At 48.7% G+C, this 286,739-nt stretch overlaps 3 protein-coding genes and 1 non-coding gene across 7 annotated transcripts; 1 reads left to right on the plus strand and 3 right to left on the minus strand.

The window, feature by feature from the left end:
* Positions 1 to 868: 868 nt before the first annotated feature.
* Positions 869 to 25,991, minus strand: SRSF4 (serine and arginine rich splicing factor 4). The gene is made up of 6 exons (XM_090268962.1): positions 25,732 to 25,991; positions 9,961 to 10,103; positions 8,948 to 9,060; positions 5,558 to 5,772; positions 2,651 to 2,740; positions 869 to 2,386 (listed from the first exon to the last, which is right to left on the minus strand). Exons 1-6 carry the CDS (start codon positions 25,836 to 25,838, stop codon positions 1,540 to 1,542), a joined length of 1,515 nt encoding a protein of 504 aa, XP_090125088.1. The 5' UTR covers positions 25,839 to 25,991; the 3' UTR covers positions 869 to 1,539.
* Positions 25,992 to 32,264: 6,273 nt separating this feature from the next.
* MECR (mitochondrial trans-2-enoyl-CoA reductase) lies at positions 32,265 to 60,093 on the minus strand. Its single transcript, XM_090268963.1, has 10 exons — positions 59,873 to 60,093; positions 48,322 to 48,419; positions 47,733 to 47,864; positions 40,922 to 41,065; positions 38,104 to 38,206; positions 36,922 to 37,024; positions 35,885 to 35,958; positions 34,550 to 34,610; positions 34,345 to 34,417; positions 32,265 to 32,970 (listed from the first exon to the last, which is right to left on the minus strand). Exons 1-10 carry the CDS (start codon positions 60,046 to 60,048, stop codon positions 32,813 to 32,815), a joined length of 1,122 nt encoding a protein of 373 aa, XP_090125089.1. The 5' UTR covers positions 60,049 to 60,093; the 3' UTR covers positions 32,265 to 32,812.
* On the minus strand, positions 58,406 to 58,512 carry LOC150014497 (U6 spliceosomal RNA). Its single transcript, XR_016510128.1, has one exon. It is a non-coding gene; the product is annotated as a U6 spliceosomal RNA (small nuclear RNA).
* Positions 60,094 to 67,469: 7,376 nt separating the features above from the next.
* PTPRU (protein tyrosine phosphatase receptor type U) lies at positions 67,470 to 145,610 on the plus strand. Of its 4 annotated transcripts, XM_090268964.1 has the most exons (33): positions 67,470 to 67,642; positions 83,449 to 83,580; positions 86,405 to 86,676; positions 87,392 to 87,473; positions 87,578 to 87,693; positions 88,032 to 88,206; positions 88,730 to 89,023; positions 99,925 to 100,233; positions 105,157 to 105,266; positions 105,599 to 105,800; positions 106,153 to 106,255; positions 108,749 to 109,022; positions 109,685 to 109,721; positions 110,537 to 110,675; positions 114,610 to 114,639; positions 117,459 to 117,616; positions 126,588 to 126,778; positions 127,483 to 127,558; positions 128,003 to 128,079; positions 129,759 to 129,776; positions 133,264 to 133,306; positions 133,796 to 133,810; positions 133,943 to 134,058; positions 134,141 to 134,257; positions 134,998 to 135,152; positions 137,144 to 137,279; positions 137,784 to 137,933; positions 139,136 to 139,309; positions 141,250 to 141,390; positions 143,493 to 143,618; positions 143,743 to 143,900; positions 144,967 to 145,102; positions 145,352 to 145,610. In XM_090268964.1, exons 1-33 carry the CDS (start codon positions 67,570 to 67,572, stop codon positions 145,412 to 145,414), a joined length of 4,398 nt encoding a protein of 1,465 aa, XP_090125090.1. In that variant the 5' UTR covers positions 67,470 to 67,569; the 3' UTR covers positions 145,415 to 145,610. The 4 variants fall into 4 exon arrangements, with proteins under 4 accessions (XP_090125090.1, XP_090125092.1, XP_090125091.1 ...); XM_090268966.1 differs by lacking the exons at positions 114,610 to 114,639; positions 133,796 to 133,810 and adding an exon at positions 106,716 to 106,771 and having other exon boundaries at positions 106,153 to 106,262; positions 108,746 to 109,022; positions 133,264 to 133,300; positions 133,961 to 134,058; XM_090268965.1 differs by lacking the exons at positions 129,759 to 129,776; positions 133,796 to 133,810 and having other exon boundaries at positions 133,264 to 133,300; positions 133,961 to 134,058.
* The last annotated feature ends 141,129 nt before the right edge of the window (positions 145,611 to 286,739 follow it).

The raw sequence follows: 286,739 nt of genomic DNA on the forward strand, positions 1-286,739 counted from the left end.
TGATTACTGATAGTTTGATATCTACAGTTGTTACTATTTTCCTATTATTACCCTTGTTCTTTATTCCTATTTTTGCCTTCCAATCTTTTTTTGGGAGGGAGAAATGTTAAGTACGGAAAGGGTGTGTGACTTTGAGCAACCAGTGGCTAATTGTAGTGGGCCTTCGTATTTCTTCGGCTGCTTCCTTTTTGGAAAATTCCCTATTGAGTAGTTTGTAGGCACTAATGCACTGTTTCGGTCCCACTATAGAAGTTAAAATGTACCACCTTCTCATCATTTCTTGGTACCTAGAATGTGGAATGATGACCTGGGCTTAGACAAATGGGCACTCCCAAGCAGGCCTTTGCGTCTTCAAATGATGGAGCAATTAGTTTATTCACAGTGGTGGGCTAGTGGCATTGTCCTGCAGCCACTGAGAGATTTTTGCTTAAGGAAAGCAGATTGTCTTGTGGAAACCCTGCTTGACTTGAATCTGAGTTTAAATCCTAACTTAAAAAAAAAAAAAAGATTTTAAATCTTTTTAGAGACAGCGGGAGGGAGAAAGAGAGGGAGAAAAACATCGATGTGAGGAACATTGATCAGCCACCTCTAGCACGTGCATCTTCCAGGGACGGTACCAGCAACCCAGGCACATGCCCTGACCAGGAATTGAACTGGTGACCCCTCGCTTTGTGGTATGACACCCAACCAACGGAGCCACAACGGTCAGGGCCAAATCTTGTTCTACTCGGTGAGAAAAATCCTTTAGGAAGAAGTGTTGGCTCCCTACCCATGATCTAAAGAAACCAAAGAGTCATTATACACTGAACTTTTTATGTTAAGAAAAGTTATCAAGAGATCAGGAAATGCAACTTTGATTCAAGCACCATGAAATTTTGTCAAGCAAAAATAGTCTTTATTCAAATTTAATGGAAACAGGGGGCACTATACTTTGCAAGACGGGGAAAAATAAAATTAAAAAAAAATTCTTTTATTTTCTTTTTTAATATAAAACAATATAATCACAATACCAGAATATGGAACTCTATAGTTTATTTCCTATGGGTTACTGCAGGTATCAATTTTCCTTGACTGTGCTATTCACAACTTTGTTAAGTCCAAAAATATGAAACCAAAGTGGTAGGAAACTTAAGACTTAGCACTTTCACTAAATGGCATACATCAAAGGGCATCAATTCAGGGGCAAAAATGGTTGAACTCACCATACCTACCTATGTCATCATTCCGGCCTTAAACCCATCCAGGTACTGAGCTCCCCATAAGAAAGTCCAGGCCTGAAAGCCAAGGCATTTTGGATATTCTACTGTGGGCCATGAGGACAGGGGGTTGTCAAAGAGAAGATTGTTTTCAGTCGAGCAGGAAGGCTTGGTGCCAGGAGGCTTTACAGAGAGGAAGCACTTAGATTTAACAATTGTAGACACACCATTAGGGGAGTTAAAAATGTACAGCAGTGACGTATGTTCTACTTCAATCACTTGTGCTACGGCTACCAAACATGTACAAAACTTCTCGGGTAGTTCCAGCTGTGGTCGTAGCCAGTTAGGACCTTGAGTGGGATCTAGATCTAGACTGGGAAGGCGATCTGGATGCAGACCTGGATCTAGACTTGGACCGAGATTGGGTTTTTGAAGCAGACTTTGATCTGGAGCGTGTTTCTGATGGAAGGTTTGGTTTGGATTTAGAATTGGACCTCGATCGGGACCGGGTCTCCTGATTGGTGCCAGCATCCTCGCTCTCCCCTCGGCCTTCCCTCTGGCTGGACTCGGGCTTGCTGGACTGCTCCTTTGACACCGAGCGGGACCGCGATCTGGACTGGGAGCGGTCAGCATCTTCCTTCTTCTTCTTCTCGCTGCTGCCTGACTTGCTGTCTCGCTTGCTGCTGTGCTTCCTGCTCCTCTTGCTCTTGCTGCGGCTGCGGCTGCGGCTGCGGCTACGGCTGCGGCTCTCCTCCCGGCTTCTCTTCCTCCCCTTCCTCTTGTCTTTGCTTTTGCTGCGGCTCCGGCTGCGGCTCCTGCTGCCTCCCTTGCTCTTGCTCTTGCTCCTGCTCCTGCTCTTATGGAGGCCTTTCTCCTGACTACGGCTCTTCTCCTTGCTTCTGCTTCTGCTCCCCCGCTTCTCCTCCTCCACTCTCCTCTCTTGACTTCTGCTTCTGCTTTTACTCTTGCTTTTATGTCGACTGGGACTCCTGCTCTTGGACTTCCCGGCGTTGTTGTTGTTCTGAATCTTCTCTTCAACTTGGTCTTTGCTCTTGCTGCGGCGCTTGTCCACACTGCGGCTGCGGCTGCGGCTCTTGTCATCCTTGCTGGGGCTGCGGCTTTTCTCCTTCTTGCTGCGGCTGCGGCTCTTGCTGCGGCTGCGGCTCTTGCTGCGGGAATGGGAGCCCGACCTGAGAAGACACAGTGATGTTGAATTCACGTGCAATTTCACACTTGATGCTAATCATCAGCTGGAAAGGCCAAAAGAACGAGGAGCTCTGCCCCACAATGTAATGCACGGCCAATGACTGCTTTCCAAATGCCCAGGATCCTAGTCCAGAGTTGGTGAACTGGGGTGAGATAAGACTAGTAGCAACATGATTAAAATCAATGTGGCAAACGGTAAGGCTGTTTCCTGCTCACCCCTCCACTTATGCTGAGGAAGACAGACCTACCTGGACCGTGAGCGACTCTTAGAATGGCTACTTTTGCTGCTGCCGCTTCGGCTTCTGCTCTTACGAGAATGTCTGCTACGAGAGCGGGACCTACAGGAAGAAAAGATTTAAAAAATAATAATAATACTTGCAGACAAAAGCCTAGCTGAAGAGAGTCAACTAAGACATGTTTTTCAAGATCAAAGTATGTGCAGCACTGTGTCCAGGACTGAAGTTCAGAGAGAACTCTTTCCTGTGCTCTAGGCCCACAGACCTAGTTGCTTACAAACATTCCACCTGGAGGGCTTACCAGAAACTCTTGCAACTCTAATAATCCTGAACCCACTTTCCCCCCGGACCCACAATGCTGGGTCCCTTCCTTACTTCCACAGATGCTGCTGTTATGCACCCACTTCCTCACCCACAACCACTTGATTCTTCTCTGCTGGCCCCTGAGCGACCCCACAACAGCCTCCCAGCAGACCCCTTTGCCCTTCACCTATCTAGTCTATTCAACTCACTGCAACCACAGAGCCATTTAGAAAATACACCCCAAGCTTTACAAATTCTTTAATGAGCCCAAGCTGGGGGGTCTCCTTATCACTGCCTACCAGGTATAAGGCAGGAAAGGAACAAAAAAAGGGGGCGCAGGCAGAACATCTGTTCACGACAGAAAGGAAAATTTGCAAAGGTTCCTGGGCACCATCCTCTATGAAAGGACTCTGGCCATTTATTGCTCTTTAGATCTAACTTTCAGATTACAGATGCTTCAGGAGATAAAGTTCAAATTCAATGATACCAAGATGAAACATAAATAAATTCAGAATGTGAGATAGTATAGATTAAAAACAAAAACAAACAAACCCTAAGAAAAGTAAATATCATAGGGGCTAGAGGGAAGGAAGACTACTTCAGAGTGAAGACACCTAACAATTGCTTGTAATATGTGACTGGACTAGATAGGATCTTGGTCAGGAAAAACCAAAACCAAAAAGCAAAAAGACATAGCTATAAAGGCATCCATGGAACAACTGGGGAAACTGGAATATGGCCTGGAAGTTAGAGAGCTTTACAGAATCACTATTAATGTTCTTAGGTTAGAAAACAGAAGTGTGGTTTTCCTCATTCTAGGAGACATGCTGAAGTATTTTAGAGCAGAGTGTCATAACTTATACAACTTCCCTTCAAATGCTACAACAAAATAAATGTACAGGGTGTGTGTATAAATACATATAAATACACACGTACATACACGGAGAGAGAGACAGACAGAAGAAGGCAAAATGCTAACGACTGCTGAAGTTAGAAGGAAGGTATATATATGGGTGTTTGTAAACCATTCTTTAAACTTTATTTGCAAATGTTCACAATAGAAAGTCAGAAGAAGTATTTAGTAAAGCACATTCACACAAAAACCAAACCAAACCAAAAGACACTGAAACTGGAGCCAACTTGAAGGGTTTCAAATGACCAAAAAACAGAAGAGTTTGAGCACAAAAAATCATGACTGCATTAGATGCAACATTAAATATATAAACATCCAAGAATTAATTCAAAATGATACCAAACAACCACCCTTATCACCTTTGGGGGTTGCTAGGGCACATTTAATATTCTAAAAGTTGGTAAATAAAGGTATCCAACTTTATTTTGCACGTCCTATAAAAACTCTATTTGTGGGTAACTAAAGAATAGATAAGGGAAATCATCCTTTATAGAATTACAGCCTTTAAATGCAGAAAGAATGAGAAAATTAAAAGGTCATTATTTGGCAATCTCTAATGAATGGCTCCAGATAATGATTATCAATAGATGCGAAAACTATTAGGTGAAATGCTGATGCAGAACCTTATACTGGATGGCACAGGCTACCAACTCCTGAACACACTGACGCCTGTTATCATCATCCAGAGGGGGACATCCAGACACCACATAAGTGAGGCAACAGAAAGTACAAAGCACCACTTATGAAGCACACCGGCCTTACTCTGAATGCTTCAACGTCTATGACTACGAGTTTGTAGGGAATATGGGAGGTAGGATAAAGGAATGTGTTAAACACCTCTGCAATGACACAGTTAGTAAAATCTTCAAAACAGATAACCATGTCTTCAAACAACTAATTGCATGGAAAACAGAGGAGGTGAAGGAGGATATATCAATGATTAAAAGGAGAATTAAGACACATCGCCCTGGCCAGTGTGGCTCAGTTGGTAGAAGCAGCATCCCACGGACTAGAAGGTTGTGGGTTTGGTCTCCAGTCGGAGCGCATATGAGAGGCAACCCATCAATGTTTCTCTTCCTCTTTCTCCCTGCCTTCTCCTCTCTAAAATAAATTCCAACAGGTAGACCTAGTCTCTGCCCACCATCTCCAACTTATCCTTTAGGGCTCAGTTTCTATGATGCGTCCTTAGGGAAGCCTTGGCCTGCGCTCCAGACTGGCTGTGCCATGGTCAGTTCCTCAGACATACTCGGCATGACGGTAATTCTTTCCTCCACGCCTGTCTTCTCCATAGATTTGAGTTTCACAAGGGCATGGACCATACTTGCCTTTTCACAAGTGCCTGGCCCATTTGCAGAGCAGTTGCCGAGTAAGACAAAGTCTCTACTACCGGGTAGCTGAAGCACTGGGAGAGTAGCCAAGGTACTAATGAGTGACCATGTTTGCCCCCAATGAGGTTATGATCTGGCGAACCCAAGAAGAAACGGGAAAGGTCACTGATTACTGCCTCAGAGAAAGGACTTTACTTCTATTTGTATTAATGACATAAGAGTTCAAGAGCTTTACCAATATTCAGTTCGAAGTTCTGAGTTACTGACCCAGCTGGAACCATGCTACTGAGAATCAACAGGAGAACGAAAAGGGATCACCTATGCACTCATCAACGAATTTACAGTGAGCTCCGCCCATAACGATGCCAACATTACCTGGAGTGACTCCGGCTCCTGGAGTAGGACCGGCGTCTTCTGGAACCAGGCTTGTCTTCGACTAATCTGATTTTTCTGCCATTGACTTCAGTTCCATCTAGTTTTTCCAAAGCTCTTTTCATATCAGAGTAAGACACAAATTCAATCACCCCTTCATTTTTGCGTCCCTTGTGAGCATCTGCATACGTCACTTCTCCTGCCTGACGCATATAATCCTAGAGAAAAAGAAAATTGCTGAATAGGTTAACACACACTTTGCTAAAGTAGCTAATGCCAGCTTTCCTCATAATAAAGTTTACTCAAATATTTCTGTTATACACCAACCATTTACTGAGGTTCTTTATAGCATCACGCATTAGGCAGGTGGTAGAAATAATTAACATTTTACTGTTCTTTTAAATGAAATTACATGTAAATACAAAAATTTTTAGTTAACTATCACTTTCTAGATTTAATACTGGCATCTTCTTTGTTTATAGAAGCTTTAGAGGCTTGTATCACTACTTTTAAATTAGGACTTTTCCACTTCATTTTAAGTTCTTACTTAAGAATATGTATAGCTATTGATAATGTAAACAAATACAAAAAGGGATTATAAAACTAGCACCTCCATTTCATTTCAAACTGTTATTTCTTCAAAGCAAATAAAAGACAAGGAGGCCACAGAACAGTGTTGTCCAGCTCTGGTTTCAGAGCGGCATGACCACACGCCCTGTCACTACTCGGAGCCGCTTTCCTCCCTCTCTTTAAGGACTTACTATACTCCAACGAGGGAATACAACTAACATGCTCGATAAATACTAAAGTGATATACAAAAGACAGAGCTGATTAGGGTTTGAAAAGAAAATGAAATTTAGATGAATTTAAAACTTAGGGACTTATGGCTAACTTCCCCAGACTTCTTTATGTATAATATATACTCAATATTAATATTCAGTAGCAATTTATTTTTATTACTACTTCTCCATATTTTACTAAGTCATAAACACCAAACACATGCCATTTGACACTATTTCTTTGCTCAGTGAATCAAAAATTGTTTACATGTCTTCATAATTTGTGTGTCCAGTATTTTTTTCTAAGGATTTTCCAACTGTTGCAATTTTTAGGTTTTATATAGCTTTTTGCTTTTATTCATGATCCAGCAATGAACATCTTTGTACAAAAACTGCTTTACTTAAACTAACATGTTGAATGTTCATTGTATGAGAAGTATGAGTTAATTCAGTCCTAATTACAGCCATGTGAGTAGATACCATCATTACCCCCATTTTACAAGAGAAAAGTGAAATACAGACGTTAGGTAAACTGCTCAAGGTCATTCAGGTAGTAAGTGAGTAAGCCAGGGTCTGAACATAAGCAAGTAGCCTCCAGAACTCGAATCCTTTAATACAGTCAGGCTGCGCTTAATGGCAGGCGCATGTTCTAAGAAATGTGGTCATATGCAGCCAGCACATGACTGTACTACCTACACTATGGGTGAAACTACCAGTCCTCAGTGACACCAGAGGTACACTGCTGCATTGTCTCAATGCCCTCATCACTGGGTATGAATTTAAAAAATTTAAAAAGTAACAATATTCCCTAAATCTGTTTTATTTTTGCATTTTCTTGATTAATACTATCATTTATTGTGCCAGGAACCATTACAGGTTTTTATATAAAAATGTATTCAATTCCTACATAACCTTGAGTAAAAATGAGTATTAGTCCATTTTATGGTTGAGGAATAAGTAGGAGACGAGGAAAGTAATTTGCTAAAGTAAAATAACTGATAAATGGCAGAGCTGAGATTCAGTCCTGCTCTTAGGGCTGCCTTGATTTACTAGAAAGTCAACTTTATTCCTCTTTTCCTAAGAGTGAAACTACCAAAGGTATACAATATAAAACCAGCTGAGGACATTGGTTAGGCTCCATTTTAACCAAACACTTTGAAAGCATTTCCAGTTTCCACTCCGGATGTTCAACCCTTAACCTCAATACTGGACTCCTTCCTCCAGTAAGTGCCCTCCTGCCGGCAGACACCGGGTAAGGGCCTGCTGTAATGCTGGCAGCTAGCGCGGCATCCTAGTAAGACCAACTGTGTGAATAACCTTTTGTTGGGTCTAATCTTTCTTATCTAAAAACTGTTTGGAGAAAAATTAAAAACAAAACAAAACAAAACAAAACAAAAAACACAACTGCTGAGCCTAAATATGCTGACTCCTTTTGCTAGAGATGACTTGTTTAATGACAGACTCAAGAGAAGCAATAGGAAACTCTAAAAACCCTTTACGTTTCTCCTCCTAAGGATCATCAGGTTAAGGCATTTCTCAGGGAGGGCAAAGAGTGAAAAAGTGGGACAACTGTAACAGCATAATCAATTTAAAAAAAAAGTTTTTTTAAGAAACACTTCTCAATAAGCTTTTCCTCCCTATTGAGATTAAAAACAAATGCTGTTCTCAAAGACTGAGCTGGGATCAGTATCCTAGATGGTCAATACAGCACTGAACCTTAATTTTTTGACATTAAAACTTTTTCAGAATATTCCAGGAAAAACAAAAAAACCTTATGAAAAAACATGGGTTAGATAATTCTTTTTACAAAAGAGGATTTACACTGGAAGCTGACATAACCTTGCAGACTACAGCTAATGTTGCAGGAAACATTGGTGGTTGTAACTTCTTAATTGAAATAAACCAAAAACCAAAAAAACCCTACACTGGTGTCCCTCTAGAACATCGATTTTCAACCTATGGGCCACGAGAATTTATAAAACATGCAACACCTGACTTAAGTCGGGGGTATGGACCTCTTTTCCCTTAAATTGTCAAATAAAAAAATGACAACAGCCAACACAACAATAGTCAGCTGGTGTAAATGAATCAAAATTATACCTATTTTGGGGGTCAAATTGGCAAAAAATACTTTTTTTGGTGTGCCACAGAATTTTAATTAGTTGATGTGTGCCATGCAATTAAAGACCACTGAAAATTGCTGTTCTATAACATTTTCTATGGAGGAAAATTTCACGTAACACAGATTGACCTACAGCAGTAGTGAAATTCTGGTGTCTTCTGTACTCAGATGGAAACTTTAGAGAATTTCCAAATGCTTTGGGAAAGCTTTCAAACATCATTACATTCTGTGTATGCCTGGGCCTGCATAAAATTACCTCCTTCCCAACCACCCACCCATCCACCCACCCATTTATTCTGAGAGACAGAGACAGACAGACAGACAGGCACTGATTTGCTGGCTCACTTATTTATGCATTTTTTAGTCGATTCTTTTCTGTGCCCCGACCGCCACAACCCTGGTGTATTGGGACGGCTCTCTAACCAACTGACCTACCCAGCCAGGTCCAACTCTTGCCCAACCTTATCCCAGAAGGTTAACAGGGTCCAAACCTTTAGGTCTTGCCAGCTGCACCGACTTGATAAATTTTCCACAATAAGCCTGTATTCCGTGCGGGTAGGAGGGCCATATTTATCTCGGCCACTTCTTCTATAACCATATCCACCTTTGGAAGGTTCAAATAGATAAGATTACTTCGGTGGAGGAAAAGGAAAACAATGATACAGCACAAATTCCCCTTAAATACACCATTCACCCCCAACCCAAACACCGCATATACTTTAACTCTATCCCCACCCTCAAATCCAAACTAGTTTTTAAAAAAGCAATCAATTAAACATGAAAATTTAACTCAATTTACCAAGTTTTAAGTATATATTCATTAATATTTATATTTAAAATTAACATGCAAAAATTAAAAACTATTAACAACTTAACAATTTAGAAATAAGTAACCAAATCACTAAATCAGTTACTGGTTTTACTCACAGTGATTATAAAGTTTTTGTGAATATTTTATATGAAACAAAAAAAAGATTTTCAGGCACCTATTTCAGTTTAATCTCATCTGTGTCTAACCCTTGGGATCCTCACCACCCAGGTCTAATGGGGAAAGGTTGCGGTCGTCACATGGCTTCCTGTTTTTGGTCAGCCAAGGGCCACAATGGTTCAAAGAGCCACGCATGGAAAGGTAACCCAAGGTCAGCAAATGGAACAGGCAGTCATCTTAGCCTCAAAGGATTCTTTTAATTAAAACATTGAGGTCTTTGTTAAATCTATGTTAAACAATTGCATTACAGAGAAAAACAAAACAACAACACAAACACACATCATTAAACATATTTATAAAGTATTAAAACAAGAAATTTATGCCATTAATTTATTTAAAATTAAACATTATCAAAGATGTTTATTTGCAATTTTACATTTAAAAAAATACATAATTTTAAAAACAAATGGCTTCAATATCAATACATCTCAATGTAACATTAATTTATTACTTTAAAAAAATTAACACTTAATAACAAAGGCATGTCATTGATACAAATGCCCTTTAAATGCTTACTGCGTCCAGAACCGTAACTGCCATCTCGACGTGGGCCGCGGGCATGCTCAACAATTACTCGCTCACCACAAAGGTCTTTGCCATTCAGTTCATAAACAGCATCATCTGCATCACGCAGATCATCAAACTCCACAAACCCATATCTAGAAGAGAGCAAACAAAATCCTGGTTGGCACCATTTTGACATCTAGCTTCACCATATTAAAGAGAAAACAATGAGGTTCATGCTTAGCAAAGGTTATGTGGGGTTTGCAAACTAAGGATCAACTTTCTCCTCCCTTTAACTGAAACCACTCTGCTTTGTGCCAACAGGCACTACAAGAGGATAGGGAGACTTCTCAAGGTAGACTCCTGTCTTTCTAGAAGGAGACCAGCTAAAGATAGAGACCATTTCTTTTGTTCCCCAAGTAGTTGGTGGCAACTACAAAGACCTCTACAGGGGTACTTGGTATAAGGTATCAAAATACTCAGACACTGTGCCTTAGCTGTTATATCATGTTTGGAGTAACAGGTTAAAAATAATCTCTGCATCTCTAATCTCCTTGGTGAAAGAATTTTTTAAAAAAGTTCCTGTTCCTCTACCTAAACAAATTAGTCACAAATGAATAAATGTTCTACAAATTGTCAGTGAAAAATATCCAGAGCTATTCACTTCCTCATGCTATTCCAAATTCATCTCCATAGGTAGGCTGGAATGATCTAAACCTATATACAGCTGTGCAAACTCCCATGCAAACTACTGCTAGGAATTTCCCTGTGAAGCGGTTTGGTAGTTTAACACATACCCGAAGGAAAACAAACTCACTCCAAAATTTTATTAATGCCTGTTATAGAGTACAACTTATAAAACAAAAAAAGCACAAAAATTGTAAAATATTTGTAAGCAAGGTTAAACAAACACCCTATAAACTATGTTATCAATAAACTTTCAGTTTGGTCTATCATCTATCATGGCTCTGACCACAGCCTATATTTAAAAACCAAAACGATCTTAACGATCATATCTGATCACAAAGGAAAGTTACCAGCAATGTCTTTAGTCTAACAAAGCTGTGCACATTTGGCAAACTTAGTGTTTCTCTGCATTTAAACAGGTTACAAAACTTGCCACAAGTTCATTCAGGCTGACCAAAATGATTCCAGATTCATTAGCACGCAACAACATGTTACGTGAGAGATCCCAGTCTTGCAGAATTCTTTCTTTACTAAAGAGTTCGTTTCCAACAAGAGTCTCTCAAGATGACAATGCACAGCTAACAATTTCAGAGGGTTCTTTACGCAGAAATGTCTATTAATGGCATTCAAATGTTAAGAGTCACTCAATCTCAACTCCCTTAAAAAAATCTAACACAGACACACCCAGTTGTTTAATGGGAAATGTTTTGTAGTAACACAATTCAGAAGGCACCTGGCTCCCTTTACGGGCTATGAAGTCTTTAAAACACGGTTTCCTAATTCCAGGGGCTAGAGTTGCTGAGCAGCTTAATAACAATGATTTTGAATACGATGTCCTATTTGACAGAGCAAGTAAAGCCTCTCTAAATCATTGATTTTCTATGTTAAAAGTGCTTTAGTCACTAAAAATCTCTAATACATAAAATATATTGCCACGGCCTTTTCCTTTCCAAAGTCGGGTGGGTCATGAGGAAAGCTATCCTATCATTTTTGGAGAAAAAAATTTGAAAAGCAAATAAAAAATAAAATCTAACTACTTCCTACTTAGGTTTATTTCTTAAAGTACCCCTCCTTCCAAAAGAACCTTCCTTAATTAAGAGCTGTCAAAGCTGGTCAGAGGTCTGCTCTGCCCCCAGCATCACTGTCCTGGCGTCCTGAGCGCGAGCCTGACGCCAGTAAAGCAGGATGAGAGAAGCGCTCAGCTTGGGCCTCCTGAGATGCTCTCCACACCCCTCCGGCTCAGCACCATTCAATGACGCCAACTCATCTAACGCGACATTACAAGGAAAACAGACTCCTAAAGAGTAAGTAAACAGGAAAAACAGCTACAGTTTTCCTCAAAATAATTAGGGTTTACAGTTGCTTGGGGGGTCAGAGAATGCAGGACCCTAGGCTCTGCAAGTCATCTGCAATGAAAAATCAAACTGTTATTAACAAGTGAAGCGTATGCTAGACCTATGAGGCAATGCATTCTTCCAGATTCAACGAGCCTCCTGTGCAAGCTCATTCTGCTCCAAGGCTGACATGCAGAACTCATTCTGACAATCTGTGAAGTGGAGGCACAATGATCTGAAAGCAAAAATTAAAATGTCCAGTCAGACCTATCTCACTTGGTAGCTGAGGCTGAAGGAAGGCACACCTTGCCAATAAAGTTCTTCTCTGAGTAGCAGGGATCCATTTATTATTAAAGAATGGCCCCTACAGAACTTCCTTAATATTTACTACTAAAAAGTCCCAACAGGTTGATCACTTAGTAGCCATATCTTGGGGGGGCAATCTAAGTCACTTGTTAAAATAGTTGACTTAAGATCAAATTTATTTCACAGGAAAATTCTAGCTACTACTCTGTGAAAAGCTACAAAATCTATCTGTAACATTTTAATGTCAAAGTCCAGTCCAAGGGTAAATCAGGCACCTGTCCCTTCTCTCTGCCACTAACATGTAGCGGGGGGGAGGGCGGTTGGAAGATTAAACCAAATATCCTCCTACAACCACAAACCATACTTGATAGAGACGCCTGTTCTAAGAGCAAAGTCAAAATCAAGTTAGTGTGGTTGCTTCTACCACATTACTGTTTATTTATATCTGCTTTACTCAAAGAATGACTTCATTCAATAGTGAAAGGGTTCCCCAAATAAAGCAGAAAGACTAAATAATAACAATAAAATGTTACTTAACATTTACTAATTTCCAGATACAAGACAATGTTATTTAATATTCACAAGAGTCAGGTATTATTTTCCCTGTTTAACAGATGAGCAAACTGAGGTATACTGTAACTGTTAAGACTGGAGAAACAAGAACTGGCTTGGGTTCTAGTCCTTGCCTTGTTCAGCTATAAACCAACTCTGAAAAGCACCTCTAAATAATCTGGTTTCTCTGTAAAATGAGGGAGCTATACCACGTATGCTGTCTAAGATTTCTTCTAACAGCAAAAGTATGACAAATAAAAGTTAGTCCTCCTCTGGCTTAATGACAGGATAATTTAAACGAATGTGGCAGCACACGAGGTATACAAGAGTGACAGATGGAGGGGGATAAATTTAATTTTTATCATTTAAAATACCTTTTAATTACTGTATGGGTCCCATACTGTTGTATTTAAACACTTTAACTGTCTCTGAAACTTTAGTGTCTTCAAGAAAGCAAAGGGCTCTCTAATAACTAACATCAGAGAACCTTTCTAAATTCATTTTAATATCCATTTGTGCTTTGCAGAGAATAGTATGAAACTAATCTCTGCTCCCCCAAAGTAATCTCCTTTTGATTCCTTTGTCAAAGGAAGGAGTAATATTAAATACACATGGGCATACATATCTCCGGTGTGACCTGAGAACAAGCCTCATAGCCCAACAGATGATACAGCTCTTAATTCTAGCTGCAGACACCCTATCTCTTCTGCTCAATTAAAAACATAACACCATCTTTCAATAATTCTAGTATGAAAATAAAGAAGATGAAGGAATTCTGGAGACTAAATTGAAGACAAATTTAAAAATCCCTCTGTGGCAGGGATTGCTAAAAACAAAAACAACCAGAAACCCTCCAATATTCCTCCTCTAGCTGGACTCCCAGAGGTTGTGTCTCTCAACCTTTCTCCCCTGTGCCCGTGTGAAAGAACAAACAGCATGGCCTAATTATTAAATGTACTTAGTTATCAATTAGAAGAAAAACTCCTTTCTTCAACATTTCTCTACTATTGCCTTTTGTCAAATTCTTCTTGGGGTCATGTTTTATTCTGACAAATTGAGAGAAAAAAATGATGGGATGGGAGTTCCTATTATTTTTTCCCTAAAAAAAGTGGGCACCATGATTCTTACCAAGGAAAGCCAGGTAGCTAGACACCACAAACAAAAGCCACACAGAATGATGTGGGCTATTCTAAACTTGAGCTCATTCTTCCGCCATTGACAATGCTATCTATGATCTTTCTCATTCAACGCTCAATGAACTGCTCAGGCTGTCAGTCACAACGCTGAAGTGCTAGAATTGGAATGGCATGTTTTTAAACTGAAGTATTCAAGACTTCAATTTTAGAAGAATTCACTGAAAAGTTAGCATCTGAGCGTGCGTTATTGCCAAAGAGACTTTCCCTGATCCTGATAACCTATACCAATGGTTCCAAATACCACTTGGTGTGTTCCCCTGAGGAGAAGGGAGAGTTCACCTCACCCCTTCTGGAACAGCCTGGGGTCACCTCTGTCTTCCAAACATCATCTCTGAAGAGGGAGACTGGAGAAAAGTCCTGTCTGAAAAATGACAAGAAAGACTTGCACTGGAGAGATGCTGATCAGTGGCTACGCGGACAGGGACTGACTAAGGGGGTGCTGGATACCGGCTAACCGACAGGGAGAGGGTATGGGGAGCAAGGAAAAGCAAGCCTCCATGCGTGTGCCTGTGGTCACCCACCAACACTGCTCACTGAGGGGCATGCCTTGGATGTTCTCTCTGTGAGAAAAATTTGCCCCTTTCCACAGTGGATCACTGCTCACCTTTGTCCTAAAACTGTGCCACATGCTTTTCTTTGTATGTGGACAAGACAGTCCTCAGCCAACCATCAGCAGGATGTGAGTTTTGTTTTCCCAATGTGGTGAGCCATTCCCACATTCACTCATTTTCCTGGTAAGAACCGAACCTCTCCATGGCTGGTCAGGATTAGGGATGTTGCTGTAGCCAAGGAAAAATTTTCATCTGTTTAAGTTAACCCATGGGTTGGCTTGAACCCTCAAATTAGGGTCAATAGCACTGTACTTTAAGGGCAGAGCCCTTAAATCTACTACCCTGAAAGAAATGGCATTTAGTGAACAGGAATCAAACAGCTTTCTTTCAAAGCACTCAGTGTTGGACCTATGCTTCAGCCAACTTGGTGTTTATGAGGTGAAAGTTAGGACACATCGACAGGAGACTAATTAAAAACAAAACAAAACCACCACAGCAATTCTTGCTGTCTGCATAAAGTACTTGGAAAACTGCAGAAAGATACTTCTGCAACCAACTCTCTAGTGCTCAGGAGAGGCCAACTGGAGAAAAGCTTGTGAGTGAGAACTGCCAACTGCCCCTGATTCCAAAGGTCTGCTACATTCCAGGGAAGCAGTGGCCAGGCCCTCAGAGTACAAGTAACCAGCGTCACATTCACTTCTTTGGGTCACTGATTATGGTTGCAATTTGACTTTCCCAGAACAGAAGGTTGTTTATAACCCACAACTAGGAGCTCCTACTACATGACGTAGGGTCTGAGATTCTCTCCTATCTTGAGACAGGAAGGAGGCTGCTCTGGGAACTCTGGATTGCCTTTCTTTAGCCTCAGAGGAGGGAGGGCCATCAAGGCCACCCGGAGAAGGTGGATGACTTACCCGTGCTCACTGAGTGGCAGAGCTGGGGCGCGACTTCAGGACTCACCAATACCCACTCTGGGGCTCTTTTCACGTCGGCAAACCGGCAGTTCCTGCACACCAAGAGCTCTCTGATTAGAGCTAGTGTGGATTCCTGGTCTGCAAACGTTGGCCACAGCTCAGTCTGCACTTGATCTCTCCCCACCTTCAAAGAAGAAAACCTACCTCATGATTTCTCTCTTCTGGATCCCTGACCATCTAATTCATTCTCAACAACCTTGTAATCACCTTTGACTATTCCTTTCTGGTTGGCCATTCAGTCTGCTGCCCAGTTCTGCAACTTTCTCATTCTGTTGGGCCATCAGGGGGGCTGTCTCCACCTGCTAGGATATGGCTATCTTTACTTAGTCAACTTGTCTTTTTATATGTAGCAGGGAAGGGCAGCTACTTTATCATTCTTTTGCTCAGAGGTCTATAATGACTCCTAAATATCTGTTTGTCTCATTCTCTAAATCTGGAATGCTTTGATTACACAAGGTGAATATCAATCGTCTTCCATATACTCTTTCATGAGTCTCAGAAACTTGCTCGACTCCAATGATTTTAGCATGTTCCTTACAGCTTCAACACTTGAACACTTCTGTTCATTTTATGTTTAACATAATGTTGTTGTGTCCTTTCAAGCCTTGTTCTTTTTTCTTTGTGCTTATCCTCTCATTTGATTATGAGCTCCTTAGTAATAATAATGAAAGTTAATATTTAGTGTCTAGCACACAGTAAATATTATCCATGTTTAATTCATCCCTCATATCATAGGTGCAGAGTATACTACTACTACTACTACTACTACTACTACTACTACTATTCCCACTTTACAAATGAGAAGATCAAGGCTTGGAGAGGCTAAGCAACTTGCTCATTGTCAAGGAGCTCATAAATTAATAGCTAAATTTGAACCCAAATCCATCTGACTTGAAAATTCAAGCTCTTAACCACAAGGTTACACTGCCTTTGTAAAGGCTGATGCTTCCCTCCCACAGTCCTGAGTATAATTCTTCTCATTCAACAAATGCTGTTGCTTCACTTGATAATCTAACCTCAGAGAAGCCAGGCTGTATTCAAAGTTTTTAGACACAGTGGGGTAAAGTCTCCAGAGAAAAAAACAAGTTTATCTTGGGGCAGGGTGAAGCACCTCTAGCTTGGGGTATGTAAACAATCAGGTTACTTTCACTCTTGTCTTTTGGTTCCCATTAGCCAGTGTCAGCCATCTGGTCCTTCCGAAAACATGTGTGGGTTCAGAATATAACAGACTAGAAGAATAGAGGAAAAATAAGATTATTCTGTGCAAATCCCATTCTGGAGGTCCCATATCAACCCCCGGAATCTGTCTTTGACTTTAGGCTCAGCAAAAATTAGACCAGCATAGAGACGATTGATAGAGTTGGGCCTAGAGGTGGTGGATGTGAGTGGATATTGACAATATTATGTATTTAAAAATGCATTTAATAAGTTTTGTAAGGAATGATGACTGGGATTAAAAAATATAAGCATGAATAACGGAAAAATGGGCCAGAAATCAAAGAATACTATGAGGTTTACAGACCTCCAACTATATGAGTTATAGCAAACAGAAAAGTACTTTGCAGATAAGCATTTAAGATCTGATTTAATTTCAAACTACCACTAACATGATTACTACTGCCCACCAGGACGCCTTCCTTGTTCAGATTCCTTTGTAATAACGTTCACAGTTTTGACACTTACTGTAATCTCATATATGAAAGTTACTTAACTGCTCTACGGATACCCAACACCTGGGATTCTTCAAACCCTGGTCTCCTAACCTAAAATCAACACTCCACCGCCATGTTCTACTGCCTCCTATACACCAAGAGTAAGAAGTGGTCCACAAGAGCAAACACAATTTAAGAAACACAAACTCCAGGAACAAATGGTGCTGTGGGTGACAGATGCCCACATGAATATGAACATCTTATGAGAAAAATTAAACTGCAAGAAATACCACCATTAAGTGTGCTAGAACTAGTAAGTTGTGAACAATTATTCTCTAGACTATTAGTAGAACCAAACCTATAAAAATGTTAAAACCAGTCTAGGAAAACAGAGAAAGATAACAAACAATAAAGAAAACACCAGCCCATCTCTAAAGGAATATTCACATAGTGGAGTGAGGAAAAATAGAAACAATCGTTATCCTAAAAACTAAAGGATAAAACAGAGTAACTTTAAAATAGGAGGTAGAAATATGTATCAAATTCAAATTTATTTTACTTTGTAACTGTCCTATGTACCTACCTGCCAATTTGTTTCAACTATACAGAGCTGTTAAATAAATTAACTAAGGTCGTTAAGCTATTCACTTTTTACTAGGTTACAGTTATAATTCTATCCTACAAAATGGGACTACCCTTAGAAAGCAACAGACCTGCAAATCGTCTGTAGATTAAATGATCACATCCAGAACCTCCTGTCATAACTAAATGTTATTATTTTGACATTTTAAAGTCAACACGGCTGCTTTCCTTAGAGGTGGTTTGGAGGGGGGAAAACACAATCACACCTGTGTCCATTTCAATTTTCAGACACATCAACATTAAGGGTAAATGAAATGAAAAGGTGTCACAAGAAAAGGGGGTGGCCAACTATTCCCTGATGACCCACTGAAGTTCACGAAGTCTCAGTCACAATTATCAACAATTTTTTAAAAACCTCAAGAGATGAAATCATGTAACTGATTAATGAAGTAAAGGTTCATGCTCAGCAGACAGCACTGCCTGATTCCAACACCAAGGCTACAAGGAAAACCAGTTCCTGCTGCTAAAGACACGAAGTGGAGGGACAGGTGTTCAAGCCTCTCCCAGGCCCTGCCTCTGGGACCATCTTGGCTGTTCTCCTGCCCTTCATAACTGCCCCCCACCCGGTCCCCGGGCAGCAGTCAGTTGCTGTCTCATTTTTATTTTTGGTTAAAGATGACACTCCCCATGCTATTTCCTGGGGATGTTCTTCTCTTGAAATCGGCTGTGTGATATTTTAATGAAATAGCTTTATTTCATCCATATGAAATAACTTTTCCCAAAGTAAGTGCTTGGTCTGTGGTTCTTGACTCCCTCGCTGAGCTTCCTGCTTGATTCTTTCATTCCTGAAGGTTGAATTCAAACCTCCTTCCTGTCAGTACCGCCCACCCACCCTGCCCTTTTCTAGGTCTTAAGAGGTCTCAGTTTAGGAAGCCCCACTCCCCCCATTCCAGCATTCAGGACTAAAGACATTGTTGGGGGACCCCGCAGAAGGATACAAGTATCCTTAAAGTCCTTCTCCAGGTACCATTTGAGTTCAGATCCTTCTAGACTTTCATCTCAATACAAAGAAAAGGTCATACGTAGGTCATTTCCTCAAAATATGGGAATGCAAATTCAGAGCACAGTCTGATCCCTTGCTAATAGGAAAGAGGTCATCTATTGCACTTACTGCACAAATACTACCTTACAGCTCTTCAAAGAGTAGCCTGATGTGAAGAATCACTAGTAGTCTCTGTCCAGGGCCAATGTCATAAAAAGTACCACCCGTCATACTTTTTGGCAGTAACTTGTCAGCTTGTTGGAAGCCTCTGCCAAGAAACTGAAGACTGAACAAGTTGTGGAACCTGAACCACCTTTGCACCCTTGGAGACAAGTCCCAAAAGGACAAGACTGAATTATCTGGAAAGCAGCAGCATGAGAGAAGCTTTGACTAACAGTCACGCTACATCTGGAATGTGAACAGGAAAGATCTTCAGTTTCCAGAATAGTCAGGAACTCATTTTGTAACCTTGGGCCAGTCAGTTCATCTCCCCATGCCTCAGTTTCCCCATCAGTACAAACTAGAAACATTTGTTTGGAAAGTGTTTGATATACACAGTTAAAATAAGTCAGACGAATGAACATTGTTAATACATTGTAGCTTTAAAATTCCAGTGTTAGCTTACAACTTTCTAAATACCACCTCCAATAGTATTCTGTCCGATGCTTAAGGACTACCTTTCTTCTGAGGAGCTCAAAGTATTATCTGGAAGCATTCAGAAGTACTGGTAATCCAAAGCATATTTTATCTAGTCTACACCCTGTACCTATCTTTAACTAAGAGACAAACATTTCACATGGCTCTTTTATTCATTTGCTGCCTCAAAAAGAAGGAAGGAGCACGATAGTAAGCTGAGGAAGAGGGTTTAACACGACTTGGCCAAATAGATAATGTTTATTCAGATCACCGACTGGGGGAAGCCGGGACCAAGGAGCGGAAGTGCTGAGCCAGGACAACTGATGCTAGTAACATTTGGTCAAAATCGCTGTATGGCACTGTCTCCTGGCACTGACTCACCAAAATGAGAAATTAAAACATTACCCATGTCATAGGGAAAATAAAGTAACATACTTATTAATAAATTTTTTTGGAGATAGGTTGACTTCAGCAAAAGACTTCAGTACAAAAACAACTTGTCACATTTGTACTGGTCAAGCTACTAATAAAACAACAACAGACTGCTATTTAATCCACTGTCCTATTTCTCATTATGTCTTATTTGCTTAAGAAAAAATTCTTGGTTAAAACACATAAGACCATTTCACTCGTTACAGTGGCAAAGATTTTAAACAACACGGATACTCAGTGCTGCCAGGATGGAAACTTATTTGGCTCTATGTATTGAAAATGTTTATTCCGGCTGTGACACATGAATTTTACTTCATGGAATCTGTCCTTAGGGACGATAAAAATGCAAACAAAGTTTTATGCACATGATATCCACCACAGGGTTATTTTTAACAGCAAGAATTTAAAGACAACCTCGGAATAATGGCTGTGTAAAGCATGATGCAGCTGTACAACGGGTTTTATGCCGCCATTAAAATGGTGTGCATGAGAAAGATTTTAATGTAATAGGAAAAATACATGAGATGAATTAAGTAGAAAAAGTGGGACATAAAATTGCACGTAAGACCATGCCTATGTAAAAAGATTGTTAATGATTCTTTTTTACTTTGTGCTTTTGGTATTGTCTAAATGATTTATCATGAGCCTACATTTATTTTCTAATCAGTCAAAAGATTTTTGTTTTTTTAAAGAAGTCCTTGAATTTGTTACACTTGGTAGGCTAAATGGGATGAGCCTGAAAGGCTTCAAGATAACTTCCTCATAATTTTAAACATTCTAACTTAAAAAAATCACAATATTAAAAAATTATAACAAAGGATAGCTGAGAGTTCAGAAAAATAGAAATTCTTACACAGTGCAGGTAAAAATATAAATACTATTTGTTCAGAGTAATGGCAATCAAATGATATAGCAAAAGCCTTAAAAATGCGTATGAGTATATACTGACTCTAAAGGTCCACTTTTAGGAAGCTGCCCTGAGGTAATAACTAGAAATGTGTACAAGGATATTCACCACAGTGTTTTATGTGCATAGAACAGTGAAAAACCAAAGACAACCTAAATGTCTTGCAACATGGTTTCAATTATGTACATTAAATAGCATTTATATGCGGGAATACTATGTAGCCATTAATAATCAGGAACACAATGACAAAGGAAAAGGATCATGAGGCTGTTAGAAGTTACAACATAGAATCACAGTATGATTCTGAATATGTTAAAAAAAAAGGAGGGGGAGGAATAAGACAGTGAGTGAGAAAGAGAAGGTAAAAGTGTCAAAATACAAGTGTCATCTTTGGATGATTTTAAAAATTTACCTTTATATTTCAAAAAATTTACAAAAAGCACATAAAAATTTTATAATCAGAAATAAATACATACTATTTTGAAATGTTAATTTTAACTACGTATAAAACAGTTGTTCAAACACTCCTTTAAAGAAAGCTATGTTTTAATCTCTTCTTAGATCATCATAAAATTAATCTAGAACCAATGCTTTACTTAACACAGATTCAAAGACTGCGACTGTGTGGGTTCAAATGTGACATTATTTTTGAGAACAGAACTACCCAAGAACAAAAAGGTAATGGGAGTCCTTACACAGTGTTTTTCTTCTGTCACTGCCATCACCAGTTCGTTGTAGTATTACCATACAAAATGATAAAGTGTTTATTTGCTTTTTGGTGATGGATGAAGGTAATCTCTCACATGATTAAGAATAAACTAAACGATTCAATTAATCAGAAACCTAACCTGGAACATTAAATTATTTCCTTTACTGCCCATTGAAAAGAAGACAGGAAAAAACAAGCTCCCTTCCATACAGTCAAAAGGTAAAATTCACACATAGGTTCTGGAGTTGGTCGGAGATTCATCTTAGCTGAGGACTAACAATGCCCACAGTGATCAGAAACAAATATAAGGACTGAACTCATTGAAAGTCTTAACATACTTAAAAAATTAAATAAGGTATCTTCTACTTGAAGGAATTTTTAAAAATCTTTACCCAGTGAGGATATGTTTACTGATTTTAAGTAGAGAGAGAAAGAGAGGGAGGAAGGGAGGAAGAGAGACACAGACACAGAGAAACATCACCGTGAGAGAGTACCATCTATCGGTCGCCTCCTGTTTGTGCTCGACCAGGGATCGAACCCACAACCTAAGTATGGGCCTTGACTGGGAATCCAACCTGCAACCTTTTGGTGTAGGAGACGTTGTTCCAACCAACTGAACCACCTGGCCAGGGCTACTTGAAGGAATTTTTAACAAGGGTGAAAACAAAACTTCCTGATAATACTTAGGTATCGTGAAAATCCAATTAAACAGATCAGGACATCCCTTAAAATTCTGGCTATTCACAATTTCACTGTAATACGAAACACAGGTTCTGAAATGTAGAGCCAAGCTTTCCTCGAGAGTTTTAATTCATGCCTTTAACAAACTAAAACAAATGAACAACAACAAAGACAAACAACAAAACCAAACCGACCACCTCAATAATTTGGGGGGTTACCTGTCCAGCTACTAGTTAAGTAAAATAATCTTAGGACGTGAAAAGTTTTATTTGTTAAGAGTATGGAAAAATTAAGATATAAAGATCTTTGACTAAAACCACATAATTTTGTGGCAAGAGAAACTACTGTATCAAAAAACCTTCTACACTTTACATGGGAACAGTGATTTTAGTAATAAAAAAGAAAGCCCATAGGATTCACAAATAATCAAAGGCAGCAAAGGTTACCATGGAGCTGGAAGGCTATAAGCAGGTGCTAATACTGTTGCTTCCTTGACCTCCAGGGTGGCTCTTGCTGGAGGTAGAGTGGCAGGTATGAGTAAATGTAGGACCCCCGAAGGGGATCTGGAGTGGTCCCTACAGTCCTGGGACATCCGTATCTGTCTGTGGTCCTAGCTCTCTAGAAACAAAGGCGGTCTACACTAGGCGTGCCTGGCACAACGGCCACACATCCCTCTTCTTCAAATCCCTAGAGGGCCCCTAAAAGCCTCTCTGACACTGAAGTCTCATCTGCTTCCTCGTTTGGTCAACTTTCTAGGACAGCAGTACTGTACTTCAAGCCTATGTAATTAACTCTGAACTTTACCCACGACTGTGCAGCTTGATGTATCTGCCTACTGATAATATCTCCCTTCTTCAAACTTGAACTCTTAAGCAATTCTTAAATGACCTGTACACCCAAAATCTGCTTTTGAGTTTCAATTACTATTAATCACAAACCAGGTATGTTGAAAAACACTTCTCAGGGAGATCTACTATCCTTCTTTGTTTTCAGGGCTATAATCTTACACACGTTGCTATATTATGCCATCTTTTTCTTTCCTTCCTTTCACACTCCTCTGCAACTTCTGCCATCTTGTCCAGACAATTCTTGCTTGAAATGCATCTATACCATTGGTTCTTGGCTCAGTCATTTTCCTTTGTAAAGACTCTGGAATGCAGCAGGAGTTGTGCCCACTTGCTGACTGTCACACCGGTCTTCAAATCCCTGCAATAACTTCCTACTCATTTCAGCCACAAATTTCATGCACATCATGGTCTAGCAGCAGAACTGTAAGATCCTACAGTTCCCCAGGAGACCTAGATATTTAGGGTCCTGGAAGAATCTGTCCTTTCTCCAATATTTCCAGTGTAGCTCAATTTCTCTCTCTAAAGCCTTTGAAGTTCTAATCTATGATTTTGTTTAGTGTAAAAAAATCTTAGTCGTTTCTGGTTTATGTTGTTATATTTCTAGATCCTTAATGAGACTCAACCCAAACTACATTGTTTATTACTTCTCAAAATTATTCCTTATTGGACCATCTCTCCATTACCTGTTCCGGCATACACCATTCCCAGATCTCTCTCCTTCATTTCAAGCCCTAGGCAATTCATTCTTTAAATTCCTTTCCAACAAACCATTCCTAGTTTTACTTGTTTGAGTTTAAAGCGAGAGCAAGCATTTAACTCAAAATATACATTTTATAACCATAAACACTTAATTTGTTCCAGAACAGAATTCTTTTCTGTCTCTTCCCCAATTCATTGGCATAGTAGCAGGCATCCTGTTGATGGGTTATAAACTATCTGTTCAATTAATCAGTTTTCCCATTGATATCAACATCATTTCCTGCTCACTGTCACTTGAGCAACCTTAGAAAATAGACCTCACCAAATATGCTTTATGTTATAAAACACAAGATGTCTCCTCAACATCACGATCAAATTTCTGTGATCATAGCTACCATTTACAGCTATGAGCCAAATGCTTCACAATTATTACCTTTGATTTTCCTGGTGAGGAAACTTAGAATTTGAGAAATAACTTGCCCACAGATACTAAGTGGTGAAGGTATGATTTGACCCAAATCTGTCTAGCTTCAAAACTCATACTTGCCCCATAAAATTAAGTTATTCTGTCAACATATTTGGGCTCTGAAGAAAACTGGAAAATTTAACTTGTTCTCTCAGATATATATGTATCACATAACAAAAAAAAACCCTTAAGAACTGAAAGCTCTATTGTACTGAGTATTTTCCTAAGTCTTTTACTCTAAACGAAGTCAGTACTCATAAAAAAAAAAATTTATTGAGGACATTTTCCCGAGTAAGAAGGTGATTTTTTTCCTAACGATCAATTTGAAACGACTTTTTAAAACCCAGCCAACAATTTTACTATATGGTAGCTACCAATTTTTCTCAAATATGCCACTTACATTTAGGTATATTCCATAACTACTCTAGTGTTAGTTGCTAACAATATTACTGGGGAATAAACTGTAGCAACATTAGACCTGTTGCAAAGTAGGTCTTTTAAAAAAAAAAAGCCAAGGTTCTAAAATGTTCCCCTTACTCCTTTTAATTTTTATATCCATGTCTTTGAAGTCCTACCTAAAATTTCCTGGTTCTGGCAAGTTTTCCCCGCTGAGTATCCTTTCCAGACCTGATTCCTCATGGGTTTCCCCTGAAATACGCAGCTCCTGCGGGCCCTGCTCTGCCAAAGTAGATTAGGAATACAAGTAACAGACCATATACCCAGGGAGGCAGTAATCAATTTGGAGCTGTGCGTCTCAGTCCACAGTAGCTAGCTGACGCGTACTAGCCAGGGTGGCCACTGATCTCCAACGAATTCTACAACGACAAAGCAATTTTTCTGGCAAGCTGGAGAACGGAAACCACAGCCTGGAAACTCTGTACGGAGTCTTAAAGATAACGAGTTAAGACTTTACCCTTGTAGAGGGAACGGTGAAGGCTTTCAGCACGGCAAGATGATACTTTCGAAACTGTCACTACTCAAACCGGAGTCTCCCGCCTCAAAAAAGTGTGGCACATGGCAAGTCTAAAACAAGGCCTCTCTCCAGAGCTGCTATCCCCAGGAAAGATGCGTTGTGACCGTCTGGTCCTTTATACTGGGGAAAAGGTGAAAGGGGAGCAGGAAATCCTGCCTGTTTATTTCCAGCAGCCCTTAGAGCGGGAAAGGTCGGTCTCTAGCTGGAGAAAAACCGGGTCCCGTTCCCAGTGCCTGGGACGGAAAAAACCCGGCCTCCTCGGCGCCCTGAAGCTGTGCACTCCCGCCTGGAGCCCCAATCCCACTCGGGTTTTCCTTCTCCCCGTCCCACTCCGAGCCTCACCATTGCTCCCATTTCCCTCCACCACCCCCACCCGCGCAGGCGCAGTGGGAACCCGGGCCTACTCGCGCCCCCGAGGCGCCGCTACTATGGCGGAGCCGGAGCAGGCCCATGGCAGCTCCGCACCGGGCAGGGCTCCCTCTCTCGTCCCCGCGGCATCCCCGCCACCGCCGGGGCCCTGTTCCCAGCCGGGCGGCCCCTCTTACGCCCTCCTCACCCGTTCTTCAGATCCACCTCCAAGATCTTCCCGTAGCCCTTAAAGAAACGCTCCACATCGCGCTCCCGGGCCTGGTAGCTCAAGCGGCCAATGTACACGCGCGGCATCCCGGCAACGGCGGAGGTAGCTTGGCCCGGCCCCAACCCCCTTAGGCGGCGGCCGGTGAAGCGAGAGCACGGCGACGGCGGCGGCAGCGACGGCAGCAACGGGCGGACGGCGAGATCGACGCAGCTGAACCCCGGCGACGTACGCGAGCACGCACCTCGCGAGCGCGCGCCTCCCGCCTCCCCCGCCCTCCCCGCAGGCGGGCGGTAACGGGAGGGAACGCGCGTTCGCTTCCCGCCCAGCCAGGGGTGGGGGCGGAGCTTGTCAGGGGTGCGCCAGCATGGGGCGGGGCCAGGTGATGGACAGGGGGCAGAGGCGGTGCGGAGGCCCTTGGCTCCTGCCTTCCTGACACATCCTCTCGCAGGCTCGCAATGGCTGGATTGCATCGACTTCCGCAGCAACTGGCTTTGCCCCTCCGGGCGGAAGTGCCCATACTCCCCTCGCACTGCCCCCGCCTCCCCCGCCCAACCAGGGTTCCTGCTTTTATGTTTTGGCCCGGGAGAGGCCTCTACTTTAGGGTAGGAGCTTTGGAATTAAATATGGGTTGGAACCGGCTGTGTAGCTGTGACCTTGGGGTCCTTATACGCCACGTCTCTGTCTCTGAGCCTCGTTTGTTTTCTCCGTAAAAAGGGGATAAAAATTCCAGCCTTCTAGACTTGAGAATTGTTACGTAAAGCACTTGTACTATTCCCAGCACCTCGCAAGTGCCCAATAAATAATACTAATATATATATATATATTTTTAATAAGACACTTTGCTTCAATAGAGTGTAGAAAATGGAGAGGGCTGAAGCTTTGGAGCGGGATTAGGCTTGATACTGACTAAATTACTTGACCAACTTAACCTACTTTTTCACTTGTAAAATAAGAATAATTTATCCCATTTCAGTGAAATACCAGGAGAACTAAATGGGGTAGTGTAGGTGGAAGAGCTTGGAACGATATCTGGATCCTGGTAGGAGCTCAATAAATATTTGGTTCCCTTTTCACTAACTCAGTTTACCTAGAACCACAAGGAGGTTTTTTTTTTTTTCTTTCCTGTTTGTATTTATCTCTTAAATTATATTTTGAAAAGATGCTTCATTAACTGATTCAAATGATACACAGTGAAAAGTCTTCCTCTCTCTCCTCTGGCTGCCTAGTTCCCCTCCCCAGAGGCAATAAATGTAATCAGTTTCTGAAATGTCCTTTTGGAGGTATTTTACACACATAAAGCAAAGAGTAGTGTACTGTACATAGTTATGCACTTAATATATTTTGAAAATCATTACATAAGAGTACAAAAGGAGCTTTTTAGGACTATTTCATAGATCATAATATATCATTTTATACACAGGAATTTATTTAATCAGTGCCATAGTGGAGGACACTATGCTGCAAGGAATTACTTTGTGTATGTATATAATCTATTCCTAGAAGTCCTCAAAGGGTGTGGGCAAATGTAGTTTTGCCAGATATTGCTCAATTCTCCATCTCATTAAGTTATCAAACTTTATGATCTTTTGTCAATCTGATAGCTGAAAAGTGATATCTTGGGTAGTGTATAATACATTGAAATTACCTTATTTTGAGTGGAGTGAGCCTTATTTAATGTTTAAGAGACATATTTTACTTTCTGTGTCTATTTGTATCTTTTGACCATTTTTCTTAGTTTCTTTCCATAGGAGCTGACAGTATAATAGGGAAATCAACTCTTTGTCAAGTGAGTTGCAAATATTTTCCCCCAGTTTGTTGACTTTTGACTTTGCCTAGTGTTTTTTGCCATGCAAAAATATTAAATATTTATGGGATCAAATTTATCCATTCATTTTTTTATTATTATTATTATTCTGAATTTTGTGCTGTAGTTTGAAAGGCCTTCCTGACTCTGAGGTTAAAAAAAAACCCAACCTGCACATGGTTTACTCTGTTATTTCTAGGGCTTATTTTTTATTGCAATCTTTGACCCATTTGGAATTTAGTAAAGTGTGAGGATCATAACATTAAGAACGAGTACTAACCTTGGTTGTCAAATAATCTGCTCAGCCTGTTGCACAGATGGGAAAGAGCCCCACAGAGAGGAAATGTCTGTCTCCAAAACCTTTTCCTCCTCTGGAGTTCCTTAACTCAAGGAATGGCACCTCTAACTAGCAAAGTGCCAAAGTTCAACCTTCAACTACCACAGTCTATCCTTTTGATTTTTCCTTTTAAATATTCATGAATCTATTCACTTCTCTCCACCTCCACTTACTAAGCTAGTTAAAGACTCATCATACTGTTCACACATCAGGGTTTTTAAAAAGTTTTTTGGCTCTGACTGGTGTGGCTCAGTGGATTTAGTGCCAGCCTGCAGACCAAAGGGTCACGGTTTGAAACCAACTCAGGGCACAGGCCTGGGTTGCGGGCCAGGTCCCCAGTTGGGAGCACATGAGAGGCAACCACACATTGGTGTTTCTCTCCCTTTTTCTTCCTCCCTTCCCCTCCCTCTAAAAACAAATCTTAAAAAAATATTTATCAAAATTGGTGAATTTAAAAAAGTAAATAAAAACATTTTATTTATTGATTGATTTTAGAGAGAGAGAGGGAGAAGGTGGGGTGGGGGGAGAGAAATATCTATTTGATGTCCCATTTACTTATGCATTCATTGGTTGATTCTTGTATGTGCCCTGATCAGAGATTGAACCCTCAACCTTTGCATATCAAGATGATGCTCTAACCAACTGAGCTACCAGGCCAGAGTCTCATCAGGGCTGTTAAGTGTGCTGCTCCCTCTGTCTGGAATATGACTGGTTCCTTATTCAGGCCTCAGACACTCCTTGTCCACCTTGTCCTAAATACATGCCCCCCCATCCCCCCCGCCAATGATATCACTACTTTTTTCACAGCACTTATCACACACTAATTACCTTGTTTATTCACTTGCTGTTTTTTCTCTTCCACTAGAATATAAGTTCCCTAGTATCAAGGACCATGTTATTTTTATTTATTTATTTATTTGGCTCCTGCTTTATCCCTGGCACCTACAACAGGGATTTTCACATAATGGGTGTTCAGACTATTTACTGAACGAATAAATGGACTAGTTTAATGACCTCCTGATTCTCCCAGTTTTTTTTTCATGCCACCCCATGAGGCATAGACCCAGGGAAATTTGAACTCTTCTGATTGACATGTTCATTGTCATTGAACAAATTCAAGGAGTCTGGTGAAAAGAGAGAGCTTAAGGCCAACTGTGGGGCCAAAAGAATTGGGACTAACTGGTATGGTGACCAGACAGGGTCAAGGTACCCGGTGCCTGCTGTGACCTTGAGCAACTCACCTCACCTCTCTCAGCATCTGTAAAGTGGTGATATTAAAATTTCAATGATATAGGGAAGTTGTAAAAGCCAAATGGTGATGCATGGCAAAGTGCTTGTACACTGCAGAGGGGAAGGGACACAGGAAAACCTTTCTTCCCTTTCAGAGGGTGCCAGCATCTCTTTCCCAGGAGTTTCCTGCCCTCAGATGAAGGCAGATGCTGTACCAGGACCGGGTCTCCCTTTCCTACCCTCTCCAGGTGCTCTGGCTGGGCCCAGTGTCCCACCCAGGGCATGGCATCTGCCAAGAAGCATGTGGCTGGTGGGTACAACTGAATGTTTCTAGCACACATAGGTTGATGCAAGAACCTTCTTCTTCTGGGGCTCAGTATTTCCCTGAGGAAAGCAGGCTTAATTATCTCATATTCCAAGACGCAAGACAGTCATCAACATGATTGTAGTGGCTGTAGATTGTCACAAAGTAGATGCTCCCAGAAGACACCAGGGTGAGCCAGTCATGAAGCCTCGAGGCTTCAGGTGTGTCCAAGCTTTGGCTTAGGAGGTAATGCTGGTTTGTCTTCTTTTAGCCTCCTGGCGCCAAAGGTTCCTCCTTTAACCATTAAAAATGATACTGTTTACTTAGTGGGCCAGAAGAGCTGTCCCAACCCCACAGAGATTACTCAGCCAAAAATTGAAAGTAATCATACGTACTTGTAAAGTATGGGAGAAATTATCCATTTTCAGTCAGATTGTTTCTTTCATTGATTCCAGAGGGGGGAAGGGAGGAAGAGAAACTTCAATGTGAGAAACATCTATCAGTTGCTTCTTACACATGCTCCTAATAGGGACAGAACCCGCGGCCCGGGCATGTGCCCTGACAGGGAATTGAACCTGAGACCCTTCGGTTTGTGGGATGATGCCCAACCAGCTGAGCCACACTAGCCAGGAGTTAAGTCAGATTCTCTTCTGACATTGTTTTGACTGTCTCCTTTCCTCTGCTGGCCTCTTAAATGCTGGTAATCCCTATGTTGGTCTTCAAAATTGAGGGAGATTTTACTTAGCTAAAATTCAGAAACATGGGAATTTCTGATTTTACCTTTCTTTCGTGCCTCCCTTCTCAAAAAATTCCAACATGCTGGCAGAGGGCTTTTTTCAAAGCAATTTTTGATCTTCTGGCTCAGAAATCTTTTCTTACTGCCAATGGGATAAAGTCCATGTTCCTTAGCTGGGAATCACAAACTGCCACAATTCACTTTTTCAGCTTCACATTGATTGACTTGATTTCAAAATAAATTGAATCATAGGATACGTATCAGTTATGATTAGATTCAGAGAAAGCCCAAACATTGGGGGTTAAATAACATAGAAGCTTATTTCTTAAGTAAAACTTATTTCTCAAGTCCTGAGGTGGATAGTCAGGGATGCTGGGTGTCACCCAGGTTCCTGTGATCTCATTGCTGTCACGTTCTTTTTTGTTTTTAAAGCCCAGTTTTTATTTAATTAGTTTTAAAATACAAACCCTAGAAGCCTAAGTTTGCAAAAGGAAGGCTCTGAGATTTTTGTTTATCAGCAGTGGGGGCGAATACAAAATGGAGAAGCTTGTGCAGAGGACCTGGAGGCTGCAGACAGGGAGGAGGACACGGGCCTGGGAGTTGCAGCCATTCTCTTGACAAGTGCCTCTTAGGCAAGGGCTCCTCCCCTGGACTTACTATCACCAGAGTACACTTTTCATCTTCGGACTTTTCTCAGTTCCTTGCCAAGAATTTTCACCATGCAGATCAGTCATCAAGGACAAAGTCATTCTGTGGGGAAAATCTTAGTATCTTGTGGAGAAACGAACACTTAGGCATAATCATAATACACTGTCCTGGTTGTTATAATGATGGAAGGTATCCTTCAGGCCACGCAGGTGCGCAGGGGAGGGTTTCTGAGTGTCCTAAAAGGCCCTCTAGAGCAGTCCTGACTGGCTTCAGGCTCGTGGCCAGCACCCATACGGTAGGAGCTCTGAGAGCCGCGGACCTGCCTCAGGGTCGCACACCGCCCAGCGGATAACAGGGTGCCCCTACCTGCCAGGCTTGGAGAGCCCGTGCCTGCTGTCCGATTCTTAATGTGCTCAAAGATGGCTATGCAAACTCCGGGAATCATGTCTGTATCCCAGCCAGGAGGTAGGTGGAAGGGAAGAAAAAGGTCAGGATAGATGCCAGCTCCATTTTAAAGAGGTTCTTAAGAAACTGACACCTACCACCTCTGCTTACATCAATCCCAAGGGACAGACCTTGTCTGCTGCCAAGGAGGCAGGGAAGTTTCTTGTAGCCTACCATGGGCCCACCTAAAAGGCATCAGTTTTAATTCCTAGGAAGAGAGCAGCTATTTGGGGAAAATCAGAAGATTCAAACATAAATATCCTGCCTCTATAACTTTGCTGAATCTAGTCCCTTAATTTATAATGCTTGTCTCCCTTTCCTGAGAAAATAATCATCATCCATTTAAGCCCAACCTAAATGTCACCTCCAGACCCCTAGAGGTAGTTCTTGGGACATTTTGTACAGCCTTCCACAAGGTCTCTAACCATGGTGTTATGAACCTTACTCCTTCCTGTCTGCCTCCTGCGAGTCCACACCAGGGGCCTGTCCCTTCTTGGTGCAGGCTCATCACTCCCTCTAAGCCCAACAGTGTGGACTGCCCCCGAAGCATCCCAGCTTAACTTTCATTCCTAAAGCCTTTGGGCAGCCCCCATAGGCCATCTATACAAATCCGTTGTCCCCCAACCTTGGAGATAAAGGAAGTGGGATGGGAGGGACTTGGTGTGGATCCTGAACCCAGGTGTCTAAAGTGGCAAATCTTATCCAGACCTCCCCACACGGGTCTTCTTTAGCACGCTGATCACTGTGGTAACTACTGTGGGGTTACTGGTGTAACGAAGGGTTTCTCAACAGTGGCAGTATCACATATTGGGCTATATAATTCTTTGTTGAGCTGCACACCACCTGAGAATGAGTCAACCTGCCTTTTTAACTTTTATTTATTTATTTTTAAGAAATAGAGCATTATTTTTTAAGGATTTTATTTATTTAATTTTAGAGAGAGAGGAAGGGAGGGAGAAAGTTCAATGTGTGAGAGATACATCAAACGGTTGCCTCTCCCCTGACCCCAACTGGGGACTTGGCCTGCAACCCAGGCATGTGCCCTGACTGGGAATCAAACCAGCAACCTTCCAGTTCACAGACCGGTGGTCAATCCACTGAGCCACACTAGCCAGGGCTCTACTGGCCTTTTTGGAAGATTCTCCTCTGTGGGCTTGGATGACTTAAGGGCAGATTGTGTCTCACAGGCTTTTGTACCTGCAGGTCCACCCTGGCTTTGCTTTCAGGGTGTCAGGAAAGGATCCCTGGGGGACCAATGAAGGATAGGCAAGGAGGAGCATCTAAGTATTGGGAGATGGTAGGTGCACAGTGACAATGATGGTCCTCAACAGGGGTGACTTCTATTGGTTTTGTTTGTTTTTAGGAAGTCCAGACTTTATTAGATACCCTGAGGCTGGCCTTGGGGAAAGCCTTGGCTGGCTTCACAGCTCTCCCAGTGGGAAGTCACAGTGAGGAGAGGGGCAGCCTTCGGAAGGCGGAGGGCCCAGATGAAAGGGCCCAAACCAGTCCTATTGGTCCCCCTCCCTTTCCTACGTGGCCTTGGCTCTGCAGGAATTATCACATGATGAGAATCTGTTTTGAAGACGTGAAGGGCTGCATTGAGGTCTCCAAGGCACACTGGTAGTCCTGCAGTGGGACCTCGGAGCAGGTGGGAGCTGTGAGCTGGCCTCGGTGGATGAGATCGCACAGAGTGAGGATCAGCTCCTTGAACTGGTCTGTGGGAGGTTGGAGGAAGTCAGACAGGGGTGCAGCAGCAGCAGCGGCAGGGCTCAGAGAGGTGGCACAGGTATCACCCATGCTGGTAGGAGCTGGTACTGAGCTCCAGGAAAGCCTTGAGAGCGCAGGGCTTGGCCACAGGTAGGGTGGCTGTGGAGGCTGCCTGGTTCCCACCTTTGCTCAGGACAGTGAGAGCCAGGGTGGGGGCAGAGGAACATGGGGAGCAGCCCCAGGAACTGATGGGCAGGCAGGCTGGTGGCTCAGACCCACAGAACCTGACTGGAGTGTAACCTAGAGTTTGAATGGTGGGAGGGGCAGGATTGCTTCGAGGTAGGGAAGCCAGAAGAGGCACAGGGAGGGAGGTGGGTACCTGGCACACCAGCTGATGTGAACAGATGAGCTTTGCTCAGGAAAAGAGCTCTCCCTGAACCCCAGGAGTTGAGGCCACCGTCATTCCCTCCCACAAAGGACCCAACATCGCACAGGAAGACAAGAAGTAAAGGCCTTGCTGAGAAGTGTTTTTTCATAGACACCAATTCATTAAACATTTACATCTAATGATATCCCCTGCTTAAAACACTTCAATGGCTCCCTGACTGCCTTTCAGGTAGAGTCTGAACTCCTTAAAAAGATTGATAAGGCTTTTTATAAGGTGCTTACAACCAATATGTACAGTTTCCCACTCTCTCTGATGGGCTTTTGCACATTGTAGTTTTTCTGCCTGAAACACCCCATTCACGCCACACTTCCCTCTCTTCACTTGGATAACCCCTCATCATTCCTCTGTCTCAACTTGGGGCTTGCTCCCCGGGGAGCCAGTCCTCCAGGAGGGGGAGCACAGAGTGCTGGCTCAGGTTCCGGTCAGAGACGAGCTAAGTTGCATTCTGGCTGCACTGTTCCCTAAGTGGGGTGACTTCGGACAAGCTACTTCACCACCCTGAACCTCAGTTTCCTCTTCAGCCAAACAGAGATAACAACAGTTTATAAACTATTATGACATTTAAACTGAGGCGGAGGTTAAGTCACTTGTGCAGGCCCCATAGCTAAGCCAGGCAGAACCTGGGACCAGCAATGGTAGGCCCAGGCAGGCTGGCTCTGGAATTCATTCTTTGCTCGGTTGCCTCCGATGGCAGCCTTCCCACCACCCGCTCCTCAAGGATGGGGGCAGGGCGTGCCTTATTCAGTGGAACTAGCCCACTTCAGTCCAATAACTACTTGCTAACTGCAGCTGTAGTTAGAGGTTGTTTTCTTTTATTCTGTTGCAGGGTTGGAGGGGTCCAATCACCTGTCCAGGGCTCAGAGTGGCTGGTCACTCCTGCAGCAGGCACTGCCGTCCTGTGTGACCCCTGGCAATGGGGCCATCATGCACTCACCTGGACTATGATCCTTCTTCCATTGGGACAACCAAAAGCCCCGAAGTTTGAGATCCTTAAAAATGAGCAGGCTCTGTGGACACAGAAGGACAGACTTCAGGTACCACTTAAACACACACTCTTCCTCTGGAATAGAGGGCTGCCTGAGTTTAGACAGCTGTGGTGCCTGGGCCCATGTCCAGGCCTGCCTCCCCCACCGGCTTACCACAGAAGCTATGACAGGCTGCTTGGCCATGCCACCGTAGGTCACCATGGTTCCTCCAGGCCTGAGGAGTCAGAGAGAACAGAATGGGTGCACAGAGCCCTTCTGGAATCTGCCACAATGCTTCTGTTCCTACCCTAAAGCCTACACCTGGTTTTTGGAATTCCTGGGAAGGGTCCCAAATAGATTCCTGGGCCCTGCCCCAGACCTAATAAGTGGAATGATGTGGCAAGGGTCTATATTAACCGCCCCCCCCCCCCCCCCCCCCGATGGCCTGGGTGCATAGGCAGGGCTGGGAACCCACTGATCTAACCACCCAGTCAGACTGACGAGGGGCTACAAAGAAGCGTGCTCTGCTGAGAACAGCTCGGGACCTGAGTCTGGCTTATAGGTGTGTGACTGTGGGAATGGCATTGCCATTGGTCCAGATCGCTTCTCCTCCTCCCACAATGAATGACACGGGATTGCAGTTTCCCTCAGAGGTTGCCTGGAGTAGCGCTGAGCCTGGCTCTGCCGCGTCCCAGATCTTACGTCGGTCATTACCCTGTCTGTGCCTTGTATACTTGGGGATGGGAAGAGGACCCCTGGCCAAGGTGGCTGGGGAAGGCGTGCCTCAAGTTCTCTGCATAGAGGTCAATGCAAGGTAAACTCTCACTGATTGTTATCACAGCTCTTTGACCCATCTTCCCACCTAGACTGTCAGTTCTAGAGGGTTCTCCTGTGCCTCAGCCATCTCTATAGCCCGTAGCTAGTGAGTGCTGGCAAACAGGCGTTAACTAATATTGTTCAGGGGATTCCTGCTTTAGCTGAGGAGTGTCCTTTCAGGCACGCTTCTGCTCAGGTTTATATTAAAGGAAAAAAGGGAAGGACATGCACTGTTAACCCTGTCGACAGTGCTCCTCCCCCTCAGTAGTGGGACGATAGGTAACTTGGGTACTTAAGTTTTCCTTTGTACTTTTATATGCTTTCAAAATGTTTTGTGATAAATATCATGTTACCTCTAAAATTAGAGTCTAGTTTTAGAAGCTAATAAGCCAGGACTGACTTTTTAAGATGCCCTTAGGTTATGAATCCTCACATTCCCCCATCACAGAGCCTCGCAGTTGGCCTGTGGGAAAAACAAAGCTGGGTGGGCTTCTCAGTCACTTTTAAAGAAGGTGGCCGAGAAAGGAAGTGCCCAGGTACCTAGGACATGACTTTGGCCCCAGTTTCCTACTCAGGGTCCTGCTGACCTGGCCTTGGCTCGCACTGGCCACTGGGACGGGTCGCTCGGTGGTCCCCCCAGCTGAAGGCCCGGGGAGTGGCGGCAAACTGGACTGGCAGGGCTGAGGGACTTACGCTAAGTGCCGCAGCAGCTCCGTGGAGCTTTTCCCGCCGACACAGTTGAGAGCAAGCCTCGGCTGGGGTATGTCCTGGAAAATAAGAAACCTGCAGTGAGGGAGGTCCCCACTCTACACATGGGGTTTGCACCTGCAACCAACGGCACTTCCCTGGCCCAGGTGTCAGGAGGAGTGGGCGAAGAAAACAGGATGCTGTTGTCTTAGAATTCTCTTTTTTCCCTGCTCAGGGACGGCGTTTTCTTTACCAACTGAATCCTATTATTCATTCAGGACTCAAGGGCATCTGCAGTCCATTTCCAAGGACTTCACTTCCCCAAGTGCACCTCTTCTTTGCACTTTGAACTCAGTTTATATTAGACCTACTGCTTCAGAAATGTTCTCAAGAGGCATGTGCTCCTGAGGGAGTGTGTGCTTGGCTGCTCCTGAGTTCAGTGACAAGAGGCTGAGATGTGTTTTCGTCACCTACTAGCTGTGCTGGGGTGGATGTTCTGGAAGGCTGAGAAACTATGAGTTCAGAGAGACCTGGGGGTAGCCCTGACCCCACCACTTACGACTGTGTGGGCTTGGTCAAATCCTTTATCATTTCTGAGTCTGGGTTCCCTCATCTATGAAATAGACAGCACCTACTTTGTAGAGCTTTGTGGAACTAACAGATAAAATGTAAGGTAGCTACCTAGGAAATGTTACTTCTTTTCTTTTTCTTTCCTTTCTGTGCCTCAGTTTTCCCCAGTCCTCCCCCAACTCTGAGATTCCCATCGGCTGTGTGGAATGATGTGGCCCTAACAGAAAAATTCAAAACTGCACATCCTGCAGGGTTTCCTACACCCCGTCTTCTCTCCTGCCTCCCTCACAGCACCTGGGCACATACTGCCTGCTGTCCCCTGGCGGAGGGATGGGCTTTCCTCTTCCACGAAGAGACGAAGGGGAGACATGAAGAGGAACAGTGGGGCCAGTCCCCAGCTTTTCTGGTTCAAGTCAACTCTCTTCAGGGGTGTGAGCATGGAAGGGAGGTGCAATGCCCCGCATCCTAGGTACCTTAAAGAGGTTTTTCATCTCATGCTTTCTTAGTCCCTCTTCTGTGACAACATGCTCAGCCCCCAGATTCTTCAGTTTGTCGGTCAGCTTCTGGATGTCGGGTCTGGAAACCAAACACAGCCCTTGGTTACGTCGCTCACCTTCTCCACTACAGGTTCCCAGGACGCCCCTGCTGTGGCTATGAGGATGTGAGCTTCTCTGCGGGAAGCTGGGATGGGGTTTACGCTGGGCCTTGGACAGGGCTGGCCACCCCACTTCATCATCCTCCAGCATCCCTTGGCCTCATTCTCCTCCGGGCTGGGTGGTGTACAGCTCCTACCAGCTCAGGGATGCTAGAACCCATCTGTGCCCAGGGAGAAGCCATTTCACTTCCTCGTTTCTTCTACTGAACCAACAAACTCCACTTCTGTTCTGCTCCCCTCTCTTTTCAAGGGGCTCTTCAGAGTGTTGTGCAAACATACTCTGGCCCAGGAGTGGGTCTGGGACTCTTTGGCCCAGGCAAACAATACTTTTTGTTGGCACAACCGAGGGGGCAGAGAACTGAAGTATCAATCCTCCTACTGAGTCTGGACTCCCGTGACAGACACGGCCACACTCGTGGACAGCGAGGCTTAAGGAAGTTGGATGATCTGAAGGAAAGAGGACACGTCAGGAACTGAAGTCTGTTACTGACTTGCTGTGTGTGGCTCCCTAAGCAAGTGGCTTCCCTGCTCTGACTCTTCAGCTTCCTCATCTGTAAAACAGAGATGACAAACCTGCCCCATCCCCTCAATCCGTATGCAGTGCACTTCAAAGTAGCACCCAAATGCCAGGGAAAAGCGCCTGGGGTTAGAGAGGTCGCAGAAACAGTAACTCAGATTAAAACATCCCCAAATATGAACTGTGGTTTTGAAAACAAGAGGTTATCACAAGTCAAGAGTTTCAAACACTCCTAGTGTTCAGTCCCGGCTGTCTCCGCCTCCTTCCCACCCTCCTTCAAAGATGCATTCACTCGTTCTAAAGCCCAAAGCCCCCCAGACTTCATCTCTCCGGGCTGACATTCCCCCCCCCCCCCCCCCCCCCCCCGGAGAGCGGCGTCAGCCCCAGGCCTGCTTGTGCGAGGGCGCCATCTGGCGGACGCGAAGGGAGGCGAGGTGGAAAAGCCCAAGCCCTGACCTGGGACGCCGCCTCCCACGCACGCACCTGTCTCGGACCACGTTGATGGTCCTTAGGCCCAGGGCTGCGGCGATCTGGATGACTGCTTGCCCCACTCCACTGTTGGATGCATTCTGGATGACAGAATCTCCTGTGCAGCCAGGAAGAGACTCAAGTCAAGCCCCGGAGACCTGTAAGAGGTTAGGGGCTTCCAGCCTGAGATCCTATCATACATATTAGGCAAGAGATGGAGTGCTTAGGCTCAAGGGGACCTGGGACCTGGCTGCTGAGCCTTCTCAGACCTTGGAGTGTTGCTTCCTCTTCTCCCAATGGCCCACAAACTCCCACAACACCCATGGTGCCTCCTAGGACTTGGCAACTCGGCATCTACAGTGGGCGTAGTGTAGACCCTGCTGTGTATATCCTTCGTCATCCTCTAATTTTTAATGTCCTCAAGTCTCTACTTAGGTTATTTCCTTGGTGTGCAGTTCTTTCCTCTCTTTCCCTTCGTTTTGAAATGCTATTGAAATCCTTTGAAGCGCAGCTCAGGTGTGTCTTCCTTCATGAAGCCCCTCCAGACTCTTCCCTCTCTGTGCTCCCACAGCACTCTGTGGGCCTCTCTCTGTTAGCACACACGATCTGCCTCATCTTCTACTTGCGTTTATATAGGTCCAATTGTATCAAGAGCTTACAGTTTCTTAAGGGAAAGGCCATGCCTACTCCCCCTCTGTACTGTTTAATAAAGGCTTGTTGCCTTGAAATGGGATGAGAGCCACCATGGAGAAACTAGCAGCCCCTGAAACAGGGTCCTATAGTTTGTGGTCTAAGCCCAGGCCTGGATTTGGAATTAGGCCATGGGGAGGCAGCATGGCATGTTGGGAAAAATGTACGCTCTGGAATGAGATGGACCTGGGAGTGAGTCCCAGCGTCACCAATGACTGACTGAATGAGACAGGGCAAGTCATGGCCTCTTTGAACCACAGTTTCCCTCCCTATAAAATAAGAGTCCTACAAGTATCAATCAGGATGCTCCTAATTAGGGTCAATGCTGTCATGTCCAGGAAGGTGCTCCGTTACTCCTGAAATGCTATCTGGGTCTTGACAGGCAGCAGGATCTGGTGCTAGAGACAGAGGGCTTCCTATAGGAAGAATGCCCATTATCCTTAGCAAGGGTCAGTATGCAAGTCGCTACTCATTAGTGGGTTATGAAATCAATGTAGTGGGTCACAAGCAGCATTTTTTAAAAAGTGAAAATAGAGGAAAATAGAATAAAAAAGAGCAGAGTACATCACACATAGTAAGGGTAGATAGTGTTCCATGAAATTTTGGTTTCCATTATATGTATATTCATACATGCCTATGTACTGGCTTTCACTATAAAATGTAATTCTCACTGTGGGTCAAGATCATAAGTTGAATGCTGATTTAGCATAGGCCAGACCAGCCCCAAGACAGCAAAGTGAAGATGTACTGTGGGCACCTTAGGTGGGCCAGTGTCAGAATGCTCTGCTGTGTCTCCCGCAGCAGTGGCCCAAATCAGGGGTGACCTGAAGAGATGAGATGCAGGTGACCGAAGTATCTGCTGCACTAGGGCTTGAGCAAAGGTCCCTGGTCACACCTGCTGGCTTTCTCCACTAAAGGTTGCTAGGACTACTCCGCCACAGCTGCGTGAACCTGCGTTTCTCTTCGTGGGACGTGGGGACTGGTTTCCAGGCAGCCTTGGGCAGCAGCGGCCGCCTAAGTGTATTGTACGTAGTCCCACATCTGTTGGTCTCAGTTTCCTCACTGGCCTGACGAAGCTAGACTGGGTGGCTTTCATGTCCTACCAGCTGCGGATATGCATAACGTGCAGGGTAACCCTCCCACAAGGGGGCGCGAGAGTCGGCGGGAAACCTCCCGTCATTGAAGGTTAATTCCGAGGTGGGTTCTATAAGGGCCGTTAGAGGGCCCCCAGCAGGACTGAGCCCGGTCGCCCACAGCCGTAACCAGTCTTCACTGGCTTCTCCTCCCTCCCTGCCACCCTCTCCCTACTCTCTCACTCCTGCTTCCTGGGACCACCTCCCCAGTGAACTGCGTGTCCCCAGTCCTGGTCTCAAACTCTGCTTTCAGAGAACCCCAAATAAAACACCTGGTATTGCCATTTCCTTGCCGAGTGATCTCACATGAATAATTTACCTCTCTGGACCTCAGTTTCCTCATTTCTCAAAAGGAAGGCTGATGAAGGCAGTGTGGTTACTGCACTGCCCTGTGCTAAGCGTCACACCGCAGTGTTTCCGCCAACCCTCAGAATTCCCAGTCTCCACTTTACAGATTAAAAAATGTGATGACGTGAGAGGTCAGCTCACACAATTAGTGAAAGGTGAAGCTGGAGTTCAGACCTAGGCTGTTAGCGTGGGGCCTGAGCTCTCAAGCAATGATAGCACCCTCACTGTGCTGCTTTGACGATCTAATGTGTTCAGTGTGGGAATGTTGATAAAGGCACCATGTGGACTGGAAAGCGCTATACGAAGGCTGAGTGGAACTACTAAATTCAGCGTTTCACTGAAAACACAGGGACGATGGCTATCTTGTCTGGCCCAGAGCTTAGCTCAGCTCCATCTGTTTGTGCTGAACGACAGGATTCCATCCCAAGCTTGAGGAACATGATCCTTCAGCAGTTTTCCAGAGTGTATTCCTCATGAGATTTCAGCATGTTTTCTAGGAACCAAGCTGACATCCTTCTAAGCCAAAGCAACAGCAACACACTCACCCCGGTGCGGGCCCGTCATCCTCCCCAGTGAGTTCCCATGGCCTCCCTCGGGGTCAGGACTGGGGTCACACCCCAGTGGGGGTTACTGGCCTGCCCCCCCCACCTGCAGGCTCCTACCTGGCTGCAGCTGCTCAAAGTCCATCAGCATTCTGTAGGCCGTGCAGGGATTGACACTCAGAGTGGCAGCACTCTGAACAGGGATGTCACTTGGAATGCGCATCAGGGCTTCCTCGTTGAACACAGCTTCAGTCCGCCAGGTCCCTGAATCAACAGACGAGTTCAGGGCAGTGAGGAAGCACCTCTCCACACTCAGCCCCAGTCCACCCTCCTCAATCAGTGGGCATCTAGGACAGCAGACTTCAAATGATGATTTGAGAACAAAGAAAATCTTGAAGTCCTTTTGCATCTCTTTGAGTCCTCATAATGAAGGTGTGGATTTTGTTATTCTACTCACTATTAGATTTAGCTAATGTCACCCAGCAGGTAGTTAAGAATCTCAAATGACTGGACTCTAGCAACTGGACTCTTGAGGGTAAGACAGTAACATCATCACCAGGAAACGAGAAGCCGAGATAGCTCCCATTTTCCAGCTGGGTCCTCATTCTTCTCACCTAGGGCAGGTAGGCTTGGGTGGGTTTATGGGGAAGAGCATGGAAGTAGGGGGCGAAGACCTAGGTTTGGGACCTGGTGTAGCTAGTCTGCTGCTTTGAGCAAATCCCTAAGTCACCTGAGTTTTGGTGACTCTAATATATAAATGACATTGGCAAGAAGAGCCTGACTGGCCTCCTCCGAGAGCTGTTGCACAAATCAAAAAGAGATAAGGGTAATGAAAAAAGTCTGTAAGTTGAAAAGAAATGATCATGAAGTCCCAGCCCACATTCCAGTTCCAGACAAAAGAATCATAAAATGTCAGTATTGCGAAGGCCCTTAGAGTATGGAGTTTAACCTCCTTCTTCAGCAGGGCAGAAAACCGAGGAAGTGACTTGCCCAGAGTCACCCGGTTAACCTGGGCTGCCCCCCAGCCACAGACACCTACCCCACTCCTACTATGAGCCAGGCACTTGAACCACACAGACATGGTTAACCCGGGCTGCCCCCCAGCCACAGACACCTACCCCACTCCTACTATGAGCCAGGCACTTGAACCACACAGACATGTTCCTTACTGTCATGGAGTTTCCATTCTAGTGGAACAGAACAAGTGGGAAACAAATAAGCAAATAGAATAATTATAAATTATGAAGAGACAGAGTAACGGCGGATAGAATTACTTTAGATGGGAGTCAGGGACAGCTTCTCTGAGGAGGGAACAGGCTGAGTGCTAAAGGACAGAGATGTTAGTCACTCAGGAACAGCTGAGCCAGGGGAGAGGGCATCTGCAGAGACCGAGGCAGGACAGATACAAGGATGGAAGTGGAGGGCAGAGTATGGGAAGCGTGATTTAGATGTGGCTGAAGTGTTAGGGGCTAAATGAGTATTTTATAGAATTTCATGATCTGGATCCACAGGAGCCATGAGTTCTGTTGTAACTCAGTACATATACATATATGAACACCTATCACCTACCCACCTACCTACCTATCGCCTATCTGTATCTGTGTGTATGTGTATCTCTCTCTTTCTCTCTCTCCATATATATATATATATCTCAGAAGCCAATCTTTTTCATGGACCGATATTTACCCTACCATCTTATTCTTTATTTTATTCTGCTTGATTTTAGTAAAAAAAATAAACTTCCATCTGCAACTCACTCAACTGATTTTGCTGACGGGTCACAACCTGCAGTGTGAAAACCACAGGGCTCGGGTCATGGCATGGAGAATGGATTTTATTTTAGTGAATGGGAAGTTTCTAATGAGCTTTAAGAGAACCGTGAGGGCATTGGATTTACGCTTTAAGAGATGTTGTTGCTGTGAGGAAAACAGTGGGGTGGCAAGGGGCAGAGTGGAAACGAGGGGGCCCAATCAGGAGGCGTTTACCAGGGTTGAGATGTGAGAAGAGGGTTGCCTAAACCAAGGCTTCGGCAGTGGGGATGAGGGAAAGTAGATGGACTTGAATTGTCTGCTGGACTCCATAGTCAACAGGGGCTGATAGGCACTGGGTGAGGGGTGACAGGGCTCACCTATGCAGCAGGATCCGGTATCAAGCGGCGGTGAAGAGGATAGAACTTGGAGTCAGACAGCACAAAGTCAAGCCCTGGCTCTGCCATGTGCTCGCTAGGTCACTGCAGGGAACTACTTGGAGCCTAGTCGACTCTGTGTCGGCTGGCTGTGCTGTCTCAGGGCCCTCGGCCTGAACTTCCAAAGCCCTGGAGTGTGCACACTCATTATCCGGTTGCTGGGATTCTAACAGCATCCTGGTACCACATGTCCCAGGTACGGAGAGTAGGGGGCAGCCAAGGTAACTACCAACTGTGCTGCAGGAGGGTAGAAAAAATGTGGACTTTAGGGACCAGGAATTGGGGACAGGAGGCAGGACACTGTTAGAGGTTGTGTCAGCCCCAGAGTAGATCTGTGACTGAGAAAATAAGAGGCCGTAAAATGGAAGCATTCCTTTGGAATCCAGGAGGTACGGTGGCATTCTCTGGGCTTCACGCAGCCTGGCTTCCAAATCTTCATCATCCTCTTCACAATCATCACCTCCTTCATCTCAGTCAACAGGCACTGTACTCTAGTCTGTGCCAAATGCTCAGTGTACGGCTTTTATGCATGAAATCAAGGGTATCTTCTAATTCCCATTACTGGTACGATAATGGAAATTCAGCCCTTAACATGGATTTCCGGGGCTTGACTCTCCCCACTCCTCCTCTCAAGAGAACCTGGGTGAGATGAGGACAGCGCCCAGAGCATTTAAATCCCAAGAGCATTCAGGGATTTAAAGGAGAAACTCTTAGGCTCTGGAGTTGGAGAGATCTGCTTAAAAACCCCACTCTGCCACCCACTGGTGGTGTGATTTCAAATTCTCACTTCACTTTTTTTGAGTTTCCCTTTTCCTGATCTATGAAGTGCAGTGAAGAATAGTCACGTCATAGTGTGAAGATTCAATGGGATGGCATTTGTATAGACCATCCCTGTGCCTAGTATGTAGAAAATGTGTAACACTCCTTGGTTCCCTTTGCTGGCCCTATGTCTCATGCCCTAGCTCTGAGGACAGCCATTCCTGACATGCGTGCAGCTGACCCTCGACCATCTCCATCATCTAATGCTGACTCTGGCTCACCACCTGTGTTTGTAAATAAAGTTTTATTGGAACACAATCATGCTTACATTTTTGGTATTGTTTATGGCCACTTAAAATGGCAGAGTTGTGTAGGGGTAGTATGTCTTGCAAAGCCTAAAATATTTACTAATTGGCCATTTAAGAAAAAAGTTTGCCAACCCCTGATCTAATGTATACAGAAATTTAGTGTTTCACCCTGGCTGGTGTGGCTCAGTGGATTGAGCGCTGGCCTGCAAACCAAAGAGTCACCAGTTTGATTCCCAGTCAGGGCACATGCCTGGGTTGGGGCCAAGTCTCTAGTTGGGGGCATGTGAGAGGCAACCACACATTCATGTTTCTCTCCCTTTGTCCTTCCCTTCCCCTCTCTAAAAAATAAATAAAATCTTTAAAAAAAAACTTAAGAGAAAAAGAAATTTAGTGTTTGCAAAGGTCACTGCACGTATTGCCTCAGTTGAGCTGAGTCTGAGCTATGCGAGGCAATGACTATTAGCTCCATTTTGGAGATGGGGAAACTGAGGCTCAAAGTATAATAGTTGTGACTTAAGGTCATACAGGGCAGGTGGAAGGAGAACCTGCATCTGATTCCTAGGCCAGAGCTCTTTCTCCTGCCTGATGCTGCCTTAGCCGGGTTTTGAGTGTTTGCAATGAGAAAGTCAGTTTGCACGTTCTCTGGCCCAGTCTCCCTTGGGACTGGTTGGGTTGCATGTGGCAAAAAAGCTTGCTATGGCCACAGCAATGGCTGGGCAGCTTAGTACCACGAAAAATGACCAAGATTTGGCCAGTTGAGGACTTATCTGCTTACCTGATTGCCATTCTTACTAGACTACACTTTTTTTTTTTGACTTTGTTGTTTTATTTAATTTTAATTTTTTTTTTTAAGAGGGAGAGAAATGATGTGTGGTTGCCTCTCGTGTGCCCCCAACCAGGGACCTGGCCTGCAGCGCAGGCATGTGCCCTGACTGGGAATCAAACCAGCGACCCTTTGGTTTGCAGGCCGGTGCTCAGTCCACTGAGCCACACCAGCCAGGGCTGGACTGCAGTCTTTACTACAAGAAACACCATGTCTGCTCACTGCTGTATGCTAGGGCCCAGCACACTCCAGATGTTCACAAAATGTTTACTGAGTAAACCGAGCTAATTATAGTTCTGACACTTATAAAATCCTCATCCTCTCTGACTGGCACCTGGTTTAAAAGACTCACCTTTTTTTTTCAGGGAGAAATCCCTGTTCTGGCTAACACCACCATCACCACCCATGCAATTACCCACACACCTGGCAGATGTCCTTTATTCTTCTTTCTAAATTAACTCCTGAGTTCTGTTACTTTAGCTCTTAAATCCACGTATCCTCCAGTCCTATGTCATTGTCTTGTTCAGACACTCATCACCTGAAGTTTGAGCTGTGAGGCACTTCCTTACTGGTTTCCTGGCTCCATGAGGCCACTGCCTTTCCTGAGCATTCTCTGCACTGTACAAGTCTGATCAAATCTTTCCTTTTCTTAACGCTTCATCAGGTGCCCTCTGACCGCAGATGCGAGCCCTCCATGTCTGGGCCCCCGCCTCCCTCTTCAGCCTCACTGAGCGACCTGCAGCAGTGACGGTGCGGTGCCTTCTCCCATGCCACACTCCCTGCTGGGGAAGCCCTGCCTCAATTAGCCCACCGGCTGCATTTCTACTCAGCCTTCCAGACCCAGTTCAGTCATCAGGTCTCTGGGAAGCCTTTCCTACAGCTCCCTGAGACGGCGGACTCATGCCTTTGTGTTCATCCTGTGGCTATAGCACTTACTATACTGCACTGTGGTGTTGTTTTTCTGCTGCCAAAGCACTTTGTGGGCAGAGACCGTCTGACCCACGATGTGTGCTCTTCCCTCAGCACGGGAGATGGTGCAAAGCTCTGGTGTCCAGTGAATCCTTGCAGCTCTCCCTTCACCCACATAGCCAGGCTCTTCCATTGCTAGGCGGCTATAGGAGAGGGTGCAGCCATTCCTGGCAGCTTTCCTTCTCTCAGAGAAGCAAAGAGCTTCTAGTAGACTTCTGCTACTGCTTTTTTTTTTTTTTTTTTCTGCTAGATTCCTTTTTCTTTCTAGAATTACTCCTTCCTAACCTCTGGGGCTATCAACCACAAGCCCCACCCTCTATACGACAGAGGTGGGCAAAAGAATCAACTAAACAACTGGAGTGGCCCAACCCCATCCCGCTGGTGATGGTTCAGGGATGGGAATGGCCCCAGGCAGAGTTGGTCAGAGCCCTTCTGGGGGATGGATACGGCTGTGTTGAATGGACTGTGGAGGATGTGCTCATTTGTTTGTTCTCAGGATGATGTAAACCTCAGGCTGCTGGTGGCCATCTATGAAAGGTATATAGCTGAGTAGGTTTGAGTCTTAGTTCCACCACTTACTGGCTAGATGACCATGGGCAAGTTGCTTAATCCTTTACATTTACTATTGTCTCACCTGCAAAATGGGAATAACAGTATCTACCTCATGTGGGAATAATTGAGTCAATATATGTAAATTGCTTAGAAAACTGCCTGGTGCAAAGGGAGTGGCCAATAAATATTTGTTGCTATTACTATATTACTATGTAGAGAGATCCCATCTGAGAATTAATAAGAACAAGAGAAAGACAGAGCTCTGATATCATTGCAGTTCCTGGATCCAGCTCTTCTTGAAGCTTTCCATCTCCTGCATTTTCCAGTTCCACAAACCAATTAACTTATTTTTTTGGAAAGCAGTTTAAGTCGACTCTTAGAAGTTATAACCCACAGAGTCCCAACACTGGGGTGTAGCGGAGAAAACAGAGGAGGCTAATCTGGTGAGCTCTTTCAGTTTGCTGTTTAAGTTTGGGCGAAGGCTTCTTTTCAAGCTTCAGTTCCTCAGGTCCAATGGGGTGGACAGTGTTTGTCCTGCTTCCCTCTCGTGGTTGCTGGTAGGATCCCTTTGTATAATGTTTATACCTCAAAAACCATCAAGTGTTAAATAACAGCAATGACTCCTTACTAAAAAGCAGGCCCTAATGCTTAGCTTGACTTTTGCAGGGCCTCCCCAGTGTGGCCCCATTACCTCTGTGACATTTTCACTTATGCCATCCTTTCTCACGTGCATATGCTCTACTGAGACTCCCCTGGATTTTCCACTATTTCCCAACTCATCTTTGTGTTTTTGTTCATCTGTTTCCTCCAAATGCAGTGATTTTTTGGCCCCTCTCCATTGAACAAAATTCATCTATCAGAGGTCTGTTCCAACGAGCCTCCTCCAGGAAGCCCTGATCCTTCCCTAAGACTGCCTCTCTTTCCCACACACAGGTGCACAGAGTAGCTGGAAATGTCTTCTGCTTCTTGTGCGTTTGTAGCACTCCTTTTACTGAGGTTGTTGGTTTGGAGATTTCTTCAATTGGATCTTAACCTCCTGGAGGGCAGGGGCTGTCTTATCTGTGTTCCTAGTTGCACTTCACAGCTAAGCCTTAGGGATTCAGAGAATCACAGCTCCAATCAACACAGGCCCAAGGAGGTGAGACAGCAGGTGCCTCACCTCCTGAGCAAAAGAGACAGAATTTCTGCTCTTTGTGTTCAGCTCCCACCCCTCCGGAGGGACTTAATAATAAACCCTGCATTGCTTAATTACAGTGAGCCAGTAAGCAAACCTCTACAGTGTGGGTGAAATAAGATCTGGAACTCAAAAAGCTGCATATACCTGGAGAAACTCACCCAAACCAGCAGTTGCTGGAATCACCCAGTCTCCTGGCTTCACCTCAGTCACACTGCTGCCCACTGCCACCACCTGTCCAACGCCTTCATTCCCTCCGACAGCAGGAAGCGTGGGAAGGAGGCCGTAATTTCCTAAGGAAGAAGAGCACAGAGGGTATTCCAACAAGGCTTGGGCAGTCAAAGTATGGCTTCTGGAGCCAGACGTAAGCCCAATCTGCCTTTGACCCACTGTGTTACTAACCAACTTCTCTGAGCCTTAGCTTCTTCATCTGTAAAGGGGGACAATACTCTTTTGCATTCATAGTTCTCAGGAAGATTTGATAAGATAATGTGTGAAATGAGCCCAGTATATTGCAGGCACATCACTGTGATTGGTTTACTCCTGTAACCTTCCTAACTCTGGAAAAGCCTCACAACGCAGGGAGGGGAGGGCTGGGGCTCAGACTGTCTGCAGATAGCACATCTGGAGAACAGCTGCTTTGAATCCCAGGAATTTCACCCACACCTGAGGAGGAATGAAAATGAGGTGGTGGCGTAACAAACAAACAAAGAAAAGCCAACTAACAGAACCCACAGAAACTAAGGTTACCTTGGATCATATTTATGTCAGCTGGATTGATCGGGGCTGCCAGCATCTTCACGTGGACGTCTGATCCGCCCAGAGCAGCTAGTTCCAGGTTCTTCAGTCTAAGTACAAAGTCAAAGAGAGATGTGAATGTCACCCAGGGAAGACAGGGGATCCTTTGCTCAAATCATGTCCACAGAATACATCAGGCAGCAACACTTTTTTGAGCTGCCACTGTGTGCCCAGGAATCTGGGTTCTGTTAGAAGAGAAAGGTGCTGTAAGAAATTAGACAGGCTACAGGTTAAGTCTGTCATTAACTGCAAGGGGAAAGCCCCTAGTGACCGCTCAGCCTCACTGCCCACTACAGATAGAAAATAGTTAAAAATTCCGTTGGCCTGGATTAGCTTTGTGTTCCTCAACACTTGCTTAGAGATCACCTGGTGTGCTTATAACATAGGTTCCCAGGCCCCATCTCTGACCTGCTGAACTAGAATCTCCAGCTAGTGGCATCCAAGTAGGCCTTAGGAACAGACGTAACCGGGACCCCCTGGGCTGGGCTGGCTCATTTGCTTTCCGCTTTTCCCCCTTGTAGCACACATAGGGGAGAGGAGACATGTCCCTTAGGGGCAGAGGGGGTGAGGGAAGTTGAGAGAAGGCCTTCGTGACTCTGGTTCACCCCTTGGAGTGATGCCCCTTCTGGATGAGGATCCTGGTCAGAAAGGATTCTGGACAGAGAGCTAAGCATCTTAGGTGTGAAGTCCTACCACGTGGTGGCCACGTCACCCTGGTCAATGTCTTTCCTGCTCGAGGCCTGTTTCTCCACTTGTGAAACAGAGATTGGGGATGGTGGCTGGCACTTGATCACTTCCAAGAGCATCTCTCATTTCAAGTCTACGTGGTAACTCCCTTTGATTGCAGTGGGCCCTAGAGACCGCTGGAACTTTGGTTAGTGGGTAAAACCCGCCAAAAGGCTTCAGGCCTGGTGACAACATCCATGTTCATGTGCTACAAAGGTGGGTGCTTGTGACTCTTTATGACCAGTCTCCTTTTCTTTCTCCACACCCCTCAAGCTTCATGTTTGCAAAGCTTTCTCTGCCCGAGTGTACTTGTTACGCAATAATTCTCTTCATTTTTACTTACTAAAGGCACATGTAACTGCCAACCAGAGGCTCTTAGCATTAGGCAACAATGTCACCGCACTAAACTGATGTAACTCTACCCACTTCCCACAGAAATCAGACCTTTTAATTGTATCTGAGGCTCCATCTTGCGGGAAAAGTGTGATTTTCAAGAAATGTCTTAAAAATGGTAATAATGGTGGCAGGTATCTATTACACATGAAGTCCTGTGCTGAGTGCTTTAAATACACGACCTGATTGAAGATGTAACATTCCTGTGAGGAGAGCATTACTATTTGCGTTCTACCAAGTAAGAGATGGAGGCAGCCAGAGATTACTGAACTTGCACAAGTAAGGGAACTGGTCAGCGCTCTTCTTCACCTTCCTCTCCTACCAGCATTCTGAACTTGGTCTGGGAACCCCCGGTCTGTCTACAAGGACCCCTGGGGATCCCAATTTGGGAATCCTTGCACCCGATTATGACCAAAATAAGGGAGGCCGTGCCTCACCATGATTGAGAAACAGCTATAAAAAAACAAAATAAAACTACTCTCTACAGAAAGTGGGCAATTAGGAAGAAACTGATGACCAGGACAGAGAGAATAAAGAGAGATTTCCCCCTGCTTTTTCAGTAAATATTAAGGCATGTATGTATTTATATGTGGCTGTAGGAGGGGAAGTCCTTGTAATAATAGTAACTACTGCTCGAGTGCCTACCAGTGAGTCACTCTAAGTGATTTCCATGCCATCTTTCTACTATTACTCTGATTTTATACCTGAGGAACAAAGGCACCAAAGAACTAATACTTGCTCAAAGCCACCAAAGGCAGTAAGCGGCTGATCTTATGTGAACCTGACAGTTTGATGCTGGAGCAGCCAGAGGGTTAGCAGCGTACTCCAGACCAAGCAGGGGTGGCAAGGCGAGCAGCAGCCAGGAGTGGCGTGCGGGCGTGATCCTTGCTGGACGGGCTGGGGAGGCGGAGGGGTCCAGCGGGCTAAGCAGGAAGGCATCCACCAGACAGCGATGCTTCTCTGTAAATGCACGTGTTAAGTTGACGTCACAAAGAAAAACCCTGCCCAGAGCACATGGACTATGGACTAGTGGCCCCTTTGTATTATCTGTACTGCTTTTCTCTTGCATTTTGGCATATAATCAGAGTTTTTGTGTAAGCTGACAAAGTCTATGCACTCAAGCTATTTAAGACATTGTTTTCCTGCATTTTCTATATGCTCTTGCCTCAGCCCAGACTTTCTTTTCCACAGCTCCTCCAGGAAGTGAAAAATTCAATTCCCCTTTTAAGACATGCAGATTTTACTCCCCTAAGACATCTTTTGACCTGCTTCTTGGCCCTGAAAAAGAATCACATGCTCCATCCTGAGTGCTCCCATTACACAGAAAGTGATCATACCATAAGACCATCTACCCGAGTCACTGCTTTCTGGTTTACGAAGTCTTTTCTTACATATTTTCCAATTGAACACAAAACACAAAATCACATTCCCTTTCCAAAACCCTTGGGGTGAGATGTATGTCCTTCGGAGTTCTGGGCCATGTATTATCTATACCCCAATGTCAGGGCTGGGGCAGCATTCTATGATCAGACACATTGTTTTGCAGCAGAACATATGAATATCCACAGTAAGTGGAATGAATAATGACCACATTAAAAACTTCATGCCAGAGGTCAGGTTTTGCCTCCAAAAGAGTTATGAGAAAACAAAAACAAATAATAATTTAAAAAACCATCAACAAGGGTCAGTTTTCAGAGCCTTTGGATTTTGGAGTTGTGGATATGAATTTGGAATTAGATCCAGGTCTTTCAGACTCAGCTCAGGGCTCTTTTTACTGACCTTCTAGTTTTATAGTCAGAATGTGTATGTGTGTTGCCTCCTTATTAGACTGTGAGCTCATGAAAGGCAGAGAACTTTCAGTCTTAGCACAGTGCCTGTGCACAGAGCAGTGCCCAGTGCTTCCTAAAGAAATGATCCAGATTTCTTCTCTAAAGAGAAAACATGGCATAAAAGTGCCAGTCTTTTAGGGGAGGGGAGAGGCTTAAACCACAGGGAGTGAGCTATTGAGGCTTGTATTTGCTCTTTCTGGTTTTGGGCTGCTTGGGAAAACAGGCCTGAAGGATGAGTGCAAATACAAAATGGAGATTATCTTTAACAGTGTGTGGTCTAAGCAAAAACTCAGGGCTCTTTTCCTCATAGGCAAGTTCAACTCTGATATGCAATAAAATTGCTTCTTAAAAAATCTAGATGACTTTGGTCAAGATGAGAATGTAGGCAGATCTCTGTTCATAGATGAAGGCTAGAGCATGGATTTGGATCGAAATTGGCGGTCCTGGGTTTGAATCCTGCCTCGGTCAGTTACCAGCTAGAGAAACCTTAAAATACTTGTCTGTGAAATTGGGAGAACACTAGGACCTAGCTCACAGTATTAAATGAGTTAATGTACGTAACGTATTTTTTAGAGTTTCTGATACACAGTAGATGTTGAAGAAATGGCAACTGTAATCAGTTCAAGGAAGCCTTTCAAACAATTAGCTGGCTATACTCCGTACAGAATCATTGAATCACTGAAAGGAAGAAAAAGTTTTTGGAAAATTCAAGTAAATTTAATTCAACAAGTATTTATTGGCAGTCCTACTAAGTGTCAGGTATGGTGCCAAGGGGTTTATATAAGAAAAAAATAAAATAAAACCTGCCCAGGAGCTTCATGGTGTGGGCATTCACACATGGGAGAAGTGCTGCTATCTTAGAGGCAGGCTTGTGGAGCTAAAGGTGGCTGAGGGTTGGACCAGCTGGAGAAAGAAAACAAAGGGCGAGCAAAGGGGCTTCGGAGGAAGTGATATTCTAGATGGGGCTTGAAGGATAAACAGGAGTTTCCTGGGTGGACTGAGAGAGGGAGGAAGGCTTTGCTGCCAGAGAGAATGGCAAAGAATCTGGCCTGACAGCAGGCCAGGCATCAGGTGCAGTTGGGACTGGAGCCGGGGAATGGGCAGGATGGGACAACCTAGAATCTCTTGCATAAGAAGTGGCATAGATGTCACTTGGTGACCGACTCTACGTCGGGGGACAGAGCCTTTGATGGCCCCTGGGCTGCTGGCTTGGGTAACTGGAAGATGACAAATGGAGGAAGAAGAGTGGTTTGGAGTGGGGAGAAGCCTGAAGCAGGCCCCAGCCGTATGCTCTGGAGAGAGGCGCTCTGGGCTGGACTCACAGATCCGAGTCAGCTGGGAGTAGGCAGAGTCCAGGGGAGTAGGTAAGCATCTTTTGGGCGATGGCTGGACAATTAATGGCAACTAATATCGACAGTTTACTAAGCTCCAGGCATTGTGCTTGACCTTTTATATACCCCATGCTGGTTAGTCCTCCAAGTATCTATCTGGAGGATGTTATCACCCCAATTAGCATAAAGGAAACTGAAGCTCAGAAGTTAAGTAATTCGCACGAGGTTAAACTGTTAGTAAGTGGCAAGGCTTGGTGCCGAGGCTTGACTCCAAAGCTCAGACGGTAGAACACTAAGCCGGTGTGTGTCCCTCCCGCTGTTTGTGGACATTTCTCCCGAGAGGCATTATGAGGCATTCCCTGGGGTCCTATTCATTTGGGAAATGCTGCCTACTAAATCCCCTTTATAAGATTCAGACCACCCATCAGAGTCATAAAGGCTCCGAGAAGTCCTCCAGTAAAGCAACACATGTGGCTCTGAGCAATCAGAGCTTGCGGCAGTCCGGGGAGTACTGTGATGTGCTGGGCTACAGCCTGCTGCCCGTTCTCTTCTGTCTTCTGGGCGGCCTAGCTGCTCTGCAGCAGGTGAAACCCACAGAAGTGGGAGCGGAGGGGAGTGTGACGGGGACGAGGATCTAGGAGATGGAAAACTGAAGCCGCAAACACAGGTGGGCGAGGGCGGCAGGCAGGCCCGACACACACGCCGCTCGCCTGGGGGCAGATGTGTCGGTCCAGCTGCGGCTCGTGGCTCACCCGGGAGAGCAGCCCGGGCCTGCCCATGGAATGCCATCAATACCACAGACACCGCTGTTCCTGCAGAGTTCTACCAGCGTCGTCAAGGATACCAGTCTGCCCAGACAGGAAGGGAAGCGGGCGAGTCGGAGTTCCAGGAGTTGGACCTCTGGTGTAATGATAGCAATTTATTCTTCCTTTTTTTTTTTTTTCAAACTCGCCAAAGGAACTGGTGGCTGTGTTGTGGGTTGCAAATGAAGCACCCAAACACAGTCTGGCCAGACCTCCAGTCACTTCCCCTGGACATTCAGGGCCTTCCCCTGTGAGTGTAATGGCGCCATGCAACTCGGAGGGATGCCACTGTCTCCACTCAACAGATCCCAGGCTGGATAAGGTCACAATGGCTTCTTTGAGGCTGCGGCTGTACACCTGTGATGCCATATGAACTACAAGGGGGACAAAAGCAGGCAGAAGAAAGAGCCTTTTGAGAGGGGGAAAAAGAGGCCAGGGCTCTGGGGACTGGCTCAGTTATATTTGCTGTGTAAGGCGGGCACTAGCCAGCGCTGCTCAGATAGCTTTCCCGCCTTCTGCATTTAATTAGCAACCATTTGTACTTATCTCGCATCTTCCACTCAAGTCACTTCAAACTGGTCAATATCATTTTGAGCAGAAAGAACAGGCAGGGGGAGAGTCACAGAACACAGACATTTTTCACCTGCTCATTTGAGAGCGAAGAATGTGTGTCCCATCACAGGGCACACTGCGTGGCGGTGACCGGCATCTTAAGCGGCTCTCCCAGGCCTGCCTGCAACGCCCATGGTCACTTCTCCTGGGACTTGGTGAAGTGCCTGGTGTGCTGGGCACATGGTTCTGAGACTTGATTCATAATTAATAAGCAGAACAGTTTGGAAATCGCAGAGGAATAAAGTTCTGCAGCTCACCTCCCCGCCCCCCAGCAGGGGAGGCTGGTGGTCTCGATCCGTGGGCTCTAAAGGAAGCTCCTGTCCCTGAGTGAAGCTCGTCCGTTTCGCGTCTCTTGGTGCGCCAGGTGCACTTGCCTGCCCCCCTGTGCTTCCCTACCATTAAGGACTTTTTGCACACCCATTTTGAATGAAAAGGAATCAGAGACTTAGGGCAACTTCTGAAGTTTCTACCCAGGGTTGGCAGGAAACCCTCTCCCTACTTTTCCTCAACTAAGATTACCAGGAAGCTTGCAAGCCCAATATATTCTACACCTCCTGACATCAGGACATTTGACTGAAGGGAGCTGCCGAGTCTCTGTTGCTCAGTTTGCTGAGGCCCAATTCTCCTTGTTGCCCCAGAGAGCAAGACGGGGCCACAGCAGGGGGCAGTCACTGCCTGCGCTGCTCTGTCTCTTTGACAGGTGCAAAGATGACCGTGCAGCCCTGTCCTGGTGGGCTGATAACCGTGTAACCAACCGATGGCAAAGGGGCCGCCTGGTGAAATCTTGTGCCCAGGACCCCAGATTTCTAGCCCTGGAGGTTGCTGAGCAACCACCGGCAAGCAGGCAGTCTAGCGTTTGCTTCAGTTCCTTAGAATTGTCGGAGCTGGATAATTGTTGGATCGAGAGGATTCATGCCTCCTATCAATTTCCATAGCTGCAGTACTATGTTGAAAAGAATGTTGAGGCTTCATCTTGTCTTGGCAGGAGAAAGTGCTGTTTGGGGAGACGGGTAAAGAGGTGTGTAGGTTGTGAGGTGTATAAACAAGGGAGCTGTGAAGGTCTGTCACCGGCACAGAAGACGGGTGTGGGGACAGCATGAATGCTTGTATTCACCACTGCTGACCTTGGTCAGCCCCTTTATCAAAGAAACTGAAAAACAAACAAACAAACAAGCAAACAAAAACAAACGGAGATGGGAGTGATTTCCTCACTGTAACAATGAGTGGCAGAGTGGGGACTAGAACCCCGCCAGTCCTCAGTGACACATCCGGAGCCACAGACTGATCTCATGTCACCTTTGCTTTTTCTTCGGTAACACTAGGACCCTGCTACTCCATCCGGGCGGGGACGGCCTGGAACTGTACCAGAGGGCGTCCGGAGCTGCTAGGAGACAGCCACACAGTCACGGGAACCTGGAGTTGCATGGGCAGTGGACACTGGGCACAAGGGGACAACGCCTCTAGGGCGCCATTCCTCAGAGGTGTGCCTGCCCAGTTTCACCATTAGAGGCAAAAGTGAGCTAACGGGGGTAAAAGGGCGTGGCCCTAATCCACGCAGCCCGGTGCGAAACCCAGAGGGAAGGTGATGTGCAAGTGTCAGAGGATGTGGAACCGGCCGAGTTAGAATCCCGTGAGCTCAGGCTGGTCCCCTCCGAGCCTGTTCCGGCAGATATCGCCCTCGGAGGATCCCAGATAGGTACTTTCCAAACATTGGTTCATCACACACACCACGCTTTCTCTGCCCTCTGGGTTTCTGCACATGCAGGATCTCTGCCTGGAACACTTCTATACTTTTTCTCCTGGACTAGACCTTGTGTTCCCTGAGGGCAAAGACCACAGCTCACTCCTCTGCATTCCAGTGCCCAGCACTTACGAGGCCCTCAAAGAATAAATGCTGCTAACTTAATGAATTCTGTTCCCTCCTCCTTCTTTCATGACCACAATAAAGAGCTTCAGGAGACAAAACAAACAAGATCCCGGTTTTCAACAGGGTGCCAAACCAGAAGGCTAATTTTTTTCAAAGTACTATAATTCTGTTTTATAAACCAAGTCACCAGCATAGAGTTCGGGTTTTAAACACCGACATCAACTGTAAAAAGAAGAAATCCCCTGAGAGTAAACAGGGCCCTATCGTGAGAACTCACCAGCTACACAGCCTCGCTGCCCACCAGCCGCTCCCCCCAATGCCATCTTGTCAACAGAGTGGCTGCGCCCAGCGGCTGCACAGCCATGTCTCCTCCTTTTATGTTGGCAGCAGGAAGGAGAGAAGGCTGTGACGACCAGGATGCTGTTTAAGGAAAGCTTCCGGATGCTGAAAAGAGGAGGAGACGGAGGACAGCATTCTGTCTTCCCCAGGGTGGGGATGTCCTTTCTATGAAGAGTAGAGACTTTGGGGTCACCTGAATGACCTATGTACTCTCCCCTTCTCTTCTGATCTATCTCATTCCCAATTTTATCCCCCATCTTGTTCTCAAAAACATTTGGGATGATTGTCATTGTTTCTTCAGGTCTATGTCTGTATCAAGGACTTTAAATAAAGCAACATCCTAGTTGTATGATTTTGTACAAGTGGCTTTCAAGCTTCTTGAGCCTGTTACCTTGTCTATAAATGGGGGTAGCAATGACCAAACTGGGGTATTGTGAGTTTTAAATTCCATACTATATGTGGAGAACTTAGCCCAATGCCTGCCACATAGTAGGTATAGAATGAATGACAGCAGCTTTTACCATAAGACTCAGAGAATGCAAAATTCTGAAAGGGAACTTTCAGGAACAAAAGGAAAGAGAGGGACATCAGAGTATCTGGGAACTATCTGACAGAGAATCCAGAACTCTGCACAAGGGGTAATGGCCATGGGGACCCCCAAAACTTCTAGAATGTTTGTCACTCTCCCATGCTGTCATTTTCTCCTGCACATAACTTCATTTAGATCAGCAGTTCAATTCTCTAAATGAAAAAGGCCCAAGCACATAGGGGAGTCCATTTTGGGGGAAAAGAAAAAAAACTCTAAAATATCAGAGGAAAAGGCTTAGTAGAGGAGGGAAGAGGAAGAGCTTAGTTTGGGGGGCAACAGACCTGAAGAGAAGGACAGTGAGAATGCTAAAATGAGAACAGGACTCATTTAGAGAAGTTCCACAGCCCTCAGACCTGAGCAGGCTGTTCCTCATTCCCTCCCTGCCGCTCCCAGAGCTCTGGCCCAGTGCAAGCATCACAAGCCACACTAGTTTGGGAAATGCTCTGCTTGGACTTGGTAGTTCCGTGACCCTACCTGGTGTAACCTGACCCACATACCCAGTTACTAGGATGACTATAAAGGACACCTGATTCTTTCTGTGACAGCGCCGTTACTCTATCCTCCTAAGACATGACTACAAAGAAGAGAATCCCAGCCTCTGGCCTCAGTCCATACACCATCAAGTCAAGTTGCCTGAATCTGGGTCACAAGGGAAAGCTGCCATTCTGAGGCAGAGGGAGCACTGCCTGCCTCCCTGCCCGCCTGCCCATACCCACAGGGCAATGGTTCTCAGCCCTGGCCTGGGCATCAGAGTCACTTGGAGAGCTTTAAAAAGCAAAGATTTTAGGGCCACCCTAGACTAAGTACCTCAGAGGTGGTGCCTGGGAATATGTGCTTTCTAAGTGTCATAGGTGACTGAGATGTGAAGCCAAGGTTGAATACAATGATTCACAGAAGTATCATGTTTTGAACTTCTGGGAAATCACTAGGGTTCCATAGAAGGAGACAAGACAGTTGTCTTTTTTCCTTGAGTGGCATCTGCAACAAGTCTGTTCCAGTTTCCCTAGCTCTCCAAGAGGAGGTGATTAATCAGGAGGCAACTGCCCTCGATTTCCCAACCTTCCCAGGCCTCTTTCCACAGGGTCCCTGAAAATCGGAGATGCCTCCCTCATCACCACAGAACTCAGTAAAAGGTGCACTTCTTACTGAAATCAGATACAGATTTAATAACATTTTTGTGGCACCTGTTTTGTGGCAGGCCCTGCACCAGACACATAAATCACAAGCCTGTGAGAGAGGCACTACATTGTTCCTGTCTGGGGTGCATTTTTGGAAAAGGTGTGATCATCAGAGCTTTACCAGCTCATTACAGCACAGTCCTCACTGTAATTTATTACTTATGATCAACATACAATCTGGGGTTTACAGTGATTTATTATTTACGAGCAATATACAATTTGGGGTTTATTGACCGCTGAGTCTTCTCAAAATTCTTTTGGTTTCAATTCAAAGGGTGGATGTGGCTAAGCTGAGTGAATGACCTTGAATTTATCTGAGGCATATCCCCTGGGGCTGTCAAAACATCCAGCTTGTCTTTTTTTTTCAGTAAAAATATGGAACGCTTCACGAATTTGTGTGCCATCCTTGTGCAGAGACCATGCTAATCTTCTCTGTATTGTTCCAATTTCAGTATATGTGCTGCCAAAGTAAGCACTCTAGCCTGTATTTTAATCATGAAAATAATCCCCTTTGCCTATCCTCTGGAAAACAATCAAACCATTTACTGGGAATCAGAGTTGTAAACAAGGGACTGCAGGAGAGTGTGTAGGTACTTTTTGGCATTTGATTGATCTCAGCTGTTTAGCACTATGAGCTATGGTTACATTGTCTCCACTTTTAAAGATGATGAAACCAAGGCCAAGAGAGCCTCAGTAACTTGCCAAACATACAGCTAGGACAGGGGGGTGGGGGCAAGGATTTGACACCAGGTCTTCTGAATTCCAGATCAGTGTTTTCACCTTAGCTCCACTACAGTCCACACTAGCCCTTTTGAGTAGCTATACAGGAGATAGTTCAGGTTTGGTTCCAGATCACTAAAACGAAGAGAGTATATCAACAAAGCTGAGTTGTAATCTTATTGCTGGTATAGGGTCTTGCTTTCAGTTTGCAAAACACCCAACATCTGTAAAACGCAGTAAAAGGTATGTCTGTAGTTACTTATGTGCAGATTTATAATGGTGGCAATTCACATACTGTCTTTATCAGCCACGTGCAAAAATCATTGATTAAGATCTACTAGGATTTTAGGAGGACATAATTATAAGAGCAATGAGAGCTCAGGGGCTGAGTGACTTGTCCAGGATTGAATGGCTACTAAGAGGCTGAGTATGTATTTGACCTTAGGTCTGTATTGACTCCAAAACAGGAGCATTTTGTAACTAAAGGCACACATACAGTACAGTGGAGAAGAAACCACATGAGAATAGATGTCAGGAGCCATACAGTACAGCACTTTGGACAAGTCCCTTGTAAAATGGAAACGATGATCTCTGACCTACTTGACTGAGAAATGAAGATCAAAATGGATGTAAAAGTATTCTGAAAATCCCTCGCAAAAAATAACAGAAGGTAAAAAGGGAGGCAGATCAGTTAGTCAGGCCTGGGTTCAAATGGGTTCAAATTCCGACTGTGCCACTTACTGGCTGTGTGACTTTGGGCAAGTGATTTTACTTCTCTCATGCCTCAGTTTTCTCATCTGAAAAATGGGGCTAAGTCAAGTACCTCAAAGCTTGTTGTGACGATTAAATGAGAGCACCCATTTACACAGTGATTGCCTGACACATAGTACTTGATCATTAGACTTCAGCCACTATTACCGTTCTAACTGCGCCCCTCGGATCTTCACCTTCATAGAAGCACGGACTTTCCAAGCTACCAAACGAACCCTGGGTTTCAGTTTCGGTCCTATTATTCTCTGCCTCCTTCCTCGGACCCTGTCTCTTCCTTCTCCACAGATGTCGTAAAACCCTACAAGAACCCCAGTCCCCTTGCCCCGGTTCGGCGCTGTCTCTTACTCGACGACCTTGGCTGGGTCCCCGTGATGCTCATAGACCAGCGCCCGGACCCGGGAGGGCTCGGCAGATGCAGAGTGGGAGGTGGCAGCAGGCCGGCGGCAGGCGGAGGCAGGTAGCAGCCTCCGCTGCAGGAGGGCCGGGGTTCGCGCCAACCATAGCGTGCAGCTGACCCACATGTTCACTCCAAAAAACCGGGAACTGGAGGCCCGGGGTACGTCATCTTCCCGCGACCGTGCGCCGGCTCCCCGCCTCCTGCCCCGCCTCGTGACCACGCCCCTTGCTCCTTTTAAAGGGTCGTCCCCTTCCTCCGCCGCCCGCAGGGTGGCGCCTGGTGAGACTTCGCCGCGAGCTAGGGCTTCGTGGTGGAGGGACCTGCGGGAGTCCCGGAGATTTCGAGCCAGCCACGGCTGATCTCCCAACAAGGAGCGCCTGAGACTGGCCCAAAGTTATGTCTGCAGTCTGCGATCTGTTGTTTGATTTTGGAGAAGACATTTGCTTTCCCCTGGCCTCAGTTTCTCCTTCTCCTCGCCATTTATATTGAGTGCTCACTGTGCCAGGCCATTAAAAGCATGGTGTCGTTTAATCCCCACTATCTTTCTAATAGCGTAGGGAGGCAGAGCTGCCCTCCCTACACTGAGTAGAGCACATGTGAGCTGAAGTGGAGGCAAGAGGACTGGGTTTGGAGTTGAAGATTTAGGTTCGATTCCCAGCCCTGCCGCTTCCTGGCTTGGCCACCGTGGGCAAGTGGCTGAAACGCTGGAGTCTGTTTTCTCATAGGTACATGGGAAAGAATATACCTCCTTCATGATTGTTGTGAGGGTTGGATGAAACAATAGAATAATGTTATCGTGGACGGGGGAGTGCCTTGTAAAACCCTAAGTGTGTCCAGATATAAGGGAGGCCTCACAAGGAGGAGGGCCCCCTCTGAAAACGCTCAGTGTAGAAAAGGGTTAAGTGGGACAATGGAAGTGCATAGCCCAGTAGACACTAGATCATATTTTTGGTGGAGAAAAGGCATGAGCATAACTGAAATCCCAGTTGAATGTTAAGAGCATGGCAGAGGGCACCATTGGAGTCCCGGAGAGAGGTGTCTGGGAAGGGGTTGGGGGAGGGGATTTTGGGGAGGTGCTGTTGGAGCCAGTCCTGTGACTCAAAATCTTCAATATGCATAAAAAGCACCCGAGGTTTCATCTTAGACCTACTGAATTAGAATATTGGGGAGGCGTCCAGGAATGTACATTTCTTACAAGCTCTTAAGAATATTCTGATGCAGGTGGCCGAGGGACCAGGCTTTGAGAAACACTGAACCAGGGCTTTGAAGGATAAAGAAGAGTTCCTTTCTTTGGATTGTGTTGACCCAAAGCTCTTTAACTCAGATCCTTTTCTCTGAGGAAGAGAAGAAAGTCAAGTGCTGTGATGAAGGGCGCAGGTGCTGGGTTCTGGCAAATCTGGATTTGAGTCCTGGCTCTGCCACTTTCTGAAACCACTTCAAAGTGATTTTGGACAAGTCACTGGCTCTCTGTGTCTCCATTTCCTTATCCTTAAAATGAAGGAAATAATAGTGTCTGTTTCAAGGCTGTTGTGAGGATCAGGTGAGATATTATTTACTGCACTTGAAGCACTTAGCACAGGAATGTTCAGCACATGAAAGCATTTGATGAATGTTTTTAGGGGTTATTGTGAAGGTTAAATGAGAAATATCACATGTAAAACATATAGACTAGGGTCTGGCTCATAGGATGTGTTCAAAAGGTGTTTGTATTTGCTTTTTCTTTTTAAAATATGTTTATCAGTTTTAAAGAGAGAGGAAGAGAGACGAGAGAAACATCAATGTGAGAGAAACATGAATTGGTTGCCTCCCATATATGCCTCCAACTGGGGATTGAACCTGCAACCTAGGCATATGCCCCGATGGGGAATCAAACTGGCAACATTTTGCTGTATGGGACGATGTTCTAACCAACTGAGCTACACTGGCAAGGGCTGTACTTGCTTTTATGATAGAGAAAGATGGTGTTCCATGATGAGGGTAAGACTTAGTTCCATTCTGTGCTCATGTCCGCGCGCGCGCGCACACACATACACACACAAATACCCAGTCTTGTTATCTTCTATTTTCACAGTGACACACAGGGCCACTTCTGTTGTAAGACTACCTAGGTGATATCGAGCTGTTGACATTATCTTGTCTACCAAATTGGCTCCTCTCAATTCTGTGGGCAGCCTGGCAGGTCTTCCTCCTTGAGGCTGGTCTTAGTCCCCATGCATCTTGATAGCCTTCACTTGGTGTTCAGGCCCTTAGCTCTTGTAACTGTGTCAACGGCTTCTTCCTGAGATCCGCTCCCTTCTCTCTGCATCCCCAATTCCTTTAGAGAGAACCAGAAATTACAGTTCTTTGTGAAACACCATAAACTATTGATATGTTAAATTTAAAATGGTAAACAAACCTATGATTCTGTGCTAATTCTATTATTCTCTCACACTACTGACATTTACTGAAGTCTTCAGAAAAATGTATGGAGGAAAAACACCTTAAAGCAACGACAAAAAAATCACATTCATTGTAATTAATCTACCTTCTTGTAAATTAGAAACATATGACTGTTTTAAAATTTATTTATTTATTTATTTTTAAAGAGAGAAGAGAGGGAGAAAGAGAGGGAGAGAAAATCCATCAGCTGCCTCTCACACACCCCCAACTGAGGACCTGGCCCACAACCCAGGCATGTACTCTGACCGGGAATCGAACCAGTAACATTTCAGTCTGCAGGCTGGCGTTCAATCCACTGAGCCACACCAGCCAGGGCTCTTCCGCACTTTCTTTAACTCCTGCTGTTGGACCGTGTGTAGCCCATGACCCAACCGTACCTGATACCCACCTTTCTCAGAACTTCCATGTCTCGTGTCTTGATTTAGCCTGCTCCTTCTGCTGGACATGCTCTTCCCTTCCTTGCCTATCTGGAAAACTCAAGCTTCACATGTTATTTCTTTAATGTTATTTCCTGAATCCCTAAGTTGAGTCAACCCCTGTTGCCTTTGTGCTTTCTCTGGACAGGTGTTACAGCCTTTAGGGCACAGTCTCTTATTTATTTATGTGCCCATTTCCCCTTCCAGGCAGGAGTGGAACCCTGTTTGATGCATCTCCATGACGCCAGTACCCAATATGGGGCCTTGCACAGGGTAGGTGTCATAAATATTCTATGAGTTGAAAGTAATTGAATTTCTTCATGGCCTGGCCCTGCCTGAGCTGTCGTCTCCTTTTCCTTAGATTTGGGTCACTCAGGGCAGGACTTCCCTTCTTCCTTCCCTCTTTTCTCTAGGACTAGAGCAGTTTGTGGTCTTTTTTAAGTGAAGCAGAAGGTTCTCTTTTCACTTGTTCACCTGTTGCTTGTGTTCTTTCTCCTTCCATCTCTGCCCTGTAGACGTGCCCTGCACAAAGAGGGGCGGGGTGTGGAATCAGTCAGGTGTAGTTTGTGTCTTAGGCCCCCCATTTACCAGCCATGTGACCTTTGGCAAGTGTCCTACGCTCTCTGAGCCTTGGCTTCCACATCCAAAAACACAGAGTCCATGGTATCCCTCTGTTCGAGGCTCCTGTAAGAGTTTTCTGCAAACAGCAGCATTCTTGGTGGTTTCTGCTGTTCACCAGGTTTCTCTCCTTGAGTTTCATTTTTCTGGGCAGTACTTTCTGTCTCTTCTCTGCTCCAGTGACTCTCTGTCTCCATTTCTTCCCCATCACTTAAAAAACAAAGTAAAATAAAGATTTTATTTATAGAGAGAGGGGAAGGGAGAGAGAAAGAGAGGAAGAGAAACATTGATGTGAGAGAGAGACATCGATCGGTTGCCTCTCGTATATGCCCTGACCAGGGACTGAACCTGCAACCCAGGCATGTGCCCTGATCAGGAATCAAACTGGCAACCATTTGCTTTGCGGGATGATGCCCAACCAACTGAGCCACACCAGTCAGGGCCCCATCACCTTTTTCTTGCTTCTATCTGTCTTTCTGTGACTCTCTGTTTTATTCTCTGGCTCTGGTCCTTGCCTGCTGTGTTTTTGGCCCCTTCCCAGCTCAGCCTGGAGCTCTTCAGGGCTCACCAGAGAGGAGACCAAGAGCCCACAGTCCTCAGCCCTGCTTCCTCCAGGCCAGGGCAACCTCAACTGTGCCGACCCCAGTGTGGAGGCAGCAGAAAGCAGAGGCAGTGCACAGGAAGGGCCTAGATACACCTGAACTAGGCACCGTTTAATGTCACTGACCACCTAGTTAGGTCCATCTGCCCAGGGCTTTCTTCTTCTTCATCCTGCTCTGCCTTTGGCTGCTTAGGAGACTTTTTTTAAAAACAGAGATCAGAACTTTTTATTCCTCTGCTTAATGCTTCAATGGCTTCCCACTGCTCTTAGGGCTTAACCCAAAGCTCCATGGTTTCTTGTATGACCTGCAGGCCCTCCCAGTCTCTACAGCTGCACCTGGCCCCCTTCCCTCCCCACTCACTCCATTCCAGCCACCTGGGCCTCTCTGCTCTTCAAACGCACCAGCTTCTGCGTCTGCCCACAGCAGTCTTCTCTGGCTGCAGTGTCCCTCGCCAGTGACTACATGAGGCTCCTCCTTCTCATACTTCAGGCGTTAGCTCAAGCGTCACCACATCACTTGCTTGGGGAATCCCTCTCGGATTCTCTTAACTAAAGTAGATCCCTCCACCCCTCCGATTATTTATTACAACACTCCATTCATTTCTTTTAAAGTACACATCACAGATTGTAATTATGTATTCGTTGCATGTTTGCTATTGGTCTCTCCCACTAAAGTGTAAGCTTCATGAGGGCAGGGACAATGTGTATATTCATTTATTTGCTCACTCATTCATTCATTCACTCACTATTTATCGAACACTAACTGCATATAAGATACTAAGCACTGGAATACAAGACAGAGTCCTTGCCCTTAGGGAGCTCATGTTTTAGGGGTGGAGACAAATAATGAATATGTCATATAGTAGATGCTCTGTTTAAAATGGCAGTTACCTGCTTCTCCCCTCTCTGTTACCTTCTCCCATTTCTCTGGTATATCACTCTCTCATATACTAGAGAATTGCTGTTTTTGGTTGTTTATTTTCCTTGTCTTCTAATTAGATACAAGCTCCACAAGGGTAGGGGTTTTTGTCTGTTTTATATCTACGCTTTGACTCATAGCAGTTGTTGAGTAAATGAATCAGTATCCAGTATTTGTTGATTTGTTCCAGATGAAAGGCAGGTTTTAGCCCCAGTTCAATTCAGGCCAGGTGACCTGGATTCAAATCTTGGTGCTGCTGCATGCTACTTACTACTGCACAGTCTTTGAAAGTCAGCTCTATTTCTGTATCTGTTTCCTCAACTATGTAGTGGGAATGGTAAGGGATTAAATGAGTCTGTGTGGGATAAGCACATAGAAGGTGTCTGGTCTTACACAGTAATGGGCAACTAGTTTGTGATCATTGTACAGGGGTTTATACTGGGCAGAAGTCCTACTAATACTTAATCTGTGTAGCCAGAGGGTAGACTAGAACCAATGAGAGTTAGTGACGGAGGTGGACTTCACAGAATGAAAAGGAAGGACTTTCTGACCTGGCTGGTGTGGCTCAGTGGATTGAGTGCTGGCCTGAAAACCCAAAGGTTGCTGGTTCCATTCCCAGTCAGGGCACATGCCTGGGTTGTGGGCCAGGACCCAGTTGGGGTCTTGCAAGAGGCAACCCATCGATGTTTCTCTCCCTCTCTTTCTCTCTCCCTTTCTGTCTCTCTAAAAATAAATAAATAAAATCTTTAAAAAAAGCTTTTTTTTTTTAAAGGAAGAATTTTCTAAAAGCCAGCATTGCAAGGAGAAAAGGTGAATCCACTATTATAGTTGAAGACTTCAACACCCCTCTGTCAGAAACGAACGTTTCCAGCAGGCAGAAAATCAGTAGGGACATAGTTGAACTCCACAACATCACTAATCAACTGGATATAACTCATCTATAGACTACTCCATCCAACAACAGCAGGACACCCATTCTCGAGCTCACATGGACTTGTCACCAAGAGAGACCTCATTCTGGGCCATAAAACACATGTTAGCAAATTCAGAAGAATAGAACTCATATATTGATTGCTCTCAGAGCACAATGGAATTAAATTCGAATCAGTAACAGAAAGAGTTGTAAAACCCCCAAATACTTGGGGATTACATAACTTCTACAGAGAAGGAAAACTCTGACTCCAAAAAACCTCCGCTGCCTTGCGGCATACCTCTTCTGGGGAAGGGCTAAGGGAGTAAACCCCGACAGAAAATCCGGAGCCGGAGTCCCTAAGGCGGTTTGACGTTGTAGTCAACACCGGCAACTCCTGCGGCGCACCTGAAGCCAAGCTGTATCGACTCCGTCTTTCCCTTGGACCCTTCAGCTGCGAAGAGAGGGGGGGTCTGCTGCATGGGCAACAGCAGACCCTCCATATCACCCTGCCCAGGCTCTGTAGCTTCAGCTCCACTGGAGAGGACACTCCAGCGTCATCGCAAGATGTCGATTCAACACGGGAGGAGACAGATGCCGTGTCACTCCCGAGTCGGACTGCACAGCCATTCTCGGCGGTGCAGATAGACACTTAAGAAGCTACACCATCGTCTCTCGAGACGGACGGCTGCCGACGACGACGACATAACTTCTAAACAGCATGTGGGTCAAAGAATAAATCTCAAGAGAAATGTAAAACTATTTTCAACTAAACGAAAATTAGATGAAAATGAAAACACAGCTTATCAAAATTTGTGGGAGTCAGTGAAAACAGAGCTTAGAGGTAAATTTATAGCACCAAATGTATGTATCAGAAAAGAAGGAAGATCTAAATTCAACCATCTAAGCTTTTGCATTAAGAAACTAGAAAAAAGAACAAATTAAACCCAAAGGAAGTAGAAGAAAAATAATAAAAATTAGAGCAGAAATCAGTGAAATGGAAAACAAAATCAATAGCCAAAAACCAACCAAACCAAAAGCTGATTCTTTAAAAAGATTAATAAGTCATCAAACCTCCAGCCAGACTAATAAAGAAGAGAGAGGACACAAATTACTAATATCAGAAATGAAAGGGGGACATCACTACAGATCCCATAGGCATTAAAAGGACAATAAGTACTATGACCAACTCTAAAAATTAGGATTCCAAAGACCCAACCACCCGCTCTTGGTAGGCAATAAGCTTCCAGTTCTTCAAGGTATGCAAGAATGCGCATTTGGAGGGGCCGAGGTAGAGGGGATGGAAGCCACAGACCAGACAGAGAGGCCAGGTGTCTGAGAGCACTGTGTGAGAGGTAGGCGTGGACGGTGAGCGTGTACGCTTGAAAATATCGATGCCAGCTCAGTGGAGAGGCGGGTCGAGTCCAGGTCCAGTCCGGCCTTCCAGGCAGGATGGGGAAGGGGGGTGGGGTGGGGTGCAGGAGTGGGGGAGGGGCGCGCTCGGGCAGCCTTAGACAGGATCCGACGCCAGAACCCGCGATGCCACCAGGGGGCGCCTTGAGACCGCGGAACCCGCGGCTGGGACTGACGTCAGCGCCCCGCTTGCTTGGGCTCCCGCTCTGGACTCGGCGCCAGTCCCGGTCCGCTCCGCGCTGCTTCGCTCGGGCTCTAGCTTGCCTCGGGCTCGGCTCGGGCTCCGGCGGCGCCCCCAGCGCCCGGCTCCAGGGCAGAGGCGGCGCACCATGGCCCGCGCCCAGGCTCTCGTCCTGGCGCTCACCTTCCAGCTCTGTGCGCCCGAAACCGAGACTCCGGCAGGTAAGTGCGCGTCGGTCGGACCAAGCTTGCCCTGCGGAGTCCCCGGGCCCGTGGCGTAGCTCGGAAGAAAGTGTGAGTTTTGGATGACCGGGCATTACGAGCTTGCTCCCTGTGTGTGTCTGAGTGTTCGATGTGTGATCCTGTGTTCATGGTGTTCTGTGTCTGCGAATGTTGTGTATCCATGAGTTGTGTGTGTAAGAAAAGGTGTGTGTTGTGTGTCCACGAGTTTGTTGGAGTGGATGTTGTGTGCATCGAGGCATTCGGTATGCGCAGAGAGTCAGTGTGTCTGCCAGTGTGTAGTGTTTGTGCAGCCAAGTAGGTTGCGTGTCCGTTGTGTGTGCATCTGAGTTTGTGAGGCTGGAGTTGTATCTACTATGTGTTGCATTTGTTTGCATTTTGTGTGCCGCGGCAGGGAATGCTGTTTGTTGTGTGCTGTGTGTTTGTGTTATGCGTGTGACCGCGAGTGCTCTGTGGATTCTGCCCGCGTGTGGATCAGGGAACGCGTGTGTGATGTGTGTGCTTGTGAGATCGTGTACATGTGTGAAGGCGTGGGAACGGGTCCGGAATGTGTGTGTCCGTGCGCTGTGTGCGCGATGTGTACGTGTGGGAGTGTCTGGGGTTGGTGGTGTGCTCCACCGGAGGCTGCGTGGGTCCGAGTGAATGCCGAGTGTGCCGGGAACGCGTGTGCAGGAGCGTGTCTGGAGCGGATATGAGTGTGTGAGTGTGTCCGTGCATGCTGGCTGCGTGTCCAGGAACGTGGTGAGTGTGGTGCGCACCCGGGCCGCGGCTGAGTGTGTGCCCGGGGCCCGGGGCCGGCCGGGGGGGCAGTGGCAGTGTGTGTGTGTGTGTGTGTGTGTGTGTGTGCGCGCGCGCGCGCGGGCCCGGAACAAGTTGTCGTGCCTGTCTCCCTGCCCCTCCCGGGTCGGGCCGGGCTGGGGGCTCAGGAGGGAGGAATGGGGCCCCCGCGGCCGCCGACTCCGACATGTCGGGCCGTTTGTTGTTTCGCAAGTTCCGCGCGGCGCTGGCTGGCGGCTGATCCGAGTCGGCGCCGGGGCTGTGGGGCGCCGGGCGGGTGACTGGGAGAGCCTCACGCGGGAGGTGGACGTGAAGGGCGGTGGGGAGGGTTGGGACGGTGGGCGCCCGTGGCTGGGGGTGGGGCGGGCGGGGCTGCGAAGTCCGGGCGGGGGCAGGGCCTGGCTCTGGGCCTCCGGACGGCTCCTCCTCCGGTTGCTCGCAGGAGGCACCGCGGACAACGGGGTCTCCTGGGATACTCCCTTGGTCGACTCCGCAACTTTGTGCGGCCTCCCCGCCGGCCGGGACCACCGCGTGTGTGAGAATGTGTACGTGTCTCTGTGCTTGTCTGTTGTGTGATCGCGCTGTCTCTGGGTGTGTTTCAGAGTCTGGCGTATTTTGGTGTGTGTGTGTGTGTGTGTAGGTGTACGTGTGATCAGATATCGTCGAGTGTATCTGGAGCTTGTGTCCGTGGGCCCTCGTGTGCTGTGGACCGTGTGTCGGCTGTGTGTTTGTGTGCGTGTGTCTGTGCGCCTCACCCCCGGAAACCCTCACATCCCACCCTGAAGCCTAGGATCCCAGACTGTGTCCCCCTCCAGCGGAGTTACGTCCCACCCCTACCCTGGGGCGGGGTGGCTGAACCTCCTCCCGGGGGCCTCAGCGTCCCTACTCCCACCGGTGGGGCGGTTCCAACCTGGTACCCAGGGCACTGAATAACGGGGAGACGCCCGGGGGCAGGGATCAGCACCGTGCCGGATCAACACGTGCCTGAGCCCCCTGGGACCGGGCCCGGAGAGAGACTACTCCTGGTCGCGCGCCTCTGAGAACCGGCCTCCCCGGGATCCCGCCTTTTGGACGCTGTTCCCAGGCTCCCGGCTCCCGCTGGGGACTAGCCCTGAGGTTTGGGGCCATACAGCACAGCTTTCTTTAGCTTTGACCTCGCTTGGCCTGAGAGGAAGCCAAGGCAAACTCACTTATTATCCTTTCACAACCCCTCCCTAGACCTGCAGCAACTCTGCCCTCCTCCGCTCAGCCCTGAGATTAAACCCAAGAGGTAACATGCGCTCCCCCACCCCTATCACTTTTACCTTGATTCCAAGAATCCTCATGTGCCCCAACTCCTGCCAGCAGATTGTCAAGAACTGAAGTTTTGGGAATGAGACCTTGAGAAATTACTTCCATTCTTCTGGCCTCAGTTTCCTCATCTGCCTCATGGGCATCATAATAATGGTGTATGGTTGCTTGGTAGATAGTAAAGTAAGGCTCTATCTGTGAGTGCCAGGGAACAAAAGGTGGATTTGAGGACTGTTACAGGGTCCTCTGGGGGCTGTGATTTGAAGTTCACGGACCTGGTTCAAATTCTGCCTCCACCACTTGCTGTCCTTGTGACCTTGGGCAGGTCACTTCACTTCTGAAGTTCCTGGCACCCTTGTAGCTATTGCTTCCTGTTAGAGCTTAATTCAGAGGCTCCTAGTAGAAGGAATGGGATCAACCCTGGTCCCCAGTCTATGTACAGTCAACCGAATCCCCGAATGCCTTCTGAGTCCCCCTCCCCTCTTTAGGCTGTGTGGGGAGGTTTCTCAGCCAAGTAAAATCTGGCAGTAAATTTCTTCCTCTGCATTCTAGCTCATTTTGTCCTTTTGGTTGCTAGAGCTGTGGACAGCAGGAATGAGGGAGAGGCTGCCCAGTGGTTTCAGGTTGGGCAATAAAGGCTTGTTTGGGCAGCTAGCCCTTCTTCCTGGGGCTGGGGGAGGGAACTTGGCAGGTAGCGGTGAGAGTGGCCAGAATGGGGGTGCTGAGCTCCTGGGCAGCCTCCTGCCCAGCTCAGGTGTCAGGGAAAATCCAGGGTGGGCACGCAGCTTGCTCCAGGCATGCTGCCATCCTTCCATGCTTTCATCAGCTAAGCTAGACTTGTAGGGCTGAGTTAGCTAGAGTTGCAGGGGTGTCTTGTGCTCCCCGCCTCCCTTAAGCCCCTTCCCTCCTCCAAGCCCTCTCCCTACATCCTGATGCTTCCTACCCTTACCCTCTCTAAGGTTCTCTGTCATCTGTCCCCCTCTCTCCATCCTCAGCCATCTCTCAGATGCAGGAAGGCTCCAGTCTCTTCCCCCCACCCCTCCCTCCATGGTGCCGGGGATCTTCCTAAAATGAAACACTTGCTTGGAGCCCTGGTTTGAAACCCTTTGAAGGCTCCCCATTCATTGCCTTCAAGGTTAAGTACCTCTCCCTTGGCCTCATTGCCTGCTCTAGCTCCTGCCTGCCTGTCCAGCCCCATCTTATTATTTTGTGCCCCTTGTCTCTGTGTCCTATGCTCTGGCAAGTCTGACCCACTTATCAGTGTCCCCTAAATGCCCAGTGGCCTCCATCTCCTCTCTGGACCTTCGTGCCCTCTAACTCCATCTCCTTGCTTGGTGAGCTCTTGCTCTGCCTTCAGTTCTCAGCTAGGACATCATACCCTGCCTGAAGTCTTCCTTATTACTCCCAGTTTTAGCCTTGGAAGGGATGGTGGGGGTTGATTGGATTTTTTATACCATTGTAATTACTGTAATTACAGTTTATTGGCTCTTTCTCCCTTACCGACCATGAACTGTGTGAGGGCAGGGACGGGGTAGTTAGTTCGCCTCTGAATTCTTAGTGCCAGGCGCCAGGCCCCGCCGGCCCACTAGTGCTAAGTGAAATATATGTGGCATGAAAGAATGAATGATGTCCAGCAGGTCAAATTCTGAGCTGGAGGTGCCAGATGGGGGCGCAGTGATTCCACTGAAAGTAGAGATTGAAAACATTCCCCTCCAGGAATCTGGAAAATTCTTGTGGGGGCTGATGTCATGTGTGAAAGGGCCAGATAGAGAGTGTTGTCTGGGAGCTGTGAGTTAGGGAGGTTAAGTCCCTGGCAGAGAGGAAGGGAGCAGGTCTCCGCCTGCCAGACCCCCCCCCCAGCTCCCCCATTGCCTCCCCCCTCCCTGCAGCCCCACCCCAGCAGCTGGCCAGGCTGTCAGTGGACAGGCCTTTGTGCTGCAGACCTTGGCAGTTGGTGAGAGGCATTGAGTCCCAACCGTCCGTGAGATTGGGGAGGAGGTGGGATGGGGAGATTGCATCAGGAGTGGAGATTCCCTTAGTCCCACATTTTGGAGAGGTGTTTTCTGTGGTGACCCCTGCAGGTGGGGTGAGGCCAGCTAAGGTGTGTGCAGGTGTGATTCTCGCATCTGAAGAATCAGAGTGAGGAGAGTGTATGTGTGTATGTGTGTGTGTGTGTATGATTGTGTTTGTGTGGTTGTAGCCCAGGGCCCAGGACATATGTGTGGCCTGTTAGGGCGTCTAGCCATCTGGCTGCTCTGTGTGGCAGAATCTGAGTTTAAAGAAGGGAGGTAACCCGCTGCTTTGATCCTTGGGGAGCCTGATGCTAGGGTATCTGGGTATCTGAGTGTTAAACTCCTGGAGTTTGGATGCAGACCTGTTTGGGTGGGCTGTGCTTCAGTGTCTAGGTGTGGGTCTCCCAGCGCCAGGATGTGAAGGATCAGAGTGTGCCATCATAAGGATATCCTAGCCTCTCTGTATCCAGAAGTGGGTGTGTCCAGGTGTCTGGGAATCCTCAGGTTAATGGGTGTTCAAGTGCGGGAGTGTTTCTCTGTTGTGTCCAGCTGTGGGGCTGTCCAGCCTGGGTGTCCGGGTGTGAGGTATGCAAGTATCTGGATAACCGAGGATGGCATGTCTCTGTATCCAGCACTGGGGCACATGATCATTGGGCTATCCAGTGTTTGTGAGTCTGGCCGTGGGGTGCCCTGTGGTGGGTGTGTCTGTTTGTATGTTTAGGTGTGTATGTCTTCAGGAAAGGGTTGTGTATGAGTTGGGTGGGGAATGTCCTGATGACGGCCCAGCTTTGGACCAGGAACTGGGACTGTGCCATTTCAGCTTGTGACAACCCCTTCCCCAGGACTTGCCTACTGATCTTCCTTTAGACCCCAAGGCCAGGAGCCTCTGGAGGAGACCCCAGTGTTTGTTTCTCCATGGTTAGTCAGCCTAGAGCTGCACAATCCAATAGAACTTTCTTAGAGTGATGGAAAGGTTCTGCCTACACTCTCTAATATGGTGGCCACTTAGTCACATGTGGTTATTCAATTTAAGTTAGATAAGATTCATTAAAATGAAAATTCAGTCCCTTAGTCTCACCAGCCAGATTTCAAGTCCTCAAGAGTCGCACATTGCTGGTGGCTGTGATGTTGGCCAGTGCACGTGGAGAGCCATCATGGTGGAAAGTTCTATGGACAATGCTGGTCCAGAGGTGTGAGGCCTGCAGCGTATTCAGTGAGGCCTGGATGCCTCAGGGAGTGGAATGGGTCTGGATGGACCATCCCTCAGTGGCTGCTGGGGAAGGTTTGTTTGAATCTATGATCCTTCTCCCCAGCTCCGTCATTTCTTGCCTGGACTATTGCCAACAGCCCCTTCCTTGGTCTTTATTCTGCCATCAGCCTTCTGATGCTGCTGTTGTCCCGAGACCCGCATGACTTCTCTCAGGCAGACGAAGGATGCTGCCATGCCATTGTCTCAAGGCTGTCCAGCACCCAGGGGACAAAACCCAAACCCTAACAGGGCAGGCGAGGCCCTGTGTGACCCAGCCCCTGCCTTCCATGACAGCGTCATGCTTATGGCTCTCCTCCTTGACCCCACTTCTCCCTCCCTATCCACACTTGTGGTCCAGGCTCACCAGACCGGTGCTGATCCAGAACCTGCCCAGGCCCTCTCACACCTCTCTGCCTTTGCATACGCTGGGCCTCCTTACGTCCTGGGGCCTGTAGGCTCAGCCTTCAGCATCCAGCTCTGATGTCACTTCCCCAGCGCAGCCTTCCCAGCACCCTCCCCTGGCACAGAGGGTCAGAGTTCTCCCAAATGTCAGTGTGACAGTGTTTCTCCACTAGGCTGGAAGCCCCTAAGGGTTGGGTTGAGTCTTTGTCATCTCCTGTCCCTGGGGCCTCATTCCTGGCAAGTGCCAATCAATGTTTACATTGGTGTGAGGCCCTGGGTACACAGGGATGATTTGCTGCAGGTGGAAGGTGGAGCTGGGCTCCAGAGGACAGTCATGGCTGGGGGCTGGTAGGCCCCTTGGCTGGTTCTGGGCAGGGGCTGCCCTTGCCTACAGAATGGAGGACCCCTTGAATGGACATCTCAGAGGGGGTTGTTATGACTCAGGAGGTCATGGCAAATTCCCAGGATGCAGATGCCAGGACCTGGTGATGAATCAGAAGGGATGAGGAGAAAGGGGCTGAGAGAGGTCATTGAGGTTTTGGCATTGATTATAGAAGAGTGTGTGTGTGTGTGTGTGTGTGTGTGTGTGTGTGTGTAAGGAGTGGGATGGGGAAACTGGGTGTTGTTGGGGCACAGGACACATGTGATGGTCAAGATCACAACTGGGGGTGGGGTGATAGCTGGGGGTTTGGGGACAACTGGAGGATGAGAGATCACTAGTGATGAAGATATATCTGGGGGATGGGGACAGCTGGGAATGAGTGGACAGGTGATGTTGGGAACAACTGAGGTTTAGGGGACATGTGAGAGATAGAGAGAAGGGGGATGTGGGACAGCTGGGTGATAAGAGATGACAACTGGGAAGTGTCAGAAGGCTATCTGGACAGGGTACATGGGTCTCACCTGAGAGAGTGGGAAATGCATTGCTCAGAATGTGGTTGTGCATGTGTGTAAATATGTGTTTTACCTAGAGGGTGGTGGTTAAGATCATGGGCTCTGGAGCCAGACAATCTGGGTTCTAGTCCTGGCTCCACCATTGCTAGCTGTTTAGCACGTGGGCAAGTTACCTGACTTCTCTGGGCCTTTAGTGTTTTCATGTGTGAGATGGGGTAGTTCTAGAACACACTGCACCGGGTCGCTGTGAGGACATATTGTGTATATGTACATACTCGTACATAGTTTAGAACAGGTCCTGGCCCACCGTAAGCACTATTTAAGTGTTAGCTATTATTATTTGTGTGCTCTTGGCTTCTGATGAAGTCCAGGTCTAGGAGGGGTAATGGGGCGGGAGGGCAAGAATGACCAGCCAGATTGGTTGGGTCTGACTTGCCTCTCACTTCTACTCTGCTTTTCATTACATTTGCCACCCACCCTGTACTGGGGCCTAATCCAATAGTTTTCCTTCTTTGTCTCTCCCCGGCTCTGCCCTACACTGCTCTGCCTTGGGCTGGGGGACAGGGGACGTGCTTTAATTGTCCAAAAGCCTTTTAGCAAAATCTGAGTTCATTGTTTGCCTGCCAGTGAGCTGGGACCCTGCTCAGAGATAAGTACCTGGACAATGTGCTGCCAGTCCCGTGGGCGGCAGTGATTTCACCCTGTGCCTTTGGAGAGTCACCGGGGTGGAAGATGTTGGGGCTTGGGGGTTGGGATAGAGGGAAGCCCACAGGGCAGACAAGGCCTCAGCTCCTAACCCATGGAGTAGCCAGTTCATTCTGACAGAGCTTAAGGTGCAGGTTTTTCCAAGGGTCTGGGCTCCCTGCCCTCCAGAGCACCACAGGGAAGCATGTGCTACCCTCCCATTGCATTTTTGCAGTGTGCCACGTTTTTGCCTTACACTAATAAGTGTGCTGCATCACGGCTCTGGACTGCTTGAGTGTGTGCTATCTGGGGTCCCTGGACCCAGGTCCTCAGGACTGGGCCACACTGCACTGCATGACCGCCAGGGTTCTGCATTGCGCTGTGTGTCTGTAGGCTCCGCCTTTGCATCGTCCCGTTGTACTACACCTCCATCCTGCAGTTGTACTGCCACTTGTGCCTGTGCTGTGTTCCTCTCTCAGATGTCACTGTTGCATTGGGCTTGTGGACTCTCCTAGGATTTGGGCATAGCTCCTAGCAATGCACCACTGTGCTGTGCCAACAGATGGCATGCCACCACAACGCTCTATCTCTGCATCACATGGCTTCTCTGCGCGGAACTGCACTGGATGAGTGCCTGCTCCTGACCTAGCCCTTCCCAGTGCGCCACTGCCTCTGTAACGCTGCCCCTGTGGGAACCTAGCCTTTCTCAGCATTACCACTGTGGTGTCTGCTGGTGGCCTCTCCCAGGTTTCTGTTAGGACCCCCAGTTGAATGACATCTTTGCATGGAACACCATCACTGCATGCACCTCTGCCCCTCCTTGCACACTGCTCAGGGAGTCTTATACTGCAGCTTGGAGCCACTTTGTTGGGCTTGGGGACTGGCCTGCATTTTTTTTCAAATATTTTTATTTATTTTTAGAGAGAGGGAAAGGGAGGGAGAAAGAGAAGGAGAGAAACATTGATGTGCGAGAGATACATTGATTAGTTGCCTCTCACAAGCCCCTATTGGGGACCTGGCCTGCAACGCACGCATATGCCCTGACTGGGAATTGAACCTGCAACCTTCCTGTTCACAGTCCGGAACTCAATCCACTGAGCCACACCAGCCAGGGCTGGCCTGGGTTTTTATGGGCCTCACCTTTGCACAGTACGCAGCTCTGCATCTGTACACTGCACAGGATGACTGCCCCGGACTCCACCCTGCTCTGTACCTGCTTGCTGTTGGGTCACGTGTGCTCTACTGGATATCAGGGCCCAGAGCCCTTGCACTGAATTCATTTCCACACCGTACTCCATGTTTGTGCCACATTCTACCCCCGTCCTTGTGTCTACGCTACTCTGCTCCTTGGGACTGTGTTGCGCGTGTATTCCACACCCAGCGGTTCCTTCTGCACCACATGCACCCTTTCCTTCCCTGTATCTCTGTGCTGTTTGCATGCCTACGCTGTACATATCCTTTCTGTCGAGTGCATGCAACAGCAACCCTGAGCTTGGCCCTGTTCAAGTCTCTGGAGGGGAAGAATTAGCAAGGCTTGAACTTAGCACCTGGGCATTCCTCCAGACATCTGTCACTCTGCACTGGTGCGCGGAGCCTCTGTGGAGTTCTGGGCCATGTCCACGATGGATGTGGCACCTCCATGCTGCATCCTGGTGCTGCCCAGCTGGGCCATGCTGTTCCTCGTGTCTGGGCTGGGGTCTGTGTACGCTGTGTGCTCTGCTCCCCTGTGTTGTACACTGCATTCTGCCTCTGTACAGCGTGGAGCTGCTGCTCGCCCCCTCAGCACACCACAGCACGGCGCTACGCAGCCCTCTCCCTGCACGGGACTGTTAGCAAGGGTAGATCTTCACACTACACGGAACATGCGCAGCCTTCTGCCTCTACTCTGCACTCTGTTTTTATATGACGCTGGGTGTCTGCACAGCAGGGGTCTGTGTTTCCTTTGACCCCTGTACCTCTGCACGGCACAGTCCTCCATTCAGTCCTTTGCCTCTCTATGGAGTCTGGCCTCATCCTGTGCCTTTGCCTTATACTGCCCATAGATCAGCCCTACTGTTAACCTTGGGATTTGGGGTAGTTATTGATCAGGGAGATGGGAAGTGGGTCTGGCCTGTTTCCCTCTCCGTAGTTGGCTCCCTTCTATCCTCAGTGGAGATGAAGGATGTTGTACTGCTGGCCTTTGAGTTGTTGACCTTTGAGTTGATCTTCTTGCTTGCAGCTATGCTGAAGCCTATGTGATTAGAAGGTGGACTATGGCTGCAAACCCTGCCATTAATTAATTGCTCATCAATTATTCAGGACTCTGGAGGGCAGCTCCAGAGAGCCCTGGCTGAGATCTGGATGTGTTGGTCTGGACAAGGAGATTGGTGAAGGGGGCTGGGTGAGGTCTCTGGGCTGGAGTCCTGGTCCTGGAGCCTGGGTGGGTTGGCTGGGGCCAGACTCTCTGCGATTGTAAGTTTATCCACTGTTGACCATCTGCTCTTCACACGGGGTGGGGATTTAACCTCAGGAAGGGAGGAGGTGGGGGTTAGGCCTGAGATGGAACTTTAATTGGGGTGAAGAACCTGGGATAGGGCTGGGTTGAGCAAGAATGTCCAGGGGTGAGGCCAGTGTTGGTTACAGGTTTGGGCTGGGCTACCTAGAATGTGGCTTCAGATGATGACATGGTGTCATCATAGTGTTGTCATTGGGGTTGTATTTGGGTTCCCAGACCAGGGCTGTGCCTGGAATTAGGTGTAACCCCAGTCCTCGATTTGTAATCTTTTGGGAGAAGTCTTGTTTCTCCTGGGGCCACCCTTGGGAACTGGATGTGCTGTTGACGCACTGAAGGTAATAAAAGTCTCATTGCATACAAACTTGGTTTACCTAGGGTCTTCAGAAAGCACTGGTGGTGGCTGGCAGCTGCGGTTGGCACAGAGCACCATTCCCTGTCTGGTGGGGAGGAAAGTCTGGCACTCACATGCCCGTGGTGCTCACACGCATGCACATATTCATACACAACTTCCCCTGCCCCCGCCATGTAACTCCCCTTCCCCTTAGGTACATGCTTATCATGGAATACACTCATGTACCTCTGCACATAAAGGTACACCCACAATTCACAGCACGCTGCCTGGGGAACCACACTCAGAGACACCCATGCTCACGCTCACCACCCCCCATAGTATCTATCTCTGCCCTCAAGTCATTCCCGCTCACACAAATGGAATCAGAATCCTGGAGATGGAATCAGAATCCTGGAGATGGAATCAGAATTCTGGAGGTGGAATGAGCGGTCACTTGGTTCCCCATTTGCACTTCATAAGTGAGGAAGCGGGGGGTTCAGAGAGGGCAAGCCACCTGCCCATGGTCACACAGGGTGTTAGAGGCTCTTGTAGGAATTAGATCCGGGTCTCCTGCCTGAGTGCTTATAAATCGGTACCAGGCTGTCACCCTGACAGCCATGTACACAGACACGCACATGCCTCAGCATATGAAAACACATGCAGTGGAGTGGTAGAGACCCACACACCAGACTTAACCCAGGGACCCCCTCGCATACTCTGGCTCCTTCTGCAGAGGTTGCTTTGCCCCTTACAGCACCCCATCCAGAGCCAGGCCGGATGTGGATAAACCATCCTCCTGCTTTCCCAAATTGTGGCTGACGGTTGCTCAGGCAACCGCCTGCCAGATTGGGGAGATTAGCTGAGGAATGTAGCTGGGCCAGTTTGAGCTGAGGCTGGAGGAGCTTGTGGTGGTCCTGCTTTGATCAAGCCCACCCTCTCAGGGAGGTCCTGGCAGAGACAGGGAGGGGCCTGGCTTTCTCCCTGTCCCTAAGGCCAGTGGAGAATGTGTCCCTAAGGCTTGGACTAGGCTGGGGTATGGGAGTGTGCGTGTGCCTGTGTGTGCGTGTGTGTGTTGTGCATCTCTCTGAGTGAGACTGGAGCGTGCTATGTTTGCACCCAGAACGGGGACTTGAAGCCCAGTTCCTGACGTCTGACCACCAACCCCTGCCACCCAGGGCCTCCCCGATGTAGCTTTAAACCCCTTCCCTCCAGTCTCATCTCCCGCTGCTCTGGGCAATCTGGCTCCTCTCTGCGCCCTGGACTGGCGGTGTGTTTACTCGCTGCCTTCCTTTGCCGCTGCAGGGCCCTTTGCCTCAGATGCCCTTCCACCAACTCTGCTGGCCAGAATGCTACCCATCCCTCCAGGCTCTGCTCAGGTGCACCCACCTCCAGGAACCTTTCCTCCGAACCTCTCCTAGATGCCCTGGTGACCTCTCATTTCTCCCATTCCCTCATCCCCTACTCATACTGGGACATCTGAGGGCAGGGCAGTCTTTCCCCTTGTGCCACTAGTAGTGCCAGCCCAGGCCCTGCTTTGTTCTGCCCGTGAACCAATGTCCTGTGAACGGCACTGAATGAACACTTGTGGCCAGTGGTATTCCCAGGCCTGATTTCGTTTGCGCCTTGTCTTCTTGAATAGAAATAAGTGGTTTAAGACCCAGCTTCTGGGACTGAAGGTGTGGCCTCAGGCAAGCCACCTCAACTCTCTGTGCCGTACATTAAATAGGAATAATAATAGTACTAACCTTCTGAGTTACTAAGAGGGTTCACCAGCACAGACATTCATGGTGGTGAGTAGCAGTCCTCTGGTGGTGGTATTGATGTGTGTGTACATGTCTGTGCCCAAGTCTGTGTTGATGGAGTTGAGAAGGATTCCCTGCTACCATTCTTTTTTTTTTTTAAGATCTTATTTATTTATTTTTAGAGAAAAGGGAAGGGAGGGAGAAAGAGAGGGAGAGAAACATCAATGTGTGGTTGCCTCTTACCTGCCCCCCAACTGGGGACCTGACCCACAACCCAGGCATGTGTCCTGACTGGGAATTGAACCAGCAACCCTTTGGTTTGCAGGCGGCATTCAATCCACTGAGCCACACCAGCCAGAGCTCCCTGCTACCATTGTTGCTCTGAACCCAAATTCTGATCTAGTTTTTTTTCTCCTAGACTGGTGGCCCCTAGCAGGAGTCAGGTCTCTGGCAGGAGCTGGGACTTGGCTTTGGAGTTCTTGGCTTCTGAACCATCCAGACTGGAGGTCATTGGGGTTTTCCCAGGGTCTGGGAAGGCTGATTGTTCCCATCTCAGGGAGAGCTGGAGAGGAGGTGGGGGTGGGGCTCCCCTTGAAAATATTACCCACTAAGGGCTGTGGCTGGAACGGGCTTGGCTCAGACATATAGGACTGGGGATGGGCATGGACTGGGGAAAGGGAGTCAGTCATTCTGCCTAAGGGGGCACTCTGGATGGAGTCAGCTGGGGAGATCACCCTGGCAGGGGTCAGTCATAGGGGTTATCTGGCAGAGGTCAGGGGCCACTCTGGCCATAGTCAGCTGGTCTGGGGTCAGTCAGTCAGTCTGTTGGTCATTATGGCTGAAGTCAGTTGGTCTGGCAGTCATCTGGATGGCAGTGGGGTCGCTCTGGCTCAGGTCTGTCTGTGTGGGGTCACTGACCTGGGTTAAACAGTCTGGGGGCTACTCTGGTTAAGGTCCGATCGTCTGGGGGTCGTTCTGCCCAGGTCAGTCAGTTTAGAAGTCCTGGCAGCCCATGAAGGAAGGAGCTGGCACTCTCAGGCTCCCTCCAGGGCCATGGGTGAGACATCTGGGGCAGCTGCCTTGCTACTTGTGAAGGAACAGGAAGAACCCGAACCCTAGCTAGGGCTCTAAATCCTGGGGGTCCCTTTCTGGCAATCCCTCTGCCTCAGGGAGGCCTTGGCTAAGACCCTCAGGAGCAGACTCAGCTCAGGCTGAATGAATTCACTTGTTCCCTCCCAGAAGCCCTCCCTGACCATCCCTACTGGCCATGTCCCCTCTCCCTTGCCGTACTGTGGATCATTTTCTAGCAGGAGAGCTGAGGCCTTCCTAGTACTGATGGGGTTAAAACCTACCTCCCGCAGGCCAAAGGATAGGATGCTGACCAGGGCTTGTCACATAAAGGGGCAAAGAGCTCAGCCCCGGCTGGGTCTTGCCCCAGCTCTGGAGAGAGGCTTCTGTTATTTCCTCACATCCACTCTGTGCCAGTCTCATGCCCACTTCTCATCGTTTTACACACGGATAGAGTCCAAGAAGAGGCAAGGAAAACCCCCAAACAAGGGCAAGCCCCTTTGTGCCTGGCTGTGTGGGGTGCGTTTGTTACTTTACGTGATCCTCATAACAATCTAGAGAAGCCTTTGCTACAGATGAAACAAGAGCCTCCTAAAGTGAAGTCACTGACTGCGTGTGCAAAGTCACTACTGTTCCTGGCACGTGGCACTCACTCCCCAATTACTGTCTATTTCTCTTCCCTCCTCTTCTTGAGCCTGGAAAGCAGCTCAGGTTTGCCCCTTCTCCTAGTGAAGGCTTTTTTGGTGGGAGATGTGGACTTTGGCAGCTGATCAACATGGGTTCAAATCCTGCTTGCTACTCGTGTAGGCTGGAGTGGCACGTGTGAACTACTATTTCCCGGTTACTTGCATGTGCTATAGGCATGTGCTAAGTGGACCCTACCCTGAATCCTCAACAACCCACGTGTGGACAGGTGAGGCGGGCTGCCTCCAATGCCCTGGCTTGGTGGAAACTCCCTGTCCAGCAGAGGTTTTAGGATCATGGATGAGAGAGAACAAAATTACCCGGATGCTGTCTTTTGTCTGGGAGGAAGAGAGGTGGCAAATCTCTCTAGTGAAGAGCCCTGAATGTTCCCTCCTAGTCCCTTTTATTGAGGAGGGGATTTGGGAGATACAAGGTCAAGATTCATAAATCATCAGTTAGCTCCAGGTGCTTGGGTTACAGTTGACAGTTACTGATTACAGATATTAATGTAAAGAACATAGTGACTCTTCTGTGTCAGGGTCTGTTAAACATCCTGACACCATACTGACATCAGGTGTAAGGCTTTATACATTTTTTGCTACACATTGTTTATAGTTAAGTGAGAGATAAGAAAAGCAGAGCAAGCTTCAAAGCATGATATACATTCTTTAAATCTAATTCCCATGGGGACCCTCTGAGTGGCCTTCGAATTGTGCCTGCCTCTGGCCTTCCCAGTTTTCCAGTTGAATCTTGCAGGCCTCTCAGGGTCCTGGCTCATGGCTCGGGCTATAGTTCTCAAAACCACACAGAGCGGTCCCCCAAAGACAGAAAAATAGGCTTAAAAGGAGAAGAGACTTGTCCACAGTCACAAGGGTTGGCAAACTACAGAGTCAAGATTCACTCCCAAGTCTGACTGATGCCAAAGCCCCCTCACCTGTCTGCTACGTTATACTGTGGATGAACCCTTCATCCTTCAGAGCTTCAGTCACCTCATCTGTCAAATGCGGGCATCCAGGGCTGGCATGCTTTGTGCCTGCTTCCTTGCCACTTGCTCAGGCGCTTTCTAGGTCTCAGATGCTTCAGACTACCCCTGATGTGAGTCCAAACACTGAGGTTCGCGAGTGGGTGCAGGGACCAGTGTGCAGTTACTTTCTGGACCAGTGGTGTTCTCGGGTTTATTCGGCTCCCAGCTCAGGGCTTTGATGAGCTAGCTAAGATTCATGGACTTCCATTACCAACCAAGGCCTCCCATCCACTTCAGTCCCCTTTCCCTTCCTCCTCTTCTTATTTAAACTGAAACTATTGGTTCTGAATCATAAGAATCTGCTTCCTCTGCTCATATATGTGCCACATCCACACATGACTGTGCTTTTGCGTGTCACATTCCTGCAGGCAGAGACCTAAGTGGGGTGAGTTTGGGCAATGACTGAATTTCCCAAACTCACCTGTAAAGGAGGAAAACTAATGGTACCTGCTCAGAAGGCGAGGCCTAGATGTGAATTTGTACCTGAAGGGTTTAGTGCTATTCAGGGCTTGTGGTAAGCCTGTTGCCATTGTTATTTTTAAGGAGATGGTGTCAGGGCTGGCTTAGGGCATTCATGACCCTGCCAGTCCCGGGGTTTGCTATGTCTGTCCTCTGTGTGAAAATGGAGGGGCAGGTGATGGGGTACTGACTAGTCAGGAGATCTTGGTTCAAACCCCATCTCTGTCACTAACCAGCTCTGTGACCTTAAGGAAGTCATTCTGCCTCTGAGGACCTCACTTTCCCCATCTGTAAAATGGGGATAATTCTAGTCCTGATCTCATGAGTTGTTGTGAGACTCTAATGATACAGTAGCAGTGATAACTAGTTTTTGTTGAGGAGGGTCTTTGATAGGAGGTTGAGCAGTAGGGGGGTCCTGGAAAGTTCTGGGGGCGTGGGCATTGTGGGGAAGCCTGGTATTGGGGGTAGACAATGAAATGAGGGTCTTGGTGGAGAGAGATGGTGGAGGAGGGAGAGTTTTGTTGGAGGGGGCAAGGAGGGGAGGGCCTGAGGAGAGGGAGCAGGGGTGGGTTGGCCTGGGTAGGAGGGGACAGTGTGAGGACACCTGGAGGTAACCCAGGAGCCCTCTTGGTCAGCAGTCCTGTCCTAGTCTTGGCTAACCAGGCCCTGCCCTCACAGCTGGCTGCACCTTCGAGGAGGCAAGCGACTCAGCAGTGCCCTGTGAGTACAGCCAGGCCCAGTATGATGACTTCCAGTGGGAGCAGGTGCGGATCCACCCTGGTACCCGGGCTTCTGCGGATCTGCCCCATGGTGAGTCTACTCTCAGTCACCATTCCCCATTTGTTTCCATCTAGGGACATTCCACCCATCTGCTGTGTGACCTTGGGGACATTAATCTCTGGGCCTCATCTGCTTTGGCATCTGTAATGACATATATGACACTGTGAACGTGGAGCTCTCTGAACACTGCCCAATTGTGTACATCATGTAGTTTTCCCTATAAAATGGGGATAGGTCCAAGTAATCAAAGACCCTCTCTTCTCACTGAGAGCCTCTGCATCCTGGTCTTCCAGGACTTGAAGATGCTGACAGAGCAGTAACATTGGGGGCTGCGTGAGTGTAAAACCTTCCTTCCTCTGCCCCTCTTTTCTTGCAAGTCCTAGATCCTTCCCAACTTCTACAGTGCCCTGGATGTGGTATTTTTCGCATTGTGAGCCCTGGACTTGGGAGTCAGGAGACTAATCACATACATGGATTCTAGTACTGGTCTCCTGCTCTGGTGATGGCCCCTAGGTCACTGATTCCAGAATCATGAAGGACGGGTTTCAAATTCTGGCATTATCACTTATAAGCTGTGTGACCTTGGACACATCACTTAACTTCTCTGGGCTTCCATTTTTTTAACTGTAAAATGGGGAGAATAATTCATTTCATAGGGGTATTAGATAAAGTACATGACATGGAATGGCATATAGGGGTTCGATTAATGTTTAGTTGCTATTGTTGGAGGTATTTGAGGGGGCCCAATTACTAGTGCCCTTCTTCACTGGGTGCAGAATCAGCTAGGAGTTAAGAAAAAGAAAAGACAGGTAGAGGCCAAGTTATCAACCTTCTTACTGATAAAGGCTGGGTGACAGAAGATAGGGTAGTGTGAGAACCACATGGGCTTGCTGAGGGAACCTCAGAATTGGACAGCCTATGGACCCCTTCCTCTTTGCCCGATCACAGTAGTGAACCAGGGTCTAACTGCTCAGTTCTCAGCATGGCTGGTACTGCAATTGCTGTCAAGGGTGTGGGGGAAGGGCACTAAAGATTCTTAGTGGTGGGGCCAGGAGTGGAAACCAACAGGAGAGGTGCCCTCCATGACCTGGCATGGGTGACCGCTAATCCTCATCTCCTCTCACTGGCATTGCCTCCTGGAGGCCTCCCTGCCTCCCTCTTCTGTGCTGCTGCACCCTCCCTGAAGCTTTCCTCTCTGCCTTTGCAAGGGCTCTCAGCTCCTTGTTTGGCCTCTGCCCTATCAGGCATCAAAGTCTGATCTGCGTGACAAGGATCTATCAAGGTGCCCCCCATGGTAGGGCACTGTGTGGGTTGTCTCCATGTTCTGAGTGCCCAGTCGCAGTCTGGTACATGGTTGGCACCCACGTACAAGGTGATTTGGATTCACTCTAACAGTCCTGACCACCCTGTGTGGGCTCTGCCTCTCTCACACACACAAGCAGAGGCATACCCAGTGAGAAAGGGGGAAGAGAAATTTAGCAAGTAACGTGGGCCTTGTGCTGGATCTTCGGGATGCAGTGTTCGGCAGGATGGACACAGTCTCTGCTTTCCTGGTGCTCTCCTTCTTGGGGAGGGCATTGAGGGTGGAGAGAGAAGGAACAGAGAGCAGGAGAGAGGAGAAGGAAGAGCCACAGGAATGAAGGGAGTAAATGAAAGAAGGGTAGGGGGATGCAGAGTGAGAAAAAACTAGAGAAAAGGAGAGAAGCAGAGGGAGCAGAAGGAAGAGGCAAGAACAAAGTGTCAGATTGAAAGGGGGAGAAAGACACACACAGCTGCTCATAGAGAGGAGAGAGGAGAGAGGAGGATGGAGGAGTGGGCCAAGAGGCACTGTTGGGGGCTGGGATCTGTTCCTTCCTGAGTAGGGATGGGGACCTGGGGTTTTGTTTACTAACCCGCCAGGACTGAACCCGAGCAGCCTTCACAGGCTTCTGGCTCACAGAGATGAATGAGATCCCCTCTGCGGAGTGCCTAGGGAGTCCTCCCAGAGCTGGGAGTTGAATGAACTTGTGTTGGCTGGCAGCCAAGCCCAGGAGGAGGCGGTGCTGGGTGGCTGCGGGCACCCCCCCTGGCAGCTGCTGGGGCCTTCTCCCCACCAAAGGGAAGCCATCATCCCTCAGCCAGGTCCTGAGGAGTCCAGTCCACTCCTTCACCCTGCTCCCAGGCCAGCATACAGCCTGGATCTCTGCCGAAGGGGCAGGGCTGCCTTTCTCCAGGTTAGAAACCAAGAGAATTGTATCCCAGGAATTTAGACTCAGGGGGTAGGGCGGCTGGAAGAGAAGTTAGAATCCTTTCATGGAATCTGTTCTACATTCATTCAGCTTGGGTTCAGAGCCTGTGCTGGAGACACAGTGGAGTCCCGAGGCGTCATAGGCCGGTGGGAAGCATACACACCTTTATTAATGCTCTAAGGGCCAGGGAGAAGCCATAGAAAGATGGCGTGGGGGTGAAACTTCAGAAGAGGTGGCCTTTGAGAGCTTGTTGTGCCAGACTCTTGACTGCTGAGATGAGTGACCTAGTCCCTGCCTCCAAGGACAGCTCAGAACATGGGGAAACCCTTGGATCGGCCTGAATGTGGATTGTAATTGTAGGTGGTGAGGAGCATGAAAGAGTTTTGATAAAGTCAGATTTTTTTATTGTTGTTGTTGCTGATCCAACTCTCCTTTGGGAAACAGATGTAGGGAAGGGAAGGGACTTACCCAGTGAATCAGAGCTGGGACTGGAACTCAGAATTTCTGACTCATGGTGGGTCCCATTGCCTGGGGTCCTTTGTTTCTGTCCCCTCCTCTGTGCCCACCTGATCTTGGTCCTCCGCCAAGGTTTCCGCAGCTCCTGACTCTTCCTTCTCTCTTTCCAGGCTCCTACTTGATGGTCAATGCTTCCCAGCATGCCCCAGGCCAGCGGGCTCATGTCATCTTCCAGAGCCTAAGTGAGAATGACACCCACTGTGTGCAGTTCAGCTATTTCCTGTACAGCCGGGATGGGCACAGCCCAGGCACATTGGGTATCTACGTGCGGGTCAATGGAGGTCCCCTGGGCAGCGCTGTCTGGAACATGACTGGATCCCATGGCCGTCAGTGGCACCAGGCTGAGATGGCTGTCAGCACCTTCTGGCCCAATGAATATCAGGTAGGCTGAGTTCAGTCTGTGGTCAGCTTATGCTTTGCGGCAGGGGCAGAGGGGTGTCCGCTTGAGGACAGAGTAAGTTGAGTGGCTAAAGTTGGAATTAGTTCATGTTCAGCATCAGGAGTCAATCTGTGGTCAAGGTCAGGGGTCAGTATAGGGTTATTCAGTGAAGGTTCGGTTTGTGTTCAGCATCAGGGGTCATTTTTTAATTTTTATTTTATTATTTATTTATTTTTAGAGAGAGAGGAAAGGAGAAAGGGAGGGAGAGAAACATCACTGTGTGATTGCCTCTTATGCACCCCCAAATGGGGACCTGACGTGCAACCTAGTCATGTGCCCTGATCGGGAATCGAACCAGTGACAATTGGTTCGCAGGCTGACGCTCAATCCACTGAGCCACAGCAGCCAGGGCCAGAGGTCATTTTAAATGAGAATAGTCTAAGGCTATGGTCAAGGGTGAGTTGAAACTGTGCTGACCTGGAATCCCTGTCTGGCTGGAAAGAGCTTTGCTGCTTGAAGGTAACTGTGCAGGATTGGATTGGAACCTCTGGCCTTGACCTTGTTAGTTCTGGGTGCTGAAAGGTCATTGTGAGCTGGGCTGATCTCTGCTGGTTTGAGGATGGAGCTGGAGCAGAGCTGAAAGGGGGCTCTTGTGGACACCTTCTGAGGCTGGGCTGGAGGAACGTCAGTATGACAGCGACCCTCCCGCCTCCCCCAGGTGCTGTTTGAGGCCCTCATCTCCCCAGACCGCAGAGGCTACATGGGCCTAGATGACATCCTGCTCCTCAGCTACCCCTGTGGTGAGTTCCAGACGACTGTCGTGAAAGGTGAGGGGTGTGGGCCGTCACGGCTCCTGCCTGCAGGGGGCACAGGCCCAACTCACGCCACGGCTATATTCCTGCAGCAAAGGCCCCGCACTTCTCCCGCCTGGGTGACGTGGAGGTCAATGCTGGCCAGAACGCCTCCTTCCAGTGCATGGCAGCTGGCCGAGCAGCGGAGGCGGAGCGTTTCCTCCTGCAGGTGAGCGGGGCGGGGAACTTGGCCAAAGTGTGTGGGGGGCCTCTTTTGGGTCCCTGGCTCGGCTCTGCCCTCTTGGGTGCCTCCATCCCCACCGGACAGAACGCGGCTCCAGGATCCCCTAACCACACTCTCCATCAAAGGCAGAGCGACCACCTTTCTTTAATCAGCTCTGCACCTTCCTGTGGCGGAGCCGGCTGCGGGAACACCATGAGCCCCCAGTGTAGTAGGGACGGCTAAATGGGGCCAGGACAGTTACTATTCCCATCGCCTGGGTCAGAGCGAGATTGGGATCCTCTCTCCCTGGCGTCCCTGACTCTGTCACCCTTCTCCTCGAGCAGCGGCAGAGCGGGGCGCTGGTGCCCGCGGCCGGCGTGCGGCACATCAGCCACCGTCGCTTCCTAGCTACTTTCCCGCTGGCCGCGGTGGGCCGCACAGATCAGGACCTGTACCGCTGTGTATCTCAGGCCCCACGCGGTGCGGGCGTCTCCAACTTCGCAGAGCTCATCGTCAAGGGTCAGCGCGCGCAAGCTCGCGGAGGGCGGGGCTGATGGGGGTTGGAGGGCAGGGTTTTACAGGGGCGGGGTCTGACCCCCAAAGTCGCCTAAGGAGCGGGCAGTGTCTCTCTGGAGAGGAGGACTTGATCGAGGGGATGGGGTTCGACTGAGAGGCGGGCTTGCGGGAGGACAGGGTCAAGGTGTGAGGCAGGCGACGGGTGATCAGGCTGTAGGGGCCAGGGGGGTTGACCCGAGTTGGCATGCAATCAGTCCCTGGAGGGGAGAACTTAGGGCTTCCGTGGAAAGTGAGGAAGGAGGTGTGGGCTGAGAGGTGAGGACGGGGTCAGCCTTTGGAGTGAGCGCCCCTAAGGGTCAGGCATTTAATGAGAGAGAAGCGTTCTGGTTGAGGACCTGGGGGCTGCACGAGGTGTCTGGGAGGACGAGGAGGGCTCTTAGGGATTTGGGTGGGATGGGATGCGGACCTGGGGCCCGGGGCCTCAAGCAACATCCGTCGGCTCCGCCTCTACCCTGTGTCCTCGCAGAGCCCCCGACTCCCATCGCGCCCCCTCAGCTGCTGCGCGCAGGTCCCACCTATCTCATCATCCAGCTCAACACCAACTCCATTATTGGCGACGGACCTATAGTGCGCAAGGAGATTGAGTACCGCATGTCGCGTGGCCCGTGGGCAGAGGTACACGCCGTCAACCTGCAGACCTACAAGCTGTGGCACCTGGACCCCGACACGGAGTACGAGATCAGCGTGCTGCTCACACGCCCGGGTGAGGGTGGTACCGGCCGCCCCGGGCCACCCCTTGTCAGCCGCACCAAGTGCGCAGGTGGGTGCCTCATGAACCCACTCCTTCCCTCGGACATCCATGTATGGGCTTAGGGCATCCAAGGGGGGGAAATGGCACAGTCTGAGAGGTAGTATGGCTAGCATCTGTGCTTCTAAAACTTTCTGAAACGTGGTTTTTCCTCAGTCCTTGTTATGGTGAAGATAATAGTGATAGCTAACTCATAACTTTGTGCCAGACACTTACACATATGTGTACACACACACACACACATTCTCTCTCGCTGCTTTAAAACTCACAACAACACCATGACCTAGGTATTCTTGTCATATCCATTTTACAGATGAAGTGACTGAGATACAGAGATGTTAAGGGGCCCAAAGTAACACAACTAGTAAGTGGCAGAGCTGGCATTGGAACCCTTAACTGACTGGCTCCAGAATCTGTGTTTTTTATTCTATATTATACCATCTCGATGAAATAAACAACTAAAAACCATCAAATGAAAGTGTATTATTAAGTTGTAGCTGGATTCTTTTGTCTAGGCATTTGAGCCAGATGATGTCTCCTTTTTCAACTTGAAAAGAGTAAAGCATTTTAATCCAAAGAGAAATTGAGAACAGAACAATTTTCTCACTCTGTGACTTCAACTTTTTTTAAATTGGAATTTACTGCAATAACTGTAGATTCATATGCAGTTGTAAGAAAAAATGCAGACGGAATTTCCTATACACTCTACCCTGTTTCCTGCAATGGTAACATTTTGCAAAACTGTAGCATAATATCACAATCAAGATATTGACATTGGTATAATCCACAGATTTTATTCAGACCTCTCCAGTTTCACTTGTAGTCATTTGTGTGCATTTACTTCTATACAGTTTATCGCATGTGTAGGTTTGTATACTTATCACCACAGTCAGGATACTGAGCAGTTCAATCAGCTTAAGAATCCTTGATGTTGCCTCTTATATCCACACTCACCTCCATTCCTTCCTCCACCCCAAACCCTGATAACCTCTAATCTGTCCTTCATTTCTAAAATTTGGTCATTTCAAAAATTGTGAAATCATTACATAACTTTTGGAATTCATTTTTAAATTTGGTACCACTTTTATTGAGATAGAATTCACATCTCATACAATTCACTCATTAGAATGTACAATTCACTCATTAGAATGTACAATTCAGTGGTTTTTAGTATATTCACAGAGCTATGCAGCCATCAACACAATCAATTTTAGAACATTTTTATCACCCCAAAAGGAAACCTTCTACTCTTTAGTGGTCCACTCCTCGTTTTTTTCCTAACACCTCCAGCATGAGGCAACCAGTAATTTACTTTGTCTCTATAGATTCACCTCTTTGTGGACATATCACATAAATGGAATCTTACAATATATAGCTTTTTGTGACCGGCTTCTTTCATTTAGGATAATGTTTTTAAGGTTTATCTGTGTTGTGGCCTATATCAGTACTTTATTCCTTTTTATTGCTGAATAATATTCTGTTGTGTGGGCAATACCACAATTTATCCATTCAAAAGTTGGTTGTTTATACTTTTTGGCTATTATGAACAGTATTGTTCTGAATATTTGTGTACGGGTTTCTGTGTGGGCATATGTTTTCATTTCTTCTGGGCATATAGCATATATATCACATGGTAACTATGTTTAAACTTTGAGGAACTGCCGACTTCCAAAGCAACTGTTCCATTTTACATTCCCGTCAGTAGTGTACGGGGGTTCCAGTTTCCCTATATTCTTGTCAACACTTGTTATTATCTGTCTTCTGCTTTGAGTGGGTGTGAAGTGGGATCTCACTGCGGTTTTGATTTGCATTTCCCTGATGGTTAATGATATTGAACATTTTTCCACATGTTCATTGGTCATTGATATGTCTTCTCTGTAGAAATGTCTATTCGGATCCTTTACCCATTTTAAGTTTTTTTTCTTTTTGTTATTGAGTTATAGGTGTTCTTTATAAATTCTAGATACTAGACCCTTATTGGTTATATTTGCAAACATTTTCTTTCATTCTGTGCATTGTCCTTTAATTTTCTTAATGACGTTCTTTGAAGCATGAAAGTTTTTAATTTTGGTGAAGCCCAATTTGTGTTTTTGATATCATAGCTAAAAACTACTGCCTAATCCAAAGTCAGAAAGATTTACCCCTGTTTTTTTCTAAGAGTTTCATAGTATTAGCTCTTACATTTAGACCCTTGATCCATTTTGAATTAATTTTTGTATGTGGTGTGAGGTAAGGGTCCAGCCTCATTCTTTTGCATGTGGATACCCAGTTGTCCCAGCACCATTTATTGAAAAGATTATTTTTTTCCCATTGGTCACGGCACTGAGATTGATTTTTTTGTTCAGCATAATTTCCTGGAGATTCATCCAAGTTGTATATATCAATACTTCATTCCTTTTCATTGCTGAGTACTGTTGTGGTGTGGGTGTACCGCAGTTTGTTTAACCTTCACCTGCTGAAGGACATCTTGACCGCTACCGCTTTTTGGCTATTACAAGTAAAGCTGCTATGAACATTTGTGTATAGGTTTTTTGTGAACACAAACTTTCTGGGGTAAATGCTCAAGGGTGCAACCGATGGCTCATATGGTAATGGCATATTTAGTTTTATCAGAAACTGCCAGAGTGGCTGTATTTTTTACATTTTCACCAGCAATGTGTGAGTGATCCAGTTTTCTGCATCCTTGCCAACATTTGGTGGTGCTGTAATGTTTTTATGTTAGCCATTTTGAGAGGTGTATAGTAATATTCTATCCTAGTCTTAATTTGCATTTCTTTAATGCCTAGTGATGTTGAACATCTTTTCATGTGCTGTTTACCATCTGTATTGCTGTTTGATGAACTGTTCATGTTTTTGCCAATTTACTAACTGGATTATTCACTTTTTACTGTTGAGTTGCGAGCATTCTTTCCACATTCTAGACCTAGTCCTTTTGTTGGGTATAGTTTGTAAATATTTTTCTCCCAGCTTTTAACTTGTCTTTTTGTCCTCTGTATCTGGTCTTTCACAGAATAACCATTTTTAATTTTGGTGAGGGCCAGTTTATAAAAATTTCCTTTTATGAATTATGCTTTTGGTGTCAAGTTTAAGTACTCTTTGCCTAACCCTAGATTCAAAAAATTTTCTCCTTTCTTTTTTGTAAATGTGTAAAGTAGTTTTACATTTTACACTTAAGTCCATGATCCATTTTAAATTAATTTTTCAGTAAGGTACAAGGTTTAGGTTAAGGTTTATTTATTTTTGCCGTTTGTATTCTGAAGTGTTTTTAAAAGCTGATCTGGGAACAACCTAAAATCCAGTTTAATGCTACATTTGGGGAGACCCTTGGGTGGTGAGTCCAAGTATTCCAGTGGGAATTACTTTCTAGCCAAGGGATGTGGGTCACGTTACATAACCTCTTGGAACTTATGTGTCGGGTACTAATACAGTTGCTAGGGATATAGGAACAGGACCGAGACACGCAAGGGCCACTAGCATGTGAGTTCTGCATGTGAAACTCACATTCAGATGGGAAGAGACAGTAAACAAGGGATATATAGTTTGTCAAATGATGATAAGGGGCCAGGAAAGGGGAGGGGGTGTGAGGTTGGAAGATTGTTATTTTAAAAAGGCTCAAAGGTCTGGTTTCCTGAGAAGGTGACATTTTAACAGAGACCTGAGGAGGTGAGGACTGGGCCATGCGGGAAGCTGGAGGCATTGCTAGGGGAAGGAACATTCCAGGCTGACCGAGAATAGTGAGCTGCACATAGGCTGGAGCATGCCTGGCTTGTGTGAGGAGCAGCAAGAAGACCAGCGTAGTTGCTGGCTAGTGACTGAGGCGGAGATGGCAGGAAAGGAGGGCACAGCCATGCCAGGGATGTGGGACTCAGGGCCATTTTCCTCTGAGTGAGCTGGGGAGCTACTGTGGAGAGCAGGAGTAACATCACCTGCTTTGTTTAAAAGGGTGGTTCTGGCCCTTTTGTGGAGAACAGACTCTCGGAGGGCAAGGGCTGCAGGGGAGAGACCAGCAAGGAGGCCCCTGCAGCAATCCGGCCGAGCAGTGGTGGAGGCTGAGAGCTGGGAAGGAGTGTGGAGGTGGTGAAAAGCGCTTAGATTCTGGGTTTATTCTGAAGGTGGGGTTAACTGCGCTGGCTGATGGATTGGATATGCAATGAGAGAGAAGGAAATAGAAGTCAAGGATGGCTCCAAGGTGTTTTGCTTGAGCGGCTGAAAGGATGGAATTGTCATTTACTGTGAAGGAGCAGACTGCAGGAGGAGTGGGTGTGACGGGTTCCTAGGCCAGGAGTTCTGTGTTGGAACTGTTGACTTTGAAATGCCTATTAGACGGTCAGTGGAGATATCCATCAGGCGGATGGATTTATGAGTGTGGAGCTCAGGAAAGAGGTTTGAGCTGCAGATATAAATTTGAAAGTCATCAGTATAGACCTGGTATAGATGGCATTTAAAGCCATGAGACGAGACTGAATGAGGTCTTTTATGCTGGTGCTTCTCAACCAGGGGTGATTTGTCTCCTGGGAGACATTTGCAGCGTCTGGAGACACATTGGTTGTCACAACTGGGGGTGGGGTGCTAATGGCATCGAAGTGTGGAGGAAGCAAGGAAAGCTGCTAAACATCCTACGATGCACACAAACAGCCCCCTACAGTAAAGACTTATGTAGTCCAGAATATCGATAATGCTGAGGCTGAGAGCCCCAGATTTAATCCTTAGATTTTAGGGAATAAGTATATATGGGAAAAAGAGGACTTGGGAAGCCTGAACATGGGGGCCCTCCAGCGTTTGGGGTTCAATGCAGGTAATTGCATACAAATGCATTAAATACATGGGAAATGTAGTGCCTAACACACTGTAAGCATTCAATAAAGGACAACTGTCATTATTATGGTGTTTTGAATTCTTCAAAGCCAGTTCTGGTCAGGTACTTAGAATAAAGGAAATCAGATTTAGGGATCCATAGAGAATCTCTGTTCCACTCCCTTTAGGGTAGAGATGGGGGAACTGAAACCCAGAGCGGGGCAGGCGCTTGCCTGTAATTACCCCGTGGGTTAAGATCCCATATTTCCTAGTAACAGCCATTGATCCCATTTTACAGATGAGTGAACTGAGATTTAGAAGTTTAGTCACTTGCGCAAACCTACAGTGAGTCCATAGCAGAGTCACAACCATAGTTCGAAAGTCCTGATTTCCAATCCAGTGTTTGAAACAACAGCAAAACAGCTGCCATCATGGGCTGAGTGCCTGCTTTGTGCCTGGCTGGCCAGGAGGGAAGCTCGGACAGCGACCAGACAGACAGGACCCAGACAACTCACCCTGCCCCTTTTAATTATACGCTTCTCGTCTGTGTTGGTGGCCAGCTGTCTTGTCACCTCCTCTATCCCCCTGACGCTCTCCTCCCACAATATTATTTACCATAAAAACAATAATATAACGTCAGTAACATGCATGAAAAAAACCGCCCTAAATCTCACCATCCTAGGCCAACAGCTGTTTTAGTTTTTCTGTTTTCTTCAAATCTCTGCCCATATGCCTACAGTACACACTTTTACACCCTTGTTATTGGCATGTGGGGAGCCTTTGTATTCTGCTTCCATTGCTTTCATGTTGTCACATGTGTTAGGTTGTTTATCATATTGTTTATTGGATATAGAAGTCCATTGAGTGTTTCCATATTGCTAGACTATTTGTTTCCAGAGTCCCATTATTATAAATAATACTTCGTTGAAACAGTGCTTATAGTGCTTTATTTCCTTCTTGACTTTTCTTAAGGATAAATGGACAGGAGTGGTTTAAGAAAGGGCTTTGACATATACTGCTTTAAAAAATGGTTGTACTAATTTATACTGCTACCGGTATCTCACCTTGGTGCACACATATTTATTAATTCGTTAGCGTGGCCTGGACCATTTGGCTCATCTCATGTAACTTTCCCACTTGCTCTTCAAGGTAGGTGTTATTTTCTCAATATTTTTAAGTCAAGGACTTCAGGTTCAAAGGGGGTTGGGTTGGGTCACTTGCCTGAGGTCACAGAACTATTAAAGGGTGGACGTAGGATTTGAAGTTTGGAGCACCCGACCCCACTCTGAAGTCCCTTCCACGAGGAACAGTTGGATGGTTCAGTGCTATTGTTTCCTCATTAGCATTATGAAAATAAACACATTTTGGACTCATTTAACAGATGGTAACTGTTAGCTCCGTTGTTTCAATGTGCGTTTTGACCTTTGATCTCTGAGTGGCCTGTAGCCCTATGGAATTCAGGGGGATGGGGCTTTGAGGTCCCCAGGTTCTGTTTTGCCGGTGTGCTGGCAGCTGAAGAGAGTGTGTCTGGGTACCAGATGGTTTTTGGAAGCACAGAGAGACTCATGAATTCACACCCCTCAATCAACATATCAGTCTCTAGTCAACAAACTATTTGAGCCTCTGGGTCTGCCCAGATGTGATCAGGGTGGGGAGTGAAGAGAAAAGTGAGCTTTCTTTTCAAAGACCCCTCAGTCTAGTGAGGTAGGTGGGGGCTAGCACAGCTGTGGGAGAATGAGCTGCCTTAGTCTGAGGGTGTCTGTTGTATCTCCCGGGTTAGAGACTGCTATTCTGTGTCCTGCAAAGTGGTCTTAAAGAACCTGAGCAGGTTGCCAGTGTTTAAAAATCTGGAGGTTTCATATAAAAATCTGAATTTCTGGCTTCTCTTTAAAAATGGGGGGATCTGGCAATCCTAAGCCTGTAGTCCTGCCTGGCAACATTGCCTGGAGCTGGGTAGCAGCTGCCCTTTTCAGATGGGATGCTTATTGTCCTGTTTATCATAGTCCTGGCCCAGTCTGAGTCACCAGTGTACATGTGACTGGTGGCATGGATGTTCCATGCCCTTCTCTGAATGCTGCAGGAGGGCAAAGGAGGCGGGGCACCCCTGCCAAGTGGGAAGGATGGAAAGGAATGTGGGGCAGGTATTCCCGGGGGTAGGGACGGTGTGAGCAGAGCTTCGCGGACCAAGACCTACTTTCATTAGTGCAAATAAAGCAGTGGCCCTTTGGCTGCTGTAGACACCTTGGGACAAACACATGGGACAGCAAAGACTGGAGCCCAACAGTCAGGGAATAAACCTAGGACCTCTGAACAAGATGACAGAGTCAGCACACAGAAAATTTGCCTCCTCCACCCCAAATGCATAAGAATGATGGGTTGGAAAAAGGCTACTTAGAAAAACATTAGGAAAATCTCCACACGGGCCAGGAAGGAAGAACCTAAGTGTGGTGAGTGGGCTGCAGCCAGCAGCCTCAGGTCGCAGTGAGCGGTGGGAGCCAGCCCGTTGATGCCCTTGTCGGATGGGGATACGGTCTGCTGTGCTTGTGGGGAGAAGGGATCCAGACTGTAGGGAGTCAAGAGGTGGGCCTTGCTCCTAGCAGGTACTGAAGGTACTGAAATATCTCTTTGGTGGCCAGATATATGACTAAAGACATGCTCGTTGCCTGTGGCTCAGGGAAGAAAGGAGATCCCCCTGGGTGGAAACAGAAACTTGTACTATGTGGCACTTGGGGCCAGCCTCTAAAGCTGTGCTACTCACGTGTCTGAGTCAAGAGCAGCCTGGGCTGATGTTTCCCTTTGCATCTTCTTTGTAAAGAACATCCTGAGAACATTAATCAGAGAAAAAACTATGATAGGGATGTAATCATTTTAAGAGGCCAAGCAGCAGAACCTTCTCACACGTTCATTAAGGCGTTTCCTGAGCTCCTGTAATGGGGGACACTTTGCAGGTACTCATGAAACTTGAGGGTAATGAAATTGCATTTCACAGAGTCCGGATACAAGAGAGAAAAGGACCCTTACAAGTAATCTTGGTTTCCTCCCTCATTGTACAGGTGAGGAAATTGAGGCCCAGAGTTTTGCCTAAGATCACGCAGCTGGTCAATGAAGATGTTGGACTGGGAGCTGAACCCCTGGGTTCCATCCTGGCTTACTTCAGAAGCCTCAGTTTTTAATTTTTTTATTTTTTAAGTTTATTGATTATGCTGTTACAGTTGTCCCAAATTTTCCCCCTTTGCTCCCCTCCGCCCAGTACCCCCCCTTTCCTCCAGCAATCCCACCCCCCTTAGTTCACGCCCATGGTTCTTGTGTGTATGTTCTTTGGCTTCTCCATTTCCTGACCATCCTGTCTATTCTGTTCCTACCAATTATGCTTCTTAGTCCCTGCACCATTTCCCCTATTCTCTCCCTTCCCTCTCCCAGCTGTTAACCCTCTGAATGATCCCCACACCTATGATTCTATTCCTATTCTTGTTGTTTGCTTAGTTTGTTTTTGTTTTTTAGATTCAGTTATTGATAGTTGTAAGTTTGTTGTCATTTTAATGTTCATAGTTTTGGAAGGCAGCTATGCTCACCACTATACCACCAACGCCACTAATCTTCATAGTTTTGATCTTCTTCTTTTCTTTAAATAAGAACCTTTAACATTTCATGTAATAATGGCTTGGTGAAAATGAATTCCTTTAGCTTTTCCTTGTCTGGAAGCACTTTATCTGCCCTTCCATTCTAAATAATAGCTTTGCCCGGAAAGAGTAATCTAGGTTGTAAATCCTTGCTTTTCATCTCTTTGAATACTCTTTGCCAGCCCCTTCTTGCCTGCAGAGTTTCTTTTGAGAAATCAGCTGGCAATCTTATGGGAGCTCCTTTGTAGGTAACTCTGCTTTTCTCTTGCTGGTTTTAAGAGTCTCTCTTTATCTTTAACCTTTGGCATTTTAATTATGATGTGTCTTGGTGTGGTCCTCTGTGGGTCAACCTTGTTTGGGACTCTCTCTGCTTCCTGGACTTGTATGTCTATTTCCTTCACCAAATTTGGGAAGTTTTCCTTCACTATTTTGTCAGATAAGTTTTCAATTTCTTGCTCTTTCTCTTTTTCTGGCACCCCTATGATTCGGATGTTGGTACATTCAAAGTTGTCCCAGAGATTCCTAAGCCTCTGCTCTTTTTTTGTGTGTTCTTATTTCTTCTTTCTGTTCTGATTGACTGCTTCTTTCTTTCTTTTATTCCAAATTGTTGATTTGAATCTCAGCTTCCTTCCTTTCACTGTTGGTTCCCTGTGGATTTTTCTTTATTTCACTTTGTGCAACCTTCATTTCTTTTTTTATTCTTTTGCTGTACTCAATGAGTTCTCTGAGCATCCTTATCACCAGTGTGATAGGTTGGCTATCTCCGTTTTGTTTAGTTCTTTTTCTGGGGTTTTATTCTATTCTTTCATTTGGACCATATTTCTTTGCCTCCTCAATTTGACAGCCTCCCTGTGTTTGTTTCTGTGTATTAGGTAGAGCTGCTTTTACTCTCTATCTTCCCATATGCAATTGGTACCCTTCCAGTTGCTGCCCTGGGGTTTGTGTATGTTCTAAGACCATGCAGGCTCTTTAAGTGACAAAAATCTGGCAGTTTCTACTGCCATCCCATCCCCCACTGGTTTTTACAGCCAGAGGTAATGGGGGTTTATCTTCCTGGTCCTTGAACCCTGGGCTGTACAATCTGGCTTGGGGCTGGGATCACTTGCTCCCAAGGTATCCCTCCCGATTTTTATCCACTACACGTGAATGTGGGACTGTCTGTTCCACTGCTGCTGCCACTTCTCAGTGCCACACCACCTCTCCACCCCGTCTCTGTGACTGCACCCCTCCTATCCTACCTGTCTGGATGAATGTGCTTCTTTAAATCCTTGGTTGTCAGATTTCCATATAGCTCGATTTTCTGATTGTTCTGGTCCTTGTTTGTTTTTGAGATCTGGTTGTAATTCTTTCTATGGTTGCATGTCTACCTACACCTCCATCTTGACCGGAAATTCTCAGTTTTTTATTTCATAAAATGGGGACAGCTTTATGGCCCCACAGAGCCATCAAGAGGTTGTAACATGTTCCTCCCTCTTGTTGGGGTAGTTGTCTCTCCTGTGGCACTGGTGTGATTTTTATTATTTTTTTGGACAGTGAATTCCTAACAGGGAGGCTGGGTGGTGGTGGTTAAGAACATGGATTCTGGAGTCACCCTGGCTTGGTTGAGATCCCACCTCCACCACTTACTCTCTGTGTGACTATGGGCAAGTTACTTAATCTCCCTGTGCCTCCACTTCCACTTCTTTATAAGGCTAATAATAGCACCTGGCTTTTGGATTACAGTGAGGATTAAATAACATAAAGCATTTTAAAGGCTCTAAAACGATGCCTGGCACATACAAATCCCCCAATAAATGTTAACTGCCATTATTATTACTATCCTTATATAACATTGTATTTCCCTTTTTGCTTTGGTAGCCATGGAACTCATCACCACATTTGAATCTTATTTTTAGACCCCACATAGGACTGAATGGCATGCATTTCTGTTTCCCTAACATTCTCTGGCATTTTAAAACTATTTGGCTCTCATTTCCTCTTTCATCCTGATTTCTTATATTATTATATCATATATTTAAGAACAACTTTGGAATTAATCTCTTAAGAAAAATACAGCAATAAGTTGATTCATACTGGCCTGATGTGGTCCAGGAATTAGGAGGTAAACTGTGTTATTAAAACAAAATTATAGCTAATATTTTGTAGGGCCTATTGTGTATTAGTTGTGGTTGCATGTACTTTGCATGCATTACCTTACACTTCACAACCATCCTGTGAGGTAGGGCTTATTATCATCTCATTTTGAAGCTGAGGAAACTAAGGCTCAGAGAGGTGAAGTGTCTCAGCCAGTGGTTGCCAGCGGCAAGCGGCAGAGCCAGGATTCAGATGTGACTCCACCTGACTCCAAAACACAATTTTATACTTCTAGGGGACCCCTGGAGCTCTTGGGGACAGAGGATGGATGACTTCAGTCAGCTGACTGAGATGTGTCCTCTCCGATTTCTCTCCCTTTTCTCTTCCCCCTCTCTCTGCCTTCTCTCTGTTTCCTGGGTTTCCCAGAGCCCATGAGGGCCCCCAAAGGCCTGGCTTCCGCTGAGATCCAGGCCCGCCAGCTGACCCTGCAGTGGGAACCGCTGGGCTACAATGTGACGCGTTGCCACACCTACACCGTGTCCATGTGCTACCACTACACCCTGGGCAGCAGCCACAACCAGACGGTGCGGGAGTGTGTGAAGATGGAGCGGGGAGTCAGCCGCTACACCATCAAGAACCTGCAGCCCTACCGGAATGTTCACGTGCGCCTCGTCCTCACTAACCCTGAGGGGCGCAAGGAGGGCAAGGAGGTCACCTTCCAGACGGATGAGGATGGTAAGAGCCCCAGCCCTGGTTCCCAGGGTGCTCAGCGCCTCCCACAGACACCCCATGTCTGAGACTGAGATGTATATAGGAAAGTGTTTTACTTAGGATTAAATCAACTCTATAACAACAAAGGAACGATGGCTAATATTTATTCTCTGGAAGCCTTTGGGTTAATTGCTATAATTTCTTCCTTAAATCTTTGGAAGAATTCAGCAGTGAAGCCATTCAGCCTGGAGTTTTATTTGTAGCAGTGTTTTTAAATAGCAGTTTTAATTTTTAAAATAGATTTTGGAATATTTATATTTTCTCTTGTATCAGTTTTGGTGTACTGCGTTTTAAGGAATTTGTTCATTTCACCTAAATTGTCAAATTCCTTGACATAAGGTTGGTTATAATAGTCTCTTATTATATTTATTTAACATCTGTAGGGTCTATATGATATCCACCTTTTTATTCCTGATGTTGGTAATTTGTGTCTTCTCTCTTAGGAGGTGAACTGTGTTATTAAAACAAAATTATAACTAATATTTTTTAGGGCCTATTGGGTATTAGCTGTTGTTGCACGTGCCCTGCACACATTGTCTTAGACTTCACAGCCATCCTGCGAGGTAGGGCCTGTTATTATCTCATTTTGAAGCTGAGGAAACCAAGGCTCAGAGAGGCGAAGTGACTCAGCCAGTACTTCCAGCTGCAGAGCCAGGATTCAGATGTGATCCTGCTTGACTCGAAAACTTGTTCACTCTTGCTAGGGATTTATAAAATTTATTTATCTTTCCAAAGAGGCAACTTTGGCTTAGTTGATTTTCTTTATTGTACATTTATTTACTTTTTAATATTTCTTTGGATCTGATCAGCTGTTTTTTTAGCTTTTTGAGAGGGAAGCTTATTGGATCATTAATTTTGAACCTTTCTTCATTTGTGATATATGCTTTTAAAGCCGTCAATTTCTCTGTAAGCCCCGCTTTACCTACACTCATGAGTTTTTTTAAAAGATTTTATTTATTTTTTAGAGAGAGGGGAAGAGAGGGAGGAAGAGAGGGAGATAAACATCAGTGTGTGGTTGCTTCTTGCGCACCCCCAGCTGGGGACCTGGCTCTCGACCCAGGCATGTGCCCTGACTGGGAATCGAACTGGTGACCTTTTGGTTCACAGGCTGGCGCTCAATCCACTGAGCCACACCAGCCAGGGCCACTCATGAATTCTGACATGTCCTATCTTTATAATCATTCTGTTCAAAGTATTTTCTAATTTCTCTTGCAATTTCTTCTTTGACCCAAGAATTATTTAGAATTATGTTGCTTAAATTCTAAGCAATTGGGACTTTTCTAATTATTATTTCGTTAGTTATTTCTAGCGTAATTCCACTGTGGGCAGAGTACATACTCTAATTTTAATGTTTTAACATTTGATCCTTGCTTTATAGCCCAACCTATAGTTAAATTTTGGTAAATGTTTCATGTGTACTTGGAAAAATATTCATTTTATCATTTTTGGGTGAAGTGTTCTACTTACGTCAAGCTAATACTTATCAAGCACTTACTACACATGTCTAGCACTATTCTGAATGCTTTTCATATATCCATGCATATAATTCCATAACAACCTTATGTGGCAGGTTACTATCACTATACCCATTTTATGGATGAGATCACATAGCTACTGGATGTGTAGCAGAGCTGGGTTTTAAACTTGGCCATCTGCTTCAGAGTTTTCATTTCTAACAGCTCCCATGCCAGCACAGGTCCAAAGCCTTCCCCCAGACTCCTGCACATCCCTGGGAGCTCCTTGGTTGACAGTTTTTCTTGCCTCTCCACATGTGCAGTTTTCTGTTGTGCAAAGCAGTGGCCCAGACACAAGATTCAGTTCCTCTTTTGGTTTTCACTAACCCCCCTCACCCAAGGCAGCGCGTGTGCCCCATGCCCTGTGCTGACGTGGTGAGGATTTGCTGGGGTGGGAGTGAGGATGGCAGGGGTTTACCCTGAAGAGTTGTAAATGTAGAATAGAGAAGGAAAAGGTGAACTTTCCCCTCTTCTATCCATCGTAGGTTCCTTGGCTGGGGATCTATAAATTAGACTGAGAAAAGACAGCTTAACGAGAGACACATATGGGAGTTTTGTTACCATGTGCATAGCATATACATATGGGAGTGAGTGCTCAGCGATGAGTAACTCAAAGGGGTGGTTAGAACTTCGGCTTCTGTGGCATCTTAACAAAAGAACAATGAAGTATTAGAGAAGTGACAAGACAAAGGAAAAACTTTGAGATCCTAGGGGCAGCAAATTATGCGAAGGAAAAATATGGAGAAACTAATGGTAGATAAGAGCTATTTAGTAAAGGTTTTGGAGGTTTTTCTAATCTAGCATTGTCTTATTGATTAACTTCTTTCCTTCAGGGTGGAGAGGGGAGGAGGGAGGGCACCTTTACAAATTTATGTCTTTCTTTTAGGCAAATAGAGGGTAGAGAACTTTTCTTGTACAGTCTTTACTTAACAGTGTACATAAGTCCTTGGAAACTGTGACTTCAAGAGAAACAACACATAACAAAATCAATTTAACCATACGCTAATTGATAAAAACAAGAGTTAAGTTCCTATGGCATATTTCTGGTTAACGATCCAAAACACTTCTAATAGTAAACATTGAAACAATGATTAAAAATAAGTAAGATAATTATTTTCCAACCTGCTTATTCCAATTCAGGATGGAGGGTGGCTGGAGCTCGGGGTCCAAGGTGGGACCCCACCCTAGACAGGACGCTTTCCGTCGCAGGCACACCACACACACTGGGACCGTTGAGGCACACCGCATCACCTCACATGTACATCTTTGGGATATGGGAAGAAACTGGACTACCCAGAGAAAACCCACACAGACATGGGGAGAACATGCAAACTCCACACAGACAAGGGCCCCGGCTGGGAATCGATCTTTTTTTCTTACCAACATTGTAATGAAGCAGTGTTGAACGAAAAGACTTTATTTGACAATCTTCTGTATCTGCTTCTCCTCAATCCCCCTCTCAATTCAGCTCAAAGTAATCCTTATGCCAAAGTGGCATATTTTGGGGCAACATACTCTGCTACCCTTCATAAGCAACCTCAAGTTCATGTCAGATCACTCTGTTCTTAAAATCTTTTGATCTCTGCCCATCTCCCCAACAAGTATACTGTTGTGACTTCACCCCACTCTGACCAGCCTCCCTTGGGCTGCTTGGCCTTCTTTCTTCTTTCTCTGCCCCTCTCCTCCCTCCTCCCTCCATTAACTGCACACAAAATATTTTTTACTTCTCATTTAAATATTAGTATAGTACTTATAGGAAGTGATGCTTATATTAACTGGTCAGCTCAGTGAATTCTTACAGACTGGACAAATCAGGATAATCCACACCCAGACCAAGAAATAGCATCACTAACCCTGGCTGGTGTGGCTCAGTGGATTGAATGCCTGAGAACCAAAAGGTAGTTGGTTTGATTCCCTGTCAGGGCACATGCCTGGGTTGTGGGTCATGTCCCTGGTTGGGGGCACATGAGAGGTAATCACACATTGATGTTTCTCTTCCTTCTCTTTCTCCCTCTCTTCTCCTCTCTCTACAAGTAAATAAAAAAAATCTTAAAAAAGAAAAAGAAAAAAATAAAAAGAAATAGCATCATTAGCTTCCAGAAGACCACTTCATGTACCCTGCCACTTACAGCCTCCCAAGGGTAACCATTATCCTGACCTGTATGGTCATGGATTAAATTCCTCTTGGTTTTGAATTTTATATCAATGGAATCATACAGTGTGTATTCTTTTCACACACTGTATAAAATACTTGGCTTCTTTCTCTCAACATTTTGCTTGAGAGATTCAGCCATGTTATGTGTACAGTTCTGGGGAATTTATTCTCATTGCTGAGTAGACCACTATGTGAAAGTACCACGTTTACGTATCTTAATTACTATTGTTGGGCATTTTAGTTGTCTTCAGTGTTCAGCTAGTTTAAATTGTACTGTAAAGAAAAATTCTTTGGGAAGATTTACACATTTCTGATGGGTGTGTTCATAATACGGAGATAGATCCAGTTTCCCCAAGGGGTTGTGTCAGTTTACACTCCCACTACAGGAGTGTGAAAATTTTGGTGGTTCTGTGTCCTCACCAACACTTAGAATTGTCTTTTCCATTTCACCATTTTGGCGGGTGGATGGTGGTGTCACCTTGGTAACTGCTCATGTTCACACAGAGCACCTTGGCTGTCAGTGATTGTTATCTTGGGTTCTGCTTTCCCCTGTCTTAGGAGCTGAGCTTCCCCATAGCGGTGTATTGAGGTGTCTCCCCAAACAAAGACGATTCTTTTCCCAGAAGAGATGCCTTGTAACTGCAGTTAAGATGATACATGTGAACAGAAATAGACAAAACAAAACAAAACCATGCCTGAAAGGGTTTATGCTGAAATGTTAACAGTATTATTCTTTGTGTAATGGAATTGTAGGTGTCATTAATTTTCTTTATTCTCATTTTGATTTTATACATTGAGCATATTGTTTGTATAATTAGAAATTTTTAGACAAGAGTGTATCTACTTAAGGCAATTATTTTCATTTCTCTGGCAAATGTTTATATTTTCTGAAAACCACTCAACTGGATCAAAATAAGGCCATTTAAACATTCTTTTCCGCTGAATGCAACCTGCACAATAATGAATATGCCAGCTACCTTTTTTTGAGTACTCAGGAATAGGTTGAGCCATAGGAAATTGCTTTATGTACATCATATTATTTCATTTTGGTGGAGGATAGGTTTTTGTCACCCCCATTTCACTGAAGAGGAAACTGAGGCTCAGAGAGGTCAAGCAGCCCAAGTGTACCAGTTTTGAGATGGTAGGGCTGGGATTTGAAGTCAGGGATCTGGCTCCAAAGCCAGCGTCCCCCTGCCTCACGCCGCCTTTCCCTTGCAGTGCCTGGTGGGATCGCGGCTGAGTCTCTGACCTTCACTCCACTGGAGGACATGATCTTCCTCAAGTGGGAGGAGCCGCAAGAACCCAATGGCCTCATCACTCAGTATGAGGTGGGTTTGGACCCCTTACTGTTGGGGCCCCTGGTGGAAGGAGAGCACACAACTTGGAGAGGGAGGTGCATGGTGAGGGGACAGAGGTGATCACCGAGGTTTCCTTCAACTAGGATCAGGGTCTGCGGGTTATAAGGACAAGGGACCTGAAGGCAGAACAGGGAAGTGAAGGTTCCCACTGGCCTGGGCTAAGCAGCATCCACAATCCCACTGAGCCTCTCCCTTTGCCTAGCCTTATCCCTAGCTCTCGTAAACCATAATGGTGGGACGCTATTGGGCCAGTGATGCTCTTCCCCACCCCTGTGCCTGCCTACCTGTCCCCCCACTCCCAGATCAGCTACCAGAGCATCGAGTCATCAGACCCAGCTGTGAATGTTCCGGGCCCACGACGTACCATCTCCAAGCTCCGCAATGAGACCTACCACGTCTTCTCCAACCTGCACCCAGGCACTACCTACCTCTTCTCGGTGCGGGCCCGCACGGGAAAAGGCTTCGGCCAGGCGGCACTCACGGAGATCACCACCAACATCTCAGGTGAGCTCCCGACCTTGGTCTGGCTCCTTCGGAGGAGACCCAGAATCCTAGGGCTCCATGGGCAGAGGGGGAGCAGGGGACCTCCTGCGGGTGGTTATAGTGGGTCCCTGCTGAGATCAATGAACCATTTATGGATTGAGGTCAGGGGAGAATTAAGTCAGAGGACTCAGGAGACTGTGGTCAGTGGAATCAGAGGGCTGAAGTCAGGGGTCAGGGAAGCTCAGGTGAGAGGGAAAAAGGAGCCTAAGGCTGAAGGGGAAGGGATCTAAGGATAGGGGTCAAGGAGGCTGGAAGCCTGGCCTTCTGGTCCAGTGGCCAGGCTCCGTGCTTATGTCCCTGTCCTCTTCCCCAGCTCCCAGCTTTGATTATGCTGACATGCCATCGCCTCTGGGAGAGTCTGAGAATACCATCACCGTGCTGCTGAGGCCTGCACAGGGCCGTGGTGCACCCATCAGGTGGGAAGCCTGGACGGAGGGGTGGGAAGTCAGGGTCATAGGGAAGAGGTCCCTCCTCTGACCCAGAGCCCACCACCCAGGCCAGCTCACCCTTGTCCCCCCTCAGTCTTCCACTCAGAGTTCAGAGTGTCTGGAGGAGGATATTCTTTGCTCACGGGCAGGTGGGATGTCTGTAGCCACTCTCCTCTGAGACCATGGGTGTCTGGTGACGATTGTGATGAGATCTCTGGACAGGGTCAACCTGGAGAGGTGACTGTCCAGGCTTCTCCAGAAGGCCTTCCCTCAGATCCCTCTTAGAAGTGAACTCTGGGGCCTTTTTACTTCCCTGCTTATCTCCTGGAGGGTTCTTTCCAGGGAGACACAGGACTGGGCTTTCTGGAAGGCTAGGATAACCAGCTGGATAGGGCCACCTCTCTGGAGTGACCAAGAACTTGGGTTCTTCACTTCCTTCTCCCCAGAGGAAGCTGGGGCTGCTGATGTGGCTGCCTCTGATGGGGAGAAGGTGCTGGAGACAAGTTGGGGTGAGAGAGAGAGAGAGAGAGAGAGAGAGAGGATGTGTGTATGTGATGCATGGTGTGCAGGTGTGTGTGTGTGTGTGAGAGAGCGGAGGGGTGTTGTGGGGTATGGCACATACTCATTGTCAGCCAGGCACTGTGCTAGGGACTTCACCTGTGTGGCCATTTGTCCTCATAGCACCCTGTGGAGTGGGTACTAGTCCCTCATTTTACACATCAGGAAATAGGCTCAGAGCCTAAAGAACTTGCCCCCAAGGCCACAGCTGGTGAGTGATAGAGCTAGGGCTTGGTACCCAAGTCTGTCTGCAAAGCTGGTACTTTTTCTTGAAGTCACAGAACCTCCCTGCCCCTCTGGTCCATCTCCTCCATCCACAAAGGTGCATCCACTGGGACAGGGTGAGAGCTTGTATGTGGGCCTGGGAGGGGCCTAGCAAGTCCTCTCAGGAGGTAGTGGGCTGCTGAGGTACCCTGGACACCCCGCACTTCTTCACTCTCTTCCACTCTTTTCTCTGCTTTGCCTCCCCCATACTTGCCACTGCAAAGCTTGTCCTGGGTTGATTCCCAGACCCTCCGGGGAGACCCAGAAAAAACCAAGGCATCTAAGGGGCATTTCACATTTTGCAGGAGCACAAGGCCTTGGTGCACTTGAGTCTGGGAGGAATTGGGAAACCTCCTTTCCTTGTCTTTTTGAGGGTTCCTGTGAGCCGGCCTGGTCCGCATTACTCCGGGATGATGATGACAAGGCCGGGCTGGGTGGGGGTGATGGAACATGGTGAGAAGGGAGGGGCATGATGGCTGTGTGACCTTGGGCACATCCCCTCACTTCTCGGAGCTCCCTTTCCTCATCTGCATAATGGAGATCATGCCCGATCGATGTGTGCTTTCTTCATTGCTAATGTTGATTATTATCATCTCCTGGTGGGATTTAGGGCCAGGAGCGGCCTGAACTGAGCCTGGAAAATGGAGGCTGAGAGGGGCCTGGGCTAGTGTTGACAACGTGCCAGTGACGGAATGAACCTGTGTGGCACAAACCCCAGGGTGCTGGGGTGATTCCCTCACAATGTGGAAGCTCGAAAGAAACAGCTGGAGAGCAAGGCAAAGGCATTTCTGCTTCCGAGAGCGCAGGCTGTCAGCATGGGGTGTCACACGCCAAGACATGATCAAGGCTGTGACTTGAAATATGTAAATTTGTCAGTATTTATTTTGTCACTGTTGGCTTTGTTCCACAGAGGATTTGGAGGAGTTCACAGCAAAAGGCCACGCAGTAAAGTGACAAAAATAAATAGAAACACACAAGTTGGGACCAGGAGATGCAAATCAGAGGGAATACAGACCAGGGAACATAATCAGCCATTAGGACCAGGAGACATCGGGCTCAGAGCTACAAGTTCGAGGCTGCTTCTGGTTGGGATAGTACTCAGGATGTAGGATTAGTGTGTCCTTGTTTGCTTGATCAGTGACCGCTTCTCCAACAGAGATCAGTAGGTCCCCAAGTGCCTTGCACAGGGCTGGTGGTCTGAGCTCAGAACACACTTTCTGAATGAATGAATGCATGTTGTCTAACTCTAGTTAAAGAGGCTCAGAAGGGAACCAAGGTAATGCGTGGAGCCTGAGGCTGCGGTTTTCCCAGACCTGCCGCAGTGAGGAGGCAGGGTGGGGCCTTCAGGCCTTGGTTCAGTGGAGGAGGGCCTGCATCCTTGCAGCCTTAGTCCCAGTAATAGCAGCTGGTAGGCACCGGCTGCTTGCTGAACATGCCTCCTTCTCACATCTCCCTCAACGACGGTGCTGTGATAACTCCCCTTCTGCAGACGATGAAACTTGAGGCCCAGGGAGGTGAGGTGACTTGCCCAGCTAGCAAGAGGCAGAGCTGAGATTAGCCCCCAGCTGGGTCCGACCTCAGAGCCCAGGGCCTTGGCCCCCAGACAGCTCTCCCTGTTTTGGGGCGCTGTGGTCACCGCGCTCTGCCCTCTGCCCCCAGTGTGTACCAGGTGATTGTGCAGGAGGAGCGCCCGCGGAGGTTGCGGCGGGAGCCCGGCAGCCAGGACTGCTTCCCAGTGCCTCGCACCTTCGACGCCGCGCTGGCCCGTGGCCTGGAGCACTACTTCGGGGCCGAACTGGCGGCCAGCAGTCTGCCTGAGGCCATGCCCTTCACTGTGGGTGACAATCAGACCTATCGTGGCTTCTGGAACCCACCGCTTGAGCCCAGGAAGGCTTACCTCATCTACTTCCAGGCAACAAGCCACCTGAAGGGGGTGAGGGACAGGCTGGGGTTGGGGTCGTGGTGGGGCGGTTGGGGGGCAGGCTGGGGATACCTGCCCTCCCCCTGGGCCCCGCTCTCCTGACTCCAGGCTCCGTTCCTCCAGTCCTACCTGCGTCCTGAGTCTTTTTTTTTTTTTTTTTAAATACAGACTTCTTTTTATCCAAGCCCCCAGTCTAGTCCCTGCCTCCTCCCTGAGGCCCTCGTCTTCCGTCTCAGGCTCCGCTTTCCCCAGAGGAGTCCATCTCAGGTTTCTGTTTTCACCAGACCTGGAGGCCTAGAACCCACCTCCTCCCTGAAGCCCAGCTCTCCTCCAGGCTCCTCCCTCCTTAGATCTCTCCTGTTCTGCCCAGGCTTCCCATTTCCTAACCAGGTCCCCCGACTAGGCCTTACCCAGATTTTGGAGGCCCCACCTCTTTTCTTTGTGGTCACTGCTGTCATTCCCCTTTCTTAAGGCCTTACCCTATTTGCAGGGCCCTCCCCTCCCGGCCCTTCCCTCCTAGTTCCCCAAGGCCCTCCTGCCAGGTGGGGTGTCTTTAGTTACTGTGCAGCCCAGACAAGCCCTGACCAGGCCCAGGACATGCTGCCTGAGGTTCCCTCCTGGGGAGGGTCAGGTCCAGGCTTCACTGGTGCTGAGACCCCCATCTGTGCCTCCAGGAGACCCGGCTGAATTGCATCCGCATCGCCAGGAAAGGTAGGTCCTTATGGGTCCCAGGGATGGGTGGGTGGGTGGGGTGGAGTGGTGGTGGTTTTGACTTGCTGGGCTTTGGGAGGTGGACCCTGAGTACCCAGGGCTGTGGGAGCAGAGGAGGGTGGTCCGGCCTGCCTGGCGTCAGGATACATTTCCCTTCTTGGCCCTCATATGCCCATTCCAAGGGCTCCGTGTCCCAGACTGGGCAGCAGGGACAGCCCCCTTCCCTTATCCCACTCCTCATGGTCACAGAAGGGGCCTTGGCAGGGGCCTGGAACAGGCCTGTGGATGGGCGGCCATTATGGTTGGGCCATGGGAGTGATGGATGCTGGACACTAGTTCTGGGTCCTTATCTGTCCCCTTTCCTATGGTGGGGACAGGGTGGACCATGCTGTGTAGGGATAGTCCCTGCTCCCAAACAGGGAGTGTGGTTGGTTCCCATCCTGAGATGCCCCAGCCACACCCTAGGCACGTAATTCTCTCCTGTCACCTCCCAGGAGGGCAGGACGGTGGGTCTGAGGTCCCAGGCATCCTCCATCCTGCATTCACTGTAGGATGGGGAGGCTGTGAGGAAGTAGGGAGGAAATGGGAGCTATTCCTGACAGGGGAGCCCTGCAGGTGAAGCCTCCAACATGGGGATGCAGAAGGTGCGGGGTGATGACAGGCAGGCCTGAGTGAATGCTGGCTATGCGGTGAGGAGCAGGGCAGTTGTCCTTGTGCACTCTGTTTGTGTGGCCCAGCCATTTCTTGTGGCTCAGACCGGGGGTACGTGGTCCCCATCTGCCCTCTGATCCTTTGTCCTGCTTTGTTCTCCTCAGCTGCCTGCAAGGAAAGCAAGCGGCCCCTGGAGGTGTCCCAGAGATCAGAGGAGATGGGGCTCATCTTGGGCATCTGTGCTGGGGGACTTGCTGTCCTCATACTCCTCTTGGGGGCCATCATTATCATCATCCGCAAGGGGTGAGTGAGCCTGTGCCCTGGCCCACCTGTGGCTCCTGCCTCTCAGAGGTAGGTATAGAGGAGCCAGGGCTGGAGACTGGTAGGGCTGGGGGCTGGCAGGGCAGCTGCCTGGCTGTGTGTAGAGGGCTGCCAGCCTGGGCATCAGGCCTGTGGATGGGCCCAAGCTGGGTGGTGGGAAGCCAGAGACTCTGCAAATGGAGCTGCCCCTGCGTAGCTTGGCTGGAGCCCGGGTCTGGCTGGTGCCAGGTGCTGCTATCCAGGAAAGGGCACTCAGTGCCTGCTGCCAAGGAGCTGTGCTGGAAGTCGGCACTGTTCTCCTGCACCTGCTGGGCTGCTCCGGTGGGGAGAGTGTGGAGGTGACATGACTTTGTATCCCCATCCCCCTGCCCTGACCTTGGGGTTGTGGTATTGACCTTGAGCAGTGAGGGAGGTGTCCACTCCCCTTCCAGCCAAGGGCCCTGAGCCCCACTCTCCCTTGGGCTCAGCTTGCCTCAGACCCTGTTATGTCGATCCCCCAAGGAGTTGTCTTGGACCCATGACCCAGAGAAGACCTCCCTCCTGCCCCTGCCATCCCCTAGGCCTGAAAGATTCAGCCTTGAGTTTGCGAGGGCTGTGTGTCCTGGTGCACTCGGCAGTGGGCAGTGTGACACCCAACACATCTTAGAATCCAGAATTTAGAATCATGGAGTTTGGGAGTTTCATAGACCCAGGATTTGGGATTCTAAGAATCTCAGATTTAGAATTGTAGAGGCTGAGAACCCAGAACGTGAAAGCTACCAGGTAGTCCAAGGGCATCTGGTCTAGTGGGTTTCAAATCTTTTTAAAGCAATAGGACCTGTTTCCAAAACACCAAATAAACCTCCCCTGGGAGCCCAGTTCATGGAGCGACTGAAGGCTGAGCCTCTTGTTGGAGCCTGATGGGGGCTTCTGAGACCCCTCCTTACCTTATTCCCCACCAGGCAGCCCCAGGACACTGGTACACACACCTTAATTGAGGGATGGAGATGCTGAGGCCCAGAGAGGGCATGGAGCTGCCCAAGATCATGCAGGGAACCAGAGGCAGAGCCTATGCCACCCTCTCTCCACCTGGGCTCTGGCTTTTGTGGTCCCTGCTGCCGCCAGGTTGGGCACATATGATGAGTGGGCACTGGGCCTCTGGGCTGCCAGCAGCAGATAAGCAGGACCTAGGGAGATGCAGGAAAATTGGCGAGGGCCCCTTTGCCTGAGGCCAGGCACCAGCAGAAGAATCTGGGGATAGGACATGCCAGCAGTGGGGAGGTGGTGTGGGTGGGTGGTGGTGGGGGTTGGTGGCCCGTCCAGGTCATTAGGCTTGATTTTTCCCAGCCCTGCTCTCCATTATCGCTTCGAGATACAAAATATTTTGAAGCATCGTTTGTTGAGTAATTACTAGGTACTAGGAGCTTCACACACATCACTGGGGAGTGGGACAGATGAAGAGGGGTTAAGGAAGGGGTCAGATATTGGGGGGGTTGCAGGTGGTATTTGAGGCCCTAAAAACTCTGCCCTCAAGGAGAGAGGGTTGGCAGAGTGGGGATGCCACCCATCCCTGCAGAGAGAGCACTGGGCCCAGGAGACTGAGCCAGAGATACTGCCAGGGCCTCACTAGGAAACCCTTGCTTATACCACTGCCACCCCATAAACACTTCAGGCACCTCTGGGAGCCTCAGGATCCTCCCTCTACAAGCCACTCCATCCCATTCTATAGCCTATCGCTACATCTCCCTCCTCTGCCCCAATTCTACCTGGCCTTCAGGGGCATCATGCCTCTCGGCTCCCACAGTCTGTACTGTGGGGTGTCCTGGGGAAGAGCAGTCCTGGCAGGGATGGGGATATTCAGATCAACTTAGGCTGCAAATGTGATGAACAGATTAGGAGGTTGCTGTGGGAGGGCAGTTACTCAGTTACCCCCTGTGCACCCTTGTTGGAGGAGAGGTGGCTGGAGGCAGGGGATTATGGGAGACAGTCAGGGCCAGCTGGGAGGAGGTGTCAGATTCTGCATTCTGCACCGCCTATGTGGGCAATGAGACAGGCTGAATCTGCCCGGGACTCCAGGGCTGGGAGAGGAGGCCTGGCCTCCCCAGAACACAGACCTGAGACCTCAGGCTGGGCCAGATCCCCTTGCTCTGCCTCTAGAAACCCTTCCCCTTCCCTTTGCAGCGCTTTCTTTTTTCCTTGCACATTTTCATTTACTTACGTACGGTGCTTTGCTCAATGTCCACCTTCCCTGCTGGACTGAACACAGTGCGGGCAGAGAACATTCCGTCTCATTGGCTGTGTATCCCCCAGTGAAGAGCTGAGTGATGCTTTCTGTGGCCTAAACCCCACAACAGCCCCAGGGGGGTGGGGGTGTTATTAACATCACTTGTTTAGAGGAGGAATGGAAGCTCAGGGAGGTGGAGATCTTTTATTTATTTCCCCTTATTTATTGATTACTCATTCCATGAATTATTTATCAAGAGATTATAATATGTTGGACACTGTCCTGGACCCCGGGATCCAGCAGTGGGCAGAATCCTCTCGTGCTTTATAGTTAGTGGGGAGCCCTGCATTAAGTTAGAAGCACAAATGGATAATTGCAAATTGTGAAAAGAACAGGGTGCCTGGGTTGGGGGCAGAGAGAGGGGAAAGGGGGACATAAGGTGGTCAGCGATTGTGGGAGAGGGATCAGGGAAGGCTCTTTAAAGTAATGCCCTTTCAAGGAGACCAGAAGGATGCTATTCCTTCAGCTACCCCCTCCCTTTCAGGGCCTCTGAGCAGCCAGGGGCCGTGGACCCTCCCCTCTGTCCCTGGGATGGATGAGGTGTGCTGTGTGGCCTCAGGCCAAGCTCCTGCCTCTGCTGTCCTCAGTCCTCCAGCCTCCTCTGGCCTTCCCTGCCCTTGGTCTGCAGGATTTCTTTGTGGAAGGCCATTCGTTGGGGTTTCTGCTGACAGGCTAATGTGGGGGTGGGTGAATGGAGGACCCATGGATGTGCCTGCTTTGGGCCTCAGGAGGGAGCTGGCTCAGGGGTCAGGGCCCTGACCCTGCTCTGGACTGCACTAGTGACCCCGAAGAGTCCCAGTCAGACCCTGACTGTCTGAGGCTCAGCTTCCTTACCTGTGAGGTGGGAGTCAGACCTGCCCGCCTCCTCTCTGTGGGCGCTTGCGGTCCTGGCAGGGCTCTTGGCCCAGGCTGTGCTTTGGGTGTGCAAGAAGGGCAACCTCACTTCTTTAATGGACTCCACACCCAGGAGCGGTCTGGGTGGACGGGGCGACCCCAGGTTTGCCCTTGAGCCCTCTCCACCCTGCCACCTCCTTGCCCCAGCCACTCTTTTCCTCCCAGGGACAGGGGCAGGACTGAGGGGAGGGGGCTGTCTGCAGGGGTGAGTATAGTTACCTCGAGTGTGTGGGCGGGGGGGTGTCACATGTGTAAGTGTACACATCTGTGTATGAGTGTATTTGTGAGTGTAAGTGTGTGAGTGTGTCTATGTGTTTAAATAAGTGTGTCTGTGCATGTTGAATCTATGTCTGCATTTGTGACTATATATTGTGTTTGTGTGTGTTTCTATGTATGTACTGAGTATCCATCTAAGTGTGTCTGCCCATGTGGGTGTGCAAGCCTGTGTTTTTCTCTCTGTGTATGTGTGTGTGAATGGCTGAAAGCTCTGCTTCCCCCAAGCCCTTTCCCTACCTCCTTCGCACTCCAGTAGCAGGCTCAGGGAAGGTTCCAGAAGAGGCCTTGGGTCCTGGTCCTAAATGACTGAGCCTAGCCAGCCCTTGGGACAGGGAAGGCCCTTCTGACCTGTGTGGTCCTCGGCCAGCCCCCCCTCCAGCCCAGGAAGCACCCGCTCCTCCCTGCTGGCTGTGTGCTGCCCTGGGCCTGGCCTTATGGAAGGACCTGGGGCCCAACTGTGCTGTTCTCTTTGCACGCTGCCAGGAGAGACCACTATGCCTACTCCTACTACCCGTAAGTAGCTCCACAGGCCTCGGGTCCCGGCCCCTCCTTGGGAGACCCCGCCCCACCCCCTCTGGCTCCCACAGCCTCTGTCTCCGAGCCTCCGTCCCCTGCTCTGACTCTCCTCTCTGTGTTGTCCTCCTCGTGTGGAGGACACAGCGCCGGCTTTGTAGTCAGAGTCTTGGGCTCAGACCTTGCTCTACTGAGTCACCCAGGCACGTCACCTACCCTCCCTGAGTCTCCATGTCCTTCACCCCCTGAGGCAGCCCGTGTTCGGGAGCCATTCCTGCTGGTCTGACCACAGTCCGCGTCCAGGAAGGTCCTCACGCAGCCCCACCCTGGGGTCCACAGCCGTGTGCGTATGTGTGCGTGTGGGGGGCAGCCCATCCCCATGCTGGCAGCTCTCCACACAGTGCAGCAGCACTCAGGTCTCGAGGAGCCTTTCCTTGCTGGGCGGCCCAGGCTTCTCACACCCACCATTTCCTAGGTGCTTCCTCTGGGCCCAGAGAATCCTCATGCCAACCTTGAGGGTAGGGACTATGATCCCATTTTACTGATGAAGAAACTGAGGCTCAGGGAGGGTAAGGGACCTGTCAGAGGTCACAGGAAGTGCAGAACTGAGGTTACCACCCAGGCCCTCATCTGACCCCTGACGCTACTCTGTCTTCTCTGACTCTGCAAGCCTTCTAGAACATTCCCCCAACCTTGCTTGTTCTCCCTCCTTGCAGAACAGGCTCAGATGGTCGTGGACCAGCCCAGAGGACAGTGGTCTCACCTTCTCCTCCCTGGACCCTCTATTTGCATCAGCATCACCCAATGTCATACTAGCTTTTCCAGCAACCACACCCACCTCAGCTCACCCGGGGCCTCCAGCTCGGCTTTTACAGGAACTGCTGACAAGGCGGTTCTCCCTCCCTCTGCGTGTGCAGTTAATGTTTGAACTGAAGCGCAGACCTTTTCTGAGTGTCTGTGTTACATTCCATCTGCTTAATCCCACCCCGAGATCAGCTGGAGGCCGGCTGTGTTCTGTGTCCCTCCCGGGTTCTGTCTCCCGTGGATCTGGTTGGCTGGTGTTTGTAGTCCTTCCGAGTGGGCCGGGCGGGTGGGCATGGAGCCCTGTGGTCCCCACTGCAGACTGCCTGCTAGGCCGTTGTCCACTCGTGACGGGTCCTCCTTGGGCACCATTGTTCAGCCAGGATGCCTGGCTGTCCTGTCCACGGTCCTCTGTCTGTCTTCCCTGTGGCATGCTGTGTCTGACCTGTCCCTCCTTCTTTCTGTCCCCTTCCCCATCTCTGTCTCCTTGTCATTGTCCCTTTATTCTCTTTGCCCATCCCCTGCCCCCTCCTCCTCTATATTCTAATTTTACCCTCTCTCTTTCCCTCCTCACCTCCTTTCTTTCCTTTTCCCTCCTCCACCTTCTCTCTTAGGATGATGGTCAAGGTCACAGTCACAGAGGTTTCTCCTCACCTGTCCCCAAATGGGCCTTTGGCTCCACCCCAGGCCATAGTGAGGGTGTTGCCCAGAGTCTGCACTGCAGGTGTGGCTGGGAGGAGGAGGGGCCTGGGCCCACTGAGCTGTCTCTGGTCCAGGCTGAGAAGGCTGTGCCTACCTCAGTGTACAGAAGCATCGGTCCCCAGGATGTACACAGAGCTATCTTCTTAGCACAGGAATGACATTGGGGTCCTGGCAGAAGGGGCATCCAGAGGTCCTCCTGTCCTCTCCCTGCCCTAGAAGCTCTTGAGCCAGGATAGGCTGATTGGAATTTGCCTGTGTGGGAAGATCCCTTTACAGGCCTCTTTCATCTCCGTGGTCATCAGTGTCCCTGAGCCTTCATAACCCGAAAGTCCTTTCTTAGGTCTGCCCAACATCTTGCATGCTGTAGGGCTGAGCAAGTGAATAGTTTTCTTGAGCCTTCCATGTGACTGCGCCCCTGCTCTTCTTTAGTCTCAAATGGGTCCCAAGTCATTGCCTGTTGCTTGGCCCCTTGGTCATGGAGCTGTGTCCCCTGTCTCCCCATCTTCTGTTCTCCCTCCCACTTTACTCCAACTTCTCTGAGTCACAAACTGCCTTCCCCTCCTGTCTGGAGGCCTGGGTCGTGCAGGCACTTGCCCAGGGCCTTCACAGAAGTTCTGCCCTCTTGGGAGGAGTGGGGCCTCTTGTCTTTCCCTGTGCTGCTTCTAGCAGTTGGATGGACTGATGGTTAGTGATGGGAACATGGACCCTATGTGGATCGCTTTTACAAGTCTAGTGTGGCTGGTGGTGGGACCATCCTGGGAGTTTGGGGGGTAAGATGCAGCCATGGTTGGAGTTCATTCTGAGCCCAGGGGAGGACTCCTGAGCACTGGCTGAGCACTAGCCATACACTGCCAAGAAGGAGGAATATGATCCATTTCATTACATGAGAAAAAGGAGTTCCCAGGGCAGGAGTGTGGTGAGGACAGGGGCAAAGAAAGATGCATATGGGCATGCGGGGACAGCCATCTTCCTAGTTTGGGGTGAGGTGACTTCTGTGACACCAAAATAGAACCAGAGTGATTTTTCCTGCCATTTCCTGAGCCCTTGGGGCCAGGTCCCCATTGCTGCTCCATCCCTTGCTCTTAGCAAAGGTCCCCAGGAGAGAGTCCCTGCCCAGTCCCTTTTGGGGGGAGGCAGCACTCTCTGGGTCTGGTGAGTGAAGGAGGGAGGCAGAGCCATCTCAGCATCCAGAGATGCTTCTAGAATGGTTTCTGTATCTGGCTTCAAGGCCCCTGACTTCTGGGCTTTCTCATCCACCTCAGGGCACTGTCCTGCCCAGCTCAGGACCCATGTCTCCCATCAACTCCTCTCTGCAGGAAGCCCGTGAACATGACCAAGGCCACAGTCAACTACCGCCAAGAGAAGACACACATGATGAGCGCTGTGGACAGGAGCTTCACGGACCAGAGCACCCTGCAGGAGGATGAGCGGCTGGGCCTGTCCTTCATGGACACCCATGGCTACAGCCCCCGGGGTGAGTGCCTGGTTCACGGGCCCCTCCTCATGGCTCTGGGGCTCCTCACACTCACTGAGTTCTGTATGATTCCCAACCAAAATTGAAGCATCTATTGTATTCCTGCTAGGTACCACCCTGGCCCTGGAAATACAGAGAAGGCAGAGGTATGGCCTTTGTGCTGGAGGAGCTGTAGGAAAATGGAGGACTTAGACACAAGCTTGTAGAGGAGTGTGAGGTCACGTGTGTTAATTATGGGAAGTGCTTGGGGGACTCAGAGGAGAGGGTGATGCTATGTGATCAGGGGTGGAGGTTGGGGTCAGAGCAGGCTCCTGGCTTTGGGAGCACCTGCTGTGTGAGGGGCTGGAGACCAGTGGCTAAGAGGGATGGATTGCTCTGAAGCCAGACACACCTGGATTTGCATCTCAGATCCTGGAAGCTGTGTGGCCTCTGGCAAGTTGCTTAACCTCTCTGGATGTCTGCTTCCTCATATCCTCTGCTGGTAGGGCTGCTTGAAGACTAAATAAGGAAATGTGTGTACATCATTAGTGCTGTACCTGGCATGCAAAAAGAGTATAGAGAATCAGTTGTATGTGCTAGGAACTTGTCATAACTCACTCCCTCACACATCTTTTTACTCCATTTAGTGCTGATTTGTACAAAAGAAAATACATATTTTTATGAGGCTCATAAAGTCATAATAATATGACAGACACTGGGGAACACCTCTAGTGAATTAGAACATCATTTCTTTTGTCCCCTACCTCCCTTTTACATGTAAATATGCCCCTGAAATGTGTGTTTATAACTTTCTTGCCTTTTGGGGGTCAGTTTTACCATGTGTGCATGCATCCCCAAACTGTGCGTTGAAGAAATTTGCTTGCTTTTGAGCTTTAGAAACATGAAATCACACTCTATTTTTCAACTCCACATCATGTTTCTAACATTGACCAGATGGATGTTTTGCTGAAGTTCATTTCTTTTCTCTGATGTGTAGTTTTCCATTGTTTGAATATACTGCAATTTATTTTTCTATTCTGCCATCCATGGACATTTGCTTTGTTTCCAGTTTCCTGTTATTACTAATGAGGCTGCTGTGAACATTCTGAGATGAATCTCCAAATGCACCTGCACAGGAGATTCTGGAACTGCCGGCTTATGGAGTGTGTGCTTGTTCCGCTTGATAAGACAGTGCCAGATTGTTTCCCAAAGTGGCTTTGCCTGAGTTCGCTCCCAGCAGTAGTGCATAAGAGTTTCTGTTGGTTTACATCAAGATCAGAATTTGCCAGCCTTCTTCACTTTTGCCAAACTAGTTTGCATAAAATGGTAATTCTCTATAGTCTTAATTTGCATTTCTCTGATTACTAATGAGGTTGAATGTATTTTCAAGTCATTACTGGCCATTCAGGTTTCTTCTTCCATGAAATGCCTGTTCATGTCTTTTGCCTAATTTTCTGTTGGTTTTACTGTTGCTTTCTTAGTGGTTTTTCAAAGTTCTTTATATGTTTAGGATGGTAATAATTTGTGACTTATGAATTGCAAATATCTTCCTCCAATTTGTGACTCATCTTTGCAGGTTATTTATAGTGTCTTTGGATGAACAGATTTTTATTTCAGTTGAGTGAAGTTCATCAGTCGTTTTAGAGTTCTACTTCTTGTGTTTTCTTAAAGAATTCTTCCTTATGTAAGGTCATGAAGTATTTTTTTACTTTGTCTAAAACTTTTAATAATTTGCATTTCACAATTAAATCTTTATTTATCTGTAATTGACTTTTGTGTGTGATGTGAATTAAGGGTTTTGTTTTATTATTTTTTTCTATAGAGAAAACCAACCATCCCAGCATTGGTTATTATAGTTCATGCTTTCACTACTGATTTGCAATGCCACCCTTACCATATCACGTTTCCAGATATATGTGGTTCCCTATTCTCTTTCATTAGCCAATTTGGTGACTCCTGTGTCAATACCACGTTTCCTATTTTCAGTAATTATCTAAGTTTTGATATCTGAAACATCAAGCCCCCCCCCCCCAACTTTGTTCTTCATCAGGGATGTCTTGGATATATTTGTTCTCATTCTCTGTCTTACAAAGTTTACTATTCTTTTCAAGTTCCTTGGAAAACTTTGTCGGATGGATTTGTATTGGATCTATCGATCAATTTGAGGGAAAACTGACATCTTTGGAAATTGCCTTTGCATTTATGAGTGGGATAGGTCTCACCCCAATAATTTAGGTCTTGAATGTCTTTCAGTGATTTTCTCCATTAAACCTTTTTTTGTTAGGTATACCCCAAGGTCCCTTATATTTTTTGATTTCTATTGCATATGGTATATTTGTGTGTGTGTGTGTGTGTGTGTGTGTGTGTGTGTGTGGTAAAATACACATAACATAAAATTTACCATCTTAACCATTTTTACGCATACAGTGCAGTGGTATTAAATTTACTCATAATGTGGTGTAACCATCCCTGCCATCCATCTCCACAGCTCTTTCATCTTGTAAACTGCAACTCTGTGCTTATTAAATAATAACTGCTCGCTCCTATCTCTTCCCAGTCTCTAGCAGCAGCCACCCTTCTACACTCTGTCTCTATGAACTTGACTACTCTATAATTATCTCATATACGTGGAATCACACAACATTTGTGTTTTCGTGACTGGCTTATTTCACTGAGCATCATGTCATCAAGGTTCCTCCATCTTGAACTGTCTTTCAAAATCTCCGCCCTTCTTTTTAAAGGCTGAGTAATATTCCACTGGATGTGTATACCATCTTTTTCTTTTCCACTCATCTGTCAATGGACACTTGGGTTGCTTCCATATTTTAACTGTTGTGAATAGTGCTGTTATGGACATGGGTGTCTTTGAGACCCTGCTTTAATTTTTTAAAAAATATATATACCCAGAAGTGAAATTGCTGGATCATATGATAATTCTATGTTTAATTTTTTTTTTGAGAAACTGCTGTGTCTTCCACAGTGGCTGTCCCACTTTAAATTCCTACCAATAGTATACTAGGGTTCCAATTTCTTCACCAATATTTGTTCTTTTCTGTTTTTTGGGTAGAAGCTGATCTAAGGAGTGTGGGTGATATCTTGTAGTTTTGATTTGCATGTCCCTAATGTCCAGTGATAAGAGGTTAAGCATGTGCCATTTGTACATCTTCTTTGGAGAAATGACTATTCAAGCCCTTTGCCCATTTTGAATTAGGTTGTTGTTGCTGTTGAGTTTCAGGCATTCTCTCTCTCTCTCTTCTGGATATCAATCTCCTATCAGATATATGGTTTGCATGTATTTTCTCCCATTCTGTAGTTTGCCTTTTTATTTTGTGGATAATACCTTTTGGTGCACAAAAGTATAAAATTGTCAGGAAATCCAGTTTGCCTTTTTTTCCTTTTGTTGCCTGTGCCTTTGGTATCATAGCCAAGAAGTCATTGCCATCCTGTAGTCTAAGTTTCATGGTTTTAGGTCTTTGGTCCATTTTAAGTGTATTTTTGTATGTGATGTTAGATAAGAATCCAACTTCATTCTTTGGTATGTGACTATTCAGTTTTCCCTGTATAAATGGTATACTTTTAAAATATTTCATATCTAATTGTAGCTCATATAGAACTATATAGTTTATTTCTGTATGTATATAGGTTTTATATCCATACTTCTTGATAATCTTTCTTATTAATTTTAATTTGTCTCTAGAATCTTTCAGATTTTCTGAGTACAATGAAAAGATCTGCAAATATTGACAATTCTATTTCTTCTTTCTTCATTCTTATCCCTTTTCCCCTTGTTTTTCTGAATAGCACCAGCTGGGATCTCCAGTGCTGTGTTGAATGGAAGCGGTTATAGCAGGAATCCCTGTCATGTTTTCCTGATTTTAAAAGGAGTACTTATAACATTAAACACTGAGAATGAAGTTGACTAGAGTTTTTGGTGGAAATGTTTTATCAGATTAATAAAGTTCCTTTGGTTTTTAGTTTGCTACAAGATCTTCTTTTAAATGGGCATTAAATTTATCAAATCCCTTTTTTTGCCTTATTGTCATATTTTCCCCTTTAGCTTGTTAATGAGGCGAGTGACATTTTTAGCTTTTCTCATGTTAGCATAACCTTTAAGTCCTGAGATAAGTTCAGCTTGGTCATGATGTGTTATATTTTTTATGTATTGTTGGATTCAGTACTGTTATAATATTGTTCAAGATTTCAAAGCTGTATTTCTGAGTCGGATTGGCCTTTAATTTTTCTTTTTCTTTTTTTTTTTTTTTTTTTGCGCTATCCTCATTCGGTTTCTGAAACCAAAATTCTATTAGCCTTCTAAATTGCATTGAGGTCTTTTTTCTTTTTCCCTTATCCTGGAAGATTGGAATAATTGGCTCCTTGCACGTAGGATGGAATCCATCTGTACAACAGTCTCTCTCTCTTGTTTTCTTTATAAAAAAATGGTCAAGCTTTTAATTCAGTTTATCTAAAGGAGTAAAGGATTATTGAAGCATTCTTTTTTTTTTTTTTTGAGCCACTTATACTAAGTTAATTTTGTCTAGGAATCTGTCCATTTCATTTAACTTTTCGAACTCATTAACATGTACTTATTCATCATGTTCTCTTTGTGATCTCCTGTATTACATTTTCACCATAGCCGTGCGTGGTAGCTATTATTAACCCTTCATGTTACAGATCCATCCTTGGATGAATGTTTGGGTTATTTCCAGTTTGGGGCTGTTATAAATAAAGCTGCCCTAAACATTAGAAGCTCAACGAGGCAAAGTCGCTTGTCTGGTCAAACGGCTAGGAAGTGGCATAGCCACGATTTGAAATGCAGGTCTTTCTGAGTTGCAAATTGCTATTTCTATTGTATCATTCTAGGCCTGAGGACTGGGTGGGATTTGGATGGGTAGAGATGGGAAAGAAAGAGCTTTCGTGCATGAGGAACAGCACATGCAAATACACAGAGGTGGGCACATAAGGAGAACATGGAGAGGCCTGATCAGCCCGAAAACTCAAGTGGGTACTGGGGAGAGTGGCAGGTGAGGGTGATGGGGGTGCCTCTCTTGCTCCTGTGTCCTGTAGGGAGATACAGAGAGGTAGGGAACCTGGGCTCTGCTCCCAGGCAGCTCACGGATGGGCTGAGGGGACAAGCCTGATCCAGGGAAGCCAGCACCAGGCTAATGGCCGTGTGGGTGGTGGGGACAATTAGTGCCGCCAGCGTTTTGAGAAGATATGCCTTTGGGCAGGGTGGCCAGGTTTTCGGCTGAGATGGGTCAGATTGGACTGCGGGTGAGGAGGGAGTGGGCGCTGAAGAAGGGAGGCAGGACATGGGTGACGCTGTGACAGCTGGGGAAGCCAGGGTATTTTGGGGGGCTTGGAGCTGAGTCTCAGAGCCTACTCTATAGGCCCCACACTGGTCTAGCGTCCACATCCTTCTTTTCTTTTCCGACAGCATAGGTCAGATTTTTGTGGCTTAGAACAGAAAGCCATGTTGATTTTGATCTGTCCTCGGTATGCAAATTTTAAAATAGGGACTTATTATGCTGAGTAAATGGTGGCAGGCTGGCTGTGGACAAGCCAGCTGGGATGTCCCCAAGATGTTGGAATGCGCCCTTGTTGTCTCTGAAATCCTGCCTGTGAAAACCCTCACACCCTTCTGGGCCCTGGCCATTCAGAGCTCTTGACCCCTGTGCATGCCAGTGGGTTTCGGCCAAATGTGCCAAGTTCTTTTGTCACCACAAGTGTCCTTTTACCTGGAGGAGTGAAAAAGAGAAAACAGGGTGGACAATAGGGCCACAGACTCAGTTGGGCCTGAGTGTGAATCCTGGTGCTCCCGCTTCCTGAGCAAGAAACGTGACCCTTCTGGGCCTCAGTTTCCTCATTTGGAGAGGGAGTAACAATAGTGCTTGCATCATAGGGATATTCTAAGCATTAAATGACCTTAAGAATCATGCCAAGCACATGAAAGCACTCAATATGTTAGTTCTTGTTAGCTGTCATTGCAGACTGCATTTCTTTAAAGTTTATGCTCATTGCATATAGTGAAGGAGAAGTATAGCATGCTCCTAGATTGTGTAACGGGGGGCCTGTCATTGTTGGAGGGTGGATGGGAATAGGGAAAAGGGCCCATTTTCGAGGAAGGTCTGAGGATCCTCATTTTCAGATGAGGAAGCTGAGGCCCAGAGAGATCAAGTGACTTGATTCCAGACCCAGAGTTTATTTCTCTGGGCCTCAGCCCTCTCCACAAAACATCAGCTGTCCATGGTTACTTGTACAGGATGTCCCACAATCATGATGGAGCTGGGGAGAGCCTGGGAGGACCCATGGGTGGTAGCCTTGAAGCTGAGGGCTGGCTCTAGCCTTCCTTCCTCTCTTCCTCTCTTTTAGGGGCTGCCAGTTGGGGGTAAGCTGGTCCTTGGGGTGGGGGTGGTGAGGAGGGATGGATTAGGGAGAGAGAGAGAGAGAAAGAACGAGAGAGGGAGTATGAGTGTGTGTGAAGTCCCATTGGAATTTATGGACAAGGAGAGCAGGGACCTGTCTTCTCTGGATCCAGGAAATGGAGGGTCCTCTTGGCAATGCCATCATTTTTCACCCTGTTGACTTGTGGTGGCCTCTGTAGAACAACTTGTGTCTCCCAGGCTCCGCTGGAGGCTGCCCAGATTTGTCTCTGGCTCTCAGTCAGAATCTCAGCCAGGTGCGATGTTTGCCTGTCTCCAGCCATTCAAGCTGATCCTTGCCTACCCGTGAGGCCGCATCAGGATCTTTGGGACGAGCGGCTGGGTTCTCTGCCAACTCCTTTATCCCTTTCCCCACCTGGAGAACCCTCTGGAGAGCTGTCAGAGTGGCTTCTACAAAGAGCACTAGGATCCCTCTGTCTCTGAGCCCTTCGAGCCGGCAGAAACACTTTTTCTTGAAGTCTTTGTACTTGTGTGTTTGTTGCAGATGCTCTTTAGAATTGTCAGGTCCCGGACCAAGATCCTGCAGCGGAGAGGGACTAAGACAGAAAGGCCTCCTCTCATCAGCCAGCTGCCTTGGCTCTCTGAGGCTTGAGGGGTTCCTCCCTTTTCTGGAAACCACTCACATGTCAATAGCTGCCATCTGCAGGTCTCACTTTATGCCAGGCACCAGGCTGAGTGCTTTATACGCGTTATCTTATTTAATACTTGCACCATAATTTGGGGAGGAACGTTTTTTGTTTTTTGTTTTTCCATTTGACATGTGAAAACAGAAATTTAGAGAGAGTAATTAACATCTGCCAGGTCCCACACAGAGGTGGGATTCGATCTGCGGCCTGACTCCAGAGCCTGTCTCTTTATCACCATGTTATGCTGAGGATGTTTCGTGAAACGAACAAAAAGCTCTCCGTGGTGAAAGATGGTGGTGAAACCTTGCTATTTCCACGCATCTCTTGGAGATTTAAAATGCACACTGCCATGTTGGAAGCCCTATCTTACAGGGAAAAAACCGTACTTATTTTTTTTTTTAACCAGAATTTCAAAGATTTCCTTAAAACACATGTCCTCCTTCTCATCATCTTTTTAATGGAATACCACTTCATCACGTGGCATGACCAGTATTTCCTGGAAGACACTTTGGCAACCCCTCCGTTAGGCAAGTCTCTCATCTTTGGACTTCAGTTTCCTCATCTGTAAAATTAAGGGTTTGGAGCATCTGGTCACATTGGCACCTGACTTGCTCTCCAGCTGTAAGCAACTAGAAATCTGGATTAAAGATGAGAAGTGATTGTTTTCAGACACTGGGTGACAGCAGCTCAGGACTTTGATTCCTGAAAGAAGAGAAACACATGAGTGGAGCCCTGCCTTTGCACTAACTGCCTTTCTACCCAGGGCCAGTTTTCAAACTGTGGCACCGGAAGGCGGGGTGCAAGCAGGGCCCGGCAGTCCTCCGATTTGAAGGTCCAGGGGTTAGAACTGGGGAAGCTGAGCTGCTCAGGGGTCTGTCTGGGGCTCATACATTCATTCGGTTAGTCCTGAGTAGGACCAGAGGCCAGGCAGCAGAGAAGGCTCCCCAAAGGGGGGCCATGTTGACTGAGATCTGAAGGATGAGTATGCGTTCACCAGGCAAAAACAGGAGGGGAAGGGTGTTGGAGGTGGAGGGAACAGCATGTGTGAAGGCAGAGGGAGGGGTGGAGGCTGCCATCTAGGCCCCACGGGGCGTTCCCCACTCTCCCCTGCCAGCTCAGACCTGGGCAGCGAATAGCTGTAAGAAATGAGGAGGGGTTGGCCTTGAATAAACCCCCTCACCTGACCCAGGACAGGCGGGAAAGGAAGTGGGTGGCAGTGAGTGTCCGAAGGTGGGTGAGCCTGAGTGGGCTGTTTTCTCAATTCCAGGACCTGATACTGGGGACCAAGTTGGGATATCCTCGGAGGGGCTGACCAGAAGGGCCAGGGAGTGGGTTGGTTTGGGGTGCGGAGACAGTGTTTTGGGGGGGCACTGTGAACCTCTCCCCCTGTTCCCTGATTGGCAGAGGCCGCTGCATAGGTTGACAATGGATATGCTTAGGCAGGATAAATTTGCCTCTATTCAGGTGCTTTGTGTTAATCTGCAGTTGGTGGCCTCACCAGCTCATTTCGGGATTTGCTTGTCTTTGAATGGGGGTAATTGCTGGGAGTTGCCAGTTTTCCAGATTGTTCCCCTGAGGAAGGGGAAGAAGGAGGGGGCTGTCATGGGCTCTGCCTCATGCAGGCATCTCAGAGATGTCACAGAGGGGTGATCCTGATTGGGGAGGAGCGGGATGGAGGGAGGGGACCACAGCAGGCTGGGCTGGGCCAGAAGGGCCCTCAGAGGTCACGTGATCCGACCCACTCATCTTACAGATGGGAAAACAGACGCAGTAGGGAAGGGGCGGGCCCAGCCAGGCTGCTTGGCTCCTGTGAACAACCCAGTGGAGCTCCACGCCTGTGCTCCCTTCCCTCCTCTAGTCCATCTGGGGTTCCCCAGGCTGGGGCCTGTGTATGTCAGGAACCCCTTTCCCTCTCTCCAACTGCAGGGGACCAGCGTGGCGGAGGGGTCACTGAGGCCAGCAGCCTTCTGGGGGGCTCACCACGGCGTCCCTGCGGCCGGAAGGGCTCCCCGTATCACACGGGACAGCTGCATCCTGCGGTGCGTGTGGCCGATCTCCTGCAGCACATCAACCAGATGAAGACGGCCGAGGGCTATGGCTTCAAGCAGGAGTACGAGGTGCAGGGCCCCAGCCCAGCCAGGACCCTCGCCAGGGCCTCGCCTGCTTCCTCACTGTGGACTCTGGCCCTGCTAGCCCTTAGCCCAGTCCCAGTGGCCCCTTGCTCTGATAGTCCCCAACTCATTCTAACTTTTTTGACCTCGACCTTGGTCCTAATCTCAGAGTTAATCTGGTTTCTCCCTCGAATCCTAACCCTGACTTGAAATTGGACCTTAAATCTTATGGTAATTTCTATCTGGATCCTACTCCTGCTCCTCATCCTATCCCTCATATGAACCTGACCACCACCACCGACCCTGACCTCAGACCTAACCCTGACTTTCACCCTGAGCTCCATTTGAACTCTGCCTAGAATCCCATCCTGCCTCTCTCGGGACTCCGACACCACTCTTATCCTAATCTTAATTTGACCCTCACTTACCTTCTTTCCAAATCAGACCTGATGTAACCTGATCCTGATTCTCATTCTCAAACGTCTCTGAACTCTGTTTCCCTTTTGCCCTCTTTTCTCACTTTCCTTGCCCACACTGCTTGGCTTGAACCCTGCGGGTAAAGGGATTTACAGTGACTCTATCTCAGGCTCCAGGTTTCACCCTGAATGTGGCCCTCATCATGGTCCCACTGGCATCCTGTCGAGTGGATAGGGGCCTTAGGAGTGGAGGGGTTTCTCTCCCCCACTGACTTCCACTTTACCTTCTGGCAGAGCTTCTTTGAAGGCTGGGATGCCACAAAGAAGAAAGACAAGGTCAAGGGTGGCCGGCAGGAGCCTTTGCCTGCCTGTGAGTCCTGGGGAAGGGCCTGGGGTCTGGGGCAGTGGGTGGGAGGGGCTCGGGAAGAACAGCCAGAGTGAGCCATTTATTGAGGGTCTACCACGTGCCCAGCCATGTGCTGAGCATTACACCTCTTAGCTGATGTCTTCTTCTCAACCCTGTGAAGTGTGGGGTATATTATAATCCCACTTTACAGGTAAGGAAACTGAAGCTCAGCAGGGTAAGCCCACTGCCCAAGGTCACACAGCTAATACTTGTCTGAGCAGTACATGACCTCTGGCCTTCATGATGCTGTAGCCTAGACTCAAACCACTGGCCTGGCCTGCTCCTCGTGGTCCCTGGCTGCCCTGTCTGTGCCCTGCATCTGGCTTCCAGGAAGCCTCCCCCACCACCCCGCTCTGGGCTTCCCAGTTCAGCCCCTGCACACCCCATGGCCACCTGGTCTGTTTCCAGATGATCGGCACCGAGTGAAGCTCCACCCGATGCTGGGAGACCCGGATGCCGACTACATTAATGCCAACTACATAGACGTGAGTGCCTCACCCCTGTCATCTCTGCTGACCTGGTCCTGCCCACTCCAGGCTCCCTGTCCAGGCAGGGCCAAAACCTGTCGGGATAAGTGGGGGTTCAAATGGCTGGGTTCTCCTGCATCAGGCCGGGGAGTTCAGAGCAAGGGAGGACAGAGTGGGTGGCAGTCACCAGGAAGATTCCTGCAGACTTCTGGGGTTGGCCTGAGAGATGGGGGTAAGGGGGGCTTCAGTGAAGCAGAATAAAGGGAAGAGGGTAGACAGCTAGGCCTAGCCATGAGGAAGGATCCCCTCTCGGTGAGGGGCCAGAAGGCTCGGAGCTGGGATTCTCATGACACACAGTGAGGCTGCAGATAGGTGGGTGCTGGCTTGTGAAGGGCTCAAATGTCAGTTTAAGAAATGTGGGCCTTTCCTTTAGGAGCTCCAGGGAGTTGTTAAGTGTTTTGACCATGATCTGAGTAGTACTTAAGGATAATAACTCATATTTATTCAGCATGTATGGTATGCCAAGCACTGTGCTAAGCACTTTATACCAAATATTTAATTTTATATAATTCCTTCAGCTACCCCATGAGGTAGTTAGCATCATGACCTCACTTCATAGGTGAAGAAATGGGCTCAGAGAGGTGAAGCTACCTCTCTCATGTCACACAGCTAGTGCATGGTCAAGGACTCAGATCTCTGTGTGTCTCCAAAGCCTTTGCTGCCAACCACGAGGCTCTCCTGCCATCACTGCGGCAACTGGGTCTGGCTGGACCCGAGGGAGGGGCCAGAGACAGGGCAGGCAGCCAGGAGGCGTGGTGGGCTGTGGAGAAGAGGGGTTCCATCTGCTCCCCAAGTATGGAAGAGCATGTGATAAGACACTAGTCAGACTGCCTCACCCACAGCAGGCCAGGTTTCGGAGAGAATCACTCATTCATTTATCAGATACATTTTGAGCATCTACGACATGCTAGGGATTCTGCTGGGCACCAAGGACACAGTAGTGAACAAGACAGACACAGTCCCTGCTTTCCTTGAACATTAAATTCTAGTGAGGGAGACACATAGATATCCTTCAATATATACACAAGTACAATGATTTCAGATTAGATAGGAAAGCACAGGCTGCAGAAGAGGAAGGAGTTTCCTGGAGTCACACAGCAAGTTAGTGGTAGGGCCACGGTTAGCAGTGGTGGGCTGAGTAGAGGAAGTGGGGCTTGAGCTGCCTTTGGGTGGCTGGAGAGGAAAAGGAAGGACTTCTTGGGCAGGGAGAAGCATCAGCAAAGGCCTGAGGTGTGTAAGAGGAGGAGGGGTAGCTGGGGATTCTGGAGATGACCTTCTTCTCCCTCTTCTTCACCCCGTCCTGGGGGCCACACAAGCTAACTTGTATTTCCCAGAATTCCTTGCCTTCTCTGCCACCTCCCATCCTCTCTCCTGGCTGGGACATGGGCAGGGCCTGGCATCTCAGACTGAAGCAGCTTCGGTGACAGGGGGCCTCTCCTCCGTGTCCTCAAGGTCCCAACTGGCTTCTTCTTGGGCCCCCTGCAGGGATATGCCGCTAACCCCTCCCTGGCCCAAGCTCTGCCTCCCCTGCCCGCATCGCCCATTCTGGCCACTCCTGTGCTCCGTCCACCTCCATCTGCCTCTGGCCTAATATCTGTCTCTTTTGCTTTGTACTGTTCCTCACTGGAATCATTAAGATTCGGATAAACCGTGAAGTAAGTATCTCTCCCCCCTTCCCTGCCTCCTCTTCCTCCTCCTCCTCCTCCTCCTGTCTGTCTGACTGGCTGTGTCCCAGATTCTCTCAGTCTCTGTCCTCTTTCCGCTTCACCTGTGTGCCCAGCGCCTACCGTCCACGTCGGCAGCCCGGCCAGGGGCCGCCCAGCGCTGCCGGTGAGACACCCTCCCGGCTGACAGCAGTCCCCTCCCATCCTCCGCTGCCCTGGGATGGCGGCAGTGTTGGGGTGCTTCCCCAGGCCCCGTGACGTCACCTTTGTCCCGAGCCCCTGGGCTCTTGGTGTCCTCTCCCCAGCCACCCCTTCTTCAGGGGCCCGGGGAAGCAGCCCTGGCTGCCCCGTCTCTGCTGCTTGGGCATCAGGATTTTCAAGGAAGCCAAGGCCAGCCATGGTCAGGCTCCTTCAAACTAGTTTCCCTGGTGTTCAAATCCCCTCCTGATGAGTTTGCTTGAAACTCCACCCCAACCGCTTTGCCCTCAATTTGACCCTAATTTGAATGTTTTGTTTTGGAGAGCAGTTTGGGTAGTCTTTTCTTTAAATCTTTTTTCTTTTAATTGTGTCATCTTTGGGCCTTTTAAGACTATTAAAAAAAACCCTCAAATTCATCTAATGATCTTCTGATTTGATTTATATATATATTATTTTCATAATATTTGATGCCTGATGGGATTGTTTGCTCTTTTGTGTATTTTCTATTTTATCTTCTTTTTTCTTTTAAAAATATTTTTCTTGCTTTCTTATGATTGCAAGTATACGGTCCATTATCAGACTATCAGACACCATGGAGAGGCCTAACGTAAAGTGAAAGTTCCCTGTGGTCACGTCTGCTGGAGGTGACCAGCTAGCGCAGATGTGCTCCCAGATGTCTCCCTATTTTGAGAGTGCTTAAACAGTGGTTTGTGAGGTTCCCAAATGTGAATGGAGTATTAGATCCACGAAGTGCCCTGGCTACATTCAGCCCTAGCGTCGCCATTAGGCGGTGATGAATACAGGTCTGTGTACCCACTTGATTCTTTGTTGTCAGCCTCTTAAGAAACACCCCCAGGCGCCATGAGTGTCATTGGCTGGGCACCTGCTCTGTGCTGGCACTGTAGGCACAGCACATCATCTTCCCTGCACCCTGCGAGGTGGGGACCCATGTTTGGCAGATGAGAAAATTGAGACTTAGAGAAGTTAGGTGACTTGTTCATGACCGCACGGAGCTGGGCCTCAACCCCAGACTGAACCCTCAATCCTGACACACAACTGTGGTTCTTTCCCTTCGGGGCGCATCAGGATGCCCTGGGGGTCTCACCCATGATGCAAGCAGCCAGTCCCCCAGATTCCCCCACTTGGAGGCTGCAGGGAGGGGAGGGGTCTGCCCCAGGATCAGGCTCCTAGGACACACTGATGTCCTGGAGTGTGAGGACCAGTGCTCTCTAATGCCGGCCTCTAAAGTGGGTTTGCTCAAGGCGAATTCCTTACCTTCCTTTAAATCCAATTGTTTTAGACCTTCTCCCTCACTGTCTACTATATAATATAATTGTGCAAGAATGCACAATGCAATTAAAAAGGTAATAAGCAAATACTGAGGGTTATCTGTTTAAAAACTTGTATTTGCTGACTAACACACGGGTGGGTGCTGGCACTGTGCTGGCCTGTGGAGAGAGAGGGACGCATCCGGAGAGGCCCCTGCTCTCACGTGGGATTCTTAGGCAAATGGGCTTTAGGTGGCGTAGCCTGTTCCCACCTTGCCTGGCACTCGGGGTGGGAGGGCAGCACCAGTAGCACCTTTGGTGGGCCCTCCTCTCTGATCCCAGTTGCCCAGCAGCCCTGCTGAGGACTTGAGATAGAGGCAGGGGCTAGGGAGACAGCAGTAGGGAATGAGGCTAGACTCGGAGAAGATACAGTAGTGAGTGCTGAATACGTCTGGGAGGCTTTTCATTATTGATATCTTTGACTATGTTTTGGTCATTTTCACAAGAACGGTACGTAGTATTTAGCAGACTCTCTGAGATGTATTTCTCTCTGTCATTGTCATATGTAGAGGAGAACAGAAGTTTAGAGAGACTGAGAGTCTGGCTACCCAACATGTGTTTTGAGGCCCAGCATCAGCACCTTCTGGGAGGTGTTTGTAAATGCACAGTCCCAGGCCTCACCCCAGACCTTCTGCATCATAATCTGCCTTTTAACTGGATCCCCAGGAGATTTGTGTGCACGTGAGAGGCTGAGAAGCACCCTCTTGGTACTTAGAGTCACATGGTTACTCCTTGGCAAAGCTGTTACAAGAACCCAGGTCAACTTGACTCCAAGAATAAGATTTTAACCTCTATAGTAAATTACCTTCTGCCCCAGAAATTCTTGACATTCATGCTTTGGATCTTGAAGGATACTCTTTGACCTTTGAAGTAGTAGTAATACTAATAGCTACTATTGATTAAGTATTGACACTGTGTTTACCACAGTGCCAAGCCATTGACATATGTTACTTCACTCTTCAAAAAAGCCCAAGGAGTTAAATACTATAATGTTTCCCATTCTATAGATGTGAACATTGAGGCTAAGGAAGTAAAACGATTTGCCTAAGGGCGCACAGGTGGCAGTCTGACTCCAGGGCTCCTTGGGCCTAGGGCAGAGGAGTTCAAGGAGCTGTATTGAGGGCGTGAACTTAATGCTAGTGGCTGATCTTGGTGTTTTTCTCTTACACCCACCCTGCAGTACTTCTTACCTGTCATCCCGGGTTGCCCTTGTGATACCCTGGGTATCTCCTTGGGGCAGGACCTCATGGGCAGCTGTGGCCCTGAGGTGGGGGTGGGGTCTGGCCAGTTTCTTTTCTGTGCCTGAGGGTTCTGGAAACGAGGATGAAGTAGTTCTTGGCCTCTCTTTTGTGGGAGATAATCCAGGTAAAGTGCTTAGCACAGTATGTGGCCATAATAGGGTCTCAGAATTTATTATTATTACTATTATTATTGATTTTAAGGATTTAAAAATATTTAAGAACCATAAATAGCCCATGTGCTCATTTGCTCCAACCTGAAGCTTTTGCCTGGGTCCCCAACCTCTGGGTGACTGAGGTAGCGGGGCTGGGATAGTAGACAAGACCCAGCCTCGAGTCCAGGGTTGGTTAGGACCTCTGAGGCTTTGGGGATGGGGAAGGGTCTTCCTGGACTTTATATTTCTCCAAACAACAGCTGGATCGTCAGTAGATTGTCCCCAATTTATGGATGGGGAGATCCTCTAGGCACGTAAAGGAGTCATGTCCTCCCTGGGATCACACAGCAAAGATGGGTTTAGACCCAAGACACTGGTGTCCCAGCTGCTTTTTCCTTCTTGCATGGGCTCTAGAAGGACAGGGTCACATGGTTAGGAGGTCCTGGGGTCTTCTCTCTTGGGTGGGGAAGTTCTGGGGGTGGGGTGTGCTCTGGGAGAGGAAGCCAGAGAGGCCTGAACAAGCAAGGGGGTCTCACTACTCCCTTTTCTTCTGTTCCAGGGTTATCACAGGTCAAACCACTTCATAGCTACTCAAGGTACCTGTTACTTTTGCCCATGTGCCCCCCGTGTGCCCCATGAGCCCCTGTGTGTGAATGCCCTCTGCCACCTTTCTGTCCTGCCTGCTAAGTTGCTTTGATGCCCTGTCTGTCTCCCTTCTGTGTTTGTCTGTCTCTCTGTCTGTCTGAGCCCCAGTCTGGCTGCATCTTCTGGAATCTGGCCCTCAGTCTCACCTTCCTTGCATTTGTGTCTTTTTGAGGTGCCCAGTCCCTCTGTAGCTCCCTGTTCATCTGTCTGTCCCTGAGGTGGTGCATGCAGAGGGGCTGGCCAGGCTCCATCCTCATGGCTGTGGATCATGCCTGTCAGTCTGGGGGCTGCCTGGGCCCCTCTGGCTGTGTCTTTCCCCCCTGACTGTCCATTTGTCCATCCTTTCTGGAGACTTGTGCCATGGCCCTCCAGTTCTGCCTCCTGGGTTCCACTCAAGATGACTGAGGTTCCCAGCCAGGCCCTCCCTGATACTGCTCATCCCCAAGGCCCTCTGGGCATGAGCTGGTAGTTGGTGGGGTATGTGTGGTATGTGCATGAAGCCCCCATTGGGACTCAGGAGCCACCTGGCCTGGGATGGTGATGCTGGGCAGTGGGGTGCTAGCCGTGGATGGAGACCTTGGCTGAGAGACGAGCACCCTCTGCGCCTCCAGGGCCGAAGCCCGAGATGGTCTACGATTTCTGGCGCTTGGTGTGGCAGGAGCACTGTTCCAGCATCGTCATGATCACCAAGCTGGTGGAAGTGGGCAGGGTAAGCGGGGCTGGGAGTGAGGGGGCACAGCAGGCCAAGGGGGCAGTGAAGAGCCCACTGAGCCTGCTCCACGGGACTCCAGGTGAAATGCTCACGGTACTGGCCGGAGGACTCGGACATGTATGGGGACATCAAGATCACGCTGGTGAAGATGGAGACTCTAGCTGAATATGTTGTGCGCACCTTTGCCCTGGAGCGGGTGAGTCTCCTCGGGGCGTCTGAGGGGGTGGGGCAGAGCAGGAGCAGCAGGGGAAGAGGGCACTGCCACCCTCTCACTGGGCATTGGTAACTGCTGGGAGCGGCATGATAGGACGGGAAGCTAACCGTTTTTGCTGACGACTTCAGCAGGAAGTTGAGATATGAAGATGGTGACAGAAGTTGCTGGGTGTTGGCCTTACTCTGTGCTGGAGCCTGCTGAGTCTGTCATACATACTGTCCCAGCCCTGGAAAGCTCTGCAGGATCAGACATTTACCACTAGCCCCATTTTGCAGAGAGGCAAAGTGAGGCCCGGAGTGGTTACATCACTCAGGAGAGACCACAGGCCAGTGATTCAACAGGTCGTCCTGTCCATGATCCCATTTATCCTCTGTAAGATCCTCGGAGGAAAGACAGTTTCCCTATTTAGACTGAGACCAGAGAGTCAGAGTGATCTCCCAGGGCTAACAACAACCCGGCGGCAGAGGTAGGTGTGTGATAGGGCAGGCGCAGGCATCAGGCAGACCCCGGCCCAGGTCTGGCATAACCAACCCCGGGCAAGGGGTTCCTCCTCTGTGAGCCCTGGTCTCCTCGCTTGTACAGGAACATTAACACCCACACATAAGTTTATTATTGGAATTAATTGAGATCTTGCAGTGAGGTGCTCACCACGGTACCTGGCACACAGCAAGGGTCTAACAGATGCCAGCAGTGACTCACTGTGGTTACCGTTGTCTCCCCAGAGAGGCTACTCTGCCCGGCACGAGGTCCGCCAGTTCCACTTCACAGCGTGGCCGGAGCACGGTGTCCCCTACCATGCCACGGGGCTGCTGGCCTTCATCCGGCGTGTGAAGGCCTCCACCCCGCCTGATGCTGGGCCCGTCGTCATCCACTGCAGGTGGGCGTCTGGGAATCCCAGGAGGAGAGGAGCTGGGGGTGCGGTTGGTGCCAGGTCCGTACAGGAGACTGGGCTTGGGCTCATCCTCCTTAGAGACAGCAGACAGGAGAGAATGACCCTCAAGGGCTCTTTGCCCTTTGAACTTTGGCTTTAAGGTTGGCACCCTTATGTGCTTCCCAAGACCCTGACCCAGATACCAAGGAGACACTGGAGACAGAGAGGGGTTGAGATTGGTGACACCAGGCAAGATCAAGTTCTGTTTGCTTCTATTCAGCAAGGGTCACTGCACACCTGTGTGCTAGCTTTGGCCCAGGTGCTGGGAAGGACTTTGCCTTCTCTTTTCTCCAAACCCAGGGGCTTTCTTTACTCCTTGGCCTTCTCACCTTCTGCAGCTTTGACCTTCACTCCTTTCTCTCCTGATTCCTGCCTTGTTTGGGTCCTGTGACCCCAATTGTCCTTTCTCTGCTCTGCTTCCTCCTTGACTCCATATTTTCCTTTTGCCTCTTAAGTGGGGGCCCAGTGCCCTGTCCTGTTCCTGCCCCCCCTGTCCCCTTGGAGAGCTTCACCTCTAACCCTGTGGCTTCAGCAAGTCCTCTGGGTCCACAATTCCTTGGCCTTTGTACCTTGTCCTGGCTCCACTACTTGGCTTCTTACCAGTTCCCCAAATGCCACAAAGCAGACTCATTCTACTGCCTGCCCTGCAACCCCCAAACTAGCTTCTCTTTGACTTCTTTAGGCCTCTTTAAGATACTGTCTTTTTATAATAAAACTTCATCCATGAATAATACACCTAAAGCGAAGTGCACAAATAAGTGTATCTAACGTTATGAGTTTTCACAAATTGAACACACCTGTGAAATAACCAGCACTAAGATCAAGAAACAGAACATTAACAGTGCCCAGCAGGCCCCTTGAACCCCACTCCCCCCACTCAGAGCAACCACTGTCCTGACTTCTGAGCCATCGACTGTTGTTGCATGTTTTTGGACTTTCTGTGAATGGAATCATACAGCAGGTGCTCTTTGGTGTCTGACTTCTTTCCCTGAAGCTTATGTTCCTAAGATCCATTCATATTGTACCTTATTCCTCTGGATGAATAAACCACAGTGTGTTTATCGGTTTTGCTGTTGATAGGCGTTTGGGTGGTTTCCAGTTTTGAGCTATATAAATAGTACTGCTGAGGATGTTCTATTGCATGTCCTTTGGCTAACACACACACACACACACACTTCTGTGAGGTGTGTGTGTAGGAGTGGAATTGCTGTCTGTGCTTTAGTAAACACTGCCAGTTTTCCAAAGTGGTTGTACTAATTTAAGCTCCCACCAGCAGTGTATGGGGGACCCACTTTGAGACTATTATTTTCAAGCTTGAAGTCTTATTATCTTTGCCCACCTCTCTACTCCTCAACTTTGCTTTACTGGTGCTGAGCACTAAGGTCCCAGGGATGGATCTGACATGGCTGAGCTCTCGAAGAGCTCCCAGTCAGGTTAGGGAGACAGCCACATAACCAATGATCACAGAGCAGGAAGGATGTTTTAATAACAAAATCTCTCCAACTTGCTCTGGGGACTCAAAAGAATGCTCTCTGCTGCGAGGGCTGTGAGTGGGTATGAGTGTGGGGCTCTGAAGGGTGTGCAAGAGATTGGAGGAACAGCTAAGAGCAAGAACAGCCTTGGATCAAGCTCCGAGCATCACCTTGTGTCCCTCGCCCCCAGCTGAAGTTGCTAAGTTTCACCTCTGCGTTCTCCCTACCCTCTTCTGTCTCTCCTTCCCCGAGGCTCATCCCAGCTCTGTCCTCTGTCACATGTCACCAGATCTCTTCAGCAGCCTTCTCCCTGGCTCTGCCTTGCCAGGGCAGGAGTCTCTCTGCGTCCCTCATCCCCTGTGTGGTGTAGACATGGCCAGGTACCCCAGGATCCCTCTTTTCTTCCCTTTGGTTCTGGGCTCACTCCCCAAACCCCTGACCTGGCCTGGGCCATTCTCTTCCCAGCGCGGGCACTGGCCGCACAGGTTGCTACATCGTTCTGGATGTGATGCTGGACATGGCCGAGTGTGAGGGCGTCGTGGACATTTACAACTGTGTGAAGACCCTCTGCTCCCGGAGGGTCAACATGGTCCAGACTGAGGTAGGGGACACAGTCCTCTCCCTGCCCCCCACTCCATGTAGGAGCCCAAAGCTGATATCAGAAGGGGGTCCGTAAGCTCTTCCTGTTCCTAGGATGGCCCCTCTTTCTTTCCCAACTCTGAACTTGTTCTGCCAACCTCTCAGGGTATCCCATACTCAGTCCCATTGTGTTCTGTTGGGTGAGGTCAAATAGTAGCTGGCCAAGGTCATAGGTTCTGCAGTCAAGATATGCCTAGGTCTGGATCTTCACTGGATGTGACACTGGGCTGTGCCCTCACTGTCATAGTTTCTCACAGGGTGGTTATAGGGATGAAATATGAGATAAATGAACATACCTATGAAGGTTGTTTCAACTATGGTTGGTCCAACCTGTAGTAACAACGTGGTTGAACTCCACGTCAGTAGACCCATGCCTCCACCTTGAGCTTGCTTCCTCTTGCCACAACCCCCAAATCTCTAGCTTCTAGTCCCTTCCTGTTCCTCATATTCTTACCTCCTGTTCTAGGAGCAGTATATCTTCATCCATGATGCAATCCTGGAGGCCTGCCTGTGTGGGGAGACCACCATCCCTGTCAGTGAATTCAAGGCTACCTACAAAGAGATGATCCGTATTGACCCTCAGAGTAATTCCTCCCAGCTTCGGGAAGAGTTCCAGGTGGGCTGTGAGTGCGTGTGTATGGGTGTATAGGAATGTAGGTGTGTGTCGGTGTGGCTTGTGAGTGTGTGTGCATGTGTGTGTATTGGAGGTCCTCAGAGTTAGAGTTGGGCTGTTAGGAAGGACTTTGAGACAGTGGAGAAGGAGCCTCAAAGTGCTTAGGAGCCCAGGCTTTGAACTCTGATCACCCTGGGTTCCAATCCTGGCTTACCTGGTTAGGAGCTGCGAGTGGCCTTGAACACTCACTGTACTTCTCCAAACCTCAGTCTTGTCATTCAGAAGAGAAGGATAGGTAATATTGCCCTTGCAGTGTTGGTATTCAGGATTTTTTTTTGGCTGCAAGTGACAAAAGTTCAGCTCAATGGCTCTTGTCACTGAAAAGTCTGAGGATGGTGCAGCTTCAGTTATGGTGGATCTGAGTGCTCAAATGATGATGTCAAGACACAGCTTCTGTCTATTTTTGGTTCTGTTCTCCTCTGCTTTTGGCTTCATTCTTAGACCCACACCCTGGCACCAAGCAGGGCTAGGCTCACGTCCTCGCTACTGTCAGGAGACTGGAAAAGGTACTTCTGCAGTGGTCCCGAGTGTGGTCACTAGGCAAGCAGAGACCCCAGATGTGCTCTCCATTCCAGGATTCCTGGGAGCCTGGGGCACTAGGGCCGGCACAGAGTGATATCTCAGGCACTGGTTCCCGGAGAAGGATGATGGGCTCTCGGGATCATGAGAGACTGGGGATTGATCTCCTGTTAGGGATCCTCAAGGACAAGAGAAAGAAACTGAGATCCCCATGAATCAGGATGCATGAGGCAAGAAGTCAACAGCGGGAGGAATCCAGAGTCCCTGCTTGCTATAGTGCCAGGGGTTCTGGACTTGAGTTCTGTTCAGACAGGGCTGTGACTGAGGAAGGTGACTGACTACCTCTGCCGGGTCCCTGGAGTCCGCTCTGTGGAGGATGTGAGCTCTCAGGCCCTGTCTCCTTGAACGCATCCGATAAGCTAGTAATGGTCATCTCTGTGCCTTCTGTGTATTGCGTGGCCTGGAGACAGGGAGTCTGGGTCCACACCCCCTCCCCCTTCTCCCTGGACCTTGATTTCTTCATCCATAAAATGGGGCTAATAACCCAGCCCAGTTTCCTTCGTGAGGCTGTGAGGGGGCCCAGTAAGCACTGGATGGCACCCCATTCCTCTTGTCACTCCTCATAGACGCTGAACTCGGTCACGCCGCCACTGGACGTGGAGGAGTGTAGCATTGCCCTGCTGCCCCGGAACCGGGACAAGAACCGCAGCATGGATGTCCTGCCGCCCGACCGCTGCCTGCCCTTCCTCGTCTCCACCGACGGGGATCCCAACAACTACATCAACGCGGCCCTGACGGATGTGAGGGCTCGGGCATGGGGTGGGCTCTGGGACTCCTCCTCCCCCACAGGATCCGGGGAGGTCCAGGAGCCAGGGAGCAGAGCAGAGGGCTCTGGTTCTGGGACCCTCTGCCCTTTATGGGGCCTTCTACCCCCAGAGAGCTTCCTCTCAGGACATCAGGGTCAGTGCTCCCCCTCAGGTGTCACTCTTGGTCTGAGCAGGGGTCTGAGTGGTAGGGTCCAGGGAGGGCTGTTTCCAGGCCCAGGCCTAGCAGAGTCTGGGAGAGAAGTGATTTGGGGGATTTGGCTGGGAGGTTGGGAGGGTTTGCGGTTGGGACTTGAGACCTGATGTCTGGAGCCAGGGGAGCTTGTTCTGGGGTGATCGAGCCTGGAGCCTGCCCCATGACATGGCCCAGGCCGGTGACTTGTTCCCTGGCTCCACCGTGGCATGGTCTGAGAGCTCAGGATCCACTTAGAAGCCCCTTCCCCTCCTCCCAGCTCGGGGGGCTCCACCTCCTTCAAGCCCAAGCAGAACCGGGCTTTGGGGCCCATGAGTGACTCCAGGATGCTGCTGCTGAGTGGGGAAGAGGCTGTGAGCATCGCCCCATTCCTCTCCCAGATTGGAACCAGTTGAGAGATGGGTACAGGAGACAGACAGGTGGAGACCAAAATGTTACCTTTAAAAAAAAAAACCTGGTAACACTGGAGAGTGTGACTTCTGACATGTGGCTAAATGGACTGGCTACTCCTTTGTGCCTTAGTCAGGCAGACTTGTCCTGGATACAGCTGTCCAGCTACAGGCCACCCCCTCCCCATCAGGGACAGGCCTTCACATATGGTGGAAGCTACAGTTAATTGCACACTTTCTGAGGACAGGCTGGCCTGGAGAAGAGAAAGGGGCCGGGCTGAGCGTGCTCAGTCCTTCTCCCAAACTTGCCATGGGAGGAGTGCATGGAAGTGGGTCAGGGCCAGGCTTGTCAACTACTGGATGTCTCTCCATGTGAAGATGAGAGGCGTGGAGAGGGAGGTTTTTTTCATAGCAGGTGTCAGGGAAAGGGGGCCTGGTTCCTGGCCAGAGCCCCTTCGGAGGATCTGTTTGGCCCCGGGTAGGTACGGGCTGCTGGATACAGGCCACACTCCGAAGTCTCTCATATCTTGAACTTTGCATTTGGGGAATGGGTTGAAACAGTTATTAAACTAATATACAATGGAATGTCAGATGCTGGTAATTTCTATAAAAGTCAGCCAGGCAGAAGAAATAGTTATTGTGGGTTTTGGAGGCCTGTGTGTATAGCTTTTTTTTTTTTTTTAATCCTCACCCAAGAACATTTTTCCCATTGTTTTTAGAGAAAGAGGGAGGGGGAGAGAGAGAGCAAGAAAGAAAAACAACCATGTGAGAAGGAACATTGATTTATTGCCCTCTTGTGTGTGCCCCAACCAGGAATCAAACCTGTAGCCGTCTGATCCACAGGACTGTGATCCAGCCAACTGAGCCACACTGGCCAGGGCTGTGTGTGTGGCTATCTTTGATGAGGGGTTAGGGAGGGCCTCTTTGAGGAAGTGGCAATTAAGCAAAGATCAGAAGGAAGTGAGGGAGATAGCAATGTAAACACTTGAGAAATTTGTTCTAGGCAACAGGGATAGCAGATGCAAAGGCCCTGATACAGGGAGCAAGCTTGGCTAGCCTCTGCCTACCAGGTCTAAGCTTCCATTGCCACACATTTGGGAACCTTCTCTGTTCAGTTCCTGGGAGCCATGGACTTGGACCTAGAGAGGCCTGGGGGCTCAGGCTGCCAACTCAGGCCTCGGTGTACTGGCCCACTTGTGAAAGGGCCAGTGGGGGCAGCCTGGTCCCGTGGGGGCGCGGCTGTGTGGGCAGATGGGAGAGGGTCAGCCTGGGGCAGGGGATCGGGCTCCGTCTTGGTGGCACACAGGCCCCACTGAGTCCTTGTTTCTGTGCAGAGCTACACACGGAGTGCGGCCTTCATCGTGACCCTGCACCCTCTGCAGAGCACCACGCCTGACTTCTGGCGGCTGGTCTACGACTACGGGTGCACCTCCATCGTCATGCTCAACCAGCTGCACCAGTCCAACTCTGCCTGGGTGAGGGCCTCGCCTGCTGGCGGGTGTGTGGCCTGCTGCCCACGGCCTCCGTGTGCCCAAGGGCACATCCCAAAAGTCAGGGCTTGGACCCCAACTCTGCCCTTTATTTGCTGAGTGACCTTAGACAGGTCACACTCCCTCACAGAGCCTGGGTTTCCTTGTCTGTAAAATGAGGTTGTCAGACTAGAGAAAAATTGCTGCTTTTAATTAAGCGCTTGCAATTAGGTGCTTGCTGTGCGTCAGGGACTCTGCTTTGTACTTATGGGCTGCAGATGAGAAAATTAAGACCCAGAGACATGAAGCAACTTCTCCAAGGTCACAGTTGGGAAGTGGCAGAGCTATGCTCCCTACTCTGGGCTGCCTCCTTCCAGAGCTTCTGCTTTTTCAGTTGCTGAAGTAAAGTACCCATCACGGGGGCCTCTGAGGCAGAGTAAAGTTCCAGCCTCCTTCCTTTCTGACTGCTTGACCGAGGAAATGTTTGAGCCTCAGTTTCCTTTTCTGTGAAATGGGGACCATCACAGCACCTGCTCTCTCATGGGGTCACTGTCAGGACTGTGTCAGATGAGGACTGTGTCAGGTGTACGTAGGAGCTTAGCACTGGGCCATGTCTAGTACACACACAGTGGGCTCTCAGTCCACAGCCGGGATAAAGGTGGTGAGCGTTGGTCTAGATACTGACCCAGTGACTTCAGCCAGAGGGGCCGCCCCATTTCCTTTTGGGGCTCCCAGAACTGAAGCTTCTGGGAAGTGCAGATGCCCAGCCTTCCAGCCTTGCATGACCAAATCCCCTAGATCTCTGCCCGCTCCTTCCCAGCAGGCCAGGAGGATTTGCTCTAAAATGAGCATGACATCCTCTTAGTGGCCACCTGGAGAAGACTTGTTCCCCAGGCTCTTTATGAGTCAGGCACTTGGTATAAATGACCTGGGACTGCAGGGTAATGAGCTTCAGTCCCTGGGCAGGGGTCTAAAGGGAATCCCATGTGGCAAGAACCACGCCCGTTCAGATGGAGGGAGGGACCCAGAGGGAGGCTCACATGGACATCATTCACAGGCCACCCATTTGCTCATTCATCAGCCACCTTTTACTACAGCCTGCTCCCTGCCAGGCCCTGCACTGGGCATTGGGGAGACAGAGAGAGAACATGCATCCCGTCCCAGATCTCATGGTCCAGGGGGAAACAGGTCCAAAACCCGAGAGAGACAGCAGAGGAACACAGGACCCTGTGGGTGATGAGTCAGAGAGGGTTTCCTGGAGCAGGTGCTAACTGCCCTGAGATGTGCAGGAAGGGTGTTAACGAGGTAAAGAAGTGGAGGATGGGTGATTCATGGAGAAGAAGCAGCGTGTACAAAGGCCTGAATGCAAGCAGCTGCCGGGTCCCAGGCAAAAAGAGGAAGGCAGCGCCCTCTCCGTACATATGGGGAGTGGTAGAGAGGGAAGCAGACAGAGCATGGGGTTTTCTGGGAGGAGCTTGGGGCCATTTCACGGATGGGGAAACTGGGGCCCAGATAAAGAAAGAGCTGAGACTAGAAGCTGGGACCTGGGACCAACTAGCCTGGAGGACTTGTGTATGTATGTGTGTGGGGGCCGTCCCTGCTCTGTCCCTCCTCTGTCTCCAGTCTGTGGCCTGGAGGGGGATACATTTAGGAGTGGACTTGGGGCAGGTGCTGAGCGATGTCACAGCATCAGGGACACCCTATCTCGGAGCTGATGCTGGAAGGCAGAAGCAGGGAGAGAAGACCAGGGGGTGGGGTGCTGAGATGGGTGGGGTGACCTGAAGCCTGTCCCTGGAAGAAGGCAGCCTCGTGTGGGTTGTGTGCTCGTAAGTGTGAGCGTGTTAGGTGTAGCTGTGTCGTGGCGCAGCAGTGAGTGCCAGTGTGCCCACTCTGAAGGGTCAGTCTCAGCTGGCCTGAGTGTGCCTGTGCGGAAGGCACCGGGGCAGGTATGTACTGCAGTCTCATGGGTGAGTGTGGAGAGTGGGGAACTCTGAAGATGAGTCTGGAGTGAGTGGGAGTCCCAGGGCGAGTGTGGAGGTTCGGGGGTGGGTGTGAGTGTCAGCGGCCCAGAGGCTCTACTCAGTGCCTGTCTCTGCCTGTGCCGCCAGCCGTGCCTGCAGTACTGGCCAGAGCCGGGCCGGCAGCAGTACGGCCTCATGGAGGTGGAGTTTGTGTCAGGCACAGCGGATGAAGACTTGGTGGCCCGTGTCTTCCGGGTACAGAACATCTCTAGGGTGAGTGATCTGGGAGCCCCAGGTGAGAAGTGGGGTGATGATATGGCCTGTAATGACCTTGAGGTCACCAGGGTCCTTATAACCTGGTGCTCATGTTCCCCTCACTGGCTGCCCACCCGCCCAGCTGCAGGAGGGGCATCTACTGGTGCGGCACTTCCAGTTCCTGCGCTGGTCTGCATACCGGGACACACCTGACTCCAAGAAGGCCTTCCTGCACCTGCTGGCTGAGGTGGACAAGTGGCAGGCGGAGAGCGGGGATGGGCGCACCGTGGTGCACTGCCTGTAAGTGCTGGTCCTGCCCCTGGGCGGGGGGAGGGGTCGGGGATCCCAATGGCCAGGGGCACAAGCCCAGTGTGGGAAAGGGCCTCCAGACTGACACCAGAGCCCCTGGGCGCCCAGATGGCCTGACCCAGCGTTCCCTGGAGTATCCTAGTCAGTTTCCAGGGTGTAGACTTAACCCTGAACTAGCCAGTACTGTCTGTGTGATGTTTGACTTGAGCAATTTAATTAGGGTCCCGTCAGGGTCCCATGATACTGTAGTCCACTTTTTAAGCTAACAGCTTTCCGGTCTTCATTCATGAACGTTCACACAGAACTATTCTCACTCATTCATTCATTCGCTCACAGGCACCATTCATAATTCATGTATTCACTCATGTCTGGGTGCAGCCACTCCTTTGCCCCCCACTTTTTAGTGCTTTCAGACTTATTGGCCCTTCCCAGTGTGGGGCTGGGCGTGCTGGATGCAGGGATAGGGAGCTGAGTGGAGCATAGCCTGCCTGGCTCCCAGGGGTTCTCCATTCTGGTGGGAGAGACCCCTAGAGACAGGGGCTGAGGGCCCGCCTAGTCTGTCACCTCCCAAGAGGCTCCTCACTCCCTGAGTCACAGGGAACAGAGGAGGAGGAGGGACGGGTATAGGTTGCGGTTTGACTCAGAGCGCACCTGTGTTTGTACCTGTGTCTGCGTTGCTGGGGTGACTGGTGTTCTCAGTATTCATTTTCCATCCTGCTCTCTGGGTTCTGCTTGCCGCCCCCTTGCTCTCTCCTCGGTTGCTGTCTCTCACTTCTTTCTCCCGGAGTGTGCCTTCCTCCTTTCTCTCAGAATCTGCTTTCTCTGGGACGCTCTGTCTGCCTAGATACCTTCAGCTTGGGATGCCAGTCTTAGCGTTGAACTCCGCCCCCTTAATCTGATCCCGCCCCTCTGGCCTCCTTGACCCCTCCTCTCTGGGTTCCCTGGCCCCGCCCCTCACGTCTGGGCGCCCAGACCTTGGCCTTGCCCTTGCCCTTTACCTTGGAGTGCGTCGTCCTCCCTCAAGCCCTGCCCCAAACCTTTTCTGTCTCTCATTTAGAAACGGGGGCGGCCGCAGCGGCACCTTCTGCGCCTGCTCCACGGTCCTGGAGATGATTCGCTGCCACAACCTGGTGGACGTTTTCTTTGCTGCCAAAACACTTAGGAACTACAAACCCAATATGGTGGAGACCCTGGTGAGGTGCCATGTTCCCTGTGCCCCTTACAGCTTCCTGGCTCCTGCCCAGCCAGGCCCCTCAGCACCCACGCTCCCATATCAGGTCCCCACAATTGGACCTTGGTTTCCCCACAATTAATCCTGTGGTGCCAAAACATTACCCCCACTTTCCCTTTTCTCCTCAAAGACGGGTCAGGTCTCATGCTTGCCCTCTCCCCCAGCACTAGAGAGAGGCCAGACTCATGATTCCTTTCCTCCCTCTCCCCAGGATCAGTACCACTTTTGCTATGATATGGCCCTGGAGTACCTGGAGGGGCTGGAGTCAAGATAGCGGGGGCCTCTGGCCTGGAACACCCACCACGCACTCAGGGCCAGGCCCATCGTCCTGGACTGACGAGGAAGACCTGCATCCCCAACTCTGCTCCACCACGGCCCCCACGGGGAGAGCACTGGAGCGGATGATGGGCCATCTTGGTGCTGCCTTCGGCTGTGGGCAGGGCCCTTTGCCATGTGCTGTGGGCTGGCTGGGCGCCAAGGAGCAGTGTAGCAAGACTGCAGCCAGCCCGCCTGTAGAGGGTCCTGCTGGCCTGTGCTGAGGGGCCCGGCACTACCCGGCAGAGTGACAGGGGCTCAGAACTGCCTGCTGTAGGGGACTTGGGCTCAAGCCCCTTGACTGGATTCTAGCCCTTGGTGGAGTGTGTACCGGGCCAGGGTTCCATCCAGCATGGCTTGACATGAGAGGGAGTGCATTGGGCCTTGGTGTCTAGAATCCCGTCTGGTCCAGTTCCTGAGGGTCCTGAGGAGACTGGGTTCTGCCCTGATTTGCTGGTGGGCACATCAGACTGAGGCTCCCCAGGGGGAACTGCAGCCCCCCTCCTCCACCTGCTGCCCCCTGCAGCCCTTGGGATGTTTTGCTCATGATCCTTTCCACTTTGGCTTCCCTGACACGTGCTCTGAGCTTCCCTGAACCCGGATCTGCCCCCCACTACCATGCCTGGTGTGGGGCCGCTTCCCTGCCTGGCCTAATGTCTGCAGAATGAGATGTAACCTTAGTCCCCTCTGCCTGTGACTTTCAGACCTCACTGGCCAGGTCCTGCTCAGCCTGGGCCAGTGACAAGCTGAACAGCAGCCCCTGGGGTTGAGGTGCCTGTGGCTCCTGACCAGGCTGCCAAATGGGGAGAGGGCACTGTTAGATCAGGGTTGCTCACAACCCTTAGAGTTTGGAGGAAGAAAGTATATTTTGGGATGGACAATAAATGCTCTTTTGTTTATTTTATTTTTTGATGTGTGGGTGGGAAGCTCTCTTTAAAATGGGGCAGGCCACACCCCCATTCCGTGCCTCTATTTCCCCATCTGTAAACTGTAGATATGACTACTGACCTACCTCGCAGGGGGCTGTGGGGAGGCATAAGTTGATGTTTGTAAAGTGCTTTGTAAATAAATGTGCTCTCTGAATGCCGCAGAGCAGCCTTGTCTGTGTCTGACCAGCCTGGCTGGGGCTTGCTCACCTGCCCCGGCCTCCCAGTGCAGTGGGAGGGCCCTGGGCTGGGAGTAAGAGGCCTGCGGGCTGGTCTGGCATCCATTTCTCATCCATAGAACAGTGGAGGTGTGGACCAGACATCACTCAGGTTCCTTCCATTTGCGGAGGTGGTTCCAAGGGACTCTGGCTTATTGCTGCCTCCTCCTAGGTCTCTGGGCACTTCCTCAGGCAGTAGACTTTATCCCGAGGCTTCCAAGGGTCACAGAGCTGCCTCTCACCATGGGCACCTGGATCCAGGTTAAGCTTTTTCGGGGGCAGCACAGGAGGCTCAGGTTGTGGTGTCAGGCAGATGGGCTCCACCAGCTTCCCTCCCTGGGTCTTGGTTTCTCATCTGTAATATATGGGCAATCTGTTAGGATCAGAAGGTATCATGATTAAGTGCCTTGTGTGGTGCCAGGTGTGCTGAAGGGCTATTTATGAACACAGCAGGGAGGAGGCACAGCTGCCCAGGGTCAGCTCATTCCCAGCCTGAGGCTTCCTCAGGGGCCGCAGTGGGAGGAGGAGGAGTGGGCTGGCTCATAGGGACCCGAGTTACTCCTGGCTCTGTCACAAACTTGCTATATGACCTTGGGCAAGACATTCTCTGTTTTGGGGCCTCAGTTTCTTCATATGAAGACTTGGCTCTATGATGTACCAATTCTGTGTGCTCCCTGGCTGACTGTTCCTCAGTTTTTCTATTGGTTAAAAGATATGACCCATTTTAACAACCACACAATTGAACATCCTTTCACCCGAATTAAAAATTTATGAGGATCCCACTTAGCTAGACTAACCCACTCACACTCATTCTGAACTGACTTCTGAGCCCTACATGATGAGTCACAAGTGTATGTGATACTGGCTAGGCAAGGGAATTTGACTGATTTACCAGTAGGATGTGGCATAAGGGATGTCAAGCGAGCTCTGGATCTTAGACCTCAAGGGGCATTGAAGCTTTTTCTTTACCCTCTTGGAGCTCTGCCATGTAAGGAAACCTGTTTATCCTGCCTGTGGATCTGAGGACACATGGAGAAGAACCAATGTAACCCATGAATGGCACATACCAGCTGTCAGATCTGCAAATGAGGCCACATTGCGCCTTCCAGCCTGGCTGACCTATCAAGTGAGTATTGCTGCATGATGAAGCTTTCCCCAGAACTGGGAGGGACAATAAATTGTTCTTTCTTTTAAACCAAGACATTTTGGGATTGTTTGTTATGCAGCAAAAGCTAACTGCTACATGCATTCTGGGCAGTGTGATGGGCAGTGCCCCATCAGGCATTGAGCTCCTTAAGGTCAGGAAGTGTTTCTTTGTTCATCTTATTGTGTCCACTAGCAAAGTACTGGTCTTAGAATTGGTGCTCAAGAAATGTTGGCATGGGGAGGGAAGGAAGGAGGGAGTGTGGTTGTACCTGTTTGTCTGACCAGTGGCCTTACATGGCCTTTCAGAGGAGCTGGGAAGGTAGGCTGTATAGTAAGAGGAGCACCAGCTTCAGAACCAGCAAGCCAGCATCCCACTCTTGGCTCTACATCCCACCAGCTCAGGTGCCCTAACTACTCTGTTTCCAAATCTAGAAAATCAACAAAACAACACCTACTTGCAGGATTGGCTGTGAAGTTTAGAGAAAAAATGTTTTAAAAGAACTAGCATGGTTAAAAAAAAAAAGGAACTAGCATAGTAGCTGTCCCTCCATAAATGCCATCTCATATCATAATACTGAAGTCCTTGGTTAATAAAGATGGTCACTGTCACTTTTATTTAGCACCTATTACTGTAGTAGATGCCTTATACCTTTTATCTCTTACTTAATTCATACAATAGCACTTTAAAGTAGAGATAACTCCTCCTTTGTTTAGAGATGGAGAAAAGGAAGCTTAGAGAGACAGTTTACTCACCTGAAGTCATAGCCACTACACGACAGAGTCTGGACTTGAATTTAAACCCATGTTTAGGCTGACTCCACAGCCTGGGCCTTTAACTACTTTGCTCTATAGATGATCTGGGTGGTGTCAAAAGCCAGAGAATCACTTGATGCAACACCAGATGAGTAATTTGCGGTCTGGGCACTGATTTTCAAATGCTGTGAAATGTGTCAGAGGTGGTGGCCTCTTGGACAGGTAGCCTAGAGTACAAAAAGACAAATGGTCCAGCCTGACTCTGCCTGGGACTGTGGGCCCGGCAGGAGTGGACTACCCACTCGACCCCAGCAAATAGGAATTCTGTGAGCGTGGACGGGCCAGCTGCCTAGTACTGCCAGGAGCTGGATTTGTTTATGTCATAATAAATCTGGCTGTAGGAACCTGCCAAGCAATTATTCTCCCAGCCTCCCTGTTGGCCTCTGATTGGGACATGTTATATATCCTGGGCACCCAGGAGATGGAGCCGTGACTTTGATAGATGCTAAGGCCATTTGCAAGGCCCTAATTGAGAGCAGGCCTGACTGCCTCCCTGTCCCTGGGATCCTGCTGACCTCCTCTGGCTGACCTCTGAGGGACAGGAGTTTAATGGACTGAGGGCAGTGCAGAAATAACGGTGTGATTGCATAGGCAGAACCTACCTTGCCATGTGGTGGAGGGAGCAGGGACTGTGGTGTCTGAGGGCTTCCTCTTCACGGGGGCACTGAGGCTGGGTTGTCAGTGAGCCTCCGGTGCCTCATATGAGCAATGGAAGAAAGAAAAATCATGGGCTGTGGTGTTCTCAGGGCAGTAGGAGGCTGGGCTATGTGGATTAGAAGGACCTATGGTTTCAACAGGCTTGGACCAAGCTCTTTCCTGCTGGTGGAGGACGAGGGCTTTGGATGTGGTGCTATAAAACAGCAAAGCTTTATTTGGCACTTACAATACATGGGGCACGGTGCTAAGCCTCTGTGTGTATTGTCATGTTAGCCGCCAATGAAGCCTGTGAGATAGGTTCCGTTACTCCCATTTTATAGAGGAGATCAAGGCTCAATGAGCTCCAGCAACTTGCCTCAGGTCAGAGAGCCACCAAATGTCCCATAAGCAGCAGCAGCCAGAGTGATTGGGAAAAAAGCCAGGTAACATCATTTGCCTGCTCAGACCCTCCAGGGATCTCCTACTGCTCTGTGAGTAAGAGCTGAGTTGTCCCTGACCTTGGAGGCTTTGCCTGGTATGGCCTTTGCCCTCTCTCTGACCTCATTTCTTTTCCTCATCATTTCTGAGCTCTTTGCCTGAATGCCCTTCACCAGTCCCTGCATGACTGGTTCTTGTTATCCAGGTCCCAGCTCAGATGGCCCCTCCCTGAGTGGCCCTCCCTGACTGTCCTGAGGGGCCTCCCTGCCTCACTGTCCCTGTCACTCTCAGGCCCTATCCCATATGTCCTTAGTTGCCTTCCTGCAGTCTGCGATGAGCTTGCTGTTCATTGGTTGTTTGCTCATTGCCTGTCTGACCAGACTGTGAGGGAGCTGAAGCCATGTGAATCTGGTCCCCCTGTGCCCCCTGCACTGAGCATGGCGCCTGGCACAGACTCACTGAGTACTCGCATTTGTTGAATGAATGAAAGGTGCAGGGCCAGGACACAAATCGTCTGTCTTCCTCTGAAGCCCATGCTCTTAAGCACGTTATTTTTAGTCTTCCAGATGGTCAGATGACTCGATACTGTGAGGCTGGGCTCCAATGCTGGCTCAGCCACCACTCTGCTGTGCGGCCTTGAGCAAACATCTGCTCTCTTTGGGGCTCAGTCTCTTGATCTGTCCAGCGAGGAGGTGGGACTAGGTGCTCTTTAGGAGCCCATTCCAAGGAAATTACCATTGTTTCAGCATCAGTGACAAAGGCAGGGATGTAAAGCACAACATAGGCAATACAGTCAATAATACTGTAATAACTATGTATGGTGCCAGGTGGGTACTAGGCTTATTGGGGTGATCACTTTATAAGTTATTTAATGTCTAATCACTATGTTATATACTTGAAACCAATGTAATATTGTATATCAACTGTAATTTAAAAAAAAAAACAAAAACCACATCAGTGACAATAGGGCTGATGTGGCTCAGTGGTGTGTCAGATCACTGGTCTAAGTATCTGCTTTCTGAATCTAGTGAAAGCTTGGATGTGGTGTGGGCTTTGGTCTGATGAGCCTGGCACTTATCCTGGTAGGTCCCTGCATTATACTTCATGTAGACATTGTCCCTAATCTTTCCAGCACTCCTGAGAGGTACGTATTACCAAAACCATTTGATATAGAAGGAAACAGACTCAGAGAAGGGAGCTGAATTGCTTAAGGTCACATAGCTAGAAAAGAACCAGGACCGAATTAGAACCCATATCACTTGGCTCCGAAACCTTTGCTCTGGGAATCATCACAGAAATACTGGCAAAGCTGAGCCCGAACCGCTTTAACTGTTTGCAATTTCCTTTTTGTTCACACGTCACTCTGCCCTCTTAACGCTCACTCAAGCCAGGTTCAGGTGGCACAGACAGCTGGAGACATGCCTAGCGGAGGCCCGCGGTCAAACAGCTTCCCAGACTCAGTGCTCATCACCCAGTAGGCCTGTCAGAAATGCTGTTGAATAATGTTTGAATATCAGGTACATCTGCAAATGGTGGGGGTGGCCTGAGTCAGCAGGAGTTAAGGAACTGAAAAGGGCTCTTCAAGAAAAATGAAATGAATCTCAACTCACTTCCTACTTACTCCCAGGGGTGGGAAGAGGGAGCCTGTCCAGGAATTTTATTTGCTGTTCATTTGGAAGCTGAACAATGTGGCTTTCTTGAGCTTTGATTATTATGTGACTGCATTCTCCTTTTGAAGAGCGCTGGGACAGTTCTCTTCCCAGGGCTCCAGCCCATGCCTGCCCCTCCTCCCCAGAAGGCAGAGAAACTCTTGCCCTGTTGTGCTCTTTCCCTAGTGAACCCTTTGGTCCCTTCCATGTCTGCCTCTCCCCCATGCCAGTTACTGATCTATTGTCTGTGAACTTCAAATACACCCTTCCTGCCCTGTTTGGTGACACTGGAGCTGGACCCTGTGACATTCTTTTGCCAGCGGGAGCAATGATAGGCTTTGCCAGCAGAGGGCGATAGAGAGACACTGTAAGGTGATAGCAAGAAGTCACTTTTTTTCCAGGTTCTGGTCTTCCCCCCTCCCCTTTCTTTCTCTCTCTTTTTTTTTTAAACAAACAAACAAACAAACAAACAAACAACAATAACGAAAAGAAAAACCCAGTACAGGAGCCAAAACCTTACCGACTCTTGTAAATTAGCTCTAGATGTACTTTCAGGCCTCACTTTCCTGAGGGCCGCTTCAGCAGACCAGTGCTGGCCCACACTCCCTGGTGAGCTTCTTAGCCCCTAGAGGCTGCATGTTGTTCTTGTACTGTGGTCATCCAGCCCTCACTGAAGCGGCCTGAATCTCAGTCCTTAGTTCCCTCATTGTTCCCTCTCCCTTAGCCCAGTCCTAAATTGCTGCTTTTTTTTTCTTTCAGAACACTTTTCCCAGATGGCTCTTTCCAGCTGCTTCTGGTCCCTTATTACACCTGCTAGTAATTAACTACCCCTTGCTAGTTAATAACTCTTTGTATTAACATTTTTGTGTTCAAATTACGGGTTGTGAACTCTGTCTCCTGCCCATGCTAGGAATCCACAGCATAGCGGCATTGTAATGATCCTATCACCTGTGATGGATTTTGATGCAACGCCCACTAAAGCAAGTGTCTTGGGGGCCCAAATGACTACTGCACTTGACCGTTATATTAGTGAGCATGCCTGCAAGGACTGTGGTGTGCGATGGAGACCTGAATGCACTGGAGCACTCAAGAAAAAACAAAACAAAACAAAAACAATACACTCAGGCTATTTAATTGTCAGCTGAAATTATGATCTGAGAACCGCAGAGCTTCCATGAAAGAATCACCTATTTCATGTAGCCATAAAGCTGATATTGATGAAAACAGAACATTTACTTGTGGGGGTCACAGAATTTAAACATCAGTTAAATCTACAGCATTACCAAGGTGTTCATGCAAGAGTTGGGTATAAGTTAGCAAAAATGGGATCATGAAACTTGGAATAGAGATATCTGGTTGGACTCAGATGAAATGGAGAATCACTCTGAGCTTTCCCATTGGAAAGAACTTGCCCTCTTATATTTGAAGAGACTAGTTTTCCTTTGTTTGAAAACCCTGTGATAGCCTTATATGGGGCAGGTGCCTTGAAGCCAATGACTGTTCTTCTCAAGACATGCCACAAGCTCCCTTTACTGTCGTTATATTCATAATGAGGGTCAAATCTCAGTATGCTCTAAGGAGTCAGGTACATACTCTGATCCAGGAGGAGATAGTTTACACAATAGAAGAATGGGAAGATTTTTGCTAATGGCAAGATTTGACTAATACATATGGTAGTTGATTCTAAGGGTGGAAGATAATATTAAGTCACCCTGAATTCATGGATGTGGATTTGGGGTTTAATATGTCAGCTTGTGTAGGAAAAGGTGGCTCCAAGCAGTTTACTTGATTGGTTGACTGAAACTTGGATTTGAAGATGGCTTACATTTCAGCAGAGAGATGCAAATTAAAACCACAATGAGATACCACCTCACACCTATCAGAATGGCCATCATCAACAAATCAACAAACAAGTGTGGGTGAGTATGTGGAGAAAAGGGAACCCTAGTGCACTATCAGTGGGAATACAGACTGGTGTAGCCACTGTGGAAAACAGTATGGAATTTCCTCAAAAAGCTAAAAATGGAACTGCCTTTTCTTTTTGACATAGTAATTCCACTGCTGGGAATATACTTGAAGAATCCTGAAACACCAGTTCAAAAGCACTTATGCAACCCTGTGTTCATAGCAGCACTGTTTATAATAGTCAAGTGCTGGAAACAGCCTGAGTGCCCATCAGTAAATGAGTGGATCAAAGAACTGTGGAATACTACGCAGTGGAAAAAAGAAGAAATCCCTGCCTTTTGCCACAGCAAAGCTGGAACTGGAGACATTATGCTAAGTGAAATAAGCCAGTTGGTGAAAGACAAATACCATATGATCTCGCTTACAAGAAGAATCTAATGAACAAAATAAACTAATGAGCAAAATAGAACCAGAGGCATAGAATCATGGAACAGAACATATATGAAGGACTCATGGACATGAACAATGGTGAAGGGACTGATTATGGAAGTGGGGGGAGGGCTGGATGGGGGGGCAAAGGGGGAAAAAGTGGGACAACTGTAATAGCATAAAAAAATAAAATATTTATATAAAAAAGATGGCTTACATTTAACAAGTGGAGATGCCACAGCTTTCATGGAATCATGTGGAAGAGGGAATCCAAAGGTTTAAGGATAAAGGATGTTAGAGTGAACTTCTCATGTATGATTTGCCCAGCTACCCCAAACTAAGTTCCATGAAAATTCCCAGAAGACATTCTCCTAACTAAGGCATTGAGAAATATATTAATGTGGTAAGAACCTATATCCTTAAGCTATTCTGTGAGCATTCACCTTTGTAGGCCAGATATTACCAGGAGCATGCTGTCATTCAGATGGGCTCCCTGATTTCCTGGGGATGATAGGCTCCTGGAGAGGTAGAGGCTAAGTGGCAGTGCTTAATAGCCAAAGACAAGGTAAGTGCCTTGGTCATAAAGCACAGTAAGGACGTACCAATAATCAGAATGCCTTGGTTCACAGGGACATTTGGTGGTGACTAAGTGATCAGTGTGTCCTTAGGAAGGAAATAGATGGAGAACTTACTACAGTATTGCTTGATCTATACAACAGAAACAAACAAACAAACAAACAAACAAATAGACACAACCTGAGTTGAATCACTGCGTTGGAGAGCTGTGCTTCTCATCACTTTCCAGGCCTAAGCCAACTCTCAGGTCAGAGCCCCTTGTTGAAGAGGAGGCTAGGCTCCCTGAAGAGGGTTCCTGCACCAGTGCTATTACTATGTACCATTGATCTTCCCCCAGGCCTTCACCAAAGAACCCCTGTGGCCATTTACTACAATGACTGTACTTGGTAAAAATTTAAAGAAAGGTACCCAGAGCTTTGGACATTACTAGACATTGCTCTGAATTTATGGTAATCCTTGGGGATGCAAAATGCCTCTGTGGTCCACCAAAGTGACAAACAACTAACATAGTTGGGCCAAGTGTACCTACTGGGCCATTTGCCTAGTTCCTGAATGTATAATTGAAGTAGACTTACTTAGTAACTGGAAGAATCCCCATTATTGGGTCTATGACTTATGAAGCGAGGGAAATTATGGAAGGAATTCTGGAAAAAAAAAAAGGAAATTCCTGGAACTTCCTCTCTCTACCATGATAGTAAACTGGAAGCCCTTCTCTGCCCCTGGGGAAATTACAGGGATTAACGAAGACTGGAATGTACAGAAGTGGTAATTCTTATTTCATCCCCATTTAACAGTCTGTGCAGGGACTGGATGGGTTTTGGAAAATGACTACGTTATTGTGTGCTTCATCGGGTGGTGACCTAATTGCACCTTCTGTCCCAGTTACAGTCTTTACTGCAGCAACTCCATACAGCACCTCCATACAGCACGTGGTATATAACCATCGGCACAGCCACTGCCTTTTCCTCCATTCCTACTGGTGAGGTCTACCAATACCGGTTTGCTTTTACACGAGAGGGCCCAACGGTACAGCTTCACAGTCTTGCCTCGGAGCTAAGTCGATTCACTTGCTTTCTGCCATTAGTCCACAGGTAATGCAATCACCTCGACATCACGCGAAACATCACACTGGTGCACTACGCTGATGACAAGATGATTGCATCTGATGAACAGGAAGTACCACATATGTGAACGAGAGGATGGGAAAGAAACACCGCAAAATTTCAGAGGTTTGCTCTCTCTCTGAGGTTTCTGAGGGTTCAATGGTATGAAGCATGTTGAGATAGCCCCTCCAAGGTGAAAGTCAAATTGCTGCACCTTACATTACAAAAACAAAAACAAAAACAGAGTGGGACTTGGTAGGCTTTCAGATTTTGGAAGAAACATGTACCACGTTTGTGTGAGCTGGTTTGACCCATTGACAAAATCCTCATTAGACGTGAAGCTTTGGGTGTGGACCATAGCAAATGAAGGCTCTGCCTGAAGTAAAGGCTTCAGTAAAAGTCCTTGTTATCCAGCAGCTCCGATACTCCTCAGAGGTTTTAGAGTAAGTATGGATGCTGTGTGGAGTCTCAGGCAAGCTCCAAAAGAGAAATCACAAAGCAGACCTCTAGGGTTTGAGTAAATCGATTCCTTCTTATGCAGATAACGCTTGTTCTTCTGAGAAATAGCTTCTAGCTTGCTACTGGACTGTGGTAGAGACTGGATGCCTAACTATAGGACACCATGCAGCCTGAGGTTCCCATTTAGGATTTCCTTGACACAACTAGCTTATAAATTTAGCTTTGTGAAGCAGCAATCTGCCATCAGATGGGAGTGGTGTGAAAGAGACTATGCTTGGGCAAGCCTGGAAGTTATGAAGTTATGTGCATCAGTGATTCTGACACCTGCTTCATTGCCTTCTATTTCTCAAACATACTGTGGCTTCCTGGGGAGTTCCTGATGACCAGCTGACTGAGGAATAAAAACCCAAGGCTGGTTTATAGCTGGTGCTACACAATAGGCTATGCCACCCTAAATGGAAGACTGCAGCGTTACAACCCCATCTGGGCAGTGGTGAGGGAAAATCTTTACAGTGGGTACAACTTTAAGGAGTTAAGTATTGATGATATATTTGGTTGTTCAGTTTGTAATTAGAGGTGGCCAGAAGGATGGATCTACAGTGTTTTATGAGCACTTGTTAATGGTGTAGTTTGGCTGGATGATCAGAGACTTGGGAGGAACAGGACTGGAAGATCCATGGCAAGGACTTCTGGGGAAGAGGTATGTGGATGGGCTCTTCAGAATGGGCACAGACTGATTTGTGTCCCACACAAATGCTCATGAACGGGAATCCACTGCAAGGGGGGTTTCCAATAATCAGGGGAACATTAGGCTGTGCTTTGTGATTTCCAGCCTCTTTACCCAGCTATCCCTGTACTGACCCAATTGGTCCATGAATAAAGTTGCCATAGCGGCAGGGAAGGGGGATATACATGGGCTTAAAAACATGAACTTCCCTTTATTAAGGGCTGCCTTGGAAACCAACACTGCTGGGTGTTCATAAGCTCAGAGTATGGCACCAACATGAGCCCACAATATGGCACCAGTCCCTGGATGGACCAACCACCTACCTGGTGGCAGGTTGATTTCATTGCACCTCTTCCATCATGTAGGGAGAAGTGATTCTTCCTTACTGGAATAGAATTATTTTCTGGATATGGATTTGCTGTCCCTGCCTGTAGTGCTTTTGTTTATACCACCACCCGTGATTTACAGAATGCCTCACCCACCATCATGGTATTCTGCCCAGAATTGCCTCTCCTCAAGGAACTCACTTCATTACAAAGGAAGAGCTGCAGTAGGCTCAGTTCCGTGGAATTAACTGGTCTTTCCATATAAGTCATCGCCTGAACGTAGATGGCTTAATTGAAAGATAGAACAGCTTATTAAAGGCTCAAGCATGGTGCCAGGTGGGACACAAACCCTGAACAGACGTGATGTATGCTTTGATTCAGAGAGCCTTGTACAGCGCTGTCTCCGTCATCATTGCAATACACGGGCCCCTTAATCACGGCGTGGGAGTGCGGGTGGTTCTTTGTCAGTCAAGGTTCGATCAGGAGGCAGAAACGACAACAAGTTAACTAAAGAGAAATAAAGGAGAACTTTAAAGACTACCACGGAGATGGAAGGAGAGTGTTCAAGGTATAAAACTTGGAAGGGAGTGAGGATCCTCCCCGCAGCCGGCACTCAGACCACTTAGAGAGCGTGTGGCTGCAGCCCATGGGGGTGGGAAAGGTCACTGGGTTGTCCAGGCCAAAGGGAGTCTAATGGTGGGCCAAGGTTCAAGGGCAGAGAACTACCTGCTGAGGTGCTAATGACTGGGAAGCTGCCTGTGGGGGTTGCTGTTGACGGTGCAGGAAAGCCAGCTGGGACCACTGGCTGCCAAGAAGCATCCCACAGAGTTGGGGGCCAGGGGACAGGGAGCCATCATCAGGACAATGCTTGGAGGTGAGCGGGGGCTTCCGTCAGCCTTGCCTCGGGGAAGCCAGCTGTGGGGGTGCTGCTGATGCCACTCGGATGGTGTTCTCCTGAGTGTCCTCTTGCACACCAAGGAGCAAAGTACACTGGAATCAGAGTGTCCCATGTCCTGCCAGTGCCATCTACTGACAAAGATTAACATCATGTCTGCGAGGGAAATGCTCCAGTGCCACAGGCAGGCCCCGGAGGGAGGAGGTGACCCTGAGAAGCAATAAACAGCAGTGGGCACAGGCTCCTCCCGCTGTCACTCTCCATCACCCGCTTGTCAGGGTTTCTGCCTCTTGTCTTAGGAAAACTGAGCTCTGCTGGCTTGGAGATCTTTGTTCCCAAGGGGCCACCCCAGAGGACACCGTGGTGGTTCCAATGAATGGGAGCATGAGACTGCCATCAGGCCAGCTGGGATCCTCTGTCACTGAACAAACACTAAAGCAAAAAGGTTTTTTTTTTTTTTTTTTGGTTTTTCTCTTAACCACAAAAAAGAGTTACTCTCCTGGATGGAATGATTGATTGGTCCTGACTACCAAGGTGAAATTGAGTTGCTGCTACATAATGGGGGCACAGAGGACTATGTCTGGAACTCAGGGGATTCTCTGGAGCACCTCTTAGTACTTCCAGGCCCAACTGCAAAGGTTAATGGAAAACTCTGTCAACTCCCAAGAGCAGGATAATTGACGACCCTCCCATTCAGGAAGGAAGTTTTGGCTCATTTTTCCTGGTAAAAACCCCAACTAGCTGAGGTTCTGGTTGAGGGTCAGGAAAATGTAGGATGAGTGATAGAGGAAGGAAGTCATTGATAGAAATTAAGGCTTTGTGACCAATTACAAAAATTTATGTTTATAAATTTATATCTAGATGTTAACCATTTTCTTCTTCTCTCTCATTCTTCCCATTAATATTTGGAGGTTAACTTTATAATTTAATTTTCAGGAAACAGAATTTGACTGCATTGAATTTAAGGAGTCATTCGCATAGCCAGTGACAAATACAGTGACATTGGAACTGTGTGTCTTCCCATTTTGAGGCAAGTGTCAGAATTTTATTTGTGCAAAGGATAACTGTCTTGTTAGGTGGAAGCATAGACTTGCTTAGCTGTGAATGGAAGTTCAAAAGCACGTAGACGGTGAGGGTGCATGTGGAAGCTGATTAGACAAAGGCAAGGACTGTGGTAATTGTCACTTTATTGCCTCGGTTCCGAGTCCACCCTTCTTTGCCCTGCTCTGTGATACTGGAGCTGGACTCTGGAAACATTTTTTCTTCACCGGCCCGTGCAATGTTAATATCTGTCAATCGAGGGCACTGGAGGGACAGTGCAAGGTGATAGCAACAGAAGGCACCTTGTTTCTGATGTTGGATCTCTTTTCATTTTTTTTTTTTTTAATTCGGTGTGGGAACTGTTCAGTGGCCACCTCAGCAGGTGTCAGGGGCCACCTCCACTGCACCCTCAGGCTGTGCTCTCCTCACCTGGCAGCCACTTTTACAGACAGGCTTCAGCCACACCCTTAGTTATTGCTAGAGCTGGTACATGTTCTCTGCATTGACTATCCCTGTGTTCTTCAGAGTCTACTTTTAATCCTTTTAGCAGTTAAGCCCCTTTTACTACTTAGCACTTCTTTACCTTTGCTTTTCCCTGTTCAAGTTACTGGCGTGCTCTCTGTCTCCTGAATGGACCCTGACTCAAATGCCCTCCACCCCGTCATCTGGTCTCCTTTACTGCCTGCATCTCCACCCTTGACACATTGGGGCTCCCTCTCATTCTTCTCATTTGACCTTTCTCCTCACCTCAGCTCTTTAAGATCCATCTTGGGAACATCTAGTTACTGGGCCAAAATAAGGATGTGGCATGCTCCCAGGATGCTTTGCAAAAAGGTGAACTTTCACAAAGCTGGTAGTATGGGAAGAACCTGGACCTCGGACACCTGGATTCCAGACCTGGCTCAGCCTCTGACCCATGTATTTTCCAGGTGGGAAATGGAGCAGTTGTGATAAATACCTACTTATACCCAAGCTGCCCTACTCAGCTGTCAGAAGGTAAACTGCCCCCCCACCCCACAGGTTAACGTCCTGTTTTTTATGTGCTCTTCATAAGAACCCTTTTGCTCATGGGTTGGCTGGATAGGTATTATTATTATTATCATTATTATTATTAATGCAGTGGTTCTCAATAGGGAGCAGTTTTGCTTCTTGGGAGATATTTGGTTCCCAATAGAGGTGTGTATGTCACCGGCATTTAGTGGGTAGAAACAAGAGATGCTGCTAAACCTCCTATACGGCACAGGGCAGCCCACACAGCAAGGCATTATCTGGCCCAAAATGTCATTAGTGCTGAGGTTGAGAAGATCTGAATTAACAGGTGTGGAAATAAAGGCCCAGAGGAGGGGAAGTGACTTGCCCAGGGTCGCACATGAAGCGGGCACCTGACTTAGATGACAGCCAGGTCCCCTAACCCCCAGCTGAGGTCTTTTCAGCTCTGACCCTCACCCATTCCTCGCACTGGTACAAGGATAGGAAAGGAGACGGGATGCCAGTGAGGCCCACCTCCAGGAACGCTGTGCCTGCAGGCTGGCATTCTCCTCTTGCCGCCCTGCCCTGCCAAGCCCTAGCCATTTCCCAATGCAACCATCTGCGCTCTCAACTCCTGTTCTGAGATGCCGGGGAGCCGCTTAGAAAAATGCACTCAGTGAGTGCTGGCAACACTGCCAAGGTGCACATGCCAACGTTAGCTGCCTCCAGCATCGCCCATCCTTCCTCTGACCTTCCCGTTGTCTGCTCCCACTTTCCTTACCTTCAAGGACTATTCAAGTCCTTCAGCCTTCTCCTATCGCCAGCCTTCACTCCCAACAGGTTATTGACTCCTTCGAGCACTCGCGTCTGTCCTACAGCTGAACCTATTTTCACTCAGCTCAAGAACAGAATTCTTAACCATTCTCGGGAGCAGAATTCTTCCTCTGCTGGTGGAAAGCCAATCTCTTCCTCTCCTCTGGATTCATTCCTTTCTGCCTTTGCAGGGAGCTGTCCATATAAAGTTCTCTCCTTCTCTCTAACTCCACCAACTAAGCCTTCCCTGCATAAAGGCTGCTCAAATTGCCCCCATGATTAATTCTAAAATAAGTTATTTTCTTGAAATCCTCTGGCCCTTTGCCCCGAGTTCACTCCTCCCCCTCTAATCCACACGCTGTCCCAGCTGCCTGTCTGGATTAGCCACCCCCATGCCCCACTGCAGCGACCAAACTCAGACTCACATTTCAAACCCAGCTCAAACGTTGGCTTTCCAAAGATGCCTCAGCAGCTACTGGGGTGCCCCAGCTCATCTCCCCTCGACTTTCTGAGTTCTCTGAAATAGCAGACAGTTCTGGGCATGCTGACAGCTCCCATCTCAAATGCCTGCATTTTAATTCTCTTCTTCCTGGCATCTGGAGAACGTGCTTATTCTTGTGACAGATGCCACCTATAAGTTCAGGGGGCAGGGGGAATTAATGTCCTCAGAGCCAGTGGGTAAATGCCCAGCCTCCCTGTGCTCCAGGAGGATGACTCTGAGCTAGCTCTTCATGGTCCTCAGAGGGTCCCCAGCAGGACTGAGCTTGCTGCCTGTTGCTGAGAGCCATTGTTAGTCCATGCTGTGCTGGCTTTACTCCCTTCCCTGTGCAGCCTCTCCGTGTCCTCACCTGGGGTCACCTCGCATGTAAACCATTGGCTCCAGAGCCCTTGTCTCATCATCTGCTTTGGGGACACCTACTCTCAGACACACGCCTGCCTCACCTGCCCCTTGAGGTGACTCACGCTCCCTTCTCCTGCTCCCTGGTGTCTATTTTTGCTCTTCTTGAGGCAGGGTTTCTGTCCCTTGTGCCAGACTGTGAGTCCCTGAAGGTAAAGGCAAGCTTTTAATCACCTCTGTCACATTACCCTTGCACACCAAGGCCAAGAAGGGTTTCTTGAGTGAGTGAGAAGTGAATGGAAGAGTGATGAAATGAATCTTTGGGCATCTATGCTGGGTGACAGACCATGTGAAGTAAATTATCCCATTGGTGTGGTTCTCTCAACCTCAGGTTCCTCCTCTCCTGTCAGGGGGCTTACTCTTGCTCCCACTCAGGCCCAGAGACCCTTGCTCTGCCATTGACACCCATTCTTCCCTCTGTAACTCAATCATCTCCCAGGATGCCTCTTGCCAGAAAAAGTCCCCAGACAGGGAAGTGGGTCCCTCGACTCTGACTAAATAAAGGTTACAGGAATCAAACAAAATGCTATTCTAATATGACATAATTCAATACCACCTTCCAGCAGATGTTGTTCTGGAGGGATAGATTTCTCCCAGCTGGACGCTGGGGCTCATTCAGAAGCACCCGGAACAACCTCCTGCTGCTTCTGATGTGAGCAGCCCCAGGAAATGGTAATATCTACAAATCAACTTATTCAGCCCAAATACATAGAGCTGAGTTTCCAGCAGGGGGAATTGAAATCATTGCTGGGGAAGTGAAGCAGCTGCTGCCAACTCAAACCACATGTAGACCACATCTAGCTTTGAAACCCTCAGGGGAAGGGGATGCTCTGAACATATCCAGAACACCAGGGGACTCAAAACTCAGTGCCCTGGTCTTGTGAAAGATTATTTACAGTTGAGAAGCTGATGCCTATGGAGGTAAAGGATAGGCTGCCCAAGGTCACACACACTGAGTCAGTGGCAGACCTGGGATGCTAAGTCTGAATTCAGACAGCTCTGCCCTACTTGTACCCCCAACTTCTCAGAAGAGCAGGCAGGATGTGAAACATGCTAGAGATAAAACAAAACAAAACAAAACAAAACAACCAACATCCTGGACTAATGCCCAGGTTGTGCCTGCCATTTTGTTATAGACAAAGGTTTGAGAATTAGGGACCCTGGGATCTGATGCTGATTCTGCTCCTCACTTGCTGGGTGCCCCTCTCTGGATTTCAGTTTATTTATCTGTAAAATGAGAAGATTAAGGGTCTTTAGACCTTCAGCTTCAAAAATTACTGTGATTCTGAAAGAAAAACAAAGCTGGAGGCATCATGCTCCCTGGTTTTAAACTATATTACAGAGCTATAGTAATTAAAACAGCATAGCATTGGCATAAAAACAGACACATACATCAGTGGAACAGAATAGAGAGTCTAGAAATAAACCCACACACATATGGTCAAGTAATTTATGACAAAGGAGCCAAGAATATACAATGGGGAAAGAACAGAGTTTTCAATAATTTGTGCTGGTAAATTGGACAGACGTATAAAAAAAACTTGACCACTATCTTACACCATACACAAAAATTAACTCAAAATGGTTTAAAGACTTGAATGTAAGACCATGAAACTTCCAGAATAAAACATAGGCAGTAAGCTCCTTGATATGGTTCTTGATAATGATTTTTTGAATTTGACACCAAAGCAAAAGCAACAAATGCACAAATAAACAAGTGGGACTACATCAAACTAAAATGCTTCTGTATAGCAAAGGAAACCATTAACAAAATGCTAACCTATTGAATGGGAAAAAATACTTGCATATCATATACCTCATAAGAGGTTAATATATTCAATAAAAATACATAAAGACTGTACAACTCAAGAGCAAAACAAAACAAAACAAAAAACCAAAGCAAACCAATTCAATTAAAAATGGACAGAAGATATTAATAGACATTTTTCCAAAGAAGACATACAGATGGCCAACAGATACATGAAAAATGCTCTACACCATTGATCTACACCATTGAAAATGCAAAACCATAATGAATATCACCTCACACCTATTAGAATGACTATTATCAAAAATACAAAAAATAGCAAGTATTAGTGAGGTTTGGGAAAAACAAACCCTCACACACTGTTGATGAGAATGTAAATTGTTGCAGCCACTATCAAAAACACTATGGAGTTCCAAAAAAAAAATAGAACTACCATACTTCTGGGTATTTATTCAAAGAAAACAAAAATGCTAACTTGACAAGATATCTGCGCCTCCATATTCATTGCAGCATTACTTGCAATAACTAAGATATAAAAGCAACCTAAGTGTCCATCAATGGATGAATGAATAAAGAAGATGTTTTCTACATATATATATAAAATATTATTTAGCCATAAAAATAATGAAATCTTGCCACTTGCAACAACATGGATGGATCTTGAGGGCATTATGCTAAGCAAAATAGGCCAGACAGAGAAAGACAAATATCATATGATCTCTCTTATATGTGGAATCTAAAAATAAGTAAATAAACCAAGCTCATAGATACAGAGAACAGATTGGTGGTTGCCAGAGGCAGGGGTGGAGAAGGGAGATATACATGAACTATTTTTGTTTTTAGTTTAAATAAAAAAGGAGGAAAAGAAAAAACAAGAAAATAGCAACATCTTTATTCTGCTCTGTTTTTCTCCTGGCATTTATCACCAACTAACTTTGTACATGGGTATATATGTATTTATTGTCCCCCTCTCCATGAGAATGGAAGAAACAAAGGGCAAGGAATTTGTTTTTTTGTCACTTCTGGATACTACAAACATTTACTTAAGAAACTATAGTTTTCACTAGAGTTGTAGAAATAAAGCAAACAGATAAAAGTGTATGCATTTTAAAATTTAATAACTGACATAAATACAGTATAAGTAAATTCGCATTGTAAAATTTAAAAAAATTTGTAATAGATTTTTCCTCTTAATTGTGTTATGAGATGTCAGGTTGTTTTAATGTGATAGACTTATCATCACATAGAGAATCTATTACATGCATAGTCAGTCATGTGTGCACGCATGTGCATGCACGTGTGCGTTCACACACACATTATTTTCTATCTTCAAGAGCCCTGAATGGAGCCCTGACTGGGTAGCTCAGTTGGTTAGAGCATCATCCCAATATGCCAAGGATGCAGGTTTGATCCCTGGTCAGGGCGCATATAAGAGTCAACCAATGGATGTATCAATAAGTAGAACAACAAATATATCTCTCAAATAGATAAATAAAAATTATAAAAAAGAGCCCTAAATAGTTCTTAAGAAGCAGAAGTAAGTCTCCAAACTCAAGAACTATTTTCCCTATAGATGCCAAATGTAATAATTGTCCTAATCTTGTTCCTCTCCTTACCCTCAGTTTGTACCTTGCCCTGAGGATTCTGCCCCCCAACCTAAAGGAGAAGTGGTAAGGAATGCTCACTTCCTGGCCATCAGAGTTGGTCAGGTTTGGGGGGTCTTCTCTGAGCCTTCTCTATCATTGGCTTTCAAGAGATGTACACAATAGAAACTTTTAGGTTTGAATGGATCAATTCTGTTTCAGCACCTTGGACAGATCCACTTGGAGGCTGCTGAGGTTTGATTTTGACAAGTTTAGGAAGGAGAAACTGGGAGGTTCCTGCTAATGGTGTTAGGACATGAGGACACCCAGGTTACCAAAAAGTGTACATCTAGACAGTGCTTCATCAAGACCCCAGCCACAGCTCACAGATTCTTTTAATGCTCCAATTTAATATTTCAAATCCATGCAAATTTTGCTCTCTATGATATACTCATATTTTTTTGTTTCTGTTTTTTGTTTTTATTCTTGTTTATTCTATTATAGTTGTCCAAATTCCCCCATTTTCCATCCTCCGCCTAGCCCACCCATGCTCTCACAGTCCATTCCCTCATCACTGTCCATGAGTCATTCATACATGTTCTTTGACTAATCCTTTCCCCTTCTTTCCACCATTTCCTCTAGCAGATATTGTTTTAATATAAAATACAAAATAATGAATAATTATTTTCCATGGTATTGGAGTAAAACTGACACAGAGGGAGGATGCTCTATACTTATTCTAGTGTGTGTATGTTTGTGCGTGTGTGTGTGTGTGTGTGTGTGGTGGGATACCCTGACTACAGGGCAAAGTTCAAGATCCTTAGCTTGGAAATCATATCATCATTGACCACTCCTTGTTTTCCTCCCTCACTTTCATCCCTGCCCCACCTTCACATCCCACACAAGACTACACACACACACACACACATGCACACACACACAGCACAGCACATAGATCACTTTGAGCCATAGACTTACCTTTTAGTGCTTTTCAGGTTATATCCTTTCTCCATGGGAGAAGGTGGGTCCTTCCACCCTTGCCTTCTCTGCTTCTGCCTGTAAATACAGAATCTGTTCTGAGATGTAGCCCATGCCAACACCCAGCAGGGCAGAGCAGTGGTTCTGCCATTTTTAAGGAATAAACCTGGGCTGACCCCTGTTGAGTTATTTTGCTCTTTGAGTCTTTTCCCCCAGAATGAGTACTTCACCATTGTCTGTGATGAGCAGACTGAGGAGAGATTCCTAGATCTTGGCTGTCCAGGTCAGCTGCAGCTAGAAAGTAAATGGTTGCGCTTTGGAGGTTTTTTCTCTCTCTCACTCTACAGTCTAATTGCAGCTCAGTGAGCCTTCAACAGCGATAAAGGTTCTGTGGGATCTGAGGCCTCCTCCATGCAGCTGGTGAAATTTCTTCCCGTTGCTCTGACATGGGGCCAGTTCTCCAGGAGGCTGTGTGGATGGACAGAGGAACAGCAGCCAGTCCCTATCACTGTCACACATGGCCCTCACTGCTGACCCTGAGAGGTGAAGGTGAAACACCCAGCACCCACACTGATTGAGCAACAGCCACACTGACACCTGCTCTGTGCCAGGCCTGTCTTGGCCTCTGGGACTGCAAGGATGGCTTGGACATCGCCCCTGCCCTTAGGGAGCTCATTCTGGGGGCTGGTGGGTGAGTCACAAATGCAGAACCAGGGAGGGTATGGGACTCCATTGGGTCCCACAGTCAAGCAAAGGATTGGGACTCCCAATTCCTGAGCTGCCTAACCATGACTGGCCATTCACGTGTCAAGGCAGTGTGAGGGGTCAGGGGATGTTTTCTTGGGAAAGATCTTGACTCATAAGAACTGTACATGCCACCCTACTCCAGGTCCAGGCGCCCGCTGGTTGCTACTTTTCCAGCTCTATGCAATTCTGTCCTGCAGAAATGCCTTTCACCAGTTAAGAACTTTTCACATGAGAGTAACAATAAATGGGCTAGACAAACCTAGGAATCTGTTGGCTCAGCTGAGAACTGCAGAGGCAGGTTACCAGGCTCCATTGCTCTGAACTTATCTCCTCTCAGCTCTCCTCCAGGGTCAACTTTATCTCTTCCCCCACTTCCCTCAACTCCATGGAGCCCAGAAAAAAGTGAGGATGCCTTCTGAAAGTTCCCTGGGAAAAGAGGGGTGGGTCCTCTTCCCCAGAAACCCCTGCCAAACACTTCACCTTTCATGGGCCTGAGCTGGATCATGTACCCTCCTCTGAACCAATAACATACCAGCAGGATGGCGTAGGCTGCCAGCTTAAACCAATCAGACCCCACCCTGGAGCTGAGGGTGGGTCATTCAGACCACTTGACTGAGACAGGAGATTCTGTTGGGCTTGGTGGGAAGAGGGGAGGTGGAGCTGGGGAGATAGCACAGAACTGTGACAGACACCATCATCTGAGGTGATTAATAGCACTCAATCAATTCAAAGTCCCTGCAGGTCCTGCCCCATCTCCCATGTCCTGCCTTATGCCCAAGCCTTCTGAGTGGCATGAAGTCCTCTGTCCCTCACCATACTAGGTCATGGCTCCCTTCATTTTACCTGGCTGTGTCCTCTATCTGGAATTCTTTACCATCCTTCGCCCACTCCCTTTCATCCTCTGGGTTACATCTCAGGCTTTACCTTTTGCAACCATGACATGAGTCACCTCTGCTGGCGTCTCCCACAGCACCTTGTTCCCACTACCATTTGCTGCACCATTAAGGTCAGGGTTCCTACTGCCCTCTGACCCACCCCCTATACACACAGAACTTGCCAGTTTCTTGAAGGTGTTGAAATAGGTTTCTAGGCTCAAGATGGAGCTGCTCCTGCCTGGGGTGTCACATTGGCAAACTAAAACTCAGATAACTTTTGTGTCTTTGTAAATGCTGCACTTGACCAGAAATGCAATACGTCTAATCAACCAACCCCTAAATTTGAAGCCACCTCTGGGCTGTATCCTTATTTCCTTGTTCCTTATTTATTTTTTGTTTTTCTCTTCCTGGTTCCTTATTCATTTTCTGTTTTTGTCTTTCTTGTTCCTCAGTTTTCTTCTATAAAAGCTTCCTGTCTTCTGCCCCATTTTGCAGTTCCCTGAACCCTTGGGAACTCCCTGCTTCATGAAGTGTTAAATAAGTTTGTTTGTATCAACTAAGATGTCTTCTCTAATCACTTTTAAACAAAGATATGAACCTGGACAAGTCTTAATTAATCTCTTTATTCCCAGCTTCTCGGTACTGTCTGCTAACTAGAAGTCAATAAATATTTGTTGGATTATTGAAAATAAGTCTGTGTTGAAGACATGACTTCTGTGAAGATGTTTGCATTTTAGCAAAGAGCAAAGCCTCAAGTCATAGGAACGAAGCTCCAACGGTAGAATTTTAGGCACCTGGAATCTAGGGCAGAAGCTTCCACTGTTGTGCAGCATCTGGAGGAGGCAGGTGGAATTTTCCATTCATGGCTTTCCAGTGCAAAAATAGTCACGTGGTCTCCCAAAAAATTACAATGTGTCATGAAAACAAATGTGCTTTCCTTTGTTTTTTTTTGCGGGGGAGGAAACTTTTCTAGTCCTGCCAGTGTTCCTGCCCTGGTTCCGGTTGACAGAATGTTCCTTCCTGACATCCCCATGAACTGTGAAGATAATGTTCTGACTGACCCTCTTCAGCTCTCTGTCCCCACTGTCACCGAGCCCTACCTGCCAGCCCAGCTCTGCCTGGTGAGTGGGGGTAGGGTGACTTACTCTGCAGCTCAGACATTTCCATGTCAAGCCCATTGGCCTGGCTGCTTCCCGCAAGGTGACCCAAGGCCTGTCCTCACTGCTGGCCCCTCTCTGGTCCCCCTGTGCCCCAGCTCTGTGTGCTGACAGCCTTTCTGCCCTCCAGCACACCCTCCACGGTGCCCCAGGGCTATCCTCCTTCCACAGCACAAAGATGATAGGGTCCCTCCCTGCTGGAAACCCTCCCTAGGCTCCGTGATGTCCTTGGGTCACAGTCCAAACTCCTCCGCTGTGCACCAGCCACACAGAGGCCTGGCCATTAGCCAGGTACACACCCCAGGTACACACCGGGCAAAAGCCCACTCATGCTTTTTTTGCACCTGCTCATCCTTTTGTGGTAATGCTCTTCCCTCCCTTTCAGCCCGGAGAGCTCTTATTCATCCTTCAAGACCCATCCTCAATATCTCCTCTTCTGGGAAGCCCTTCCACTGAATCTCTTTCTGTCTCTGCACTCAGCCCCTCAGTACTGATTCCATGGTCTCTCTCCCCTACTAAACTGTGAGCATCTGGAGGTCAGAAGCCAAGCCTGATGTTCTGTGTCCCCAGCATCATCAGCAGAAGAAGTGTCAGTGTGTGTTGTGGAGGGAATGAATGAATGAATGTACTTGTGACAGTTAAAAACAACAACAATTACAACTCTTATTTCTGCAGCATAATCTATGTGCCAGGCCTGTGCTAGGCACTCTGTCTGCATTTATCCACTGTAGCTTTGTACCCCCTTCTGAGTTTGGCACGATTATTGGGCCCATTTTATAGAACAGATGCACTGGGCTTGGAGGTGTCAAGAATCCAGTCCAAGGTCATACCATGAGGGAGTGAAGGGGCTATAATTTGAACTCAGAGATCTTGACTCTAGCCTTGTCATTAACTGAGGACCTGCTTTGCACCAGGCACTGTCCTGTGGTCTGACGATACAAAGAAGAGAACAAGCCAAGTTTCTGTCCTCACGGTGCTCTTGTTGTAGTGCATGGGGTGGGGAGGGGACAAAATACATATATAAATAATGTATAAATAAATACATATGTAAATAATGTCAGGACTGATAAGTGCTGACACAGAAATAAAGCAGGGTTGGGGGTGTATTAGTCTGCTCTGGCTGCCTTAACAAAATGCAACAAACTGGGCAGCTTAGGCAACAGAAATCTATTGCGTCACGGTTCTGGAGGCTAGAAGTCCGAGATTAGGGTGTCAGCAGGTCTGGTTTCTTTGAGGAATCTCTCTCCTTGGCTTGCAGATGGCACCTTCTCACTGTGTTCTCACATGGTGTCTCCTCTGTGTGCACACCCGCCCTGAGTCTCCCTGGGCGTTCTAATCTCCTTTCCTCTACAGACTCCAGCCAGATTGAATTAGGGCCCACCTTAACGGTCTAATTTTAGCTTAATCACCTCTTTAGAGGCAGCATCCCCTAACAGTTATATTCTGAGGTGCTGGGGGTTAGAGCATCAACACAGAAACTTGGAAAGGATAAATTCAGGGGATAAAAGAGTAATAGTCTCAGGTGGGTGATACTTTAGGGGACGTCTGAGCTGAACCTTGAATGAAAGGAAGGGTCATGTCTAGTTACACCTAGAAAAGCAGAAGCAGAGGAAACAGCAAGTACAAAGGCCCCGGTGCCAGAATAGGCATAGCTAGTTTGAGGACCAGCAGTAGGTCAATGAGGCTGTTGCTTTTTTAAAAAGTATATTTTATTGATTATGTTGTTACAGTAGTCCCAATTTTTTCCCTTTTGCTCCCCTCTGCCCAGTACCCTGCATTTGCTCTAGCAATCCACCCCTGCCTCCCCGCTTAGTTCATGTCCATGGGTCGTGCATATAAGTTCTTCGGCTTCACCCTTTCCTATATTATTCTTAACTTCCTCCTGTCTATTTTGAACCAACCAATTATGCTTCTTGATCCCTGTACCATTTCCTCATTTCTCCCCCTCCCCCCTCCCAGCTGATCCCCATACCTATGATTCTGTTCCTATTCTGGTTTGCTTAGTTGGATTTTGTTTTTATTTTTTAGATTCAGTTGTTGATAGTTGTGAGTTTGTTGTCATTTTAATGTTCATAATTTTGATCTTCTTTTTATTAAATAAGTCCCTTTGACAGTTCATATGATAATGGCTTGGTGATGATGAACTACTTTAGCTTTACCTTGTCTGGGAAGCACTTTATCTGCCCTCCATTCTAAATAATAGCTTTTCTAGATAGAATAATCTTGGTTGTCTTTGCTTTTCATCACTTTGAATACTTCTTGCCAGTCCCTTCTTGCCAGTCCCTTCTTGCCAGCAAAGTTTCTTTTGAGAAATCAGCTGATAGTCTTATGGGCACCGCCTTGTAGATGACTCTCTGTTTTTCTCTTGCTGCTTTTAAGATTCTCTCTTTATCTTGAACCGTTGGCATTTTAATTATAATGTGTCTTGGTGTGGTCCTCTTTGGGTTTAGCTCGTTTGGGACTCTCTGTGCTTCTTGGATTTGTATGTCTATTTCCTTTGCCAAATTTGGGAAGTTTTTCTTCATTATTTTTTCACATAAGCTTTCAATTTCTTGCTCTTCCTCTTCTCCTTCTGGCACCCCTATGATTTGAATGTTGGCACGTTTAAAGTTGTCCCAGAGGTTCCTAAGTCTCTCCTAATTCTTTTCAATTCTTGTTTCCTCATCCTATACTGGTTGACTGTTGATTTCTTCCTTGTTTCAAATTATTGATTTGAACCCCGGTTTCCTTCCCTTCAGCAATGGTTTTGTGTGGATTTTCCTTTGTTTCATTTAACATAGACTTCACTTCTTCCCTTATGCATTTGCCGTGCTTAAGCATATCTGTCAAGTCTGTGAGCATCTTTATCACCAGTGTTTTGAACTCTACATATGTTAGGTTGGCTATCTCCTTGTCGCTTAGTTCTCCCACTGGGACCTTGATGTTTCCTCTTTTGGGCCATACTTCTCTGTCTTCTCATCTTGACAGGTTCCTGTGTTTATTTTCCTCAGTGTCTTAGGTAGAGCTGTTGCACCTGTTACCTTGTAAGGGGTGGAGCCTTAGGTATTCATCAGTACGGGACAACCTGTTTCACCAGGTTGTTGTGCTGTATGTGGGGGAGGTGTCTGAGAGGGAACAATGCTGCCTACTTAGCATTTGTCCCTTTTCCAGGCACTTCTCCCACTTCTGTGTGGGACTGGCGCCCCTCTAGCTGTTGTCCTGGCCGTCGTTTCCAGAGTGGGTGGGTCGGTAGATGTTCTAGGACTGTGGGGGCCCTTCAAACAAGTGGACTCTGCTGAAAGACCAGCAGTTTCTTCCTCCACCCCAACCCTCACTGGTTTTCACAATCAGAAGCAACGAGGCTTTATTTTTTCTGGTGCTGGAACCATGAGCTGTGCGGTCTGGTCTGGTGCTGAGAGTGCTCCCCAGGTATCTCTCTCTGCTTTTTAAAATGCACGACTGCCACTGCCACCACTGTTGCTGCCACAACACTGCATCATCTCCACCCTGGATCTACCCCTCCTACCTGTCTGAATGAGTATTTCTTCTTTATAGCTTTGTTTGTTGGACTTCCATGCAGCTCAGTTTTCTGGAACTTCTGGTTGTCTCTAGTTTTGAGGTAGTTGTGTTCTTTCTTAGTTGTAGAGGGAGATGCAGTGAGTCTTTCTATGCCTCCATCTTGGCTGGAAGTCCTGAGGCTGTTGCTTTATGAGCTGGGGAGAGGAGTTGAGGTAAGGTCAGAGATGCAGACACACACACACACACACACACGCTCTCTGTACATGCTCAGAACTTAGTGGTTCAAAGTGAGTAACTCTCCCCACCTCTAAGTATATAGTTCAGTACCTGTGTTGCACAGATGGAGAAACTGAGGCCCATAATGAGAAAGGACCTGCTCACAGTCACACAGTGTGTTGGTGCTGGATGTCCCACCCTAAGACTGACTTTAGCATCCCTTTCTCTGGGGAGGTGGATGGGGTGCAGCTGGTGCTGGCAAAGCTCTGCTGGGAGGAAGGATCTGAGAACTGGGATTATTATAATTATTGTTATCATTATACCTGTGCAGAAATGACAGAAGATCTGGCCAAGAGCCAAGTGGGAGAGAGAAATTCAAGTGTGGGGGCTTGGGGAGCTGCTCCCCAGAACAGGAGAGTGATTGTCCCCAGGCAGTGTCTCACTGCCTCACCCTGACACTCTTTCTTTTTGCCTGTTTATTAAGCAGTTTCTGCCCAGTGCCGGGCTCCCCACGTGGGTGGCCTTGGTCAAGCTGAACCCTCTGCCAGGCTGAAAGTCCCCAATTCCTGCACCACACTCACCATTTACTGAACATGAAATGCAGCCATCAAGTGCAGTTCTCACAATGCCTCCCTGTGGGAGGCAGCATGAGAATAACCCCGTTTTCTAGGTGAGGCAACTGAGGCCTGAGCAGTTGGGCCTCCTGATCAAGGTCCCTGGCCAGTGAGTGGGAGATGGGATTTGAACCCACATCCATGGGGTCTCCAGAGAGTCCCAACCTCAGCTTTGGTCTCCTGGGAGCGTCCCATTGCCCACCACCCTTGGGTGTGTCCTTGTTGGGTTCCAGCCTCCTTCTAGCCACATTGGTGGCCTCTGTTCCTGGGATGCTCCAAGCTCCTTCCAGCCTCAGGGCCTTCACACAGGCTGCTTATTTCCCCACCAAGAAAGCTGCTCCCCTTCCTTTCTGCCTGACTGACTCTCGACTCTTCTGATCTTCATTCAAGTGTTCCCTTAGGGAGGCCCTTCCTCGACCCCCTCAAGTCAGGTCCTCATTTTCTTCTTCCTTCATGTTGTTTCATCCTCTCATTTCACGATAAGCACCCCAGTTTAAAATTACATTTATTTGCTTATGTACATGGGTCTCCTCCTCCCCTCGATGGTGAGCCCTCTGAGGACAGGGGACACCCTGTGGTGTTCAAGACAAAATCGGTGCCAGGTCAATAGAGGGAATGAGTAAGGAGATGAATGAACAAGCTGAAGGTCTTCAGTCTCCTGAGTGAGACAGAGATTCAGGGGCGGCGTCCCCACAGGGCCTGACAGATGCCTTCTCCCCCAGCTGCCCAAGTCCCCTTTGGTGAGTGGGAAGTGAACAGGGCAGCTGTCACCATGGCTACACACTGTGCAGCTCACCTCTCCAGTCAGGCTTATATTTCGTTCCAGTTGGTTGCACTCATGACTTCTCCCAGGAAGATCACAACATTTTGACATCATCAGGGGCTGGGCGATGCTAGTGTATCAACGCCTCACTGAAATATCAAACAGCAGCCCTCCTCCCTGCAAGCCTTGAAAGGCTTCCACCCAACAGGAGGCCATGGTGTCCTTAGTGGGCTGGGTAGGATATGCCCCCTGCTGGGGTGGGTGGGGAGACCTCTGGAGGCCCCACCAATGCCAGTTGCCTGTGCTGGACACGTATGATTGGCCAAATGACTGACCTCAGCTGACTGGAGGTCCTTCCTTATTGTTTTCTTTTGTGATTCGCTTACATGATAAATACTTTCATCCCCAATCCTGGGTTATTCTAAGGCCTTCCTGTTGTTTATTCATCCTGCCCCCAGCTGCAGGAGGCAGCCTGGCCAGGCCCAGAGCCCAGGAGAATGACTGGGGTATTATCTCTTCTTGGGGCCCTGGGGACGGTGGTGAGAGGCCAGGTCCTGGCCTCTGGTCCCTTCAGCCTTCCTCTTTCTTCTGGCTTCCAATCAGAGAGCTCAGGAGCAGATGCCTGTCTTCCCGAATTTTCCACACTCTATCCTCTGAGCCCTTTGTTGGAGCCCCATCCACCTTTGCTGACCCCATGGACCTCAGGTTCACCTTCCTGTGTTGAGCGGGGCTACAGTCACACCAGGGAGACAGACCTGTATTTCTCCAGGGTCCTACGAAGCAAGGGGTGCGTCAGTCTTCTTGAGAACCTCTGTTGGGTTTGTCCCAACCCTTCTCTTCTCCTTTATTGACAGGACCCTCTGATGTGACACACGGATGCTGGGGTAGAGGCAGGCCCTCTTCTTCAGAGCTCACAAGCCATAGGGACCATCTGAGCCTGGAATCACTGCTGCTATCTTCTGCATTGTGAGGAAGAAGCTCGCCTGAGAGGCTGTCTCTGTGGAGGGAAGCAGAGCTAAGAGGAGGGAGGGAGGAGACAGAGCCCAGGGGGATGGCTTGGGTCCCTGCCTTTAGCCGTTCCTGACCCAATTCTATGCCAATAAATCACTATACCTCTTGCTTTAACGCTTTGTGCTCTGCCTCTTGCCATAGAAGTTTCTGCCTAAAACAAGCCGCAATCAGGAGGCAGAACCCAACTCCAGAAAGGAGGCAACACTTGGAATGGAAAGGCTGAGATGCTGCAGAGCTGAGCTGCTGGAACCATGGGCATTGTCACCGGTGAGTGCGGCGGCTGCCACGGGGCTCGGGGCAGAGGTCCGGCTGTGCCAATGTGCAAGACCTCCGGGAGCCCTGGTCCCCTGGGCCTGAGCAGCTGGGCCGTCTGTCCTGACCTGGGGTGGATGAGGTGGCTTTTGGGCCTGGGAGTTGAGGCTAAGTAATTATTATCTCCATGTTACCAATCAGGAAACTGAAGCCCAAAGAGGAGAAGTGACTTGCCTGAGGTCACATTGCTAGTAAGGGGCAGCACCAGGACTTGGACCTGGGCCTGTGTGACTCTAAAGCCCAAGGTCTTAAAGATCACCTGCTGGAGTCAGAGACAGAGAAGGATGGAGTCTAAGAATTAGCTTTGAACCTCATAAAGCTGGGTCCAGAGATGGTAAATCCCAGTGTGTTCCCCATTCTGTCACACCTGTGTCCAGGGCACAGGCTCTCCTGTTTTTCCTCTGACCTCTCCGGCTGATCCTTCTTAGTCTCCCCAGCTGGTCCTCCCCCTCTTCCCATGCTCTCAGTAATGGAGGGATCAGTTCTCCACCCTCTCCTCCTCTCCACGGACATCTTTCCCTGTAGGAGACCCTCCAGCCCCATAGAAATGCCATCTACATGCTATGACCCCCAAACTGACACCTCTGACCTGGACTTGGGCTTGAATGTCCCCTGCCTGCTGTACTTCTCCATCTGGATGACTGACAAGCCTCTTGACTTTTCCTTCCCAGCTTTATTGGGATATAATTGATTTATAACATTGTGTAAGTTTGTGTGCCATGTGATGATTTGATACATGTACATATTGTGAAATGAAAACCACAATAAGGTGAGTGAACACATTTACCCCTCACATAATTACAATTGCGTGTGTGTGCGTGTGGTGAGAACTCTCAAGTATATAATACAGACTGTTAACAGTGTAGTCACCATGCTGAATGTCAGACCCCCAGGATTTACTCAACTTATAACTGGAAGGTTGTACCCTTTGACCAACATCTTTCCATTTCCCCCACCACCCCTAGCCCCTGGCAACCACCATTCTACTTTCTGTTTCTTTGAGTTTAACTTTATATTATAGATTTCACATCTAAGTGAGATCATATAGCATTTGTGTTTCTGTGTCTGACTTATTTCACGTAGCATAATTCCTTCAAGGTCCGCCCTTATTTTTGCAAATGGCAGGATTTTTTTCTTTATGGTTGAGTAACATTTCATCCAAGCAATGACCCCTCCCAGCACCTCTGGGGGAGAGGAACTGTGGTGCCCACTTCACAGATGGAGACACGAGGGGGATCAGCAGTGGGCCTGCTCTTTCCTGACCAGATGCATCTTGGTGCGGAGCTCCCACATGGTGGACCTTGGGGGAGGGCACATGAAAGGGGGCCACCTAGAGAGGCGGAAAGGCCTGACTAGCACTGGGCTTCCCTGGCCTGATTCCCAGTGACCTCCTGGACTCTGTTTCCCTATCTGACAGCAGAAGTACTGGACCAGATGATGGCCAAGGTAAATGCTGCTCCAGATTGAATAACAAATAGAAAAGAATGAACCTCAGGCTGGAAAAGGTGGATGGAGCCTTGTTTTGGGAACTCAAGGTCCAGACAGGGAGGATATGAGATCAGGAACCGGCTCCCTGAGGATGAACTCCTGTCTCTGAGAGACCCACAGAGGAGATGGTGGGGAAATGACAAGGATGACAGCAGTCACAGAAGCATGGCAGGCACAGCACTGGTGCTTATGAGAAGCCCAGGCAAACTTTTATGTGTCTGAGTCCCCAGCAAGCCCAGGACTTTGGGACAATGATCCCACCGCAGAGGTGAGTGGGAAGCAGCTCCCAAGGGATGCAGGGCTAGTACCTGAACCTGAGCCTCTGCTCAGCACCCTCAATCCCTTCCTGTCCCCACATGCAGGCTGAGGGTTAAGGGGATAGACAGGGCCTGTCCTGGGCCTGGAGAACGTGGGCAGATGTGTTTATTTGTTTTCCTTTGCACAGAACCATTGTGACATGTGACAGTTTGCACCTAGTGTCTTCAGTCTTAACCACGATCCCTCTGGGGTACACAGTGATGCCCCACTTTACACAGGAGCAAGCTGAGGCTCCCAGAGGTGAAGTGACGTACCCAGGCTCCCACAGCTTGGCAACAGCAGACCCAAGCCCAGGGCCGCCTGGCCCTGAAGACTTTTGTCAGCCCCTCTGATGTCTCATTTCGGAAAGGTGGTGAGATTGATCATGTGTCTGCAGCCGGGCCCTTGTGTTCCCAGCTCTCCATCCCGACTGGCTCGACCAACAAGCGTTTTATTACGTACATCACATCCAATAAGTATTACCCCTTTGGCTGGACATTGAGAAACGGTCTCAGCCACCAAGGTGGAAGGTGAAAGAGGAATTGCTGGGAAAGAGGGAAAAGAATCAGCTGGACAGAGGCTGGGGCAGACTGGGAGGCAGAGAAAGACCCGAGGCTAAGGAGGGCAGGCAGGGGGCCAGAGCAGGGGGCTTCCAGTCCAGCCATCCCAGCGCTGGCTCCTGGTGAACTGGGCAGCCCATTAGCCTCTCTGAGCCTTGGCTTCTTTCTGGCTGAAATAGCTCTGGCCATGCCCAGCTTTCAGGCAGCTCCATTCCTGGAATTTTCATTAAACCTTTTCCCTCTGTCCTCTCAGCCTTTGCCAGCTGGTGGCTCCACCAGGAGCCTCTTCCCCTCCTGGGGCCAGTCCACCCCTGCTCATCCTCCTGACCCTGGCTGAAACACCTCTTCCTCCGGGAAGCCCTCGATTGCCCCATGCTGGACTGCCTGCCTGCTTTGTCACAGCCCGTGCCCCCTTCCCAGGGTGTTGAACCTGCCCTGCTCAGTGCCACATCCCCAGAGCCTAAGACAGGGTTTGGCACATAGTAGGTTTCTAATAAATTGGTGATATTTATTTATTCAATAAAATATGTTGACCACTAACTGCATGCCAGGCTCCACCTGAGTGCTGGGAGCCTGTGGATGAGGGGACGCAGGGCATTTGGAGGCTCTGGGCAGCACCAGCCCTTCTCCCTCTACCTGTGGGCAATTGGGCTTCCACCCCTGGGGCCTGTTCCCGTCCCTGCCGTCTAAGACACAGGGACTGCAGAGGCTGGCTGATGGGCTCAGGGCCAGGCAGACGGAGTCTGAAGGGCCTGTTGAGTCGGGATGTGCAGGTCCTGGGCCTAGAGGAGAGGTCAGGGCCCCAAGGGAGGGCTGGAAGTTGGTTACTTAGAGAACAGGGGAAGTAACTAGAGTCTGAAGGCCTGAAAAAACAGGTCTGCACATTCGTATTCATACTGAGCCCGCACACTTGACTCTAGGTGGCTGGAGGAGCTGTGCAAAGCTGTGACCTTGAGGGACTTCCTGGTTAAGCCCCGCTCTGCCCTTCCTGTTATATGAGGGGGGGGACCCAAAAAACCAGGAATTTATTTATTAAAAATTATGTATTTATTCTTATATGTTTAAACTTCAGTCACCTCCAATGTACTCTCCATTTGGTGCAATCACCTATTGAGACGTTTTCTCTACTGCTCACAACAGTTTCTGAACTCGTTGATTTTGATGCCTTTCAGTGCTTCTGCCATTTTTTGCTTCACCTCTTTCATGCTGGCCAAATGTTTCCCTTTGAGGACTTTTTTCCTCTGGGGGGAGAAAATCACTTGGGGTGAGGTCGGGTGAATAGGGAGGGTGGAGCACAGGGATCATGCTGTTTTTGGTCAAAACTGCTGAACACTCAGTGCGGTGTGGGCAGGTGTGTTCGTAAATCACCCTCATGAAATGAACAAAGGTGTTGAAGGAGTCTTCAAAAAAAAATCCACTGAAGCTGAACACAGCCTCTCACAACAACGCCAGCCGTACCCTGAGGCAGATGGGTTCCTAGCACACTCACCTAGCAGGGGAAGCCTGCACTACAAGGGGCCTGCCCTCCAGAAGATAATTTTATTTTTGGGAGTCCTCCCTTTTATTTCCTCTTGCTGATCCTACCAAACACCACTTCTCTTTACTCCCTACAGGTGCCCTGGGCTTCCCCACTTCCTGGCTCTCCCTCTGGCTGCTTCATCCACCTGGAATGCCCCTTCCACCCTATGACCCCTGTCCCAGCGCCTGTGCCCACCAGAATCCTTAGCTTCCTTCCAAGTCCAGTTCACATGTGATCTGCCCCCCAACTCCTGCCCAGATCCCCAACAGGTGCACATTGCTGCTTCCTCCCCTGCTCTGAGTGCATGGAAAGAACATGGAGGGAGAGCCAGGCAGGTGGGGTTTGCCCCCAGCTCCTCGCTGCCTGGCTATGTGACCTTTGGCAAGTCTCTTCCCCTCTCTGAGTCTATGTCCTCATCTGTGCAATGACAGAAGAGACACCCACTGACCACACTGTACCTGACTTTCAATAAAGCATTCAGTAGGTGTTAACTTGGTCACTCCTACCTTAGGAAAGCCTTCTATTCATTACTTTTGTTCCGTAAACTGACCATAAGACGAACTCCTAAAAGTAAAGACTCTTGTTCCGTTTTCTCCATTTGCTCAGCGGTTATTTAGTAAGTATCTCCCCTGCACAGGTGAGACAAGATCACCTCTGCCCTCGAGGAGCCCCAGTGTCCTTCATTATGGGACCACCTGGTTATAACTGGGGACCCATGAGGCCGAGTCTCCACTCAGTCTTGTATCCAAAGAAACAGTCCAGTAACCCACAGTCATTTTAAAAAAGAATTCCTACTTTACTTCCATTTCCCGAAGAAAATAAAAGGGGATACAATTCTTACCCCCAAGGCCCCATCCCGCGCACTGGGGACCTGCAGAGCCTCTCAGGGCCCACGCTCCAAAGTCTCCCCAGACCACAAGTTTGCCCAGCTGTTCTCTCTGCCTCCTCTCACTCACCTCCCTGGTTCATTAAATATGGGACAATCACCTTTGTCTTCTGGTTTCTCCTTTGTTTTCCTCTCCATTGAGGATTCTCTTGGCTTGGCTTCACGCGCAGGCGCATGCACACATCACAAACCATCTTGCAAAGATAATATTCTTGTTTAGAGGGCAAGGCAAGGGGAGAAGCTGGGTGGGTAGAGATAAAATTATCGTGTGCGTGAAAATGGTTGCACACACACACACGATAATAGATCCTGTTCCCACCGTGGCAGGTTATCACAAAGTGCCCAGGGAAGTCCCTGCAGCCTGAGGTGCTGCGATTCCATGAATTTTAAGATGTCAGACCTCAGGGGGAAAGGGATGAGCTAAAGTCCTCACCCCACCAGTGCCTCTCAGGTACTAACCAATGCCACAGCCATGCTAGAAGCCTGACCACTGGAGAACAACAGTCTCAGGTGTACCACCGGCCACCTGCTTCTCCTCGCAGGAGAGATGGGGACTGGCTTCACTGAGACTCTGATCCCAAAAGGCTCACAGGCTCACTCCCAGACTCAGCTCAGGGTGCCCTCTTCTCCCCACAGGACTTCTGAGGGCTACAGTGGAATCTGTGCCATGGATTTGCATGTGTGTGTATGTGTGTGTATGTGTGTGTGTGTGTGTTGGGGAAGATGATCAGCAGCCCAGTCTGCAGAGCAAAGGGCCATCATCACCTTTACCCTTGAGTAGAGCCAGGTGCTTTCCTTCTCTTGAATGTCATTAATTCAACAAACCTTCAATATCCCCATCCTGGTCCTGCCCTGGGGTGGGCACTGGGGCCCTAGAGAACTCTCACCTCAGTCCCTGGTTGGAGTGGGGAGGCAGGTGGAGGCACAGACCACCTACACAGCAGAATGATAAGGGCTCTAATGAGGGGTGAACTCAGGGGACAGGGGCCTCGAAGAAGATGCCAGGTTGAATCTGGGAATCAGAGAAGGCTGATAGGGGTGGGACTGAAGGAAGCTCCGAGCTGCAGTCACAGCTCAGCTCAGATGCCATCGCCTTCACTTGTTCATCTGTTTGGTCACCCATTCCATAGCTCTTGCGCACTGATTACGACGCTGGAGAGATGCGGGGCCGGGCCCTGGTGGCTGCCGTCATGGAGTTTACAGCCAGTGGGGGAGAGATGTGTTGAACAAATCACTGCCCGCATCATAATTCATCTCACCTGGGGCAAGTGCCACGTGGCGGAGGCCTTAAATACTCTGCAAGAGACACAGGAACACAGACTTGACCTGCCCAAGGTGAGAAAGAGCCAGCGGACCAGGAGGGTGATCTAGGCAGTGATGAGGGCAGGTGTAAAGGCCCTGTTGTGGGTGGGAGCCTGGTGCATTCTGGGAGATGGGGAGAAGGTCCTGAATGCTGGAAGGCAGAGGGAACTGTAGAGGGAAGCCAGTGACTGAAGGCAGCTTGGGAAACAGGAGGGTCCAGGCTGTGGGGGCACTAGGGGAGTCTTCCACCCTGTTCTTACTGCTGCGTCATCCCTTCACCAACTACATGTCTCAAGGAAAATTCTCTGTGCCATGCCCTGTGCTGGGCACTGAAGGTCCCGGGGGTGGAGACAGGAGTGACTGAGACCTCTCAGCTGCTCCCAGTTCTCCCCAACCCCAGCCTCTGACCATGCTCTTCACACTTGCTCTTGACATTCTGCTGACATCTGAAGGGGCCCTGGGCCAATAGTTGGAAGATAGGGGTGCATATACTAAACACGTGTCTTCACCTAAAAATGGGGGTGATAATAGTACCCCCCTCACAGGGTGGTTGTGAGGAATAAGTGAGATAGTGTGGGAAGGGATGGAGCCCCATAAACCCAGCTATGAGGCCCCTGCCAGCTTCTCCAGCCACATCTCTTACAGGGCCCTGCTTTTCTCAAGAAAAGCATTGGAAGCACACAGAGGCAGAGCATGTCTCCTCACACCATGGGATTAAGTGATCTGCTTTGTCGGATGAGCACCATGCCGGCCTTGCAGTGGGACATAGCGCCCGATGAGGACTCTCCCTGACCCTTCCACTCCCAACAATGGAAAGAGGAGGTGGCCCATGTCACCTGCTGGAGGTCGACTTCTTCCCCACTGAAGGAATGCAGGTTAGGAGCTTTGGGCTGTTCCTAATATTTGAGGGGCCCAGGGATGGAGGCCCCCACTAACGGAGGCCCATTTCCCTAAATATATAAAATGATAAGCCAGCTAACTGGTAAATAATATATATTCTATTTACTACCTTGACAAATACAGCATTATAACAACCTGGGAGACCAGGTTTATTATTAATGTTCTCAGGCCCCTTGGGATTCCACCTCAGACATGGAGGGGCGGGGACAACCTGTCTTGGACCCTCTGGGGTCAACCCCTTCACTTTCCATCCTCAGTCCGTCTAACACCACCAAGGTCTCACATGCATGTGGTGTCCCAGTGCACAAGCTCACGGTCCTTTCACACCCCCCTGAACAGCTGGCCCCTGGCCCCTCTCAGGACTAGGGTGTTCACCCCACAGTACATCTACCTTCAGGAGGACGGACCCAGGGAAGGCCCACCAGCCTCAGGAAGTGCGCTTTGGGACATTTGGGTTGGGAGGTGCGGGGTCCCAGCTACCTAAACCATTGCTGAAACTGGGAGCTAGTCTCCAGTGGGCACATCCCTTTGGCCACACAGGCTCCTCATCCTATCAGGAGAGGCACCACTAGAGGAGGGACGTAACAGTGTCCTTTAATGCTTGGGGCCAGGGTAGGGCTTCTTGCTCAGGCCTGAGGATGGTATCAAATCCAGCCCCACTGCACCTGCTAGGCCATCTGCCTGGCTCTGCCCCGAGAAGGAGCCAAGCAGCTGGAGGACGCCATCAGGGAGACAGGGACTCCCAGATCCAATACCAAGGCCACGGACAAAGGTCCAGTGACAGGACCAGATGTAGGGCCTAGAATCCCAAGGGTTGAGTCAGTCGGAGAAGGGGTCTGGGGTCAGGGGAGCTGTACAGGGGAGAGGATACAGGTGGGGCCTTACCTGGCTGCCTTACAGGACTGCGGCAGGATTGACAGATCCAACCAGACCTCTATGTTTCCTCGCAGGTCATGACTGGAAACAGAAGCCGTGAGCACCACTAGGAGCAGGTAGTTACAGCCAGCTATATAGTGAAACTATCCAGCCTGCACAGCAGCATCCCATTGACCTCGCCTGGGTTTACATATTCACACTCAGCTGTATTTTATGCCACAAATGAAGGTTTTTAAAAAGAGCAGTGCCTTTCCAGGACTTCATGAATTTCCTAGATTCATCTCCCTTAACAGAGAATGAATGTCTTCGTCAACTCAGGCTAATGCCATAGACTGGGTGGCTTAAACAACAGAAATTTATTTTCTCACAGTTCTGGAGGCTGAAAGTCTGAGACTGCAGTGTCAGCATGATTGGATTCTAGGGACAGATCTCCTGGCTTGAAAACAAACACCTACTCACTGTGTACACGAGAGGGAGAAAGAGAGAGAGAGCACCAGCTCTCTGTTGTCTCTTGTTCTAAAGGCACTAACCTCATAATGAGGGCCCCACCCACCTGACCTCATCGAACCCTAATATCTCACAAAGGCTCCATCTTCAAATACCATCACTTTGGGATCAGAGATTCAACCTATGAATCTTGAGGGGATATTATTCAGTCCCTAGCAATGAACAGGGTTGTTCCCATTTAAAAGAAAAGAAAGACAAAAAGGTTAATAGTTAGTGTTGAGAAAACTGCTTTTTAACATACTGTAATTGTGGCTTAAAAGGAGGATCCATGTGTTCTCAAATAGTTTTTGAAGAGCTGTTTGCACATGGGAACAGCTTGTTTGTTCATAAAGGCAAAATGGAAGAATGCTGGTATGTTTTTGCTCTTGTCATTAATCAGGTAGGAGATATTGTTTTTCTCAAGATTTTGATGTGAACAGAAAATCTATTCTACACAGAGCCAGACTTGCCCTGACAAACTGGAGGGAGAGAGAGAAGGTGTTGGGGGCAGGAGATGAGCAGCCACAAAGCTCCCACGTGGGATACTGGAAGGGACACTGGGGTAAATGATAGCATGGGGATAAGAGCCCTGCTGTGGGTCCAGAGCTTCGCCATCTAAGAGGCCCCGCAGAGCCCCACCTCAGGGTGACACCTGACGCCTCTGATCCAGCGCCTCTCCTGTGTTGGGCCTTCACTGTGTCCTCTACCAGGACTTGTAGGGAGGGGCTGTTATTATCCCCATTTTGCAGATGAAAAACGTGAGGCTCAGAGAGAAGGAGGGCTGGCCTGGGGTCATACCAGGCAGTGGAGCAGCACGCAGTCCTAGGAGCATTACTGGGGAGCCCATGTCCCTGGGCTGGGTGACCTGTCAGGGAGGGAACCCATCTCTCAGGGATTTTCCCTCTGCCAGATGCTGGGCTGGGCATGTATAGAATTGGGTTATTTTCAAGAGCTTTCCTATCCCCATCCCTATGATTCTCTGACTCCGAGACAGTGGGGATTCATTACATCCTGAGGACTCATAAAGTCCAACAGTGGGCTGGGGTTGGGGTGGGGGCTAAGAGCCAGGCTCCTGTTCCTTTAAACTCTTGGGCCCCTCACACCTGGCGCCACACCCTGCCATTTTTTTTGCTTAGTCTTATCCTGAGCCTTTTGCTCTGAACCATTCTCTCCCCTCAGTCCCACCTCCTCCTCCTCCCTGAAGCCCTCCCACTCTGATGTGAATCCGTCTTCTTTCTCATACCCAGAAAAATTCAGGGCCTATTTGACCCAGATCCCAGGATCTTCCCAGTCCAAGGTCCAATACCAGCTGTTTTCATTTTAGACTCCATACAAAAGGACACTAAAACCCAAACCACCAAGTCTCAGCAACCATGGGGAGGTTTGCTTCCCCCTCCCACCAGCAGACAAGGCACCTGCATGTGGATCATTCTCGTGAACAAAAGTCCAGGTCCCTGGCAGACGTGCTCAGGCTCTGGTTGCATTGAAATTGTTCTTCCACAGGCAGCTCCCTGCTCTTATTGCTCTCTTGCTAATGCCTGCTTTTGTGTTGCTGCAAATTGTCTTCAGTCCCAGCAAAGTAGGTCTCCAGCTTTGCCTAAAGTCCAGACTCTCTGTCTTGGAGGATGGCTTTCCGCCTGCTTTCCCTCCCTCCCAGCCAGGCACCACATCTTCATAGTCTGAGCCACCTGGGAAGTGACAGAATGGTCTCTCCCTGTGGCCATGAGTGTCACTGCCCATGCAGTGCATGAACCAGTACAGCGGGCCCACTGCCCCCGTTCACTGATGAACATGCCCCACGTTCACCCAGGAAGGGGCCGTGTAATCCTCATAGCAATGACGTGGATGGTAGCTGTGATCACGGAGCCCTTCCTGTGGGCTGGGCGCTGAGTGGGGCTCTTCCCGGGCACTATCTCTTAGTCCTCGCCATAACTCTATCAAGTAAGAGCTCAAAATGACTGTCCCCATCCCTCACATGAAGTCACTGAGACTTAGGGAAGAAACTTTGCTAAGGCCATGCAGCTAGTTAGCACTGGGCTTTATGAATACAGGTGCTTCTAACTGTATCACCCCAAGGATCCTCACGTGCCCTCACACCAAGGGGCACTCCAACTTGTACCATGAAAACACTTGTTGCTATGCTGATGGGCAACATCCCGTGTGCACTGATTAAAGGCCTCCTGAGCTCAGGGCGGTGACTGCCTTTGCGCACACTGGCCATGCCGTCCCTGTGAATGCAACAGACACTGCTGCCATATTTGGGTCCAGCGGGGCTCACCTACTGGTTGCTGGGCTCAGTGATGAACCCACTTGTAGGTAGATTCATCAACAGCTCCCAGGAGTACTAGACTCCAAGCCCCAAGCGTTATTCATGGTCTTCTAACTAATGCTCGTGTTTTCTAAGTGCCCCCTCTGCCCCCAAAGGGGAACCTGTGAACTCTAGAAGGGTTCACAAACCCCTGCTCCCTCCTCCCTCTCTTTAATATCATTTGCCCATTTACAAGCCCCTCACGCCCACAGCCAGGCCCAGCGACAGAGGGAGATAATTAACTGCAATCATTCTGGCTTAATCAGCTTCAGCGTGGGGAAGGAAGTGGTGATGGAAGGAGCTGGCTATCGGGATGTGAGTTATGTGTTCCCGGCGCTTCATCAACCTCTGTTACTGTCTTATCTTTATTCATTCTGGCAAATTAAATTAGCACCGTCTTTCCAATTTTGTCCTCCAGGAGCAATTTAACAACAGTGGCAAAGAGAGAACTGACCATAATTGGGATGTTTGAGTACTTTTGAGCAAGCACCCTGTGTCTAAGAGTCCACTGCCCTGGAAAATACCAGACAACCAGATCAACTGGGGATGGAGTTTGGGTCATTCGGGGTCAGACATTTGGCTTTTCCTTATATTGGACATGGATAGGGGTCAGCAATCCCAGGTTTAGTACAGCATTCTGTGCCTCAGTTACCCCATCAGCAAAATGGGCCCAATCTTAGTGTTGTCATGGGAAACACAGGCATGGGTTCTGGAATCCTGAGTGATGGCTGGTATCAACCTTGACAGAGCACTCTGTAATTCCACCCTGGTGGTATGAACAATGTGGAGAGAGAAGAGCAAACCGGTTGGAAGTGCTTTTTATATTCTAACCCAGTTGCCTCTGAGGCAACTCCTAGTCCTGTGGTCAGAGGGCCTTCCACTCCAGGGGTTGCCAAACCTATTCTTCAGATTTATCTGTTAACTTGTTAAAAATACAGATTTCTGGACCTTGGGATATAACTCTCTAAGACTAAGTAACCTGGGATCTGCATTTCCCTAAAGTTTTCAGGATACCATCTGGTAAAGGTAGTCTCCAAATCAGAGTTTGGGACTCACTGCTCCAATCCTTAGGTTCCTAAATTTTTCTTTTTGGTGAAAGGTCCCAGGCATAATCAGTACTCATCAATATCCTCTCCTCCTCCCCTTCCAGGGTACTTGGAAGTCCTTCCAGCTTCCCTTGCAGTAAGGTGCACCATGTGACCAGCTAGGCTAATGAACAGTGAGTAGAAGTGGTGTGTGTTACTTCTGGGCAGTGAAAAGGCTCTGCAAGATGTTCCAGCTATTCCTGGAGGCAGCATGATAAGATGGTTGAGGCATAGGCTCAGCCCAGATTGCTGGGTCCACCGTGGAGGACAACAGACCTGGAGAGTCACCTGGCCTACTGTAGAGTTGATGAGAGATAGAGATGAACTCTTAGTGATATTTGGGGCTGTTTGTTACTAAGTGTAATTCTAGCCTGTCCTGACAAATACAAACTCTTTTGAGAGTCTGATAAAAACTATGGATCTTCCCCTTAGGAAAATGTGTGCTTGCTTAGCTTCATAAAATTTGGGGTACCTTCCTCAGCTCTAAGAATTATTGGCTCAAATCACTATCGATTTCATACTCTATGACCTGATTTGTGACAAGGGTGGCGTTCCACTTCTATCACTGCTCTTTTCCCTGCTCCTCTTCCTTATTGGCCTTTGGGAGCTCTGAGACCTTCTTTCTCACTCATACAGAGCAATTCAGCTCTCTGCTTCTGCTTCACCTGTGTAGGTCCAGACCCATTCTGGCAGTCAGGAGAATGGGTCTTGTTTATCACATCCACCCTCCTTAGAAGATATGGGAATGTAATTAGGTTAAATAATTAGGAATTATATGTGTATTTATTTGTGCTATTAAGTTTGATCAAATATCAGGGGGCTTTGGTCTCTTTGAATGTCATCTTCTCACTCATAAGCCACAGATTAATGTTCCTAGGCCCCCTTAAGGCCAGACAACTCCCAGGGGCTCATGGGAAGTTTTTCAGGATGTCATACATGTCTAATGCAGGCCACTGAAAGGATGTCACAGTCAGAGGCTGACTACCTAGAGCTCAAGCGTAGGCCTCGCAGGATGCCCTCCACACTCTTCTCCCATAGGCATTGATGCTTGCAGTCAGAAACTGCCACTTACTCCCCTACCCGAGGCTTCGTTTCTGGGACTTCAGCTGTTAGAGAAGCACCATACTTCCGAAGACCTGGGGTTCCTTCAGCTCACATCTCTGCTTCCACCTGCAAGAGGCTGACCTGCAGCTCAGCAAAGGAGAGAATCCCCAAGTCTCCAAGCCTGGAGTCAAATGCTGGGTCTGCCACTTGCAAGCAGTGTGAGCTAGGACAGGTCACTTAACCTTGGTAGGTGTCAGTTTCCCCAGTGATGAAATAGATTATACTAGGTGGTCCCTCTCCTGCCCCACACGTGTCCTGCACTCAAGCCAGACTGGGTGGCTCTCTACTCTGGAGACAATCCCCGCCTTGGCTCATGCCATTCCCTCTGCCAAGAATGCCCCATCACCCATCTCTGCCCCTCACTTTAAAATAGTCCCTATGCTCCAAGGCCTCGTTCAGAGGTCACCACAGTCTCCCCTGACCCAACTAGAATGACCTCTCCCTTCCCAGAACCCTCTAACCCTTGTTTGCTCTGCCTCACTTCCGGCCTTTGTCTCTGTATTTTCCAGACTTTCTCAATGAGAGAAAGCCAGTGTTTACTGGTTACCTACTATATGCCAGATTTAAAAAAACAAGGTAATATACAGTGCCTAGAATAGCTCCTGGAACATTGTTCACGTTTAATATGGTTGGCTGATCTTGTTAATTGTGTTCACTATTTTACTGTCATTATTACCATAGCACTGTGGTTGAACATGTAGACTCTGGATCCAGAATGGTTTGAATCCCAACACTGTCACTTAACAACTGCATGGCCTTGGGCAAGTTACTTAACCTCTGTGTGCCTCAGTTTTCTCACCTACAAAATGGGGATACTATTGATACCAATTTTTAGAGTTGCTGAGAAAAATGACTGCATTAAAATGTGTAAAGTGCTTAAAACACAGCCTGGTACATATAACTGCCCAATATAGTCGTCCTCACCATTATCTTCATACCAGTTCATCATCATTCTCATCATCACCATCATCACCACCATCCTCATCCTCATCATCCTTACCATTATCATTCTCACCACCATCATCATCATCCTTACCATCCTCACAGCTACCGCCACCACCACCATCATCACCCTCACAACTACCACCATCATCATCCTCACCACCACGTGATCATCATCAGCATCGTCACCATCATCATACTCATCATCATCCTGTCTTGAATCAGTGAAGGGTAGGTTCTCTTTGTCTCCAGTCCTTTTTATTGTCACTCTCCTGACTGTTTCTCAAAGAGCAGCCCCTCTCTCTTCCCTACTGTGGTACCCACCCCCGCCGACCGTGCTCTCAGGATGAACCTTGGTTGATCTATAAGGAGCAGACAGAGAAAACCTAAGTTTCTGAACTATGAGCTGCTGGGAAGGGGAAGAATGTGGAAGACCCGAGGTCAGTTTCCTCAGAGGAGATGGAGCTACGGTGACAGGGGTCATCTGGGTCACCAGGCTAGTCAAGGCTGAGGGGAAGAAAACCAGAGTGTGGGGGCTCCCATTATGTGTCATAATAAATTATTACATTTATTCCTCACAGCCCCCCCACAAGGTGGATATCATATACTCATTTCACAGATGAGAAAACTGAAGCTCAGAAAGTTAAAGGACTTGCCCAAGGCGACAGCAAGTCAGCAGCAGAGCTGGGATCTGACCATGGCCTTGTCTGACTTCAAAGTGACTGACATCATGCCTGGCATGCTGTAGGTGCTAACTGGGTGTCTGTGCCCTTAAATGAATGTCCGCAAAGCCCCTATTGGGCCCTGGAGCTCTGAGGTCTCTCCCTGGACCCCTCCCAATTCCACAGGCCCCTTCAAAGCACTGCCATTGCTCTAGGTCTGAGGCCAGAGACAAGGAGTGCTTCCTCTCTTAGATAATTACTCATTTGAAGTTGGCTCCTCTGAGGATGACCAGAAGATCCCCAGTGGGGCTGAGACCCACGTGGGTGAGGAATGCAGACTCAAGGGTCCTGGTCTTCCATCCCACCTCCTTCCTCACAACTTTGGGGCCTGGAGCCCATCTCTTGCTCTCTCTGGGCCTCAGTGTCACTCTCTACACACTTAGAAGGGCGTGGGCCGGATGGTCTTTGTTTTTATAACAGTAACAGCTGGTACTTACTGAACACTTACTATAGGCTTCAGAGAAGGAAAACTCTGACTCCAAAAAAACCTCCGCTGCCTTGCGGCATACCTCTTCAGGGGAAAGGCTAAGGGAGTAAACCCCGACAGAAAATCCGGAGCCGGAGTCCCTAAGGCGGTTTGACGTTGTAGTCAACACCGGCAACTCCTGCGGCGCACCTGAACCCAAGCTGTATCGACTCCGTCTTTCCCTTGGACCCTTCAGCTGCGAAGAGAGGGGGGGTCTGCTGCATGGGCAACAGCAGACCCTCCATATTACCCTGCCCAGGCTCTGTAGCTTCAGCGTCATCGCAAGATGTCGATTCAACACGGGAGGAGACAGATACCATGTCACTCCTGAGTCGGACTGCACAGCCATTCTCGGCGGTGCAGATAGACCCTTAAGAAGCTACACCATCGTCTCTCGAGACGGACGGCTGCCGACGACTATAGGCTTGCCCAGCACTGAGCTCTCTACACACATTGTTATCTACTTCCTCCTCCCAAGTCATAATTCCTCATGCCATTTTATAGGTGAGAAAACTGACTCCAGAAAGGTTAAGTGACTTGACACGAAAACACCCCAAAGCTTGTCCCCTTCTTAATGAGGTGAGGGCACCTTCTGTTGCCCCTAACAACGGTCATCTTGCCTCTGCGCACATTCATGCTGAGTGGACCTAGTCCCGGGTGCAGAGCAGGAAAAGGGACAAGGTCACTGAGCTGCCAAGGAGTGGGGGAGACCATTAAAGGAGGAGGGCGCAGAGGTGTCCTGGACACCCTGTGTTGACTGCAGAGGAGCTGCCTCCCCTCCATCTCTCCCCACCCGCATCTTGCAGGAACGTTAGCAAAGCCACATCCGAGCTCACCTTCTGTCCTGCAGGCTTGTTCAGCTCAGTCGATAAAATGAAACAGTGGGAGGCTGCGGTGTCCTGGGCAGATCTGCCCTAGAAAGTGAGTCAGTGAGAGGGACCAGGCAGCAAACCCCCTCCTGCTGAGTCACTGCTTCTCCTGCAGGGGAAGTGGAGGGCTCTGTCCCTATCCTCACAGCAGGGACTGTCACCTCCTGGTCCTGCGTCACTGCTACTGCTGGCAGGGCAGGTGAGTGGCTGAGAGAGAGGGCTGTTGGGGGAAGCTGGCTGGGTTCTAATTGGGCTCCACAATTTGCCACCTGTGGGGCCATGGGCAAGTTGCTGCTTATGTCCAACCTGTAAAGTGGGGGGAGTCTGCACCTGCCTGGTGGGGGCCACAGGAAGGACCCAGTGAGACAATAGCTGTGCAAAGCACTTTGTTCATCACCCGACACACAACACCTATGAGCTCATAGGACTATTAACCAGTCACCCCACCCAATGCCTCCCAACTGGGCCTGGCTCCAGGCCCCCCACGGAGAAGGGGCACCAGGAAACCCCTTGGCAGCAGAGCCTGGGTGAGTTCAATGGGAAAGGGGTGAGAACCACATTCCCTGGGTCCGGATTGGTTCCGGGAGGGGAGGGGCTTTCACACTGTCACTGACTCCTCATACAACCCTGTGAAATGGGTGTCACACAGACGAAGAGTGAAGGATCAGGGAGAATCACAGTATGGAGAGGAGCGATCACCCGAGCGTGGGTCCTGGATCTATCACCACAGGGCCTTCTACGCGGATGACATCTCAGGACTGCCGGGGAATGACCTGTGACGTGGCAGGGGCTCTGACTCTATGCCGAGCCCTCTGCCATGCCTGCTCCCTGGGCCACTGAGCCCTGGCAGCCAGCCTCTCGGGGTACTGTTATCATTCCATTTTAAGAGGACACCGAGGTTACAGGGCTTGCTCAGGGCACAGCTGCTCAGGGTCAGAGCCAGTATTTTAGGGGCATCTGATTCCAGAGCTCATCCATTGCCTCTAGGCCTTCAGCCAATAAGCCTGCCCACCCCAGCCCCCAGGAGACCACAGGCTGGTTGGGGAGCAGCCAGTAAGTCCTTCAAGTAAGACTGGAACCTGGGCCTGTCTGATGCTGAACTGAGACCTGAAGCCCCGTAACGGTGCCCTGGGAAGCAAACCCAAGGCAGGGTCAGGCAAGGCCTGAGCCTGAGCCCCAGGTGGCGCCAAGGGGGGGCTCTTGTCTGTCCACCAGGGTCTTTCCCTGAGCTGGGTCCTCTAGTCACTTGCATCTTGGCCTCTTGTCCACTGCTCCAGTAGAGGCCCAAACCATGGCTGAGCTCTGGAGTCAGAGACCTGAGTGAGCCTGGAAGAGTCGTGGAGTCCCTGCACAGGGCGAGGACTCTCCTCCCCACTGGGCTGCCTGGACGTGTCTCACGAGCTCCTCCATTGGGCAGATAATGATTCCATCCTGCAGGACTGTGATGAGGACAATTCCTTCCTGCACGTGCAAAGCCGGCCAGGGCCTGGCTCCCATTCAGAAAAATGAACAAACGGATGATGAAAAAAGTTACAGTGGCTACACTTTAAGTAAATATTTTATAAATGAATGAGAGGCTATGATCATTCCTTCGAATATTTAAAAAGCCGCTACGGGAAAAAGGAATTCAGCCTGCGTGCCTCAGAAGTTGTGTCTAGGCCAGAATAGTAAGGCCACACCGACAGCTTTCAGTTTAGTCTAAGGAACGCCTTTCTGACAGGGCTGTCTTGGTGTGTCGGGTGACACTTGGAGGAGTGATCGCTCCATCACGGGAGGCATGTAAGCAGAGGCCTGGTAGTGAGGGCTGTGGCAGTGCCCCAGGGGGTATATCAGTACTGGGCTTGGCAGTCTAGAGTCTTGGTATCGGGAGGGGCCAGGGCTCACTTCCTGGGATGATGAGGAACCTCTGCGAGGGGTGACCATGTTCCCCTGACTTTCTGGCGGGGACAGACACAGGAGAACATCTTGCTGGGGGGTGTAGAAGCTGAAGGGATCATGCAGCTCGAATGGCTTGGTGAGCTCTGGACATTTGGCCTCCCAAGGCTGAGGTCAGGATGGGGTTGTGACAAGGGCTATTACAGCTTCTGGGGAGGGAGAGGCACAGAGAGGGACCTAAGAAAAAAGGGTGTGCATCCAGGGACCAGCCTGTGCTGGGTCAGGGAAGACCTGGGTGTGAGTCCTCGCCAGTCCCAGCAACACCCTGGCTGGTGCCCCTGGGCCTGTCATTGCTGCTCCCCAAATCTGAGCTCCCTTTTCTGTCAAAGGAGAGTTGAACCTAGTGCTCCCCAGGAGTCAGGAGTGCCAGCTACTGCTGTGTGTCCTTCGATTTGTTGCTTAAACTTTCTCAGCCTTTGCTTCTGCGTCTAAAAAGATGAGATAGTGGCAATTACTCTCCCCAATCCACAGGGGCATTCAGGGAACCAAGTCCTGTCTGCAAATGGGATATCTTTTATTCATTCAATAATGCTTCATTGTGTACCTGTTATGTGCTTTGAAAAGTCTGAACTATTATCATCTCCATCCCAGCTATTGTGTGGGTTTATATATGTTGAGGTGACTCCACTCTGCCTCCCTGTGTAATGGGTCCATGACTCCTGCTCTCGCCCCACAGCTGAGGGCTGCCCCTTCCTCCCTCGCTGTCTGTGACCTGAGAGATTGGGACACAGAGATTCCTACCCTGAGAGCAGACACAGCTTTCTGGGAGCAGCACCCATAGGTCCGCGTCCTCACACCAGGCTCTGCTTTTTAAAAGTCCTCAGGAAAACTGTACTTCGTGAATGAAACACCACCATGTTTACAAGAAATCCACAACCAAAAGCAGTCCTGGATTCCTGGATGGAGTGATAGGAGCATCAGAAAGACTCTGATTCCTCTGGATGCTTATCTCAGCCCCTCTGGGCACAGCCCAGAGTTCAGCCAATGAATGTTTCCCTGAGCTGGGGAATCTAAGGCCACAAATCGTCGTCGTCGGCAGCCGTCCGTCTCGAGAGACGATGGTGTAGCTTCTTAAGAGTCTATCTGCACCGCCGAGAATGGTTGTGCAGTCCGACTCGGGAGTGACACGGTATCTGTCTCCTCCCGTGTTGAATTGACATCTTGCGATGACGCTGGAGTGTCCTCTCCAGTGAAGCTGAAGCTACAGAGCCTGGGCAGGGTGATATGGAGGGTCTGCTGTTGCCCATGCAGCAGACCCCCCCTCTCTTCGCAGCTGAAGGGCCCAAGGGAAAGACGGAGTCAATACAGCTTGGCTTCAGGTGCGCCGCAGGAGTTGCCGGTGTTGACTACAACGTCAAACCGCCTTAGGGACTCCGGCTCCGGATTTTCTGTCGGGGTTTACTCCCTTAGCCTTTCCCCTGAAGAGGTATGCCGCAAGGCAGCGGAGGTTTTTTGGAGTCAGAGTTTTCCTTCTCTGATGTGCCCTGACTGGAAGATCGAACCAGCGACACTTAGCTCGCAGGCCGACGCTCAATCCACTGAGCCAAACCAGCCAGGGTAAGGCCACAAATACTGAACACCTAATGGGATAGGAGCCGGGGTCAGGGTGAGGGGGTAGAGTGAGGACTAGGCAGAAAGGGGATCAGGGAGGAGGAAGGGCCCCAGGAAAAGACCAGGGATTTACAGTTAATTCTCTTCTTCTTCTTCTTCTTCTTCTTCTTCTTCTTCTTCTTCTTCTTCTTCTTCTTCTTCTTCTTCTTCTTCTTCTCTCTCTCTCTCTCTCTCTCTCACTCTCTCTCTCTCACACACACACACACACACACACACACACACACACACACACACACACACACACACACGCTCTGGTACACTCTGTCTTCCCAGCTGGCTCTGGCTTCTCTCCAGGCTCCTTCTCACTGCCTGGGACCTCAGCCAGGTTCTGGGCAGCAGCTCAGAGCTGGCTCGGCTCCAGGTGTCTGTTTCGCTCTGGCCCAGGCACAGAAGCAAAGCAGGATCCCCTGAGTGTGGGGTGGAGCAGGCAGAGAGCCAGGACCCGGCAGGAGAGTCCCAACTTGAACCTGGAAGGAAGGTTTGGTTTTCAAAGCTTAGGCATGCTGAATGTTTTACTTATAAATGTTTTCTTGTTCCTTTCACTGGCTGGTACCCCCTCCCTGCCCAGGTCATGAAAGGACATTCCATCAAGAGAAAAAGAAAAGACATTATATCAAGAGCAAAGAGAAAAGACATTCTATCTAGAGCAAAGAGGTGATGGAACAGTTATAAGTGTCAAACCCCACCTACGTGATCACATTTAATCCTTCCCACAGCCTGTGACATTGGTCATTGTTCCCAGTAGTAGCCAAGAGAACTGAGGCTCAGAGGATGTGAATTGTTTGAGGTCACAAGTTCATTCCCCCAGAAAGTGAGCCACGCTTGCCTGACCCCCAGCCCCTCCTCTTTCCTTTCTATTTCATGACAGCTCTGGAATCAATTCTGTGTTTTTGATTTATTTTTAAAGACAATAATCTTTGAAGCAAGCAGGGGAGGTCCTGCGGGACTGGCCAGGTACAGGGAAGGAAGCCAGTCCCTGCCGGAGTCACTTCCTGAACATGGTGGTGACTGGCATCGGAGTTGATGACCCTCCTGAAAATGAGACGCTAGATGAAAAGTTGACATCTAACTTCCCTGGGTTCAGCACGAGCTGTCCCCAGCCTCCTGGAGGGTGATCAAACTCCGGAACTTCCCCTCGCCCAGAAAGCTCTCGCAGCTCCCTATACTAAGAGCAGGAAATCTCTGAATCTCTCAGTGACTTTCCTTCTTAGGTCATAAAATCTTCAGGCTGCTTTCAGTCCAACCCACTTGATATAGAACCCACTTCTTCTTCTTCTTTTTTAAAGTATATTTTATTGATGATATTGTTACAATAGTTCCAGTTTTTTCCCCTTTTATCCCCTCTGCTTAGTACCCTTTTCCCCCAGCAATCCCAACCCTTTAGTTCATGTCCATGGGTTGTGCATACAAGTAGAACCCGCTTCTACACGTGTGGATGAGTCCAGCGCCCACCAGACTGCCAGTAGCAGGGCTCTGCTGTATGTATTGACCACATTTTGCTTATCCATTCACCCCTTGGTGGACACTTGGGTTGCTTCCATGTTTTAGCTCTTGTGAACAATGCTGCTATGAACACAGGTGTACAGATTATCTTTTTCAGACCCTGCTTTCCATTCTTCCGTGGCACCGCTTTGGAAGCACAGGTTGCAGGATGACAGCTAAGGCAAGGAGTAGTTAGAGCTCCTGGTCTTCATCTTGAACACATTTAAGTTTAGGGCTTGGAGCAGGAGAGGACTTGCCATCTGGAGGGACGGTCTCAGTTCCCTGGATCTGACTGAGATGCACTGAAATATTCCCGTTGGCATCTGGAGAATGGAATGAGGACAATGCCCTAAGCGGTCCCCAGAGATAAGGGAAGGAGGCGGAGGGTCAGCAGCTGGGGGGAGGGGGCAGGCATCTGGGCAGAGAGGCCACGTCCAAGGCCCCCACACTTTCCTCCCATCAAGTGGAGCAGTCTGCGGCGGACCCCAGAACCCAGGATCCTGGGAAGAATGTTAGTGTCCAGCACGTTTCTCATTTTGCACATGAGGCCCTCGGATGTATGGGTTTTCCCACACCACCAAGTAATGAACTCAATTTAGATACTATACCTGGAGAGAGCATCAGGTCGCAGGTTAAGGACTCAGTCCCACAAGACTGACGTTCACGTCAGACACCAATTCCAAGTCCAGGCTGTCACCTGCATCTCTTGCTGATATGTTATAGATCAGAGGTTCCCAGGACCTGCTCCTTTTCCTTGGGTGCTATTCATTTCCTAGAGCAGCTCACAGAACTCAGGGAAATACTGGATCACTGGTTTATTATAAAGGGCTGTACCTCAGAATAGCCAGATGGGAGAGATGCGTGGGGCAAGGTATGTGGGAAGGGGCATCCATGCCCTCTCTGGTCCCACTGCTGTCCCCAAATTGCCACGTATTTACCAATCAATCCAGCATCTCCTGGAACCCCTGCCCCTCTTTTCTCCTTTTCTTTTTTTTCTTTTCTCTTTCTTTTCTCTTTCTTTCTTTCTTTCTTTCTTTCTTTCTTTCTTTCTTTCTTTCTTTCTTTCTTTCTTTCTTTCTTTCTTTCTTTTTTGTGTGTGGAGGCTTCATCACACAGGCATGATTGATTAACTCGTTGACCATTGGTAATTGAATTGAATTTCCAGCCTGTCAAACCCTCCTTGCAGGTTAGAAAGGAGAAATGGAATGAAAAGTTACAAACCTCTAATCAATCACATGGTTGCTTCTCCTGGCAACCAGCCCCTGTCCTTAGTTTAACCTAGGGGTTTTCTAAAAGTCATCTCATTAATGTCACAAAAGGTATCTCCCAACACTTAGGAAATTCCAAGGGTTTTAGGAACTCTGTGCTGGAAATGGTGGAGGAAGGCCAAATATTCATTATAAATCGCACTATCTCAGGCTCCAATAGAGAAAGACCTTTGTCCAAGGTCACACAGAGAATTGTTGTCCAGGCTGGGTGGAGGCCGCAGGTTTTCTGACTCCCTGTCTAGTGCTCTTGCCCTTCAGAGAGGCAGGGAGAGAAGAGAGGAAGCTGTGTGGGGCAGGGCTGACCCTCAGGGCTCCTGAAAGGCCATCGGCCAAGGGATCACTGGTGGAGCTTCCTTCGGAGTTGGAGCTCCTCAGCTCTCACCGCAGCTGGGTGGGTGGATCACCCCTGAGTGACAGGGAGGAGGCGGAGGCCCAGGGAGAGCCTGGCTAGCCCCTGGTGGCAGGCTTGTAAGCCACAGTGCAGAGACCTAAGTCAAGGGCTCTTGTGTCCAAGCCCAGCCTGTACCCTGAGCTGATCTTTTTATTTAAAATCTCACCTAGAGCTTTGGAGCAAAAGCTGATTTTATTATAGCTCTTGTGTCTTGCACAAACCTTGCCCACACACCCATTGTCTTGTGATATTCTCCGACCTCTCCGTCTCCAGGGCCTCAAGGCTCCTCCAGGCTCTGCAGCCTCTCCTCCCACAACCACGCTCCCTGTGCTGGCCGCAGTGTGGCACAAAGTGCCCACGCTATTTCTTTCCTAATGAAAAGACAGCCTGGGTGGCCCCGGGGAGATTAAAACAGAGATTTACTACAAGATGATTAGCCATAAAACCACAGGTTAAATCAACATTAGACAAGGAGAAGGAGGGGGAGAAAGGACAGGAGCTTCGGGAATTATTAGCCGAGTGGGTTCGCATTTGCCCAGGTGACCAGGATTACTGTTGTCTCCAGATTTCTGCCCAGAGAAGGCTGAGAGGGGTACCTGGGTTCGATTCTGGCCCCTCTCAGTGTGTGACTACAGTCCCTTCTACTCTCTGGGCCTCGGTTTTCCTATTTACCTAATGCAGAAACTGGGCTAGGGGCTTCTTGCTTGGTACAGGTGTAAAGAACATGAATTTTGGCACCAGATGGGACTGGGGCTTGGAATCCAGTGTTCATGTGTCCTAGGGTGGCCTTAGGAAGGTCACTTCGCTAAGGCTCAGTTTTCTTCCCCTGAGGATAGTAGTAAGCAAGGTGATGATGACAATGATGAACATTATAAGAATAGCAGTGACAGCTAACATTTATTGAGGGCTTACCTACACTTCAATACACCTAGAAGGACACCAATTGTTCTAAGCCTGTCGCCTGTGTTGGGTTGTTGAATCCTCACAACCACACTGTGAGGACTATTGTCATTTCTGTATTGCAGAGGAGGTGGATTTCCCATCAGACAGCAGGTTCCTGGCTGCTTGGCTCTGCAGCGGACTGTTTCCTTAGACTCAGCCTGGGGGACCTCAGCCTCAGCCAGGGGGACCTCAGCGCCTTCATCCTTCAGTGGCTCCAGCCGCACCCTCTCCACTGAGGTCTGAATCCCAGCTTTTTAGGGAACGGTTCTTTCAATTTTGTTTCCTGTGTGAGTACGCTGCTTCAACTCCATTTATTGGCTATTTTTGTTTAATTTAGAGTTCCCTTTGCTTCTTTGTAGTTAATCCCATTACTAGATGATAATTCTTTATGGTAAACTTCCCTGATCAAATTGTTACTGACTACATCCTGTCTGATATAGAAGCTGGTCCCAGGATAGAGATCAGCAAAGGTATATATATCCCTTTTAAAATGTAAAAAAACATTTTTAGGTCATGGGCCGCACAAAGAGAGACCGTGGGCTGGACTTGGCACACAGGCATGGCTTGTTAATCCCTGTTCTAGAGAGACTGGCCACTGGAGGAAAGGAAAGACCCAGACCTTTTAGGGATTACTAGATACTGGCTATGAGGTGATGCTCAATCTTGGGGTCCCAACATGCCACCGTGGGTTACCACCCAAGTGGGGATTTACAATGGCCATGTGGAAGGCGGAGTCTTATTTCAAATTCACCTTACAAGGGGCCAAGCCAGTTATTTCCCTAGTTTCTGAAAATACGATTGCAACAGACATACAAAGCAACTAGTAGAACTGCCACTTTGGCCCTCAGGCCAGGGAAGGTTAAGTTGAAGTCCCGAGGAAGATACGCAGCCCTAGGTGATTATGCTTCCAGGGGACAGGGGAGCGAATTGCAAAGATTAATGCCACTTTCACAACTCAAGGAAGCAGGGCTGCTTCTAACTAGGTGTGTTAACTGATCTGATGAACTCGTTCGGAAGTCAGATGGATCTTGGCGCATGGCTGCGGATTGTTGCGAGCATAGTTAGGCTTTGACTCCAACGGCATCTATTTTCCCAGACGCACTATTTTTGCTGGAGCAAATTAATGCGGCCCTTGGCAATTGGAATGCAACTGCTGACCTGGCTGATGCTTTTCTCTCTATACCAATTTTGTAAGGACCCCAGAAGCAGTTTTCTTTGCCCTGCCGGGGCCAACAGTACACTGTCTGAATCTTGCCAAGGAGGATGGCAAGTCTGCTATTGTCCATAATGTGGTCTTGGCTGTCTTGACATTGCACAAGATGTCACACTGGCCCACTTCCACCCCACCACAGAGTCATCCATATAGCTACTGGTTTTGAGTGGGAACCTAGGAGGTCTCTGCAGTAAGTCCAGGCTACAGGGCAAACTGCTCTATCCCTTTGGCCTTATGATACAACAGATGCAATGATACTTAAGTATCTGTGGCAAAAAGGGATGCTGTTTGAAGACCCTGGCCAACACCAGTTGCAGAATCATGGTGCATATTTTAGGATTATGTAGCAAATCTATGCTCAGCACCCGAGATGGCCTCTTCTGACCCCTCCTATGTACCTTGCAGGGTCAGGGAGCGTGTGCCGTTGGAGCAGGTCAGTCTAGTGGTTAGGAGCACTGGGTGCAGGAGACGAACAGAGGGGAGTTTGAGTCCTGGCTCTGTCACTTATTCGCCACATATCCTGACACAAGTGACTTGACCTCACTGGACCCACAATCCCTCATCTGTTGAGTGGGCCTAGCATCTCTACATTGCAAAGCTCTTTTGAGGACTATCGTGACTAAGCTTCACTTTTGCAGGTACTCTTCCAAGTGCTCTGTTGGCATGAACGCCATGCTCCTTGCAAGGGCCTGATGAGGGAGGTGCCATTATTATCCCCACTTTCAGATGGGAACACTGGGCACAGAACGGTTAGGTAACTTCCTCTGGGTTTGCACTGGTGAGTGGAAGAGTTGGTCCTTGAGCCCAGACTGGACAGATACAGCATCTTTGATCTTAAACACTAGGCTATAAAATGTCCCTGCAGAATCGAGTATGGGGCCGGGAAAACCAATGTTTCTCTGAGGATGGTCTACGTGCGCATGGTCTGGGGAGCATTTAGGTGAGGGCTTGGTGTGTAAAACACAGATTCTGGGCCCCACCCCCACTAAATCAGAATCTCTGTGTGTGTGGGGCACTAAATATGCATTTTAAACAGGCACACCTGCCACAGGTGTGTCTTCAGCAATCTAAAGACTAAGAACCAGGGACTAAGAGTGCATGAAATTGCTCATGTCTTCATTTCATGCATTTTCAGCTGAAAAGCTAGCATTCTGGACTCTAGAATAAGCCCTGCTGAAAACGAGAGGCAAAACCCCAGGTTCCCATGCCTCAGTTTTCCATCTGTACAATGGAGATCCTGGTCCACAGTGCCCACCTCTCAGGACACATGAGAACATAAAGGTGACAGGGGCTGCCGATGTGTTCTGGGAACAGGGAAGTCTCCAGAGTCACTCTGATCTGAGGACTAACATTGGGTCTGCTGTTAATGTGACTTGACCATGTCATGTCCCTTCTGAGCCTTGGTTTCTTGTCCTACAATTAATAAGATAATAATTCCTACCCTACCCCGATGATGGCGAGGTTGAATGAGGCTGGACAGGTTACATAAATCCCTGTTCTCCCTAAACATAAATCATTACACATTTTATCTGCTCTAGTTTCTAAAACCTCCAGGGATGCTGGAAACTGACAGGTGACTCTCACTCCAGAGATTTTGCTGACACCAGGGTGGAATCAGGATGGGATCTCTCTCTCCCTTCTCCCAGCTCAGTGAGAGCAGAATGGGAGCTGACGTAGCCGTCTAGGTGAGCCAGCTGGAAACTACAGCTGAACAGAAGCAGCAGCCTGGGGATGAAGGGCACTCGGTGTCGGAGTGAGCTGAGCTGCGTTAAGCCTCTTCTTCAACCCGTGTCCCACAATGACATGAAGGGGCAAATGCTGTCCCTCTTGGTCCCCATCCCAGACCAGCCCAGCCCAGCCCAGCCTGACCTCATCAACCGTGAGGACTGGGAGCCTGGTGGTCTGTGTCTCTGTGTTCCCTGCTCAGGGAGTTTGCTAGAAGTTCCAGGACCCCAGCTCTGTTCTCCAGGCTGGTCACAGGACAGGCCACTGAGGTGGATGGCCTTGGTTTCTTTCCCCAACGTGGTCTCTGGAAGGGCAAGGAGGGAATGGCTCAGCTGAACCTTTGAAGTCACAACAAAGTCCTTGCTGCCCTGGAGCTTCTGTCCGTGTGGGTGTGGGTGTTGGTGTTACCGACAACAAATAATAAACATAATAAGTAAGTAAGTTATACTGTCTGTTCAAATATGATAAGAGCAGGATACGGGGCATTGGAAGGGCTGGGGGAGAGCCTGCATTTTAAGGTGGGTGCTCAGGATGGCTCGCTGAGGAGCCTGGAGGGGGACCTGCAGGAGGAGGGGAGCGTTTCTGGCTCTGTGTGGTGCTTGTTTGTTGCTGTGCTGGCTCCGTGCGTGTGCATCTCTGTGCTTGGAGCTTGAAGCATCTGACTTTAGGCCTCCATCTCCGTTCAGTGGAAGGATGTCTGGGTTCCCGTCTGTCCTCTCCACCCCCTGTCTTCTCTCCCTCAAATCCCTTCTCTCCGCAGGAGCCAGAGTGAAGATTCCACACGAATCTGACCATTTTACTGATTAAAACCTCCTGTGATCTCCAATACCCTCAGAACAAAGTTAAAAGTTTTGATAATTTGCTACTCAGAGCTGCCCCCTTACCTGGCCCAGGCCTTGGCCCAGCTCATTGCTATTCAAAGGGCTGAGCTCAGTCTCCTCCAGGAAGTCCTTCTTGCCTCTCTGCTCACTCCACCACCATCCCCTGCCTTTTCTGAGTGTTCCCCATGGAAAATTGTGCCCCCAGCACAGCACTCAGTCCTGGGTGGTAGCTGCTCTTTGAAGGTCTGGGTGCCCACTGGTCAGAGGACCCATGAGGAAGGGGTGGTGGTGTCTGACCACTTGTTCCCAGGTTCTTGGCACCAAACCCCAGACTGAGCACATAGTAGGAGCACAATAAATCCCTGCTGACTGTGGAGATGCAAGGAGGATCAGAAGGACTGGTGGGGGAACAAACACATGGCAAGTTCCTTCATCATCCCCTCCCTAGGGATGAGTGGAGGGAGTCCATGGACGGAGAGAAATGATTCTGCATCCACAAACTCATTTGATTTAATTTCACAATTGTTTAGGTCTTTTTTCTTCCTTGACAGCTATGGATTGGGAAATAATCTGAAAATCAATCTTTCTCTCTTCCTCCAAGTTCACCCAGGCCCCCTGCTTGGTTCCATTGACTGTCCATGGGAACTGATGGACCGTTTACACCGTCCTGTTGGTGGTGACAGATGTTTTTCAGGACAGTGGAGCAGAGATCCTCCTCCCTCACTGGCCTAGAGTCCCTGGTGGGAGCTCAGAGAAGACCTGCGCATCATATGGGGGCATCCAGAAGCCCGCGAGGCCCTGGTGTGAGGACAAAGGCGGTGATATCCTCAAGGTCACATTATGTCACCCCAAGATACTGGTTGGTCCTGCAGGGCCTCTGGCCCTTTCAGACTATTCTCTATCCCAGGGCACTGGAGACCTCCGCGTAGATGTGTTAGGCTGGTGAGGGTACCCTGGACGCAGGCAGGCAGAGACAGAGGGCAGAATTTAGGTTGGAACTCACATTAAAAATGTTCTGGCCCAGATGCTTCTGATCCGTATCTGAGTCCTGTCCCTTTTCAGCCCGAATCTTGGAAAGTAGAGGTCACAAGCTCTAACAACTGGGGGCAGGTGAACAGGTCAGTCATGTGATGGGCTGAAGACAGTGGGGCTAATAGGCAGAAGAGGGAACTGTGGGCAGCAGGAGAAGGCAGATCTCATCAGAGAAGAACCAGAGTGAACACAATAATAGCTCTTACTGTGAATCCACCTGCATTTACATGTGTTAGTTTATTTACTGCTCCTGAGGACCTTCAAGGGAGGCACTAGAGATACACCCACCATACAGATGTTGTAACTGGGGCCCAGAGGGACATGTCAATTGTCCAAGGTCACCTAGGCATCTGATCCCAAAGCCTGTGCTGCTCTTGAAGATGAACTTGGCTCCTGGTAATTGTTGCCATGTGGGACTTGGAGGATGCAGTATCCTGATTTCCTACTTTTTCAAGAGAAATCAGATATTGTTGGTGCTTTTCTCTATGAAATTTCCAATTTTTTAGGACATTGTGGGTGTCAAACAAATTCCATCTGGGAGCAGGATTCTTTAAAAAAATTCTTTTTAAAATTTTAAAATATTTTATTAATTATGCTATTATAGTTGCCCTAATTTGTTTCCCTTTACCGCCCTCCACCTAGCACCCCTCACTCCCTCAGGCAATCTCCCCACCATTGTGCATGTCTGTGGGTTATGTGTATAAGTTCTTTGGCTACTCCATTTCCTATACTGTACTTTACATCCCCATGGCTATTCTGTACTTACCTATTTGTACTCCTTAATCCTTTCACCTCTTCACCCATCCCCCACACCACCCTCCCATCTGGCAACCATCAAACCCTCTCTGTATCCATGACTCTGTCACTGTTCTTCTTGTTTGTTTTTTAGATTCAATTGTTGACAGGTATGTATTTATTGCCATTTTATTGTTCATAGTTTTGGTTTTCTTTTTCTTAAAGAAGTCCTTTCAACATTTCATATCATCATGGTTTGGTGACAATGAACCCCTTTAGTTTTTGCTTGCCTGGGAAGCACTTTATCTGCCCTTTGATCCTAAATGATAGCTTTTCTGGGTAGAGCAATCTTGGCTCTAGTCCCTGCTTTTCATGACTTTGACTATTTCTTGCCAATTCCTTCTTGCCTGCAAACTTTCTTTTGAGAAGTCAGCTGATAGTCTTATGGGAAGGCCTCTGTAGGTAAATAACTTCTTTTCTCTTGCTACTTTTAAGATTCTCTGTTTATCTTTAACCTTTGGCATTTGAATTATGATGTGTCTTGGAGTGGGCCTCTTTGTATCCATCTTGTTTGGGACTCTCTGTGCTTCCTGGACTTGCGTGTCTATTTCCTTCACCAAATTAGGGAAGTCTTCTTTCATAATTTTTTCAAATAGATTTCCAATTTCTTGTTCTTTCTCTTCTCCTTCTGGCACCCCATGATGCAAATGTTGGACCTCTTGAAGTTGTCCCATAGGCTGCTTATACTATCCTCATTTTTTTGGATTCTTTTTTCTTCTTGTTGTTCTGATTTGTTGTTTTTTTGCTACCTTATGTTCTAAATCATTGATTTGATTCTTAGCTTCATCCACTCTACTGTTCTTTCTCTGAAAATTGTTCCTTATTTCAATTAGTGTATCCTTTGTTTCTGAGTGGATATTTTTTAATGCTGTTGAGGTCCTCACTAAGTTCCTTGAGCATCCTTATAACCATTCTTGAGCTCTGCATCTGACAGATTGCTTATCTCCATTTCATTTAGCTCTTTTTCTGGAGTTTTGATCTGTTGCTTTATTTGGGCCATGTTTCTTTGTCTCCTTGTTTTGGCAGCCTCCCTGTGTTTGTTCCTATGTATTAAGAAAAGCTGCTTTGACCCCATGTCTTGGTAGTGTGGCTTAATGTGGTAGGTGTTCTGCAGAGTCCAGTGGCACAGTCTCCCCTATCACTCAAGCTGGGTACTTGGGGTGCACCTTCCATGTGGGCTGAGTACACCCTCCTCTTGTAGTTAAGCGTTGGTTACTGTTGGCAGATCAATAGGGGGAATTTACCCAGACCAGTCAGCTGCAAGGGCTGGCTGTGACCACCGACCGCCCACCTCCACCCTTTGTGGAGTATCAGCTGTGCAGGGGCAGGGTGGTGGTGCTCCGACATGGTCTGTAGCTGTCCACTGAGTGTGCTGGCCCTGGGGTTTCCCACGTGGTGCAGGCCAAGGTCAGCCACCACCTGTGTTTTCCCAGAGCCACCAGACTGAGCTCTAAAGCAATCCGAGATGGCTGCTACTTGTGCTGGGCTTGGAGATTCCCAGGTGAAGTCAATCTGTGATTCTAGGCTGGCTGCTGCTAGTGCTGGGCCCGGAGCTCACTGAGGTCAGCTGTTGCTTGTTTGAGAGGATTTAGGAAGTTGTGAGGCCTGAGCCAAGACCAGCCATTCATATAAAAAAGCAGCTGGGGTGGACCCATAAGTTGAGTGGAGTGGAGTCTCTGGAGATCTCCAAGTATTAGCCAGGTTGATGGAGTCTCAGGTATGGCACGAGCTTGCCGGCTCTGTGGGGGGAGGGTTTAGAAAAGGGACAATGTTTTCTGTTCGCCTTGATGCCAGATACTTCAGTTTCTTCCTTTATGGCACTGGTGCTTTTTAAGCTGCTACTCTGGTGCTGGGGCTCAGAGGAAGTGAGTCTGAGTAGGTGAGTCCATGTGTGGGTTCTTTAAGAGGAACTGCTTGGGGCTCCAGAAATTTCTTCCACTGACTCAATTCCTGCTGATTTTTGCAGCCAGAAGTTGTCGGGACTTATCTTCTTGGCGCTGGAACCCTGGGCTGAGGGGCCTGGCATGGTGCTTCGGCTTTTGTTCCTGAATTTTATCTACCATACGTGGGTGAGAGACCAGTCTGTTCTGCGTCTGCACCCCTCCTACCCATCTGGATGGATGTGGTTTAATTCTATAGTTGTCAGATTTCCATTCAACTCAATTTCTGATGGTTCTGGCTGATGGTTGTTCTATATTTTAGTTGTAATTTTGATGTGGTTGTGTGAAGAGGTGAGCCATGTCTTCCTATGCTGCCATCTCGACTGGAAGTCATGTTTGTTTCTATGTATAGGTAGAGCTGCTTTGATTCTCTGCCTATTGTAGAAAAAGCACCTCTGTAAGTTGGTTGGGGCAGAGCCTTAGATAATCACCAGAGTGGGCAGTGCATGTGAAGAAGGTTTATGGAGTCTCAGACATGGCATCTCCGCTCTGTGGCTCTGTATGGGGGAGGGTCCAGAAAAGGGACAATGGCCACTGCCTGGCTTCTGTGGTTTTGTCCAGGGGGAAGCTGTCCCCTGGCACTTGCCCTGATGCCAGACACTTCAACTTCTCCCCGCATGCTACTGGAGCCCTTCCAGCTGCTGCCCCAGTGCTGGAGCCCAGAGGGAGTGAGCCTGCATAAGCCCTAAGTCCATTTGGGGCCATTTAAGAGAAAACACCTGCAGTTTTTTCCACCATCCTAAATCCCACTAATTTTTATAGCCAGAAGTTATGGGAACTTATCTTCTTGGCGCTGGAACCCTGGGCTGTGTGGTCTGGTGTGAGCCTGGTATCCCTCGCTCCCGAGATATCCCTCCTGATTTTCATCCACCACATGTAGGTGTGGGACCACCTATCCCATATTTTCTTGTCTCTGAGCCTCCATCCCTCCTCCCCTTCTGGATGAATGTGACTTCTTTAATTCCTTGGTTGTCAAACTTCCATACAGCTCAATTTGCTGACAATTCTGGGTAATAGTTGTTTTGTATTTTAGTTGTAATTTTTGCTATGGTTGTGCAAGGAGACAAGCTGTGTTTACCTACACCTCCATCTCTTTTCTTCTATGTATTTTATTGTTTCAGATCTTGCATTGAAGTCTATAATCTACTTTGAGTTAATTTTTGTGTATGTTGTAAGATAGTGGTCTAGTGTCATTCTTTTTTATGGAATTGTCCAATTTCCCCAGCTCCATTTATTAAAGAGGCTTCCCTTCAACCGTTGCATATTGGCTCCTTTGTTATAAATTAGTTGCCAATATATGTGTGGGTTTATTTATGGGCTCTCAACTTTATTCCAGTGGTCTGTTTTTCCTGCCAATACCATACTGTTTTGATTACTATAGCTTTGCAGTTTAGTTTATGGACAGGTTTATTCGATGGCTTCTCAAGTTCTTCTTTTCCTGTGCTTTAGCCCCACATTCTCTGATTCCCAAGGGCCCCCTTACTTCTTAAACCCCCAGTTTAGAACTGTAACTATTCCTTGCATTCACATTCCATTGGCCAAAGCAAATTATATGGCCAAGCCTAAGATCAGTGAGGCAGGCAACCGTACCCTGCCTATTCCAGGGCTCTGCAAGGCTACCTGGCAGAGGGAGAAAAAGACTGAAGGGTTGGGGACAAATATCCAACCAACCACTGTAACACTGCAGACTCAGTCACAGAACACGCAGGCCTCTCATATCTCCCTCCATTTGGGTTGTCCCAAGTGCTCCGAGTTGGCACAGTCCTCCTTTAATGTCTTGCAATCTGGCTTGGGCCCCATCTCGTGTTCTATTCATGTCCTGGGGACTCCCTAAAATGCGTACAAATTCCTCTGGGCTTAGGGTCTCCTGATTACAGCTGCTTCTGGTTTTCTTTCACTTCTAAAATTTTTTCCATTCCCTTCCTATGTCTGTCTTCCACCTCCATTGCACACTAAGCTTAGGGCTTATGTTTGCATAATCAAAAACTCTTGCCTTGCTTGACTGAGCAAAAAAGCGTCTATTCTGAGCTTCTCTTGATCATTATAAAATGCTTATGTGTTTTTTTCTTCCTCTTAACATTCTGAGGCACAGTAAACTACCTGTCTGAGTAAAGGAATAAACTAAAGGGAAATAGTATTAAGATTTCTCTCATACCAATTTCTTTATGGAGTTACAGTATTAAGGGCGTGTCCTTTCTTTCTTCCTGCTGCTCATATTAGTGTGGCAAGGGCACCGAGAAACGTGATGGTGAGGAAACCAGTTTATTGCTGTTTAACTCAGCCCTTCCAAAACGTACTTGGCCATGGATGGAGCTTGTGATGGAGCTTCTATTAACCCATGAAAGCCCAGGGTGTGAGAAAGCCATAGAGAATCGAGGGTGGTTGTCAGGATAAAATGGAGGAAGGGGGGCCCCAGGTATGTGTTGGTGACAAGTCAGTGGTAGGTCCCCTCCTCCAAAGACCACCTTCCTCACTGATCTTGAAAAATTATTCAGATGGGGACACTTTTGCGAGTGAGAGGAAGCAGTATTAAGGATTATGCCAGGGCAGTAGGCAATTTAAACTGGACTGTCCTTGGCAGAGTGGGGCATATGATTCCCTGCCCATTTGCTTTACAGCTGGTGGTGGTCTCAACGAGTTATGAATTCTCTATAGGCCTCAGTTCCCCCACCCGTAAGTTCAGTTATTGTTTTTTCTTTTTTTTTCTTCACTTATTCAATCATTCAACAAATATGTGACAAAACACTCCTAGGTCCTAGCACTGTCAGGGCCTTGAGGAGCCAACAGTGGCGTGAAACACTTCCCATCTTCAAGGGGATCACCCTACAGAAGATAATGAGACTGTTCAGGGATCTTGGTCTCTGCTTCACCTTGACCTTTAATCCTCAATCTATGAGCAGAGAACAATCTAGAGGGCCTTTTTGTGGTGGATCCTGGGCTGTAACAAAAGGAGGATACCATAGCACCTGAAGGCTTCACCTCACCTGTGCTGGTTCAAACAGCTTCCCCATTGGAGTCCTAGGGGGATGGTGGACACGAGGCTGGCCATTTCCTTCTCCAGCCAGGAGGGAGCGCTGATCACAGCTTAGTTGCTACTCTAAAATGTGATTATTAATCAAGGTTCATTTGAGCCCATGGCCTCCTGGAGACTCCCCTGCCCCATCCCGCTGCTAGCCAGTCTTGATGGCAGCTGAGGAGCTGCTCCCAGGAAGTGAGAGGGAGGAAAACTACCTTCTGCTATATTTCACCACCTGTTTGGGTTGGCAGTTGCAGCAACAGCTTATGTCCTGCCAAGGCTGATAACAAAACTGTCATGGTCCGTGGACAGTCTGGCCCTGGGAGGTGAGTGGAGGGTTCCAGGAAATTGTGGAGATTGCCTGCAATTTGGGCCACCTTAAAGTAGACTGCTCTGCTGAGTGATTTCAGATTCTGCAAATTGCATCTTGAGCAGGGCCTCTTACTTTGTTTCCCTCAGCTCCAACTCTTAAAGCTTTCCTCAAAGACTATCTCCACTGGAGACAGCGGGATTTGGGCTTGAATCCTTGTGTGTGACTATAGATAAATTACTTCATAGGGACAATATTTCATGGGGATAATAATTGTGCTTTTTATCATAAGGAAAGCAAATGCAAAGGAGAAACAGGAGGCTTATTAAATGAGAGGTCCAGGGGAATTTTAGGTACGGCTGGATCCAGGTGATCAGATAAGGTCTTCAAGAATCCATTTCTTCCTATAACTTGGCTGGTGTTTTTCTCCTTTTCACTCCTCTACCTTTTCACAACTTCCCTCTTCCTGGAGGCTCCCAGAAGTTCCAGCAGCAGGGAAAGCTTTATTAGCCTAATAATTCCAGAAAAAGTTTCAGGATAGAATTTTATTGGTCAGTCCTGAAGTATGTGTCCATCCCTAAGCCAATGGCTATGGTCAGGCATTATGTGCACTATTTCCAATTAGTATTTGGCCAGGCTGAGGTTATGTGCCCATCTCCTGGAACCCAACCACCAAGGACCTAGGAGGAGGTGGTGGTGGGTCCCCAAAAGAAAATAAAGGAGACTGTACTCTAGAGAAAGAGGGAATAGTTTTCAATCAGGTAAAAATAGCTTCCTGAGCAGGGACAAGATTGAAAATATTTACTGACTAGTAGACCAAGGGCACCCACCCAACAGGGGTTGGAGGCAGCCAGAGCTGGGCAGGACCCTGAAGCCCAAGACAAGATAGCAACTCTTAAGCTGTTGGACAATTTAGAGGTGGGAGGGCACCTGGAGAGGGGCTGGGGCAGTATGAGAGCTCCTAGGGGCTCAGGGTGGCAACTAATACCAATCGATGAGGACATATTTCTGTATTTTACCAACTGCTCTGGCTGTTCCAGCGAGTCCTGCTGGCTGCTGCCCTGACCAGACCACCGCCATTATTTTCATGGGTTGGCATCTGCATTTGAATTTAGCAGGGTCCACAGGCTTATCCATGCACACCTTCTCTTTAGATCCTTATTAACAAGTGTGCACTACTGTTCAAAGCAGCCTGGCCGCACAGGCCACCGCCCTGGGAGATGGGCATTAGCGTGGTGCAGGGGGGCAGTGAGCAGTGGGCTCACCACCCCGCAGTCTCCCAAGCAGTGCTGGGGCTGCCTCGGCTTCCTGAGCTCTCTCAACCTCAAAACAGCTCCCAACTGTTTGGGACTTATTGGTGTCAGCATCTTCCTTGTGGTAACTCATTGAATCCTCACGGCCATCTCATGAGGGAGACGCCATTATTAGTCCCATTTTACAGACGAGAAACAGAGGCTCCCTAAGGTGCAACCACTTGCTAGTTAGTGGCAAGGCTGAGATCTGAACCTCAGACGCATGGCTCCTCGTGAGGATGAGGTGAGACAATGAGACTTGCAAACACCAGGCACGGGGTCAGTGCTCAGGGAAGCGGTCTTCACTAGGATCAGCGCTTGGCTCAGTAAACTCGCTCTGAGCACCTGCTGTACGCGAGGCCTGTGCCAGGGCCTGGGGTTTGGGGGTTTGACTCAGGCATGAGAAAACAAGATTCTTGACCCCTGGGCAGAGACAGTCCAGAGGGAATGATGAGGTCTGTGGACAAATCCCACCGTTTAACATAAGAATCACAGGAAAGTTCAAGGCATCGGGATCAGCGGTGATTGCTGTCGCTGGCGGAATTCAGGCCTTGTCACGTCTGTTCTGGTTCATGGAGAGCAATGACAGTGTGGAAGCCAGCAGAGACCTAGTTTCCAAGCCCCACTCATCTGCCCACCAGCTGTGTGACCTTAAGCCAGGTCTTACCCTTTCTGGGGTTCAATGTTTCTCCTGACATGTGAGGATAGTAAGAACATCCTTCCCCTGCCCCCTAACGCACACACAGGTTCTCAATGTAGTGAGTGTGAGAGCATCGCAGGACCGTGGACAATGAGGAGCCTGATGGGCAACTGTGCTGGGGTCCCTGCCAGCCCATGACTCTGTGTGTTCCTGGCCCCTGCAGCCTCTTGGGAAGGTGGCCCTGGACACTCAGAAACATTAACACTCCCTCAGGCGATGGGACATGATGAATTGGCCATGTCTCCTAGTTTGCTTGCTGCCACATTGAATGCAGGCTCCGAGCCTGGCCACTCCGTCACTGTCATCAAACACCCCACTCAGACCTAACATCTGAATCCTTCCCCCTAATGAGGCTCTTCTCGGAGACTCCACCCCTTACCCCAGTCTCACTTCTCTTTGCCCTCTTGTCACATCCAGGAGAAAGTGGTGTCCAAGGCGTCTGGCAGCCGGAGGAAAAGTGAAGGCTTATCGAGGTGAAATTCTCTACAGGGCTGTCTTTCTATCCTTTCTGGGTCCAGAATCTTGACTGTGATCCTGTCCCTCTCCTTTGGACTGTGTGTGGCATGACCTGCAGGAACTCCTGGACTCAGGACTCTATGATATTGATTGGATGATTCCTGGAGAAAGACAGCATCCATCTACGAGAGGGGAGCCGTTGACAATTCACTGTACAGGTAATATAGACTAAGTGCGACTTTGGATGGTCTCAGAGGAGCCTGCAGCCGAGACATTATTCACCAACCAATCCACATGCCACCCCGCATTTCCCAGCCTCCCTTGCAGTTAAGTTCACACCGTGTGACTTGCTCTGACCAACAGACTGTGAGAAGTAATATGTGTCATTTCCAGGGTGAGGTGGAGAAGAGCTAATGTGACTCTTCTATTCCTCTCTTCCCACTCAGGTGACCTTAGGGCCGCCTGTGCCAGACAGTGTAGCTGCGAGATGGAGAAGAACCAATAGACCCACATCAGACTGTGTTGTGAATGAGAAGGCAGTTAAACCATTGGATTTTAGGGTGTGTCTATGGTGGGGGTCAGAGTTCATTATGCCAACTGATGGGGGCCCAGGAGAATGTAAGCTCCATGTGGGCAGGGCCTTGTCTGTCTTGACAAGCATAAACGCTACTAAATAAACCTCTGATGAATGACTGAATAAAGTATCTCTTTGAATTTCCAGTGTTTCTCACTAGGCAACCAGTGAAAACTCTTCATCCAGGTGTGGCTCCAACAGAGGTCTCTGTTCTCATTCTTCCTGCTTGGCTCAGGTTCCACAGGTCGCTGCTTCTGAGAGTCTCTGCTGCTCCTGCTCTTACTGTTCTGTCTCCTGATGTCACTTCCCTATGACATAAGCCTTTCTAGCATTTGCCGTAAATCTGAGTCTTCATCAATAGTATTTCTGAGGAGCACGTTGGCCCCTGTGACATATCTGCCATTAACCACTGGCTTGGGGGCTTCCCACACCAATTTCCCAGTAGTTTGGTCCAAGGCCAACATGGAAATTTGACACATTAATGTTTGAGTCCACAGCAAGCCTCGATCCAGTAGAAGCCACCAGTGCCACTGGGTCATTCTTCATGGAACAATATCACGTGCTTCTAAATCTATCACCAGGCTCCTAGACTAGTCACTAGAGGACTCCTTCTAAAGTCAAAGCTGACCCATCCCTCTGTTGCTGAAGGACAGGGTGGTGCCTTAGAAGAGGGCCTGTTAGGAACCGGGACACACAGCAGGAAGTGAGCGGTGGGCCATCGAGTGAAGCTTTGCTCTTGTTACTGTCTGAGCTCTGCCTCCTGCACCCTCCATTCCCCCATCTGTGGAAAAATTGTCTTCCACAAAACTGGTCCCTGGTGACCAAAAGGTTGGGAATCACTGCCTTAGAACATAATTTCTAGAATATGACTACCTTGGTTCAAATCCCTCTTCCACCACTTAATGGCTGTGTGACCTTTGGTAATTTACATAAACTCTCTCTGCCTCAGTTTCCAGAACTGTTAATGGGGAAACTTGGAGTTGGGGGAAGGCTCCCCCAGCTCTAAATAATAAAATAATTGTGTGGTCACTATTCGAGCATTATTCTGCCTAATACAGGGCTGTCACCATTGGAGGTTTAGAAAAATCCACTCAGTCTCCCAAACCTTTGGGAAGTGGGGCTTGGGGAATGGGCCCAGGTATCGCATGGCCCCTGCTCTTCACCACATCTACAGTGGCCCCACCAGGCTTGGACCCTGCAGGCCTCACCCTCCGGCCTCCTGGGGCTCACTCACTCAGTGCCGGTGCCAATGGGACGGGATGGCTTCCACCCTCAGAAAGTGCTTCTTCCCTTGGATTCCATCTTGCCTCCTGGAGATTCTACCTGTGGTCCTCGTTTTGCCTTCTGGAGCTGCACAGTGAGTTTCATCTCCTCAGTAACTGCAAAATAAATTCAATAAACTCTATTAAACTGTGTAATCTCACTGACAGGGTGCAGAATTTCTGTGCTTCGGATGGTTTTTCATAATTACTAGCATCATGGAAATTGAGGGATTAGAGACTTGACTGGGGAGAGGGACTGATTGTGTCGCCAACAAAGTACAAATGATGGAACTTCTGCAACTAAGGTGGGCTGGAATTTGCATTCAGTCAGAGGCAGAGCCGCACCCATTAACTCCATGGACTGACAGTGACCTTCTAAGGTTTTCTTAGGAGCCAGGGAAGTGGGGGAAGCAGGGGTAAGTGTAGAGCGTGGTGCTCCGGTGGCTGCCCACCTTTAACAAATTGACCATTCTATAAGTGAGAGGTCATCTGGGCTGACCTCATTTTCCAGGGCAGACAGCATTCCTCCTCCACCATCCTTTTTCTCCACCAGCGTCCGCCCCAGGAAGGGACTTGCTCATCCTCACGTAGCTGGTCCATGGGAACCTGGACCATAATACAGGCTTCCTGATGCTCTGTCCAGTGACCTTTCCATTGGTCCTAGTCCCATCAGGTCAGCAGAAAATGCCATGTTGTTAAAAGAAGACTCTTCTTTTCATGCACCTGTGTGGTCCCACAAGGAACTGTGGGGAGGGCAGGATGGAGCAGGGCCCGGCGCCTCTGAGCTCTAGTCTCATTGCTCGGCGCACACACACTTCCCGCGTCTCCCGCTGCATACACATGGCAGACAGTGTTGATTGATTTCAGCACCGTTCCACTAAGTATGGACCTGGCAATCTTATCCAATCCTGGAGTTAACTCATGAGATGAAAGCTATTTGTTATACTCAGTCTTTATAAGCTCCATCAACCAAGGAAAAAAGTGCACAAGTTGTGACTTTTTATTTTTCCCCCTTAAAATCCACTATTGAGCACCAACCGCATCCATTAGTGTGTGAAGTGCTATGGTAGAATTGTTGCAAGAATGGTCGCAATTCCCCACGGCTCCCTGTAATCATGCTTTCTGTAACATGACTTTGCAGTTTCTTCCATCAGGCGCAGGAGTTTATTTCCCCATCGCTTGTGCCTGGGTTGGCTTTGCAACTTCCTTCGCTTGATAGAATGGGATGGAAATGACAGCATAACAGTTCAGAGCCTGGGCCCCAAGAGACCCTGCATTCTTCTACAAAATTTTTTGGAATCCTACTGCTGCCATGGGAACAAGCCTGGGCTAGCCTGCTGGAAGATGAGAGACCCCACAGCCTAGCCACCCCATCACCCCAGATGACAGCCAGACAAATGTCATTGATCTCAGTAAGGCCATCAAAGACTAACCAGTTGCAGCGGACCTGCCAGCGTACCATAGACAAGTGAGTAGGTTCAAGTGGAATCAGCCAAACCTGTTCATAAAAAAGCATCGCCCAGGTATGTTGCAGACTCAAGTACTAAATAGGTGCTCATTGTTTTACGATGATAACTTTCTTTTTTTAAGTATATTTTATTGATTATATTGTTACAATAGTTCCAATTTTTTCCCCTTTGCTCCCCTCCACCCAGCACCCCCTTCCTCGACAATCCCCTCCCCAAGTCCATGCTTACGATGATAACTTTTGAAGTTAAAAAAAAAGTGCAGCCACAACTAACATGCACTATTAATGTATTCCCTTCAGTAATTTTATGTGATAACAATGGTCTCCATTTTACAGATGGGAAAATTGAGGCTCAGAGAAATAAAGACTTGCTTGAGGTCATCCTGATAGTAATCACAGAACTAAAATTCAACTCAGGTTTTTCTGACTTCTTTGTCAATATCTAATGTAGCTTAAGAATCTCTAATACTGGAGCAGCAAACAGGTTTCATTCCACTTGCCAATGTCAGTTAGTTGGTAGCGTCTGCCTGTAATGCAGTGTTGAAAAGATGCAGGGAAAAGTAAAGAGTACTGTGGCTGATCAGTGATGTCTGCCGTGGGTGGTGAACTCAGAAGCAGCAGTATGACTGCTCTGCATTTGCCATGTAAATTCTATGTATACCAAAACCCAAAGGATATTAGAATTTTGGGTTGACATATCAGGATTTTTCACTGAGGCAGAGGAAGGTACCTGTGAGCACCACCTGCTCTTGCCTAAGGTGACCATGTGCTCTTGCTTTATGTATAGACCCTGGGTCCCCTAGTTGTCAGCCTTGCTACCACCACTATCTGGCCCAGAGTGGCATTAGGGTTGGTATTAGAATTAAGAGATAATGGGTGGGAAAAACAAGCATTTAATTTCCAGCTAAAAATGATGACATAAGAACATCTGAATGTTATTCCTCTCCCCAAATCAGCTAAAGACAATAACAATAACAACAAAAGTAATGAAAGAGTTGCTTTTTTCCCTTGATTTTTTATTAAAGTCAGAAACGACCACAGACCTAAACCACAAGCTCTGAAGCCTTTTTGCCCTGATACTATGACATCTACACCAGCACAGAGAAGACTGTGGATCCATGCAAACATTAGGAGTCTGTTTTGTGGATAGCAAAGCAGAGACTTCATGGGGTATGTCTCAAATCTTAAAACTATCCAAAAGTCCTTGGCTGAGAGCCCTGAGACCCAAACATCTCCCCAGAGTCTTGGCCGGGGCCACACCGACTGCTGAGTGTCAAACGCTGAGCTGTGCTCCCACAGCGAAGGAAACCACTGATGTGGTGAGAGAGCCTAAGAGGATAAACCCAAATGGGAGCTGTAGCCTGCCCAAGGCTGTCCCTCCCAAGGCCGTCCCTCCCATCCCTTCCCACACTTCCCTCCCACAAAGAGCTGGCCCCATTAAAAAGTCAGTTAAGAAGAAACCAACACAGGAATTGTGCACAGATGCTGCAAAAAGGGAGAAAGAGAACATCAACAAAGGCAGATGAGGAATAGGCACCATAAGAGGAACTGCCCAAAGAAATCAGGGAAAACAGTTGTTTGTCACCGTCTCCAACAATTTCAAAAGACACAGTGTTTCTTGAAAAAGATTCAAATAAAAAATATGAGAATTGAAAGAAGTGATTTAAAGGAACAGCATGAGGTGAAAATCAAGCTGGCTGTTCTCAGGAATGAAATAGAAAGAAAGGAAAAAAAAGAAACAGAAGAGATTAAAACCACATTAGAAACATCAATGAATAAAATGAGAGTGACAAACTACAATAAGGAACATTGTGGATAAGCTATAGAAAGTCATACAACATTAAATAGGAAAGGAGAATCTTCTTTGTGTGTATCAAAGATTAGAGTGAATAGAGGCATAGAAGACAGACAGTGGTTATCTAATAAATAAACTTTGTATGGGACAGATGGTACAAACATATTCAAATTATACAAAAATAAAAGTGAAAAAGTCATGAATCTGCCAGGCCAAAGTATACACAATTGCCCAGGAAAACTTGCTGAAGAAATATCAGCTCTAAGATAAATCTGAAGGAAATAATTGAGCTTAAAAAATAAAAGATTTATCTAGTATAAAGGCCAAATCACAATGGAGGGGAAAATCAGGTTGCCATGAATATCTCCATAATAATGCTGGAAGACAGAATGGGACAATATCTACGAAGTTCTCAGGGCAAGAAAATACACCCCACAAATTTTATACCTAGCCAAGCTGTCTTTCAAGTAAAAAGGCAACACATTCTCCAGTATGCAGAGCTCAGAAAACAATATTCATGAGTCTTTCTGGAAAAAAAAAATTCTGTTAAAATTGAAATGAAAAAAGAACAAAGGTAAGGCAAAGATAAGTTAAAAATTAAAATAAAAAAGAAGAAAGGCAGGCAGGTAGGCAGGAAGGACTGGAGCTGAGAATAGGCTCTATTTAAATGCAGAGCTCACTCCAAATTGCCGTAATTGTGCTTCCATACCAGCATGAAATGTTATAAACCCTGACAAGGTAATAATAATGTTTTAAGGAATAGTATAAGTGTAATAAGTGTACTAATTTCCTAACCTTTATTACCAGGAAGTCAATACATTCAGTCTAAAATCAAAACATAAAGGTTTTTTTTAAAACACGATCACAAAATCTTAAAATTTTATAAGCTTTCTTCATGACTGGAAAAGTACTTTGGGAAAAAATATCTCTTGTGAAGCAACAGTTATCTGAAGTTAATATTTATTTCAGCTTAACCTCAATTTAAATCTTTTTCTGTTAAATTTAAGTTAAATTATATTTAATATTCTTTTATTAAAAATAACACGTATACTTTCAGTTTTCCTCATCTGCTTTCCTTCTGTGCAAATAAGTCTATGGAGACATGCTTAGAATAAGATCCACCAAATATTGAACTTAGTTTTTGGTAATATTTAGTATGGCATGGATGTTTTACACTGTACTCTATATTTGTCATTTTTACAAAATAAAAATTCATTTAAAATTATTTTGGTGGCATCAGCCAGATCTCAGATTGCGTTTTGCTCAATGAACTCAAAGCTAGTATTTTGACAACCTCCCTTCAGTCCCTGGGTAGGGGGGACTCTTATTAATGCCCACTTTACAGGTGAGGAGACGGAGGTACAGAGATGTTGTCACTCGTCCCAGGTCCCACTGCTCTGAATGGTAGAGCCAGGATTGGGCCAGGCTGTATAGCTCTAACACCTGCATTCTTAGGCACAATACTATGGTTACTCCTCTCACTCTCTGTCCAAACCCTGCTCTTACCATCCAGGCCTCTGATAGGTCATGTAGTGACAGCAGGAAGATTCCACCCAGGAGCCATGTGTATGGTCAACTACAGGCATCCATCATGGCTCAGCCACACCTGGCCACAAAGTGTGTGTGTGGAGGGGTGGGGGTGGGGGCAGCAGAGCTGCCTGGGGAGATTGAAGCTTGAGCATTTGAAGATGGGGTCAGGCATTGGCTTAACCCTGTGATGGCTATGTGATCTTGGGCCACTCTCTTAACCTCTCTGGGCTGTCCTTTCCTCCTCCTGGGCTCTGCTTCCTGCCTGGTGTAATGGGGGAGGTTCAAGTGGATAAGAATACATTTTACAAACCTGGATGGTGAGAGGGATTATTGCGAGACTGGGGGTATCAGTGTCACGGTGGGAGCCTCCACCTGTTCTTGAGCAATCTTGAGACACAGTAAGAAGCTCTCCTTTCCTCCCCTGGCACTGTTTTTCCTGAGCCAAATCCCTCAGCAGGCGAGCAAGTGAAAGCTGTGATTGAGTTGTCTTTATCAATATTCCTCCCACTGTTTTCTGTTCTTCCTGTGGACTGAGCAAGAAAAATCCATCCCTGCCTCTGGGAACGCCAAGCCTTGCCAGGCCCTCAGGTTCCTTAGAATCCCAGCTTGTCAGAGCTGGGCTCCAGGATGCCATCAGGCTCCACCCTTTTGCAGTGCAGATGGGGAAACTGAGGTCTGAGGATAAATAATATTAATGACAACAATAATGTCTCTGTCAATGCTTTCAGTGGCACACGATGAGAAGAAAATCCACATCAAACTGACTTCAGCACAAAGGGGAGGTATTGGCGTTGGTAACTCAAAAGTCAGAGTGGGACTATGTCCAAGTCTCACTCTCTCTCTGCTCTGCTCCTGCCCCATTGGCTCCCTCCTCAGGCCCTGTGTGGTGACAAGATAGCTGTAGTGGCTTTTTTGTCCCTTCAGGTTCCATTTCAGAGGCAAAGAGCATGTGCCCCCATCCCAGCACTCCCAGCCGATGTTTGTGGCACCTTGTTTGCTCTTATGGGCCCATGTGACCATCCCTGAGCCAATAGCTGTGGCTGAGTTATTGTCATACCCTGACAAGCTGGGGCCTGGGGTGAAGCCCCACCCAGGAGTGCAGGCTGAGAGTGGAAGAAGAGGGGAGCTTTGGATTCCTCCCAAAAATCAAGCGCTGTTGTTGACATGAAGACGTGGGTGCTGGGGCCAGGGCAAGGTGCAGATGCCTGCTAGAGAACACGTGCTGGACAGAGCACCCACAGCACACAGGTGCTGCTCTAAGTCCGTGGAACCCATTTTCACAAATCTTCCTGGCCAACTGCCACGTGGCATCCTCATGAGGAGGAAGAAACTAAAGCCAAAATGTGAGGTGACTTGCCTAAGCACCCAACTGGGAAGGGTCTGGCGTCAACTCCCCAAAGTGCATTTTGGGACAGTTACAGAAGGAGGCAGCTGGAGCTCAGCCTCGGTAGGAGACGCTAGGAGACACTCTAAAACAGGCCTCCCAGCCATCCCACCATGGGGCCAGGGAGCTGCGGTGGGTGTCCTCCTCATCCTACCCGCCCTTGGCGGAAGGCTGTCTTCCTGGCACTCAGCAGGAGAGAGAGTTCAGATGGAGACTTGCTGGAGCATGTGAGACGTGGGTCCAGGGTGTGGAGTGCCGAGGACAGCATTTGTTACAGACTGTCAGAGGACCAGGAAGTCTTCTTCCCCTTCTCAGTCACACCCACCTCGGCCTTCCTAGCCATGCCCACCCCATCAGAGCCCATTATTGCTGGGGGCAAGGCCACTGTGCTGCAAGGCTGCGTGGAGCCTTTGTCTCCACTTTCCACCACTGCCAGATGGAGGCGGGCAGATGGAGGCAGGACGTGTCTCTTCTTTTCCACTTTGTCCAAATAAATCACTAGATGGGTGAGTTGGGCCAGAGACTGCATGTTGGCCCGTGGTTCCTCCTTCCCCTCTTGAACTTCCTTCATCCTTGCGGTCAGCCAAAGGTGAACCAATCTCAAAACTCATATAGAAGCAAGGTAGGAGGGCCCATCTAAGCTTTGAGCTTAAGCTGGAAACACGTCTTCAGGAAGGAGTCCATAGAAGAGTCACTGTCAGGACGGGGGAGAGCATGGCTGCACACAGAGACCCAGAGCAGAGGGCAAGAGAAGGTGGAGGCATGGCAGAACCTGGTACTGTGAACAGCATCCTGCCATTGCTGTGAGCTGTCCTCGTGACTGGGTTGTTGGGACACCCTCAGGTGGGCTGCCAAAAATTCTAGGGTGCTGTGAATCCAAAATATTGAGAACCATCCTGACCTTGGAGGGTCGGCAGCTGCTGCCGTGCTCCTCTGCTTTGGGCTGCATGGCTGCATGGCTGCCCTGGCTGGAGGGGGCTGGGAGTCCTCAAGGGCAAAGTGACCTTGTGAGTGCCCCCCCCCCCCCCGTGCTGCCACTCCTCCCCTCCCCCCCAGTTCCTTCTCCACTGGAAGGCCAGGGCTCTGGGCCCCGAGGTTAATGGAAACCTGGAAGGAGCGAGCGGGAAGGGAAATTGCTGTTACGCTTTCTCTTTCTTCCCTTCTGCTGCCCCCGTCCTCTCTCCTCACCCAGACATCAGGCCAGGGCTCGGGCTCATAATTTCAAACAATTTTAACATTTCTGGGTGAGAGTTTTATTGCTCTTGACCAAAGGCCACTTCAGAATTTACACAGCAAAGAGGAGCTACAGCCCGACCTTCAGAGTAAGTTACCAGGTTCAAGTGGAGCCGTGGGCCTGATTTAGTGGCTCTGGAACACCTCTCACTCGGCTGCGGAGCAGTCAGGACCCAAGGTGCAGATGTGCCCCACTGGGCGGCTGGGCGTGGGCCCGCCCTCCTGTGTGCCCACCACGGTCACTGAGGAGTTGGTGGTGGCCCCAGGCCTGGGCAGGGAGGGGGCCCCGGAGGACAGCGCATGGGCGGGTGAGGGTGCACCATCTGCTTTGCACACAGTGCACCCTGTGCAGTTGTGGGCCAAGATCCAGACCTGCCATGCCTCAGTTTCCTCACCCACAGCATGGGGTGGGTAACAACACCCGTGTGGCTGTCGTGAGGGTTCAATGAGGTGACACAGATGAAGTTTGTGTGTCATCTGCGGGTCCCATCAGATGCCAGGCTCCTGGTCACGGAAGTGAGGAGGCTGACGCCGGCAGGTGATCCTGTCTCTCTCTGGCGCTTGCTTTGGCGGCACATGTACTAAAACTTTCTCTCTCCCTGAACCATGAAGAGGACCTGGAGCCCTGAGGTGATGTCGGGAAGTGTCATGGAAGGAAGAGGCACAGGTCCTGACCCTGACTGACAGGCTCCCCAGCTCTGCAGGGGCCGTGGGGCCTGGGGCTGGACAGAGAGGGGCTGTGAACGGGTCATCACTGCTGGGTCAGCTGAGTGACCGACCCCTGGGGGTTTCAGGTTTCTTCCTGTGGCTGCAGGACCTGAAGCTGAAGGCACCAGGCTTGAGGCTCACCATCCAGCCCCTCATTCCTCCTGGTTGGCAGGACCCACCCCCACCCCAGGACCCCCAGAGGCTGTGCCTGTCTGTGCTCTTGGAAGGGGGTGGGGGGGTGGACTGGGGTTTGAAGGAGGGATGGGGGATGGGGCCAGAGCCGAGGGCAGAGACTGACAAATTATTCCACCTGGAGCCTCCCCAGGTTCCCCACAGATGGGCAGTGGGGGTTTCGGTCGCAGCGCCACTGGGGGGATGGCATGAGGCAGGCGGGGTGGATGTCAGCTGGGGCCTGGCGCTGAGTCTGGCTCCGGTGTACCTGAAGGACCCTGCCAGTTTCAAGGTTTGGCTTTGCCACTCTGCGACCATGCTGCTGCTGCCTTGGTCAAGGGACTTAAGTCATCAGTAAATGTCAGGTAATAATAGTACCCACCTCAGGGGCTTTGTGAGGATCAAATGTGCAATTCATTGGAAGCCCTGCTGGCCCACGGCTCTAAAACATACAAGCTATGATTGTCACCCGTTGTCTCCCATAGCAGTCACTGTAGTGGGGATTAAATGAGCGCCTGTGTGAGCTGGCCCCCCAGCGAGCCTTCCCGTATGTGCCTGTGCTGGCGTTATTAGGGGTGCACTCATTGATTGAGCACCTACTATGTCCCAGTACTGTTCTAGGAGCTTGTGACGCATCAGAAACAAAACAGACCAAGATCGAGGAGGGGGTGTGTGTGGCAAGGGGCAGGATGAAAGGGAGTAGGTGGGGTTGTAGACTGGGAAAGACTCCCATGTGGCTCGGTGACTTTGCAGACCACAAGAACAGCAGGGCAGAGGTGAGGCTGTTGCTGAGGTGAAGTGCCCTGGGAACCCAGGAGAATGTGGCTCTCCCGGCGGACGTGTCCTGTGCCCCATGCAAGACAATCTGATGTCCAGCCCTGCCCACCCAGGCACCCCCTCCTGGACCCCCCAGAAGGGAGAGCAAGAGCCCAGCCAGCCCACCCCAGCCTACGTCCTTGAAAATAAACCATTTTCCTGGTGCCCCAGATGAAAAATGCAGTGCTTGGAAAGTGTGTTCCAACAGAATCGTCTGAACCTTTTATCATCCGAGCAGGCTTCACATGGTAGACATCTGGTGAAGGTGTCAATTACCATAATTAATTAGACCTTCCCCAGATTCCTGACCCAATAAACTGTTGGCAGGTGCTGCCTGCCTAGTCTGCAAGGATGGGGGACAGGGAGGGATCGACTCCACACCTGGGTACACCTCCACCGTGGGAACTCGGGGTGCTCAGTCACTCGACAGCCCCGGGTGGGGTAGCTTCATCCAGGGCAGGCAGTGCTCACCCTGAACACCCCTCAGAGATGGTTTCTGAGACTCAGCACAGGCGACTAGGAAACACTGTGTGTGTGTGTGTATGTGACAATAGTGTGACAGTAACAGTGATGATGATGTCACAGTTCCCGTGTACAGAGTACCTCCTCTGTGCTGGGATGAGATCAGATTTTATGGACATGAGCTCGTTTGACCCCACTGACAAAGACAACTACGTGATTTGTCATCCCGCAGGGACACTTCAGAGTGAAGGGAGCGCTCTTCATAAGGACACCTGCTGGGCTCCTGGACAGGCTGACTCTTCCACTTTAGGTCTCAGCTCAGATGCCACTTCCCCTGAGCTCCTCCTGACCACTCTCTGAAGTCTCAGCCCCACTTCAGTCATGCACTGCCCCCCACACTGTTCTGCGTCCTTGTCTTGTCCACAGGCCTCTTCTCTTCTCTGGTCTGAGTCATCTTTACACCCACATCAACACTCGGCCTGTCACAGGGTCGGTCAGTTGCTAAGGTGTCTGTCACCTCTCTCCATTACCCTGTGGGCCCACAAGGCGAGGGGCTGGGACCCCGTGTCTAGAGCAGCGCTGGGCCACAGTAGCTGCTCATCAAACGACGGGAAGGCTGGTGATGAGTAAGTGAACAATGAAACGTTGAGAAACAGAGCAACTGGGGTGTGAGCTCACGTGTCCTCTCTACAGGCTTTGCTGGGATGGCAGCTCTCCTGGGGGAAACTTTGTAACCTCAGTCACTTTGCAGGCCTGGGGGAGGCGGACAGCTGGGACCAGAGGATGAGCTGCTTATCTAAGAGGCAGGCTGGTGGGCAGGCAGAGCACCCTGCAGCGTGGGGAGCAGGCAGGGACTCGGAAAGCCTGGCTGTGTCAACCACTGGAGCTGGGGAGGAGGAGGGGAACGACGAACAGCTGTGTGACCTTGGGCCTGTCACCGCAATCCCTGCCCTCTTCTTGTGTAAACAGAAGCGGCCCCAGGGCTGCTCTGAAGATAAAGGGATGTACGGATGTGGGGCACTTTGAACCAGTGCACAGGGCTCCGCAGGGGAAGGGGCTCACTAGGACTCTCCCTAGAGAGCACAGGCCTCCTGAGAGGGTCCCTGGCCACCCCCACCCTCCAGCAGCCGCTGTCCCTGTGCAGGCCTTCCTTAAGGGGCTCAGCCAACAGGGCAGGCCCGGGATCCCGCCTCTTGGGCTGTTAACTCCTTCTGAGTCAGCCAATCCCTAGTGACAGACGTGGGCAAACAAGGGGTGGGAGGCGGGGCCTGCAGGAGCCAGGGGCTGGGTCTGCTGTGCTGGGGGCAGGACAGAGCAGGGGCGTGATTTCTCTGGGAGACTCAGTTTCCCTAAGGGTTCTCACTGTACCCTCTCATAAATTATTATTGAGCACCTGGTACATGACGGGCACTGTGCTGGGGCTCGGTTGTCATGGTGAGTGACACAGACTCAGCCACTGAGCACCTGGAGGTCAGAGACCATCAGGAAGGGCAGATGTGAATGAAGTAATCTCCCACGATACAGAAATGCCCACTGGGGAAGGTGCCGTGGGGGTGGGGTTGGAGGGGCTGCGATGGGACCAGCCGCTCAGTCTCCTCGTCTGTAAAATGGGGCGGGTCACGCATCCACCCCAAGGGGAGGCTGGGAGGGTGAAATGAATCTTACCTGTAAAGTGCTCAGCACGTGCCTGGCTGAACCTTTTAATCACCATCATCATTATGATTATTATTTCAAATTTCTCCATCAGAAGCAGGCATATCAGTGGGAACCGGTCATCAGCAGTTTGCTGTGTGGTCTCAGGCAAGTGGCTTTCTTCACTGTCCTCAGTTTCCCCACCTGCACACAGAGGGGTAGGGGGCTCCCTGCTCAGGTGTGGGATCAGGATCCAAGTCAATGGCAGGGCCCAGGGATCCTTCCCCAGGCCGGGGCTCCCGGGAAGGACAAGGTCACAGTAGCCGCCAACCAAGAGGTGACTATGTGGAGCAGGAGGGTTGGGGGTGGGGAACACGCCCCTCTTCTCTGGAAACTTTCTGGTCGGGCCCAGACTCTCCCTCCAGAGTCTGCAGTCTCTTCTCAGCCCACTGCTCCGCCCTCGCCGCGGTCCAGCCACACCTCAGGGAGTCATGCCCGGTGAGGCCCCTGGGTCACGTAGGTGCCTGACCTCCCATGCACAGAGGAGGGAACCGAGGGCCTGGCTCAGCTCACCATGGTGTCCCGGACCCTGCACACAGCCTGGCCCACAGCAGGTGCTTAAATTATTTTAAAACGGGTTGGTGAATTAATAAATAACAGGGAAGAGCTTGACTAATCCCAAAACCAAAAGGGATCCAAATGGGGTCCCCTAACTCCATCCTGCCTCTGCACCAACCACACCCCTGAAGTGGTGACAACACACGACTGTTTGCAGAGCCCTTTCTGTATGGATACTGATGTTATATTAATAGGACTCTGTCATGTCGCTTCCCCTCATTTTCTGCAGCCTCAGAGCGAGCACCACTGAGCCCTTTTACAGATGAAGAAAGAGGCTCAGGGGAGGGTCTGACCCACCTGGACACAGCTGGGGCCAGGGAGGTCTGGGGAGGCACCTCTGAGAAGCGCTTCATGGTTACCAATGGGGACGCAAACGCCTCAAGAAAGACCGCCCCCCTGCCCTGGGCGTCAGTGTGTTCAGGCCGAGCTACTGTTCTGCCCCACAGACATCAGGGAGGGAAGGCGGTGGGAGCGCCTGGCCCCCTGCAGAAGCCCCTGCTGCTGGGGAACGAGGGGCTGGTGTCCCCTGAGTCTGCCCTGATGTGGAAGATGACCTTGGGAAAGGTTCTTCTCCCAGACTCCCCACAGGAGAAGGGTCGAAAGAGGGCAAAGGGTGCTGGGTCAGGTGACCCCAGTGAAGCTCTGAGTGAGGGCTACCAGGGAGGTCCCCAGAGCCTCGGGCCCTCCTGTGGGCCTTGGTGGGGACCGAAGTGTTGATGCCTGACATGCTCTGAGCCCTGCCTGTGGGCCCCTCCTCACCCGTGATTAATTCAGTTTGCTAAAGCTGTATTTATGCTGGAAATTTAATCATCATTTCTGGTGGTAGAGGAATTGAAAAATAAATGGAAAGTGTCAGGCGATGCATTAGGATGGGTGATGGAGTGGAAATGGGGCGCCCATCTGGCCTCCCCACTGGGCGGGGTACGGACCCAAGAAATTAGTCAGGGTCTCTGTTTTCAAAATTGCGGGGTCACGCACCGCGGGTGATGGGGTGAGGGGTGGGGTAAGGGGATGAGACAGAAGAGGGGAGATATTCCAGGGTGGGAGTGGTGCCAGCATTAGCTGTCACCCAGCTCAGCCCTGAGTCACAGCTGAGGGGATGGGCCTGGAGAGGGGCAGGGGTCTGTCTGTGCTGGCACGCTGGTGATGGGGGCTCAATGAGGCTGGGATCCAGGCTCCTCCCACCAGGCCAGGGAGGATCCTGATGGGGTCTGGCCTCTCAGGAGAGGGATGCTCTTGACAACTCTGTTTCAGGGTCCCCTCATCTGGGGAGGGTAGCTTCCACCTCCTCCAAGCTGCCCCTCTGTCTCTGCGATGAGGGTGCCCACTTGCGAGAGGGGCCACCTCACCAATGGTCTCTGCTGGGACAGTGTGAGCTCATGTCTGTGTGAGCATGTCTCTCCCAGAGGGCACCTGACCCCACAGAGGACCAGGACTCCCCCTTCAGACTGGATGCTTTTAAAGGCAGGACTGTCTCTTCCAGCTGGGGACTCTTTAGGACAGGTCTCTGAGTCTCCCTCCTTGTTGGTGGCTCCAGAGAGCTGATATGTGTCTCCTCCTTCAGACTGGGGTCACCTGAAGTCAGGACTGGCCCTCCCCTCCACCAACCTGAGACCTCCCTGAAGGTAGCGGACAAACCTCCCCCTTGGACATCCTCTCTTTGGTCTTCTTCACTGGCCCGGGGTGAGTGGGATCTGTTGAAGTCCTAGGGCTCAGGCTGGCTCCATCCTGACTTGGCAGACATGTGGAAGGGGTGTAGGCAGCAAGCTGGAAATGGAGGGAGGCCACATGCTGACTCTCAAACCCCTTGCATACAAAATACAAGAGAATGTCCTTGTCAGGAGGACCAGGGGCCAAGAAATCATGAGGACAGGCCCCCATTGTGACCTCTAGCCTGGGAGGACCAGCCCCTGACCATGCTTAAAGCCCTTCCTCCCTGATCTGAGTATAGGAGGCAGGAGGTCTGGGCTCTAGCTCATTCATTCATTCATTCATTCATTCATCTCTTGAGCACCTACTCTGTGCCTGACATCCTGCAGGGCACTGGAGATGCAGTAGGGAACAAAGCAGACAGGTCTCTGCCCCATGGAGCCTGCAGCCTTGTGGGAAGGGTGACAAAAATACACCAATGAACAAATAAGCAGAATAATTTCTGGAAATGTTAAATGCCATGAAAAAAATGACACAGGATGATGTGGTACAGAGTACCTGGGGTGGGGTGTCCTTTCCCAGGAGACTTGGGGAGACTTTAAGACCCTAGGCTGAGATCTGTGGATGAGAAGGGTACCTCCCCCAACTAGGGGCCATGAGAAGGGCATCCCAGGCACTGGGACAGTGACCACAAAAACCTCAGCACCATCTAGGAGTAATGGAAGTCCGGGTGGCTGAGCCATGGTACACAAGGGACTGTGGGAGAGGATGGGGACAGCTGTCTGTTATGCACAGCCTTGTGGCCATGTGAGGACTGTGAAGATGATGCTGGGAGCAGGAGAGCCCTTGGGTGGTTTTCAGCAGGAGAGCGACAGTCATATGTGTTTTTACAAGGTCACGCTCACTGCTGTGGGTAATGGGGTGTGGAGGGGCAAGAAGGAGCAGGGGGACCTGGCAGGAGTCACTGCAGGTGTCAGAGCCGGGGGCCTGGACCAGGGTGTAAGCAGTGCAGGTGGAGAGAAGCAGATGGAACCCAGACACATCAGTGAGGTTGAATCAACAGAACTGGGTGGTGCATTTGAAGTGGGTGGTAAGAGAAGAGGAGCTAGAAGGACTCTCAAGTGCTCAGGTCGATTGACTGGTAGATGGAGGTGCCATTTGCAGGCACAGAAAGGCGGGGGCGGGTAGTTCGAGGAGAAGGAAGTTCCCTTTCCGACATGCTGAGTTTGAGCCGCCCCCTGGGTGCACAACCAGGGAGAGCAGACATGCTGTAGACACTTGGACCATGCACCAACCTTTTCTTTTCCCAGAAACATGGTGGGTTGCACTCCTCTGCCCACTTGAACTTGGATGAGGTCATCTGACTTGCTTTGCTCAATGAAAGAGGAGCAGATAGGAGCTTAAGAATCTGTGCACAATTCCCCCTGCTGCGTTTTCCCTCTGCCCAAATGGCCTGAAACGCTCCATTAGCCCTGTCAGCCGGGGTCTTGGAGAGAGGGGGATGTGAACCGGAGGGGCCAGCCAGGCAGAGAAAGGTAGCCTGCGTGTGAAAGAAGCCTTTGTGGCTTTAAACTGCTGAGATGTGGGGGATAATTGTCACCACGGTATAGACTAGCCTGACTGACTGTTGCAAAGCTCAGCGTCAGGAACTCAGAGAAGTGCCCATTTAATTTGGAGGGTCACCAGTGATTGATTTAAAACCTTAAAAAAAATCTGGTTAGAAGGCATTGGGGTGAGATTAGGGAAACACCCCTTGTCTCCTCTGCCTCATACCGCACAGTGGTCTGATGGGTTCATTGCCTTCTCCCCAAACCCAGGCTTCACCCCAGCATCCCCTCAAAAGCTCAGACTCCCAGGATGATCCTCCAAGTCTCACCCATCTCTGCCACCTCCCACCCCCCCACCCCGGTCAGTTTGTCCTCTCAGGTGTCTGTGGGAGGGTCCCTCCTTCCCGCCCCCACTGCGCAGTCCCAGACAGGTCAGCCCGTGTGGGGCAGGCAGTGCTGGATTCAAGCCTGAGGTTTGTCACTTGATGGATGTATGACTCTCAGGGGGTAATTGACCTCTCTGAGCTTCGGTTGCCTGAAGAAATGGGACTACTAATGGGACAGTTTTGAAGATTAAATAAAATGAAGCAGCTGATGTGCCCAGGACCCATACCCAGGACCCATAGTGGTCAGTATACAGTCACTAGTGCTACGTCTCGATTTTCTGGTCTCTGCCCTCCTGGACCTCTGCCCAGCCCCTTCCTCAGTTTCCTGCCTCCAGACTCATGATCTCCCGCCGTGACCCCATGCTGCTTCCAGAGACAGCGCCCTAAGGCAAGCTCTGACTGCCACAGCTGTTCTCAAGAACCACTCATGGCTTCCTATTACCTACATGATAATGTCCCACCTCCTCGCCCTGGCACTAGGGGCCTCCTTTCCGAGACCTCTTCCCCGCACAGCAGCAAACCGATCCATATCTTCTCCCTTAAACAAGTCTTTTAACCCTCTCCTGACCCCCCACCCCTCGCCCCGGCATGAGGGATAACCTGAGTTCTAGTCCCTGCTTTGTGACTGATTTATGGTGTATCTTTGGGGAAGTTTCTTGCCCTCTCTGGGCCTCAGTTTCCCTGTCTAAGAAATAGAGGGTGGAGTGGAGGCTGAAGTCAATCATCCGAATGCTTCATGGTAAAGCAAACATCCTGCCTCTGGGAGCCAAGCCGCTACCTCATTCCCAGCACTGCTTGGCCTGCCCCACCCCCATCTCTCCCCACCCTCCCTCTCCTGCAGTGGGAGAGAAGTCAACCAGGTGATGAGCACAGCCTCGCCGTTGCCAGACTGCTGGGACCTGCAGGTCTAAGTAATTAAACCTCAGGGGGGCGGGGCCTGATCAGCGTGGGGGCTGGAGTGCCGGTGAGACTGAAATCGCCCCTTGTTTCCAGGATTCAGAGTGTGGGTGCTGGGGGCAGGTGGGCAGAGTTCTGAGCACTGGGGGTGGGGGTGGGGGCCTGGGAAATGGGGTCAGTGGTGGGCAGGGAGTGAGGGAGACAGTGACATTCACTGAGTTCATCCTGAATAGAATGCTCACCAACATCATATCTTTTTACAAAGTGCTATATAAGTGTCAGCTATTATTATGCTTAGCCTTCATAATTACCCATCATCATATTAAAATAGCTCCCATTTATTGAGCATTTATCTTCCGCTGGGCCCTGCTTTAACTTCTCTAAGGATCCTCACTTACCTAATCTTAATGATACCTCTACAAGACACTTATTATTTTATTACGGTCCCCCCACTTTATGGATAAGAAAATCATGTCGTTAAGCAATTTACCCAAGGTCACACAAGCTCACAGGTGCTGAGGGCTATATCTGAACCCAGGCTGCTGGGGGTGCTGTGCCTAAGACCACACTGTTTCCCCCCCATTTGACAGATGAGGAGACTAAGGCTAAGAGGAGGGGAGGGACCCGCCCAAGGTCACACTGGGAAGCCCTGTGGTGAAATCTACACCCTGGGTGGGGACAGGTGTCTGCCTTTTTTGTACCCACTCTATTACCTTGAACTTTTAGAGCCACGGGAGCTCATGGGTTCATCCCAGGACCCCGAGTGAATGGTCAGTGAGGGACCCTGGGAGAGGAGTGGGTCCTGGTTCTCACCAAGACCCAGGCTCAGGTCACCACCTTACCACTCAGTGGTCTGTGGCCCTGGACCAGTCACTCAACTGCTCTGAGCCTCAGTTTCCTCTGTAGAATGGGGCAGTGGCATCTCACTAGGGAGGATGAGAGCCAAGACAGGCAGGGTGTTCAATGCATAGCAGGTGCTCAGGAAAGGCCGTGACTTCCCAACCCCCTCTGGGGCTGAGACTCCTGTAGGCTGGGCTTTGCATTGGGGCCTGATGGTCCCCACTGTGGAGTTCTAAGTTCCTGCTGGGAATGAGGGAAGAGACTGGGTTGGCCATAGCTTGCAAACCACCTCTTGGGAGGATGGACACATGCCTCTAGAGAGGGCAGTTGAAACCCCCAGCCAAGGCGAGTCTATTCCTCATCACCTATGGTCATGCCCTGAGGCCCGTGTGCTCATTACACTGTCCCTTCATCCTGCCCAAAATACTAATAACTAGTATTTATTGAAAATACTAATAACCCTCTTAGCGCTCACTGGAGAGCACAGCACATCTCACTTAATTCTCATGGCAAAGGGTCCTCTGCGGGAGAGGCAGTCCCTGTGCCCAGTGGAGCTGAGCAAAGAGGCTTGGAGAAGGGAAATTAACAACCAGGAAGCAGGCGTGTGGGCTCACCTTCCTCCAGGGACCCAGCTGTTACTCCCAGGGCCAGACTTGCCCCTGGATCCCATCACCTACTCCCCAGGTATCTTCCTGCTGTCACTTGACCCCACCTCCTGTGCCCTGCCCCTGACAAGGTGCTGTCGCCTCCCACCTCTAGTCATTGCACGTGCACATAAGCACCTGCTCACACACACACACTCATGCACACACAGGGGCCCTTGCCCCCAGCTGTGTCCCCAGGTTCACGTTCACACCCACCACTCCAGACGCCTTCCGGCACGAAGGCCCACTTTGGGGCCTCCACTTACACACTCCTGTTTCTAGCTGTGTTATGAAAGTCGCCATCAGATTTGGAGCTGAAGGGAGAGATGAGCAAAGAGGAGCCAACTCTCATTTCAGTTATCAGTGCTAGTAAAGCAATGTTTTTAAGTGATGATTATAATAATGAAAAATCTGTTGTCATCTGTGGGGATGAAGGTGCTGCTTGCTCAGCTGCTGTGGGTTGCTGAGTGGACAGAATGTTCTGATAACAAGATTCAGCTCCAAACTTCCTCAAGTCCCAAGGTAAGACAGCTGGACATTCTGAAGCTAGTGGACAGGCGACAGAGAGTTCAGGAAGGGGAAGCCGAGGGTCATTCTTCCAAGGCGACACACATGAGCAGGTGACCCTCACCTGTATGGATCCTGAGGCCTTGTCTGGGCCCGAGGAGACAAAGGCGCCCAGAGCATTTCAGCTTCCACCAGGAAGCTGGACATCCTTGCACTAGGAGGTGACTTCATTGGGCTGCAGGTCTGGAAACCCATGTGGTGGCTCTCATCACGGCTTGTCACGTGTCGGCTCTGTAGCCAGCTGTGCCTGGGCTCTGCTGATGACCCACCCTGTGACTCCCAGCCCAGGGTGCTAAGTCCTGCCCCTCTAGCTTTTTCCTGGTCCAGGGTCCCTGCTGGGCACCCCCACCCTGGGCCTGTCCTCTGTGACCACCAGCCCCCCTCTTCCCACCAGTCACACTCACCCAGGGCTTAGCTCAGAGCTGCTGCCAACTCCCAAGCCACCCCTCCAGCCTCTTCCCTGAGCCCAGCCCCTTTGCTGCAGCTGCCCCCAGACACCCAGGTCAGGGATCAGAACGTCAGGGCTGGCAGGAGCCCCAGGCAGCATCTGGTTCCTCCCCCTGGGGCACAGGTGGGAACAATGATCCCTCACTGTGCCCTTCCCTGCCAGCCTAGAAGCCCCCTGGGGCCTGACTTGGGAAGCTGCTCTTCTCCCTGCATTTCTCCCCCTGCTTCCTGCTGTACCTACCCCTCAGCAGACTCTGTAATCCAGGTCTAAGTTCTGATTTACAAACTTCCTGGGGGAGGACAGGGCATCTGCACCTGCCATGGCTAAGAGGCTGGTGATTTACTCTCCCGGAAATGTTTGCGTCTCAGGAGGGATTGACTTGACCCCTCCTTGATGATGGCTGGGCTTTGCTGAGGCTTTCCTTTCCCAGGGACCCACCTGCTGGCGTTGGGAGACAACAGAGGTGGTGGAGTGATGGAGCCCCTCACAGAGTGAAGAATAAGTGTAGACAGCATGGAGGGAGAAAGAAGATGGACTTAACGGTCATCAGGGGCCTGGGTTTGAATCCCTGCCCCAACAGATCCCACAGCTTACCACTGCTCTGTTCATTAAAAACATTCTTTCTGCCCTGGCTGGTATGGCTCAGTGGGTTGAGTGCTGGTCTCTGAACCAAAGGGTCGCCGGTTTGATTCCTAGTCAGGGCACATGCCTGGGTTGTGGACCAGGTCCACAGTTGGGGGCGTGCGAGAGGCAACCACACATTGCTGCTTCTCTCCCTCTCTTTCTCCCTCTCTTCCCTTCTCTAAAAATAAACAAATAAAATCTTAAAAAAATTCTGTGTTTCAGTTTGAATAGTTTCTGTTGTTATGTTATCTTGTTCATTAATCTTTCTTTTGCAGTTTCTAATCTGCGGTCAATTCCATCTGGTGTATATAACATCTCACACATTGTGGTTTTCAGCTCTCAATGTTCCATTGGTTTTTAAAATATCTTCCATATCTCTACTTCACTTTGAGAAGATAGGAAATATAGTTATAATAACTTTTAAAGTCCTTGTCTGTGAATGTTATCTTTGTCACTTCTGAGCTGGTTATGATCAATTCGTTTATCTCATTATGCGTTGCATTTTCCTTGAGTGCCTGCTAATTTTTATTTTTATTTTCCTCACCTAAGGATAATGTTTTTATTGATTTTAGAGAGAGAGGAAGAGGGAGAGAGAGAGAGAGAGAGAGAGAGAGAGAGAGAGCGAGAGAGAGCAACATTAATATGAGAAACATCGATTGGTTGCCTCCCATTAGCGTCCGACCAAGAATTGAACCTGCAACCTTCTGGTGTGCTGGATGATGTTCCAACCAACTAAGCCACCAGACCAGGGCAACCTGCTAATTTTTAATTGAAACCAAGCCATTGTGAATTCTACCTTGTTGGATGCTGAGTAGTTCTATAAATTTCTTAAGCACTATTCTGGGGTATAGTTACTTGTTAGTACTGAATAGTTTATCCCTTTTGGTCTTACTTTGGGAGACAAGAGAGGTGGAGGAGCGATGGGGCCTTGTCAGGTGGACCTGAAGTAGTGCTCAATCTAAGGGTATTTACCTCCCATGACCTAGGCGAGACCCTCTGGGTGCTTTACTCAAATCCTTGTGAGCCATGGGTTTCCTAGTCTGGTTAGTGGGAACAGGCTCTGTTCCCAGGCCTGTGTGGACTCTGGCTCTGTGACCTCTTGTCCTTCTGGGTGGTTCTTTCTCCAGAGCCTCCTCAGATGGAGGTGCTTGTCAGGACTCAGTGGCACACTTGAGAGGGACGCTCTGCCAATTTTCCGAGTTCTCTCTGTTTTCTTCTTGCTCCTCTTGATACTCTGTCCTATGAAACCTAAGTGTTCTGTTCTTCCTGGCTTCTCAGCAATGTCTCTTTAGCTCAGCTACACCTGGTTCCTCCTTCCTGCATCATGGCCTGGCAATGCTTTCCAGACAGGAAGCTGGGAAATCATGGGCCTCACCTCTTTGTGCCTCATCTCTCAGGGATCACAGTCCTCCATGGTCTAATGGTCAGTGTCTTGGTTGTGGCCCTTGACTTCTGAGACTTGGTTTCCTTCGTCACAAAAAGGGAAATAAAGGAATAACTACCCTGTCTTCCCAGAGTTGTGGTGAAGATTACATGAGAGAATCCAGTACACCACCAACCCCAATATCTAGTAAAATACAACACGTGCTCAATAGATGGGGCTGCTATTATTATATCACTTTTACAACTATACTATTCAGTACCAGTGACTGAGGAAATACATAATGGACAAAAACTGGCAGAAATTCAGGAATGTTTTTAATGAACTTTTCTGTCATTATAATCGCAGTAGCACATATACATAATAGAATAGTGGCCTGTACTGTGCTATACTAGTTATTCCATGGGCACTCGGGACTTGGTGCTGTTAGGTGCTGGGTATACAGCAGACAAATTCGAGAACCCCTACCAACCACCATCCCCAGGAGTTTAACAACCACACTCTGACCTGGATCTAGTCAAAGCCGAGAGGGATTTCTGATTGCACAGTAATGGCAGGGTTGCAGTAACAGGAGTCCAGGGGTCCCCTGAGTCCAGCTTTACCTCCCCCCTGCTCTCCATATAAGCAGAGCACTCAGGAGCCCAGGCCCTTTCTGGGTTCAGGGCTGAGCCCTCCTCCCCTCCCACCTTTAAGTCTCAAGCACTTGTGGCTGACGTTTGTGGTTCTTTTTTCCCCACCTCAATGAATACATAATCGTCTCATAGAATGAGCCAAGATGATGGCTGTAATAAAACCGGTTCATTACATCCCTCTACACAGAGCTCTTTAATGAACACGTGGCTGCCAGGCCTCCCTGGCCCCTGAGTCAAATGAAAATGAAATGCATTTCACAGTATCATTTAATTAGTTAGGGGGTAGGCTGAGGAGACGGAGGAGGTAGTACAGGACAGAGCCAGAGAAAAGAGAGCATGAGGGTGAGTGAGAGAAGGGTAGGAGAGAGGCAGAGAGTGAGCCAGAGGGGGTGGAGAGATGAGAAGGAATTTACATTTGGAGCTAACTCTCCAAATCCCTCTTGCAGGGAGGGAAACATTGGGTGGGCTTATTACTCCCAGTGGAAAATGAGGGCACCAAGCCCTTCTATGTGCTACACACTGTGTTAGGCGCTAGACGAGACAGGTTCCAACAATGAACACAACAGACAAGATCTCTGCCTTCCTGGGTTCATGACCTGGTGGAGAAGACAGGCATTCAGTAAATAATCACATCACAAACATATCAAAGTACAGGTAGCCCTTGATTAGTTCCATGATTGTGTTTAGAAAGAGTGCACAGAATGGTTAAGGGAGTGGGATCTGAAGAATGGCTGACTGGATTATAATCCCAGCCACATTCTGGCTGTGGGAACTCGAGAAAGTGACTTAACCTGTCTGGGCCTCAGTTACCCCATTTCTGAAATGGAGATAAAAGTATGTATCTCATAGGGCACTTGGGAGGATTAAACTAGGCAATATGTGTAAATCAGTTAGAAAAGGGCTTGGTGCCCAGGAAGTAAAGACAGATTCTTCTTGAGGAAAGTTTAAACAGGTTCCTCTGAGCCCTCCTCTTGACCAGACCGCGACCTTGGGCTTACATATCCATTCTTGCCAAGGCCAGTTTTAGCAAGAATCCTGCTAAGTCAGTTTAGAGAGAACCTCTCACCTTTGGCATCTGGTTACCCTGGCCTATATTCAGTAAGAATCCTGTTAGGTCAGTTTAACAAGAATCCCCCACCTTTACGGCCTCCTGTTAGTAATTTTCCACCCACTAACCGCTCACCCTGATTTTTGGCTATAAATCCCCACGTGTGCTTGTTGTATTTAAAATTGTGCTTAGTTTTAGACTGAAGTCTCTCTTCCCCTATCGCAACAGTTTTTGAGTAAAATCTATGTTTAAAATTTTGACTAGTGTCTGGCTCCGGTTCCCTTTGATAGTACTCAATAAATTCCAATTTGAATATAAAAGAGCTAGAAAGTAAAGCAAAAAGGATTAGAGGCAGAGGGGTCAGAACAGTATTTTCTGAAGAGTTGCAATTCAAGTTGAGATCTGAAGGATGATGCACACGTAAGAAAGGGGAGACAAAGTGGGTACTGGGCCTGTTTAGCGGTCATCCCTCTTCTGGTAGGACCACTCCCCCATGTTCCTTTGAAAAAAACTCCTTACCCACTCTCAGACCATCCTGGTGGGGTTGATCTGTCCCTTGGCTTCTGCCACCCAGCCCTGGACATCCAGTTAATTTCACCTCTTGGCCATAATAATCATTTCAGTTATGGGCCGATGACTCAAGTCAGACTAATGAGAATCCTACCAGGAACTTCTGCTAAACAGAAAAGAGAGATGCTAAGCCAGTGTGATGTAATCTAATGCTGATAGTATCCATTTCCCACCTTGAGTGAAGAGTGATTGTGAAAGGCACCACTACAGAAGAAATGGAGAGACAATGTCCTGATGACATCACTTAAGTGCCTGCATCCAGCTGCACTTGAAGTCATCAGCTCCCTGGATTTTCCAGGTAAGTGTACCAATTATTTTCCCGTTTTAAATTAGTTTGTTTAAACCAGGTTGAATTGTTTTTTGCCACTTGCAACAGAAATAATCCTTTTGATATTGTACATTTCTGGCAAAGGAAACAGCATATGGGGTATCTCAGAGCACAGAAGCATCATGGTCTATTCAGGAAATCCAAAGAATGCCCATATGACTGCTATGTGGTATGTAAGCAGGGTGGTGAGTGTCTGCATGTCGTGACTCAGGATGCCAAGAAACCTGAGCATACATTGGAGAAAGTGGAGAGGAATGATATAGAAGCCAAAAACACTGACAAGGACTTATAATTCTTTATTATCAGTGTACGCTACGATCTAGTCCAAAGGCCCCATATCTTGTTATGCCTCATGCTTGACTCTTTACCCACTCATGGAAAGTTTTGAATCAAAGGCCCAGGGACAAGTATGACTGGGCAGTTATGGAACATAAATACTTTTAACTCAAATACCCTTATTTTGTTGTTTTATTTTAAATAATTAACCAAATAAAATACATTATCATGGTAAAAAAAGTATAATAATATGACTGAAGCAAATGGCTTCATTTTAAAGAATAGGAGTTGGGTACAAGAATTTCCAACTTGTATAGAACGATCTTGGGATAATAATAACAGCAACAATAATAGCTCACATATTCTTTTAGTACCACCTATATGCCAGCCATTATGCCAAGCTCTTTACTTCAATTGTTTTTATTTGTTCTTCATTACAACCCTAGAAGGTAGGTACCATTATTTATACTTATTTGGCAGATAAAGCAGCCATAGCACACAGAGAGGTTAAGAAATTTGCTCAAGATTATGTAACTAGCAAGGGGCAGAGCCAGGATTTAAATTCAAGTAGTCTGGCTCCAGAACCCAGTCCCTTATTCCTGGTCACAATGCATAATTTGCAAGAGCAAATTTTGTTTCTCAACCTGATAATTTTATCTAGAGTGCAGAGGAGGTTGAGTGATCCCAGGAGTCGGAAGAGAAAAGCCACCTAGCTGTCCTGGGAGCTGTCCATGGTTCTGAAACCCACGTGGCCGCTCACCAACACAGGAACCTCAGCTTAGATCCACATTCCTGACATCTACCCACTTTCTCCTTCCCTGCCTCCAACCCTCCTCCTCCCCTGCCCCCAGCTGTTCAGGCCACTCTTTATAACGCCCACCTGGTCTAACCTGACATTCACTCATTTTCAAATGAGCTACCTCTGTTGAGACTTGGACCAACAGTATTTCCAAGCCACAACTCTCTTCGCTTTTTCTCTTGATCAAATCTGTGTTTATACTTGGGATCTGGGGAGGAAAACATAGTTCCTGCCTTCAAGGAACTATGCAATCTGGAGATATAATATATATAAGATATACATTGGGTAAGGCCTAAACATCCTAGGGTCCCATATGAAACCCTTCAGGGTCTCCTCAAACATGATCTTTTGTCTCAGTGATTATCCTTCACCTGTAGTCTCTGGACACAGATGCACCTCTGGGTCTTTTCACATACTTCTTTCTGATTGGCACGGCCTCCCACAATTCTGCTGAGCTTAGGTAAACTAACGTTATCTCTGCCACCATCACCATCAATCCCAGACTGAGTAGTGTCTCCTAAGCTTTTGAGGCTTTTGAGAGTGAAACTAACAATAATGGGAGACATAATAAAGCAATAATATATGGCAACACTCCGTGCCAATCCTCAGTCCTTCAGAGACAACCTGGGGCACGGGAGGAGCCATGGGCTTAGAATAAGAAGAACCAGGATCTTTTCTGGGATTTTTCTAAACACACTGTGACCATGACTTCAGGCACCCCATCTCGAACATAAAGGAGTTCAGGCTAAATGATTCAAGAACTCATTCTTTCCACAAACATGCCTTGACCGGCTACCAGGAGTGTGGAACTGGGTCAGGCACACTGCAAGGGTTGGGTGAATGCAGAGGGAACCAGACCTGAGTGGTAGGAGGCAACAGGTGTGAACAGCATCACAGGACCCAGGAGAGAGCTAGACAGCTCAGATGAAGGAGGGCCCTGCCAAAGCTTGGGTATCAAGGAGACTTCTGTGGGAAATAGTATTCGAGTGGGGTGATGAGGATTTTGAGGTGATATAGGAGGCAGAAAGCATTTCAGAGGGAATAAAGGTCTTTGGTGCTAGTGTTCTAGGGTTTGTGATTCTGGGCTCTGGGCTCTGTCATTCTGGATTCAGTGTCTTTTGTTTCTCTGTTCTAGATTCCATGGCTCAGGATTCTGTGGATCTGGGTTCTGAATTTCTGGGTTTAGAATTCTGTGACTCTGGGGTCTTTGCCTCTAGGTTCTGTGGTTCTAAGTTTTACAATCTATAGATCTGGGGTCTGGGATTCTATAGTCTTGACTCTGGGTTATATGATACTGAATTCTGGCTTCCGGGCTTTATTTATAGTCCTGAGTACTACATCATGTTTATTTATCTTTAAACTCAAAGGTAGGTGTTGGGGAAGACCTTATCTAAAAAAATGTTGTCTCCTTCCCCACAACAGGCAACTGGTTAAGAGAACCCCCTCTATTCATCCCTTACTACCCTCTTTTAATTCCTTTTCTTTCCAGTTTCTCTACCTCTAATGAGGTGCCTCAGGTAAATTGGGGAAGAAGCTGAGAAAGGATGTGGGTGGAAGGTCCAGTCCACCTAACTCAACAGGGCAGAAAGCATCTGTCCCCAGGTTCTGCTCGTCCTTAAGGGGGGTATGGCCTGGGTAGGACACTGTTGTCAGCAAACAACCTTCCCCCCCACCCCCCCACCCTCCCGTCCTGAAATAACCTGAGGGCTTACTCCTTGTTGAAGAAGGAGAAGGAGGGAGTGTGATTTAGGGACCTTTCAAGGCACTGCACTCCCCAGGCGTCATCCCTGGGCTGCTTCCCCAAGCTTCCCCTGATGAAGGCCACCAGGCCTCACCATTCTGCCTGAACCCAACCCGACAGAGACAGGAAGCAGTGAAGCTGGCGCAGCTCCTCTCCCAACACACACGCATGTGACATAATCATCCCTGGCTCCCAAGAAGTCTAGGTTCTCTTGAGGGAGGGTCTGATGGAATAGACTATAAGGACGCTTTGAAGCTCAAGGACAGAGGTGTCTGTCATTTGTCTCAGGATATGGGTGTGTGAGAGAGGCCTGATGCTGGGACCATGGCTGAGCCCAAAGGGGTGGCTGGTGGTCTTGAGGTAGCACAGAGCTCTCCCAGAGGTTTTGAGTGACTGCCTCAGCAGGTCCGCAATGCCCCCCACCCCCCCATCTGGATGTAGCTTCACTCTCTGGGCTCTCAGCCAGGGGGAGGGGGAGAGCCCACTTTTCTTTGTTTGGTTTTTAGATTATGGAACCAAAAACATTAAGTCTAAACTCTTTGTAGGGAGGTAATTTTTCCTAATCACTCACCCTGCTGCACAGATCTCCACAACTTGATTACTTCTAATTAGATTAATTAGATGGAGAAGAATTTATTTTCTCTGGGAATATGAATGGCCTCCAGGATAGTGCCAGTGTTCTGGAGTCCAGTGTGGGCCTGCCCAGATGAAATATCTGTTGTCTGAGTGGTGGAGGGACTTGCCCACGTTTACACCGCAAACAAGTTGAACCCAGGTCTGCCCAATTCAGAAACCCAGACTCTTTAACTATCATACTATTGGTCTCACCTTGGCCATCTCCCTTCTCCTCCCCCCTTGGGTGTGGGGTTAACAGGCTGCATCCTCTTCAGGGTCACAGGACCCAGGCAGGCACCAGGAGATGGGAGGTCAGGGTGTAGCTCCCCACAGTGGACAGTGAATTGGCCTCCTGGAGAAACCCTTCCTCATGTCCCTCTCGAACTGCAGATCCTGTCTATGTCCTAAATCATGGGTCCCTTTCACCATAAGCTGGGATGGGGGGACGATTCTAGGAAACTAGAGTCATTGGCAGATTGCCAGGACGTTTGGACAAGCACAGTGCCGTTGTTGGCTAAGGAACTGAAAGACCCTGGGAGGTACCTGGACCTTCTGCCCTAACATCCTGCGTATCCCTGATCTACATCTAGATCCCTAGATGCTCATTTGAGCCATATGCCGCCATCAGCTCGGTGGGCTGGCCTCCTCCCCCACCACAGCTGAGGTCACTTGGCCTCACTTGCAGGTTCAGTGCCTGAGCCTTGCATGGACCCTGACCTGCAGCAGGAGAGGGTGGGTATCAGTTTCACCCCTGGGGCTTAGCACTGAGCCCTGGACTCTGGGTGTCCACCTCAGTGACGGGCACCTGGCACACAATGTCACTGATGTCACTGATCTCATCCCTCTTGCTCTCCCTGCATCCTGCAAACATTCACTGAATCCTTGCCCTGTGTGGCCTGGGTGAGGCAGGCACCCACTTGCTCTGAGGGAGCTGAGCTATCCTGAGACCACCACCCTCACACTCAGGGACAGCCCCTGTCCCTCCTGTCACACACCCACACCCTGAGACACCTGTCCTTGTGACCTTCCCCTGTGTGCTGTGAGGCTGTGACACACACACACCACTTAAGACAGTCACACACACATACACCCCCCACCCCACATCACACAGAAGCATGACACCCAGCAGTCCTGCATGCTGGTCACAGCAATGCCCAGATGTGTAAACCTCTGCAAACTCCTCAGAGCCTGAGTTTCCTCATCTGTAACAAGAGAGTTAGATTCAGTGTTTTTTTTTGGGGGGGGGGGGAGATCCTCCTGGCTGTGGCACCTTGGCATTTAATTTTCTCTTTCTTCTCTCCCCTCAACTTGAAGTTGACCAAGGGGCAGCCCAGAGTAGGGTCACAGTCTGACGCTCCTTATTAGCCTCATTGACAAGCTGGGATCTCACCCCGGCAGCCCAGGACAGAGGCAGAGACAGAACGCGGGGCTTGGGAACACAGGGAGGCTTTACTACTCCAACGTGTGCACACGCAGGTGCCGTCCCTCTGCTTTCACGTCGAGACTTATCTGCAAGAAAAGTTACCAGCTCCAAGTGATAAGATTTATCATCCAGCTCCAGGACTAGGACCAGGCCTCGCCTTCCCACCACCTGGGACCAGTGACCGCCATATGTTCTCTGAATGTTTCTCTGAGAATTTTGTTGGTGAGGGGGACCATCCAGCGAAGGTGATGGGACAGTTCTGGAGCCAGAAGCCTAAAGACAGATGAATCGTGCCCAGTAGCTATAGACAGGCCCTGGGGCCAGTTGGAAGAAAGGGGGCCTGGAGTCTCAGGTGGACACAGATCCCAAGTCAACAGAGTGATGAGTGCCCCTGAGAAGCAGTTGGCACTTGCATGGCCCTAGGAGGGGATGCCCCTTAAGTTTGCACCTACACTGGGGGCTTCACCGCCTCACCCTCATCCTCTGAGGGGGCCAGCCTTGCTGCTTCCTGTTCTGCCCCCTTCTCTGCACAACTGTGGCCACTTGAGCCCCACTTGTGTGACCAGAGGGCTCTAGGCTAAATGAAAAATCCTGCCCCAGCCAAGGGGGCTTAAGGAATTCTAGGGCAGGTACCAGTGTGGGATGGCATGGATCTTGGTCTGGCCTGCTTTTTTTTTTTTTTTTTTTTTTTTAAATTAATTAATTTTTAGAGAAAGGGAATGAAACATTGAGGTGAGAGAGAAACATTGATTGGTTGTCTCTCATATGTGCCCCAACCAGGGACCGAACCCACAATCCAGGCATGTGCCCTGACTGGGAATCAAACCTTTGACCTTCCGGTTTATGGGACAATGCCCAGCCCACTGAGCCATACTGGGCAGGACTGGGCTGGTTTTGAATCCCAGCCACTGACTCACTGCAGGATCTGAGCAGCCTCCTTCCCATCTTTGGACCTAGGGTCCCTCATCCTCCGAACAGTGTGAAGAGCCTATCAGCATGGGTCCCCACCAGGCAAAGGGGGCATCTGCATATGCAGGAGCTCCGTGTTTGTTCTGTCCCCTCTGCAGCTCCACAGTGCCTAGTAAATTAACTCGGTGAGATAATGAAATGAGCCCATGCTTTGTGTCTGGGCCTCATGGCAGCAGAATCTGAAACTGTTGGGAAGTTGAACAACTAGTGGGCCAGTGGGGTGGAGCCATTGGGAGTTTGGCTGCCAGACATCAGAGAGGACTTCCTGGAGGAGGCAGGCCTTGGGATTTGGATAGAGGAGGGGAAGGCATGCTGGGAGGGGGAAACTGCATGTACAAAAGCAGGGAGGTGGGGAGGGGAGGAATCAAAGTGAGAACTCTCTCTTGTGTTCTGAAGCTGGCACAGGGTAGTGTGTGTGTGTGTGTGTGTGTGTGTGTGTGCGCGCGCGCGTGCGCACGTGCCATTAGGCAGGGGACGTCCCAGCACAGTGCTTGGGGAAGATCACCAAGCTCTTCTTGTCATGAAAGATGAGAGATTCCAGAAACTCAGAGCTGAGAGGCTCCTTCAGCCCCTCATCCTGTAGGAACTGGCACAGAGGAGTTAAGGGGGTGGTCCAAAGTCACCCAGCTCCCAGGGTGGGCCTCCCAGTGCTCTTCTCTCTAACCAGCCTTGGGGGAGGGCCTTCTGTCTACAAACACCCTAACAGAGAGCCTCAAGGATTCCTCTCCCTTCGTCCTCCCTTAACTCTCACACCCTCTCACTCACCAGGCTGAGATGAGCTTGGAGAGGGGACCCAAGTCAGTCATCTGTAGACTCATCTGGCTGAGACCTGGGCCTTTTTGGGAAGGGGAGGGTTAAGTCTTTAGCAGCCTTTTCTGGTTGGCGTTTAACTTGCAGTTTTTAAAGGCCATCAGAAGCCCCACAGAACAAATGTTTTTTGTCTTAATGACACTGCAGCAGATTAAAGAGGACCCATCTCCCAGCCAACATTGAAGAGAGACCATCCATCACCCAGAATGGCCGCAGGCAGGCAGCTGGAATAACTTTCCCAGAGACGTGGCTGAGTGGGGGAGGGGTCCTCTCATTCCTGCCGTCACCAGATCCTGCCTGGTCCCTCTGACACTCACTCCAGAGAGGACGGTTGGGAAAGGCATTGAGACAGGCTGGGGCTCCGCTCAACACGAGGAGAGCTCCAGTCCCAGTGGACTACAAGTCGACAGGCATCTGCCTTCATCTGCGCCCCTTCTTGAATCCCTTCTCCGTCCTGTTTTTCTCCTGGCAATTACTGATTTGCTTTCCGTTACTATAGATTAGCTTCAATTTACTAGAATTTTATATAACTGGAATTATAAAGCATATATTCTTTTGTCTGGTTTCTTTCCCTCAGCCTAATTATTCTGAGTTCCATCCATGTGGTTGTGTGTCTAAATAGTTTGTCCCTTTTAATTGCTGTGCAGTAACCATTATATGGATATACCACAATTTGTTAACCTGTTCACCTGGTGATGGACATTTGGGTTGTTTTCAGGTTTTTTTTTTGATATTACAAATAAAGCTGCTATGAACATTTGTGTATGAGTCCTTGGGTGAACTTCTGTTTCCATTTTTTCTTGGGTAAATAGCTAAGAGTAGAATGGTTGGGTCATGTGGTAACTTGCATGTTTATCTTTCTAAGAAACCATAAAACTGCTTTCCACAGTGCTTGTACCATTTTCCGTTTCCACCGACAGTGTGTGGGAGTCCTCCCTGACATTTGGCATTTCAGTCGCTTTAATTTTCATCATTCTAATAGGTGTGTAGTAGTATCTCATTGTGGTTTTAATTTGCATTTTTCTAATAACTAAAGTTGTCAAGTGTATTTTCGTGTAATTATTTGCCATCCATAACTGTTCGAGTCTTTTGGCCATTTAAAAAATCGGGTTGTTGATTTTCTTTGTGTGGAGTTTTGAGAACTCTTTGTATATTCTGAAAACAAGTCCTTTATCGGATATATGATTTGCAGTTCTTTCATAAAGTCTGGGGTTTGCCTCTTCAATCTTTAACCGGTATCTTTTGGAGGTCAACATTTTTAGATTTAATGAGGTTGCCATTCCAACCTTGCTGCTCATTACGATAATTAAGCCATCTGCCATTGTGGGATCTGTCATCCCCATAGATGCCAGGGAACCCTATTCTGGAACAGACCCTTCCCAGAGTGTTAAGTCCAGTGTCACAGGACAGTCTCCCCACATCAACACATTTCACTATCCAGCTTTTACTTCTGTTCTCCTGATCTGGCCCCTCCAGGATCCATTTCCTGGTCTGCTTCCCTGGTTCCTGCTGGTCTTCGTAGCCAGGTCCTGCAGCTCCTTGGATAGATAATGTCTCCTCCCTTGGCAGACCCAGTACTTGGGTAGTTAATTTATACTTCGTTTTGAGCCTCGTTGGGGCCTGGTGGCCAAAAGGAGATGTAGGGCAGATCCTGAAAAAGACAAGTCTTACTGTGTAAGACACCTCTTCAGTTGAGGTCTCTGCATAGTCTTCTAGCAAGGGGTTTTCATCTTTCAACAAGGGTGAGTGGGTCACCTTTCAGGCCTAGGGGTTCAGGGGAATCTGTGTTCTCAAGTCCATCCAGACATTGTCACTCCAAGTCTCAGGGACTTGCTACCTTCCTATCAGGGCCCTGACTTCGGCACAGAAGACTTTCCTAGCCAGAATCCATCCCTCTTTGGAGCTCTGCTGCTTTTCAAGTGAAGTCCTGTGCCTGGTTTCTGGCTACAAGAGATGGATATCTCTTCATATGCTGCCAAGTAGGTTGTCAGATGAGCATTTTGCTTCAAATTGCTGATCAATACATCCGAGTCTATAATTTTCAGGCTCCAGTGTATCAGTGACACTTAACAATAGCCTCTAATTCCAATGTCCTTATAATTACTTATCTCATATATGTCATGGTACCAGAAACCTTGCACCCCCCCTCCACCTGTATCTCTTCCCTGTTCCCTTTGGTGGATGTCACTGCCACCACATGTCAGGGACTGTCGCTATTCCTCTACCGTCTGTGACAGGGTCCTCAGCGCCATCTCAACAATTTCATCTTAAAGCCTGCTTCCTAGGACCATTTCACTACCATTTAGCTGGGTTTGGGCTCTCTAGAAATAGAGCCGGAATGAGGATTGTTGAGAAAGTGGTTTACTCGGAAGAGAGGAGTGGGGGCGCAGCATGTGAGACAGGAGAAGGAGCTAACCCAAGAGGATGTCTCCAGACCTGACTTGGGGAGGCTGCCTGCTGAATATCAGAACAGCCCTGGAGGACTTGGGCTCTTGGTCTGGGCAGGTGTATTAGTCAGGCTTCTCTAGAGAAACAGAACCAATAGGTGTGTGTGTGTGTGTGTGTGTGTGTGTACTATATATGGAGATTTATTATATGGAATTGGCTCATGCAATCGCTATGGAAACTGGAGAGTTCAAATCTGCTGTGAACCTGCAGCCTGGAGAGACAGTCTGCTGGAGAATTCCCTCTTGCTTAGGGAAGTCCGTCTTTTTGTTTATTCAGGTTTTTAACTGATTGAATGAGGCCCACCCACACTATGGAGGGCAATCTGCTTACTCAAAGTTTACCAATTTAAGCATTAATCTCACTCAAAACACTTGCCAAGTTGACACATATAATTAACCAACACAGCAGGATATGTGGGGCTGGGGCTTTACAATCGGGAGAGGGAATGTTTATAGCCCAGGGCAGAGGTAGGCTGCCTAGGTGGACCTGGTCCCTGGTCATGGAACAGGTGTGATGGAGCCACTGTCCAGACCCAGCCACCTGGCTAGCAGGTGTCATGGAGCAGACCTCCCAGCAGGCTTTGGGCCCCCAGTGGAGGCCTGGCAGGCAGAGGAACTGTGAGCACAGGGAACAAGAGGGGCCTCAGACACTAGTCAAATGTCTCATCAGAAGAGCAAATGGGAAAGTCTGCTTTCACCACTTACCATTCTGCCAATCACAGTCCTACCCTTCTGTCTCCTGAGAAGATCCTGTGCTCTCTTCATCCCACCGTTCTGCAGTGACTGAGGGCTGAGTTTGGGTCCCTCCCAAAGTGCAGATGGCTTATGCGGGAGGTGATCCCAGGAAAGGATAGCTGAGTGGGGAGGGAGAAAAGCCCTAAAGACTGAATCAGAGAGCGCTGTCAGCTCAGTTTTTCTGGGGAGCCTCTGAGGAAGTATGGAAGACATGCTGGGAACTGCCCCCCACCATGTTCATCTGCTGCAGCGAACTCAGAGCTGACTCAGGGGACAAGGGGCGGGGTATCTGAGGCTCCCACTGGGACACCCTCTCCTCTGAAAGGACTGATGCACCTTCTCCAGCCTGCGCCCTTATCCATGCCTCCCGTTATAAACAGCCAAGCTCTAACTCCACTCCAACCAGCAAAGCAACTCTCACTTCGTGTTAAAGGCATAATTTGCTGCAAATTAAACTTAATGGGTCTAGAATAATTATATTGACTTTAAAAGCTACTTAGAGATAAATACCTGATCTGATACTTCAGAATATAAACTTTTCCATTGTGTTTCCTGAGAGAAAAGGAAGAGGATGTGAGGCAGGCGGCAGAGAGAAGATGCTGAAGGCAGGACAGAAGGCATCATAAACCATCTGAGGATCGCCCCCCACCCTGTCCCGTAGACCCTGCGTGGGACTCTGGCCAGCCTCTGGGAAAGCAATTTGGCAAAGCATATCCAAAACCTTAAACATACCCATACCTATTGCCTGATAAGCCCACAAATCTATCATAAGGGGAAAATCAGAGGGAGGCAGAGATCTTTGTGAAGAGTCAGCCGTCCCAGTGTCATTTATAACAGACGCACTTAGATGAGTGCCATCTAAGTGCCTAACAATGGCAATTAGCTGTCTCAGTTACAGAACCACCCCATGATGGAATGTAGGGTAGCCGTTAAAATAGGCAGTCCAAAGTAACTCACATTGGGAAGATGCTGATAAAGGAGGAGTGAGAGTAAAAAGTAAGTTTAAACATTCTAAAAACACACCCAGAGGAGAAAATCTCACGAGGAAGTGTGCAAGAATACCAGCAGTTTTTTAATTAATTTTTAATGTAAAGGAAAAACACACTTTTGAGTGTCTCCTCTACGCCCAGTCCTCTGCCACTGCTCTGCTTCACTTCTGATGTCAGATGCGTGGGTTTCTACACATCAGGCAGTCCTGTGACACCAGCTGGCTGTCCTACAGTTTCACTCAGTTCTGATACTGTTTACCTGGAGTGAGTATCACATCCCACAGCTTAAGGGTTCAGTTCCACAGGTTTGCCCCCTCTACCCCCTCACCCCACTTCAGAAGCACCAGTCTGGGTGCGTGTTCCAGGTGCATGGCTGGGGTCAGATGTGGCCAGATGTCCTCAGAACCATGCTGCTGACCGACTGTGAGGCTGCAGGATCCGGCAGAAGCCCCTTCCTCCTGCAACGTTCCGTTAGCGCTCTCTACTGAGAAAGCTTAGTGTTGCGCTCACTGTAAAGGAGAAATGCTTAGAAGAATTCAGCCTGCTATCATAGGTTGGGTTTGGAAGAGTGAACTTGGAGCTGAGAGAGGCAATACATTGATAACTGGCACAACAGCTCCACTTTATGGAAGCGGAGTGGGTGAAATGGGAAGTCAGGACACCTGGACTTTGCCTGGCACCTTAAGCAAGTCCCTTTCCCTTCTGGACCTCAGTTTCCTGTGTGTTAAATGCAAGGAGTTATTTGGAGGAGAGGGTGTCTAAGTTACCTTCTGATCTAAGGATCTCTGACTATGACTGGGCAGCTATGGCACATGGGAGACCAGGATGTGTGGACAGAAGTGAGAGCCCTCCCCAAGCTGACCATCGGCTTTCTCCTTGGCTCCCACAGCTACCAAGAACATGGGCAGCACAGTGTCAACCCCCAGCCAGGTCAAGACTTCCCAGTCCAGAGGCTGAGCCCTGGGGCACAAGAACTCCCAACCCACTGTTTCTAGCTCTCCCAGGGAGGGAGAGTCAACAGAGGGAGTGAAGATGTCAACAGAGGGAGTGAGCTACCTTGTAGAGCATTTCCTCATCACATCTTAGTATGGGAAGAGAACATTAGTGGCCTTCTAGTTCTATCCCTTGCTGGGTGCTGGGATTCCTTCCACACAACCACTGCCAAGCATAAAAATAATTTCACCATTATTAACAATCTCGTCACCCTGTCGTCATCATCATCACCATCTATATCATCAACACCATCACTACCATCATCATCATCACCATCTATATCAGCAGAACCACCGCTACCATCATCATCATCACCATCTACATTATCAGCACCATCACTGCCATCACCATCATCACCGTCTACGAGAACCACCACCACCACCACCATCATCATCATTACCGTCTGCATCATCAACACCAGCACCACCACCACCATTCTCCTGTCACCTCCATCACCTCCAACATTGTCACCACATTACTTCCATTTGTTTTGTGCCTTCTATGTGCCAGGCACATAACACAGGTGAGAAACAAATAAAGACGAGTAAACTGAGGCTCAGAAAGGGAAAGTGGCCTAAGGAAGCACAGATAATAGGCAGAGAGGGACGATCTGAATTCAGATTTGTCTGATTCTAAAAGCGAACCTCTGTCCACTCCACCTAGCAGCCCTGAGAGCTGACCTTTGCTATGAACCTCCAGTGGGAGGAACATGTCCCCAACAGGAAGCTGTTCCATCTTTCCTGTAACCTCAACCATTGGTCCTGGTTCTGACCTTTTGGGGACTGCAGAAGGGGTCCAACTTCTGGCTCACGTGACAGCCTTTGGAAGCTGTAGTTCAGCTCCCATATCCACCAGAGCCCCTTCTTTCTTAGGATGAACATTCTATTCCTCCAATACTCCATGTGTGAATGACCACTTTTATGCCCTCCTTGGTCCTCACTCTGGTCATCATGCACTTCTGTGATCTCTCATCCCTGGTCTCTCTGCTTCCTCCTCATGCCAACAGCCTCTTCCCCACCCAGCGGCCACAGTGATCTTCCAACTCCTGTCTCTCTTCTCTCACTTGCTCTGCTTCAGCCACACTGACATCTCCACTGTCCTTGAGCATATCATACTCATTCCTGCCTCAGGGCCTTTGCATCTGCTGCTCCCTCTGCTGAATCATTCTCTTGACAAGTATGGCAACATTTACTTCCCTACTTGTGGTCTGTGCCCAAATATCACCACCTCAGTGAGGCTTTCCCTGACCACCTTCTGTAATACAGAACATATCACTTCTTAATATATACTAATTTGATTACTATCGGTCTTCCCAACTGGAGTGCAAGTTCTGGGAGGGCAGAGACTTTGTCCATCTTCTCCACCTCTATATTTCTAGTGCCTAGAAGAGGACTTAATATTCAGTAGGATTCTAATAAATACATCTTGAATTAATTAATGTGACTTTGTTCCCATGCCATTCTGGGCCTGGCGGCCTTGTGTTTAAGGCAAGCTTCAGCTTATCTATGACCCTCTTGTCATGTGAATCTGACAGTACAAGCCTCTGAGTCACCCAGTTGAACAGGATTCTCTCCTCTCTTTTTTTAGACATCATAGTTCTGTTTACGTGGCCTAAAAAGCAACAGGATGTGCACAGAAGAATGTCAGTTCGGAAGTAAAATACAAGGTTCAAATTTTAGCTCTGCCACTCCATTACTCAGGTTTTCTGAACCTGTTTTCTCTTGTTTAAATGGTATTAATATTCACCACGTGAACGTGTTGCGAGGAGACAAAGGGAATACACAGTACAAAGTATGCATTTGGGAACTGGTGGCTATTACCATTGTTGTTGCTGTTATTATTAAACCAGCCAGGTTTGGGGGCCCTCCATCTCTCAGGAAAAGCCTTGGTTGGGACTGGACCGGATGAAGGGACAGGTGACATGAGCGACGTGTCACCTCATGAGTTCACACTGCGTTCTCTGTCAGTCCCATCTCAAGGTCTGTCTCCCTCCTCTGTCCCTGAGCTGTTGATTTATTTGGCACCGCATGTTTAATTCACTAGTGCATGTGAAATCCGTCAAGTGTGTATGTCAGTCCGTGGCGCTGGCCTGTGGGGATGTTCTTATCCACTCTGGTCCAAGATGCTTGCTTGTCTTCAAGAGCCTGTCATCTGCAAAACTGAAGGGCCCAGCTCCCCAGTGGCGTGATTGCTAATGCTGCTGTGAATCTCCTCCTCCTCATGGACTGAAGGCTCCTGGGAAGCAGGAGTGACCCTTCAGTAGACACTCTCCTGGAAAGCCCAGAGCCTGACCCAGAGGGTACGCCGGGATGGTCAGCTGGTGGGAAGTGGTTCTGTCAATAGAACAAGCTGGAGGGTCAAAATACCCCATAAATTGTGAATGCAAATGAAAGGATTTTGGATCCTGAAGTCATTAGAATAAGTCATATCCTCTGGCCAATGTTCTCATGAAGACTAGAATGAGTTTCAAAGTCAAAGTTCAAACCAGAATTAGGATGAGAGTCAGAGTCCAGGTGAGTTTGGGATTAGGTTGAGGGTCAGGGTCAAGGTCAAAAGGAATTAGGTTGACAGTAAGAGTTGGGTTGAACTTAGACCAGGCCAGGGTCCACAGTGAGGAAGCAGGCGAGGCCCTGGCGAGGGTCCTGGCTGGGCTGGGGCCCTGCACCTCGTACTCTTGCTTGAAGCCATAGCCCTCGGCCGTCTTCATCTGGTTGATGTGCTGCAGGAGGTCTGCCACACGCACCGCAGGATGCAGCTGTCAGGTGTGATACGGGGAGCCCTTCTGGCCGCATGGACGCCGTGGTGAGCCCCCCAGAAGGCTGCTGGCCTCAGTGACCCCACCGCCACGCTGGTCCCCTGCAATTGGAGAGAGGGAAAGGGGTTCCTGACATACACAGGCCCCAGCCTGGGGAACCCCAGATGGACTAGAGGAGGGAAGGGAGCACAGGCGTGGAGCTCCACTGGGTTGTTCACTGGAGCCAAGCAGCCTCGCTGGGCCCGCCCCTTCCCTACTGCATCTGTTTTCCCATCTGTAAGATGAACAGGTCGGGTCACGTGACCTCTGGCCTAGCCTTGCCTGCTGTGATCTTGAGGTCCTCTTTCTCCATCCCTGCTCCCTCCCAGGACCAGACCCCTGTGACTTCTCTATGCTTCCTGTAGGGGGCAGCACCCAGCAGAGCCCATGACAGCCCCTTCCTCCCCCTTTTCCAGGGAACAATCTGGAACACTGACAACTCCCAGCAATTACCTCCATTCAAAGAGAAGCAAATCCAGAAATTAGCTGCTACCACCACCCTCTCTTCGAATTCTCTCTTGCAGGAAAATTTCCACTGTCAGCCTGTGCAGTGGCCTCAGCCAATCGGGGAACAGGTGGAGAGGTTCACAGTGCCCCTCCGTCCCCCACCTCCAGACAACTCTCTCCTCCCCAGTAGACCCACCCATTCCTGACTCCTCTAGTCAGCATCCCCAAGGACATCCCACCGTGGTCCCTGACATCAGGTCCTGGGATTGAGAAAACAGCCTACTGAGTCCCACCCACCTTTGGACACTCACTCCCACAATCACAAGACACACCACGTGTTGTTTTTCTCCTCAGGGGTCAGAGCCCCAAGCTGCCTATTGCCCAAGATCTGAACAGACTTGTTTCATGTATTTTGTCCTGTTTTCTGGTTGCATAGGGAGGGAGGGCAGCCCCGCTGTTACTCCATCATGTCTCGAGCTCCACGGAGGCTTGGGAGGTGGGACTTGCTCCTTGCAGTGTTTCCCGAAGTGTATTCCCAAGAGCACTAGTTACGCAAGATGATTAAGTGGTAGTCCATGTACAAAATAGGCAATAAGGACACATGTTCAGTTTTTAAAGATAAATATGGAAAGCATTGGTTTTAGCAAAATGACATGGGTGTGTCCCCTGCAGGATGTCTCAGGACTTTCAAGCACTAATGTGCACGGTGAAGCTCCAGGAGCAGAGTGGGAGGAGCAATGTTGTCCAAACTTCTCTGAGCATGGAGGGCTTTTTTTTTTTTTTTTGTCTGTTTCACAAAACGTCTTTAGAGAAACAGTGTAAAGTGGTGATGAAGAACAAGGACTCTGGATTAAGACATGCATGAGTCTGAATCCCAGTTCTGCCACTTACTGGCTGTGTGTCCTTGGGAAGGTCACTAGCCCTTTCTGAACCTCAGTTTCCACACATGCCAAATGAGGATAAAATCATTACTATCCAGTGGAGGTATTAGAATTATTAAATGGGAGGATGTGTGAAAAGTACCCAGTCCATTGTGGCACGTCGTGAGTGCCCACAGACAACTGTTGTTGGTATTATCAGAATTTACTATGAAGTCAGGTAAGCTCTGGGTCTCAGAGTGCTGGGGGCAGCTTCACAGAGGAAGGAAGAGGGCAGCTTGACCCGCCTTTCATCTCCCTTTGCATAAGGACTTAACCAGAAGTTGAAACGTAGCATTAGAGAGATGGTTCTTCAGAGGCAGCTGCAGCCAACTTGCAGAACATGGGTTTAGATTTCAAGAGAGAGAATTTTCTCTTGCTTTAAGAACTCTTAGGAGCTCCAAAAGGGGGACAGGGGTGACAAAGGACTTCTCAGGCTCTTCATGAAGCTGTGCTGTCAGCTCACCAGAGAGCTCTCCAGGTGGAGGGGGAGGTATGGGAGGGCTCCTTGAGGGGCAGGCAGGAAGTGCACATGGAGGAGATCCTGTGGCTGAGGATGAGAAAATTGCGCCGCTTGGTCAGGTTATGTCAAGAGGCCAGAGCACATCTGGGCAGCTACCTGGCTGAGTCCAAGGACAACATAAACAGGCAAACAGAAATGCAAATACAGCCAGCGGGCAGGGGCAGGATACTCACATAAGTATAATCATGCAGTATTACAAATGCAAACACAGACGGCAGGCAGGAGCAGGATGCTCACGTAAGTGTAATCGTATTGTATTTGTCTTTCTGTGCCTGGCTTATTTCATTTAGCATAATGTCCTCAAGTTTCCTCTCTGTTGTAGCATCTTTCAGAATTTCCATCCTTTTTGAGATTAAGTAATATTCCACTGTATGTTTACATCACATCTTGTTTATCTGCCCATCTGTCAATGGATACGAGTTACTTCCACCTCTTGGCTGTTGTGAACAATGCTACCATGAACATGGGTGGATGCCCCACCCACAGACTCTGAGCATCACTTTCACTGTGGCCTGGGGCAGAGCCAATGACCCCTTTGGGGGTGGGCAAATTGACTGACCTTGACCATCACATAAGAGAGAAGGTGGAGGAAGAAAGGAGGGAAGAAAAAGGAAGTGAAATGGGAAAGAGAGAGGTGAGAGAATTAGGATGTAGTGGAGGAGGGGGCAGGGAGAGAGAGTAAAGGGACAATGACAAGGAGAGAGAGATGGGGAAGGGGATAGAGAGAGGGAAGGACAGGCCACAGAGAAGACAGAGGACCATGGACAGAGGACAGCCAGGTAACCTGGCTGAACAATGGTGCCCAAGGAGGACCCGTCACGAGTGGACACCGGCCTAGCAGGCAGTCTGCAGTGGGGACCACAGGGCTCCATGCCCACCCCCCCGGCCCACTCGGAAGGACTACAAACACCAGCCAACCAGATCCACGGAAGACAGAATCCGGGAGGGACACAGAACACAGCCGGCCTCTAGCTGATCTCGGGGTGGGATTAAGCAGATGGAATGTAACACAGACACTCAGAAAAGGTCTGCGCTTCAGTTCAAACATTAACTGCACAAGTAGAGGGAGGGAGAACTGCCTTGTCAGCAGTTCCTGTAAAAGCCGAGCTGGAGGCTCCCGGTGAGTTGAGGTGGGTGTGGTTGCTGGAAAAGCTAGTATGACATTGGGTGACGTTGATGCAAATAGAGGGTCCAGGGAGGAGAAGGTGAGACCACTGTCCTCTGGGCTGGTCCAGGATCATCTGAGCCTGCTCTGCAAGGAGGGAGAACAAGCAAGAGTGGGAGAATGTTCTAGAAGGCTTGCAGAGTCAGAGAAGACAGAGTAGCGTCAGGGGTCAGATGAGGGCCTGGGTGGTAACCTCAGTTCTGCACTTCCTGTGACCTCTGACAGGTCCCTTACCCTCCCTGAGCCTCAGTTTCTTCATCAGTAAAATGGGATCATAGTCCCTACCCTCAGGGTTGGCATGAGGATTCTCTGAGCCCAGAGGAAGCGCCCAGGAAATGGTGGGTGTGAGAAGCCTGGGCCGCCCAGCAAGGAAAGGCTCCTCGAGACCTGAGCGCTGCTGCACTGTGTGGAGAGCTGCCAGCGTGGGGATGGGCTGCCCCCCACACGCACACATACGCACACGGCTGTGGACCCCAGGGTGGGGCTGCGTGAGGACCTTCCTGGACGCGGACTGTGGTCAGACCAGCAGGAATGGCTCCCGAACACGGGCTGCCTCAGGGGCTGAAGGACATGGAGCCTCAGGGAGAGTAGGTGACATGCCTGGGTGACTCAGTAGAGCCATGTCTGAGCCCAAGACTCTGATTACAAAGCTGATGCTGTGTCCTCCACATGAGGTTACATATACTGTCACATATACTCACAGATGTAGACATAGACATGCATGAATAGACACATATATTGAAACACATTGATATACTCACAGATACATACACGACACACATTCACAAATATACAGTTATGCACACTTACATATATGACAGCCCCAACTCACACACTCAAAGGTAAACATACTCACCCCTGCAGACAGCCACCCACCCTCAGTCCCAATCCCCCTCACACCCTGGAGGGGACAGCCCTTTGTGTAAACCTGCCCCTGGGAGGGAGCACATGTCTCGGGCGGGGAGGTGGCAGGGTGGAGAGGGCTCAAAGGCAAATCTGAGACCTCCCTCACTCACCCAGACCGCTCCTGGGTGTGGAGTCCATTAAAGAAGTGAGGTTGCCCTTCCTGCGCACCCAAAGCACAGCCTGGGCCAAGAGCCCTGCCAGGACCGCAAGCGCCCACAGAGAGGAGGCGGGCAGGTCTGACTCCCACCTCACAGGTAAGGAAGCTGAGCCTCAGACAGTCAGGGTCTGACTGGGACTCTTGGGGGTCACTAGTGGAGTCCAGAGCAGGGTCAGGACCCTGACCCCTGAGCCAGCTCCCTCCTGAGGCCACATCCAGGGGCCCTCCATTCACCTGCCCCCACATCACCCCCTTAGTGGGGATCCCAAGGAATGGCTTTCCCCTAGGAAATCCTGCAGACTGGGGGAGGGGAAGGCGAGAGGAGAGTGGAAGACTGAGGCTGTTCAAGGGCAGGAGCTTGGCTCAAGGTCACACAGCACATCTCATCCATTCTAGGACAGAGGGGAGGGTCCCAGGCCCTTTGGCAGGTCACAGGGGCTGGGCTGAGGTGGGGGAGGGGGAGGAGGGCAGCATGTCATGATAGACAGTGCTTGAGTTTGGGGATCAGGCAGACCTGGGTCTATCCTGGTTCCACCTCTCGCTATATATGTTATTTTTATAAACGATAAATCTGGGTCCTGTTCTTCTCTTGGCTAACCCCGCCCCCAGCCCGGTGCTGCAGGTAACAGTCCCCACACGCACACACAGGAGGAGCCCAGGAACTGCCGGCTGCTGTTGTTAGGAATGGGCCTCCTGCTGTCTGACCTTGAGGAACTCACTCCCCCTCTCTGTGCCCATATGGGGACCCTTCTAATGACAGCACAGTGCCATAGGTCGCTGTGAAGCTCAAATAGGATCATGAGTGACTATAAAAGAGGAAAAGCCCAGAATGTCTGTACACAGATCTGAATACACCAAACTCAGCACAAAGCGCTGTGCAGCTGTTATTACTGCCGGGGCTTGGCTGCCCCCAACCCCCATCTCTCCTCGGTGGTCCCCCAGCCCCTCCAGCTGCCTGCTAATGAGTTGGAGGCTTCAGTAATGAGGCTGCTTCATCATTTAATGCACTGGAACAGCCTCGGAAGGAGAGGGGGTGGGAAGGGAAGAGGTGGAGGGGCCTGGCAGCTCCAGAGTTGGCACACAGAATCCACTCTCCCAGAGGGAGAGGGAGCCACCCCTACTCTTCCTGGGAAAGCTCCCCTTGCCCATGAAATGTAAGGAAGTGAGGACCTGAATATGAGCCCAACCTCCCTGCCCCCCCCCAGCCCCCCAGCAGCAGCTCACTGGCCTCTCTGACTCCAGGCTCAACACCCTCCCCATCTAACCCTGCCTTGCCCCAGAGTGACCCTGAAAAACCCCTCAGGTCTTGCTGTGTTCCTTCCTGGACCCCGAGGGCCCACAACGGCTCCTGCTGCTCCTCGCTGGGCCTCTGGGCCTGGCATGCCCTCCTCACCTCCTTGGGCTCCTGACTGACCTTCTCCAGTCCCAGCTCTCTTCTGTATTATGACAGACAGTTCACGCCTCCGACACCCCCAGGGGACTAGAAGCCACTCAGGGCTCTGCATCCGGCTGCTTCAACAACCTGCACGTGGGTACCTGCTGTCCTTGCAGGTCACAGCAGACTGAGGAGACCCCCTGACAGCCAGCCACAGTCAGATTGCGCCCGCTTACTCCTCCATGGAAGCCTTTAGTGTCTTCTCCTTGCCTCCTCCGTTGGCCTGTCAAGACCTATGTGATCTATTTCCTTATCTCCCTCCAAAGCCACTGGCCTCCTTGCTGCTCTGGGAATACATCAAACTCATCCCCACCACAGGGCTTTGTCACCTGATGTTCCCTCTGCCAGGAAGCTCAGAGCCGCACCCATCTGACTCCATTGCTGTGTCTGTCTGGTCTCAGCCTAAAAGTCACCACCTCAGAGTCACCCCTTCTGAGTGTCTATCTAAAGGAGGCCCACACCCTCTCCCCGCCCCAACCCCCCACTTCCTTTTCAGGCTCTGTGCTGTGCGTGGAGGACACAGCAGGGAGCAGGACCCATCCCTGTCCTGGGACCCTTGTGGGCTCTATTGACAAGATGGAAGGATGGGAACTGGTATTAGTCGAGGACAGACACACACAAATAAGCAAATACAGCTGATGGTGCTGTGCGGGGAAGCCGGTGGGTTGCCATGGAAACAGGGAACAAGGCGAGGGTGGGGCTGACCTATTGTGGAGGTTAGGGAGGGCTTCTCTGTTCCTATCTAAGGGTGACCATAGAATATCTAAAGGATGGGACTTCTGTTTCCTCCAAGTTGGAGCAGCCTGGGTCCTCCTAGATCTTTCCTCTACAGCTAAAGCACCCTGATATAACATGATAGCAAGCACAGAAGACGGACAGACAGACAGAAGAAGGGAAACTGCCTGGGGGCCTCAGGACTCGAGTCTTGACGTGGTGGTGAGTTCCATGGATTTCCTTATTTCCTCCATATGTCCTGACAGAGTGCTGCAGAGGCCTCCAACCCAGAACCACCAACAGGCACAGACCGAAAAAGCTCCAAGAAAACCTGCCACTCTAGTCAACGGACTGGGAAAAGGATGGCCTAATAACAGAAAACCTTTTTGTCCAAATCTGCCTTACTCTAGCCAGAAAGCACCAGGAAAGGTATTCCTCCCTCACTCCCCCTGCCCTGCATTTCTAGCAGGATTGAAAGGGAAGCTGATGATCATCCCCACCCCACCAACGCCCTGCCATAAGCAGGCTAGATGCCGATTCCTCTGCAGGGCAGTGTCAGATGGGGCTAACCATGAGCTAAGCCTCCACTCACACCTGGCAACAATGAGACTTTCATAGTGATGGAAGGTGGCTAGTCACACTTGATGCCCTATCCACCATTTAATTGGCATCAGTGGGGCCCAGAGAGGAGCTGAGTCTCTCCCCCAGCCTGGCATCAATGAGGCCTAATGAGGTGGTGGGAGGCAGGGCTAGTTGGCATTCTGCTTCCCTCCCCTCCTTGGCGTCCAGAGGGCCCAGTGGGAAGCTCAGCTCCTGCCTCCACCCTTCAGCAGCAACGTGGTGAGTCAATCCTCAGATTCCCCCTCCCTTTAGGGGATGTGTCAGTAGGGCAAGTGGAAAGCTAAATTGAACATCCCCATTGAGAAATGACAAGGAGTACGTTGGTGCCCTATCTTTGCAGGCATGCTGGGTAGGGGGGTTGGGAAGAGCTGAGCATGCGCACCCATCTGGCTTCTTGATACAATTTCTGGTAAAGAAGATTAATTAAATAGAACCCAGAGTCTGATAATATTCAAACTGTCCAGGACATAATTGAAAAAAAAAAAAAAAAAAGAAGAATCAGTCATACCAAGAACCAGGAAAATCACAACTGGAAGGAGAAAGATAATCAGCAGACGCCAATCCTGAGGCGAATCAAATGTTGCAATGATCTAACAAGGACTTTAAAGCAGCCATCATAAAAATGATTCAATAAGCAATTATGACTTCTCTGGAAGCAAATGAAAGAACATCTCAGCAAAGAAATAGAAGTTATAAAAGAACCAAATGGAAATTATCGTACTAAAATATACAATGACCAAAATAAAAAACTCCAGGGGTGGCCCAACAGGAGGGATGATGGAGGATAGAATCAGTGCACTTCAGGACGGATCAATAAAACTGACCCTCTCTGAATAACAGCATTTCCTCGAGGGAAAGGAGGAGGCTGCTCTCAGAGGCTGGCTGCTGGGTGGGCAGATGCTGCTCATGCCTGGTGTCAGAGTTGGGCCTTGCGTTACTTGCCCAGCGCTGCCAGATGAAGTAGACCGGATGACTTCAACAACAGAAATCTGTCGCCTCACAGTTCTGGAAGCGAGAAGTCCAAGATCGAGGTATTGGCAGGGGTTGGTTCCTTCAAGGGCTGGGAGGAAGAATCTGTTCCATGCCTCTCCCCAGCTTCTGGTGGGTTGTTGGCAATCTGGCGTTCCTTGTATGCAGAGCATCCCTCTGGTCCCTGCCTTTCCCTTCACGTGGTACTCTCCCCGTGTGCGCATCTGTGTCCAATTTTCCCCTTTCTACTAAGACACTGGTGATATTAAATTAGGGCCCTTGCTATTGACCTCATTTTAACTTGTTACCTGTGTAGGGACCCTATCTCCAGATGAGATCACATTCTGAGCTCCTGGGGGTTAGGACTTTAACACAGGAATTTGAGGAGGAGACAATTCAGCCCATAACAGGCAGGCAAGCTGATGCCCCGTGCAGATGCTCCTTAGTGGGCCAGTGCAGCCATGTTCTAGCGGTGCTGAGTGTTAACCTCAGCTGACTCACTCTGAAAAGGCCGAGGTTACCCTCTCCCTGCCTCCAGCAATGACTGGCTGACACAGGTACAGAAAGCCTGCTTGTTATTCAAGGGGCGCATCCCTGTGATGCCATGTGCTCTCCAGGGCTCCCCAGGAGCTCAGGCTGAGGCCACACCCTTGCCTGGCTCCTCCCTCCCTTCTCCCCATCTGCCTCTGCTTCTAGGGAACCCAGCCTGCACTAGATCTCTATCCAGAGCAGCATCACCCACACAGCTGCCCTCTTGGGGATCATGGTTTTCCCTGTGAGGGGCTGAGTCTAAAAGGACCATCTTGTCAGATTCTGAGGTAGGTGGGGCTGGCATCTTAGTGTCTTTTAAACCCAAACTCCTGTTGCTGACTCACCCCACTTCTCCCACATTTGCTCTGGGTCCTCCTGCAACCACCCTCTCCACGTCATTCCCACATCTCTCTTAGATCTCCATTTATAAACAAGGTCCAGAAAAACAGAAAGCCAGGGTCTCCCCAGGGCAACCACGTCTATTGGCAAGTTGCTTTCCAACTGATATTTTTTTTGTTGTCTTGATTTTTACATAGATAAAGAATTAAGCTAATTAATATACACTTCTTTCCTTCTTCAGGTCTTGGGAAGCTCTTTGCCCCACAATGAATTGATTACCAGGTTTCTAGAAGGGATGCATCTTTGCAATTACAATGCATTAATGGATTTACAAGAGAGGGAAGATGGTTAAGTCCCACTAGGAGGATTGCTTTGCATTTTTCCTTTTTTAATTACTATACATGATTATGTCCTGGCCCAGAGCTCTGTGAGAAATGGGGGGAGAAGAACCAACACTCCATCTGTTTCAGATGCAAATGCAATTGATAGGGGAAGAAGGCAACAGGCCAGGGGAGGGGCTCTGCTTTAGGCAGACACTCCTCCCTCCTCTTCAGAGCCTCCTCTGGCTGGGAGACAGTGTGTGAGGGTGGGCCTGGGCAGGCAGCAGGAGGAGGTGCCAGCATCCCAAACCAGGGATGGGAGAACAGCCAGGGGCCACTTGGGAGAGCTGAGGGTCCCAATGATCAGAGTCACTGCATGCCCAGCAAGCTGGACTGTTGACTGTGCTCGACCTGGCTGGACACTGGGTGCCCGGTTTTCAGACGGTGGGATGGTGGAGGTTGGAGAAGATCTTGGAAGTTGCCTAGCTGATCTCTCCCCAGGAGTTCCCTAATGTGGGCTCTGCCGCCCTAGATCCCAGAACTTGGACTGAGATCCTGAGGCTTCAAATGAGTGGGGGTTCTGAGCCTGAATTTCAAGGAGACCCTTAGCAGGGGGAAGGGGGGAAGTTCTGAGTGGTCACCTGGCCTCTACCCAGGCCTGGGTGGGAGACCTGCTAGGCCAGTCCCTCTCCTTCTCTGAGCCTCCTTGTCCATCTGTAAGTCGGGTGAATACTTCCTACTTCCTAGGCTTCTGCTGAAGGCTCAGTGAGATGCTGCCATGGAACGTGCCTAGGCCTATGACCTGCACACAGTAGGCACATTACCAGTGTGAATGTCTCTGAAGCTCCAGCACCAGCAAGGGAGACTCAGCCCTTTCTAAGGCACCCACTGGAAGGGTGTGACTGCAGTCAAATCATTTCCCACTTTGAGCTCAACTCTGCTTCACAGGTGGGTCCCAGCTCTTCCCCGTATCCACACGCAGCACCCAGCCCAGTGTCTGGCTCAGAACACGTGCTGAGTAAATACACTTGTGGAGTAAATGAGTAGGAAATGATTCGGAGCTACACACAACACTGGCTTTCTTTGCTCCCCACAGCCTGTCAGCTGAAACAGTAATGATATTAAATAACCAGTATTGTGATAGCTGACACACATCGAGTGCTTCCCATGTGCTAAGCATTGTCACTTTTCACAACAGCCCCAGGATACAGATGCGAGTCCATCCCATTTTACAGACGAGGGAAACGAAGCACAGAGGGCAGAGGGTTTGCAGCCGTAAGAGAAGGAGCTGGGTCTTGAACCCAGGCCTGTCTGCTCCACATGGCCCCCAGTGCTTCCCTTTCCCCGTGGAAAACCTCTCGTTTCCCCACATACACTTCAGGGGAATAGGACTGGGGCCCCTCCCCTGCTGGTGCTTTATCTGGACGTCCTCCAGCCTGACCCCGCCCCCTGAGTGTGGGCCTGGAGCAGCCCCACCGTCCCCACTCCAGCCTGGAGGCTTTTCTGACTGTTTTCTGCCCCACCCACCTTACCTCGCCACAGTTGCTGCAGATGGGAATGTGGCTGCCTTTCTGGAAGGTTCTGTTCCCTTTTCTTGTTGTCAGATTTTCCTTTACAGTTTCCTGTCTTAGTTCTTGGCAGGATCCTCTGCAGATGAACAGAAGGCACCTCTTGGCTTCTCTCCTGGGGGTGGTGCCGAGCTGGGGATTCTGCTCCTGGTGTCTAGGGCTTCCTTTGGGAGAGACGAGGGGCATGTGAGCATTCCAACGTGCACCCCATGCTCAGGGGCCATTGGGGCCATCCCAGCCTCTTGGGTCCCTTCCCCACCAGGCACCAGGCCTTTGCACACAAGGCCTGTGCTCAGCTGGGCCCCTCCTGCTGCCGCAGTGTTCCCTCTGCTGAGGCCCTGCCTGGGGGCAGCGGGCGAGGGTGGGGCCTCCCCAGCAGAAAGGGAAAACCCTACATCCAGGGCTGGGCTGGGCTGGGCTGGGCTTAGAGAGGCCAGGTCACGTCCACAACCCAGATGCCACCTCCTCTCCCTCCTCCCGGCCTCCCCAGCAGCGGCCTGAGCCTCTCAGTGGAGTGACTGTGCTCACTGGGCGCCTGAGAGGTGACTACAGGTGAGGCATGAACAATCATTAATATTTACTGGTTTACCAGTCGTGTGTGTGTTTTATCGGTATCAGAAAAAACCCACTGTAGTTAGTACGTTGCACCCTTGGTTTCACGGATGTAAATCAAGGCAAATTGAAAAAGAGCCCATTTCAAGTCATGCTACAGGGAGGGGTGAGTCAATATCGTGCAGGCAGAAGGCAGCGGTGGCAAGAAACACAGAAGGACCAGAGGAAGGGCCGGAGCTGGGAGACCCTGACGAGGTCCGTGAGCCCTAAGTGAGGTCCCCGGGGTCCAGCCTGGCTCTGCCTGTGGCTGAGAGACCTGGACAAGTCACTGCACCTCCTCAAGTCTCCGTTTCCTCCTCTGCAATGTGTGGATGAGCAGTGGCAGCTTGCAGAGGGTGGAGAGGGTTAAGTGAGATGAGGAGGTTGGAATGCTGGCCCGGAGCTCAGCATAGCGTCAGTGCCCAGCTGTGGCAGCAGTGGTGGTAATTTTATTATTATTAGCAATAGGATCACTATTATCATCAAGAGTTTATTCTGGGTGAGGTGACCAATGGTTTTCATAGGGAAAGAGCTTGTCACCCAATCCTCACAGGAGTAGCTATCACTGTGAGACAGATGGAAAAGAGCCTGGCGCTGGGCCAGGGAGGCCAGTGTGTGTCCCTCTGGCTACTACTGGGTAGTGACACAGCTTCTTGGAGTTGCCATGTCCTTAATGTAGGCTAAGACCAAGAGACTTATCTCACAGAGGTGTGGGCAATGTGAGGAGCAACAAGAAAAGGCAAGTCAAGTCCCCAGTACAGTAGGCTTCATCTTGTGTGACATCTTGTCTTCCCATAAGGTGAAGATCTTATCTGGTATGATCTTGGGGGTTCTGAATCAGCTCTGAGTGTTAGATGTGTCATCTCTGACATGCTGATCCTTCCATCCATCCATCCATCCATCATCCATCCACCCATAATCCATCCATCCATCTGTCATCCATCTATCCATTTATCCATCCATCCAGTAAATGGTGATTGAGCATCTACTATATGTCAGGTATCATGATACAGACTTTGCTGAATAAGACAGCTGAGGTCCCTATTTATGATGCTTCAGTTGAGCAAAGAAACTGGTGTTCAGCACATGTCTCCATGAACTGAGAGGATGGTTGTGAAGGCAGAGCACAGGCTGCAGAGGTGTCCCCAGCAATAGTCAGGGAAGCCTGCCTGGAGGAAGGTACAACTGAGCATAGATTAGCAGGACCATGAGGAGTTCACCAGAGAAGGGAGGGTGGGTGAGTGGAGACTGTCCTGGTAGAGGCTCACCTTCTCTTGGAAGGTACAGACAGAGTGATGGAGTGTGTCTGAGGAACAGAAACATGCTTGCTGTGGTTGTGGTAGAAACAGGGAGGGGGCAGAGGCTGTGGGTGCCCTGCAGGGGCATTCAGGTATTATCCTAAGTGCCGCAGTTGCTGGGCAAGGTGTGACCAGAAGAGGGACCTGAGCAGATTTAGGTGGGAAGGTCCCTCTAGCCAGAGGCGGGTGGTGAGGGGCCACACAGGGATATCCTAGATGAAGCATTTAGGATCCAGCATCCTCTGGAGTGCCGGCCCCTCCCTGCCTGGTCTCCGTTTCTCCCCTCTCCAGGATCCAATTCCTTTCCGAGAAACCAAACTGAAGCCGAAGGAAGTCATTGCTCAGAGCCCAGTGAGGAAACAGAATGTAGGAGAGGACCTCGGTGATGAGCAGGGTGAGTGGATCAGGGAAAACAAACAGGACTGAAATGAATGTGGGCTCCTGGTTCCTACTCTTCCTGCTTATACTGAGGGGGAACGCACCAGAAAATTCTGCTCAGCAAAGGCTGTGCCCGTATCACGCTCCTCGTAAGAAACAGAGCAGGCAAACACCAGAAAGCACAGTGTTCAGCTGGAAGCATATCTCTCCAAGGGTTGGCCTAATGGGCTCTGTCACATTGGTCTTCAGGATCCATTTAACCCATTGAGCATGAGGGGACCTGGGAGGGTGTATGAGCCAGGTGAGGAGATGGGGACTCCAGGGAAGCCACACATTAGTGCCGAGAGCAGCTTGCAGGTCATTGCCCACGGGTGTCCTCCTGCGGACGCTGAAACCTAAGCGAGGCCTTGGAACCTTCCTTTTCTCATGTAGCCCAGGATTTTTAGATCTATCTGTCCTTTCACAGTATCTGTGGTACACAGGATGTTGGAACTAAAACTTCTTTCATAGACCCAAAGACACTTTTATACAATCCTTGCATCTCGCAATCTGAGCATCTGGTCCCTTTCACAGAATCCTAGAATTTTGGAATCACAGAATCATTCTGGACTCACAGGCCTGAGAGTCTCAGAATGACAGAATCTCTGGAAGAGACCTGGAACCTCTCCCACAGCTCACTGGACCCATGGAATCACAGAATCAATCCAGAGAAACGGGGAGTTGAAATAGACATTCTGGAGTCAGGATCTTAGCACAGGGAGTGACTTTAGTTCAACTACCCCTCCCTCACCCCTGGTTATGCAAGAAGCAGCCTTTTCCTGCCTTGTAATAACTTGAATGCTTGTAGGGACAGGGAGCTCACCACCTGTTGGGGAATCTGCCCCACTGTTGGACACATCTAGCTGCTGATGCTGAGCCTAAATCTGCTCCCATGTCACCGCCCCCACTCTCAGACCCTCCTGAGATCTGAACATGTGACCATGTGAACTGGACATAAACACAGAGCTTAACCTACGTGAGCACAGCCCTCTCCTGGGGTCTGTCTCCCTCAAGGGCAGAGTTGGGCACCAGGACATGGGAAGGGGATGGGGCCATTCACTCACCACAACCCACTGTCATGCACCAAAATGAGCAAGAGAAGAGCTCTATCTTCTCCTCTCCTTGAGGAGGGACTGGTCAGGGACAGAGGCAGACAGACAGGAAATGACCATGGGGAAAGAACACCCTGGGAGGGCACGAAGGAAGGAGCGATACCCCTTCTCATGAGTTGGGTGGATGCCCAGAGACATCCTGGTCTGTGGGTCAGCTGACCTGGTCAGAGTTATCGCAGCCCTACCACTGACCGCTGGGAGATTTTGGAAAAGTTCCTCAATGTCTCTGAGCATCACTTTCTCCATCTGTAAAATGGGCTCATGGAGCTCATTCTGTGATTGGAGTCCTCACCTCTTGGCATGGCCCTTGACACCTGGCAGGGGGGCAACTATGTTAGCCTCCTCCCTCCTGCCATCTTTGCCTGGGCTTGGGGATGAGCAGGATTTCTGCCTCTGCAGACTCCCTTCCCCCACTGGCATCTGGCCTCAGCCTGGGGACAGAGTGCAGCTGCCTGGCTTCCTGGGACCCCATCGGCCAGGCAGGGGCAGGAAAGTCAAACAAACACAGACATGTCAGAAACAATCAGAAAAGACGGAATCTGCTTGCTCCCAGCAACCACCCAGCCCTGACCACAGGGACTGATTTGATGGTGAAACCCAGCTCTGGAATGCTGGAGCAGTTTAGAAGGATCTGGCAACGTCTCACTCTGACATAAAAAGCTGGATTTTATTAAATCTGCTTCAAATGTCAACTGGGGAGCAAAGGAGGCCAAGTCTCCTGATGAGCCTGGGCCCAGGCCCAGCCATGGCAGATCTGGGAAAGCAGCCTGAGGCGCATGGTGGGGGTGGAGTGTCTGGGCTGGGGTCTCAGTGCTGCCCCCATGAGCTGTGTGATGTGGGGCAAGTCACCTAACCTCTCTGTTGCTCGTGAACCTCCTGGATACAGTGAGGGTGATGATGGAGTTCTCCCACAGGGCAGCAGCAGCACAGACTGAAGGAGGCAGTGCGGGAAGACCTCCGCTCCCTCGAGCCTGCAGGTGTCCCCCTCTGACTTCTATTCCTCAGGGTCCATTCACTCCTGCTCTCTCGTTCACCCCGTCCCTTCTGAATGCATGCATTGTCTAGTGGGGTGTGCATTTACTCTCCCCGTCAGTTCTCCTGCTCCTCCTTTTTGGTGCATTCATTCATTCATAAGTGCAGGTGGACTCCACCTGGCTGTCTGGGCCTTCCCCAGCATGTGGACAGACATTCCTGGTCCCACGTATGACTCCAGCCTTCCTGTGAATAGCCATGATCTGCCCTGTGCCCTTGAAGGGGGTCAGGCAGTTTAAAGAGCGTGGGTGTGACTCATTTGAATCTCACATCCCCCAGGTCCACACCTGCCTCTCCCGCTGTGGTCACTCAGGGATTGGGCATCAATGGGGTAGACCCTGGAGGGCAGGTCGGAGCAGCCATCTGGAGCAGTGTCCAGTGCCCCTTAGGGTTCCTGTGAGACGGGGGCCAGACCGCCCACCCTTGCTCTGTCTGGGGATGTCCTTTTACCCCTGGTGGAGGGCTTCTGAGTATCCATGAGCTCTGGGCTGGGAGGAGGTGCTGCCTCTGGAGCAGTTAGAGAGAACAGAGGCATTGTCCTTCTTGTTATACGTGGCCTCAGTCCCCTCTGTATTTATCTGTATGTCTGCGTCTGTGTCCATGAACGCATCCATAACCATAGCTATGTCGTACATCTGTATCTGTATCTGTATCTGTATCACCTATAGCTAATTTTTTCTTCCAGAAATCTGAGCATGTGAGGCCTTTCCCCTGAGTGCCTCGCTGCTGACCAGGAGGGGCTGTGGTGGGAGTGAGCCCGGTTCAGAGTCAGCTCTTCCGAACCAGGAGGGGATGAGATGGATTATTTTCTAAATCTATTCCACTTTTTACCTTGGCGAAGGACATCCTGCGGCTAAGTGCCCACTGGTTGGTTGCACTAATTAATTGATTTTATTGCCTATTCTTGAGGCCTCTGGAGCCATGGCATGCAAATATATGCAAATGACCAGAGGAGGGGGTTAAACCCAGAGCCTGGTGAGCTGGACTGGGCTGATTTCTCTGCTCACCTTCCCTGATGAAATCTTCTCATGTTCCCAGGGAGCAGGAGAGTGGGGGTGAGGAGCAAGGGCTTTAGCACCAGCCAGACCTCTGTTCAAATCCCAGTCACACCTCTTACAGCTGTGCATGGTGTTAGGGACCCCCTTTGCCTCTCAGTGCTGTGTGTCCCCTGCCCTGCAGCAGGGATGATAACCCTGTGGACTGTACACGGCTTGGGGGCCCAAGGAAGCAGGTGCTCAATGAACAGCTCACAGTGTTGCTGTGAGGAGCAGTCCCACTCGCGGCGCCTAAGTCACGCATCTCCGAGTCGGTGGGGAGAAGAGCGTGCTCTGTGGGCTTTGCAGCCCCGGCAGAGCGTGTGCTCCTAGAAAGGGGAACTGCAGTGTCCCCTAATCAATGGCAGCTGCTCCTTAATAGAGTCTCCGCCTCCTCTTCCTGTCTATTACAGGGTGTTTTATGTGTGACCTTTGCAAAATGTAGCCATTCCCGTGAGGAGGGGAAATTACAAAAAAGATTGCAATTCAAACATCCTGGAAGATTTATTGTGTGTAGTGGATGGAATAAATCCCACCAAAACCACACAAGTTACGTCACGAGAAGTGGGGCTGAGGTGGGCTTGAGGCTGGGCTGGGGCCGGCACGGGGGGTGGGGCTGGGGGTTCAGAGGCTGCTGGACAAGGGAGTCATTCAGAGCTTCTAAGAATCTTAGCTCTGAGTCGGATGCAGCTTACAGAGCGCGCCTGCCTTTGCAGGGCAGGGGCTGGCACTCACTGAGCACCTACTGTGTTCCGGGCTGAGTTCATGCCGAACCCCCCCGTCGACCCTCATCCTGCCCCCGGTGGACACTGCTACTCCCACTTTTCTGGAGGGGAGTCTGGGGCTCTCAGGGATACACTGCCTTGTCCCAGGTCACTCAGCTTATTGGTGGCAGGAGGGGAGATGAACCCCGCCTAGTGGACCCAGAGTCCCTGCTCCTTCCCTGGGCCAGTGCAGGAGGGACGTGGGGGTTTATTTGTACATCACAGGAGCTGGGACTCCAGACATCGGTTCAGCAGACATGGAGCATTTTCCTGTGACGCACAGGCTGGCCCTTGGTTAGCACAGGACCTGGCACAGGGCCAGCCTCCATCAGCGCTTGTGGAGCGATGGCTCTGTGCCTGCTCTGCCCTCACTAGCTGTGGGGCCTTGGACAAGTCGCCTGACCACTCAGAGCCTTAGGGTCCTCATTGGTGAAAGGGGGTGACAGTCCATCTTCTAGGACGGCTGGGGTATGAAGTGAGACATGTGCGGACAGCCCTGGGCACAGCGACGGGGACAGCGATGGACATAGTGATGGGCACAGTGACGGGCACAGCGACGGACACAGTGACGGGTCAGTGATGGGCAGTGATGGGCAGTGACGGGCAGTGACGGGCATGGCACAGTGACAGATACAGTGATGGACGCAGTGACAGGCACAGTGATAAGCACAGTGACGGGCACCCTCAACACTGAGTGCTCCTCAGACCCCAGCCCCCTGCCCCACCCCCGCCTCACTTCTCTTCAATCTCACCTCCACCTCCGAGGAGCCCTGGACTCCCCTCTCCTGCAGCACTCCCCATCACCCACCTTCTCCCTCCATTCAGAGGAAAGTTAATTAAAAACTTCCTCCTGGACTCGGACTCACATTTTAAAAAATTTCGTGCTTAACTAGCACATCCCGCTGGCTGAGAAGTCATGGAACAGAAACCCAGACTCTGCTTTGGCACCTGGCTTCTCCCTGTAGGACCGGCTACATAATTTGTGGAACTAGAAGAAAATGAATACGTGGGGCCCTTGTTCAAAAAGCTGGAGAGAAGTGCCATTAAACATCCTGAAATATAAAGCTCTTTCCTTTTTGCCCGTCTCTCTCTCATCTTGTCGTGGTGGTTTTCATTTTCTATTTCATGTTATTCCAAGTAAAGAACATTAGAATTTTAAATTATTAGCATGAACTTTACTGTTAATCTTTATATTGTGCAGTGCCAGTTTTAAATGCAAATACAAGAACATTTAATTTGCATACGGAATCACTGAAATCACACAATTTGTATTTCATAGCTCATGCACGCGTGTGTATTTCATTCTTGCTGGAAGGGTGGAGACTCTGTGCAAGACCAACCCGATAGCTCCTACTTCACTTCCTGAGATGCGGACATGCTCCCAGCACTTTCTACCTTTGGCAGCTGGTGAGTAAGAGGCCCGAAAGGAACCATGAAGTGCTTTCTCCTTGTTTTCCCTTGTGTCCTAATGTTCTCTGTAAGTGGTGGGCTGACAGGGAAGTAACCCAAGAAAGAAAGAACATGATAAGGTTCCTTGGTCGTTTATGTTTCTTAGAATACCAATGACTTCTTTTCTGCACTTGAAGAACCTGCTGGCTCAAACAGGAGGCCTGGCTGTTTGGGGCTGTCAGCATCGCCGCTCAGTCGTAGATGTGGCACTTAACATGTGCCCACTTTGAGTCTCGCTGAACCGCTACGTGGTGTGGGTCTGCAGGTGCCCATGGGGCATCATAAATGTTGTATGCGCATGGGGACAGGTAGAAACAACAGACACACGTGTCATGTACACCGTCTGCTTACATGAACGTGCTCCAGCTTCTCTTTGGACTTCACTTACAAACAGAAGATAAAGATAAAATTATTAAGAATTCCAAGGTGGCGGCAGTGAGCGTGAAAGCAGACGTGCAGGGCTGTGTGGCCGCCCATGTCGCAGGTGCACCCTGCCTCCTCGAGGTGTTTCTAAAAATATTTCTGTCTTTCAGCCCCTAGCCCCGTCTTTAATCTGAGCTTGTTTTACTGAGATTTTAAAAAATTGAAATCCAGTAGTGAATGAGTACATGCTCTAGCTGGAGGTTATGCAACTATGAAATGTCAAAGCCCGAATTCAGCCCATTAACCAATGTGTTCATGTGACAAACTGATGGATCGAGGTCCTCCTTTGTTCTGGATCCTATTATTCTCCAAATTTGGTAAAGCCCAACATCATTTAAAGGCACAGAACAGACAGGCAGAGATGCTGGTCCCAGTGGCCTTGGTGCCCTTGGTGCTGGCTTCCTTCACTGCAGTCCCCACAGTGTGGGGAAGGGACATTAACCCACTTGTCTGAGGAGCAAACTGAGGCCCAGTGAGAGACAAGGCCACCAGCTGGAGCACAGCCCGGACTGTGGGTCGGCTGTGAGGAGACAGGGGACTCCTGCATGGGAGGGGGTGGGAAAGAGGACCCTGGGCTGGAATGTGCAGAAGAGGGTGAAATGTGAACTGCAGACATTGCTGCCCCTCCAGCCCACCCCCTCCACATCAGGGTGCTCACTGAGGACTGTCACTCTGCCTCAAAATATCATCTTTCAGACCCCATCCAGCTTAGATGTGGGCCCTGCCACATGGTTGGGGCAACTTCAGACACCTTTCCAAGTCCTGTTCACATGGCTGCAGTCACCAAGTCTGCAGACTGCCTGCTGCTCCTTCTCTCCTCCAGACCACATCGTCTGGCTGTGAGGACCTCAGCAGCCTCTCCCTGGGTCTGCCTGATCTGGTCTCATTTGGTGATTCTCCCCAAGGTGTTCTCTGCTCTGGCCATAGCCATGGGGATCCTCGCTCACCTTCTGGGATAGAGTAGGCCATTTTTAATGAATGCAGTGTGTTGGGCGGTGGCAGGGAAGGAAAATGGGGAAGGATGAAAACTAGGAACAGTCTTGCAAAGTTAGCAGAATTAATTCAGATGCCCCTCCCACCTGCCCCCCTCCTACATCTAGTCATCCTAATAGTAGGGGACAAGCTAGTTCCAGCCTGCATTGTAGGGTCTCCCCAGCCCTTCCTCAAAGCTCCCCCTCTCAGCTTTCAGCTTGACAGCATTTCTTTCCTTTAAATTCTTGTTTTTCCTGAGGAGGGGGTATCTGCTAACCCATGGCTGGCTTCCCAGCATCTCCCATACTAAAGCTCCTTTAAAAGATATCCACACCTTGGAGTAATTCCTCTTTCCCAGAGAGCAGGGAAGTGGTAATTACCCCCTGTGCCTTTCTTGTCTTCTTGAAACATCCAGGTCTGTGATGAGGAATTAGGTACTGATAATAAGAAGGCACCACCATTCTGAGATGGTATTTTCCTGTCCTCAGAGGTGACCAACAGCAAGGGAGGACAAGGGAAAGAAAAAAAGAGAGGAAGAGAGAAAAAAAGAAAAAAGAGAGAGAGAAAATAGATGTTCCTTGTTTGTCCCGGGGAACTGAAGCTCAGGGGCAGCCGGTGACTGTGGGGAAGACCAGCAAAACCTGCAAAATCAGTTTAGTGTTAATACCTCTGATGTTGCACACAATGTACTTTCACACTGCTTTGCTGCAGCAAGGACATGCTGATTTGTTAAAAGAAAAGATCGGATGTGCTTTGGGCAGGTGGAGTGCAGTCGGGTTGCTGTCCGAATGGCCCTGGACCCAGCTCTGAGCGCTCCCAGCTGTCCCTGCCCTGCTGTGGTTGGAGCTTCTTTTCACTTGTGCCTGGACCCTTCAGACTGATTTCTGAGTTAAGTTATCAGCCTGGCTCAATGCAGCCCCATTTCCTGGACATTCTTTCCCATCCTTTCTATGGCCATGGGCTCAATTGCCTGGAGGTCAATTCTGATCTGCCCCTGCCAGCTCAGGCCCCTGGCCCTGCAGGACTGCCACAAGGCAGGTGGTGTAGAGCCTAGGCTTTGGAGCCACCCAGATCTGGGTTTGCATCCCAGCTGCCCTACTGATTCACTTCTTTAAGTCTGGTTTACTCATTTGTAACTCAAGGGTCAAAATGCCGGTCCCATGAGGTTGTTAAAATGATTGAGGAAGATAATAATAATAGCTTCCTTTTAGTGGGGAATGACATGTGCCAGATGCTGGGCTCATTTCATCCTTTCACAACCCTATGACGTATTCATAACACTTAGCACAGTGCTGACACGCAGTAGGTGCTCAGCATGAGACACCCCCACTCTTCCCACCTGTCTCCCAGAACATCAGCTCCAAGGGGCCCCCTGTAGATACTAATTGTGAAGAGGACCTTGTGTGACTGAGATGTAGTGGTCCTGCAGTGGTTATATACAGCTATTTCTTTCCCAAGTTGACAGAAAATGTTGGTTAACTTTGAATTTTTGGAAGGTGCCATCCATCCTTGAGAAATTGTTATTCTGGGCTTCTGGGTACAATAGTCTTGAAGACAAAGTTCTGGGCAAATTTGTCACCAGCAGAACCACCCTATGAAAGGTGGTAAAGGACGTCCTCAGGCAGGAGGAAAATTATACCAGATGGAAATACAGATTTACATAAAGAATGAAATCTTTGGAAATGGTAACTATATAGGTAGATAATAAAAAAAAATTCTTATTATTTAAGATAATAAGATTAAAAGATAATTGACTGGTTCCAAAGCAAAACTAAAGACAATGTATTGTAGGCTTTATAACATACATAATTGTAAAAGGTATTGAAACAAATAGCACAGAGGCCAGGAAGGGAGAAAAGTGATATCACTTGAAGGTAGACCATGATAAATTAAACATATGTACTATGAACCCTAAAGAAAACCACTAACATAACAAAGAGATGAATCTAATAAGTCAGGAGATAACATAAAACGGAATAAAAAAAATCTCAGCCTAAAAGAAGGCAGAAAAAGAGATAAAAGGGAACAAAGAACAGTTGGGAAAAATAGAAAACAAAGCATAATAGGTGACTTAAATCTAACTATATCAATAATCACATTAAATATAAATGGTCTAATCATCTCAATTAAAGGCAGAGGCTGTCACATTGGATTAATGCCCATCACCCAACTGTATGCTCCCTACGAGAAACGCACTTTAAAAATAAAGAAGCATATAGCTTAAAAGTAAAAAGGATTGGAAAAATACATCATGCTAACACAAATCCAAACAGGTCTGGAGTGGCCATATTAACATCAAAAAAAGCAAATCTCAGACACAGAATATACAAGGAATAAAGAAGGACATTTTATAAGGATAAAGTGGTCAATTCATGAAGAGTACATAGAAATCCTGTTTTTATGCTCCTAATACCAGAGTTTCAAAATACATAAAGCAAAAACTAAATGTACTGCAAAGAGAAATAGACAAATCTACAATTATAGCCAAAGGTTTTGATATCCCTCTCTCAATAATTGATAAAGCAAGTAGACAGAAAATTTGTAAGATTATAAAATACTTGAATGACACTAAAACCAACTTGTCCTAATTGACATTCAGGAACACTCCACCCAACAACAACAAATATTCACTATTTTCAAGTGCACAATAAATTTTAAAAGATTTAAGTTATGCAAAGTATGTTTTGACTACATGGTATTAAATTAGAAACTAAATTCAGAAAGTTCCCCAGAAAATCCACCAAATATTTGGAAACAAAAAACACATTTCTAAATTACCTGTGGGCCAAAAAAAAAAAAAAAAAAAAAATCAAAATTAGAAAGTATATTATACTGAATGTAGATGAAAGTAGCATGTTGAATTTGTGGGATGCCTCTAAAGCAGTACTTAGAGGAAAATTTATAGCACCAAAAACTTATGCTCTAAAAGCAGGAAGATCTCAAATCCATGACTGAAACTGGTACCTTAAGAAACTAGAAAAATAAGAGCAAACTAAATTCAAAGGGAGCTGAAAAAGGAAATCACGAAGATTAGGGAGGAAATCAAAGTGACTCCTAGGACTTGTGTTGGATCTAAGGAAAGGCTCTTCAGATCTCTAGACCAGATGTGTTCTTGCTGCAGTCATCTCGTTTCCACCAGCAGAGAGCACGTCTGGATGCGGCCAGACCAGAGATGGAAGAGAGAGAAATGACGGCCTGGGGAGATTATGTGGATCTGATGGACGAAGTCAGGTCTGAAACTGGAACTCTCCATGGACTTTCCAGTTGCTGCATTCAATAAATTCTTTTTTTTTCTTTTCCTTAAGTAAGCTCAGATTAAATTTTCTATTACTTGCATGAAAAAATTCCAGTGGTCCTCCAGGTGGCTTTATCGGTGCAGGGAAGAGCTATGGGCATAGTACAGAAAGCCTAGCACTTTCTGAGCAGCTGCCCCATGCCGAAAATGGGGCTCCGTGTGTCTTCCCACATTATGATATCACTCCCCACTTTGAATTTATTATCCCCAGTTTACAGGTGAGAACTCGGAGGTCTAAGACCCCCTAACTGGGAGCTAGCTCAGCCACTCCCCTGCTCCATTCCCCCCCCCCCCCCCCGCCAGCTCAGAGCTTCGTCTCTCAGGTGTCAGACAACGAAGGCAGGAGAGCCTCATCCAGCATCACTTCTGCCCCAGGTCCACCCCTCCCACCCTATGGACCTGCCCAAGAGACTCCAGGGCTCCATACTTACCTGATGGCTTAGGAGTCAGAGGGGAGGTACATGGAATAGGAGTTGGCATCTGAGACAGGTTTAGAGACACATAAGAATTTTTAAACTAATAATGAGAAAACCTCCTCTCAAGTTGATGAGCTGTTAGAAATCAGTCATGTAGGTGCCCAGTGCAGGTGACTTAGCCAATTGCACAGGCTTCACGACTCACCCAGTGCCACACAGCAATCAACCCGGTGGGGTGGGCACTCAGGTCCCTGGGCCCAGAGCAATTCTAGGAAATGAGAGATGCCTTACCCTGCAGGGTGTAAGGGCACGGGCTCTGGAGACAGATGAATCTGGGCTTGCACCTTCAAACTGCCTTTTACAAAGCTTGTCATAGCGGCTGACATTTTACCTTCTCTGAGGCTGTTTCCTTTTCTGTAAAATTCTACTTTAGAGTGTGTTTGTGAGGACTAAGTGAAAAATACACTTGGAGCCTTAGCACAGAGCTGGGCATGAAGTAGGAGACCAAAGAATGATGGTATTATTATTTAGTGATAGCTGTTGTTGATCATGGTTATCCATGGGGAAGGGGCCTCTCCTGGCCTGGAACATAGCAGGTGCTCACTGCATGGGCCTGGAGCTCCTTAGAACCCACAGAACTGAGCTGTTTTCTCCTTTACCAAACTGGTCTGTGCCTTGCAGGTCACAGGCCGACAGAGCAGCTGTCTGAGTTTCTGTGGAACCAATGACAACACCCCATTGACAGGCTGGCCTTGTCTCTGCTCCTCATCACCTGGGGTGGTCTCTGTAACTGGTGGGGCCTCCCAGAACTTACCTGACACCCCTTTTGCCAAAAGTGACAGCAACAGAACCATGCAACTCTCAAAGAAGAACCCATTTTGCAGTGCGCTCTCTCTTTCCCCCTCTTTCTCTCTTTTATTTCAGTCCCTGCAGCATCACATACTGACTCCAGTGATTTCATGTGCCAGCTGGGCTCTGGCAGAGCCAGTGGCAAAATGTCAGGGAGCCAAGGTCTCAATGCCCTTTGCTTACATTTTCATCTGCACAAGTTCATGTGCCTGGGGCCCCAGCTACCATGCAACTGGAGAAATTTCAAGAACAACATTAAATCACAGGGCATTTGTGAGCGGTAAGAGAATACTTGTCACGCACATCTCAGCCCTTTCCAGGGAGGGACCATCTGACCCTGTCTCACTATGCTCCAAGGATCTGGCTCATTTCACATGCAGTTTCCACAGTCACTGTTGTAGAATTGAAAGCAGTTTTCTTGAGATGAGAGTGAAGATGGAGAGGTGCTTTCACTGGAAGCTGAAGGCCAGCACACTGGTCCCAGGATCCCCACTTCAGGGTGGCACCAGATGTACACCCCAGCAGAAAGGACACATCACAGGTAACTGATGGGCTGGCTTATTCTCTCACCTCACCTTAATCTTCATTAGCATGTCTTTCTTTTTTAATTAGAAAATAATATGAGTATACACAGTGTAAAAATACATAAAGAATAAAAATGAGGAACTTTGCTTCTGTCCAAGATGGATTAATGGAGACTGGATTTTTTTTCCTGGAACCTAATAGGACCAACAATGGGCAAACTATATGAAACAATAGTTTGTAAGATGCTAGACATCAGACACTGAAAGCCAGTGATCTGTGAGAGATGGAAACAAAGGAGGTGAGTCCTGTAATTGTATTAGCTTCCTCCTTGGGAGTTTTCAGCTGTACATTGTTCACAGAGGGGGACCCCAGACAAAGCACAGTGGACTCCCTGAGTTGAGGAGATGGGGCTGAGAGTCTGGAGAGACCAATGTGACTAGAATTCACAAGACAGAGCACTGGAAAGGAGAGATCTACACACAGAGAGATCATCAGAAATCTGCAGAGATCTTCATCTCAAGTCTTTATCTGAGTTCTCATTGGGACATATATGTGAAGAGTCTGCCTATGAGTTGGGGAAAGTGTCACCCAGATAACAGTGCCACCCACTCACACAGGGCTGGGATAGCCTCTGCTCCCATCAGCCAGATTGGAAAAGCACATGACTCATACGACATTAAGTAGAATGAGGGGTAATTATCCTTAGACTGAATACTCCTTGGGGCCCACCTAACAAAGCTTAAGCAAGACCTAAAATGATCAAAGTGTTTCAAAGTAACTTAGTTGCCTCCCAGAACAAAGCAAAAAATATGTATAAGGATACAAAAATGCCCAGCACCCAGGAAGACACAATTCACAATATCTGGCACCCAATCAAAAATTACCTAGCATGAAAGCAAACAGGAAAATAGGTGCCCAATGAGGAGAAAAACCAAGCCATTTAAACTGAACAACAATTAACATAGATCATGACATATAAAAGATTTGATCAACATTATCAACTTACTTAATTAAAATGACATTTAGAGAACACTCCACCAAACAACAGCAGAATACACATTCTTCTCAAGTACATATGGAACAATCACCAAGACAGACCATATCTAGGGCCATAAAACAAACCTTAACAAATTAAAAAATCACCATAAATTATACAAAGTACACTTTCTGGCTTCAGTGGAATTAAACTAGAATAATAAAAAATTTCTAGAAAATCCCTAAATATTTGCACATAAACAACACACTTCTAAATAACCCATGGACCAAAAGGAAGTCTCAAGGAAAATTAAAATTTATTTTGAACTAAATGAGAATGAAAATATATATCAAAATTTGTGAGATGCAGCTAAAGCAGTACTTAGGAGGGAAATTTATAGCACTAAAAATACTTATATTAGGAAAGAAGAAAGCTTTTAAAATAACCTTAAGAAATTAGAAAAAAAGAAGAAATTAACCCAAAAGCAAGCAGAAGAAAGGAAATAATAAAAATTGAAGCATAAATCAATGAAATTGAAAACAGGTAATTAGTAGAGAGAATCAATAAAACCAAAAGCTGATTCTTGGAAGATAAAATTGATAAATTTCTAGCCAGGAGATAGAGAGATAGGAGAGAGAGAGAGAGAGAGAGAGAGAGAGAGAGAGAGAGAGAGAGAGAACAAATCACCAATATTAGTAGTGTTGAGCCTACAGACATTGTAAGTATAGTAAGAGAATACTATATTATGCACATAAATTTGTTAAATAGAATGGACCAATTCCTTGAACAACACAGGCTATCAAAACTTACTCAAGAACAAATAGATAACATAAATAACCCTACTTTATTATAGAAACATCAATGCAACTCACCATATTAACAAATTTTTTGAAAGATCATTTCAATACCAATGAAGAGTCAGAAGTTTAAATTAAAATATCTTATTTACAAGGGCACAAAAATAAATAGGGATAAACCTGAAAAAAGATTTAGATAAACCTGACAATGGAATGCTACTTTGCAATAAAAAGGAATAAAATTCTTGATACATTTATCAACATGACTAAGTCACCAACTAATTCTTCTGAGTGAAAGGAGCTACTCAAAAAAGTACACTTATTGGGTAAATTAGTCTGCATTAAATTTTAAGAAATGCAAACTTATCTATAGAGACAGAAAGCAAATCAGTGCTTGCTTGGGGATGGGGAACAGGAGGAACAGATTACAAAAGGCCATGAGGAAACTATTGGAAGTTATGAATATATTTATTATCTTGATTGTGGTGATGGTTTCATGGGTGTGGACAACGTCAAAACTTATCCAGTTTTATACTTCAAGTATGTTCAGTTTATTGCCTTTTAGTTCTACCTCCAAAAAGTTCTTTAAAATAAAAGACCATCTTTCTTCCACTCCAAGTCCACTTCCCAGATGAGACACTAAAAATAACATCAATAATCATGACTTCTACCTCTTACCTCTGCTGTGACAAGCATCTTGGACACATTAGTTCAATCATTTCATGGACCCATGAGATCGAAGCTGTTGCTGTCATTTAAAGATGGGCAAATCGAAGTTCAGAGACGTGGGGTGGCCTACTCAAGACCCCTCTATCATTAACGTCACAGCAGAGATTTCATTCAAGGTCTGCATGGTTCCAAAGCTCACACTCTTTATCCTATGGTGCATATTTTTATGTATAGTCTACATTTTGTTTTTTTACAAAAATTGGATCATACAAGACACACATTTTTCAAGTTGTTTTTTCATTAGCGAGTATCTTCCTTTCACTGGCTTCCTGGTACTCTGTTGCCATAGGCACCGTCATTTATTTAGTTCCCTATAGATGAATATTTAGGTTGTTTTTGGCTTTTATGCTATTATAACAATGTTGCAATAAGCTCATCTTGCCATTTCTCCCATTCACTTTAAATTATTTTTTAATTACACAAGTGCCGCATGCAGACATTCTCATTGTTTTATATTCAAGAATTCAGATAAGGGAAAAATTCCTCTGTTCTATCTTCCATCATAATCACCACCAATGTTCAATCCCCTCCCCACAGTATATACTGTTATCAGTGTGGTGTGTAATCCTTACAGACCCTTTTAATATGCACTTCTATACACATAGATGTACGTTGAGCTATGTTTAAAAACACTCTGTTTTTAAAAGCACAACAGATATCATACTATGTGTATTGTTTTGTATCTGACTTTTTATCATTTAAAATCACTAACATCTTTCCATGTTGGTGAATACAGAGCTACCTCATTCTTTTTCACAAGGCATGTATCATGTTCAATGCCTCCCTCCCTCCATTTCTAAATCATTCCCCTATAAATATTTAGGTTGTTTCCATTTTATTCTTTATGTAAACATCCTTACACCACAATACACATCCTGTAGGTGCCTCACTCTGTGCTTAAGGGAGCATGTCTCTAGTATTGATACCTAGACCTTGAACTCCTGGGTTGATGTGTTTGCCAGGCCAGGTCTTGTCTGAGGCCAGAAGTAGCTGGGGAAGGTCAGGGTTGCAGGTCTCAGGTGGCTCTTTGTGCAAATAGTCCACAGAAGGCAAGATGGGAGGGTCTCTTCTCTTTATCCAACAGTTTGCTATATGCTGCCAAGTTCTTGGACAACTCCTGGTGACACAGAGCTCCGGCCTCTACAGCCATGTGGGCAGTGATGAGAATAGCCCTGCGGCTTGCCCGTGGGGCCAGCCCCACATGCCATGTGCTTCTCTCTCTTCCTCTTTGTACTGACTGGGCTTTGGACTGACCGATCCAGATACCAGTTATGGGAAGGATTTCAGTCTACTCTACTAGTGAGCCCTAGGAAAGTCCGGGGGAGATGTATGACAAATCAGTCAACAAAACACGGTTCCTGAAACCTCCTCTATGCCAGGGTGGATGTGCAGGGCCCTGCCCTCCAGGGGTCGCATCCAGTGGGGGAGACACACGCCAGCTGGCGAGGGATGTGAGAGCGGTAAGTACAGGACATATAAGGGGGCTTCCGATGAAGTCTGAGGTGGTCAGGAGAGGTTCCTGGCTGAGTCTTACAGGCTGAATAGGAATTATCCAGGTGAGTGGGAATGTGTGAGTGCATGAGTAGAATATCTACTTAAAAAAAAAAAAAAAATCTCCCACCTTTTCTAGTAACAGCACTTCTTGCCCTTTGAGAGAACGTCCCCATCAGCCCCATGTAATTCTGAGAGCTCTCAGTTCCTTAACTTCACCTCCCCACGCCCACAGATGGACATGTGACTCATGTTTGGCCAATCAGGGTACAGTATTGCACTCTGGGCCCCAGTGATTGGTTCAGAGATGAGCCAATCAGAGCTCTCCCTGGGACTCTCAGCTGGAGCCAATGGGAGAAACTCTTGTCTTTGGGATTATGGAGCTGGAAGCAGCTGCTTGGGGTCACCTTCCTTGTCCTCATGAGGCGTGCCTGGGTCTCTCACATGGTTCTGGTGAGAGAAATGGAGGCCACTTAGCGGAATGAGGCAGAGACAAGCAGAGATGACAGGGGAGTGGAGAAAGAATTCTCGGAGGCACTGAGACTCCAATTGCTGTAGTTTTTGTTCTGAGAGCACCCCCATATGTTCCCCAGCCCTGGGGGCCGCAGGGGAGAACCCCGCCTCCCCGAGGATGGCAAGGAGAATCCTGCCACCAACTCCATAGCAGTAGCGGATCAGAGCAAAAGCTTTTGTTACTCCACACGGCAAAGAGCAGGACCATTAGCATAGCTGCGCTGACCGCCCTGCCCCAAGTCCCACGGGGCAGGTGATGGACCCAGGTGGATCCTGCCCATGCACTGAAACCCAGCTAAGGCCTCAGGACTTGTTGAGCATGAAGCAAACGTCGTAACAGGCACTAACCAAACCAGTCTCTGTCCTGGAAGGAACAGAGTGGTGCTTGCTGACTAGCACCATGGTCCCTCCTTGGCAGGCAAAGGGAGAGACCCATGCTTGCCACCCACTGAGTTACGGTGGCAGGATTGCTGTGCCCAGTCCAGTGTCGGATTCCAGTTGTGAGGGGGTCTGCCTGGGCCTCTCAGGTGTGGTTGCTCACATTGTTCCATCCCGTCTCATGTGAGTATGGCATCTGCATGGGTTTATAAATGTCCCATTGAGCTGTGGCAATGGATTTGCAAGCCTGCAGCTCCATAGACGGGTGTCTATCATTTGTACTTGACCAAGAGTTGGTGAAAGCGTAACATGTCTGGTTCTTAGGGGTATTATCCCAAGATGAGGGTGATGGCTTTCGGTGTGGGCTTCCAGAGTTGTTAGGGCAGGGCCGCTACCCGCTGGACACCTTCAGCTGACAGTTTCGCTGAGCGATCAGTAAACTAAGCCCAAGTACCCTGAGGCACTTCCTGGAACCAGAACCCATATCTCCAGACAACCAAAGGCTTCCCCAGTGGGTGACTGAGGGGAGTCACCCACAGTTGTAGTTACACCCTTTGCATATCAAGGGACACACCTGTGGGGACCAGACTTGCTTCCCTCCTGAGTATTCCATTTAATAACACAATGCTGCTCTGTCTTTTCAATGCTGTGTTCCCTGGCAGTCTTGCATTAGGTGTTTAGTCTCCACAAGTACCCCATGCTGGGCTGGAAGCTGTTTCTCTCAGGGGGTGTGGCGGGGTAGCTGGGTCAGGGAGGCAGTGCCTACCCGCTTTGCCAGAGGCTTCAATCAGCAATGATATCTGAGTTAACAAGGGTCTTGGGTGGGCAGGTCCCAAGGGCAGGGCTGCTGAGACATCCTCTTGTGCTGCTTCTGACACCATCTGCGGATCTGGTCTCCAGACTTTCACAGGTTGTCTGGTCAATTTACATGTAATGCTCAACAGAATGCCTAGTGAGGCCATGTCTCCAGTACCTGCACAGTCCAGCTCGGGACAGTATTTGGGTTAAGGCAAGGAACTTCTTTCCTGCCTCAGGGATCCATCCTTGAGCCATAGCCCACATTGCTCCCAGAATTTGACTTAGACAAGCTGGTTTTATAGTCAAGTCTAACCCTCTTTTATACGGATATGAAACCTGAGGCTCAGAGAGAGCAGTAATTTGCACAGCAAGTGAGTGGCAGGGCCGGGATTTGGACCCAAATCCGCAAGATTCCAGAGTCCAGTCCTTTCCCCTGTCCTGCATGGCTATTGGTCTTTCCCCATAGAGGATCCCGCCCCCCACTGCCTATGACTCAGGCCCATCTGTGTGCTTTTCTGCTCCATCTGCAGCCTGGCCCCATGATGTGTAGGTGTGGGTGGCTGTTGGGCTCTGGCTCTGTGCTTCCACTTCCCACAGCTGCTGTTTATCCATCAATATGGTGTGGAAAGGCCTGAGCCACCCGAGGCCAGATGCCAACTCTAGGATTTAGTTCATCATCTGGGCCCTTGGGATGCAGGAGTGCATGTCTGCACATCTCTGAAGTCTCTTCCTTCTTGCTGCCCCCAGCCTGCCCCAGGTCAGGCCCTCCCAATGCTCAGCTGGACACTGACCTACTCCCACACCAGTACCTCCAGGCTCTCCTGGATTCCCCTCTGTGGAGCCGACCCCTTTCCCACTCTCAACCATGTGGTTTGGGTGCAATTGGCCCTCTCACAGCTCCAGGGTGGGCCCTCATTGGCCTGAGACAGTTAGCCATTGGCCATAGTTACTGGCTTCGGTGGAACATAATCGGATCGGAGCCAATGAGATGTGGAGATATTTGCTCTGGATTCAGGGAAACAAAGGTTTTCCATTCAGCTACCCAAAGAGATTCTCTCTTCTCCCCTAAATGCTGTGAGGTGGGGAAGTGAGACCTGCAGAATATGGGTCATTGGAGGTGAGAGCGGGGTGGGCAGGGGGATGGGTTTGGGAAGGAGGGAGGGATGCTACCGTGGGGAACCTGAGGATGAAGCTGGTATCACAGAAGGTAGAGCAGGCAGATGAAGAGAGCCGGGTCTGTTGTCATCATTTGAGCCACTGGGTCAAGCCATGCCTGAAGCCGATGTATGAGTCTGGGTCTCAGGAAACACAATCGGGCTATTTGAGAATTTAATAAGTGGGCAATTTATAAGGGTGAGGGCAGTGTGGAGGGGACACTGCAGGGATAGTTCAGGGCAAGTAATAGAAGGGCCAATGCTACTGTTGGGTGAGGGGAGTGAGCAGTTATCAGAACCTGCAGACAGGGGGCTACGTGAAGATGGCTTCCCTGTGGGGACTCTGCATATTGGTCACAGCCCCTGGTGACCCTGCACAGGGAGAGAGGCAGTACATTCTTTGGCCACACTGTCCTCCCTCCCTCTAGTCTCACATTGGTGCTCCCTTTGAGCCTTCTAGAAACCAGAGGAAGAGTAATCCACAGAGGTCGTCCTTCTGGGGCCCTGAGCGGGGTGGGTTGATCTGGATGAACAAATGGGAGATACCTTGTCTTAACTCTGGCCTCTCAGTTCCAGGAGCCAATCTACTCCCTTGACTGCCCAAGGCTGGGTGAGTGGACCATCTCACTTGCCACCTGGAGGACTAATCTATAAGTACACCAAACACCGTCCTGCCTCCACCATGCCTTTGCTCAGCCTGGAATGCCACCCTTGGCCTTTGGACATCTGCGGTCCCTGCCTTCTCCCAACACCTCTCCTTTAAGTCCTGACCCAGGAGTTGAAGCGAGGAAGGCAGCCAAGAACAATAAAAAGATGTTGGACAGACCTGGTCCAACTCCTTGTTCCACCACGTAACCTACTGTGAGTTCTTGGGCAAGTTACCTGCCCTCTCTGAGCCTGTTTTCTCACTCATCACCTGTCAGATTCCACCCTATCTTTGCGACCTGCACTTAGCCATGCAAACGGGGAACATTCCTAACCTTCCTCTGCCTCTAGGCTGCCATGTGTCCTTGGGCAGGTCTTCCCCCCTTGCTGGGCCTCAGTTTCCATATCTGTAAGTCAAAAGGCTTCTGTTCGGTGGTTTCCAAGGCATCCCACCCCTACCCCATCCTCTCTGACTTTTCTTTGATTAACTGACTTCCAGTTGCTCAGATCAACAGACAAACAACCCAGTGGCTTTGTCTCGCCCTGCGGAGGGGAGGCTGCTGTGGGAGCAGCTTGGCGGCGTTGAGAAGCCTGGCACGTCCCCCGCTTGTGTTTAATTACTTTGGTGACTGTTTACTGCCTCCTCGATTTCCTGAGCAAACAGCCCTATTATTTGGAGTAATTTACTGGCACTAGCTGTGGTGGTGAGGAGTGAAAGCTTCGAGACATGCCCCCACTTCAGCTCCTGAACCCTGGCCATGCTCACCCAGCCAAGTTCTCTGAAAGGGGCTGAGGAGCGCTGAGGGCAGAGTGCTAGCCCTCCCTGGCATCCTGGACTCAGGAGTCTTTCGCCTGGACCCTGGTGCCCTGCAGCCCCGCCAACCTTGGTAGGGCGTCCTGAGTTTGCAGCCTAAGGTTCTGATGCCCAGTGGTTAGAGCAGAGGCCCTGAAGCCCAAAGGACCTGGGTCCACGTCCTAGCTCTGCTGCTTTGTCACTGTGTGATCCTGAGTGAGTTCCTCTACTCTGTGAGCCTCAGTTTCCTCATCTGTGAAATGGGGGTTGGAACTTCCCTCCTTGAGATATCTGCCCCTATCCCTTCCCACATGGCAATAGTGGGGACTCTCATGGTCTTATATGACCTGCCCCCTCCCCTGGCCTCTGTGATTTTTAGACTAATTTGGAACCTGATGAAAACAGGGATGATCTTTGTCCCCCAGCTCAGAGAACTTTATGGTTTAGGGGAGGCAGCTTTAATTCTAAGGAAAAGCCTGGGTTTTTGATACCATGGTAGAAGCAGCAAGAAAGCCTTGTCTCCTGGACCGAGGGTGGACTGAGTGGCCAGGCCATGGTCCCCAGTGGGTCTATGGTGGAAGCTGGTGAGACCCCTGCCCTCTCTGAGCTGACCTTCCCTGCTTGGAAAGAGAGACTCACGAAGAAAATAGAGAGAATGGGCGGAAGAGGAGAGGAAGGGGCTAACCACAGAGCCCTGCCCAGATGAGATTTTTCCACTGTCACCTGCTCTCTGTGTCGCTGGTTGGGCCTGGCCCTTGGGAGGTCCCTGCTGTTGTCCTGACTCTGGGTAGAATGCTGGTCTGCATCAAGGATGGCATCTCCTCTGGGCACATCCTTAGGTGGCCCCATCTTGGCCCAGGAAAAGCCTATGGTTGAAGAGCTTTGATATTTAGGGTCAATTTAGCAAGTGGGTTTCCAATTGATTTCCAGAGGGAAAAGGGGATAGATTTACAGCCCCTAAAACGGGGTTGCAGCCTTGCCACAGATCTGCACCAGGCAGTGGGCAGGAAGTTATTGATGTGACCTCCAGCCTTGGGGAGGGAAAGATAATGAGTTTACGATAAATCCATCTTCACAGGGTTTATCGCTGGCCCCTGAGAGATGCAGCCTGATGCAGACACACAGCTCTCCAAGTGCCACAGGGAAGGGGAGCGTGAAACATAAACCCTAGGAAATGAGGTTCACTTGCTGCCTCCCTTCTGGCTCTCAGAGAACTGGCTCTGCCTTAAGCCCTTTGGATTTGCGAAGGATTGAAGTCTGCAAAGTTCCCAGCAACTTCAGAAGCTGGGCGATCTCTGGACACCTGGGAGATGGCTGCCCTGCCTCCTATCCCTACAATCCACAGCTGGGCCCCTGTCCCTACAGCTGTGGCCTGAGGTTGGTCCCCCTTCAGGCTCAGAACAGGGAAGGGTGGAGAGTACCTACTTTGCTGTGGATTTGGGAACAGGGAGCCTTGGGTGTGAATTCTATGAGATTCTTTCACTTAATGGCTGTGGGACCTTGGGCCAGTTCAATGAGCACTGTGGGCCTCAGTTTCCTTGTCTGTGAAATGGAAGATGAGGAGACTTCCCTCCAAGGTTGGCTGTGGAATGACATGAGGTGTAAAAGGAGCAGCAAGTGCTTGGCACATGGTAGGCGGGGCACAGGATCAGACATGATGGGTAAGAGGTAAAGAGCTGACTCAATTATCTGTGTGATCCTGGACATGTGCCATCACCTCTTGAGCCTCAGTTTGCTTGTTTGTAAAATGGGGAGGATGACAAAGGTCACAGACACAACTGAGGTGCTTTTACAGGCCCCACACTATTCTACATGTTTTGCAACAGTTTTACAAAGTAGAAATAATTGTTAGCCCCATTTTACAGGTGAGGAAACTGAGGCTGAAATGATAACTTGCTCAAGGTCAACTAGGAAGTGGTGGAGGCAGGTTTTGAACCAGGAAATCTGGCTCCAGAGCTCTTGCTTTTGGCTGCTTTTTGGGGTTCTGAGAGTCTCCTAAAAGGAAGGATGTGAATGGGCTCTGTAAACTTTAAAGTGCTTTAGAAATGCCGGATGAGGTCACCTTCTCAGAGAGAGAGAGAATTTGAACCAAATAGCTGTACTGTGGTCTGTAAACTGTTAATCTCACATTCTGCTGAAACCACCTGCTATTTAGGAAGAAGATCAGAGTCTCTGGACTGAGATCAG

This window comes from Furipterus horrens, unplaced genomic scaffold, assembly GCF_987537825.1.
Source record: "Furipterus horrens unplaced genomic scaffold, mFurHor1.1.pri manual_scaffold_3, whole genome shotgun sequence".
Lineage (NCBI taxonomy): Eukaryota > Metazoa > Chordata > Mammalia > Chiroptera > Furipteridae > Furipterus > Furipterus horrens.

Coding starts and splice junctions, on each gene's coding strand:
- SRSF4 (XM_090268962.1), bottom strand. CDS start 25,838: ATGCCGCGCGTGTACATTGGCCGCTTGAGCTACCAGGCCCGGGAGCGC. Junction 10,104..25,731: donor GAGGTGGATCTGAAGAACGG/GTGAGGAGGGCG, acceptor GCTCTCTTCTAG/ATATGGGTTTGTGGAGTTTG. Junction 2,741..5,557: donor AGGAGCCGGAGTCACTCCAG/GTAATGTTGGCA, acceptor TTCTTCCTGTAG/GTCCCGCTCTCGTAGCAGAC.
- MECR (XM_090268963.1), bottom strand. CDS start 60,048: ATGTGGGTCAGCTGCACGCTATGGTTGGCGCGAACCCCGGCCCTCCTG. Junction 41,066..47,732: donor TCCAGCAACTGCTGGTTTGG/GTGAGTTTCTCC, acceptor CTGTTGATTCAG/GGACCTGGCGGACTGAAGCT. Junction 35,959..36,921: donor AGATGAAAAACCTCTTTAAG/GTACCTAGGATG, acceptor CTTATTTTCCAG/GACATACCCCAGCCGAGGCT.
- PTPRU (XM_090268964.1), top strand. CDS start 67,570: ATGGCCCGCGCCCAGGCTCTCGTCCTGGCGCTCACCTTCCAGCTCTGT. Junction 117,617..126,587: donor CCATGGCTACAGCCCCCGGG/GTGAGTGCCTGG, acceptor CTCCAACTGCAG/GGGACCAGCGTGGCGGAGGG. Junction 143,901..144,966: donor CGCACCGTGGTGCACTGCCT/GTAAGTGCTGGT, acceptor TCTCTCATTTAG/AAACGGGGGCGGCCGCAGCG.